Source organism: Eumetopias jubatus, unplaced genomic scaffold (assembly GCF_037043125.1).
Source record: "Eumetopias jubatus isolate StellerSeaLion01/CBP00866 unplaced genomic scaffold, mEumJub1_p1.0 scaffold_7, whole genome shotgun sequence".
Classification (NCBI taxonomy): domain Eukaryota; kingdom Metazoa; phylum Chordata; class Mammalia; order Carnivora; family Otariidae; genus Eumetopias; species Eumetopias jubatus.
The window spans coordinates 11,803,460-12,091,817 of NW_028274813.1; the positions used below are offsets into that span (position 1 = coordinate 11,803,460).

Genomic DNA, 288,358 nt, shown 5'->3' on the forward strand with positions numbered 1-288,358 from the left:
CAGGGAATCAGACAAACTGGTTCAAATCCTACTCCGCCTCTGGCTGTGAACCCTGGCACATCAGCCAAGACACCGGACATGTGAGCGAAGCCATTCTGGATTCTCCAGACCAGCCCATCTGCTGGCTGAACACCATTCAGTGACCTCGGTCAATGTCCTATGGGACAGGAGGATCACTAGGCAGGCTCTGCCTGAACTCTGGACTTGCAAAACGGTGACATAGAATGAAATAGTGGCTATTTGGGATATTTTGTTTTGCAAAAATGAATACAGAAAACAGCTCTTTCTGTGGACTTGTCCATCCCCTGACCCCTAACAAACCCCCTCATCTCATTCCTCATTACTTTGGAGAAATCTTTTAAAAGAGGGGGGAGAAAACACTTTATTCTTGCAAAATCAATCTGTATCCTCAGCGGTCAGCCAGGAGAAAACGGCACCGGCTGGGCAGGGGCTGGGGGGACCGGGGAACCAGGCTCTGGAGAGAGAAGGAGCCTCTTCTTGGTTCTCACCACGACTGCTCAGCGGGAACGAGGGCCCAGGCACACAAGATCTTACAGTTAAAAAAAAAAAAAAATACTGGAAATCTGGAATTCTCTAGGACCGTTTCAGACTTCTAGAGCCTCGTACTGGCTTCTGTACGGGGCCCCATCACCTTATGGGGCTGGTTTGGGATCTTCCGTCTGTCTCTTCTGAGACGCCACGTGCCAGGAAGATGCAGCTGCCACAGGTGGAGAGTGGAGATGTGCTGCGGGAAACCCAGGGGTGCTCAGCGATTCCCCACGTTCTGGAAAGGACGGGCCCTGACAGACATGCTCTGGGTGTCTCACCTGAGACCATGCTGGCTATCTTCGGCACTGGTCTCTTCAGAGAGAGGGTGCTCATGAGACACCCCCAAAAGCTTTTATTTTATTTTTTAAAAATATTTTACTTATTTATTTGATAGACAGAGAGAGAGAGAGAGAGAGACAGCGAGAGAGGGTGCTCATGAGACACCCCCAAAAGCTTTTATTTTATTTTTTAAAAATATTTTACTTATTTATTTGAGAGAGAGAAAGAGAGAGAGAGAGAGACAGCGAGAGAGGGAACACGAGAGAGAGGGGGAGCGGGAGAGGGAGAAGCAGGCTTCCCGCTGAGCAGGGAGCCTGATGTGGGGCTCGATCCCAGGACCCTGGGATCACAACCTGAGCAAAAGGCAGATGCCCAACGACTGAGCCACCCGGGCGCCCTCCCCCCCACCCCAAGTTTTTAAAGCAGCCCTCAGCATGGATGATTGAGGTAGCTTCTTGTCCGGTATCCCACTCCCACTCGGCCAGCCCCATTCATCCCTGAGGCAGAAACTAGAGGCTTCTAAGATCTTCCTCAGGGAACCCTTCTCCCGCCCAGACAACCAGCTGCCTTTGTTCATCTGACTCCAAGATCTGCCCCCGAGCCCTGTCTGCTCCCAGCTGAAGTGCCCTCTTCACCAGCCCTTGTTACATATTTCTAGACACTCCGATGTTCTTCTCATGCTTCAATTATCCCTAGCGTGAGCACAGGCTCCTTGGGAGGAGAGGACACCTTCTTTTAAAATTTTGTTCTACACCCCGCCCCACCAATATCCAGTGGAGGCCCCTGCGGACAGTAGGCACTTAACAAGCCCTCATTGGCTTAAATGAAAACCACTTGCTACCAGGGAGAAAGACTTCTCCATTTCTGAGTTCTGTGCCATTGTGAGGATTATCTATCCCTGCTTCGTGCTGTCGGAAGATGAGCTAAAAACCGGGGCCAAGAATGCCCTTAATTCATACGGTCTACACAGTGATGACACCAGTGAGGTACTGCGAGGTCGTGGAAGTCCTGCGCTTGAGGACTTTTCACTCTAGTGGGATGAGGCAAGCCACCGGGGGATGCTCTTGAGTTTAAGTGACAGAAAACTCTGAATCTAAGTGGCTCGAGTACAAAGGAAATGGATTGTCTCGTACGACTTGAAGCGTAGAGATAGGGATGCACATCAGGTATCTTGCTGTGTAACACATGACCCCCAAGGGTAGCAGCTTAAAACACCACACATTTATCATCTCACAGACCCTATGGGTTGGGAGTCTCCATACAGTTTTGATGGTTGGCTCTGCCTCAGGGTCTCACAAGGCTGCACTCAAGTTGTTGGCCTGGGCTGGGGTCTCATCTAAAGGCTCGACTAGGGGAAGATCTGCTTCCAAACTCAGATGGCTGTTGGCCGGGTTCAGTTCCTTGAGGGGCCTCAGTTCCTTGCTGGCTGTTGGCTGGAAGCCATCTTCAGTGTCCTGTGACAGTGAACATGATCTTTGCTTTATCAAATGTGTGAAGCCAAGAAGACAATACAGCAAATATCCTGGCAAGATGGAAATCACAGCCTTGTATAACTTAATCATGGAAGTGGCATCCCATCATTTTGGATCTATTCTATTAGAAAGAAAGGTACAGGTCCTGCCTATACTTCAGGGGAGGGGATTCAACAAAGGTGTGAAGACCAGAAGGCAGGGATCTTTGGGGCCATTTTAGAAGCTACATACTATAGGCAGCTCCATGTGCAAAACAGTCAGGGACTCAGTGTTGCCATCAGTCACTCAGGTTTGGTCCCTTTCTCTGCTTTGACCTCCTCAGCATTGACTTCATCCTTAGGCTGGTTCTCCTATGGTTCCAAGACAGCTTTCAGTGGCAGTCAGGATCATGCTCTCTAGGTCTATCCTGCAGAAAAAGGGAAAAGCCTCTCTCCTAAGCCTAGAACAGAAGTCCATGTAGTGTGATTGGTCATCTTAGGCCCCAGTCACCTAGAGAATGTCATGCATTGATTGGCTTAATTAGGATCCACACTTGGAGGTGACTGTCCCCCACATCATGGTGGGAAGGAGTTGAAACCTGATCAGAGTTAAGGTTCTACTGGGAAGGAAGGAGAGAATGGATGTTGGGTAGGTAACCAACAGGGTCCACAACATCTATATAGACATGACCAGAAAAACAAGACCATGTATGAAGAAACATTTGGGGTTGATTGATATATTCATTATTTTGATTGTGGTGGATGTTTCATGGATATTTCCATATATAAAAACATCAGTTTATACACTTTATTTTTTTTAAAAGATTGTATTTATTTATTTGACAAAGACACAGCGAGAGAGGGAGCACAAACAGGGGGAGTGGGAGAGGGAGAAGCAGGCTTCTCGCGGAGCAGGGAGCCCGATGCGGGGCTCGATCCCAGGACCCTGGGATCACGACCTGAGCCGAAGGCAGACGCTTAACGACTGAGCCACCCAGGCGCCCCTGGATTATACACTTTAAATATGCACCGTTATTGTATATCAGTTATACTTCAAAAAAGCTGTTTTAAAAAGCATGTCATATCTTCAGTTATTATGTTGTGGAAAGCACAAAAAATTAAGCGAATATTCTTCCCGTTTTCAAAGCTATTGTTCGATTCCGCGGAGAGGTTATTCACGTCATCGATAAATGAGTAAAGTTCTGACCTATGTCCTTATTGTCTTGCTTTGGTTGTACCTACTAGTGTAAGCAAAAATGTGATAATTTCCAGCATTCCTATTGTTGATCAGTTGCAACCATGGGTTGGTTAGAGATAGAAGAGTTTGGCAGGAATTAGTGAAAACGTTCTGTGAGAATCAATTGGCTATGTGGAATTTATAGTAGAGCATTATACGTTTTATTATGTCAGAGAACAAGGCCATGGATTATAGGTATCGTTCAACTTGCTCTAACAATACGGTTCCTAAAGATTCTGCACAAGGGAATCATTTCTCAAGATCATCTTCTTTGCTCCCTCCCCCCGAGGGATGGGTGACCAGGGAGGCCTCGAGGAGGAGGTGGCTCTCGGTGGGTCTGGAAGGACTCAGCCTGCACATGGCTGCAGGCAGGGGGAGGGCAATTGGCTCCGGAGAGACTCACTTGCCTTGTTACCATGCCCTCTTGGCAGCACCTGGAGTGCAGGAATGGAAAGGCTTTAAAACAGTGACTTCTGGGAAACAAATCCACATTTTTGACAAGAGGCCAGATGATAGAACATTAGCAGCTCATCAGATCTGAGTTGGCTCATCTACCAGAAGGCAAGCCAGGAGGCTGAGGCTGTTCTCTGGGAAGCGGAGATCTTACTGTGTGCCAGGTACCGCGACCCTGTGTGTCAAGGAGAGGAGAGAGCTCCAAGGGCAAGGACACGTCTAACATGATTTCTGCCCCCTCCCCTGGGAACTCTTCGTGTTCTGGGAGGCAATCTTTAACCATGTCTGATTCATGTACATGTGCCCAGACTAGGGGTTTAGGACAGTTGAATAAATGAGACAAAACCTGTGTAGGGAGTATATTACCTATCCATTAATGTATACAGAATTACCCCAGATTTAACAACCTTAAACACAATAAGCACTTTTTTTGGTTTGTTTTTAATAATCTTATAGTTTGCATGACTCAGGAACTCTGGAGCAGCTTACCTGGTTGGGTCTGACTCGGGATCTCTCATGAGGTTGCAGGCAAGGTGAGGGTAGGCAGCCATTTTGTACTATGAGGCTATATGCTAAGGAAGACAGGGGCAAACATAGAGGAGGCTGGGTTTACCGCCCCCGTGGAGTGCTACAACAGTCTGGACTGAGCACCTTTGTCTTCTTCTACGTGAGAGAGAATAAAATCCTACCCTGTTCAAGCCACTGGTCTTTGGCATTCTTCTGGAGTAGGATTTCAACAGGTAGAAATAAAGGAAGGGTGTCTCAGGGCGGGTGACTGTGTGAGTAAAGACCTGGAGGGAGGACCCTATTTACCTCTCAAGACAGCGATGAGGGAAAAATGAGTTACCGCCAAAGCAAGCTTAAATGCCCATCTTCGAGGGGCGTCGTAATTGTTGATAATTACTAATGCTCCTCATTTGTCGTTTGTCCCTCGTGGACAAGGACCGTATCTCACGCTTCCTTGTATAGTGCGCTTGGCCAAAAACGATGTTCCTTAACTACCTGGCAGAAAGGCCGTAATTTATTTCTATCTCACTTCTCCCTTTAGGGGATACTCACTTCCTCCAAAACTCAAGTGTGGTGTCCTCAAGCCTTCTTCCTTGTGAGAAAACCCAGGGTGGTTCATTTAAAATCATGGGGTGGCAACAGGCTGGTCAGTTTGAAAGGAAATCTGACCCAACACTGGTCTTCCCTTCCCAGCCTGGGCCTCTGCTGCCTTCCCACGTGAGAGTCCACAGACCTGTGGGCACTTAGCCGGAGTCTCCTGGGACTTCAAGTAAGAACCTTCCCAAACACGGACTCACTTCCTTAAAGAGTTGCTGTGAGGGTGCCTGGGGGTGAGGGTGGGACATGAGGACACTCTGGGTGCTTCAAACCACACAGCGTGATTCCTGGGTCAGCTCCACTCTTGCCTGCTGTGTGACCTTGGACAAGTTTCTTAGCCGCTCTGGGCCCAAGCTTCCTCTTCTGAAAGATGGGTGGAGATGATATGGAAGGTGGCTAACAGTGTTTAGAAGGCTTGTGAAGAATGTCAGTTTCCCTCCACTGGTGTATTTTTTTTTAATTTTTCCTTTATTGGTTTTATATAAAAGCAGAACAGATGCCGGGCTCCGTGGGCTCTGCAGCCCATTCCACCTGGGGCCCAGCCCCTGACAGGGGTGCCAAGAGGTGCGTCTGGGGAACTTTGGGTTCAATTCAGCTGCCAGTAATTAATGCTACCTTAGACATTGCTGGGGACCAGAAAGGAAGGAGTAGCATCCACGCTCCCCAGGGGTCTCGTCCGCGGAAGCCTCAGATGCCGACCCTGCAGGCTGTGATCCTCACAGGGATCTTGGCCCAGGGCAGGGCAGGCTACGTGATTTCTGCAAAATGAAAATGTGTGATCCCTTGCTCAAAAAGTATTGCCGATTTCAAGGCAGCAACAGAAGGACATGAAAGCAAGCAGAAGACCCTTCTATGTGTGGGACCCTCTAAGCATGGGCTCCACGACTGCACAGGTGACCAATACCATAGTTTGCCACAGCCTGATGGGTTTCCCAGGACACGGGGCTTTCATGCCACGCTGGATGGTCCAGCTCGGTCCCAGCACTCTGGCTGGCTCAGCCTCACAGGGAGCCTCAGCAGCATTCCGACCCCTCAGCCTCTGCCGGGTCCAGCTCCCTGGCCTAGATGCCTGGGTCAGCCCCACGTGCAGGACTGCTTGCGGTCAGCAGCCCCGCGGGAGGCACTCCGGGTCCCGTGCCTGGGGAGCAGCCTCTCTGGACCCTGCGTGGTGGCCCGGCTGCCTCGCACCACGGTGCACAGGGCCTCCTCCTCCCAGGGGCCCCAAGGGTGGAGAGCGGCAAGCTTTTTTTTTTTTTTTTTGGCAAGCTTTAAAGAAAAAATTATTCATGACACTTGCTAAAGAACAAGGCAGACTTTATTTAAGGAGGCTCATCGCCACGGGTGCGGGGATCACTGCAGTAAGAGAGATTGGGCTTGAATCCGAGAATAGCAAGAAAACATGGGGATTTATATCCAAGGGGCAGGGTGGGGTCAGTGGGTGGAAAATTACTGAGAGGCCACATCAGGGGGATAGGAGATTCTGGCTACACTGACCTAAACAGGGCTCCTGCGGAAGGCAGGCCAGGGTAGTCAGCATCACCCTGGGGTTGGTGGGGTCGAGGAGTCCGCTCACGGGCGGACGGTGACCAGTGTGGAGGATGTGAGGTTCTGGCCAGACTGCCTTGGCAGGGTTCCTCCTAAAGTTGGACAACGTGGAGACAAACATGGAGCCCCAAAGGTCAGGGCCTCACGGAGACGAGAATTCAGAGGAGCCTGACCAAAACTTGGCCTGAGAGGGGCTGTCACAAAAGCCCTTGGCCCTCTTGGTTCCCCAAAGCTTTTATCGCAGGTGCTCTCCCTCCCCGGGCAGAGATTCCCCAAGAAGGCAGCTTGGCGCCCTCTCACCCCACCTCCTTCTCCCTGCCCTTCTCTTCCTGCCGCTCCCGGGTCCCAGGGCTGTGTCTCAAGACAAGCAGGTCGTCCCCCACCCCTGGGAGAAACCGTCATTCCTGCCCTGCAGGCTTGGTTCTTGAAGTCCTAACTGAAGTCCCCCAAATCCTCAGCACTCCCAAGCCCGTGTTCCACCTTCAAGAGGTCAAGTGTGTGTCCTCCCGGAGAGAGCGCCGTGGGGGATCAGCTCTGGATGGCGGGTTCCCCGAGCAGAGCAAGGTGTCTGTCCAACCTGCACTCCCAGCTGTCTTTCCTGGGTGGTGGCTAGATTGGAGGCGCTGGGTGCGGGGTGGGACCCACCATCTCACACAGTGGGCTCAGTAGCCCTGTGTGATCGGCTTTACCGCCCCCGCCTCCCCCCTCCCCGGTGTGGCAGTCTGGAGGGACTGAGCACCTCGGGGCTGGAGCTTTGGGGGACAGCTGTGAAGGTGCTTATCTGGAAAGGCTGAGCTGGACCAATGGTGCCTGACCTTGGTTGCACATTAGAATCACCTGGGGGCTTTTAAAAGCCCGCTGGCCAGGCCAGCTCGATTGCCTCTCGGGTGGGGCCCTGGGCAGCTGTGTGTTTTAAAGCTCCTCAGAGGACTCCGATGGACACAGCCAGGATTGAGAACGACTCAACAGAAGAGAGAGAGGCTCCAGAATGGAAAGCAGGCAAACACCTTCATCTAAGGAACAGGTGGAGGAGAAGCCAGGAGAAGAGCTGCAGAAATAAAGATGTGGAGAACCAAAGGAGTGAGTTTGTTTATTAGGAAGGACAAAATCCACAGTATTCAAACCTGCACAGTGATTGAGGAGAACGACAGCCCAAGGGTATCGTGGTCTGATGACACATCCAGGGCAGAGAGTGGGACGTGAGCCCTCACAGGTAGTGAGGGGAAGCAGAGTCTCAGAAGAGAGTGCCTTTTCGGGGGGGGGGATGGAGAGAAATCAGAATTTACTCCTCCCCTCTGCACTGCCTGGTGGACACCAGCTAGCAAAGGCCACATCGGTGGACCATGAGGCCACTTGCACCAGGCCCATGGTGAACTTGGAATTGCCTGCAGCAACTTCTAGAAAACATCAAAAGCAAGTTGACAGAGCCTGAGTTGTGACATCAACTAGGAGGCGGGCCCCCAGGAGGGGACAGATGCAGCCAAACACCTGCTACCTGGTCTGGTTTGGGCAGCTTCGGGCAGTGAATGGGGACTTGGCTTCTAAGCCAGCTCTCCTGGTGAGTAGCTGAGTCCCCGTGCACAGCAAACGTGCTCTCTGTACCGCGTTTCCCCATCTGTGACATGGAGGCAACACCAGCCCGTGTTTCACCGGCTTTCTAAGTCGTGAGGCGCCAGATGGGCTGAGGGATGCTGAGATGCTCAGACGCAGGGGCCCGTGGCTGCAGGACCCTCTGACATTACTGGACTGGAATTACCAAGACACTCCTGGATCAACTTTCAACAGGAAAAGAGTTAAAACAAAAGGGGCTTCCGTCTCTCTTTTAAAGTAGAATTTCTACCTGTGGGAAAGATTTTTTTAAAATGTGTTTTTAAATTTTAATTTGTTGTGGGTGGATATTTTATGAAGCACAGTAAATGGAAAAATGCAATGAAAAAGCAGACTAAGGCGTAACATTATCCGTCCTATTGCCATAAATATTTATATTCTGTTTCTGTTGTCGTCTTGTCGCAGATCGGGAGCAGTCGATAAGCCTGTACGGGTGCCCAGGTCACACTCTGAGTAGGACTGGTCTATCTCCTCACTTCCCAAAGTAGACCAGTAGCACTGGCATCACCCCTGGGAACTTGCTAGAAATGTAGCATCTTTGGTTCCATCCCCTGTCTGCTGAACCAGAATCTGCTTTTTAACAAACGCCCAGGTGATTCATGAGTGCGTTAATGTCTGTGGTGGTACCCGAGGCAGCTGGGTCTCAGGAAACTTGTAGAATGAAGGAATTACCCAGGATCTTGCCTCCTAATCTCAATTTCTCATAACACAGGAGCCGCTGGTCTAACCTATTCCAGATGAGCAGGACCAGCTACATAATAAATTAATTATTGAACACTACATCTGAAACTAATGATGAACTATATGTTGGCTAATTGAATCTAAATAAATAATCAAAAAAAATTTTGCAGGGCCCAGTGCAAAAATGAGAACATGGGGCCACCTTTTCAAAAACAATCATGAAGAAATCCAAAATTGTGACAACCAAGCCTGGGGCCCTTCTTAGTGACTGTGTGGGTCCCCTGCCCATGAAGCTGGCCTTGCTGATGAGGTAGGAAACGGTTGGGGACATTCTGGACTCACGCATGCTAGTCAAGATAAGTCACAACATTTCTGCCTTGTTTTTATTCATTAACGAACACTATAATTAAAACACTATAAAACCCTCATCCTTTTTGAAGTTTTTTTTTCTCGATATGCAAATAGGAATGGTTTTAAGTAAGGCTGGGATTCCAGTGTAAGTAATCCTTCCAAAAAATACAAATGTGTATGTGCCTATTAAAACGTAAATGGAAGCTCTGTATCGGGAAAGACAACTTGTGCTCATGGATTTTATTGACGGTGTACAGATTTTGATATATTGCATTACAATACTGACTGCTAGATTTCTTATAAAGATTTAGCTCATATTTACTCTAGATTTTTTCTTCACAATAAAAATAAACTCATGCCACTGTTTAGTAACCAATAGCATCAATTCATTCAAATTTAATGACAGTTTTATTAAACCTAGAATCTGATATCACAGAGCATTCACAGTGCGGGAGGTCACAGTTATTGAAAAAATAAATAGTGAGATAAATATATTTATTATTTACAACTTTTCAACTCATTGCTCCTGCTTTGCTTGTTAGAATGAACAAGGATGGTGGCGTTCAGTCCGACATGCCAGAAATGTCTCGGGGGCGGGGGGACTCAAGTGACATATAAGAGCCCCAGAAGTTCTTGGTTTTGATCGTTTTTAAGGGGGTTCTTCCTGGACATGAGATGCCCCCCGATTCTATCTACCTGCTGTTTGGTAGGCCATGGCCAGACCCCAGGGAAATCCCACGGTCCTGCGAAAACTGTGCCCAGCCTGCCTCTTGGGCATCTGGGATGTGCCCAGCCTCTCTCCTCGCTTGGCCCTTTCCTTGGCGGGTCCTCCCCTGCCACGGGCCCGGCCCCTCTGGCGGGCAGCCCTCTCGCCTCTCTAGGTCATCAAGGCTCTCTTTGTGTTCACCCAGCAACTACTCCTGGCTGGCAGTTGCTGGCCAGGAGACACATGCAGAAGGCACCTTGCTCTGAACTGGACATCCAGCCTCCCGGACTAGCAGCTCCCTGAAGAAGTTCCCCAAGAGCTGGCCCCCAGAGGCTCAGCCACAGCTCTGTCTGCTGGGTCCCCAAAAATCCGTGGTCTAAGCCATGTGGAAGAAGTGCCAGGAAGTGTTCTACAGCTCAGAAGGGCACCTCTGGAGGTGAGGACAGGGATGCCCCACTGGCCAGGAAAAAAAAAAAAAAACCCACTAGAACATTTGATTTGGAAAAACGGAGCTGCCTGGCTCACACCCCAGTCATTTTCAGTGTGAGGAAGGCCCGGCTCCTTCTGTTAAAGGAGACAGTCCATCTGGATAATTGGGAATCCCTATCTTGGAAATTCTGGGGTGGGAGCGGGTAGGGTGCTGTTGTCTGGGACCCTCCTTTTATTCACAAAGGCTGATCGTACCAGACCACGCAACTAGAAACCCCAAACTGCCCATACTTTCTCTTGATAGCTTAAAAAAATTGTTTTCCAGTGATGGGGTAGGGAGGGTACATACCTTCTCCAGAATTAAGGGTTTTATTGGCCTTGACCATGGAAAAGTCCCAACCAACATGTTGCATAAAAAGCAACTGTTTAAATTCTGGCAACAGTGGGAATAGGTGTGGATTATGTCCAAATTTGTCATCAGGCTTTTAACCAAGGAGCAATCAATCCCAGACCCACAAATCTAATAATGGATAAAGCTACACAACCAAGGGCTTGACTGTCACGGGGGTGCAGTGGGCATTTTCAGCTCTCAGAGCTGCCTCCCATCGCCCCCAGGTCTGTCTCGGGGGTATTCAGGCCACAGATATTTCCTCAGACTAGAAGGGACCATGTTTTCAGCCGCTGCTGCGAATCTTGTGGAGGACACCAGCTCCTGAGCCCTGGACATGCACACATCTGTACGAGGTGAGGGAAAACCCTGGAAACACGAAGATAAAAGATGACACAAAGCAGGACCACCAGCCCCTGGCAGTGTGTGAAGATTCAGCGGAGACAAATGGAACCAGGGTACTATTTGTCATTGAAAAATTAGAATTAAAAAAAAAAAAAACTCCACAAAATATCAAAGCTTTAATACCAGCCAGCTGGCTTCCTTGTTGCGATGGAAAAAGCAGCTCCACCCACGTGGCACAATGGGAAAAATGCGCCTCTTCTCCCGATTTTATGTGGACACCCAGTTCCTCGAGTTTGGGCAGCATTGTGACAGGCTGGTTGGTCTCCCGTCGGCTACTAGGCTTGAGGGATGACCTGACACATAGCTAGTCTCCCAGTCTGCTATTCCTCATTGAGAAGCAAATACAACAACTTAATGTCTTTTAAAAATCTGTGCCCCTGTGGTCTGTGCCCTTTGGGGAACATTTTCTACAGTTCTCTGCCTTGTAGGGATGGATCCATGGAAAGACCCCCTCGTTCTACTGCCCGCATGCCTGATGCAGTGGGAAGGTTTACCCAGTGCGGGAGGGGCCCCTTCTCTGTGCTTTGAGAAGGTCCGGAGGGAGGCTTGAGGGGCTCAGGTGATCAGCTGCAGCAACCAGAAGAGCCAGAATGTACTTGTCCACACCTGGTGGGGGTGTCCAGACACTCTGGGTGAACCCACATAGAGAGGGCAGGGGTCAGGGAGGAAGCATTTTGGGTGTGTGTGTGTTCCAGGGGCTGGAGGGAGAGGACAGATTTCCTGCCACCCAAGAGGTGCCCAGAGAGCATTTTCAGAAATTTCTGGAAGTTTCTATGAGCACAACAAAGCTGCCAAGACGTGAACCATCTCAGGTGCCCTGGACACCTCAGCTAACTGCCCCAAAGGGAGAAAGACACACAGAGATCATGTTCAGAGAGTGTTAGACTCGGGAATATTTAAGTCACGGCGCGTGGGAAACAATCTCCTGAAGATTTGCAGCCTAACAGGCAAGTTCCTGGTTTATTCAAGTAGTAAGCTCTTGTTGAGAGCCTGTCACATACACAGCCCAGTCATCTTTTCCAGTCAAGGAGGGACATGGCCCGCGAGGGAAGGAAAGCGGGAGGGTGCGGTGGAAGAGAAGGGACCACCCCCAGCCCTCGGCCCACTCAGGGTCACACCCCGTGGGGAGCACCAGCCCCAGTTTCGGCGTCTCTGCTTCCCTCCTGCTGACCCACAGGAGAAAGTCCCCACATGTGGCAGGCAGCACCTGCACTGTTCCCGCGCCTGGACCCCACTGGCCCATCTCATGCCAGGGGAAGGAGGGCAGGGCACGAAAGCAGCTTCAGCCTCTGGTGCTGGGGTTCTCCCCCACTTCCCCTCTGCCCCAGGGGGTACAGAACTGACCCTCTCGCAGGCCATCTCACCTCTGTCCACCCCCACCTTAAGGAGAGGGAGGGGCCCCAGGACTCTGGCAGGAGACACATGTCAGGCTTGTGATTCCTCATCCGAGGGGGCAGTTTCTTCCTTGGGGACCTAGACCCCTGGGCAGCCCAGGAGCGGTTCTTTGGTTGGGGTCTGTAGGACTGCTCTAGAGTGATGGGCATGCCCCCCACCTGGTTTAACCTGGCTCTGGGGGGGTTCTGCCTTATCAGCTGCTTGGGTCTGTAAAAGCAGGGGATGGACAGGCAGAAGCAAGACGTAGCCCTAACAGGTGTGTGTGGGGGAGGGGTGATGAGCAGCGAGGTCTGTGCACGCGGACGAGATTCAGAGACCAGCAGACTGCAGGTTACCGGAAGGATCATGGCTCTGCCCTGCCCTGCCCGCGGTGCCCTTCACCATTAGTCTTCCCCCAACCCCCCAAGCTGACTCAGAACCTTCCTCCAGGGCCAGGCTTTCAGACACCACACACCTAACAACCCTGTCTGTGCTCGAGCTGGTAAGGGCAAATTCCAAACTAGAAACTGAACAGGAACCACCTGCTCCGGATTCTACAGACATTTTCCATCTCAGTGCCATGGTTCATTTTTTTCTTTCCTGCTCCCAGTCAGAAGAGCTGAATTTATTTTTTTATTGCCTATTTTTGAAGCAGAGTAATTACCCCATGCTAATTAGCTTTGGGAATAAAATAAAGGACGTAATCCTGTGTAGTGACAAAAGCATCATTTTAAAGTGAAGGCCTAATTAATCAAGCAATTCTTTAAACTCGTGATGAAAAATAGTTAAAAAAGAGAATTATTCACCTATAGTGTACATACAGTTTCCTAGATACAATAAATACACAGATCCTTTAAGGAAGTTACATTGGCACATTACAGTCAAAAGAGAATTAGCCAGCAGGAGTGCTCTAGGTACTAGAAACACTATATTTTTTTTGTCTCCAACTGCAACTGTAGGATACTGTATCATCTCAGATGGACTCTCCTGAGGAAGAGGCAGGTAATTAGGATGTGTTCTCTAGAAGCTACCCAAGGATTCAGAGAAGTGAACATCAGCACAGACATCATCGGGGCCACGTGGCCTGTGCCGTGTAGATAAAAAAATCTTTTGGTCTTTACCAGGAAAAAAAACAAGGGCACCGGACAGGGACAGCTATTGGAATCTGAGCTGGGGCACCAGGAGTCGATTAACTGTTTGCCGACGTTTTAACTTAAACAATGAGAACCAACCACAAGGGTAAGGCTATACCTCCACCCACCCCCCCACCAAGGATGGCCAACCCACTGGCCCCCCAGGGAGGGGTGATGAGTGGGAGCTTGGCTCCTATTCTGCTACTTACTGACAGTCGGCCTAGAGTCACCCGGCCTCTCCCAAGACTACATGTTCTGTTACACAGGGAGAATCATCCGTATGTACGTCAAAGGGCAATTCTGAGAACTGAGATGGAGATGGACACACTTTGAAGCCCAGATGAGGCCGTAAGACCAAAGGGACCCGGTGAGCTAAGCTGAAAGGTCCTAGGGGGCTCTGAACTCCTGGGCATGTCAAGTTTATACCAACGATCCCACTGGTCTCCCACTTAGCTAATTTCTTAGGAAAATCACCTTTGTCCTCAACCTGAAGACCACAGAGCCCAATCTAGGTAGAGAAACAAAAGAGGAACCTTAGTGTGGTGTAGCTGCTAACACTGATGCGGATCCAGAACAGAAGCCTGGTGACCGAGTTCCCTCCCGTCTTAGGCTCACGCTCACTGAAAGGACACAGCCGCAAGCACTTCCTCTTTTGAAATTCAGGAGGCCTTAGCAAGCACAGCCACGAATTCTGCCTCAGGTCACAATCTTTGGGTTTCAGGAAGGAATTAGCTATTGCATTTCAGCTCATCACCCGTGACTGATTATTGGTGAATCACTAAAAACCTTCTTTCCTCACCCTATCCGGGCCAGTTCCCATACATTCTTCTGGGCAAAATACCCCAGTTATTAAAAGTGCATCAAATCCGATAGACTTTTGCAATAGAAATATTAAAAAAATAAGAAAAAAACCCCTCTATATAAAATGAATTGTGCTTTCTTTTTTAGAAACCACGGATGGTTTGTGTTCATAAATCTTTTTAATATAGATCTGAGAGCTACGAAGCAGGCGAAAACTGTTTAGCATTTTTTTTTTTTCTATCTCTCTGTGACTCCACCTCCCATCCTTGGCCCTTCACGGGCAGCCAGCTCTACGGCTCAAGAAACTTAGCTCTACAAAATGCCAAGTCATGGTTTTCATACTTGCCTCCTGGGAACAGAGAGCAATTTTTTTTTTTTTTTTCAGGAAATCCCTCTTCTCATTTTAACCCCTTACGTGTGGCTCACTCATTCCGGTTCAGCAGGCTATGAAATTTGCTGAGCACAGAGACAGTCGGGTCTTGCAACAGGGTGACTTATGAGAGGAGAGCACTTAAAGGGACAACAACCCCACACGGATGTTGTGCCGCATCACGCGGAGGGTCTGGACTGTATGGCCGCAAACTACCATCTCCGCTGCGTCTCCGAATTAGCACCCAGGTAGATGTTAGTCTTTCATGCTTTTCTATATTCCAAACCGAACGTCTCGGTGTCAGTGCAACACGATACACACAGGGTCTGTTTTCCATGGAGCGTTAGTTTTTTTGGTCCCCAGCATGGCCTTTTGTACGGAATGCTATTTTTTCAAGTATGATGATCTACAGGACATTTTATTTTTTAATATCTCATCACTCTTTCTCTGAAGGCCTCAATACAAGTGACAAGGAAGTTCCCGCGTGTTTCTCCTCTTGGCTGTGAGACGCTTTTTCCAGTCTTCCGATTTTTCCAGAGAAAGGGGTGGAGTGTTTGCCCTTGGGGGTCCCCCCCCAAACGCTCAGCAGGGTGAGGCCTTGTCCCCTCCGAACTGTGAGTGCTCCCAGCCGAGGTCAGGGGCGCACATGCGGCCTGAGGGACTCACACCGCGCCCCCCCCGCCCCCCCCCCCCCCGGCCCAGAGGTGACACTTGAGGCGACACTCCATTTTGCACTTGCCCAGGGGACCTCCCGTTCTCCTGGCTGCCTCACTTCCGAGGCTGCCGGGCGACAGAAAGACACACTGCACACGGAAGTCCTCACTACAGTGTCTGAGAGAGGCAAGGGGCACGCCGCACCCGTGTGGCTGCCAGCTCAGGGGCTGCCAGGTGGCTCGGCAGCAGCCCCTCAGTCTTGCCTTGCGTGGGGAGGGCAGAGCTCCGAGCAGGAGGAGGCCGCCGTCCAGCGGCCGGGCTTGTGACCAGACGACGAGCACGACGGCCCTTCCTTCCAGCGTGTGGAAGAGCAGAAGGTGACCACCGAGGCAGGAGAGACTGGCGGTGGGGCAGGGGAGAGAGCGAGGACACCGGCACCGGAGAGTCCAGAACAGCTCCCGGGGCGGGGGGGGGGGGGGGGGGGGGCGGCGCGCGCAGCGGCTGGGCTTTAATTGTCTTCTCGGCACATGGGCAAGTTGACAAAGGTGAAGACGTTAAACTCGATCATTATGGAGAAGCACAAGAAGACGGCGTAGAGGGCCAGCACGCAGACGCCCAGCTTCCGGTCAAGTCTCCACTTGTTGAGATGGATGCCGAGGACCTGGAGGGACAGAGCGCAAGGATGGGCCCGGGGGTGGGGGGTCGGGGGGGTAGAGGAATGAATGCAGTTGTCCAGGCATTTTCCCTGGAAAACTAGACACACGCTACGGACCCCAGAACTTTCTCCAAAATGTGGGTGAGGGCAGAGTGGCGCCACAAGGCACATCCGTGGTCCAGTCCGATGGAAGGGCGAGCCCCTGACCCAGGCCCGCGGGCTCCGGGGACACACGGCAGCTACCCCCGTGGGACGGCCCGCCTCGAGCAGGCACACCAGTTCCTGGGACCCGAGTGTCCTCAAGGCCCAGCACGGCACCAAGGGCCTCCCCCTGCCCAGACCTTCTCTCGCGACAATCAGGGACCTTCTCGGAGTCCTCTTTGCTGAACTTGGCATCCTCAGCCCTCTTAGGCAAAACTTCTAATGCATCTATTGGCTCACAGCCTGGCTAACTTCAGGGGTGGGTGTGTGTGTGTGTGTGTGTGTGTGTGTGTGTGTGTGTGTGTGTGTGTGTGTGTGTGTGTGTGTGTGTGTCTAATGCATCTATTGGCTCACAGCCTGGCTAACTTCAGGGGTGGGGTGTGTGTGTGTGTGTGTGTGTGTGTGTGTGTGTGTGTGTGTGTGTGTGTCTAATGCATCTATTGGCTCACAGCCTAACTTCAGAGGTGGGGTGTGTGTGTGTGTGTGTGTGTGTGTGTGTGTGTGTCTAATGCATCTATTGGCTCACAGCCTGGCTAACTTCAGAGGTGGGTGTGTGTGTGTGTGTGTGTGTGTGTGTGTGTGTGTGTGTGTGTGTCTAATGCATCTATTGGCTCACAGCCTGGCTAACTTCAGAGGTGGGGTGTGTGTGTGTGTGTGTGTGTGTGTGTGTGTGTGTGTGTGTGTGTCTAATGCATCTATTGGCTCACAGCCTGGCTAACTTCAGAGGTGGTGTGTGTGTGTGTGTGTGTGTGTGTGTGTGTGTGTGTGTGTGTGTGTGTGTCTAATGCATCTATTGGCTCACAGCCTGGCTAACTTCAGAGGTGGGGTGTGTGTGTGTGTGTGTGTAGATGGGCTTGGAGCACATCCTCATTCTATATTGCTTCTAGACCCTCCCACACTTCATGCCTTTCTTTCTTATCTCTGAATGGAGACTTCCTAAGGGCTGGATCACAGTTACCCCATCAGAGCAAGGCCATGGGTTCTATAGAGACAGACGAATCTGGGTTCAAATCCCAGCTTTCCCATTTCCTACCCCTGTGACCTTGGGCAAGGTACTTAACCCCTTGGCCTCGATTTCTTCTGCCAAATGGGAACAGTATCATCAGGTGGCTGTAAGGACTGAATAAAATAAGCAGAGGTACAGTGTGTAGCTCAAGCCCGGGCGCATGGAATAAGGTGGCCTCGGTATTACTCATGTGCCAGTCCTGAGGCCTGACAGTCATGCCCTCCCTCTGTCAGCTTGGCTAGGCTGGGCAAAATTTCTCTCCTCCTGGCCGTAGTGAGGGGAGACGGATGGGGCAGTGGGGAGACAGGGATGCAGTTCACTTGCTCTGGTGACTTCTTAGTCACTCAGGGAAAAGTGTAGTAGGGGGGGTGCCAAGGTTCTGGGTGCAAATTGTGTCTGGAGGGATCTGTGAATTTGCGTTTTCTCAGTGTCATCCCTCGCTGCCAGAGGGAAGAGAGATGGGTTTCAGAGACACCGCAAGTAACGATGCAGGATCAGATGGAATGAAGGACAATTCCGGAACCGGAAGACTCACAGTGAGAGCGACAGAGCCCAGCAACAACACCACGGAATAGACCAGACCCCGGCTGTTGATCTTCACCTGGAAAAACAAACACACATGCCTTGAATCTCGGGGATGCTCGGGGCCCTGTTCTGAGAGCCCAGGGCATCCTCGTGTATTCCTTCTGGAAAGCATAGGGTAGGGTGTTCACGGTGAGCCTGTAGTGGGGGAGGGTCGGCTAACCGTGGATTTAAGTCTCCACTCTGCTTGGGAAGGAAGCGACGAGGAGGGGACACACGTGCCCGTGGGCTGAGGTGCGGGGGTGGCTGCACATGGGGGCTTCCTCCTGCAGGTGCCCCTCAGGCCATTCCAGAGGTCCTCATGGAAAGTGGGTGCCAGGGTGCCAAGGGGGGGGGGCAGCGTGTCCCCTGGGGCTCTCTGCTGGAACAGGGCCAATGCCACTGTCCGTCCCCATCAAGTACTCCTGTCTGGCACCCACGGCAGACTTATAAGGCTTATAAGGCAGTGGGAGGAACTTACCGTGGACCCATAGTTAATAACCATGGTCTGCAGGCCCCATGGTATGCCGAGTCCCACTAGGATGTCAAATACATTGCTTCCTATGGTGTTTGAGACCGCCATGTCACCAAGGCCTAGAGCAGACAATTGACACGTGTCATTCACCAAGATGAGGTTGCTGGAAACCCCTATTTGTGTCCTAGTTGCGCTGCTCTTCAGAAGGGAATTCCTCCTTCCTGGATCCCACACTTCAGAAAATTCTTATGAGGTCTAAATCCACTCCATGAAATCTAAGGGGCCCCCTAGGGGCTGAGTGATGACCCTTAAGATTCCTATGTTAGAGTCCTAACCTCCAATAGCTCAGAATGTGGCATTATTTGGAGATAGGACCTTTATAGGATCATCAACTTAAAAGGGGTCATTGGGGTAGACCCTAATCTGACTAGTGTTCTTACAAAAGGGGACACCTGCACACAGCACGGAGGGAACATGAAGACAGCTGTTTACAAGCCAAGGAGAGAGGCCTGGAACAGATTCTCCCTCACGGCCCTCAGGAAGAACCAACTCTGCCAATACCTTGACCTTGGGCTGCAAGCCTCCAGAACCCTGAGACCATACATTTCTGTTCTTTGGGGTGCTTTGTTATGGCAGCCCTGAGAAACGAATATAGGGCCCTCTATCATTTCTCCTGCTGGGGCAGTCCCCTGATGTTCCCCGAGGACCCACTATGTGCTCCGAGGACCCACTATGTGTGTCACCTTATTGAATCCCTCCCAGTTACCCTGGGAGGGAGGGGGCATTGTCCTCATGGCATATGATGGCATCAAGGCTTGGGGCATGCCCAAAGTCACACAGTTTGTGAGCGGTCCAGCATCCCTCACACTGAGCCAGGCTGTGTCCTTGGGGCCCAGGTCGTGGGGCCATGACCTCAGAGGATAAGGCATCAGGTCTCATGCCCTGGAGGCTTCTGCGGGGTAAACTCTTTTCTCCCAACTAGACTAGAAGCATCTTAGAGGCTAGGGACCTCGCCATCATCCTTTGCTTCCTGCCCAACTGGCTGGGATCATGCTAGCCACACAAGCGAAGGACTTAACAGCTCGAGGGGTATTAAAAGTTAGAAAACAAACTTGTACAGACTCTGGCTGCCTGCCGTCTGCTCTACCTGGGCCACCTAACTTCCATCCGACATGAGCGTCAGAAGCTGCCACGAATGCAAGTGTGTGTGCGCAATGAACGAGCTTGGAACACAAACGTCTGCAGCCCTAAGACTGCTTGGGTCCCTGAGAAGCTTGCAGCCGCTCGGCCCCGCACCCGGACGGCCGAATCGCGTCCGTCTGAGCACCGGCCCTGTGGGGGGACGCTGGGCTACCCCCTCCTCCTGCCCTGTGGCTGTCACCTGCGGACCTCCAGGACACAGTGCCTCTCTCAAGGACCTCATGTTTTTCCTCCCTGTCTCGGCACCGTGCTGGGTGCCTTCAAAATCTTGGCGGTGCTGCTGGGGCGCTGACTCCGGGGCATCAGCCTCTCAGCATCTCAGTCTCTGGAACAACACAGGGACGTGCAACAGCAGTTTTGGGCCAGCTACTCGCCTCTGGTGAGGACGCAGCACCCGCTCGATGGGTCAGGAGGTACGCGGATGCCCAAGTTTGAGAGGAGAAAGTTCCTCAGATTTGGCAGGCTTCCCGCCCTGCGCAGGTGCTGCGTATCGAGGAAACTCAGGGCAACCTCTCTCAAACTTCAAGAGTGTAGGACTCACTTGGGGGCCTGGCGGTGGGCCTGGGGTGGGCCTGAGAGTCTGCATTTCTTTCTTAAAATTAATTCATCAATTAATTAATTCTGGGGGGAGAGAGAGCAAGAGCGGGGGGTGGGGAGGGGCACAGGGGGCGAGAGACTCTGAAGCAGGCTCCACGTTCAGCTCAGCACAGAGCCCAACGTGGGGCTCAATCTCACAACTGTGAAATCATGACCTGAGCTGAAACCAAGAGTCGGATGCTTAACCCACTGAGCCACCGAGGCAGCCTGAGATTCTGCATTTCTTACAAGCTCCCTGGTCAAGCTGCTGCTGCCGCCGCCAGCCCAGCCCACACTTGGAGCTGGGAGGATGCAGGATCTCCGCGTTAGAGCACGTGGCATGGTCTGCTTGTGCAATGGATTCTGAGCAGAGGTTTCTGGACCCTTTGCCACGAAGGAAGTGCCCATGCTTTAACCATGTCTGCTGGATCCTCGGCCAGTGTCCCTGGTGTCACTTTCATGACGATACGCTCCACCTGCCCCTTGCCCTCACTCACTTTCTGTGCCCTCCACATTCCACAGGAGTCACCCTGATAGGATGTCCTCCCTCAGAACCCCTTAGCCCGGGTTCCCACAGAGCCCTTTCTTCACCTCAGCCCCCGGCCCCTCACCTTCTACCATCATGACCCTGGCCCCCAGCCAGCCTGGACTCCAGGGTTGGTTGTTTCAACAGCACATTCTCTTACCCCTTGACCTTCCCTGCATCCACCCGGCAACCCCAGCTCTGGGTGAACTTGTCATCTCTCACGTGTGTGTCACTGGAGCTGGGTATGCCTGAGTCCCACTTGGCCAAGCTGACGCCACTGAACATCAGCTAGGCCCTCGATGCTCGGTGGCTCTCCTATTCCTCACTGCACCGGGTTGAACAGTGACCTCCCCGCAGCTCCTGTCCTCCCGGCACCGGTGCCTGGGGCTTTATTTGCAAATAGGGTCTTTGCAGATGTGATCAAACTAAAATGAGGTCATACTGAATTAGGATGGGCCCTGAGGCACGGACGGGTGTCCTCGTAAGGAGAGGGAAGTTTGGACACAGACACACGCAGAGGGATGAGCACCACATGCTGAGGGAGGCAGAGACAACAGTGACGCAGCCCTAAGCCCGTCCGGCCACCCCCAGAAGCTGGGGGGAGAGGCCTGGAACAGACCCTTCCCTACAGCCTCTGGAGGGAGTGTGCGGCCTGGCTGCCACCTCGATTTTGGGCTTCTAGCGTCCAGAACTGTGCAACCATCAGTCTCTTGTTTTAAGCCACCCCGTTGTGGTGTTTTGGTTACGACAGCCCTAGGAAGTGAAGACACTCACCTCAGAGGTCACTCTAAACCCCGCTCCCCTCAGTTGCTGTCTCCACTGTCCCCACTCTCCACAAGCCTCCGGCCTACGTCAGCCACACTCCCACATTTCTCTCCCAACATCTCAGGTCTTCTCAGGACCGACTGACCCCTTCAGTCAACCCTTCCTCCTAACTTGGGAGGAATAAAATGTCACTTTCCGCCTTCCAGAGCCCACTTTCCCCTTGGGCACTTCTTTCCTGTCTCCTCTGAGGTGTCATTCTATTATTGGCCCCCGGCGCCCCGCCCCCCCCCATACTTTCACACTTTCATCTGTGGATGTGTGGGGGTCCATGCTGGGTTGCGGCCTCACCAGCACAGACACCACAATCAATGAAGGTCAGTCCTTTACGGGGCTTTTGTTCTGCATTAAAGAGCATACAGGTACTCCTCACCTTGCTTAACCCATGTCAGGTAGTGAGCCCCAAAGAAAAACCACTAACCAACCAACCAAGTAACCAAACTCGTATCCATGTTCTAGAACTTTAAGAATAGGAAAACAGTTGGGAGGTACACGGAGGTACATGGAGATACCCCTCCCCCTTTGCCTTCCTGGGACCCGAAGACTTCTCGTTACTATTATTGCATTTGCTGTAAGAAGTCAGGGTTTCAGCTCTGTTTAATGTCGCACTGGTGATCTCAGAACAAGTTCCTTTGATCCAAGTCTGCAGAGGCAAATGGTTCTAGAGATCTGGATGGGGATGTTTATGGCGGTCGTATTGTCTCCACGGATGGACTCGGGATGCATGATGCTTTCCCCTCATCAGCCGGCTCCAGAGCAGAATGTAACAGCTACCGGTCAGAAGGGCCATGAACTCCAACCCCAGTAGGGGCAGGGGGGCCTGCCTGGTGATGCTCACAGCTGGAGGGGCACCACCCTTACCTTGTCTCGCCACGATTAAGCTGGCCATGCAGTCTGGAACACTCGTGCCCGCTGCCAGGAAAGTGATGCCCATGATGACATCGGGGATCCCAAGAGTGTATCCAATAATAGTCACCTGCAGAAGAGTCGGGGGGCGGGGGCATGAACCAGAAGAGTCGGGGGAGGGGACATGAACTCCGGGAGGAACACCCAGGACCTTTGCTTATTCCGAGTGCTTTTAACTGGAACGTAGGACTGCTGTTCTATTTGCTGTTTTAAAACATTTAGAAATGGAAAGAAAATGAAAACAAGACCCACAGACGACCACTATTACCCTTTTCTGTCAGCCCGTGGTTCTCAAACTTGAGCACGTGGAAAAGCCTCTGGCGGGCTGGTTACAATGCAGACTGCTCCCCCCACCCCCCACGTTTCTGATTCAGGAGGCCTGGGGTGAAGCCCGAGAGTTGACGTTCCTACCCAGTTCCCAGGTGGCTACTGGTCTGGGAATCACACTTGAAAACTCTTGCTTTAGAATATACCCTTGACCTTCTTTTTGGTGTGTGTGTGTGTTAGACGCTGTGGATACCTTTCCACCCTGTGTCATCATCTTTGACACTATTTTAAACTGATGCACAGATTTCACGGCGTGGCTCTATGGTTCTAGCCAATCCCTCACCATCGGACAGTGAGGTGGTCTCTTTCTTTGCTCCTACGACCTCACAGCATATAACATGTATTGAGCACGTACTGTATACCAGGTGCTCATGTTGCATACACAATCTCAGGTGCTCTATTATCACCACCTACTGGTGAGGGGGCACTGTGGTTACACTCATTTTACGCCCAGGGAAACTGAGGCTCAGAGAGGTTATGCAGCACTGCCTGTGGGCAAGAAGCTGCTAAGCGGTGGAGCAGGGATTCTGGGCCAGGTCTTACTGACTCTAAAGGCCATGCTCCTACCTCAATATCATGCACCTTGTGTGTACATCTTTGGGTTATCTTACTGCTTTCTTAGGAAAAGCTCCAAGAAATAGAACTTCCGGATCAAAGGATCCTGATGCAGTCACACACTCTACTGAGAAATGCCTGACACTCGAGAGATGGCTGGGGCCCTGAGCAGAAGCCAGATGGAAAGCCCTAGAAGCATTTGAATAACCCCATTAGCTCTGGCTTGCCCTCCCCCCCATCTCTACAGTGGGAACCGTGGCACCTCTTAGGGTTGTTCACATCTCAACTGATGGCTCCGATCCTAGCGAATGGTTGTGTGATCAGGAGAAGCTGGTTTGCTTCTCTGAGCCTCAGTTTCCTCATCTGCAAAATGGGCTTGCTAATAAAGATTGAGAAAACGTGAGGTGACAGTGCCTGGCCTGTGGAAGATGTTCACAGATGTATATTTCCCTTCTCCATCAGACACTGAGGAGGGCAAAACTGAACCACTGATCCATCAATGTTCCGTCTACCTTGGTCATGAACGAGATCTCCACAAGTACAACGAGGCCGTGGCCGACATGCTTTCCGTGGGGGATGCCAGACATCATAAATACAGGAGCCTGGGTTATTTTGGCATTATGGGGGATGCCTCCATTTCCCCCCTAAAATCACTGAACTACGTGGCTGAGAAGCTGAAGGATGGAAGAACAGAAGGAAGGTCTTGTGTGTGCGTATGCGCGTGCGCATGCACGCACACACCATCCAGGGTGCTTCAGACTAGAGATGCCGCCTGAGTGTGGCGTTGCCCCGGACTCTAGCCCTGGGCCCTCTGAGCCCACCTGATACTTAGGCTTCCGACAGGGGAGCAGAACTGAGTCCAGAGCTCTGGGGCTGACTATCCGTGTGGCCTTGTGGAAGTCGTGGCCCCCCTCTGGTCTTCAATCTCCCCAGCGCTGCAAGGGTGCCGGACAGGACGATCCCTTCCCAAGGTCCCTCCCTTCACACTGACATTCAAGAATTGTTTTCTCTGAAGCCTTAGGGGTGAGAGATGTAAAAGGTGGTAGGAGTAAGTCAGGTGAGGAAGTAGGAGTGAGGGCAGGTGAGAAGTCACTGCTCCCTGGCGGCCCCCATCGGGTCACAAGGAAAGCAAGTTCATGGCCCGAAATGAAGGCTAACATGGGGTGCTGTTGTCTTGACCAATTTCTACCATGAGGGTCATTCCATTTCCCCCAAACTGAGGCGGGCTGAAGTTCAAAGCCACAGGTAAGGGTGCCCCAGCCAAGCAGTTCCTATGAGCCCAGGCAAGCCGCTTCCAGACTCTCTCTGCTTTAAGAAGTGCAGGTGGGCTGACTCGAGGTCATGGGGATGTGAGTGTTGTTAAATGTCTGGCCTCACAGCAAATGAACAGAGCTGATTTCGTAATACTGTTGTTTCCAGTAACTTGAGAAGAAAAAGTTTCACCCATTCACTAATTTGATCTTTCCTAATTCTCATACCTACTCCTCAGATGTCATGCAATACTTTTCTTCCTTGCAGTGTTGTTTTGGAAATGCACTTCAGTAAGAGAATTCACTGGATCCTTTTATCAAATATAAAGATGGGCTGGTGTTAACCTTACTCCGAAAAATGTCAATTTACAAGGGCAATTCGCATAAGGCATCGGTTTTGTGATCCTTGATTGTCCTTTACTGGGGGGTTTGGATAGTAGCTGTTTTCAACTCTTCCCACACCCCAACACACACACACACACACACACACACACACACACACACACACTCACTCACACACACACTCCAGCATCTATGAGGATTTTAACCTTTGTCTGAACAAAGCATGGACGCAGCACTGGCTGCATCTCATGGTGAAAACAGTTGCTATCGGCAGTTACAACTGATCAGTCACGCTGCCAACTCGAACCACAAAGCCTGAGCAGAGACCTCCATCCTCCCCATGACCTTGTGAGATGGGAACGGTCATCCCCCTTCTGCAGAGGGGGTGACCATGGCTCATGGAAGCTGAGTCACCTGCCAGGCTTCACGGCTGGTAAGTGGGAGATCTAGGACTCAAATGCATTCCCATGTGACCCCACAGCCCTTCCCTCCCCACAGGGTGGTACATACACAGAGCAAGGGGAAAGGGGCTCCTGCTTACCGCCCCCCACCTCCAGCCAATATAAGGTTTGTACAGGGACCTGTCACGCGTGGCCAGAGGCGCTTACAAAGAGCTATGCCAGTGCCTCTCTGCTTGCAAAACTTCAGTCCAAATGGCATCTGAAAACTCCAGTAAGAAATTGAGGGGCATTTCAGGATAGTCGTTGAGATCATGGACTCAGGAGCCCAACTCTAGAACTTACTGATTATGTAACTAATCGTATAATAGTTGATAATTGTGCAAGTGGGCCAATTACTCAATCTGGATACCTCAGTTTCCTCATCTGTAAAATGGGCAAAATAAAAACCCCTATCCTACTGGGTTGTTATGAGGGCCAAAAGAGTTTATTGGCAGGGGTTACAGAAAAGACTGCCTTGTGTTCCTCTCCCACTGACTCGTCTCCCTCACCTTCCCCCAGGGGCCCTGGAAAGGAAAGGGGACTAGGCACTAGCCCTCCAGAGATCTTCCCAGAGCATCCCCACCACACTGCCACATCCCTTTTCCCATCGCACCTGAGCAGCAGATCTCAGAATCTCTTCTCCTGCCCCTACTCTTGCCTTGAACGTCAGTGCCATGCTCTGTCCATCTGGGTATCCCCGGTGCTGAGCACAGCGCCAGGCACCTCTGCCGAAACCCCCTTCTACTGAGAAATAAGCCAACGTCTGTGGAGGGAGGCGACTTGCTCAAGGTGGCACCGCCGTGTCTGAGGTCGCTCTTGAACCCAGCTCTCCCCCCTCCGGCAGGTGCTGGTCAGGGGCTGTCTGTACAGCCCACCCCTGCTTCCACCACTCACCAGCCACACCATTATGTAGGAGAAGACAGCGATCCACAGCGTGGCGGTGATGAAGGTGACCATGAAGTATTTCTCCCAGCGGGGCTTGCTGCAGTTGGGGATGGTGATGCACAGGAGGAAGATGAGTGGCCAGGTGAACACCCATTTGGCTCTGTCCCCTCTTGCCTCTGCAGTGGGATGAGGTGGAGCCAGAAGGGAGAGGAGAGAAACATATACCAGGTTACACAACTGCTAGACTACCTGTCTATCACTTTGTGTTTTAGTCGTTTCTTCATCCATTAAGCGGAAACATTTTCTTTCTTGGTTGTTGCAAGAATGACATGATATAATGTACAAAAAGACCCAGCACACACTGTAGCATACAGTTAGTACTCTGGAAATCTCAGCTCCTTTGTTCCAAGGTCATATACTCTGCTTGTTGTAGATACAAGACTAAAATGTGAGTGTCCTGGCTAGCAGGCGTAACCTCATTGGCCCCTACCAACAGAATCCACAAACAATTCAACCAAGGAAAAGTGGCCTCACTGAGCCACTGGGTGCAAGCATAATGTCCTTAATTAGCCACTGAGTACAGTGTGCACATGCAGGCTCAAAATTAGCTTGTTGGCCACTCCAGTGAAATAGTGGAGGACAGACTTCTGAGGATTCTCCTCCACAAAAGCAATGAGAACATTGGCAAAAAATGGTCAGAGTCAGCCTTTTTCAGAACTCTGGAAATTAACCAAAGGCGTGTAGTAATCCCAGCAGAGTTTACTTAAGAAAATTGGCAGGATCTCAGTGAGAACAGTGAGCTTTGTGGAGTTTTAACTTGCTCTATTTTCCAGTCCTTTCCACCAGTTCTGGAGTCGCCTTGAGAACCAGCATCCTGGCATCCACCACAGGGGGGCAGGGCTGGAGCTTCTCCCAAGTCCATTCTCGGAGAACTGGCATTATTTGACCTGTCTGGTGGTTTCCTGGAAGATCCCACTTTCAAGGCTGTCTTTATTTTTCCTGAGTCAGAGCTCCGCCAGTGTGAATAGGATTTTCCTTGGGGGCATTTGTTGAAAACAATCAGAGGCAACTGTTGAACATCACACTGTCCCAGGTGGTGGGTAACAGTTGAGACAAAAAAAATGAACTGGCCAAACAGCTTAAAAGGAAAAACTGGGGAATGGGATATATCTATAGAGGGCTTTGCAAAGCTCCCACATATTTGGGAATCTAAAAGACCATGAGTATGCATAGGGCTGCGCCCGTGGATATTTGCATGCTCAGTAAAGACTTGAAGATGCCCTAAGCTTTCACCTCTGCCTAATGCTGAGGCTCTGAGCAAGCAAGAAAGTAAAAACTAAGGTAGATTTGTTAACTATCTGCCTCGGTGTTGAAGGTGTGCCCCCAAACACACACAGAACTTAACGGCAAAGACTGGAAGACTTATTTGGTCCAGGCATCTAAGGAAACCTCTGTGCTATCATTAGATGACCTTAAGAGAACCGAGCAGATATTTCAGTGTCCACGCACAATAAAGAAGACAAATTTTACAGAATTAGCTGAGAAAGTTGACTAAACAAACAATAGCAATAAATAGCAGTAACAAGCAGCCCTGGGAAGGGAGAAGAATATGATTTCTAGCATTGTGAAATTACATTATTTTAAATGGCCAGTTTCCAACAACAACATCAAATATGAGACATGCAAAGAAACAAGAAAGTATGGTCCATACACAGGAAAAAAAAAAAATCAGTCTAAACTACCTTTGAGGAATTCCAAACATTGGATTTACTAGACAAAGACTTTACCTTTTATTATTATTTTAAAGTTTGTTTGTTTATGTACTTATTTACTCCTTTATTCATTTTAGTAATCTCTACACCCAATGTGGGGCTCAAACTCATGACCCCAAGATCAAGAGTAGCATGCTCTTCTGACCAAGCCAGCCAGGTGCCCCTAGACAAAGACTTTATATTAGCTGTTTTAAACATATTCACAAAGGAGTTGTCAAAATGTCTAAAAAAACTTAAGAGAAGTAAGAGAATGATTTCTCACCAGAGACTATCAATAAAGAAGTAAAAACCATAAAAAAGAACCAAGAGAAATTCTGGAGTTGAAAAGTAAAATAACTGAGAAAGTCACTGTTGGGGCTCAACAGCAGATTTGAGCAGGAAGAAGAAATCAATCAATGACCTTGAGGATAGGCCAGCTGAGATGGTCTAGTTTCAGAAACAGAAAGAGAAAGGGAAAAAATGCAGGAAAAATACCCAAAGAACTCACATTCAAAAAGTTCCCAAATCTGATGAAAAACATTAACATATACATTCAAGAAGGATACATACACATTATTCCCGAGCTCGCATAAAACATTCTTCAGGATAAACACCACCTTAGGTAATAAAAACAAGCACTGATACATTTAGAAGGATTTAAATCAAGTGAAGTATGTGCTACAACCACTCTGCAATGGAAAGAACTTAGAAATCAGTAACAGAAGGAAGACCGGAAGTTCACAAATATGCGGAAATTAAAGAACATGCTCCTAAAGGACCAACAGGTCAAAAAAGAGATCACAAGGGAAATTAGAAAATACTTTGAAATGAATGAAAATGAAAACACAACATACCAGAACTTATGGGATGCAGGAAAAACAGTGCTTAGAAATTTATAGCTATAAATGACCATACTAAAAAAGAAGAGCTTAAATCAATGACCTAATTGTCCTCCTTAACACAAAAAAAGAGCAAAGTAAGCCCCCAAAAAGAAAAGAAAGAATCAAGATTTAAGTGGAATAAAATAGAATTTTTTTAAAAAAGAAAATCCATGAAAATACAAGTTTGTTCTTTAAAAAGATCAATGAGGGGCGCCTGGGTGGCTCAGTTGGTTAAGTGTCTGCATTTGGCTCAGGTCATGATGCCAGGGTCCTGGGACTGAGTCCCCGCATCGGGCTCCCTGCTCGGCGGGGAGCCTGCTTCTCCCTCTCCCTCTGCCGCCCCCCACTTGTTTTCTCTCTCTCTCTCAATACATAAAATCTTTAAAAAAAAATAAAAAGATCAATGAAATTGACAAACTGTCAACTAAACTGACCGTGAAAAAAAAAAGAGAAGACTCAAATTACTAAAATCAGGAATGAAAGAGGGTGATGGTTATGTGCCTCACAGAAATAAAAAGAATTATTAAAGAAATACTATGAACAACAGTATGCCAACAAATTACATAACCTAGATGAAACAGACCACATCCTACAAAGACAAAAACACCAAACCTGACTAAAAAAGAAAATCCAATAAGACTTATAACAAGAGACTGACATAGTAAAAAAACAAACAAACAAAACAAACAGAAAAACTTTCCTTAAAGTAAGGCCAGGACCAGATGTCTACCAAATGTTTAAAAAAGATTTAGCATGAATCCTTCACAACTCTTCCAAAATGTAGAAGAGAAAGGAACAGCTCCCCATTCACTCCACGAAGCCAGAATGATCCTGGTAGCAAAGCCAGACACCAAGAGAAAAGAAACACAGACCAATATCCCTTATGAATATAGGTGCAAAAATCTTTAACAAAATTCTGGCAAACTGAATCCAGCAACCATATAAAAAGGATTATGTGCCATGACCGAGTGGGATTTATCCCAGGAATGCAGGCTTGGTTCAAATATGAAATTTAATCAATCCAGTATACCATGTCAACAGGATAAAGGAGAAAAAAAAAAAAAAAACAAACCCTGCATAATCATGTCCACTGAGGCAAAAAGGAAAAGACAGGCACTTAACAAAATTCAACACCTTTTCAAAACACTCAGCAAACTAGGAAGAGAAGAGAATTTCTTCATCCTGATAAAGGGCATCTATAAAACCCTCACCAGTAACATCATAGTTAATGGCGGAAGACTGAAAACTTTCAACATGATGAGGATGTCTGCTCTGATCATTTCTATTCAATATGGTACTGGCGTTAGCCAGGAACACTAGGCAAGAAAAATAAGTCATTTAGCTTAGAAAGAGAAAGTAAAACTATCCCTCTTTGTATACGGCATGATCTTGTAGAGAGAACGTTGTAAAAAGTCCACACACACACACACACACACACAAAACTATTACAGTAAATCAATTTAGCCAAGTTGCAAGATAACAAGATCAATATACAAAATAAGGTTGTATTTCTACATGCTAACAATGAACAATCCAAAAATGAAATTAAGAAAACCAGTTCCATTTACGATAGCAGCCCACAAAACAAAACAAAAACAACCCTTAGGAATAAATGTAACAAAAGATGTATAAGATTTATATGCTGAAAACTACCAAACAACATTGAAGGAAATTTAAAAAGCCTTAAATAAATGGAAAGCTATTCTGTACTTGGATCAGAAGATGTAATATTAAAATGGAAATGCTCCCCCAAAACTGATCTACAGATTCAATGCAATCCCTGTTAAATCCTAGCTGACCTTTTTTTTTAAAATAGAAACTGACCAGCTGTTTCTAATAGTTATATGGAAATGGAAGAGACCCAGAATAGCCAAACTAATCCTGGAAGAGGAACAAAGTTGGAGGACTTAACATGCCCTGATTTTAGAATTTAATACAAAGCTATAAGCAATCAAGAGAGTATGCTACTGGAGTAAGGATTTATAAATCAATGGAAGAGAATTTTGAGTGCAGAAATAAACTCATCCGTTTAAGACGAACTGATATTTAAAAAGGGTGCTAAGACTATTCAATAGGAAAAGGACAGTCTTTTTTAACAAAGGGTTCTGGGACAACCTATCCACATGCAAAAGCATGAAATTAGACCCCTCCCTCACACCACATACAAAAATTAACTCAACATATTGAAGATCTAAATGTGAGGTGAAACTGTAACATTTAGATGAACATGAGGGCACAGCTCTTCATGACACTGGATCAGGCAATGGTTTCTTAAAAGACACCAAAAAACACAAACAAAAGAAAAAAATAGATACACTGGATTTTACCAAAATTTAAAAGTTTTGAGCTTCAAAGGACACTAGCAAGGAAGTGAAAGACAATCCACATGATAGGAGAAAATATGTGGAAATCACATAAAGGTCTAGTTTGCAGAATAAAGAACTCATCATTCAACAACTAAAAAAAAAAAATCCCAATCTGAAAAATAGGCATAGGATTTGAATAGATGGTTCTCCAAAGAAAATATAAAAATAGGCAATTACTATGTGAAAAGGAGCTCAACATCTTTAGTCATTAGGAAATGGCAAATAAAACTACTTTGTACCCACAAGTATGACTACACCAAAAAAGGCAGATAATAATAAGGGCAAAGTTGTGGGAAAACGCAGACCCTCATACACTGCTGGTGGGAACGTAAAATGGTGCATGCAGCCTCTTGGAAAATAGTCTGGCAGTTCCTCAATATGCCCACACAAAAATGTGTACTCAAATGCTCATATCAGCATTGCTTATAATAGCCAAAAAGTAGAAACAACCCAAATATCCATCAATGAATGAACAAAATGCAGCATATAAACACAATGTAATGTTATTCATCCATAAAAAGGAATGAAGTACCAACCCATGCTACAACATGGATGAACCTAGAAAACGCAAAATGAATGAGACCAGACACAAATTCTGTTTATATGAAATGTCTAGAATAGGCAAATCCAACAGAGATAGAAAGATCAATAGTTGTGGGGGGCGGGATGGGAGTGATTGTTCATGGGTGTGGGGTTTTTGGGGCGGAGAAACGAAAATTTTCTGGAAGTGGGAGCCTGGGTGGTGCAGTCGGTTAAGCGGCTGACTCTTGGTTTCAGTTCAGGTGGTGATCTCACTCAGGGTTGTGAGATTGAGCCCTGCGTCAGGCTCTGCGCTCAGCATGGAGTCTGTTTGGGATTGTCTCTCCCTCTCCCTCTGCCCCTCCCACTCATGCACGCATGTGCACTCTCTCTCTAAAAAATAAATCTTAAAAAGAAACGTTCTGGAATTATATAGTAATGGTTGAACAACTTTGTGAATACACTAAAAACCACTGAACTAGATACTTCATGAGGGTGAATTTCATGATATGTCTCAATAAAAAACCTGCAAAGTAGGCTGGCAGGAGCTGTGTTAGCTCTCTACATCTGGGCTTGAATCTTCCTAAATCATTAAAAGCATATTTACTAAGAAAAAAACACCCTAGCCTGCTTATAATAATGAACCAACAGACTATGGTTAGCTAAAAAATCGGCAAATCCATTCATGTATTCATCCCAGAAACGTCATCAGAGAGACATCTGTCTTCCCAGTTCTTTCTCTACATAACTTTCCGCACCTTGCAATTCTTGCATAAAGAGCAGAAAGGTTTCCTGCCTGATTGGATTGTCCAAAATTCCTGGCTCTTCCCTTGTCAGCCCACACCCCAATCCATCTAGGCTGCTGGGCCTCTCCACAATTGACCTAAAACTCCATATATGCGGGAAGAATCCACTTCGGGGAATTGTAACCCTGAGCATTTAAGCGCCCGGGAGGCATCTTTGGAGATACATACAAACGCCACAGCATGAAGACCATTTTCTTATTTTCAGAGACACAAAATTGTGTTGTTTTTGCCTGGTTTGGGTTTCACATCTGGTTTGGACATCTACCCTGAGCTGGCCCCACCCAGCTGGCAAGCCTCAGGGCCCACCATTGTTTTCTATAAAACAATGCTCCATCAGACCTGTTCTGCTGTGTTGTTCAACTGTTGGAGGCGATCCATTAATGGACTGTGAGAGCAATTAAGTGGATGGCAACTAGCATTTTCTCTAAAAGAAGTAAATAGTAGTGTTATGGTATATAGTAAGAGTTAAATATTATTCTACGAGACTTCTGTTTCCCTTTTATAGGTATCTGTGTGTGAAACAGTTATTGCTACAGATCATGGTCATATGTGGAAAACTTCCACAGGGCTCATGCTGTGCCCCCCACTTCTCCCCCCCCGAACCGCCCGCTATGTGCAGCCTCCCCATTGTTCTGACTCTTCTGGAAAGCCTTTCCTCATTAACTCAGTCCATGGTGATCTCTTTCTTCTGTAACTGCTTTGACTTTTAAGGATATTTATGAGCTACTGAAACTAGCGAAGCTGACCTAGGGCCTCACTGCCCGAATCCCCCATCTACACTTTTCCAGGACAGGGTGCAAACACAGCTGGTAACAGCTTCGGGTGCCTTCTGCACTCGTCTGGAGCATACGCTTAGCAGGAGGTGACACGCTTGTCCTATTTGCTAACAGCTTGCACTGTGTAATTCAGCACTTTATTTACAGTTTTGTTCCCTGACTGCTGGGTATGAAGTGCCAATAATTAAAGGCCAGAGACAAGACAGGGAGTGGGCAAAGCTCTGGCACCTGACATGGGGGTCAAATTCTGCTGGGTAACTCATCAGCTATGGGTCACAGGGCAAGAAGTCCCCCCAAACCTCTTTTTCTTACTTTAGAACAGGGGTGATGATAGCAAACCGGGGGCTTGGGAACAAGACAGTATCTGTCAGTGCACACCTCGCCATTACTATTGGAGCTACTAATACGGAGCCAGTTCTGGATATTTTAGGGAGCTGTCAGACCATGGCTCTCCATGTTGGCTTGGGTGATACCGTCACTGGGATGAGTTCCGGAGCCAGAGTTTGAGCTGCTCACAGGCAGGGACCTGCTAGATCCTTACATGCTTGTGCCCTCAGCAGAGCCACAGTACGTGTGAAACGAATGGGAGGCCAAGGACCACCCAGGACATAGGGACAAGAATAGGAAAAACACCATCAGAAATAAAAACGAATTTTTAAAATCTCACATAGTAGACATGAGAATTCCCATTTGAAAGCCTTTCCCCTGGAGAGGATTTCTCGAGATCGTGCTGATGAAATGAGAAATTTCCTGAACTTCTCCAAGAGAACAGAACACATCACGAGGATTTATTACTGGAGCAGAAACAGAACCCAGTCGCAACTGACTGGGGAAAGGAGGTGCCAATGTCCTGGAACCACCACCCCAGGCCTTGCTGGGTGCAGGAGTTCGGATTCGGTGAGATTCCCGGGACAACGCGGGCAGCGATCCCAGTCAGGGGGGCTATTTTCTGCCAGCCACGCTTGTGCTCCCGCCCGACTGGCCCAAGGGTGGTTCCAATCACACTGAGTTATCACAGTCTGTTTCCCAGGACATTGAACTTGGGACCGACGACAGTGTGCCTGGGGGAATTGTGAAGTGAGGATAGGACGGGCAGAGGAAGCGGGTCTGAGGGGCAAGGGCTTACACAGGGACGAGGAAGAAGACAGGGAGAGAGGGGCCGGCCCAACCCTGTGTTTCCTGGCTCTGCTTGGTCCTGAGACCCACCTGCACCAGCTCCAGGAAACACCTATGTACCTTTCTCATAAAATTCCCTTTCCTGCTCAGGTGAGCTCTAGCTCACTTGTTACTTGCAACCAAAGGGTCCTAAGCAATAGAGTTAAGAAGACAGGAACCACCCGGCTGTAGGAGGGGCTTTTCTTCCTGGCCGGAAGTATCTCCTTGTTTTCATTCTGTGCTCACCACACAACCTCCTGCCCCAGGACGTGGTCTCTTGACATGTCCACCAGCCTGGGCCCCAGCCTTCTCATCTGCAAAGTGAGAGGATGAGACTAGATCATTGGTTTTCAGTTGTTGCTGATCATCCACATCACCTTGGCTGGCAGGGGGTGGGGGTGGGGGGCGTTGCTTACAGATTCCTGAGTCCTACCAAGATTCAAGGTCTGAGGCTGTTCCCAAATACATATTAACTTACCAAACCCACATCTAATGTGTTGTAAAATGCACCTAGCATTGGTTTTAATCAGGTATGGTTAAGACGCGCAGACAAAAATAGTCGTCATGAAAAAAGTTTTCATATTCACAGATCCCAAGAAAGAGGAGGCAAGGTATGCCATGCTGAGTCACGGGAAGAAGAACCCGGGTTGGTCAGGAGGCAGGAGGAGCCGGAGGAAAGCCTGGGCGGGAGCCTTTATTGAGATTTACATGGGAAAAGACAAGGCACAGTAGGAAGGCTTCGGATTGGCTAGTTTGAATAATTTCAGCAGGCTCTGGGGGAGGCCATCTCTAGTTATCTGGTACTTGACCCTGGGGCGATGCGGGCAGAAGAACACGGCCTTCTGGAGTGGGAGAGGCAGACAGAGGAGGTGGTTTAGAGTACTGGGATCTGGATTAGTTTGCATTGGTTAGTTTGTGCTCCTGGATGAGTAGTTTGAGATCTCTAAAAATTGGCAAGTCTGAGCACTTCTGGGTTGTACTGGGCAGGCACTGTTCTCATCTGGCCAGCATCCATTCCTCTACTGGTAACAGCAAGCTAATGTTCCTTTAGGGAGCCAACCCTCCATCCCACATCAGCCCACGTGGTTTGGAGGGCTGACTCCACCTCCTAGCTCTTCGGGTGTGAGTCAAGCGTGGCTAATCATGCATCCCATAAATACCTGGCGTGTGCATTCTCTGGGCTAGGCACTATTCTAGGTACTGGGAATCCAACAGTGAACAAGACAACACCCTTGCCACTAGGAGGTTTACATAGGTTTGGGGCTGGGCACATGACTAGAGAGTCAACCCTGGGGATTTTGCAGGGGATATCTGCCTCTAATATCCATTGTCCCTTTCTTATTAGAGGAACCCTATTTTGCTTGCGACATTTTCCAGCTAAAAATCTTAATTTTCTAGGCTTCCTTGCAAGTAGGAGCAATCACAGCCCTAACAAAGAGATCTATTTGGAAGTCTATATGGTGGTTTCCAGGAAAGTGAATATTTTTGTGATAAGAGACAAGCTTTAGGAGCACCTGGGTGACTCAGATCACGATCCTTGGGTCCTAGGATTGAGCCCCTCGTTGCGCTCCCTGCTCAGCGGGGAATCTGCTTCTCCTTCTCCGTCCCCACTGCTCCCCCACCCCCGCTCATGCTCCCTCTCTTGCTCTCTCAAATAAATGAAATCTTTAAAAAGAGACAAGCTTTAGTGACATTTGTCTCCTGCCCTTTGTCCTTCCCCCTTGTTCCTGGGTGGAACACAGACACCCTGGAGCTGCAGGACCAACTGGCAACCTTGAAGACAAAAGCCAGCCACTAAGGATGGAGGAACAGAAATGGAAACTGGTGATAGGATAGAGCTGCAAGACTCAGGACTTCTTGTTAGGTAACAAAAATTCCTTGAGGCAGAGGTTCTGTCACTTGAGTTTTCTGTTACATGCAGCTGAATGCAATCCTTAACTCAGAGGTACCACCTGTGCACTGAATTAACCCAATGGGATGTCAGCCCAGATGGCTGGTGGCTGGTGGCCATCTCTGCAAGCTGCCCAAGGATAAAGCCAACCCAGGGAAAGCACAGACGGACAGTATTCTGTAACCATCTGAGCCCAATATTCAACTCTGCCTGTGAACTTGCCACAATGGGCTTTTTGGCTCAAACCAGCCTGAATTGGGTTTCTCTAACACTAAGAGTATGGACTGGGGCACCTAGGTGGCTCAGTTGGTTGAGCGTCTGACTCTTGATTTTAGCTCACGTCATGATCTCAGGGTCATGGGATTGAGCCCCGTGTCAGGCTCCATGCTGGGTGTGGAGCCTGCTTAAGATTCTCTCTTCCTCTCCCTCTGTTCCCCGCTCACCGCGCCCCCCCACCCCCCCACATGCACATGCCCTCTCTCTCAAAAAAAGAGTCTGGACTTATTCATGGGTGAAATGAGTTTCAGGCGGGTAGCAACAGGGGTAATGGGACAGTGTCTACATCTAGGGATATCTCCCCCACTACCTCCACCAGGAGTCCCTGCTGGCCCTCACTGCTTTTCCCTCAAGTTCAATGTCAGGGGCATCTGAGAGATGCTCCTCATGGACTCCGACTGATGTGCAAACACAAGTGAAAGAAGGGCTTCAGTCGTTTGTGTCACTAAGCTCTCAGGTTTTCCTTTTGAAGTAGAAAATTACAATATAATTATGTGAAAAAAAAATCTTTAAAATAAACTGTAACAAAACAGATGGCTAATCATACCGGAGGCAAAAATTAAGAACGGATGCAGCTGTTGATAAAAAACTGCAAACAGATTAATTTGGACAGCATACTAGGCACTCCAACTAAGGGAGTGGTTAACTTGTGGCGTGTGGGGCTGTGTCACTGCATGATCGAGATATTCATGAACCCTGGAATGAGGGGCATCTACAAGATCTAAGGATTGTAGCTCTAGACCAGTGGTCCTCAAACATGAGTTTAAATCTGAATTCCCTGGGGAGCTCATTAGATGCTCCCGGCCCCCCCCCCCGCCCCAGAGCTAATGGTTTGGCAGGTCTGGAATGGGGGCCCAAGAATTTCCATTTCTAACAAGTTCCTACGTGCTCCTGCTTGTGCTGGGACCACACTCCGGGTACCACCACTTCTGATCAGCTCTATATTTAAAAGCAATTGAGATACAATTAACATTAAAAATTCACCCATTTAAGTGTATAATTAGTGGGTTTTCATATATTACAAAGCTGTGTAGCCAATCACCACTATGTAATTCCCACGTGCTTTTCATCACCGCCAAAAGAAAACTTGTACCCATAAGCAATCATTCCCCATTCCCCTCCTCTCTCAAATTCTGGTAACCACTAACCTGTCTCTACCAGACTGACCTATTTTGGACATTCCATATAAATGGAATCATAGTACGTAGGCTTCTGTGTCTGCCTTTCTCTTACATGTGTTTTTAAATTTCATCCATGTTGCAGCACACAGCAGTATTTCCTTCCTTTGTATGGATGACTAATATTCAATTGTATGGATACACCAGTTTGCTTCCCCGTTCATCACTTGATGAGATATTGGGATTGTTGCTACTTCTTGGCTACCATGATTGATGCTATGAATATTCACACGCAAGTTTTTGTGTAGACATAGGTTTTCGTTCCTCCTGGGCATACAGCTAGGGGTGGAATTGCTGCATCATATAGTGACTCTACGTTTAACTCTTGGAGGAACTGATGGCCTGTTTCCCAAGAGGCATACCATTTTACATTTCCAACAGCAGCGTTTGATGGTTCCAATAGGTCCAAATCCTCGCCAACACACTGTTGTCTCTTTTTGAATCTAGCCATTGTAGTGAAGTGGTATCTCACTGCGGTTTTGATTTGCATTTCCCCGATGACTAAGTGTTAAGCATCTTCTAACATGGACTTACTACCTGTATATCTTCTTTAGAGAAGGGTCTATTCAAATCCTCTGCCCATTTTTTAAAACTAGGTTGTCTTTCCAGTGTTGAGTTCTAAGAGTTCTGTATGTATTCAGGATACTAGATCCTCATCAGAAATACGATTTACAAATGTTTCATTCCATTCTAGGAGCTGTCTTCTCACATTCGATGTCCTATAAATCACAAAAGTTTTAAGTTTTGATGAAGGGCAATTTATGCTTTCCTTCGGCTACTTATGATTTTGTTATATTTAAGACTCCATGGTCTAACCCAAAGTCATGAATATGGACACTTGTATTCCTCTAAGAGTTTTGCATTTTTAGCTATTAGATTTAGGTCTCTGTGTTGTATTGAATTATCTTTTGTATACAGTGTGAGTTTGGGATCTTTTTTTTTTTTTTTAAATGTGGTGATCATTTTCCTAGCACCATTTGTTGAAAAGACTATTCTTTCCCCATCAAATGGTCTTGGCACCCTTGTCAAAATTACTTAAGTGTATGGGTGTATTTCAAGACTCTCAATTCTATTCCACTGATCTATACGACTATCCTCATTTCCAGTACAAGTCTTGATTACATCTTTGTAGTAGGTTTTAAAATCAGGAAGTGTGAGTCCTTCATCTTTGTTCTTTCTCAAGATTGTTTTGGTTATTTGGGGCCTCCCACATTCCCATAGGAATTTTAGGATTAGCCCATCAATCTCTTGCAAAAAAAAAAAAAAAAGCTAGTGGTGATTTTGACTGCTCAGAATCTGAAGATTAATTTGGGGACTTGTGCCATTTAAAAGATCTTTATGTCTCCCTATCCATAAACATGTGATGTCTTTCCATTTAGATCTTTAATATCTCTCAACAATATGTTGTAGTGTTCAGTGTGCACGTCTTGTACTACCTTTGTTAAAGTTACTCCTAAGTATTTTATTCTGTTTGATGTTATTATAAATGAAATTGTTTTAATTTCATTTTCAGGTTAATTGCTAATATACCAAAATACAACTGAAACTTGTACATTGCTCTTGTATCCTGCAAGTTTAGTCTTAACAATTTTTTGTGGATTCCTTAGGATTTTCTATTTGCAAGATCATGTTATCTATGAATAGTTTTATATTTCTTTCCAATCTGGATGCTTTTTATTTTTTCTTGCCTGTTTGTTCTGCCTAGAACCTCCAGCACAATGGTGAATAGAAGTGGTGAGAGTGACATCTTTGTCATGTTCCTGGTCTGAAGGGGAAAACTTTCAGTCTTTTACCACGAAGTACGAAGTTAGCTGCAGATGTCCTTTATCAGGTTAAGGAAGTTTGCTTCTAATCCCAAGTTTGTTGTGGGGTTTTTCATCCAGGAACAGTGTTGTATTTTGTTAGGTGCTTTTTCTCTGAGATGATCATGTGGTTTTATTAACAACGTGGTGTATTGTTTTTCATACGATGAACCAACTCTGCATTCCTGGCATAAGTTTCATTTGGTTGACTCCATGAGTTTTATAAAGAGGAAAACAAAGTTCCATTAAGGTTAATGAACTGTGCCAAATCTCACAGAAAATTAGAGACAAAGCCACAAACAGACTCTGCTTCCCCAGCCAGGGGCCTCCAGGCTGGCCTTTGTAGAGAGGCGGGGACGGGGCGGGGGGGTGAGGAATGCAGGGGAACATGGAGCCTTGTCAAGGCGGGATTGATGACGGGCTACCTCACCATTACCCAACATTTCTGTCGTGCCTCACACCTTGGAGGTGATTTTCACATTCTCTTTGTTCTTCATGTCAGCTTTTAGGGGACATTTTCCCTATTTCATAGGTAAAGAAACCGAGGTTTGGTGAAATTCAGGGACTTAAACATCTCAGAAAGTGAGCGGTAGTGCCAGGACTTGAATGCAGGTCTTCAAAGTTTAAAAATCCTGAGTCCTTTGTGCTGTATTGCTTGCCTGCCCTCTGAGTCCCGTGATTTCAAGGCCCATGGACGTCCTTTTGCTACCCGCCAACCGGCAGAAGTGTCCACTGTCCAACTAGAGCTTCCTACCCTTAGCTTATGGCTGTGATCCAAACAGAAAATTCCTCTTGAGAAAGGGAGCCATTAATGTTTTCTCATTCCTTGGGGCAAACGAACTTCAGAATAATTTTTAGTTTTTAATACACTTCTGTTTTATCCTTAGATTTAGACTTACCATTAAATGGATTGCTTTCCGAGAGGCACAGCAGCCCCATGGTCAGGTGTGCCTAGATTGCCAGATTCAAACCCCAGCTGTGGCATATGCTACCTGTGTGAACTTGGCAAGTATGGGGGCCCCCTGTATCTGTTTTCTCATCTACAGAATGGGGAGCACAATGGTTCCTGCCTCACAGGAACTGAAATAAAACTGAAAATGAGCCAATACACATGATGGGTCTATAATAACACCTTGTGCAGAGTAAACACTAATTTTTACCTATTGTTGATGTTAACAACCACATTAACTTCCACTTAACAGATACTACTGTCAAGCACTGGGTTGGGTGGTTTTACAGAGAACAGTCTCAGAGAGATAAGGCCCTGTGCCCAAGGTCACACAGCGAGGAACTGTCAGATCCAGAAGTCCAACACCAAAGCCTCTTAAGGACCCCATCCTGAACTCTGGAGGGTGGGTTTTGATCTTGAGGGCACTAGAGGGGGCGAGTGGAGACCCCACAGGAAGCAGATGAGGTCAGGACTACAATCATGCTGAGCGGCCAGGCTAAGGCTGGGAGGGAGGGGAAGAATGGAGGGGAGGATGAGAAAGGACACACTAAGCTTCAGCAAGCCAGAGGCAGGCCCTGCTGAAGGCTGACATGAGGATGCAAGCAGGGCTGCGCACACAGGGACTCAGGCCCAGAGAGATGTATCTGGCAGTCCATGGTAGAGGCCTACAGGGCTCATGAGGTCTTTGGGAGGCCTTCTCCAGGGGAGAGGCCTTGGCTTGGTCTCCCCCGGACACTGGCACAGTCAGGGAACACAGTTTGGCCATTAGGACCCTGTTCCTGCTCCCCAACAGAAGCAGCTGCCCTCGTGGGGAAGAGGGCACAGATCCAACCCACAGACCAAGATCTCCCAGGCCACAGAGAAGGGGGCTGCTGAGCTCCCATGGCTGGTACAGATCCCTGAGACCCCATCCCAGCTCTGGGAGCAAGCCCATGGCCTCCACTGAGCTCTGTGGAGGCTCCACGATCAACTCTGGGACTGGATGTAAATGGGTCCCAGAACTAGAAAGTCATCTGAGGTTGGTGCATCAATGCCCTTGTTCTAAAGACCCCAAGTTATGGCCAGCTCTGCAACCCACTTCAGGGATCTCAGGGCATCCAGCAGAGTGATCTGTCCGGTCCCCCATCTATGCTGTTCGGTCTCCACTATGTGGCAGTGGGTGGACTGTCAGCCTCTCTGAGCCTCCACGGCCTCCTCTGGGATGGTGGGGAACTGCTGCCCCTCACCCACCTCTGGGAACTGTGGGGCGACCAGAGAAAAGCAGAAAGTACAGAGCTCATTGCCCAGCCTCTGAGGGCTTTGTCCAAATTTGGAGTCCCCAGGGAACATGAAATTAGAGACCACTAATCCCAGAAACACCGAGATAGTCAAGAACGCTCACTGCCACCCGCCCCCCCCCCCCCCCCCCCCCGCCGCTGCCCTCTGACATTAAACATTCTGCAAACCCTACAATGACGGGGCGGGGTGGCGGGGTTCCTGGGTTCCCAGGTTCCTGGTGTCTGAAAACCACATAGACCCAGCAGCTGGCCTCCTCCCTCCCTTCCTTCCTGTTCCCCCTGGCATCCTAGAGCCGACACACCAGCTTAGCAGAGGGCCCTCTTGGCCAAAGTCAACAGTGACACCAAAGGACAGCACTTGGGAGCTGGGCAGACCTGGTGCCAGCCCGAGCCATGGCACCTACTCATCTGAGCCCCAGTTTGCTCATTTGGGAAATGAGGACCTACACCAGCCACCCAGCAGGGCTGTTGTGCAGTACCCCGAGTACCTAATATAAGGTGCTAGGGACAGTGCTGGGGCTGGGGCAGGTGCCTGATGAAGCTATGGGTTGGGACCTGTCTCTCCTTGGTCTCCCTGAGGCAGAGCCACGCGGGTCCCTTACCAGGTCCGGTCTGAGTCACCAGTAAAGGTTGGTTTTATTGCTTTTCTCCATGCTGCACGAAGGTTCTCATGGACATGGATGTGCTGAGCCGGCCCTCAGCTCCCATTCCAACCTCCCTCCGGTGTCTGCAGAGGCGTCTCCCAGACTCCCTTGCAGCTCCAGGTCTGGACTCAAAAGAGCCTCCCTAATTTGAGAAGAATTGAGGTGGGGCCAGGCTGCCTTTCGGCTGCTCTAGATGCGCTCCCGGCAAGCAGGGCTCTGGGGATATTGGGATTTGCCGCAGGGGATCTGAGCCCAAGCACTAGCTGAGTGGATGTCAGGGACCGTCCAGAGGCCTGGCCACAATCCCAGTGCCCTGTTTGTGCTGCTTTGGGAGTTGAGACATAGCTGTGGCAATGGCCTCCTGGTCCCTGGATCACAGCTCTGATCACAGCTCTGATGGGGAGATCTCGAGCTCACAGGTCTGTGGTATCCTGGCTCCAACTGCCCCGATTCTGGTGTGGTGGCAGTGGACGCAGTTTCGGTGGGGAGGAATCTGGGGTCACTGCTGGTGCCCAGACTAAGGTGTCCTTCCCATGATCACATGAGGCACCTACATCTCTGCATTTTCTTTTTCCTGCATCTGAGATGGGCTACACCCAGCGTCTCCGGATAACCCTAGAGGCGGCAGTCACAGGTCCCACAAGGGATGTAGGCGTGCATGTGCGCAGACCCTCACCTTCTTAGGGGCCACCAAAGCCATATCGGTGAGCAGAGCAAACTGACCAGGGGCGGACACCTGGCCTTTGGGCCAACGGCATTCTCTCTCTCCTTCCAGATTCTGGAATTCAGATACAGCACCAGCGAGCTAAGTTAGGGGGCTTGGAATGGTCACGGGCCAGTCTGGAGTCCATGCGAGGCCACAGTCTGCAGTGAGGACTGACTGAATCGACAACAGCCAGTCTGACAGGCATCCATGGAGAAGTGCAGGCAAGGACCAGGAAGAGCCCGGACATCCACGGAGACCCTGAGTCCCAGCCCTGGACGACTCTAGCTGTTTCTGTGGTCTGGGAACCCATAACACACCCCTGTATCCTTACTTTAAAAAAAAGCCCTCCTTTATCTTGTGGGAGCTTGTGTGGGCTTCACGTTGCTGGCATGGGAGGAGGCTTCGGGACCCCAGCACGTGATGGGTCTAGGTCCCTTCACCCCCGCCCTCCCAGCATGCACTGTGCTGGCCTGACCAGCATCCGGGGCAGATGGCCTGGATGTTTGGCTCTTTCTGGTCAAGACTGCCCTTTGGGGAAGCCCATGCCCCTTTCTGGGACTCGGTTTCCCACTTCATAGGAGGCAGCGGCAGGTCTTAAAATTCCTACGATCCCTTCCGATCCTCGTATTCAGATACCGTTTATCACGAACCACAAGGACCTGGCGGAAAATTGCTTCCACTTAGATTAAAAAAAACCCTGAGCTTCTTTCTCCACTATGCTCTATTATGTTTTTAGAAACCACCCATAGCCAGAAAGTGAAAATAATCCAAATGTCTAGCAACAGATGGATAAAGGTGGTATATCCATACAAGGGAGTATTCAGCCGTACAAAAGAACAAGGTGCCAACACGGGCTACCACAAGGATAAACCTTGAAACCACACTGAGGAAAAGCAGCCAGTCACCAAAGGCCACCTACGACATGATTCCACTCCTATGAAATGTCCAGAACAGATAAATCCAAAGAGACAGAGTAGTGGCTGCCAGGAGGTGGGTGGGGTGGGGATAATTGCTAAGGGGGAGGTGTGGTGAAAATAGTCTACAGTTGATTGTAGTGATGGTTGCACAGCTTTGTGAATCTACTAAACCCCACTCAACTGTATACTTTAAAGGTGTGAATATTAGGGTAAGTGAGATCTATATCCGCAAAGCTGTTACAGGGGATGAACAGGACACTTAGCACGATGAGCAATGTGTGGAATGCTGAATCACTAGATTGCACACCGGAAATGAATAGAACACCACATGCTAATTACACTGGAGTTAAAATTAAAAAAAAAAAATAAAGTTGTTACATTAAAAAAAACCAAAAAACAAAAAACGCTCCACCAGCATTTGTTCTGATGGAGCTGTGAACCGACAGCTCGGCGCTCCGCAGCAAGGGCAAGGACGCTCCTTTGAAATCCTGACTTTGACTTATGAGACAATTTCTCTGGCGGCTCCAGAGACGGAGGCAAGAATGAGAGGCTTTCCGCCGTGAAGAGCCGCATGTCTCTGGGGGCCTGGAACAGATGGGCACCGTGCCTGGACTGTCACATGTACGTGAGCCCACGGCCCCTGGTTTCTCCGCCGCGTTCACGGTGCTGCGGGGCTCCAAGGTGAGAATGTGCCCACGGGTTTCTAGAGCTCTATTTCTCCAGTGCACCACCCCCCACCCACCCCACGGTTTAAAGAGGCTAAACAGAACCCTCTCGTCCCACCTGGGACAGCTCGCTCGAGTGCCACGTAGAAGTGGTGAAGATGGGCTGGGGTAGGGAGAATAAGTCCTAAAAACATCCCCAAATCTCCAGATTGCCTGTGCTGAGTTTTATTCTAATAAAGGAAGAGAAGGTAGAGCCGTGCCATCCAAGGCCTGAGGAGGGCGTATGAGGTCCCCAACAGTGTACGCCCCACAGACACATTATTTGGCAATCCACTGGTTGGACCCCAGTGCTGGCCCCTAAGCACATCTGGTGTCAGAACACCAGTGTGCAAATCCCAGTTCTGCCCCCTTCCTCCTGGGTGACCTTGGCAACTACATCTCTCTGTGCCTCAGTTTCCTCACACGGGAAATGGGGAGCACGGCACCCACCTTCTACGGTTGTCATGTGGACTCAGTGGGTGACTACAGTCCCCCGCCTGGCCCATAGGAGGTGCTCGGTTAGTTTCACCTCCTGTGACTGTTCAAGCACCTCCAAGGGCCTAGACTTTGAGAAATGCACATTCATCCCAGTCTCTCCACTCGGCCTCGTAGATCCTGGATACATATGTATCTGAGGTCATCTGCAGGCTGTAGGACAGCCTGGGGGCTCACGGTCAGGGACCCTACTCCCCAGTGGACCAGACTGGGACGGTGTTCACAGCTCGGGAGGCACAGGACGGAAGAGGGGCTCCCCCGACTTAATGGCCATGTGATTCGGGAAGTCACCCAGCCTCTCGGGGCCTCAGTTTCCCTCTGCAAAATGGAGATAAAGATGATGCCTAATCTCAAGGAAGCTGTGAGGATAAATAAAATGCTCAGTACCGAGAGGCAGGACGGCACAATGGGGGTGGCTGGGCTGCCCAGGCGGGAACGCTCCTCTCCACCTAGAAGCTGGGGGACTGCATGGCTGGCTTAAGTTCTCTGGCCTCTCTTTCCTTCTCTGCAACATGGAGATCATTGTCCCCACCTCATGGGAGGATTCAAAGAAAGAAAAACCACATAAAGCTCTTAGAACAGGCCACAGCACCTGGAAGCCCCCCAAGAGCCCTGGAAGGGTACCTGACTTTTCACTCCAGGCCTGACCTACAGCAAGGCCCCAGGGCTGCTACAACAGTGGTAGACATGAAGGCCAGCATCCCAGTGTCAGAAGAGAGGAGTCCCGTTGGCCCCCTGGGCTGGTGGGGCCTCCCAGACCACAAGTCAACCACAAACAGCCTGCATTATGGGCTTTCCCCAGCCAGGCGGGGACTCAGGGTCACCAGCTGGTAACTTCAGAGCAGTTCCCCGGGGTTGCAGACCACAGTTTCCATGGGAGAAAAAGCTTCTCTCCTCTTCCTCTTCCCCCAGCCAACAGCTGGCCTGGGGAAGCCTAATTACCAGCCTCCACGGCCCAGAGTGGGAAGAGCAGGCTGCAGTGGATGTTGATGTGAATCCAGCAGCAGGCCAGGTGGGCACAAGGGACAGGCTGTTGCTGAATGTCCCTGGGCTCTAGTCTACAAGCCCCATGATCCCGTATGCGGGTGGCAGAGCCCAGGGGCCCCAGGCTGGGGCCACCTCCTCTACCTATCCACCGTGGAGTAGAGGAAGATGATGCATAAGATGCATCCTGTAGTTAACTGCTTGGATTTACCCAGCACACCCGCAAGCTCTCAAAGGACAGGGACTGTGGCTGTCCTGTTCCCACCTGCATACCCAAAGCCCACAGCGGTCTCGTACCCAAATATTTACCGAAAAGATAGATCTTATCTGCAAAGTGCCCAGAGCTGGGTACCTGGCACACAGCAGGTGCTTCCTGACACTCAGGATGACCACCCAGCTCCAGGCCTCCAGGGATCCTGGCACCTGTGACCCTTCTAGAACACAGCTTGTGGTCCAAATAGGGAAAGATGTGAAAAGCTGGATATAACAGAAACCATGTGATTCAAGCACATAATCCAAATTAGCATTTTCCGCACACCTACTATGCATCGGTCTGTGCCCAGAGACAGTGGCTAAATACCTTATTCACTACTTAGAGCAAGCCTGGGGCATAAGCACCATTGCCCCCATTCTCTGGCTGAGGAACAGGCTTAGGGAGGTGAAGCAGCTTTCCCAGTGCGACCTGCCGGTGAGTGGTTGAACCAAAACTTGAACGCAGGACTTCTGGACTCCAGAGCCTGCCTCCCCAGGCTGCCCCCGACTACACAGAAGAATTGTGCATAGAACCGACAGGCCCCGATTCATCCTGCCACTGCAGCGAGGCTGGTTCCAAGCTGCCCAGAGGAATGGCTCCTGCCCTCCTCCCATCCCCACCCCTGCTACCACTTTCCTCGCCCCTGGTGACTCCTTCCTGGGCCCAGCTTAGGGGATAGCTAGCTCCCTCTGCCCCTAAAGCATCCTCAGGGCCACCGGCCAGCCCCGGATCATTGTGAGGCCACCACCAGAGAGAAATTGAAAAGACAAGGTGAGCGAGAATGGGTGGTCCAGGGCCAGGAGCCAGACCCTCCCAGGCGCTGTGTCCCACTGTCCAGGTTCCTATAAACCTCTGCCCACACCGGCCTCGCTTTTCCGTGGCCACCGTACACACCTAAACGGGCCGCAACCACACGGCTCCCTTTCCACACCCCACTCCTCAAAGGAGATGAGGGGAGGGCAGAGGAAGCGGAGCAGGAAGTAACTCGTGGTTTCCAAGGTAAACACCTGGACACACATCCGCAGGGACACAAAGGGAGAGGGAGCTTTGCACGGGGACACAGGAAGCCCGGCCTGTTCCTGAGGGCAAGAGGAGACGAGGACGGGGCGGAAGCTGCCAGCATCTGGCTCCGATCTGAACTGAGCCCCGGGGAACGTCCTGGAGCCTCCGGCTGGAGGAGGAAGGTGACCAACTGCAGCAGGAAGCTGGGGCCCATCAGGCAGGGGTCCACAGAGCCTGCGAGCTGCCCGGGCCCAGCCCTGGCAAGAAAGCAGCGTTTTGAAGCTCCCCCTGCCCAGTCCCCCCAGGGGGCTGAGCCATCCAGAGTCCTGCAGGAAGCTAGATCCCATTTCCCATGGCCACTTCTCTGAGAAGCGCCAGGTCCCGGGACAAAAACCAAGGGAGGGACGGCAGGCCTTGGGGTCCACCCCACCCAGTCCTGCCAAACTCAAGGTTTTGAGGAAACGCAGAGGTGAGTGGTCCTTACACATGGCTGCCTGAACGGCCGCTGCCAAGAAGGGCACCTCCCTTCTTTGGTTTCCGGCCGAGCCCTGGACAGCGGGCAACGCCTGCATAAGGATCCACATGAAGTAGCCGGTGGAGGGTGGCGGCTGGGGCCCCATCAGGGCCCACATCCGCAAAGTGGGGACTCTGCCACCCACCTCCTGGGACTAGAGAAGACAACTCACGGCACGGTACCTCCTTCCCGGAAAGCTTGGCGGGGCCACAGCCAGCCTCTCCCTCCACATCCCAGCCCCCACTGCATCTGGGCTCCAGCCCCTGAGGAACCGAAACCCCTGGGGTTCCTGCCGCCCCGAGTCCCTGTGCTCGCCCTGAGTGCACATGGCAGAGGAAGTGGGCTGCTGGAGTTATGATGCATGGCTGTGGGGGGGGGGGGAGGGCCGGGGTTCCGGACTCCGGGCCTGTGTTTGGACTGCTCATGAACACAGAAGTGAAAAATGCCAGGCAGGGCAGGGACCCGTCCTGGCTCTTCAGACTTGGAGCAGGTTCTGCTCTGGGGGCGGATACACCGCCCTCCCGGGATCCCACTGCATAGATATAATCTCTCCCCCAGTGTATACAAATAGGTCATCTGATACAGATTCCCAGGATCTGGAGAAGAACACCCCTTCTTTCAGTGGCCCAGGCCTGGCCCCAGGGGCCAAGCTCCCACCCAAGTACAGTGTGACCTTTAGCCCACAAGTCAAGCTACCTGAGCATGATCTCTGCTCCCCAGAGCCTTCCAACAGGTGTGCTGCCGTGTCGGATATGTCCGACCCAGCTCCCCTCACCTTCTGGTCGGCAGGGGAGGACCTTGGGGGGGGTGGCCTGAACCCCAGGCCTGGGCCCCTCTGTGACCTTAGTGAAGGGAAAAAATTCACTTGCCAGGTCTGCCCTTCATGTGAAAGAAGGGATCAGCAATTCCTGACCCAGCCAGTTCCCAGGAATCACCCAGAGAAGATTGGAAAATTCTGATTCCCACATCCTGTGCCAGTCTTTGAAATGTCCATGTTTTAGAAACAGACCCTGAATTTGGGGAAGAGCCAGGTAGCTGTGATCGGCATACCCTGGAGACTCTCATCTAGGAACTCCGAGGCAGCCGTGTGATCTCAAATGGAGCCCGTATTTTCAGGATGAACCACGGTGGCACAGTATTCCAGCCTGGGCAGACCCCCCCACCGTCTACTTGGGGGCAGGAGTCTTCCCAAAACATGGGGACGAGGGACTGGACAGCCTCTCTCCCTGCAGAGCCAGCTCTTAAATTACGTGCTCTGTGAGCCTGATGTTAAACACAGAACTCTTTTCAGAAAAACATCAAGTTCTGGACTTGAAAATCCTGGAATTCTGGGGCCTGTCCGGATGGCAGGACACCCAAGACAAAAACTCTGAGACGGCGGCCTTCCTCTCCCACCTAGGACTCAAAGGCCCGCACAGAAAGTTGGTTAAAGAGGAAGGTACACGGCGGGTGTCTGGGATTCCTCTCGCATGTGAACTCACTGGACAGATACCTGCTAATCACCTACCGTGTGCCAGGCAGAAGTGAAATAGACAAGGATCCCTGCCCTTTGTGGAGGTGACATTTTAGCTGGGGGAGACACACAAGAGAAAAAAATACATAAAATATTTCAAACAGGGTAGTCAGGGATGGCCACCCTGAGAAGGTGACATTTAAGCAGGGACCTGAAGCGGGGGAGGGAGTGAGCCACGTGGACCACCGGGGAAGGTGCATTCCAGTGACAGGCAAGTGCAAAGGTCCTGAGGCAGGGCATACCTGGTGTGTTCTAAGGACAGTGAGGGGGCCAGTGTGGCTGGAGAAGAGGGCACGAGAAGGAGAAGAGAAGTGGAGGTCAGCAAGGAGCTGGCAGTCAGAGGACACTAGGCTGCAGAGGTCACACTCCTGTGAGATGGAAGGAGCTGAGGGCTTACGTACGGGTAGGAGATGCTGTCAAATGTAGAAGGTGTAACTGTCTATGGGTAATTTGTGGCCTTAGAATATCCTGTCGGCGAATGTCTGGTTGGAGAGTCTAACCGGGTCCGTAAAATTAACAGTGGTGGTTGCTTTTTCTTACTGCAAAAGAAAGACCAGTTGCCCTGGGCATTTAAGTGCAATCACTAGGGGTTACTGGTGCCCCCATGTCTCCAGCTGGCCTGCTCTCTGGCACGCAGGCTCCCCCACACCGGGCATGCCTGCATCTGACCGTGGCTCTAATCCACAGCTCGCTACTTAGGACGTATTTATCAACTGCCTCCAAAGCATTCTGGTGACCTAACGTCGACCCTTCGCACCAGCCTCCCCCGGCCCTCCTGGGTCCAGGTCTCCGTCCTGAAGACCTCAACTCAGCCCGAGGGCCCTGCGCCCCCAGAACTCACCGGGCATGGAGAAGGGGGACAGGAAGGCAGACTCGACCGGCTCCGGCTCTGGGGGTGGGGGTGGCGGCTGGGGTTGTTGTTCCTGCTCCCGCTGAGGGTCTTCGGGGTTTTCCACGGGAACGTTCCCGTTCTCGATGTTTTCGTGTCTCCCGTTTTGAAGTGGCTTGCTGTTGACACCGTTAGCCGAGTTGATCAGTCTCTGCCGCTGTGTGGACGGGAGGCAAGTCAGACGCCAAGACATGTGACAAAATGTCACACGGTGGCTTTGTTCCTTACTGGGGCATAGCGCTGAAACGTTTCTAGAACACCATCCCTGGAGATCAGTCTCCCTGAGAAATGGCCCAAGAACCTTGGACTCCATCTCAGTTTGCTCGTCTCCAGGTAGACTGATACTGGGAAGCCTTTGGGGCTTGGTCAGAGCCTGCCAACCAGACCACCCAGCCCATGACTCTGGATGACAGTGACCATTCCAGATCTCTCAGTGGACATTTATAAGCTGCCTGAAGAGAGTCAAAGGAAACGTCCTGCATCATTTTTTGAATGTTTAATTTTTTTTCACGTCTATTGTGCAAAAAATACACTTAAATGAAGCATATGGCTCAATGATACGCTACATCAAGATGTAGAACATTTCCTGCCCCTCAAAAGATTCCCTCAGGCACCTCCCTGGTTTATAAGCCCCTTCTCTCTAGAGGTAACCAAGGTAACTGCTATTCTGACTTTTATAGACATCAATTCGTTTTTCCTGAACTTGAACTTCGTATAAATATAATATGTATTATTCTATGTGTGGCTTCCTTCACTCAGTATCTGTAAAATGCATTCATGGGGTTGCACGACCTGGTAGCTGGCTATTTTTCATGGTTGCCGAGTATTCCATTGTATGAATGACCTCCAACGCATTGTGTGGTTTCCCTTCTCTGGTTCTCATGAAGAATGCTGCTGTGAACATTTGTGCACAGGTCTTTTTCTGGACAAATGCGCTCATTTCTTTTGGGTATTTAGGAGTGGAATTTCTAGGTCATTCAGTAGGTGCACGTTGAACCACTTCACACTCGTATCAGCAATGGATTAGAATTTCCTTTGTGGGATCCTTAAAGAGCCAAGATGTCCATCGACAGATGAATGGATAAAGAAGCTGTGGTATAGATACACAATGGAATATTACACAGCCATCAAAAGGAATGAGATCTTGCCATTTGCAACGACGTGGATGGAACTGGAGGGTGTTATGCTGAGTGAAATAAGTCAATCAGAGAAAGACATGTATCCTATGACCTCACTGATATGAGGAATTCTTAATCTCAAGAAACAAACTGAGTGTTACTGGAGTGGTGGGGGGGTGGGAGGGATGGGTGGCTGGGTGCTAGACATTGGGGAGGGTGTGTGCTATGGTGAGCGCTGTGAATTGTGCAAGACTGTTGAATCACAGATCTGTACTTCTGAAACAAATAACGCAACATATTTTAAGAAAAAGGAAAAAGAAGACGATAACAGGAAAGGAAGGATGAAGGGGAGTAAGTCGGAGGGGGAGACGAACCATGAGAGACGATGGACTCTGAAAAACAAACTGAGGGTTCTAGAGGGGAGGAGGGTAGGGGGATGGGTTAGCCTGGTGATGGGTATTAAAGAGGGCACGTTCTGCGTGGAGCACTGGGTGTTATGCACAAACAATGAATCATGGAACACTGCATCAAAAACTAATGATGTAATATACGGTGATTAACATAACAATAAAAAATTAAAAAAAAAAAAGAATTTCCTTTGTGTCCCGTTCTTGTCAATGCTTGACCCTGGCGGTCCTTTTAATTTGAACCATTCTGGTGGGTGGGTGATGGTATCTAATTGTGGCTCTGTTTGCATTTCCCTGCCGACTCGCGATGCTGAGCACCTCACTGGGTTGCTGGCCACTGGGATGACCTCTGCTGTCCCAGGGCTTTGCCATGTCTAATGGGTGTGCCCTGAACTAACCTGTCCCCTTCCTGGCCCTATTTTGTAGCAATTGACAAAGGCTGCCTCCTTTCTGCCCATGCAGAAGCTGATCCTCCTCACCAAATCCATGGGCTTCTAGAAACCAGGGAAAGGCAGAGGCCACATTTCAAGAAATCCACAGGTTTCCACTTTCCTTTGCCTTTGCCCAGCTCCCATTCATCTGGTTGCAATTATAAAAGCCTGTGGATCAGTCTGAGTTAGGCCTTGGGGGTAAGGACTGTCACACAATGGACAAATATAGACCCCTCCTGATTCTTCACCAGGAGACTAAGAGTGCGTGAATGCGTCCCCAAGGCATTATTCTCTACCTGTGTGCCCAACGCCTATCCTCGTGGTTACTGGAAGTTAAAACATCATTATTAAAATAGATACATGTTATTTCTCTTAAAAAAAAAAAAAGGAATTGACCATTTAACCACCTTTATGTTGGTTTTAGGCAGGGACTCCTAAATGATGAAGTCTAGGATGGGGTGAAAATTTTTAAAATTCCTTTTTTTACGAGTGTGTTCACAACACTTAGCCTACCAAAAAGAGCAAGAGATCTATGTCTGAGACTCAAGTTCAGATGTGGAGGCATAATATTTTGCTACTCGAGTAGCAAACCCAAGTAGTATTAAATGACAGGCCATCCCTGTAGTTAAACAAACAAAAAAACCTAGTTGTGCAAGAACAGAATTGTAAGGAGGGAGGCATGACTTAATGGCAAGATGAATGGCAGCAATGGGAAGGGGTCATGATGCTAGCCTAATAGGAATCAACAGAGACTTGTACCTGGAAAAATATCTAAAGTTACCTGAGGTTGTATTAAGAGAGGCATAGATCACAACACAAAGGAGGTGATGGATCCACATGCTGAGAGAGATAAGCTGGAACATGGGGAGGACTGGAACCATGTTACATCAGGGAGGGTGGGAGGTTCTAAGGATGTTTAGGTTCAAGGAGAAAATCAGGGGGTGGCGATGTTCAAAGGGTTGTCACTTGGAAGAGGCAATTAAAAACAACTCAAGCAGGGGCTGAACATTATAGAGGGAATAAAAATACAGAAAGAAGGGGCTGAGGAGGTGGACTAACTGATCCCTGATAATCTACACAGTCCCACTTTTGCAGTCTAGACTCAGATTTGGGTGGGAATTCCTGTTCTGCCCTCATATTAGCTGTGCAGCTTTGGGAAAATTCCTTTGCCTCTCTGATAAATTGGAAATCTCATCATCTGCTTCAGAAGGTCATTAAGAGGATGAATGCTGTACCACAGGTAAAACATCCCCCACCTGCCCGCCCTCAGCAGCTGGACAGACCAGCTCAAAATGACCAGCACCCAGGAGGGAGACGCATGGAAACTGAGGGTTGGTGAAATTCTGTGCCCCTCAGCAACTCACTGCAGTGGCTCTGGGTAAGGACAGCCAGGTGTAGCCTTGGAATGAAGGAAAACCCCTCACACACCCTCCCCCCCATGCACACACCCCCTACAAACCCCCTCTCAGCTGCTCTGTCCTCTCCAATGAATGAACGAGAGCATCCATCCCGCAAGCACTAGAATCTACCATGGCTTAATTGCAGCTTTGCAAACGTCTCTAACGTTTTGGAATTAAAATGACTGAACATTTTAACGAGACCCAGGGTCTTAAGAAACAACTTTGAAACTGGGCATTTGGGTTTTTTTCTCCTCCTCCTCCCACTCCCATTCCCCGATGAATTTACCCCAAGATACGGCTTAGCCTCCACGCATAGCTTACCAGTTGTGTGTCACTGAAATTTGTAGAGCTGCAAGCATCCTGCCAAACATTCTCAGTTAGAGAAGCTGAGGCCCAGGAAGATTAAGCGAGTTAGTGGCTAAAGTGAGATTAAAACTCAATGTCTTCTCCTGAGCCTGGCCTCTCTGGATCCCCATGCTACCTGCCAGGGCGCTCAATCCCAGCCTGGGGGTGGGGGTGGTGGGCGGAAACAAGGTTTTTCCAGCAGCCTAAAACATCTGGGGGCAATCAATATTTTACCGGTTCATCAAAACCCCCATTATTTCCCTAGTGCATAAGGCATGACAAAGATACTATAAACCCAAATCCTTCAGAGTTGTCCCCACCCCCACTCAATGGGCACAATGATCATGCTCATGAAAAATAACGAGGATTCAGTAAAATCTCACTGATTCCTATTTTACTGGCTAGGGTCAAAAGGATTCAGAATGATGCAAAATTTGCAATGTTTCTCTTTCTTACTACACCTTCCACAGGGAGGACACATTATGTACGAAAGCAGAAATGTTCACATTATAGAACTTTTAAGCCCTGGGCGATGTCATTTCTGCATACCTCTGACGTACTAACTATGGATTATTAGTTATTAAGGTTTCAAGCCGAGAACTACCTGGGTGTGAGAATAAGGACTTAAAACTCTGAGATGCACACATGTGGCAAAGACTGGAAGAAAGCTAACCCTAACCCTGACAATTAGAGCCTGGGCACCTTTGCTATACTTTCTGGACATGAAATAACATTAAAACAGATTTTTTTTTTTTCCCAAATGAGTAAGAGGGCACAAAACTTCAAGCAGAACAGGAGGGTGCAGAGTGAAAAGGAAGTCCCCAGGGGTAAGTGACCTCTGCCAGTGTTCTTGGTTTTCTCCTAGAGCTGTTCTATCCATAGAGAACAGGTGTGTGCTCATCTTTTTTTTGGTCCTCAATAACACTGTAAAGAAACAACCCATACTTCCAACTGGCCTTTCTCCAATTAGCTTTGCTTTAGTGCCTGACAAAATTCTCAGTGGCACATCTTAGAAATTGTATTCGATTGCTCCCTGCCTTGTAACACACCTCTGGATAGGATCATGTGCTGCGCGCGGGTAACGTTTGGGCCTCCTTCCGTAAGCAGGGACAGCAATAAAGGCCAGCCCGGCCAAGGACATCCTGGTGGCCCAACAATAGGAAGCATCCTCAAAGTGCAGCAACACACCCGAGGCCACTCGCTCTCAGTGCCCTTGATACAAACTGACCTCATTAATTATGATCCTGCTGGCCATCCGCAGTCGGGTCCTGGGCCCAAACTTATTGGTGATCATGATGCGTAAGCCCGCCTCCGGGAAGCTGAACTTGGGAGGGCTGGAGCTCATGACCTCGTCCACCATCACCACTGGGTTTTTGCTGTACTGAGGCTCCTCCTTCACTATATTGGGCACAAAGCCATGATTAGTGCCGAGATCTCCCCGGGGACGACACCCCAGCGCTGGGCCAGCTGACTTCCCCTCATGCTGCAGACCTCCTGGGGCTGTGATCTTGGCTGCTGCCGGGGAGCCTGGCTGAGCCCAAGGGGACCGCCTGCCAATGGGAAGTGTTAGCCGAGGCCCCGGGGTCCCGTGCTACCGGACCACTCATGAGCAGGCGCTCCACGTCTAGCCCCTCCGCCAGGTGATGCCCCCTCTTTTGGGGGCCCATCTTGACTAAGGTCTCTCAGTTCCTCATCTGCGCCTCACTGGGAAGCCCAGCTACAATTAAGACAGGGTCCCTGCCACCTCCCAGCCCATGACTGCGAGGGGACCTTTCTTTCCCTCTGTTGACAGAGGCTCAGATAAAACTTTGGAAATTGACAAGGGCTCTCCAGGATGGAAAATGCTAGAAAGCACCAGACAGCACTGGCTCTCGGCTTCCCACCAGGCTACCTGCTCTGTTTGAACGACCATCTCCACCTGGCAGAGAAGGAGGTGTCTAACACTGCTCTCCCCGAGGCCAGCAGTGAGGGTAAAGATGACGCTCGCAGGTGCTGGACCCTTTGCTCCCCGCCGCCCCCCCCCACCCTTGAGGCTGAAGAGTAAATGTCTCCAGGCCTCAGGCCCCTTCCTCCCCACCTTCACAGACTCGCTCAGGGTGGGCATCCTCGGGGGATCTGACATCTAACTCCAGAGCCCTGGGGACACCAGGAATGGAACCACTCAGGAACACCGCACACAGAAGCAGGTGGAGTTTTCCCCTCTGGGGGGGGAGGGGAGGCTGTCAAAGCAGATAGGCCCGTCCCTCTGCACTGGTCACCAGCTCCCGGCGAGCAGCCTTTCCGGGCAGGAGTGGCCAGGAGCATACCCTCGTGCAAGTTAACGGCACCAACACGAACAAATGCACACCAGACATGCACACCCTCACCAAACAGGCAGCAAGGCTCAGCAGACAGGAGGCATGGTGGTTAGAAAGGAAGCCAGGAGGCCCATGCATTTGTCAGGGACAGACGCTAACCTCCAAGGAGGTGTGAGCGGAGGCCCTGGTTTGTTTGTTTCTGTAATGCATGGGTTATCGCTTGGATGAAAGTGGATTACTTACAGTTTAGAAGAGAAGAGTTAAGGAGACAAAGGCCGACAGAGATTTGCCAGAGGTGATTAGCGTGCGGTGGACACCCAGAGTTTGGGGCAGCATTCTTGATGGTGGCCAAGATGCCAGGGGGTTATTTGAAGGAGTTAGTAGAGGGGTTCCTGCTACTGGGGGCTTCAATGCTCAAGCCCCTGCTCGAAGCCAAAGTTGGATCCAGGGCCAAGGCAGCCTGGAAAGGTCCACGGTGAGCCTAGCCGTTAGCCCCAGTAGCCTGGGCTGTCAGGCTGTGTGCAACCAGCAAAGAGAAGCTGGACTCCCCACAGCGGTGGGAACCGGGGAGGGGGGGCGCCCTCCTCCTCTGCCCCGGGGACCTTTTCTTGGGGTACTGTGCTCTGCTTCCTTGAGCAGAACTGAAGTGTGATGTGAAAAACTTCTAAGACTTTTAGAAAAATCCAAACATCTGAACAAAGCTGGAGGATGTTATTCCTTCCCACCCTCAAAACAACAACAAAAATTGGCCCGAGAGGATTTGGTAAAAAGAACCGCATGACCTTTCAAAGAACATTTAAGTAGATAAAGGCATTTTACAAGAGTGGTAGTAACAAGGCCGAACACCTGTGAGGAGACTGGGTTGAAAATTTTGATCTGACACGGGAAACACCGAAACTGGGAACAGGCAAAGCCAGAGCTGTGTGTGCGTGGGTTCCTGACAGACGCCACCAGCTAGCAATCTTGGGCTTCCTCGGGTGGGTGGGGAGATGGGGACCCAGCTGCAGGCCGAGGAGCAGGGAGGGGAGCTCTGTATTGGAAAGATTCGTGACAACACCACCGCTAGCAGAGGCAAACTCCTGAGGCCCCCTTCTCAGTCCCTGCAGGGTTCCTGGGAGCTCCTTCCTCAGTCTATTTCTGGGGGGACAGCACCCTGCAGTGACTTACACCCAGGGCCCTCCACCAGCTGGGGCTACAAAATCCTGAGGGCCGCATCTCTGAGACTCCTACCTCTCCACTTCCAGTCCTGCAGCCTCCCCCCGCCAGACCTTTTTCTCCTTGGCCTTTATCTGAATGCCTTCTCCCTGATAAAACTTGGAGGGAGGCCTATCTTCCTCCTTTTCCTGTGTTTGCGGGGGGAGGTTGGGCAACCTGGTGTCTAATCTTCTAATTTTCTAGAAATTTTCCTGGACTTAGATATTCGGGGGAAAATAAGAGACCTGTGGGGGAGGTCCTACTGTCCTGGGTACCTAAGTTGTGGAGACAGCACCAGGACAGAGCTGTGGGAGAGGTCCCGCATGAGGCCGCTACCCACACAGCTGTACTCAAGTAAGGGATGCTTCCCATGGGACCCTGGGGGGGGGGCTTCCTCCATCGGCCACACAGGGGGTAGGTAGCTCTTGGGGCACCTGAGGAATGACCTTCTTTGCTGTGAAGGTCCTGAGGGCCCCAGAGCACTAATCTCTGGGTACAAGACTGGGCAGGACTCAGCCCCTATCCTGAGACACTGTGTGTGGGGATGTGCGGTTGGAACCTCGGGGCCACTGTTAATCTGTGGAGCTAAAATGCAAACCAGCAGCCACATCCATCCCTCCCCTCTGAGGAGGTTGTCCTGGAAACAGGCTCTCCTCTGGGGTAGGCTGCTCGGCATTTTGGCAACAGGACACATGGATACAGCCCCAGGCTCTACAAGCCTCCCTCCTCTGACCATCAGGGACCGGGGTCTGGCAGCCGGGCCGTAACCATGACTACACTGGTGCCCCCCCCCCACCCCAGTGGGTTTCTTCTTTCGGTAAGGAGAGATTCATTCCTCCCTCAAGCACCTGTGAGGGGGGTTCCCTGAGATGGGACAGAATAAACTTGCCTGACGTCCAGGGGATGAAGCCCCTACCCAGATCCACCCCAGGGTGAAGACTAGCGAGGGGCCAAGGAGAACAGATTTCAGCCCCCACGTGTCCGAGACACGAGCAAACTGGCCCCTGAGACCACCTGGGCTGTCCCAGACACCACGAAGGAGTTCAGGTCCCCGAAAGAGGACGTGGCTCGCCCAGGGCCACAGGGAGCATGGGAGAAAGACCCTCATGTGGCCCATCCACCTGTCTGCTGCTGAAGAGGCCTTTGCCAACACAGCGGGTGGAATTAGGAACAGCCCCATCTGTTTTTCCATGACCCTCAGTACGAGAACCTATTCAGGCCCTAACACTCGCTGGGGGCTTGGGTGGGGAAGAACGGAAATGTGCCCCTCTTGCTGGCAGTTTCCTACCCCACCCCCAACCAGGAATCACTGAGTAACTGGTGGGATTAAGATGCGGTTTCCAAAGCAGCAGCTGGTCCAGCCTAGCGGATTGCGGGACCTTGGCAGAGACAACACGCACTGGCTCCGCAGGCCCAGAACCCCAGCCAAGGGGGCCAAAGAAAAGCCGAGGACACAAGGCTGCAGCCCCCGGGCCAGGGCTCCCAAGCAGGGCTCTCGGGGGCCGGTCTGGGCATTCCTGCTCAGCTCCAAGGCTGCCCTCCGGGGCCTTGTCGTTCCTCTGGGTGCTGAGCCAGAGGTCTCTCCAGAACGGAGTTCTCCGCCAGAGCTGGGCCCGGCGTGTGAGAAATCACAGGGAGACCCGCGCCTACTCTGTCACCCCAAGTCCTCGGCCTCCTGCCATTGGCCTTGTACAAGGGTCAGAGAGGTAACTCACTGCGTTTCAGGGGGCACTGAGCCCAGCAGGCCAGGAGCCTTCCCGGGGAGGCTTGGGGAAAAGTCCCCAGGGCGTGACTGTTGACTCTTGGTTCTCCCTTCTACACAAATGCAAATCTGAGCCACATCTCCTGGGGGGGGGGGGCAAAGGTAAGAGAGGGACAATTTGGCGGGGGGTGGCGTGGGCAGGAAAGAGAAGGGGAGAGCGGTTTCAGTGACGTGGTTGGGGCGGCTCCTGTCTGCTCAGCCTTACCTTGCCCCAGCAATGGCATGGAGGGGTCATCAGAACTGCTATCACAGTAATCATTACCATCCTCCAGCTCACTGTTGACCGTGTTGCCATTGGCAACGGCCTTTTGTTTGATGGTGAAAAAGGCCTGCATCTTCACATTGTACCTGCAAGTGAAGGCTGGAGGTCAGAGCTGTGGGAGACACCTGGCCGTAGTGGGCAGGTTATCCCCACCCCCCAGCCCGTGCACACACAGGCAGAAGACCCTGGGAGTGGCCCGTGGAGCTGACAGTCCCCTGACAGGACCCCGAGAACTTCGTGCGGGGGGGTGGGGGGGGGCATAAGGAACCTCTGGTCCAAGAGCACGACCCATGCCTACTTATGCCCGTCCCAAGCCTGTCCTCATAAAGGAACTTCAGGCCAGCGTCAAGGGCAGGCTCCAAAGAGGTGACACCAAGCTGGTCCTCCCTCCCACAGCTGCAGGTCCTGCCCCCGGGGGCTGCCCGGCGGGCCATGCCTGCACCCCTCATAGCCAGGCGCACCCCCCAGCCCCCAGTAAAGATACCATCTCCAGCTTTGACCCCAGGCCACCCGCCTCACTGAAAGAGCGGTTCACGTGAGGACAAGTCTCCTGCCCTTGGACAGGTGATCACCCATTTTCACAAAATACTATAAACATTTGATATCAACGTGGGACTTCACAGAGTTTCCTCAAACTCAGTGTTGCTTTTAACTCTTTCTGGGGATGTGGACAAGAAGACAAAACCTGAAGAGGACTCAGCTCAAGGGAGCATTTTTCTTTCTTTCTTTTTTTTTTTTAACGTGGAAAAACTGGGGGGACATAAAATTTGCTATTTTAACTCTTTTTCATTTTTAAGTGTCTAATTCACTGACATTAATCACAGTTCCAGAACGTGTCAGGTGACCGTCAGCATTATTTACTGTCAGGTTGCGGCATCGAGAACAATTCTGTGTGCCCATTCATCAATTAACCAGTGATCGGCCCCTCCCCCACACCCCCCGGTAATCTCTAACTTACTATCTCTATGGATTGGACTCTGCTGGCTACCTCGCCTAAGTGGAATCACACCATCTTTGTCCTTTTGTGACTGGCTCCCTTCACTTAGGGTGTTTGCAAGGCTCATCCCTGTTGTAGCACATGACAGAATTCCCTTCCTTTTTTAGGGCTGAATAATATTCCTCACGGGCTCTTTTGAGATCACGCTCACCCAGGCAGTTTTGGAATTGCTGCTTGGGTGCACACCCCTGACACACCATCTGCACCTTCCTTCCTTCGTGACGCCCCCTGCAGGTGGCATTGTACGAAGCCTGGCACAGAAGTGAGGCAGCCTGGCTCTTTGAGAAGAGCAGTATTACATGATCGGGAGAGTTACAGTGCCAGTGAGAAAGGGCGGTCACCCAGGGCAGGGAGGAGCCACGGGGAAAGACGTCTTGCTTGCCATCCGTCTTGGAGGAGCCTCATTCTCCACCCACCAGCCCTGCCTCCCCTGGTCTGGACAGCACCCCCCAAACAGTGTCTGAGCACCCCAGCAGGTACCCCCCCAGAGAACCGGAGCTGGCTGGAATAGATGACAGCTGGTCTGTCATCAATTTTGTCTGGGCTCTAACAAAAGGCTAGAGCAGGAAGGGGAATGAGGCGTCAGACTGCCCAGCGGGATAAGAGAAAAAAGCTACTTACTTCATGATCAGAATGTAAAACGCATACAAGATGATGAGCACCAGTCCTTCCCACCTCAAAGAGAGAACGGAGACTGTGGTTAGGGCTGGGGGTGCCTGGGGCCTGGGACTGACGGCTAGGCAGCAGGGAACAGGGCAGGAGGTCCTTTGACCCTCCCTGGCCCCGGTGCCAGGCATGTAGGGGAGCCCCCCCCGCCCCAGCCTGTGGCCATCTGCCATCTGAAGCCCTCCTGGGGACAGAGAAGGTAAGGGTGGGTTCTTCTCAGTGACAGGGGATCTGCAGGGCTCAGGCAGCATTCCCACCGGTATCTAGAAAACAGAAGGACCAGGACCACCCCATCCCAGGATCCACAGAGGGGAGTGACCTGGAGTCATACCAAATTGGTCCTAAGAGACCTGTAAGCTCACCCGAGATTCTGGCCCGGGACCAGAAAGGCTGTGGGTACAGGTGGGAAGGGGCCGAAGAACTGTCTGGAGAAAGGGGCCAGCACAGAAGCCTGCAGGGCTGAGCGCTGGGGCAGGGCGGGGCGGGGGCCTTCCTGGGATGCACATCTGGCTGTCCAGCAGATGAGGTGCCCAACCCCCCACGCGGCCAGGATCTTTGCAGCTCTGACCACAAGCCTCTGAGGAGCCACCCAGCTTAATGTGGTTATCCGACAAACGTGTGCTGAAGGCCTACTAGGTGCCAGGCATAAGCTACGGTTGTTTCGGGAACTCTCCCTCTGCCGACAGAGCCTGCAGCCCAGCAGAGCTACGGAGAGACTTATAGATGGCCCCGCTACCACCACCCCCACTCCACCTAGGAAAAGGAGACCCCCGATGAGGAGAGGCTCCCTGGCTCACATGGTGGGTTAGGGGCCGGGGAGCGGGGGGGGGGGGGCCGAAAGCAGGTTTCTCTGGGCCCATAGCACCTGGCTGCTCAGCAAGGCCTCTTGAGCCCATTCCCACAAATAGACACCGATGGGATGCAGACTGAATCGCTGTCATGAAGAGAACATTTCTATGGCCTATGGATGTCTGACACACGTATACAGTGAATACACCCACCTTTCAAGTTTCTGCTTTATGTATCTTAATTAAGGAATCATTTCCTATCTTAAGGTCATAAAGGTGAGTCCTGACATTTTATTCTATTTTGTTTAACTTTGCTTTTTACAGTGAAAGCTTTAGTGCTTTTTAAAAAGATTTTATTTGAGAGAGAGAGAGAGAGAGAGAGAGAGCAAGCACGAGTGTGGGAAAGAGGGAGAGAGAGAAGAGACTCCCCATTGCGCAGGAAGCCAACACGTGACTCGATCCTGGGACCCTGAGATCATGACCTGACCTGAAGACAGATACTTAACCAACTGAGCCACCCCGGCGCCCCTACAGTGAGATCTTTAATTCATCTGGATTCTCTTCTTGTATAAGGTGTGAGGAAGGGATCTGATGTTATTTTGTTCTGTATAGGTCCCTAGTTTCTCCAGCAGTATCTGAGACCCTCTCCCTAACTCACTGCCTGTCGTGACACCTGTCATATCCCCCGGCCAAGAAATGGGCCCATGACTGGGTTCTTGGTTCCACAGTCCATTTTGGCCTATGTTTAGCCCAGTGGGAAAATGCCATACCGTTTTCATTACTTTAGCTTTATAATACATTTTGTTATTTGGTAGAGCAGGAACACTGAGGGAAACAATCTTTGTCACTTTGAAAGGATAAAGGTGTGTTTGCTTAGCATGATGCTTTTTACTTTCACAAGTGCATAAGCTCATGTTTGTAAAAATAATCTCAAAGAAGATTCAACGAACCCAAAGAGGAAGGACAGGACCAAAAAAGGAACAAGAAATAGACGTTTAAAACTTACCACACAATTTCTTCATCATATATGAACTGGAAGGCAAAAGAAACAAAGGGTGGGGGACATATTGATTCCAAAAGAACACACACAGACCCTTAAGCACTCAGAGCTCACACACAGTGCCTTGTTATTTTTACACAAAGCTGGGCTCCTCTCTCCATTTCTGGGTTTCTCAGCAGCAGGTGACCTTTCCTTAGTCGAAACCCATCCCAGCAGATGCTACTGTGTGTGGCTCCAGGTTAGTGTGGGCCTCCCAAGAGAAATGGCCCATGCTTCATTACACTCCGGGTCACAGATGGGGCCAGCCTGGCAGGTGCCTGCCGTCAGTAAGGGGACAGACTTGCTGAAATCAACACTCTTAAAAACTGAAAGACACCCACCTGTCTGTCTCCCTACAGTATCTACCTATCTAAGGTACTCGTTCGTATATATGGGAGGGAAGGGATATTATTCCCCCCCCCTTTTTTTTAAAGATTTTATTTATTTGAGAGAGAGTTAGAGTATGAGCAGGGGGGAGGGGCAGAAGGAGAAGCAGACTGCCCACTGAGCAGAGAGTCCAACTCAAGGCTCGATCCCAGGACCCTGGGATCATGATCTGACCTGAAGGCAGACGCTTAACTGACTGAGCCACCCAGGTGCTCCAAGGATATTATTTTCTTTAAATAGAGAGTAACCTCTTTGGAGATTCTAAGGGCAAAGGACCCACTTGTACTATTTGAAGGGAGCCCCAGGCTGATGGTGGGGATGCACGGTTTCTGCGGAGGGCACAGACATTGCCCCACAACCTCACCCAGCATCCTGGGCACAGACACAGATGAATAATGCCCCTGTGGTCCAGGGGAGGAGTCCTGGGAGCACCACCCACCAGGCCCAGTGTGGACAGGAAGGTAGAAGGCTACACCCACCAACGGGATCTTGGAGGCCAAGGGGCCCAGCACAGGATGCAAGGAGAAGCCAGGGGACCCACAATGCCCCTCTCCTGGCTGTCATGGCAGGCGGCACACATGGGAGCTGCCGTGGGGAGGCCACTTCCAAGAGGGGTCATCTTGGCTGGGCATCACCGTGAGGCTCCCCAAACTCCAGGCTCTGGGGAAGTAGCACTCAACAGAGAGGTGCCCAGTGGCCCCCTTAGGGAACGTGAGAGGACATTTGAGGGGGACATTCTTTTTTTAAAGATTTTATTTATTTATTTGACAGAGAGAGACAGCGAGAGCAGGAACACAAGCAGGGGGAGTGGGAGAGGGAGAAGCAGGCTTCCCGCTGAGCAGGGAGCCCGATGTGGGACTCGATCCCAGGACCCTGGGATCATGACCTGAGCCAAAGGCAGACGCTTAATGACTGAGCCACCCAGACACCCATGAGGGGGACATTTTTAGTTCATACAGCCCAGTGGAGGGCTACTGGCATTTAGAGGCAGGGATGGCCAAGTGCTAACCAACCTAGAACATGTGAAATACGTCTATCAGAAGGTTTTCCCACATGTGGCACACATCTTATTTAAATGTCTAGCTAAATATTCAGGCAAGTGGTGGGGGGGTGGGGAGGAGGGAGACCTGAGCCCAAAACTTAACTCCATGGTACAAATCAAAGTACCTTTACACAGTTTTAATAAATATGTAATTCTCCAGTGAGGTAGCTATCATGCAAATGGAGGGGCAGGTGGACTTGGCTCTGCCTAGCAGTTTATCAGGAGTCATTCATAATTTTGGAAAATCATGTCATCAATGTCGGCACCACTCACGGGATCCAAGGTGCCTGCCCAGCACCCGGCCTTCAGTCTGTGCAGGTAGATTTCAGGCTCAGAGATTTTTCCATATGGGGGCAACGGGTTACATCATCTGGGGTTCTAGCATCTTCTTGCCAAAACATTTACACACTGAAAAATGTATTCTTTTATTATAAGTGACTTTTGTCTTTGACAGTTTGGGCATCATATTGATTCTTTTTTTTTTTTTGAAACCATGTACAGGTAAATTATTTTATCTATAACTTTCGTTTTCAGGGTTGTGGTAGGCAGGGGTCCCAGTGGTCTCAAATGGTCCCAGTAACCCTCTGCCTGACATTCATGCCACTGCACCTCTATCTATGGCCTGGACCTAGGGACTGGCTTCTAACAAACAGAATATGGCAAAAGTGATGGGTTATCGCCTCCAAGATTAGGTTACAGACTCGCTTCCACCCTGGCACCTTCTCACCCTTGCTCTGAGGGAAGCCAGTTAGCACGGTGAGCTCTGTACTGAGGAGCAGCCGGCCAGGAAGGATTGGAGGGGGCCTATCTGCAGCCCCACCAGGGATTCCCCAAAGCGGATCCTCTCCCAGGGAGTTGTATACCCTGGCCAACATCTGTGAGAAGCCCTGAAGCAGAGGACGCAGGTAAGCCACCCCCAGATTCTGATCCATAGACAACAAGAGCGAGAAATACTTGCTAGTTCAGGCCGCTGAGTTTGGGGGAAATTTGGTACGCAGCAATAGAGAATTCACACAAAGGATGGGACTGCCCTATACAGTTGACTCTAGATCTTGTAAGGTTGAGAACTGTCTCTCTGGGGCACATTCCAGAAAATCTGGACACACCATGTGCATCTGCCCTCATGCCACCGCTTGAATTGAAACGGCTCTCCTGTGCACGGCCCACTCCTCGGCAGTAGCCTGCGTCATATGCTTCATGTGCCATGATGTCACCCTAGCCCTCGGGGCAACGCAGGAGTAACCCCCCCCTTTCTCCCCTCCGTACTAACGGACCCTAGAAATCCCTGTTCCAGCTCTTCTGCCTTTCTCCTGTTCCCCCAGGTGCCCACAATGCCTGCCTCTAACCAGCCTCTCTCTCTCCTGCTCTGCAGTAAGCAGTGAACCCAGAAACTCTGATTCTCAGGCATCGGGCTCTAAGTGAGGCTCTGAGGGCCCCTGAGGAGCAAAGTGCTTGAACTTAACCGCTCGGACCATGTGACACATGCTTTGACGTTTCCAAGGCCTTTTTGAATTCAAGGTGGTCCCTGGATTTGCTCCATAACCAGGGTGTCAAGTGAGGTTTTCAGGCAGGGGAGGCACGGTGGCAAGGGGATGGATCAATTATGGCGCCGGGGACAGAGACAGGCAGGGGTCCTGTGCCTGCACACGGGCAGGGGGTAACTCACAGCAATGAGCACGATGACAGACAGGGTGTAGTACACGGAGTCTCGGCACACAGCCCACCACGTCAGACGGACCACCTGCCAAGCAAAGGGCTGTCAGCTGCTGCTGGTTGGGGAGACTGGGGTGGGGGGTGGTGCGGGGAGTGGCTTTCTCGCCACCCCCCGAGCCCTGCAGGTGCAGGGATGTGCCCATGGAGCTCCTCCTAACTGTGCCACCAGAAACAAATCTTTCCTGGCTGCTCAAGGCCGCCCAGTGTTCTTCACTATATTTGGGGAACAGAACAAAAGTACAGAATGTTTGTAAGTGATGGCCAAGCTCCTTCAAGGTAACATCTGAGGTCTCACAGCAGAAGCCCAGGGTCAAGGCAGAGGCCAGAAGTACTGGCTTTCCCCCTGATGCTGGAAGCTTCTGGTGCTAAACTAGCTGCCCACCTCTACCTCCCTTGGCCAGGTAGGGCCTACTCATGAGCCTCACTCTCTGGGGGCGAGTCTAATGCCCCCACGGCCCTGACGACCAGGAAGATGCTGATGGGGTATCAGCAACAGGTCAGCTTCATGCTCCTTGCTAAGGAGGCCAAAGGCAGGCCGCAGATATTTCCAGAACCTAGCTCAGGGTCAGGGTTACAGGAGGCGCCTCTCAAAGATCTACTGCTACCGAGTGAACGTTCACCCTCGGCCCGGACAGCAGAGCTGACACGGTCCTGCCCTCGGATCCACTGGTGCGGGATGTGGAAGGAACGTCAGACACCACTTGTACCCGTGAGGACCTGGGCTTGGAGGGGAAAGCTGACTTGCTCAGCCTCGGTCAGTCAAGGGCGCATCTAAGGGGAGGCCCTGGGTTCCCCCACTGCTGTCCCTTAGGTCACTCTATGAAGGGAGACAAACCACTGACCTGCCCCGCAAATAATCCACAAACGCCAATTATGCACAAGATGTTGAACACAGCAGAGCCCACGATGGTTCCAACCCCAACATCTCCGTGGGTGATGAACACGCCTGGAACAGGAAAGGTGGAAATCCTCCTGGGCCGGCCCCGGCCCTGCCCCCGCCCCAGGCTGCTGCGAGGTCTGTGTCCCCAGCCCCATGGATGGAGGGAGTTGTTCTCACCACCACACTGCCTGTGGGGCTGAGGGGGATGGCAAAACCAGAGAGGAGACAGTGTCCTGGGGACCAGCGACTCCACTCCCCGTTATTTTTTTAATAGCTTTATCGAGATATAATTCACATGCCATAAACTCACCCATTTGAAGTATATAATCCAGTTTTTTGGTATAGTCCCAGAATTGTGCAACCGTCCCGCAATCTAATTTTAGAACATTATCACCCCCAAAAGGAACCCTCTACCCACCCACTCTTCGCTCCACCACATGCCCCAGGGAACCGCTACTTTCTGTCTCCCCAGCTCTCCCGTTCTACAGTTGAGAAAACAGAGGCTCTGAGCTGACAAATGCCCTCACTGGTCAGGTGAGGGGGTCTAGACCCTGGGTCCCTGGCCGGTGGGATTTCTTACCAATAACGGAGGCAAACAGCTCAGGTGTCGAGCTTCCCGCAGCCATGAAAGTGGCTCCAGCGACGTCTTCACTCAGATGGAGCTTCTGAAATGGAAGTGACCACAGACACTCAGGCTGGGAGGTGGGGACAGCGGACACTCCTGTGGCCCCTGAAAGCGTGGGGAAACTGCTGTGGCCAGAGTCCCGCGCCTGAGTGGGCTGTGTCGCCCCCCGGCACCCCGAGCACACACCTCCCGCTACACGGTCAGCCACCCCACCCGGAGTCCCCTGTCGCCTTCCCCTGTCGGTTTCTGCTCACTCTCCAAGCCCCTAAATGAGGTCTCCTCTCTAGGGGTACACCCAGAGCCACGTGTCCCCAGTCTGGTCCTCCAATTAACGAAACACCGATCACCCAATGAGGGTCTGAGGATTATGCCCTTGCCTTCCCCACCAGACCATGAAGACAAGGGTGGTCTTTTTTTCAGCCTTGGGTTGCCAGCGCCTAACACAGAGTCTGGTACACAGTGGTGCTCAGCAGGGAGCCACCTCCAGGGCCCACCGCAGACCTTGGGTACCATGCAGATTTCTCCACCTGCAGACTTCTCCAGGAACCTGGAGGTCCCAGAAGCACAGTCTGGCCCTTGCATTCCAGAAGGCCTTCTCCATGGCAGGCCCAAAGCACGGCTGCTCATGGAGACAAAGACCGAGACACCCTATATCCGGGGATGAGGCAGCATGAGGTAGGGCTGGAGCTCTGTCAAGACACACTCTGCTGGGCAAGGCCGTGCTCCAGCCACAGAGGCCAATCCTCTGATCAAGAATGTGGTGCCGGGGGCTTTGGATGTTGGGAGAAACCACGAAGATTCTGGGTCTCCCTGAACACCAACTTGAAGGCACCTACTCCGTGGTGCTCAGAAGGCGTCTGGGCAGGGCTCGGTCTCCTCCCGCATCCACCTTCCAAAGTACCCTGGGCAGCCCGGGGTTAGCACAACCTCCCTGCTGACCTTGCTATAGGAAGGGGTCCCTCGGAGGGGTCGGAGCTCTGGACTTCTGTCAAGCACTTGACCCCCCCAGGGCAGAAGCCCGGCCACCCTAACATCATCAACCAGGAGAGGGTTCCACAGAAGATGATCTGCCATCAAAGCATCTCCAGTATCTTCTAGCACAATACAACCCATGCTACATCCTGTTCTGCCTTTGCCTGGGCTACTCCTTCCTCCTGGAACGCCCTGCCCTGCCCTCTCTGCTTGGAGAAATCTTCACCACTTCGCAAGCTTGGACCAAATACCACTTCCTCCATGAAGCCCTCCTAGGCTTCTCCCCAAGAGAGACATTGCATCCCTCCTTTAGGTTTTTCAGTCCTTTGATGGCTCTCACTGAGCCCCTTGGTGGATTTGCCCATAGAGCCAGGAAAATCCCCCTCCCTCACGTCTGTGTCCTTACAGAGACAGGTAACCTGGAGGGGCACTTCCACTGGGCACTGTCCTGTGCACTGGTCACCCATCCCCAGAGGACGTTTCCTGATTCTCTCCTTAGGCTCCTTCCCCGGCTCAACTCGCTCACTGACCCACCTTTCGGTCTGAGCCGGGTGACAGGTGGAGAGGTGAGCAAGGGGAGACCGGGGGAGGGGAAGGCCTTTGCACACCTCTGTCACATTCCCTCACCCTTCAGGAGGCCCAGGTCAAAAAGGCCCTCTTCTGTGCTTAGCAGCATGGAAGCACCTGTCCTAACCAGCTCTGTCTCTGGCTGCAGATGTCACAACAACATGGCCTCAAACGGCTGACAGACTTCACAGGGACAAAGTGCGCCAAAGCCCAGAGCCATCTGCACATAGCAGGTGCTGGACACAGAGGTAGTTTTCCTTCCTTGGTTAGAAGCCAAGGGTAAGGCAGAGCAGAGAGACACACTGGAGCCTTTTTTTAAAAGATTTTATTTTTAAGTAATCTCTACACTCAACGTGGGGCTCGAACCCACAACCCCGAGAACTAAGAGTCACATGCTCTACCAACTGAGCTGGCCAAGCGCCCCAGCACTGGAATCTGGCATGTGAGGAGAGAGAAGACAAGAAAGTCAAAAGTCCACAAAACAATTAGAAGGAGAAAATGTCAGCCTGCAAACATTGGACAAAAGGGAATATATTCCCTGCTCAGCCTTGGCACCCTCCCCCAAGACATGGCTCCCCACCTGGTACGTGCCACCTGCAGCTTTAGGAAGCCAGAGGTTCTGGGCGCCGACTGCCCATCAGGAGCTTTTCTTCTGCCAAATCGGGGAGAGGACACCCTCTGCCAACTCTACTCTGGGGCTTTCAAAGCCAGGCTTTGCCGTGGCCACACTAAGCGTGTGGCCAATCTTCACCACCAGAGTGCTCCCTGCTCGGTCCTTCTTGGTCTGGCCCTGAAGTGTCCCATGTCCTAGGTCGCCCCAGGTCCCCTGCCTCCCTGCCCGGCTTTGCTGTGGGATCCCAAGTCCCCTCTACATACCTCGCAGATCTTCTCTAGAGACGGAACAAAGAAGTCATCGCAGACTATGGCCAAGGCGTAGAACATGTATAGAGCCTGAGGAGGAAATGGGGGAGATCGTCAGCGAAGGCACCTGCTGCCGAGGAGGCATGGCCGGCCAGCTGTCGCGCCCCAAACCGGGCAGCCATCACCTGGCCAAGGCAGAGGCTAGATGCAGAGAGAGAGAGAGAGAGAGAGAGAGAGAGAGAGAGAGACAGAGACAGAGGAAAATTCCAACACCAGAGAGATTTGCTCCCTCAATCCCCTCACGAGCAGACGGGGAAACTGAGTCCCAGGGAGGGGAAATAACGTGCTGGGCAGCAAAGGGGATGAGAGCTCAGGCCACATGGTCTTTGCTCCGTCCTCTCTTTGTAAAGCACCAGCTCTCTCCCCGGCACCAGAGTCTGCTCTTGAAAGGCCAGATCTAACACTCAGGGCTAAGAAGGAAAGCATTTAGAATCACCATTTTAAGAGTTTAAAATGAAAACAAGCCTGATCTTCCCCCTTCATTTTTCGCGAAGGCACCATTTCCTTCTTACCACCCGGCCACCCCCTGCTGGAATGAATGGCAGCTGGAGAGCCAGCAATTTCTGGGATGCTACCTAATGTTGGCAAAGGTTAAAATACACAAGCCATTCACACACAGAGGTTCATGGAACGAAGAGTCCAGATTCTAATGCTGATTCTAGGACGGATTTGCCACGTGACTTTGGGTAAGTCACATCTCCAGGGCTCAGTCTCTTCATCTGTCTGATGACAGAGTAAGAACAGATCAGTAGTTTTCAAATGGTTTTATATACAGAACCCCTCCCTGTCCTGTTCATCCAACGTGGTTTCACTGAGCTCATCCTATGGGCCAGGCGCTATTCTAGGCATCAGGGATTCATGGCTAACCCGCCAGGAAATGCCTCTGCATCCTGTAACTGACCTTAGTGGGGCAAATAGGCAAATAACGTGTAACTGTTGGGGAAAGGCCAGTGCAAAGGTCCTGAGGTAGGAGTGTGCTTGATGCCCATGAGCAACGGCAAGGTCACTAATGCAGGGAGACCAGAGTGAGACTGAAGTGGAAAACAGAGTATATGAGGTTGGAGGGACGGGCCAGGCCAAGGGCCCATGGACAGATGGGACTTTGTGTGCTAAATGCCGAGGGAAGCATTTCTTTCTTCAAAGACAAAGTGATATGGATGCTCTGTTCACAAAAATGGGAAGGGCTGGGTTGCTTCAGCAAAAGCAATTGTGAAGTTGTTGGAGTAGCACACTAATGAATTGTGATTAAATAAACTGGAAGATATATCAGCTGTGGCCAAGGCCTCTAAGGCAGGTGTCTACTGCAGTCCAGGCATGGCTGTCCCTGGATCTGACTCATTACCTATTTTTTTTTTTGCGGGGGGGGTAGCGGGCAGGGAAGCAAAAAGAAACAAATACTGGGGGTTCTGGGTGGAGGGGAGAGAGATCCTGCTATAAAAATTTTAGGATATAGACTTGAATTCACACCCCCAGAAGCTCCCCCAACATCATCTTCTAGGCAAAGGGAGGCTTCTTGATGGCCTCGGAAACACTTGAGAGAAAAGGAGGCCAAGATGGTCCCACAGTGCTCTGGCCGGGCAACTGAGAAGCTTCCTAGCGCTGCAGACAAAAACTGGCTCCAAAGCTTGAGCCTTTTCTTGCTCTTAAAGAAGGGGTCGTCAAAGTTTTTCTGGAATGGTCAGATAGTAAATATTTCAGTCTTGACAGGTCACACGGTCTCTGCCACAATGACTCTGCAGCTCTAGAAGAGAACATGGAGTGGGTGTGGCTGCGTTCCAATAAAACTTTATTTATAAAATCAGGAGGTGGGCTAGATTTGGCCCTCTAGGCATCGTTTGGCTAATGTCAGCTCTAAAGGGCTCCGGCAAAATTCCTGAGGTGTCCTCAGGTTCAGGAGAAAAGGTTTTGTCTTGGGAAAGTCAAGCAACGTCAAGACTTTCCCAAAGCAGAGCACCAGAACTATGGGATTAATTCGCCAAACCCACACCCTCTTAGTGAAAGAGGAGGGCGTGGGAAAGCCAGAGGAGCTAGGAAGGTAATAACTCTATCACAGAAATACACAGGCCTGTCACTCAATATTTGCCTACAACCTTCATTTTCATTAATGGTTTATCCTGTTAATTAAAACTTCACTCATTCATCATTCTCAGGGGGCTACTATCTCTGTGAGAATCCGAGCTTTCACTTTCTGAATTATCTCTTGCAAAGACTAATCCTTGGTGGGGCTTATAGAAGCAAATGGTGCTGGGTGGTTGGGGAACCTAATTAGAGGAAAATTTGTCGTGTCCCAAGTAGAAAAGCAAATCACGAGCACTTTGTTGCTCCACACCACACAATAGGGCTGGCAAACTTTTTCTGCAAAGGGACAGATGGTAAATATTTTTGGCTCTGTGGACCACATCACCGCCTTACAACTACTTTGGGACTGAAGCACAAAAGCAGCCTCAGAGAACACAGAAATGATGGGGACGGCTGTGTTCCAATAAAACTTTATTTACAAACACCAGCAGTGGCTTCAGGCTGCAGTTTGCTTACTGCTGACAGAGAAGAGCAACTTTTGCCTATAATTTAGGTTTGGACCCACTATTTCTTTTTGAACTGGTATTCGAATTCCACCTTTTGTCCACCAAGGCTCATCTGAAGACAGGGAAATTTGAGAAGGAGTGCACCAAAGTTTTAAACTATAGTTATGTCAAGGTGGTGAGATTTGGGGTGGGGGTGGGGGACCATGGGAATCATGACAGCAAGCACGCAAAGAGCACTTCTTACGTGTTGTGCAACGTCTGGTGCACTTTACTCACATTCACACCTGTTCACACATCTGGGAAAGATGCTGTCACTCCCTTTTTATGAAAGCAGAAAATGGGGCCCAGGAAGACTTGAAGTCTTGTCTTGGCTCTTGGGGTCACTTGCTGTGCAACACGGAGCCATTCACCCGACATCTTTAAGATTCTGGGTTTTTGGTGGTTAAAATGGGTCCAGCACTATTCTCCCAGGTACCGTCTTATGAGGATGGGGCATCGTTGACACATTATGGCTCGACCATGCTCTGCAGACACACTTCGCCTGCCTGTGGTGTAGGAACAGCCCATCCCGCCCGGGCCACTTACACCGAGGATATGCAGCAGGACGGCTCCATGTTGTCGCTCCTTGTTGGAGAACAGGTCTGTGGGGAACTCGTGAATCGCTGGAAGACAAGAGGACACGGCAGGGTGTGAGTTGCCAGCGGGCCTTGTGATGGCCCCACTGGCAGTGTGAGTCCCCTGTGGACTGTAGAACTTGCTAGGCTTTGGACTGCCCTGGGAGGGGGCCGGCCAGCTACCGCTCTGGAGCTCATGGCACGCCCACGCCCTCCAGAAAACACCACTGAGTACTGGGTTATCCACAGACGTTCTAGAAACTTGGGGTTGATCAAATTTAACATCTCCCTTGCAATTTTTTTTAAAGTATCGAAACACTTCCTACCCCCTAGGATGGCAAAGAGAAATAATAACAAATATTAGCAAGGACATAGAGAGGTTGGAGCCCTCACAACTGGCCAGGGGGTACAGCTGCTGTGGAAAGACAGTCTGGAAACTCCTCAAAAGGTGAAACATCGAGTTACCACACGACACAGCGAGTCTAATCCCAAGTATCTGCCCGAGAGAAGTGAGAACACGTCCACACAAAACTTGCACGGGGATGTTCATGGCAGTATTATTTACAAGTGCCAAAATATGGAAACAACCCAAACACCCACCAATGAATGAGTGGATAAATAAAACGTGGTCTAGCCATACAAGGGACTATTTGGCCACACAAAGACAAAACACGGACACATGCTACAACACGGAGGGACCCTTGTGGAGGAAAAGACGATGCTGAGAGGAACCCGTCACTCAGGGCCACATAAAGATTCCATTAATATAAAATTCCAGGAGAGGCAAATCTAGAGAGACAGAGGTGCAGATTAGTGGTTGCCTAGGGCTGGAAGGCAGGACGGTTTGGGCGATAAGTTAAAGGGTGCAGGGTTTCTTCCGGGGTTCATGAAATCGTTCTAAAATTGTGGTGATGTTTGCACAACTATGAACATGCTAAGAGCCGCCCGGTTATATACCTTAAATAGATGAACTGTATGGCATGTGAATTCTACCTCAGTAAAGATGTTACTGGAGGAAAAAAAAAAAAAAGTAAAAAACACGTCAAAATACACCAAAGAGAGAAATCAGGGGATGGTTCCTCACTTTGTCAAAGGATTCTGATCACATTCCCAGCAGAGAGCTGGGAGTCCCAGGTGGCTTCAACGCCTACTTGGATCTATTACAAACGCAGTCCCTGTCGACAGTCAGGCTGAGGCTGGAGACAGTCAGTCCCACTCGGGAGGGCAGGCTCTCCGCGATCACACTGCCACGAGGTTCAGATCCTCCCTCGAACGTTTGCAGCCGTGTCTACAGGGACAGTTCCTTAACCCCTGTGTACCTCAGTTTCATCATCAGTAAAATGGTGAGACTGACTTTAATAACATGCCTTACTTTTTTTTTTGAGAGAGAATCTTTTTTTTTTTTTTTAAAGATTTATTTATTTGAGAGAGTGAGAATGAGAGAGAGAGAGAGAGAGAGAGAGAGAGTGAGAGAGTACATGAGAGCGGGGAGGGTCAGAGGGAGAAGCAGGCCCCTCGCTGAGCAGGGAGCCCGATGCGGGACTCGATCCCGGGACTCCAGGATCATGACCTGAGCCGAAGGCAGTCGCTTAACCAACTGAGCCACCCAGGCTCCCCATGCCTTACTTTTTAAAGCATTTCCAGCCTGTGGTGAATTTCAAACGTGCCCTCCCAGGATTCTGGGATAGGATTCCCTTGCCACCGCTAGGTCAGAATTGAGAAGCAGGTTCATCCCCTCACAGCAGAGTAATTTCTGGTCCCCTGTGCACCCCCCAGAGCTCAGGGACAGGTGTTCTCCGGCAAAGCACTTTCAGCTTCTCCCAGGCCCACCGGCCCCTCCTCTCGACCTCTCCTCCTGCCCATGATGGATCTGTCATTCCAGATGGGGAAGCCAAGATCCCCAAAGAGGTCAAGTGACATCGACCGTGCTGGGGATGGCAATGTTGGCACGAGGAGGAAAAACTCTTGTCCCCCAGCTGGGTGCACTCCCCGTGGGACCACACACATAGGGAACACCATCAATGGGAGTCAGGCTCCGGGTGAGCCTCGGAGCCGGACCCCAGGCTGAGGCGCAGCAAGGTAGGGAATGAGGGCTGAGAGCATCGGCCCCTGTCCCCTGATACGCGGGATCCCTCAGGCACCAAGTGTGCCGCCACTGGCATTCCGCCGTCTTGGGTCATCGAGGACCATGTCACAGTCCCTCCGTTGGCCCCCAGAAGGCCCCTGTTGGGCTGTTACCACCCACCACTCCTGTTATGGGCTCTCATCATCCTGGATGGTGGATGGCCCTGTGACGTGCAGAGCTTTGTGTGTTAGGAATCAAACACGGCTTTTGGGGTATCATCCTTGACACTCCCGAGGGATCTGAGCAACTTTTGGGCCTCAAAGTTCACAGGCAATGAAGGAATAATTCCTTCTCACTCCACTCCTTAATTCGAGATGACCGATGGAGGAGCACTTTGTGAAGGTCATTCCTGCAAGTCCCCGGTTGGACACTCCCACTGCCCCACGTCTTCATCCCATCAGCTAGACTGGAAGCTTCTGGAAGGTGGGGATCCACACTCCCCTGTATTACATCCTCTGTGCCTTCGCCAGGCCTGGCACACAGCGGGTTCTCAAAACACTGTAACAGTCAGTTGAACTAAAAAATGGTAAAATATGAATAAAAATACCCATCTATATCCTCTCATCCTATTAGAATGCTCTCATTACCCTCATAAACCGCCTAAACCCCTAGAATGACACCAGCTTCATGGTAGGTGCTCCATAAATGCTCGCAAAGAAACTTCCAGGACAAAAAAAAAAAAAAAAAATCCCTTTCTCTGTTAATACAATTTGGCCTTAAGCTCTGAAAGTGATGAGTTCTCCCTTATGTGGAAAATCTTGTTTTTTAAGACTAGACTCTCCCGCAAGACCTAGAAAACATCAGCTCCCCAGACATCCAGAAAATGTTCCCACTTTAAAACAAGCAACCTTTAATGAAATATGGATTCTTTCACTTTTTTTTCTCCTGTAATCAAAATTCTTTAATAGAACCGCTGCTGTCATTTCAAGGGCAAGGGTCTGCTCAGGCCTGTCGGCTCAGAGATGGTCATTATAAAGGGGGAGGCTTGGCATTCCTGTGGCCGGGGTCTTGTTTTTCCAGAAGAAATGCAACAGTCTTGGGTATTTCAAGGGAGATCAATAGACGTTTCTGCCCTGAAAATTCGAGACTGTTCCTGATTCTCCGAGCCAGTGTGCTGAGAGCCGGTGATTTATTCAATCCTGGGAATTCTTTGAAAATTAGAATAAAGTAATGTGCCTTTCTGCTCTGAGGACATATCACTGGGCTCCAGCAGTGGGGAGATAGGGATTATAAACGGCTTTGTCCTTGGTAGGAACAGGCTTCTACTGGCTCAGCCACAGCACCTTGCTTGCTCTGCAACCCCGCATAGAAGGTGGTGGGGAGGCGGGGGGCGGGACGGAGGGCACGCCATCCAGGACTTAATTTTGCCAGCCAAGACAGAGTAACCAGCTGAGCTATCAGCTGCTGTGACCCACTGCCCCCTGTACCCACCCAAGTCTTCTGGACTCGCAGGACCTTCACAAGTTGCTTAACACCTCAGGGGCTGTTCCCTCACCTCTAAGTGGGGATCACTGCAGAGCCTGCCCTGCCCCCCAGGCTGCTGTAAGGGTTAAACGACGCACAGCACTCAGCCCCAGTTAGGCGGCTGTCACCCGGGATGGTTAACTTCCAGACTCTACCCCTGACACAAGGCTGTCGCCATTGCTCCAGGGGATGAGGCTTGGGTTTGTGAAAGCAGAAGGGAAGGCAAAACCAGCTTAGGGGGCACGAGCAGGAGAGAGCAAATGAGATCAGACCAGCCACATCAGGATCTGGACGCTGGGGCCGCTTAATCCCGGCTTCCTGAGAAAAACTCTCCTCCTGGGCTTGCTGGGATCAGGAGCCCCTGGGCCATGTTCAAGGCAGGATGCTTGCAGGTCTGCGAGGGGCCGAGCCATCCCATCTGCTCAAATCCCCACCAGGGAGGCGGAGGAATCAAGGGGGGCAGGCACACACGGCTTTTGAGGTCACGCCTAAGCCCTTAAGCTACAGAAATCTGGCAGGGGTGGGTGTGGGGAAAGGGAAGGGATGTGTCTGCAGGTGGAGCCGAGCTGGGAAACCAGGGATGATCCCAGCACCCTGACACTGAGGGATGGGGGTGGGGGGAGCCCAGGGAAGAGGAAGGGAGGGAAAGCTGCCAAAGACCCAGCAGCCTCTGCCCACTTCCCTTTTAGGATTCTTTCCTTTGGACTTCAGTGCCCAGGACTGGCTTCTCCATTACTTGTGGTTCTGAACACACCCCTCTCCTTACACCTCAGATGTCAGCCTCCCTCCTAACCCTCCACCTCCACTGTGTGCAGGGCAGGTGGGAACTGTATGTGTGTGTGGCGGGGGAGGGGGGGAGTCTTTCCCACCAGGTGCCTTCCTGAACATCGGAGGGAGAAACTGTAAGGCCCCTGGGGACAAAAGCATCTGCAACCCCCCTCCCCACCACCAGCTACCCAGCTAACACCCTATAAACAAGATCCCTAGGCACACTTGACCTTTTTTGTTGACCAACTTACATGGATGATGCGATCGTATTTCAGAACCCCTGAGTCAGTGTTGCCCTTTCAAGGCTTTGTACTCCTGCCAACATTGCTGCTCGTTTTCAAAATGTATTAATTTGTTCAACAAGTATTTGCTAATAGGTGTCGGACCTTCTGGGAAAGAGCAGATCCTGGGATCCTGAGGCATCCGTGGGCTTGGCCGCTCCTCATCTTGGAGGGTGACTTGACTGTCAGAGATAGCCAAAGTTATTCAGAAAGCAGCAGGATGTCGAGATGGCAAATACCCTGATCCTGAAAGCGTACAGACCGATACCCATTTCTTGAGCATCACTGTGCACCAGGCACAAGCATTCACTATGAGTCTAGCAGATGTGCCCGTAAGGGGCTGGGGGCAGTAAGACAAGTAAACAAACGACTGAAAGACAGCGAGAAGCTTGTGGGGGTGGTGGGGAGTGAAGCGAGCCAGGCGGGTTACTGACCTGAGGGGGCGTGAGCAGCAAGCCCACGGAGAGAGGGGCACCCACATCGAGGTTCAAAGGCTGCGTTGCAAACTTTTCAAAGCCCTCCCATCTGCCGTATCGGTCTGCCACATTGGTCCCACATCCCTGTTTTCTTGATGAGGAAATAGAGGATCTGAGAAGCTAGATTTGCCTACCATCACAGGTTTGGCACAGGTGAGGAGAGGAGTACCCAGGCGGGAACCCAACAAATACCAGGCACTTTAGAGCATTTTACCCCTCATAGGTACACATCGGGACCAACGTCTCCTTTACCCAAGGACAGGCTCTGTATTCCTGAAGCTCTAAGGGCCAGGGCAGGAAGGCGTGCTCCTGAAAAGAGGACTGCACATGCATGCCGTAGGCCACTTCTGCTGATAGTCCCTGGCCTACCCATGCAGACGTCTTGTCCATGACTTCATGGCTCCAGGAAAACCTGTCACTCCTCTTCCTCAACCTACCTAAAACACTTAATAAAACTGACCACTTCCCATTTATGGATATAGGAACATACGAATGAGTGAGTGAATGAATGAATGAATGAATGAATGAGCTATCCACCCACCCACCGAACCACGTTACATATAGAATTCATTCTTTGGGGGCACGGGTCTTGAGATCCACCCATCACATCCTGAGACAGCAGAGTTCCATCACCCCAAAAATTCCCTTGTGCTGACTTTTTGTAATCATTCGCCCTCTGCACCCCAACTCCTGGCCACCATTGGTGTGTTTCCTTTCCCTGCAGCTTGCCTTTCCCAGAACGTCATATCAATGGAATCATTCAATATGCAGCCTTGCCTTCTGGTCTCTTTTGCCCCCTTTGGTCTGGCTTCTTTCACTTGACAAAATGCATTAGCATTCACCCACATAGCTGTGTGGTCCCACCTCCACTTGATGTTCTCGCTTAGCTTGACGCCCCCATTCTCCTCACTTGCCCAGTGGCCTTTAGGGCCCCTCCCTCGTGGAACCCCGAATACTGTGGTTCTCAGAGCTCTTGCCCGAACCCTCTTCTCTCTCCATCTACACACCTTCCCCACGTGATCTTGGCTTTGACTCCCTAATCTCTGCAGACTTCTCCCAAATCCCAATCTTTTCCTGAGCTCAAGACCGAATACACCCAGGTACCAACTAAACGTCACACGTTCGCCATCCTACAAGTACCTAAAACCTGTCCCCAGTGAGCAGCCCCCCATCCATGTTGGTCTGCGTGAAAGAGATCCTGGTGTTGGTCCCTGGTGTTGGTCCCTCCTCCTGCCCCATGCTCGGTGATGGGTGGACAGGGCCAACTGTCACCCAGCTTCCAATTTAACTTCCTTCCACGAGCCTTCCCATCAGGGACACTAGTGCACAAGGCTGTGCACTGCACGGTCGCACCTATCAGCTCTGTTCCTTGTTCTGTGGAGCCGGGACAATCTTGAAGGTGGGGTTCTGCATAAGAAGTAGGTTCTGCCAACCTAGGCGGCAGGGAAGGAGGACAAGAGGCAGAGGGGCTCTCCCTCCGGCAGCCCGGGTTCCAGAGATGTAAGCGTAGAGGGGCTCTCCTGGCAACAGCACTGTCTTCCTCATTCCCCCCAAGGTTGTCTTTGAATTTGATCTTCCCATTTCCAGCTCCTGTTCCTTGAGCCCTTCTTACAATTTCGTAAGCACATCGGTCCCTGAATTAAATGCCTTTCTGTTTAAAATGCGGAGAAGGGCTTCTATTTCCTGCACGGAACGCGGACCGCTACCCTCTGCCCGCCTTCAGCCAGTACTCCACGGGGTCCGGGCAATCTCACCGCCCACGCGGCTTGTGCCCACCCACCTCTCCCGCTCCGCCTGCCTCCCCAGCTCGTGTCCTCTCTCGATCTGCCCCCTTCCGTGCTCCGCACGCAGCCAGACCAACTCCGCCACAGGCGCCGAGGGCTTGAAGCCCTTCAACGGTTCCCAGCCGCACTGAGGATAAATGCCCACACCGGCCCGGGGTGGCCCCCCCATCTCTCGTCTCCTCCTGTCGCCTGCCACCTGCCCTCCCACGCTGGCTCTGCTCGAGCCTGTGAGCTGCCGGGTTCTGGCACCAGGTGGGTGTTCAGGAAACATCCATGGAGTGAATGAGTATTTGGCCTTCGACCTCCCTTTGGACACAAACCCGCTAGAACGAGCTCTGCCCAAAGGATGCCCAAGAGACAGGCTGGCCGGCCCTGCTTCCTCAGCTCTGGCCTTCCAAGGTGCTGCCTGGATGCTGAGCCATGACCTTTCCCAGAAGGAAAGCGTTTGACAGAGATGTGCCTCCATTAAAGCTGATCTTTCTTCAACCTTTCAATTAGTCGACTCTCTTTACGGAATATAAACTGTGAAGTGAATTTTTCAAAACAGAAAAAAAAAATTGCCTCAAAACACGCCATTCTTTCTCTCTCTCCCTCTGCTTTCTACCTCGGTTAAAAATAGCCCCACGTTCTGAGCCCTGACGTTTATTCTGAAACGATGTAAGCTAGACTGTAAGACTGGGGAAGTAATTTAAATAGCTTCAAACTTCCATCATTTCAACTTATGTGTTTTAGAAACCACCCGAGTGCCAGAAACCAAAAGCAAAAAAAATCGTGATTTCCCCCCCCAATTCTATGGTTTAAAATAACTTCATGAAGAATTTTATACCTTTCATGGGCAATAACTGGAATGTCTAGGTTTTATACCATCACCCTCAAGTCTCAACCAGGAACAAAAATAATTAAATCATTGGCCTAACCAGCATGAAAAGGAGTTTAAAAATCCCTTTTTTTTTTTTTTCAGCACATTCCAAAAGAGATTAAGCACCATGAAAAATAAAGATATGATTGGAAGATCCAGCAGTAGGACTGCTCTCTCCAGGAGCAACCACTGTGGGATTTTAGGGCTAGAAGACGCTCCAGATGCTACCTGGCCCAGTGGCCCTGCACCCAGGACAGGGCATGGGCTTATCAAAATCACAGGGGCAACAGCCTCTCAGCCAACACTGCCATCCCGACCTCCCTCCCTGGCCTGATGCTGAACACCCTTTTCCTGTCCATGAGAACCACTTAACCCCCCATTTTATTTTTTTTATTTTTTATTGTGTTTTTTTTAAAGATTTTATTTATCATTTGACAGAGAGAGAGACAGCGAGAGCGGGAACACAAACAGGGGGAGTGGGAGAGGGGGAAGCAGGCTTCCAGCTGAGCAGGGAGCCCGACATGGGACTCGACCAAAGGACCCTGGGATCATGACCTGAGCCGAAGGCAGATGCTTAACGACTGAGCCACCCAGGCGCCCTTAACCCCCCATTTTAAAGGGGGAGAAAGGGACACTTAAGTCCAGAGACATCAAGTGCTTTACTCAGCATCACAGCTTACTTAGCAATAGAATTAAGAACCCAAATGGACAATGGCCACACCATACAGGACAAGAGAACTCTGACCCATGCATCTGGAAGCCCAGGAAGCCCAACCACGACTGGCCCAGATGGTCAGAGCTTGGCCAGTGAGGGCCAGCTTCCCTACGGCTTGTCCCCACTTCCAACTCAAGACCAGCCAGAGAAAGCTAAATATGCAGCTTATAATGGGCTGAATAAAACTCATGTCCACCAAGAAACTTATTTAGAAATTAGATGAATGGATAAAGATGATGTGACACATATATATATACACACAATGGGATACTACTCAGCCATCGAAAAGAACGAAATCCTTCCATCTGCAATGACGTGGATGGAACTAGAATGTCTTATGCTAAGTGAAACAAGTCAGTCAGAGAAACACAAATACCCTATGATCTCACTCATATGTGGAATTTAAGAAACAAAGCAGATGAACATAGGGGAAGGGAAGGAAAAATAAAACAAGACAAAATCAGAGAGGGAGGCAACCCATAAGAGACTCTTAACCACAGGAAACTGAGGGGTCCTGGAGGGGAGGGAGGTGGAGGGCTGGGCTAACTGCGTGATGGGCATTAAGGAGGACATGTGATATGATGAGCACTGGGTGTTATATGCAACAGATGAATCAATGACCTCCACCTCTGAAACAAATAATACACTATATGTTAATTAAATTGATTCTTAGTTAAAAAAAAAGAAATTAGGTATATGAGCCTGCTAGGGCTGCCACAACAAAATACCACAGACGAGGGGGCTTAAAGAACAGAAATTTGTTTTCTGTTCCAGAGCCTGGGTGTCCAAGATCAAATTGCCCAGAGGGTTGGTGTCTGGTGAGGCCCCTCTTCCTGGCTTGGGGACAGCAGGATCGCTGGCGGCCACCAGAAGCCAGAGCGGGGACAGCAAACAGATTGTCCTCAAAGCCTCCAGGAGGCACCAACCCTGCCGATACCTTGATCTCAGGCTTCTAGCCTCTGGAACCAGGAGAGAAAAATTTGTTTTAAGTCACCCAGTTTGTGGTCATTTGTTACAACAGGCTAGGAAACAAATATACTCCCCAAACCAATGGCGTGACATGCCCTGCTTCCAGTCAGCCCGCCGCTAGCTTCCCACGCCAATCCTCTCTCCCACCGGGGCCCACCCCAAGCCTCCCGTTCTTGCTATAAATCTTCTCTCCTCCTCTACCTGCCTCTGCGTCTCTGCCAAAGACAAGCGATGGTAGCGGACTCCCTTGCTGGGGTAAACTGAGTCAACATCGGGGATGTGTTCTCATTGGGTTGGTCTTCATTGATTTCCATGATTCCAATGGCCACTGGTTGTGTCTATGTGTCTATTTCTCCCACCCTAGGGTTGAGTGCTCTTGGTGTATCGTGGGGTCGATTCGTTCATCCTGGTCCTGTTCCCACCTCTACCAGACGGCATCCAGCTACAGGACGGGACCAAGAATGCACACTATATACCTCCAGTGAATCAGTAACCAAGGTTCTTGCTCAAGGTACAACAATCAAACTCAGAGCTGCTCACCAGGGGACACCACAGAGAGGCACTGAATTTATGAAAAGGACTGATTATTTCTACTTGGGAACAGAGATGTAACTTTTTGTTAGCATGATGTTTTATGTATAAACCATAAATAGCAGACATATACAGGGCCTACTGTATACCAAGCACTCTAAGTACCTTACACATAGTGTTCTGTTTAATCCTTACAATGAGCCTGTGAAATATTATCATTAGTCCCATTTTACAGATGGGCAAACTAGGGCACAGAAAGGTTAAGGAAGTTGCCCAAGGACACAAAGCAAGTATCAGAGCCAAGATTGATACCTGGGTAATTCAGCTCTAAACAGCACTTGACTGTATAGCAAGAGCCAGGTAAGGTTTCTTCTCTCTGACACAACTCATCATTTGGTTTGTGTTCTAAGTGTGTCACTCAACCTATAAGGGGAAAACCATAGACGTGAAGAGTCCATTACCACGAAAAACTGTAAGTCACTCATCATCCAGTAATAGGGAAATGGTTCTGTGGTCGTAACACATTCCTCCAGTCCTTCTAGAAATGTTTACTGGCACCTACCATGTCCCAGCATTGTTCTGTGTCCTGGGAATATAGCCATGAACAAGACAGGCAAAGCCCCTGCCCTTGTGGCACATTTAGGGTCAAGTGTCATTAAAAAAAAGAAAAAAAAAAAAAAAAGACCTTGGATGTGGAAATAAATCTAATCATTAATGAAAACACACACAAAATCACAGGTGGTTTGTTTGCAGCTACAAATAAATAAGCCAAAGAAAAGAACTGAAAAGAAATACACCAAAACGAATCCAGTGGATGTGGAAGGTGGAGGAACCCTAAATGGCTTTCTCTTGGATGGTCCCCTCCCCGCCCCACCCCAACGTGACCTCCTCCTGACTAATTATGCAAAGACCCTATTTCCAAATAAGGTCACATTCAGAGATACCAGGGATTGAGACTTCAACCTATCTTTTGGGGGAACACAGTTCAATCCACAACAGCGCTCATATTGTTCACTTGATTAACTCTTGCTCTACGGAACACAGGCGTAGAAAATAACTCCCCGTGAAAGAGCTCTTAAGAAGATGCAGCAAAGGCCACAATGAAGTCTTTTATATGCTCTGATTTTCCCAGGACCATCCTGATTCACATCTGCTGTCCAAAGTGATTAATAGTGCCCCTTCACTCTCAAAAGTGTCCTAGGCTGGATGATAAATTTCATGGCCACTCTGCTCATTAGGAGTTCAGTGACCTGGAGTAAAAATTAATACCAATTAGCCAAGAGAGTTCAAATTAATCTGTACTGACATGCCAGGAAAGACCTCCATCATTTCCAACACGGACACTCAGTACATCCTTATCCTCGTCAGACTCAAGTTCAATGAGGTAAGTGAATAGTTCCTAGGGAAAGGTAGATGCTGGAGTACCTCCCACCAAGGACACTCTGATCTAGGTGAGGATGAATGACTTGCCAAGAGTGAGTGGTCCAGGGTCCCCACTAACCAGTAACGGACCTGGAGGAAGGTTGGAACGGCCCCTCCTTTTACCTCTACCTGGTCCTGAGGTCACCGTGGAGCTGTATGCTGGATGGAATGGTTAATTTTGGCAACTTGGCCAGGCTATAGTGCCCAGTCATTTAATCAAACACAAATCTAAGTACTGCCATGAAGATATTTTGTGAATGTGCTGAACATCTACCTTCAACTGACTTTAAGTAAAGGAGATTGCCCTTAAGCACATCGGTGGGTGTCATCTAATCAGTTGAAGGCTTTTAGAGAAAAATTCTGCCTCAAGACTGATGCATCAGCTCTTGCCTTGAGAGTTTCCAGCCTGCCTGGCCATCTTACAGATTTCAGACTTGCCAGTCCCTGTAATCACATGAACTAATTCCATGACATAAATCCCTTTATGGGTGTGTGTGTGTACACATGCCTCTTATTGGTTCTTTTTCTCTGGATAATTCTGACTGACACACTGGACCTTGGCCAACTGGGCTTGGGAAGTGGAGAATAAGGAGCCATTCCTGTCCCCTAGATGAAGGAGAAGCGAGAGCCCAGGCGACAGAGGGACCTGCCAGGCTACTCTCACCATTTCATGACCCACCGTTGTGGGTCAGGGTCACCCCCTCAGCACTCTCACCCTATCTCCCCACCCCAGCCCCTGGGGTTCCCTGTTTGGCCATCTTTCTCTTTGGCACAATCCTGTCTCTCTCCCAAGTGGCCTCAAGGCAAGAAGTATCAGGCCAGAATTCAGCAGACAGGCACTGAGTTCATCAGTCCTGTTTGGTAAGGCACAGTGAGATCCTCCCAGAAAGAACAGAATGGCTTCTCCTCTCCTGAGAGAGGCAACGAAGGCAGTCCCCCAGTGAGCACTGGCTGAGGAAATACGTGCTCCTTGTAAACATTTACACTTCTTTTTCCTTCTTTAATTCAAGTTAGTTACCATATAGTTAGTACTGGTTTCAGGGGTAGAATTTAGTGATTTATCACTTACATACGACATCCAGTGTTCATCCCAACAAGAGCCCTCCTTAATGCCCGTCACCCATTTAGCCCATCCCCCACCCATCTCCCCTCCATCAATCCTCAGGGTGTTCTCTATATTTAAGAGTCTCTTATGATTTGCCTCCTTTCCAGTTTTTATTTTTCTTTCCCTTCCCCTACGTTCATCTGTTTTGTTTCTTAAATTCCACATATGAGTGAAATCATATGGTATTTGTCTTTCTCTGACTTCCTTATTTTGCTTAGCATAATACCCTCTAGTTCTGTCCATGTCGTTGCAAATGGCAAGATTTCCCTCTTTTTGATGGCTGAGTAACATTCCAGTGTGTGTGTGTGTGTGTGTGTGTGTGTGTGTATCACATCTTCTTGGACATGTGGGTTTTTTCCATATTTTGGCTATTGTGGATATTGTTGCTATAAACATTGGGGTGCAGGTGCCCCTTCGAATCACTATTTTTGTATTCCTTAGGATAGATACCTAGTAGTGCAAATGCTGGGTCGTAGGGTAGTTCTATTTTTAAATTTTTGAGGGACCTCCATACTGTTTTCCACACTGGCTGCACCAGCTTGCATTGCCCCCAACAATGCAAAAGTGCTCCCCTTTCTCTGCATCCTCGCCACCATCTGTTGTTTCCTGAGTTGTCGATTTTAGCCACTCTGACTGGTGTGAGGTGGTATCTCACTGTGGTTTTGATTTGCATCTCCCCGATGATGAGTGATGCTGAGCATCTCTTCACGTGTCCGTTGGCCATCTGCTGTCTTCTTTGGAAAAGTATCTATTCATGTCTTCTGCCCATTTCTTACCTGAATTATTTGTTACACTTCTAATGAGACCATCTAGTTGCTACAGTTCAAGTGCGAGGGTAAAGCAAAATTACAGGGAGAAAGAAAGGAACCGGACATCTCATGTACTTCCAGGTGGGTCTCACATAGTAGGTGCTTAACTAAACAGTGGTTGAATGACTAATAGGTATGCTTTGGCCATACAGCCCCACTTTCCTAAGATCTCAGAACAAAAACGTCTGCCTAATTCCTTCTAGGCTCTGTGCTTATTCTCATCCTTGGCTTCTGTCAAAACATTTCCAATAAGGAGTCACTAGGGTCTGAATTTTATTCTTGGCTTTCTTTTGTAGCTTGCGGAAAATTACTTAGCTCCTCAGTTTCCACAGAACACTGTGAGGTTTGAGGAAGCTCTTAGCTTGAATGGGAGATTCCTCCGAATGACAAAAGAAAGTCTCTCCTTAGATGTTTTCCCAGGCCCATCCCTCCCTCTTCAAAACATCAACACAAATCAAGGTCCAGGAGGTAGTAAAGAATCGGACAATGTGCTTGCACTGGGAGTCCAGAAAGTTCAGCACTGGCTTCAGTTCATGCAGCCACTAACTTTGACAGACCTGACCTCGGTTTCCTCCTCAGTAACAGGAGAGCTGAGGTCATCAGAGCCACGGACCATGATCATTTCTCAGCTCAGTGTCACACGTGTTGAGTCCCCTTGCTGGAGAGGGCCCCGCACGAGGCAGGAAGGAAACAAATCCTTAATCCAGGAAACAACGGTTCGCTTTCCCACCAGCCCCTCTCTTCCTCTGTCTACCTGCCCAACACTGCAGACTTATACCACATCTTGTGTTTAGGTTGAAAAGCTAGACATGGTGACGCTATGCAAGTCACTGAGCTTCCTCACTTCTCACCCGCCATGCCCTGCCCCACCCCCCACACCACTTCCATTTCCCAGAAAGGATGGCAGGATTTCTCTACATCGCCATAGAGTTCAAGGCTTCGAATTTAGAATCCACGCAGTCCTCAACTGCACCTTCTGCCATTTGCAAGCCCAGGCTGGGCCACAGGATGAAAGGCAGGGGCCTTGAGCTTCCAGGCTGACCACCCAACACGGGAAGAAGCCGCCCTAGATGGTGGGCCAGAACTGGGAATGTACGTGGCCTGTTTGCAGGAAGAGGAGGGCTGAGGAGCGCTTCAGCTTGGGCTCTGGGGATGGTCAGGGAGGGGAACGACTTACAAGACGGCAAGGGGCAAAGTGGACTCCAGCCCTTCCTCAGGAGAATTCTGAGCAATGCCGTCTCCACAGAGTTGTGTTATCTGGGAAGCGGCCAATGAACTTGTCCCCACACGAGGTGAGCATCACCTTTCAAGGGGAGTCTGATCAGCATCCTCCTGTGCGCTTTTCAGAAGGTCAGTCACAGCACATGATGATGAATAAGTGTCCTACCAAGGGCCTATGGGTGACAAAATCCCCGCACACAGTGAATTCTGCAGGAGCAGAGAATATTCTCTGACACATTAGCGTTTTTGTTTTTGGGGGGTAGATACCCAGTAGTGGAATTACTAGACCATATGGTAATTCTGTTTTTAATTTTTTGAGGAACCCCCATACTGTCTTCGCCGTGGCTACACCAGTTTGCATTCCCACCCACAGCGCACAAGGGTTCCTTTTTCTCTTCGTCCTCGCCAACGCTAGTTCTGTCATGCTAGCCATTCTGACAGGTGTGAGGTGAGATCTCATTGTGGGTTTGATTTGCATTTCCCCGATGATGAGTGATGTCAAGCATCTTTTCGCGTGTCTGTTAGCCATCTATATGTCGTTGGAAAAAAAAATGTCTATTTAGGTTGCCTGCCCACTTTTAATTGGATTATTTGGGTTTTTTTGGTGTCGAATTATATAAGTTCTTTATAACTGTTGCATATTAACCCTTTATTGGATATACCATTGGCAAGTATCTTCTCCCATTCCATAGGTTGTGTTTTCATTTTATTGGTGGTTTCCTTCACTGTGCGAAAGCTTTTTATTTTGATGCAGTTTCAATAATTTATTTTTGCTTTTGTTTCCCTGGCCTCAGAAAATCTAGAAAAATGCCAGCAGCCCCCCCATTTTAACTGATTTTCTTCCCTAGGTTAGTGTTTTTCAACCTGGACACTACTGGCAGTTGGGGCTATGTAATTCTTTGTTTGGGGGGGCTGTCTTGCACATTGTAGGGTGTTCGGCATCCCTGGCCTCTACCCATTAGATGCCAGGAGCACCCCTGCCCCCAGTTTTGCCAACCAAAAATGTCTCCAGAGGTCACCTAGGCAGGGTGCCTGGAGAGACACAATCTCCTCCAGCTGATAACCACTTCCCCAGATGACCGCTTCCTGTACTTTCTGTGGTTAAAAAAAACAACTCATTGCTTTATTTGACTGACCCTCTTGTAAACAGCAGAAAAAGGAGTCCCTAGAAAAATGACCACGTACTTGGCTGTCAGAATGTTAAACTGCTTAAAAGTGTTTAAATGCTTATTCTCACTCTGTTCCACTCCTGTCACAGATGGGTAACAGAAGTTCCCAGACCACATTCCAGAAGGTATGATGCTAAGTGAAATGAGTCAGACCCAGAAAGACAAATGCTATATGATTTCACTTGTCAGCGGAATCTAAAAACAAAACAAAGGAACAAGCAAAAAGCAGATAAATATAGAGAACCGATGGTTGCCAGAGGGGAAGGTGGTAGAGGGATGGCTGAAGGGGATTGGGGGGCACGGGCTTCGAGTCATGGAAATGAACAAGCCACAGGGATGAAAGCACAGCACAGGGAACGTGGACGGAGGTACTGTCACAGCCTTGTATGGTGGCAGATGGGACCTGCCCTTGTGAGCACAGTCAAACGCGAAGAGTTACACACAGAATCGCTGAATCACTACGTCACACCCCTGAAGCTAATAAAACGTTGTGTGTCAACTCTACTTCAGTTAAAAAAAAAAAAAAAAAAAAGTGGTAGCTGCTACCTTTGTCCACTGAACGCGGACGCCTGCCTCACTCTTGTCTCCTTGTCATTAAGAGCTGCCCACTCTCTGCCTCTCACACATGGCTTCTATACCAGCTCCCATGCTGCTAAATCACAGGTCCTCCCCACTCCCAAAACTCCCCACCCAAACTGGGCGGCGAGAACATGCCGGAAAGCTCTGAATCTCATCCCTTCCCCCTTGCCCCTTCTCTTTCTAGTCTCATTAAGTCAACTCAAATCCACGCTTTTAAATAGTGGCACATCTCTTGCCTAGTTCTACCCATGGACGGTACAGAATGAACTTCGCTGCTCATTCTCCTACCGCGGAGTACTTTTATTCTCTCAGCTGCAGTGCTCCTATGTGTGGGTTCCAGTGCAGCTAGGGGGTCTGTCCCTGGAACAGAAACTGCTCCCAGCCCAGAGTCTGCCTTTCACTCCTGTGGACCAGTGCAGTGTGTGTGTGCCATCCCCCAGGAGGATTTGCGCTAGGGGCTGCAAGGGAGTAAGGATAAGGCAGACCACAGACGGCGAAGCAGACGGGGCGTCGATGGTGGCTGTAATGTGACAAATGCCACAGGGAGAAGTTTAAACAGAGCTTCAGTGGAACACAAGAAGGAACAACGAACTCTAACTGAGAAAAGGTGACTCAGGGAAGAGCCCGAGACGGGAGAGCTGAACTCTGGAGGATTTCCACGGACGCCCCAGGAAAGGGGAGAGAGGCTTTCTAGGCTAAGGAATGAACTGGATGCTGAGGCGGGAAGGGGGAGGGAGCCCAGGAGGCTGGGAATTCTGTGCCATCGGGACCCAGGGTGTTCCGGAAGGTGAGGGAAGTGACAATGGGAAGAGATACTGGGACATGTGGTTGAACCAGCTCACAGGACCTGGAGTGCCGGGATGGGAACCTAGCTGTGTCTCAACAACACCAGGGAATACTAGATTTCATAAGCTCAGGGATGACAAGGATTAGAGTATTTTAAACCAAAAACTGGCAAACTAATTTCTGTACAGGGCCAGATAGTATGTATTTTCGGCTTTGTGGGCCATATGCTCTGCGTCGCAACTACTCAACTCTGCTGCTGTGGAGCAGAAACCACCGTATATAATATATAAACAAATGAGCATGGCTGTGTTCCAATAAAACTTTATTTATGTTCACTGAAATTTGAATATCACGTAATTTTCACATACCCCAAACTATTATTGTTTGTACTTTTTCTCCAGCCATTAAAAATGTAGACACCATTTTAAGCTTGTGGACCACCTACAAATAGGCAATGAGCTGGATTTGGCCCGTGGGCCATGGTTTGCGGATTCCTGTTTTAGAAACATCACTCAAGGGGTGGGGGGGGCCAGGGACCTCAAGCAGAAGCTGCTGCGGTAACAAGGGGATGGCCGGAGAGGGACAGCCTGGGCTGCAGCGTGGAGGGCTGAGGGGCACCTACGGTGTCCGGCTAGAGTGATGGGAGGGCACTGTGACGCCATCAATCTAGATGGGTGACAACATGGGGATGGCGTGGGTCCGAAAGGCTTGCGGCTGTGGCCACACATCCAGGCCCAAGAGGACAGAAGTGTCTGGCCCAAATGCTGATCAGCCAGTCTCAGAGACTGCCCGGTCATACAAGAGTCAGTTACTCAGAGGACTGGGGCAGCTGATCGAGATGACATCTGTTTGCCTGCCCAGCATCCTATAACCCTGGTTCTCCCTGGGGAACCGTCCCCTCCCTTGTTCTTGTCCCTAAGATTTGAGTGGGGCTGGTTCTGCCCCAGGGCCGAAGGGTTGGTTCAGAGATAAGAGAATGGTCCCATGAGAGTCAGTCTCAGGAATTTGGGAAAAGGAAAGGCTTTCTTTCTGCTGAATGTGAAAGTGGTAAAAAATGCAGGCCAGGACTTCCCAGGGCCTCCACGTAGAGAGATTTGCTGTGAAGGAAGCCACCATGGAAGGAGTCAATCCTGCTGCCACTGACCCCTAGACCCAGCCATACTAAAGCTAGCCCAGACCTCCCAGTTCAGGAGCCAATCATGCCAGTCCAGACTGGGTTTTGGTCACTTGTAGCCAAAGTCCTAAAACATCTCGCTGCTGTTAGAATGAAACCCCAGAGGGCAGAGGCCTTGATCTTGGAATCGTGTGTGACAAAGTGCCCGAGAGGATTGACAAATGACCTTATCCAAAGCATTTGCATCTGTCGTATTTATCACTAGACAGTGCCTTTATACACAGTAGGCCCTCAATAGTTGCTGGTGTAAGAATGAAGGCACACAATCCCAGGGCACCAGACACACTAAGCCAGCGGAAACTCTGAAAAGAAAGTCAGCAGGCCGTGTGGATTTCTTTTCCTTCTCCATGGGCTGAGGGTTCAGAGAACCCATGAGCTTCAGGGACCTGGTTCTACCTCAGACAACCAACCAAGACAGGCCCAGCTGGGAGAGAAGAGGCTCAGGGGGCGCCAGCTCCAAATGCATGCCAGGTAAGCACCTATATGAAAGAAGGGAATTACCCGGTGTCAGGAAAGGGGCAGGCCTCCAGCTGGGCATGGAAAATGTTGGCTGTGAGTAGCAGCTCACCGGGCAAGGAGGGAACATGGGTGCCTGGAGCTCTGTGAAGCATCGCAACCCCGATTCCAAGGCTAGAGGTGGGGACATGGGTGGACAGCTGGGGATGCCAGGCCTGTGTCCCGTCCCCCCTCCCCCCCCGCCGGCAGAGGCTCCAGAATACTCAACTATGAATGTCCACGAAATATGTGTATGGAGCTGATTAACGGGGGATGGCAGGGTGTAAACAAAAGAGCACTTGTACAGTGAGTCTACGCAGAGTCCCAGCCCCGACACTCATCGAACGCATGACCTTTGGCAAGTCGGTTCCACCCTCTGGGACCCAACTCCCTCAGCTGTACATGACAGAGCTGGACCAGAGAAGTGATTCTCCAGCAGAGGGGACAACTCAGAGTTTGTCTAAGAGGCGTTTATAAACCCGCGAGTGAACACGGGGTGAACATGCCTCCCACGTGCGCCAGCGGCAGGAGTGTGTGGATACTTGCTGCTGCATGCCTAATATCTTCCAAATTGAAGTACTAAACTCACAATCACTTGACATTGTTTTCTCAGCATATAGTCCATTATGTCCAGATGACATGCGCCCCCACCTCCCGCCAGAGGCCCATGGCAAGGACCTTCACTGCTTTCAAATTCTTGCTCCACCCCTTACTGGTGGCTTGGTTTTGGCAAACAAGGTTCTTAGCCTTCCAATGTCTCGGTTTCCTATTTGCAAACCGGGCATAGTGTTAGCCCTTACCTCTCAGACTCGTTCAGAGGGCAGAGGGACAGGAGGTATGTAAACGTGTGGAAGAAACCCAGAGGACAGCGAGAGCTCAGTCCACATCCGCTAGCCCACGCAGTCAGCGATACCAAAACAAGGACCCTTTCTAGTGGGTGTCCACGGAATTTTTCCTTAAAAAAAGCTGCCCTTATAAAACAAACCTGTGCTGTCACAAGTCAGGAGAGGGGTTCCCCTTTGGGGGTGGGGGGGCAGCATGACTGGAAGGGGACCAGGGGGCCTATCTGGGCCTGGTAATAGTCCGTGTCTTGATCAAGGTTGCTGGAGCCGTGGGTATGCTCGGTTTGTGAAAATCTATGAGGTGCACTTTCCCGGATGTATGTTATCCTTCAATAAAAAGTTCTAAAACCAAGGCATTCTCAAACAGAAAAGATGAATGTTGGCGGCAACCGCGTGCTCCCTGTAAGAGCACTGAACGCATTTCCATCTCCCATCCCTTGCTCCTCCACTGTATCTGTGCCTCACAGCCACAAATGGCCTCCAGCCTTGTCTGGCTCTGCACAAAACAGGCTGGCTGGGAGAGCCAGCCAGCACCCCTCTCCCCCCGCCCCGCCCCCTGTCCCACTCCCCACCCCCAGGTCCATTCCTCCATTCAGTTGTTCAGCATCGCCTCCCCCTGGAGCTGCTGACGTCAGCTTGCTGGACCTCTCCAAGTCGTAATGACCCAGAGCAACTGAACCACCGAGAAGGGAAGGGCCCAGGGGACTGGCCTCTACCCAGCATTGGACGAGGCTCTCTTCCCCACAAGCCGTCCTGACCCAGCCCCACCCCTGCCTGCAGCAACCCCAGTCAAAGCCCGACGCACGCCCTTTCACCCCAAGACTCAGCCAGATGGCTGTAGGGCCAGATTTTCTTTACCTGCTGCTTCTTGTCTCTCAGAAAACTCCAGCCCCTTATCTGTCTGCTTAGTCCTGACAGGAGTAACTTGTAATTCACAGATACAGGAATCAAAGTTCCCTGCCCTCTCACACTGAGGAAAAGGCATGCATACATCTACGCTAACTAAATTTTCCTGCAGGAGAGCTACCCATAGAACAGGCATATCTTTCGATATTGGATAAAGAAGATGTTGTCTATATACACAATGGAATACTATGCAGCCATCAAAAGGAATGAGATCTTGCCATTTGCAACGACGTGGATGGAACTGGAGGGTGTTATGCTGAGTGAAATAAGTCAATCAGAGAAAGACATGTATCATATGACCTCACTGATATGAGGAATTCTTAATCTCAGGAAACAAACTGAGGGTTGCTGGAGTGGTGGGGGGTTGGGAGGGATGGGTGGCTGGGTGATAGACATTGGGGAGGGTATGTGCTATGGTGAGCGCTGTGAATTGTGCAAGACTGTTGAATCACAGACCTGTACCTCTGAAACAAATAATGCAATATATGTTAAGAAAAAAAAAAGTAGCAGGAGGGGAAGAATGAAGGGGAGTAAATCAGAGGGGGGGACGAACCATGAGAGATGATGGACTCTGAAAAACAAACTGAGGGTTCTAGAAGGGAGGGGGGTGGGGGATGGGTTAGCCTGGTGATGGGTATTAAAGAGGGCACGTTCTGCATGGAGCACTGGGTGTTATGCACAAACAATGAATCATGGAACACTACATCAAAAACTAATGATGTAATGTATGGTGATTAATATAACAATAAAAATTTAAAGAAAAAAAAAAGAACAGGCATATCTTGACCTGCTTCGGGACTAGGGAAGAGGAAAACAAATCGTGATTAATGCCAGCAAAGAAATAAAGGAACCAACCTTTGTTAGTCATGATCTTAATTCCTAATTACCACCTGAAGGGGAGGTCTCATTGCCCCCATCTGGCAGATGAGAAGACTGAGGCCCAGGAAGGCTAAGGGACTTGTCTGAAGCCATCCAGCCCATAAGCAGGAGAGCCAAAGCTCATCCCGAGCCAGACGGGCCTGGCTCCAAAGCCTAGGGTTTTTCCATCTTGGCTCACTTCTCATAGCTGCCAACTTAAAACAAAGGCTTCCAAGGTAACACAAACTCACACCTTTGCAGAGATCCAGAGTGCTTTAGCCCCGTTCCAGGCCCCAGCTCCCCTGACCTTCCCCACCCGCCCAAGGTGCGCATCCGCAACCTATGTTTCCAAAACACAGGCACTTACGGCTTGCTATTCTGGGATAATCAGGTAATAATGAAGCAAGTTACTTCCTTAAGCAAATAAACCCAGAAGACTCAATGGAACCACAACAGATACAAGAATAGATTCGAATCCCAGGTCGATTTAGTCACCCCCTTTTCTTAATTCCATCCTGACTCATGCCCCCTGGCAGATGTGAAAGAAGACACACACACTCTTGCAACCACACACACACAAACCACAGGAGCGTCCCGGGACAATTCAGCACTTTGGTTCATAGGAAATCGTTTCTAGCTGAATCCACTCTAGGAACAAGCCGGCCAGCCCAACAGGCATGTACACACAATCCCCGTGCATCGGCTGATTCTGATCGCCTGCAAACTGGGTCTATTGTTGTAAGCCGTCCTTAACGCTGGACACCATTGGGGTGAGGCCCGTGCTAAAAACTCCTGGCTCTCCATCTTGCCCCTCAGGAGTTGATGGAAAAGCTTCCGATTAAACGTTCAGACTTACCTCTCCGCTATAAACGCAGTTCCTAAGCCCTATTCTTAAATCCTGTTATTTCTCTGGAGGGGATCCAACCTCTTAGGTGAAGGGCTAGCTGATCTACCCAGCCTCCCTGGCTGGACCCATACCATGCCTGGGTTATTGCAGAAACTTCTGCAACAGATGATTTTAGGGCACAGAGAGGTTATGTAACTTGCACACAGTCACACAGCAAGTGACAGAGCAGGGGTTTGTACCCAGAGAGTTAGCACTTCACTGCTACACTATATTCCTTGCTTCTCAGGGAGGACAAGCAAAGGACGGACACACAGCACCGGAGACAGGACTGGGTTTTTGTTTACTTCTGTTCAAATTTACACGACTAGCTCTTTTCTAACAGTCACTGAACCGAGGCTCTGGCAAAACTTGATCAAAGCTTATTCAAACATTTTTTTAAAAATGCAATTATTTCCCAGAGAAAAAGAGCTGTCAGTCAACTACATAGTAGTATAAATTAGCCCCAGCAGCTTTACCTCTCAATACTAAGCATCAAGCAGCACTGAAGGAATGAGTAGTTTGGCTGAAAGAGAAGCTAGGCACGTAATGTAGCAACAGAGCATATGTGGAGGGGGTGGGGGTGTGGCGCCCAAATGGAAATTTTTAGCAGAGTCTGCAGAGAAGAGCATTAGAAGAATGTAGAAAAAAGGAGGAAGAGATGAGAGAAGATGCCTCCTTTGAAATGTGGCTAAAGGCTGGCCCTCATCGCATCCAGAACAACTGGGGGCAATTCTCCCTGATGTATATGGTCCAGGTTCCAAAACCTCAAACCCCGGCCAGTACTCTGAGCTTTCGATAGTCTGCTGTTCTGAACCAACTCAGTGGGGGTGGGGGGGGGGAAGGGGGTTGGGGGAGGAGAAGGGCTAACTTCTCATACCTGCCTGCTGACCGAGACAGCAGGGGACTTCCAAAAGATTCGTGCTTCCTTCCCAGGACAGAGCAGCTCCCGCTGTAGAGAAATAGCTGCCCACCAGAGGACTTCCTCAGCCAGGCCACAAGCACCAAGTGTCCCTTCTTCCCCAAGAGCTTCAGAAACAGGCATGTCTTCCTGACCCTCCGTCACCTTGTCCAGGTGTATCTCCTTGGTGACACCTGGTGTCACCAGGAGGTGGGTGACCCCCCGTCACCCTCCAGGGCCCCCCCGGAGGCTACCTGCTGATGGCTGCAGAGCAGGAAGGAGCCTGGGTCCCTGGGTCACCACTCGGGCAGCTTCCCTGCTGAACATACACACTGGCTTGTGGTGGGAGTCAAAAGTAAATTTGTACTGGGTGAAGCTACTGAGATTTGGGGGTTTCTCTGATACTTTGGTGGTCGTTATCCCAACTAGCCTCCAAAAGATTCACACTTTCTGATTTTTCAAGCATCCCTCTACATTGTCTGGTTGAGAGTTTTAGATCACAGGACAGAGACCCTGCTAGGAGATGTGAAGGATCAGGGACACTCTTTGGGGCTGTCACCAAGGAGATACACCTGGACAAGGAAAAAGTTTAGACCGTGAATATGAAACTCAGAATATGTCAGGACCATCACAATTAGGGAGTGGCCATACTAAATTATGATTACACTTGGCACTCAATAATTCTGCCTGCCTCACGGAGGTATTTTTAGAAGCCAGGGTAACCAATGTTATGTCTTGCTTTTGACATATGGTTTACTTATTCCAGCGAACATTAATCTTGTTCAGCTTTGCCCTCGTCCCTTGAAACAAGAGTATAAGTTGATAAATGTTATCTGAGGACCACAATCAGCAAACTATAAAGTGCTTAAATGTTATGGAACCATATATCCCATCACTTTTATGAGCCGATCATGAAGGAAATCAGGCAATGGACCTAGATGAATTTCAAAATATGCGTCCATATTTCTCTTTTACTTTTAGAGGCATTGCTGTTTAGAGGAAAACACAATACTGTTGTGTTCTGACTCTTCCTTATGGGACCAAGGATTGAGGCCACAGAATTTTCTGTTTCCCCCCTGCACTGCTGGTGGAGAAGCAAGGCCTGCCAGTGGCTGGGTGCCTTGTAGGAGCTCCTCCCTCTCTATGAGATGGAGATACATTCAAAACAATCATTTCCCCTTAGGTTTTCACTCCCCTTTCTCAGTTTCACCTCCCAAGTGGGGACTGGCCAAAGTACCAATGAGATTTGAGATTCGCTCCCTTCTTTTCGTCAATAATCTTTCAAACGTATTTGTTTATGTCAGGTATCAAGAGTACTGGCAAAAGCAAAAGGTATTTGCAAAGTATGTATCTCGCACTAAACACCAATGCCCAGAGGAATAAGCGGGAAAAGACAGCAGGGGACCCCATGTTCTCAGGTCGTTTTTAGGCCTATCAGAGGGAGTGAACAGAGTTAGCTTCATATCGTCACAGCTAATTATAACAGCTGATTGTGTGCTCAGTTATATACTGGTCATTACTTGCCCGGAGTGGGGCGGGGGGGGGGGGGGGAGGGAGATGCATCTAATGAACCAGGATTCCAAGCCAAGAGTAGAAGAAACTGCAGTCCTGCATGGCCCAGAGGAGACCGCTATGGCCAGTGCTTCCTTGTCAAGCTCCAAGGAATCTTCCCTCCCCTGGTTTGCCTGTCCTTTGGTGGTGGACACATAGGGTGTGCTTCCCCCAACTGTAAGCCAACATCTTCAGGGTTTTCCCAGTTTATCTAGATATCATAATTACAGATCATTAACAAAGCACCACCAGTTCCAAAATACTAGTATTTTATTTAAAATTGCGCCCCGCTCACCTTCCACCACCCCTGCTCCTCATCCTCCAGAGCTCAGATGAGGCAAATTCTTCTCTGCAAAGCTTTTGCACCTCTCTTCTCTAACCACCTTGCAATTCATAAATTTTGCTGTAATTGTCTTAATTAACCAATGTGATAAAACTCTCACTGGGAGAATACGCTGGAGGGTACCAGAGGAGGAAATGATTAGCTCCGTCACACTGCAAAGCCCCAGTAGCCAGCTGAGTTCCAGCCCAATAGCTCACTGAAGGGAAAGGGGGACAGAAGTAACTGAGGATGCTTCCAGATTTCACAGCCGCTCCCAGTAAGGCAATAAAATGGTTTCAGTGGAAACACAGGGCAGCATTTAAAAGCCAAAGCCAGGAAATAAATACTGGTTTCGTTCTTAGGTAGTACCTTGCCTGTGAAAAGTAACAGTGACATCAAGTTATCTTCCATCCAAATTTTGTGAAAATCCAACGGCCTTTTCCTAATTTCTTCAAGACATGTTTGTTGTACCCTTTCTAGGAGAAAAGAAACATCAGCTCTGGAAGCTGCTAATCTGAACTGTTTGTATTCATCATGCCAAACGGGAAACCTTGACCCCTATCTAGCAGGTGTCAAAGCCAAGGTGAGCCCCAGCTGCATAAGCAAGTTTATGGCAATTTGGACCCCACGGAGGGACATTCTTAACTCGGTGTGCATGAAATCAACAGCATGCTATTTTCTGAGAACCAGGGTCTAGGTAACTCTGTATCCTACTGAAATGCATTTTAAGATCAATTAAGGTCTGAATAATTTAGAAAGGTTCTCCCCAGGTATTTCATAAGAGTGCCAGCATTTAAATGTCATCTAACAGGGCTGAGCAGGATTAGGTGATTAAGATTATTAATTAAGGTCCTAAATCTTGCTGGAATCCTCCTGAAGTAGGCCACCTGATGATCCTCAAAACACCGCACAAGTACTGAGTCGTATTGTCAGATGCACATGGACACGGTCCTTGACAGAGGGGATCTCACCTTGGGAAAGAGGCGGAACTGCGTAAGGAAGTGGGGGCGGTGGGGAGGAAGGCAGGTGTCCATTATGGGGCTCCTCCACCTAGGGCAGCCTTCTCTCAGAGGTGGTTCTAGGCACTGTGTGCTAATTCCTCCTTCCACTTTGGTTTGTGTGGGGAGGGGTATGTTTGAACCCACAGGGGCAAGGATGTAAGGGAACCCATCCTAGCAGCCCAGGCTGGCCGGGGGCCCTGAGAAGCCAGGGGCTGAGGCTAACAGGCTTTTATTCTGAGGACTGGAAAGCTTCAGGAAGGAGGAGGAGGTATCCATAAAATCGGGTCCTGGAGGTGAGCTCACTTTGCATTCTTTCCCTTACCTCCTGCCCGGCTCGGACCCCTTTACCAGCCCTTCCTTCAGAACGGTTCACGCACACACCCCCACTCCCATGACGCTCTGTGTGGATGCCTGCTGCCACCGTCACCCCTTCTTAGCCCTGCAGAGGCTGTGCCAGGACATTCTTCAGAGACCCTCAGTGGTCCCCACTGTCCTGGGAATGAGGCCATTCTAAGTGTGGCTCAACTGCCCATCTGCTGCCAAATGGTTGCCACCTGCCGATTTACCAACCACAATGGCCCACCTGCAGGTTTCAACCAACTTAAGTGAACACACTCCAGGGACACTTTAAAACACACACACACAAAACACCTGAAAGGAGACCACACCGGGTGTGTGTAGACCCAAAACAGATGATAGCAACGGCCCCTCCTCCTCGGGGTCTAGCCCCAAGCCAGGGCCTGGGGTGGGGGTGGAGGCTGGGACAGAGGCGGCACAAATGCAGCCCCTTGTTCAGGGTTTGGCCCTGTGGGCCCCTATTTGGATTATACGGCTTATTCTCAAAAAGGACACTCTGAGTGAGGGGTCAGGCTTGGGTCCTGCTGACCTGAATCAAGTTTTCTGATTCGGGACCACCTTGAAGTCAAATCCAACTTATTCTGTGGATCCTAAATATATCACTTGTTTCTATTTATAGGGTGAGGAAAAGGATATAGGTAGGAAAAGCCTCTCTACCAGGCTCTTAGTTCTATTAAATCCCAACTTGCCACATTAGATAATCACAAACAGAACTTCCGGAAGCATCCTTCCTTCCTTACGGAACTTGGCTCTGGACGATTTCAACCTTGCCAGCCAGTCTCCTCGGGACTCTAGCCTGATCACTGCCCCACGCACAGTCTCTGGCCATTTGGACCTCTGCCCTTCTGCTCATGTGCCCCTCCCTGCACACTAAGAGTGCAGACAGAGCACCCCCTTTGCCACCAGGCGGGGGCAACTATCCTCACACAAAAAGCTCTTTCCTCCTTCTGGAACAGGGGAAAGAACACTGCGCTGGAAGGAAGCAGCACTGGGCTCATCACAGACTCCTTTTCAAGCCAAAGCCAGACACCCAAATAGCTCCAGACCGTGATCACTCAGTCACAGATGGCCGCTCCACATGGTGACTCAGGGACTCCTCCCAATGCCACCCAGCCGGGAGAACCAGGCAAGAGCAGAAGGAGCTGGGCACGCAGGGAGGCTAGTTTTCCGTGGAATTTGGAGAAAAGATACCACTGCATTCCAAATGCAAATTTGGGATTATCCATTGTGATAGATTTCACACCATCCTCTGGCCTCAGAGCAACCGCTGGTATGAAATGCCAACAGAAAAAGGGCCGTAGCATGTCTCTTGTCCCCATGACGTTTCTCTATAGAAAACCCTATACAGAATCCATCAAAACTTGGAGATCATTAAGAACATGTAGGGTTTACACCTCCAGTTTCCTACCGGACGAAGAGAAAATTCTATTAGTGCCAAGAAGCAGGGGCTTGTCCCTGTCAGAGTCCCTGGGGCAGCACAATGTTGGCACTTTGTGCCTTATAAGCCCATTATTACGGCATGTCCCCAAGTCTCACGGCCACACTGGTATCAAGAGGGGGTGTATATAGGGGTGGGAGGTGCCACAAGCAGAGGGAGTGATGACAGATTCAGAAAGCCCTTCAAATGCCCCAGGCCAACAGCCAGTATGGCATCATGACTCAACAGACCAACTGCACCACCAAGCAAGAATTCTGAGCACCAAAGAGACACAGAACACAACAGAGAAGATAGTGAAGCGGAATGCCAAAGCATGCTCGCTGTGTATAAAACCCGCCCCATCACAAAGAGCTATGGATGCCCCGGAAGTAAACACAATGAGGAAACTGGGGGCCTATCTTCAAATACAACGCAGAGCTGCTGAATGATGCAGAGTCACATTCCTGGTTTGGACCCCGTTCCTCTCTGTGCCGATCGTGTCTCCCCAGTCTGATTGGGAGCACCAGTGCCCACACCGTTCACTTTGTATCTTTCTGCATCATGGCCCACGAAGATGGAAAGGAGTGCTCGAGACTCCCCCTACCTCACCTATCACCACTTCCCATACTGTAATGTACAGAACCGTCGAATCACAACATGGTCCACCTGAAACTCATGTTACAGGTCAACTATCCTTCAGTTACAAATTTTAAAAATGTTTAAAAAGTACACACATCTCAGTCTAAATACTGGCAAATGACAAGCCAAAATAAGCAAATGGGGTCGACCTTCCCCTGTGATGCCAGCAACCCACACCAAACTAAACTGGTGATGAAGCCAAACCAACAGCGATCGACTTAAGAGATGAAAAGAAGAGCAGCAATTAAAAAATGAGACCATCTCAAGACAATGAACAGAAAGCAAACTCCTAAAGCACATTTCCTTTAAGTCAAAGGAATTCCAACTCTCCACGCACACACATGTCCGTAGCAACTGGGAGCTATTGGCCTTTGCTGAGTGGAATCCAAGCTTCACACAGAATCCTGAATTAGGGCTTTCAAACTCTAGAAATTCACTAATTTTAGTTTACAAATACAGCCTTATCACAGAAATCCTTAAGAGCAAGCTCAGGTGATAAGTAACCCTTTGTCATTTCTGCACATAGAAGGTTTTGGAGCTAATCGTAGATACATCATTGCCCAAAAGAACCAGAGAGGATTTTTTTTTTTTTTTTTAATCCTGGCCTTTCAGGAGGGCCCCTAACTCTTCCAGTCAAGTGGCAGATCCTGCTCTGAGAATTGCTGATCTCAAGGGACCTTTTGCATCACCGAATTGTCAAGGGGCAACGGGGCTTGGCTTCCTCTCATGAAATTGAGGGCAGCCAAGATTAACCCTTTATCCCAGACACCAGAGCCCCCTGCCTTCAAGGGAGGCAAAAACAGTGGGCTGTAAAAATTAGGCAAAAATGATGGGTTCCTATTTTCTTACCACTTCTAAAGAGAACAGGATACTGGGGCGCCTGGGTGGCTCAGTCAGTTAGGCATCCAACTCTTGATTTTGGTTCAGGTCATGACCTCAGGGCTGTGGGATTGAGCCCCACACATCAGGCTCCACGTGTGGAGCCTGCTTAAGAGTCTCTCTCTCCTCCTTCTGCCCCACCCCCCCTGCTCATGGTCTCTCTCTAAAAAAAAAAACAAAAACGAATAAAAATAAAGTGAACAGGATAACAATCTATATGCTTATGTGGGGTCAAGTTCATAACTATTATCCATCCTGGAGGCCACTCAGACCCTTCCCCACTTACCTGCATCCCTTGTCATTCCTGCTGTCTGGCTTTTGAGTCGGAAGGTCATTTTAAGCTCAAGTCCCACGGCATCTCTTAATCGGTCCCTTACTTTCTTAGGTGAGGGAGGGGAGTCAGGAAGCTTGCCCTGAAGCAGAAGGACCTCGACGGATGGAGTAGGATTTCCTTTCTTTCCCACTCTACCCAATCTCCGTGATTCACAGAGATCAGGTAAATGGTGGTGTTGACATCCTGCATGATGCGTGTCTTAAGTAGCTACCTATGGTTCAGAATCATTTCAAAAGTTATAGGAGGAACAATCTGAATCCCCACTGAAATAACATCACCTGATTCCAGCCTCCTTTATGACTTTTTTAACGATTTTATCTATTTATTTGACAGAGAGACACACAGCGAGAGAGGGAACACAAGCAGGGGGAGTGGCAGAGGGAGAAGCAGGCTTCCTGCGGAGCAGGGAGGCCGACGTGGGGCTGGATCCCAGGACCCTGGGATCTTGACCTGAGCCGAAGGCAGACGCTTAATGACTGAACCATCCAGGCGCCCCTCCCTTATGACTGTTTTGAACAAAATTTATATTATGATAAAAACAATATTACAACGGTAGTAATTTTCCATCTGGATGACCATTTTTAATTGCTTGCAGAAGTTTGCATTTCTGCATTTAAAAATCCTTGCAAATGGATTCTCCCAAACCAAGAAAAACATCTAGAAATGACAAACATCAAAACACAGGAATGATGTGAGAAAATGAGAGGTTATGGCATTATTCCATTCTGTCTTGAATGGAACTGGAAGCAATGACCATTTCCACTGGTGCCTGACCCAACCTCTATTTCAGACAGCGGGCATCCATGCAGGCAGGGAGACAGGCATCCACAGGGGCATCCACAGAGTGGGGGGCACTCCCCCTGTACCCTCAGTGCTGCAGAAGATACCTGAACCTCCAAACATCAACTGTTCCTCAGAAACCTCCAGATGGGGAGCTGCTTCCTGATAGTGTAGATTCTGATGGAAAAGGAAAATCAATCCTAACTGATCGTTTCTCCCTCTTACTCTTTTGCCACCAACTCAGAACTCTGCAATTCCATCGCTGAGATTCCCATTCCCGTTCCAAGGTGCCCTTCGGTGGGTGGTCCTCAAAGTGAGCCCCTGCTAGCCAGTAGGGCACACAAAGCAACCACCAAACCCTGAATATTTCCCTGCGGAGCATTTGTTGGAAACAAGGCCACTTCCAGCCACAGCCCAGAAAGGAAAGCCAGTGCCCTGATACATAAACCAAGGTGTTGTTAGTGAGGATAGAAAACTGGCCCGGGGGTCCAGAAGGGAAGTGGCAGGCAGAGGGGACCTCAGAATGAAATCAAGCAAGACAAAATCTGGGGACGTGGGAGAAAAGGAAAACCATCTGCTAGGGCGCCTGGGTGGCTCAGTTGGTTAAGCGACTGCCTTCGGCTCAGGTCATGATCCTGGAGTCCCGGGATCGAGTCCCACATCGGGCTTCCTGCTCAGCAGGGAGTCTGCTTCTCCCTCTGACCCTCTTCCCTCTCATGCTTTCTATCTCTCATTCTCTCTCTCTCAAATAAATAAATAAAATCTTTAAAAAAAAAAAAAGAAAACCATCTGCTAATGTCTCTTCTTCCGGGGTTCTAAAACTTTGAGAAGATAACCACCCAATGTATTTTTCAGATCCTGATGGGTTCACTTTCTATACGCTCATCCCTGAATCCAGAAATCCTGCCTTGCCTCTAGAAAATGACAGTTTCTGATCATGTTGACAAATTGACAGCGCGCTGGGAAGGGGGATGGAGCCGCCTGAGTGTCCCATATGCAAGAGAGCTGGCAGCCACGGCTCAAGTCTGGACTGGGGGCCAGGCAGGGGATGGGTTGCAGTGCTGGGGTCAGGGAAGAGGTGTTCTCACTTGGGGTCTCTCATGCAGCTGCAGCCAGATATTGGCTGAAACTGCTGTCCTCTGAAGGCTCAACGGGGCTGGGTGCCCACAGTGACACCCTCACATACATAGCTGGCAGTTGACATGGGCAGTTTGCTGGGAGCCTAGCTGGGGATGGGAAGTGGAACACCTCTAGTGTTGCTTGGGCTTCTCAGAACATGGCAGGTGATCACGCAGGAGCCCGGACAAGAGAGTCCCAGGAGACACAGATAAAAGCTGCAAGGCCTCTTATGATCTGGTCTCAAAAGTCCAGAATTTCTCTTCTGCTACATTCTGCTGGTCAAGAAAGTCATTAAGGTCAGCCCGGATTCAAAAGGAGGGAACTTGGTCGGTAAGTGACAAGGTCACACGGCAGAAGAGCCCATGGGACAGGAGACACGGTTTTCCGAAGATGGTCGCAATCAATTACACCTACCAAATACAGGATACTGTTCCAGGCACTTGGGGGATTCAGACAGACTGTCCACATAGAGCTTACTCCCAGGAGCAATGTGGTAAGGCGTCCCCAAGCCAGACTTTGGGGAGACCAGCACTGCAGATGGTAATGATCCCCACCGAGACCCTGGCTCCTGATCACAGGGCACAAGGGTTGAGCGGGGATATAAACCCTGAAGATCAAACTGGGTGAAAGACTTGGCACTTTTTTAGTGAACCTAAAAATGGGAACAACAAGGGTCTCTTCCAACTCCCCCCTCCTCCTTCCCACTTCGCATTCTGCTCCCATGTCTGGCAGACGTGGCTAGCTGTCCTCCAAAGACTGTGGCTCTCTCCTCCGGAGCAGGGTAGTCGCTGAGAAGTAACTGTCCAGCCAAGGACCCCTCCCAGGCTCCCCTGCATTGGGGAGGGCACGCGACCAGCCCTCTCTGGTGGAAGTAATGCGGGCCCTCCCAGACCACCGTAGTCAAGCATCATGGGGAATTTATTACATGTTTTTCTTTCCCCATCCGCTGGATAAATGTGTAAGAATCTGAGCCCTAGTGAGACAGAGCCATGAATGGAAGGAGCCCGGGTCTCTGAATGACCACGGAGAAGATGCTCCACCAGCCAGGACCACACCCCAGCACATTAAAGCCTCTTGGGGCTCACAGAGGACACCCCGGCCCAGTCAGGGGCAGGGTACAGGGTACAGCCATGGAGGAGGTTTTATTATTTCTGTAACTGTTCTTAAATTTACAGTGGCGAAGAAATAAAGGTTCAGAAAACATTTCCAGAAAATACATTGTCAGATCTGAGGGGAAAAATTAACTGGAAGAACTACGTTTTAACCAGGGAAGAGGTTAAAATGAAGGCCAAAAGTGTTTAAAAATATCTTCAACGTAATGAAGGCTGACAAGCTGATGAGACCGAGTGGGAGGCCGGGAACCGGGTCCTGTTTGACAGCACTGTGCCCTCTCTGCTCGGGGGAAGGCTGCCACGGGCGAGATGGCGTGGGCATGCCTCGGCGGGACCGAGAGAAAGGCACTCCATTTGGTGGGAGCGTGGGGGGCGGCACTGCCAACCTGGGCTTGGAGACCAGCGGGGACAGCAGTGGGGACATCTGGCTGGGGAGACATGGGCCCAAGGGAAGCAGAGGTGATGTGAGATTCTGCAGAGGGGATGGGAGGGAATAAAACACCAAAATACCTCTGCAGAGGGACCAGCTGGCCTCAGACCAACAGAGCAGAAGAAGGAGTTAAGAAACCAAACAAACAAGCTGCACGGATGCTTGGGACTGCAAGTTGCGGCTGGAAGCAGGAGCCCAGGGGCGAGGGGAGATTTGAGCAGCAAGGTGCAGGAGCCCAGAGAAGACACAGGAAATGAACGTGTGCTAATGAGGCCGTGCGCCCCTGCGGCAGGTAGGCTTCTGGGGAGGCAGCAGCCAGGGGCACAGGGGCGGGGCGCCTCCAACAAGCAGCTGAGGGACCTAGGCTAAGTCATCACCCCTCCTGCCCTTCTGAATGCCAATCTCTAGGTCCTTGCAGGCAGGGGATAGGAGAGGGAGAAGACCAAGCCACAGGGAGAGGATCAGGGGTCCCCCACCCCCACGCGAGGTGCTGGAAAGACCCTCGGCTGGTGAGGCAGGGCCGGGATGTCCGTTCCAGGGCAGCAGGTCCAGGGGCAGGACGACATCTGGGAACCAGACCTGGTTCAGATCCCAGCTAAGCCGCTCTCCTGGTGAAATGTCAAAGCACCTCCGTTTGCCTCTAAAATGGGGCTCCCAGTACCCACTGCACTTGTGTCGAATGTTTCATAAGAGAACACAGGGGAAACGTCCAAGCGTAAGGAGTGCTCAAGCAAGGTTTTCCTCCAGGAGTGGGGTGGAAAGAAAGTCAGGATTTTTCTTAACTTGTAATATGGGAAAGGTCACAGGGACGTAGGAATAGAGAACAGTACAGTGGGTGCTCACCCAGCCAGCACCCACCTCAACAACTACCCAGTCCTCCTCAGGGCGATGTGGTCTCATCTCCTGCCCCCACCAACCCTGCCGCTTCCCCAGCTCCCCACCCGGTTTATTGTCAAGAAGATCCCAGTCAGCACAGGACTTCTACCGTAAATGTTCTAGCACACAGATCTAAAATAAGTTGCCTTTTTAAAGCAAACTCAGTAGAAAATCCAGCTGGAGTCCCTGAGAGCCCAGAGGACTTCTCTGCTCCGGGTGCAGGCTGACCAGAGGCAGGCAGGGAGGCTCCTGGGCCCCAGTTTGGGTCTGGGGTCCGCCACGGGGCCTGAAACTTGGCCCCAGATATCTGCACATTGCCAACCTTGACATTCGTCAGGGTGGACGGTATGAGCTCCAGAACCAACACCTGGATCTGGGACCAGCTGCTCCCCAGGAGCAGACGGACAAGGACCCCTCTGGTGTTCCCTTCTCCTCGGTACTAGAAGGGGAGGGGAGGCACCCCATCCCTGCCCACTACTACAAGAGGGAGGGGCAACTCGGACCACCAGACAAAGCCCAGCCCTAAGGATAGGTGTCCCCAACGAATGCCAGTGGGCCTTCTCCACATGAAAAGAAAACTGGAAGGCGGCCCTCGGGAGCTTTAAAGAACCCCAGAGGACATGGGGGGAACCCCACCTGGGTGCCGGCAGCCACCGAACCACAGACCACACTAGTGAGTCCGGGGAAACCCAGCTCCCATGACGGAGACAACTTCCAGACCTAAATGTCACACACACACACAAGTCCTTCTGAGGTCTCTCTCAAGGCTTCATCAGGCAACAACAGAGGAAAATGGTGCAGGAATGGGGCACCAAGGGGGCGGGGAGTGGCTGGGCACGTCAACCTCAGGTGCGGGCAATAAAGGGGTGCACGGTCTCTACAGTTTAAAAAGAGTACGGCAGGGGCGCCTGGGTGGCTCCGTTGTTAAGGGTCTGCCTTCAGCTCAGGTCATGATCCCAGGGTCCTGGGATTGAGCCCCACATCGGGCTCCCTGTTCAGCAGGAAGCCTGCTTCTCCCCTGCTTGTGTTCCCTCTCTCGCTGTGTCTCTCTCCGGCACATACATACATACATACATACATACATACATACATACATACATACATAAATAAATAATCAATCTTAAAAATAAATAAGTAACTAAAAATAGTATGGCAGCTCCTCAAAAAAATTAAACATGGTGTTAACCATTGGATCCTGCAATTTCACTTCTGGGCAGATGCCCAAAAGAACAGAAAGCAGGGACTCGAGCAGATATTGCACCCCCTGTCCAAGGCAGCACGACTCACAACAGCCAAGAGGGAAGCCCCCCACGTGTCCACCTATGAACGAACGGGTAAACACGATGCGGTGGACGCACACAGCAGAACGCCATTCAGCCTTGGGAAGGGATGACGGACTGATGCCTGCTAGGACACAGACGAACCCTGACCTTGAGGACGCCATGCTCAGGGAAATAAAGCCAGTCCCAAAAAGACACAGACTGTGATCCCGCTTCCATGAGGTATCTGGAGTCCTCAAACTCAGACTGGAAGGAGAATGGTGGTTGCCGGGGGCTGGGGTCAGGGGGATGGGCAGTTAGTGTTTACGGGGGATGGAGTTTCAGTCTGGGAAGATGAGCAAGTTCTGGAGATGGGAGGTGGTAGCAGGTGCACAGCAACGTGAATGTACTTAACACCACTAAACTGTGCACTGAAAAATGGTCAAAATGGTAAATTTTATGTTAGATGTATTTCCCAAGATAAAAAATCATAGACGTTGCACTACTCGTGGTTCACGCTGGCCAGCAATTTTTTTCAAAGATTTGTCAGAGCGGGAGCGTGCGTACACACATGTGCGCACAAGCAGGGGGAGGGGCAGAGGGAGAAGCAGACTCCCTGCTGAGCAGGGAGCCCAATGCGGGAACTCAATCCCAGGACCCTGAACACTATATCAAAAACTAATGATGTACTATATGTTGGCTAATGGAACATAATAAAAAAATTAAAAAATTAAAAATTAAAGTTATCAAAAACTCCCAGGACCTGGGATCATGACCTGAGCCGAAGGCAGATGCTTAACAGACTGAGCCACCCAGGCATCCCTTGGCCAGCAATTTTAAACATCGGTGATAAAAATGTTCCTCGCCCTGAGGCCTACCAACCCACTGCACCCCTGCCCGGCTGCCCCTGGAGCCCCTCAGCTCCTGCCGTCCCATTTCCTCCCTTCAACCCTAGAGGACAGTGGGAGGCTGGGGGAGGTGGGTCGAGGGGGAGGGGGGTGCGGGCGTGAGAGCAAGGTTTGCTGCAGGAGCCTCTTGAATGTCAAGGTGGAAGTGCATTTGTGCTCACAGACATCTTCGAGGACACATTTTTAGAGCTCTAGAAGCCCCCTCCCCCTGCCCACGGCTCTTCTCCATGGACAACCTGGAATTTCAACACAAGGAACAGACAGAGCCTCAACGGTGGCATCACAGGCCAGCAGCCCAGGCCAAGGACAGGCAAATCATTCTGCACCAAAATCCTGGTTCTGCTCAGATAGTCTGTTTATATGTTAAACAGGGATTAATGGAAATATCTAACAAACTCTTTAGTAGGATGGGCCCCATTGCTGGGGACTACATTCTTTTCTTTTGCTGGTTTAACTGCCTTTCTTGGGGTGGGGTGGGAGGGGTGGGGGAGAATGAGGTTGGCTTTAAATAATACTAATTCTGGTTAACAGCAGGTACCGCGTTATCACTTGAGAGCTCTGTGCTAAAAGCTATCCCGTCCCCCAAGAAAGTAGACTCTGGGGGCAGGGTCTTGCTTGCTTGCAATTGGACCCCAAGTGTCCTGTTGGTTTTAGGCACTCACAGAAATTGCAGAAGGGATAAGTGTTTTATGTGCATTTGTTTAATCTGCACAGTGACCTGGGGAGGTATGTCTGTTATGATCCCATTTTACAGCTGAGAAAACTGAGGCACAGAGAGCTTAGGTGACTTGCCAAGGTGATAGGAGTTGAGCCCAGGCCTGTCTCTTCCCAAAGCCACTCACTGGTGTTTGCCACGACAGTCCATGCAGAGCATTACCTAGGCAGTCAGCTTGCCTCCCAAAACATGCCTTCCCGCCAGGCTAGAAACATCTACTGGAGGGCAAAGAGGAAACTGTTTTGAGAAACACATCTACTTTTAAGCTTCTAAGAATGGAGAGTTAGAGTCTGAAAATTCCCCTTTTGAGGGATCCCATAGGTCTTTTAGATGCCCGTGCCCCCAAATCTGTGCAGGGTCCAGCACCCTCACCAGATGGGCAGCTGCCATGAAGCCATGGGGGACATGGGATCCCAGCACCCAGAGCCCAGCCATCTGGAAGCTCCTCTTCCTCCATAACTGCTCGCCTGTTGTATAGCAAAGGCAGATACCCAGCCCCCTCACCTCTCCCCAGGCATCCAGGGAGGTGGGACAGCAAATTCAAGAAGAGCATGGAGGACTGGGAGAAAGGGACATGGGACGTCCAGGCACCAACCTTGAGACATCCCAGCTCAGCCTAACCAGGAGACAGATCCACACCCAGAGCCTGCGGTATCAGCTCACCTGGAACCAGCGATAAGGACCCATTCCTGAGGAGCCTGGGGAGCCCAGCCATCGTTAGAAGCCTCGGATGTGCATCTCAATGGGGCTGTGCAACCGTGACCATGTCACCCCCCGCTGAGCTCGGTCTCCTGTTTGGCAACAGGAAACTACCTGGCAGACCCCTCTAGGGATTTTATAAGACACAGCGCCCGGGAGCTGGAAGGCGAGGTGTCTTAGCAGAGATGCTAAGAGTTCGATGGCACACTCGTCAAACCAGGCAGGAGCAAACAGGGAGTGGGTGGAGCAGAGCAGTGGCAGCCTGCACTTATTAAGCACTTGCTGTTTGTCATGTATGGTTCTCAGTGTGGCATGATGCTTCCTTTATTGCTCAGAACGCCTTAGACTTAGGAGCTATCCCAACCACACGGTCCCGTTACATCGCAGATGGGGGACAGAGGCTCAGGGAGGCTAAGTCATGAAATCACACAGCTACCACCAGCAAGGGCTGGAATCCGGCCGTGGTCAGCGTACCCCACCACCTGTGGTCCCTTAAAAGCTCTTCTCCTACGCTGCTCAGTTGGAGTCAGGCTTCAAATATAACACAGGGGTTGGGGGACAGAGATACACAGAGCCAGATGCTTTTTTTTTTTTTTTTTTTTTTTTGCATCCTGCCAATGGGACGCTTAGTAACCAACCCCCATAAACTGCCTTCTGAGCTCGAGGAGGAGGAATGGTCACCTGCCACGCCCCAGTTGGCAGGTTCATGTCTACTGCTGTCCCCATAGCCCCAACGATGGAAAAATGCCCCCCCGTGACGAAAGCTCTTCCATGCCGAGGGCAACCATCGCTATGAGAGTGGCTGTCAGCACCCAACCCCTTGACCCCCGAATTCCTTCCCCAGGCTTGTCCTCTCTGCCTTCCTCAGTCCCACTCTGGCCCAGCTACGGGCTCCCCTGTATCTGAGCCTTTGTTCACCATGATCCCTCCTCCTGGGCTGCCCTTCGCCAAGCCCAGGTAACTCATATTTAAAGCCTCATTGTCTCCCAAGGCCTGCCTAGAACACCACCTCCTCCATGAAGCCACCCGGGATTGACTTGCTGGGGCGCTGAACTTGCTGCCCTTTCCCAGAGCCCTGAAACCATTTGACTTGCCCTTCTACCTAATTTACAGCTGTCTGCTTAAAGGCAGGCTTCTCACCCAGTTTAACTTTATATCACCTTCCCATACCACAACCCCCTCCCCAGCACAGGCACAGAACCCCCGATGCACATGCTGATGACATTTTTAAAAACCAGAATTGACCCAAAAACCCCCTCTCCAACACATTTCCCTGAAAGACACACCAGCTCTAAAACGCGATCACACTATAGTACACAGTCCTCCCTCAAGGCTTGATAAATGCAGCCCTGAAATACGAAGTAAATTTTAATCACAGGAGAGGGGCTAAAACCTCCGCCTGCAGAGGCCTGTCATTTTCCTTTCTTATGCCGATAACTGCCAACATTCCTTTACCCCAAGGGCCCTGCCTGCCAGCCAGGCTCTTCTGAGGAACCGCAGGGTATATATTTCATGCTTGAGTTGGGGGCAAAAAAAACAAAAAAAAACAAAAAAAACCAGAACACCGGGCGAGTCAGACAGAAATATTCACAATGCCCAAGTGGTAATCAAAACTTCATTTTGTTCGGTGTTGACTCAGTTCATATCTTACTAGGGTCAAACTGGAGTCATTAAGTGGTCTGCTCCTGACTAATTATGGCTTACATTTCAGAGCTGCTCCCCACCTGCTCGCCTGCAGTTGTGAGCAGGGGCCAGCCAGGCACAGCGCTGGGCCGTGCCGGAGACCCGCGCACGGGCGCGGATGAAGAGGGTGCAGCAGGAGGCCCCCGGGGGCATGGGCACCGGACATCTGGGTGCCTGGGAAGTGGTCTTCATCTTCGGCATCCCCTTTACTCCTTCACAAACGCTGCAGCCCGTTGTGTGCGGGGTGCCTTGCTGGGGTGGGGGAGCGCCTCCCGGGGCTCACAGGGCTTCTGCCCAGGGGGTGGCTCCCGGGGTCTAGCAGGGGGAGGCCAGGCGGGAAACACAGAGTATGGGGCAGGACCCACACAGCCCGTGGGGATTTCAGCAGAGTGATCACGGGAGAGGAGAAAGCAATTCCTGCTGACTGGAGCACCGACAGGCAATGCTGAAGAGGGGAGGTGGCTCTGTGCCTCCAAGGTTGTGTGGGAGGGTGGGTGTGTGGGGACAGCGACGAAGGGCATTCCAGGAGGGGGATGGCGTGTGCAAAGTCTCCTACACTCCGGACCTTCCGTCCTACGCCCTGGCCCCCGTGTCACTTCTATAACCAAGTCCCACTTGCCTTGGTGCTCCCCAGGGTCGACGCAAGGGGTGCGCAGGAGAGGGGGCACAGAATGAGGTTAGCAAACGGGGTGCGGGGGCAGACAGAGGGTCTCACATGGCAAGCTTCCAGCTCAGGCCAGACCTTCAGTAAACGTGAGGTCTCTCCCCCTGCCACGAGGACCCACAGGGTCTTTACAGGTGAAAGTGACAAGACCTATCTACTGGTTATCCAGATAACTGTGACGGCTTGTGGGAGGGAGGCGGGCAGGCAGACTACTGCAACAGTCCCGACAAGGTGCATGGGGTGGGATGGGGGTGGGGGCCAGGTCTAAGGCAGAGGTGTCAGGAAACCATGGCTGAGAGACCTGAACCACTGGCCTCTCACTGCTAGTGAATGAAGAGACTTTCTGATTGAACCCAGTGCTCTTTGCACCCCGTCCAGAGGCTCAGTGGCCTGGAAGAGACGCACTTCCCGCATCTGCCACTTGAGGGCAGAGCGCCCAAGGCAGGACCCTCGGAGTCACAGCACCGAGAAACGCCGGGGCCACTTGGAGGGCACAGGATTCTCTAAGCATTGCTCCAGGACTGATTTTACAGGACCGGCCAATTCCTTTGTTTCCCCACAGGGTCTGTGCGTGACCTCCTGAGGAGGTAGCTCGAACTTGGCGTCCCATACCTGCTATGACAACAATCGGCGGCAAGTTATGCTTTGCTTCCCTCAGTTTCTGCTTCTGTTTACCTCCTAGGTTGTTCGGGGGATGAAAGGGTTACGGGAGATAGTGTAGCTGAGAGCCTCGCCTGGTACCTTAGTAGTAGTAACAGACGGGAGAGGTTAATTTGCCTAAAGCTAGAGCTAGCAAGTTGTAGAGCTGGGTTGGTCTGGCTTTGGAACCAGAAGATTTGGTTTGGTTTGGTTTCCTTTCCTTTTCCTTTCTCTCTCTCTTTCTATCATCTATCCATCCATCCATCTACTTACCTACCTGCCTATCTATCACACATCAGAGTGCTTAAACGACTGTACCAGAAGCACTGAAAAATACAAATCTCCCCTTTAAAATTTAGTATTTCTGGCTACAGGAAAATACGTGTTCACTATAAGAAATTTTCAAACTATAAAACCACCATAAAGAAGAAAATGAAACGCCTGGCCATCCTTCAACCCAGAGATTACCATTCAACTTCTGGCCTATCTCTTCACGTATTGTTATGGTAGATGTATAGGACCCCAAATCCAAATGGTGCATGGCTGTTTTGTAACTTACCTCATTTCTTCTTCCCTGTGGAATAACCTAGAGCAAATCCGAAAATAGACTGGTCTATTGAGAAGCTTACCCCATAACACGTCGATGGATAGATTTCTGTACCTGTGCACTTCTGCCTCTCTTCCAGTATCAGGCCTTGCGAGAGGCCTCAGAGGGACACACAGACCTCGGGCCTGTGCTGGAGGGGCTTACCAATGCCAAAGATGTGCATTCAACCCCATTGACGTTCAGGAAGCACTTGATGGGTGCTTCCCACATGTGAGGCCCGGGGAGCCAGCAGACAGATCTAAATTGATATAATAAGGCAAAAATTTTTAAGAATTTATGTGCATTTTCCAATAACCTATGCTGGGTTTTGTATGGATTTCTGAGAGATGACCTACAGAATACATGGGGCTGCCTAACACAGGGGCACGCGGCCTTAGACTCAGTTGGGGAGGTTTTAAAAATCTGGGTGCCCAGGCCACCTCCCAGATGAGTACATCTTCATGTTGGGAGAGGAGGGGGGGCACCTGGGCAGCTCTTTACATTTTTGAAAGCTCCCCAGGTGATTCCAATATGCAGGCCTGTTTGAGTGTCACTGGCCCAAAAGGGTAAAAACAGAGCAAAATCACATTATGAAATAATCCAAGAACTGAAGTGCACCGGAAGCCCCAACTGAAAATTCTTCACGTGCCCATCAGAGCGTGTTTCAAGGCTCAGGGGGCATCTCTGCCGTCTCCTTCATGGGGCCACCCCCCCTTGCCTCACCCACCCCAGGGCTGCAGTTTTTCACCGAACCCCCATATCAGGCCCCAGAGAGAGGAGTCACCCCCTTCTCCACAGGAGACACTGAGATTGAGAAGGGCCACCTCTCTGGCCACCCGGTCACTGGCTCACCAGTGGCACCCCCGGACACGGCCCTGAGCCCCTGACACTGCCCCCCCACCCCGAGTCTCTGTCCTGCCCACCAGATGTCCGCACCCAGCCTGGTGCCGCACTGAACAGCCCGGCCTGCAGGCTACCTTCTGGGTGCCATGCAACCCCGGGCAGGAGCCCCACGTTCCTTCCGGGGCTGATAAGTTGCACCTGCCTCAAAAGCAGAGCTCCCCCCCCCGCCTCCGCCAACCCCAAGCAGCAACTCCACGGTGGTCACCAAGGTGGCCCAGGCTTTTAGCAAAGCAGCGCCTCCTGCTCTGACTTGTCCAGAGAGGCCCCACCAGTGAGGGGCCGGGCGCTGAAAACAAAACTGCAAGATTACTGGGACCCGGGCTGCTGACAACGTCCGCCCAGGCGCCCGAATGTCACTTTGCCACCGACACCCATCCTGCCCCTAGCAGAGGGCCATCTTGCACTTCTCGAAGCCCTCAGAGGACTGAGGCCTCTATGGCCACATGTGGCTTCAAGGGGGGAGGGGGCGGGGGAGAGAGGGGGCCTGAGAAGCAGGCTTCTCAGGGCAGATTCGTACCCAGAGCCAGGAAATGTGACCAAGGGCTGGCCCCGCTCCTCTATAACTGACCAAGGCCCAGGAATTATGGAGGATAAGCAAGCATGGTTGGCCACTTCCTAGGGAACTCAACCTGGCCCTTAGAGCTTAATACTCCCCTCCAAGACCTCTTGCAAAAGAGAACAGAGGGCAGTGGTGCAAAGTAAGGCGCCCTGACCTCTGACTGTGGAATTCGCTCCAAGTTCCCTGTTGCTGCCAACGTGTTCCACCTTCAGTCGCAGAGGACCCACTTTTTGGCAAGTGTCTCTGTCCCCCTGCCTTCAGGGTCTGTGAGCTCCCATCCCACGCCGGGTACAATTTCAGGCTGTGGGGGTGCAGCAAAGGGGAGTGAGGTCCACACCCTCCAGCATTTGCTGGCGGGACCAAGTGGGAACCCAACCCAGGTAGTGCCATGTGACCCGGCTTCCAGGGAGAGCTTCAGGGCATACACGGCCGGGCAAAGGTGGGGGTGGGGAAGAGGCCACCATACAGGGGAGACAGAGAGCAGAAGGCTTGAGGATGTGCAGACCGGGGGAAGTCTTCAGTGGATGGGCTGGTTTGGGTACAGGCAGGAAGTGGCAAAGTGTTCCCAGAACAGAAAGGTCAGTGTGGTCGGAGCATAGCATGTGATGGGGACGTGGTGGGAAATGGTGTTGTGTAGTAGGAATGTGGGTTTCGAGCATGACTGCTAGCCTGTGGGAACGAGCTCCGAGCCCCGTCCAACTGGGCAGCTACCAAGATGGTACAGGTGGCCAGCAGGTGAGCCAGTGCAGGGAAGTGTCCTCCCTCCAGAGGTCCTCTGCCACCAGGCAAGGGCTCTCAGGCCTTGGACGGGAAGAGGTAAGAAGGGGGAGACCCTAGGAAAGAGCAGAGAGCAGGGGTGTCCCGGTCCCCCCTTTCCTGTCCCCCAGGCCCGCCCCCACAGCCAGGGAGGAGACTGGTTTGGGGCCTCCCCTCTGCTTTCAGGCTCTGAGCAGAACCTCTGAGAACAGTGCGGACATCCCTCTTTGGAGCCTTCTCGCCCAAGTGAACTCACTGGGCCCTGTGAACACCCCAGGAGGTCAGACCTACAGCCCGCCCCCTTTTATAGACCAAGAACTGGGGACCTGCCCAATAGAAGTTCTCAGACTCAAGATCCATCCCGGCCGTTTCCCTTCCCCACTCATGAAACCAGAAGACTTTTAATGCCCTTAAAAATCACACTAGCCGCATTATTAGGAGCCCTTTCTCCAAGATACCACTTCACTCTGTTCTTAATAACGACATTTATTTCATTGCTGTCGTTACTACAATTCATTAAAATCAGAAACTTCCATTCTAAAGACACCAGTAAGAGTGAAAACAGAATACAGCCCCTCACAAAAGGACTTCTCCGGATATACTCAGAAATAGAAAACTGGACAAAGACACATCATGGGGGGGAGGGTACAAAAGGAGATCTAGGGGCGCCTGGGTGGCTCGGTCGGTTAAGCGTCCGCCTTCGGCTCAGGTCATGATCCCCGGGTCCTGGGATGGAGCCCCGCATCGGGCTCCCTGCTCGGCGGGAAGCCTGCTTCTCCCTCTCCCACTCCCCCTGCTTGTGTTCCCTCTCTCGCTGTGTCTCTCTCTGTCAAATAAATAAAATCTTAAAAAAAAGAAAAGAAAAGAAAATCTAAACAGCCATTATGTGTTTAACATAAGAAAGTGCTCAGAACCATTCATCTCCAGGGATGCAGGTGAAATTCACGAGATACTAGAATTGAAATGTCGGTTGAGACATGAAGTACCGAGAACCCCCATACTTTCTGGAGGCCATGGAAAGCGGTAGAATGGAAAACTCTCCAGCCATAGCTACGGAAGACATCCAAGCACATTCTCAGCACGTTCCCAGGACCCAGCAATTCTACCCCTTCGTATGCAACAAAAATGAAAGCCCATGTCTCCCAAAAGGCAACTATCAGAAGCTCACTGCAGCTTTATTCCTAATAGCTCCTAACAACCTAAATGTTCATTGATGGTTGAATGGGTGAACCAGGTAATCACTTATCTGCTCATTCCATGGAATTTGACAGAACAATGAAAAAAAAAATCAACTAAGGCTCCCCATAAGGGAGGAATCCCAAACAATGGTGTGGGCAAGCTGCCAGGCTGCGGGTACCCACCCCCCCCAAGATCACACTCAACTGTGTTGGACGGATCCCCCTGCCGGTCTCCCAGCAGCTCAAACTCCAACCTCTCCTCCACCTCTCCCCCCTTTTAAGTAGGATACGAACATTCCCCTTCCCCCAGGCTAGAGACCTGGGATACCCACAGACCCCCTCCTTCTCCTCTTCCAGAAGGCAGACCAGGTACGAATTTACCTCCTGCCTCTAATCCATCTCCCACGGCCCTGGCACCCCACCGGCCAGCCCCACCTCATGGCTGAAAGCAACCTGACTGCCTGGCCCATGGCTCCTCCAGGTCCGCCTGCACACAGCAGCCTGAATGCTTGATCCAGAACACACACTGCCCTGTCACTCCCCACCTCACCCTCAGGATAAGGTCCAAGGGCCGCGCGTGCGCGTGCGAGACACACACACACACACACACACACACACACACACACACACCCTCGTCCTCTAGAGCCACACTGTTCTCCTGTCACCGTGGGCCTCCCAGCTAAGTGTCCAGCCCCGCCCCCTGCAACAGCTCTACACAGCTTGACAACCTCACCCCTACGTTCATGCTCCTTCATTGACTTGGGACACCCTTCCCGTCTTCTCCCTACTGACTGCCACTTTCTTATCTTTGTGCTCAGCTCGGGCAGCACCTTCTCGGTTTGGGTACACGTTTCTCCCTTCAACTCTTAATCCTTAGAAAAGTGGATTTAATTTCTCTGTTTGGAGGTCTGCCCCCCTTGCCCACTACTTTCTAGGCACCTCGTGAGCAAGGACCATGGCACATGGCTCCCGGGCAAGAAGAGGCACTGAGTAATGTTGGTTTATCCAAATAAAACATACTTGGCCCTGTTTGGCCTTCATAAGGCAGCCTAGACACGTACTGTTGTCCTGTTTTACTGATAGGCAGTTAAGGAAACAGATTCTGGAGTGAGACCCAAGTTCACATCTTCGGCAGTTGTGGGCCCTGAACAAGAGCCTCCTGGATCTTACTTTCTTCATGCATGAAGTAGGGAGAGGCCTCCACGGCTGCTGAGATACTTCACGAGGTGCCCATGGCAGGCAGGATGGTCCCGTTCTCAGGGCACTATAAACCCGTCCTTCTGACAGGTCACTTAGCAGAGGGGACTTCTCTGCATGGCTGACATCCTGGGCGGGTTTGTTCTTGGTCTACAGGGCTTCCTGGGCACCGCAGGCTGTCTCTGCTCCCGAGATGCCATAAGGGCCCCTGAAACCAGGAAGGTCTCAGAGCTTGCCACAAGTCCCCTGGTCCCCAGATGCCAGGAAGGGCCCCTGAAACCAGGAAGGTCTCCGAGCTTGCCACAAGTCCCCTGGTCCCCAGATGCCAGGAAGGGCCCCTGAAACCAGGAAGGTCTCCGAGCTTGCCACAAGTCCCCTGGTCCCCAGATGCCATAAGGGCCCCTGAAACCAGGAAGGTCTCAGAGCTTGCCACAAGTCCCTTGGTCCCCAGATGCCAGGAAGGGCCCCTGAAACCAGGAAGGTCTCAGAGCTTGCCACAAGTCCCCTGGTCCCCAGATGCCAGGAAGGGCCCCTGAAACCAGGAAGGTCTCCAAGCTTGCCACAAGTCCCCTGGTCCCCAGATGCCAGGAAGGGCCCCTGAAACCAGGAAGGTCTCCGAGCTTGCCACAAGTCCCCTGGAAGGCAGGTGGGGACCAGATACGTAGATTCCGATCCCAGGAACCCCCAGACTCCCCCAGCACCGGAGCCAAAGCAGGTTTAACCGGCCGATCCTGATGCTCAGAGGCTACACCCCCCGCCTGGGAAACTCACACGCCCAGTGGGGACGGAGTATGTCTGCCACCTCGCAGTGGGAGCTGGACAGGTATGGGCCCGCCCCACACCTGGCGAAGGGCTTCCAGGGCCTTGGTCAGCTCCAGCCCAGCCTCCTGATGCCCTGCGCATTGACAGAACAGAGAGGAAAGGAAAACCAGACGCCTTCTAAGTGCCCCCAAGAGTCTGTATGGCCTGAGATCATGGACAGAGACAAGGAGCTGCCCGAGTGCACTCCCGCCTGCGATCTCGTCACCCACGTGACTTCATGTGCCAGGCAGGGTGCTCACTCTTCAGTAGAGGAGGAAACCAGAATTCGGAGAAGGGGGTATGCCCAGCTGGCAGCTTGAACCCGTTCATGGCTGACCTCAAGAGCTCAGTCTCCTCGGCGACCCTGTGACGTGGGCACTACGGCAGCTCTATTTAACAGAGAAGGGAAATAAGGCTCAGAGAGGTTAACTAACTTACCTGACATCACACAGCGTGGAGAAGTCAGGATTTGAGCCTGCACCCATCTCCCTCCAGAGCCTGTTCTCTAATCCACTGCTCCAGGCTGTGGCTGGAACCACCCCCACTTACAGACCCTCCCTTACTTGGTCTCACACCAAGTGGAACAATATTAAGTATGTTCCAAGAAGCCAAACTGTCTCACTCTCTTTAGATGAAAATTTTTTTTAATTTTTTTATTGTTATGTTAATCACCATATATTACATCATTAGTTTTTGGTGCAGTGTTCCATGATTCATTGTTTGTTCATAACACCCAGTGCTCCATGCAGAACGTGCCCTCCTCAATACCCCTCACCAGGCTAACCCATCCCCCTAACCCCCTCCCCTCTAGAACCCTCAGTTTGTTTTTGTCTCACTCTCTTTAAACGGAGTGAAACACAAGACATAAATTTAGCTATTTTAAAGTACACACTTTGCTGGCCTTAGCACATTCACAAGGTTGTCAACCCCCCCTTCCCCTGCCTGTCTAGTGGCAAAAACGGTCTCTTCATCCCCAAATAAAACTCCTTACCCATTAACCAGCTACTCCCCTCGGCCTTTGACAACCACCAGCCGACTGGCTATGGTTTTGCCTATCATGGACATTCCACCTAATGGAATCCTACAATATGGGGCTTCTCTCACTTGGCATCACATTTTCCAGGTTCCTTTGTGGCATAGCACAGTCCTTGGTTCCTCTTTATGGTTGAGTAACAATTCACTGTATGGACATACCACAGCTTGTTCAGCCCTGACGAACGCATCAGGGCATGAGCATTCTGGTGGTTTCCACCTTCTGGCCTTTACGAAGAGTACTGTTATGAATATTCATGGATGAGTTTCTATTTGAGCACTTGTGTTCAATGACATTGGGCAGCTACTGGGTTCCATGGTAATTCTAGGTAGGGCTACTTAGTAGGATCCTCCAAACTGTTTTCCACGGCAGCTACGCCATTTTGGATTCCCACCAGTAGCGTACAAGGGTTTCAATTGTTCTGCGTCTTCACCAACTTTTTTTTTTTTTAATCACAGCCACCCTAGGGGGTTCGATTTGGCATCACCCAAACTTTCTCTTGATCAGACATGAATGCACCTTATTCTAGTGCTCAGGAGACTGATGGCAGTACGGGGCTGAAGGACATTTCATCCTACCAAATCCAATCCCCAGGAAGGACTTTGGTAAAAAGTTGTAACTCTTTGAGGGGAACGCGATCATTGGTTTAATTTCTCTCATTTCCGTGGCCTTATTCTCAGAAGATCTGGGGTAGGGTGGGGGGTTGTAACTTCATTTCTAATCAGATTTGGGTTGTTAGGACTCTACCGGCTGGCAGGCAACACAAAAAAAATGTACTCTATAATCTGTTGACATTTTGTTACCCAGAGGACTTCAAAACACATGTACATTTCAAAATTTAATAAAACCAAAAGATAGGAGCAAATGTTTAAAGAGAATTAAAGATCTATTAACAAAAATAGGACAAGCCAGCAAATTGCAAAACATTGCATCCAATGTTTAAAGGTCCCCTAACTCTGGGTAATAGGATGTTGAAACGTCCTATTTTTTAAGGCTCGATATATTGAGAGCACAAATTTAAAATTCAGACTCAACCCTCAAATGTGAGAATAATGAGAAAATGTGGCCAGAGCCCGTGTTGCAGAATCAAGGAAGAGAAGGTGGAGCTAGGGGATTGTTGCAGGAGACACTTCTCTCCGGAACGCCTGAGCCCTCTGCAAACTGAGAACAAGGTCCTTGGTGCCGAACGCACAGGCACCTACCTGTGAGAGCGCTAGCCTTGGGCGTGGGAAGACGCCTGCACGAAAAAGCTTCCGTCTACGGAGATGAGCTTGTGATTTGACACCACCTTCCGAGAAACTCAAGACAGAATCATGTTCTCCAAGATGGTCATGGGTTTGATCCTGGACGGTCACTCACTACCTGACGAGCCTCTGAGCCTCCATCTTCTCTGTTCAGCGGGAACCACACCACTTGCTCCACTGGAAGGGAATGGCATGTGGTGCTCCCCCCTCACCCCAGGAGAGACTCCACTGACACCAGAGCTCCCCGCTGGCTTTCTGGGTGTAAGCCCTGCGCTGAGAGTGGCACCGTGGCCCTGCCTGGCTTGAGAAAGTGGGGTCAAAGTCACGCACGGTCAAAAACATTCGTGACCATCCCTGAAACCACTCTTCCATCTTCAGGACCTGCGCCCAGGGAAGAACAAAGGCGAAGAACTTTCTGGGCTTCTTTCTGCATTTTGGCTGGGGCCTTTTCTTCCTAGCGGAGGCACCAGAGACCCAGGCCTAGTGTGAACAAAGAATAAAATCAGATCATTTCTCAGGCACAATAATGGTGGTTATGTCATTTAAAAGAAAAATCTCTCAGAGATACGTGCTGAATTATTTATGAATGGTACCTCATATAAGGAATTTGCTTCAAAATAATACTATAGAAAGAGGAGAAAGGAAGGGGTATTGATAAAACCTCCTGGACTGACCATGAATCTGAGTGATGGATATGTTAGGGATTATACTATTATCTCTGATTTTACATATTTTTGAAATTTCCGTAAAAAATATTTTTTTAAAAATAAGGTTGGGGCACCTGGGTGGCTCAGTTGGTTGAACATCTGCCTTCAGCTCAGGTTGTGATCCCAGGGTCCTGGGATGGAGCCCTGCATCGAGCTCCCTGCTCAGTGGGGAGCCTGCTTCTCCCTCTCCTCCCTGCTCATGCTCTCTCTCTCGCTATCTGTCCTTCTCTCTCTCTCTCTCAAATAAAGAAAATCTTCAAAAAATAAAAAAGGCCAAACATGGTTAAACACATACAAACACAGAGCTAAGCGAAGGGTGTTCTTTACAGAGTTCACTGTCCCCAGCCTAAAAGTCCACCGGATATGGAGACAGATCTCTCCCCGACCTTGTTCTCAGTGGTGCATTTTTCTGATATATATAAAAGAACGAGAGAAAGAATAACTATCGCAGAGCCTAAGCACACACACGCTCAGGATATTTGGTAAGTGACTGCAGAGCTTACCTGAGAGGCGAGTGAGGCAAGGTGTGGGGGGGGGGACACAGACCCCTGGATGGAGGCCAGAGCACCCTGGGTACCCTCTCCACTCACTCTAGCTCACTATGGACCCAGGCAAGGTGCTTCTCTGACCAGCAGCTCATTCTCTGCCATCTATTTTTCTTAAAAACTACCATAACCCCCTCTCTTCCCTAGGGCTTGACCAAGTGCAAATGTGATGTGATGGGCAATGTTTCCCCACATCTCTGAAACCTGGAAGTCAACGTCATCCCCACTCTACAGATGGGAAAAGCAAGTTCAGAAAGGCCAAGAGCTTGATGAAGGTACAAGGGAGGAAGCCAGATCCTCCGATTCTGGAAGCCTGGGCAGGCTTTAGCTAGAAAACACAGACTCCAGGACACTTGATTATAGAACGCCGTTCCATCCCAGCTCAGCACTGGGAAGACTCAAATAGAGCCAGGTGTGCATGCTTGCAGCCCTGATGTGCACAGGTCTTACGATTCCTAAAAGGAGTCCCCGCCCACTGGCTGCCTCTCTCTCTCTCTCTCTCTCTCTTTCATGACCCCGGGACTGAGCACTGTGGACCCCGTGCACTCCTCATTCTCCTGGGTCAACCTCAGGCTGTCGGTCACAAACACCTGTGGGCAGTTGGCTGCTCAAGGTCAGAGCCAGCCAGGTCATGGGCTCCCGGAACTCTGCTGTTCTCATTTACTCAGCGGTGGGAGGTGGGTCTGTCTAGTGAGATGCGCACAATCTGAGACAGTCACAGGGGCTGACAGGAAACCTGCATATACGGAGAACCCCTCTCCCTGTGACGACTCTCCCCCCACCCCAATACGGATTCACGCCAGCACACCTCTACACACACCCAATTCCTGCCCCCACGTCAAGATGCTGCTCAGAACCCTGAGAGCCTGCCTTGGCTGCCACAGGCTGGAACTGTTATTTTATTATGATGTTTTTATTTATATAAACACACCATTGCCCGTTTGTCCCTCCATGTCATCCTTGTACCCCAGATCCTCAGATTCTGGAACTGTTCTCTCTACTCAGGATTCACGCGGCCACGGACGGTGATGGTCTGGGGGTGGGAAGTGGCCACGACCCCTGAAATGTACACTTCATGAGACACAGCCTGAGTTCAGAGTGTGTGCGTGCAAATCCATGGAGACAGAGACACAGAAGAGACCTTGCAGGTCTGAAAATGGCTTTATTCTGTCTTCAAGTTTGATTAGACGCTCTGTAGGGTAGAGAATTCCAGGCCAGAATAACTTTCAGGATTTCCAGGGCATTCTTCTGTGGTCTTCCAGTGTCCAGGGCTGTTGGCAAAAAGAAGCCACTCTAGGTCTTGGTCCTTTGTATGTGACCTCTTTCTTCCTCGTTTGGAAACTTTTAGACGTTTTTCTCAACACTGGGGACAAGTTCACAATGACAAGCCTTAGGGAGGCCCTTTTCATCCCTTCTGCTAAAGACCTAAATGTACTTTTCATTTGGAAATTCGGTTCCAAGAAGTGCTCTTGAATTAAATTTTTAATGATTTCTGCCTCCACTTCCTTGTCCCCTCTTTCTAGATTATTCTGATGTTTGACCTTCTGATCTCATTCTCTATTACTTTTTCTGTTTTTTGTTTATAAGAAAATCACATTTTACTCCTAGAAGTATTTTCAAATAATGTTTCTCAAATAAATGAGTGAATAAATGCAATCAGAGGAATTAGTACATGAACGCCATTCACAGAAAAACAGGTGTATCTCAGAGAATCAGAGAAATTCATATAATTGCAAGGATAGGAATTGCCTTTTATAGTTGTGTGGTAGGCAGGACAGAAATTATGAGCTCCAACCTCCTGGCAAAGAAACTGAAATCCACAGAGGTCAAGAGACTTTCCCAAAGTCACAGAGATAATTTGTGGCAGATTCAGGCATCTTTTGTCTTAAATTTCTTTTTGTTCTATATCTGGGAGACGTTCTCAATTTTCTCTTACAACCATTTTCTGAGTTCTTTACCTCTCCTGTATGCAAATCTATGGGTTCTCTTTTGTAAACTTTTTTTATATTAACTTACTTTCAGACTTTTCAAATCTGAAGAGAAGTTTAAAGAATACAATGATGGAACATTCTCCAAGATCGATCACACGTTAGGCCACAAAACAAGTTTCAGTAAATTTAAGGAGATTTAACTGTGTCAGGTATCTTTTCTGACCACGACGGTGTGAAATTAGAAATCAATTACAAGTAAAAAAAACTGGGAAAAGCACAAACATGTGGAGGCTAAACAACACGCTGAGAAATCAGTGGGTCAACAACAACAACAAAAAAATCAAAGAGGAAATTAAAAATTACCTGGAGAGAAATAAAAATGGAAACAATAGTTCAAAATCTTTGGGATGCCAGCAAAAGCAGTTCCAAGAAAGTTTATAGCAATGCAGGCCCACATCAAGAAACAAAGAAAAATCTCAAATCCACAATCTAAACATACACGTAAAGGAACAAGAAAAAAAAAGTCCAAAGTCATGGAAGAAATAATAAATATTGGTGTAGAAATAAATGAAAGACACTAAAAATACAATAGAAAAGATCAATGAAAACAAGAATTGGTTCTCTGAAAAGACAAACATTAATGAACCTTTAGCCAGACTCATCAAGAAAAAAGGTCTCAAATAAAATGAGAAATGAAAGAGAAGTAACAATTGGTACCACAGAACCACAGAGGATGACAAGAGACTACTATGAAAAAATTATATGCCAACAAAGTGGATAACCTAGAAGAAATGGGTAAATTCCAGAAACATACAATCTTCAAAGACTAAATCAGGAAAAAGTCGGAACTCTGAACAGACTGATTACTAGTAATGAAGTCAAACTGGTAATTGAAATATTCCCAACAAACAGACGTCCAGGACCAGATGGATTCACAGGCGAATTTTACTGAACACTTAATACCTATCCCTGTCAAACTATTCAAAAAATACAAGAGAAAGGAAAACTTCCAAAGTCATTCTACGAGGCCAGCATTATCCTGATACATCGAAAGACACAAAAACAAAAACAAAAAAAAGTACAGGCCAATATCTCTAATGAATGTAGTTGGAAAAATCCTCAACAAAATTTTGGCAAATCATTTTCAACAACATATTAAAAGAATCATTTACCATGATCACGGATTTATTCCAGGGATGCAAGGATGGTTTAATATCCACAATTAATCAATGTGATACACATTAACAAAATGAAGGTTAAAAACTATATGATCATCTCAACTAATGCAGAAAAAGCATTTGACAAAATTTAACATCCATTCATGATAAAAACTCAACGTGGTTTAGAGGGAACATACCTCAACATAAATGAAGGCTACATATGATAAACCCACAGCTAACATCATATGCATTGTTAAACTAAAAGCTTTCCTCTAAGATCAGGAACAAGACAAGAATGTCCGCTCTTGCCACTTTTATTCAACATACTACTTCAAGTCCTAACCACAGCAATCACACAAGAAAAAGGCATCTAAATTGGTAAAGAAGTAAACCTGTCACCGTTTGCAGATGACAAGATACTATGTATAGAAAACTCTGAGGACCCCACCAAAAAACTACTAGAATATATGAATTCAGTAAAGTTGCAGGATACAAAAATCTATTGTATTTCCATATGCTAATAATGAACAAAAAGAAACATTTAAAAATCCCAACTGCATCAAGAGTAAAAAGAATAGGGGTGCCTGGGTGGCTCAGTCATTAAGTGTCTGCCTTCAGCTCGGGTCATGGTCCCAGGGTCCTGGGATCGAGCCCCGCATCCGGCTCCCTGCTTGGCGGTAGGCCTGCTTCTCCCTCTCCCACTCCCCCTGCTTGTGTTCCCTCTCTCGCTGTCTCTCTCTGTCAAATAAATAAATAAATAAATAATCTTTAAGAAAAAAAAAGAATAAAAATAAAATACCTAAGAATAAATTCAATCAAGGAATAAATTTAACTTTTTTAAAAAGATTTTATTTATTTATTTGACAGAGAGACACAGCGAGAGAGGGAACACAAGCAGAGGGAGTGAGAGAGAGAGAAGCAGGCCTCCCACCTATCAGGGAGCCCGATGCGGGGCTCGATCCCAGATCGTGACCTGAGCCAAAGGCAGACGCCCAACAACTGAGCCATCCAAGCGCCCCATAAAGGTAACTCTTAAAACTATAAGACACTGATGAAAAAAACTCAAGACCATACAAAAATATGGAAAGATATACCATGCTCATGGACTGGAAGAATGCTGTCAAAACATCTATGCTACCCAAAGCAATCTCAATTCCTATCAAAATCGCAATAGCATTTTTCACAGAAATAGAACAATCTATAGAACAATGTATAGAACCACAAAATACCGCAAATAGCCAAAGCAATTTTAAAAAGAACAAAGTTATCACAATTCAAGATTTCAAGCAATGCTACAAAGCTATAGTAATCAAAACAGTATGGTATGGCACAAAAATAGATACATAGATCAATAGAACAGAATAAATAGCCCAGAAATAAATCCACACATACCTGGTCAATTAATCTATGGCAAAGGAGGCAAGAATATGCAATTGGGACAAGCAACATGCAAAAGAATGAAACTGGACCACTTTTTACACGATACAGGAATAAAAACTCAAAATCAATTCAAGATTTAGGTGCCAAGACCTGCAACCATAAAAACTCCTAGAAGCAAACCTAGACAGTAATCTCTTAGACATAAACCTTAGCAACTTTTTTCTAGATCTGTCTCCTCAGACAAGAGAAACAAAAGCAAAAACAAACTACTGGGACTACATCAAACTAAAAAGCTTTTGCACGGTGAAAGAAACAGTCAATAAAATGTAAAGGCAACCTACTAAATGGGAGAAGATATTTGCAAATGATGTAACTGATAAGGGGCTAATATCCAAAAAATATAAAGAACTCACATGATGACACCAAATAACCTCAAATAATCCAATTTAAAAATGACAGAGAAATTGAAGACATTTTTCAGAGAAGACTTATAGATATTCAACAGATACATGGAAAGATGCTTAGTATCAATCAAATGCAAATCAAAACAACAATGAGATATCACCTCATACCAGTCAGGATGGTTAATATCAAAAAGACAAGAAATAATAAGTGTGAGCAAGGGTGTAGAGAAAAAAGAACCTTCATGCGGTACTGGCAGGAATGTAAGTTGGTGTAGCCACTTTGGAGGTTTCTCAAAATATTAAAAATAGAAATACTGTATGATTTAGTAATTCCACTGCTGGGTATTTACTCAAAGTAAACAAGAACTCTAATTTGGAAAGATATAGGCACCCCTATGTTTACTGCAGCATTATTTACTATAGCCGAGCTATAAAACAACCTAAGTGCCCACCAACAGATGAATGGATAAAGATGTAGTACATACAAACAACAGAATATTACTCAGCCATAAAAAAATGAAACCTTGCCGTTCAGAACAACATGGATGGACCTAGAGGGTAAGTGCTAAATAAAATATGTCAGAGGAAGACTTATATGGTTTCGCTTATATGTGGAATCTAAAAATCAAATGATCAAACAAACAACAAACAGTCTCATAAATTCAAAGAACTGATGGTTGCAGGGTGTATGTGGAGAATGAATAAAACAGGTGAAGGGGATTAAGAGGTACAAACTTCCAGTTATAAAATGAGGAAGGCACGGGGATATAAAGTATAGCACAGGGAATATAGTCAATAATAATGTAATAGCTTGATATGATGGCAGATGGTAACAACACTTATTGTGATGAGCACTGCACAGTGTACAGAACTATGGAATCCTGATGCTGTACACTTGAAACTAACACTGTCAACTATACTTCAATAAAATGAAACATACAATGAATGCCCATGTACCCTTTACACCTACTGACCAGTTAATATTTGCCATATTCAGTTTCTGTATATCACACATTTGTTTTGCTAAACTATTTAAAAGCAAATTGCTGAGATCATAAAATTCTGCCCTAAATACTTCCATACCTTTTCCCTTAGAACAAGAATATTCTCCTCCAGTCCAATGGGTCTCACCAAAGGCAATGTCAGCCCCTCTCACACCAAAGAGGTATTTGACAACGTCTGGAGATATTTTGGGGTGTCAAGGCTTGAGGGGGAGCTACTGGTGGCTGGTGGGTGCTGCTAAGCATCCTACAAAGCACGGGTCAGCCTCCACCATAAATAATTATCTGGCCCAAAACATCCACAGTACCAAAGTTGAGAAACCCTGCTCCTACCCACAACACCATTATGACTATCAGGGAATTTCACCTTTTGATAGAACATTATCTCACATATGGCTTATATTCGGATTTCTACAGCTGTCCCCAAAATGTGTTTTGCAAATATATATTTTTTCCAGTTCTGGATCCCACCACTGCATATGGTGGTCATAGCTAATTTGCTCCAGGGGAGGACCAACTTTTTTCTTCTTCTCATTCACATCTTTGAAGTCTCCACATCAGTTTCTTATATACCACTGCCCATGTGGATTCATTGGTTTCCTCATGTTTATATCCACACTCAGCATCTTGGGCAGAAAATAACACATGTAATGCAAAGTCTACTTTCATCCTGGGAACATAGGCCGGCTCCCTCCCTGCAGAGGTGGTTCCCTCCAAATTGCTTTTCTTCTGTCTGGTTTGCAAAGTCATGGCTCTCCTGAGATGTTGGGTGACTCTTGGCTGCCTGGGCTCGCGTGAGAAGCATGAAGCATTGCCTGACTGAGGGCCTCGATTATAGGGTTATCGGGCTGTTTCCGTGGGGAATCTCTGGAGGTCAGGGTCTTTATTTATTTCTTTTTTTTATTTAGGTGATTTTTTAATTCAAGTATAATTAACATACAATGTTATATTAGTTTCAGCTGTACAATATGATTCAGCAATTCTTTATTTTTCTCAGGGCTCCTCAAGGTAAATGTACTCTCAATCCCCTTTATCAATTTCACCCATTCCACCCACCCCTCTCCCCTCTGGCAGCCACCCATTTGTTCCCTGTATTTAAGAGTTTGGTTTTTTGTCTCTTTTTTTCTTTGTTGGTTCATTTGTTTTCTTAAATTTTACATATGAGTGAAATCATACGGTATTTGTCTTTCTCTGACTGACTTATTTCACTTAGCATTATACGCTCTAGTCTGTCCATGTTGTTGCAAATGGCAAGATTTCATTCTTTTTGATGGCTACTCTGAGTAATATTCCATTGTATATACACATCTTATCCATTCATCTATCGATGGACACTTAGGTAAATAATGCTCCATTGTAAATGGGTGCACACATCTTTTCAAATTAGTGTTTTCATTTTCTTTGGGACTACACCAAGATAAAAAGCTTTTGCACAGCAAAGGAAACCATCAACAAAACAAAAAGGCAACCTACTGAATGGGAGAAGATATTTGCAAATGATATATCCAAGAAGGGCTTAATATCTAAAATATACAGACAACTTACACAACACCAAAAAAATAAGTCCATTAAAAAATAGGCAAAGGACCTGAATAGGCATTTTTCCAAAGCGGACATCCAGATGGCCAACAGACACATGAAACGATGCTCAACATCGCTCATCATCAGGGAAATGCAAATTAAAACCACAAGGAGATATCACCTCACACCTGTCAGAATGGCTAAAATGAAAAACACAAGAAACAACAAGTGCTGGCAAAGACGTGGACAAAATAGAGGTCCGAGTCTTTAGATGCTTCCTCTCAGGGTGATCAGAGTTTCCAGGGAAGAACTTTCCAGTCTCCTCCGAGTGGGTACAGAATCGGCCACCAGCTTTTCGGAAGCTGAGCAGGGGAGGACAGCTGCGGGTCTCCATCCAGCACACAAACCTCCTCCTAATCCCCCTTCTCCAAGGACCCGGTGTCATGCTTTCCAAAGAGTAAATTCTCATTTTCTGCCACAGTCAGGACAGAGTAGTCTGGCTCTGCTAAATTGGGTGGGGGGTCGGGGCATGGGCACCAAACTGCTTCCTTGACCGCCCCCCAACCCCCTCCTGTTCTTGGCGGCAAATCCCACCAGCTTGCAAGACAACTTACTTACTGCTCACACTTCCGTTTTCCAGCTTCCAAAATACTCATTTTCTCTTTCTCGTCTTTCCGAATTTTTTTAGTTTTTCAAAAAACCTTTTTGGTGAACTCATAATGGCAAGGGGCCAAGGCGATGTGCATTTTCAATCCACCACCTTCAATGGTGAGCCTGCATCCTTCAATATTTAAGTAACAGGTAGCGTCCCCAAACCCTCTATCATAGGAAATTCAGAGGAACTTCTCCCCAGAGGTCTCCAAAGACACAGGGAAAACCACCTTCCAGAACTCCAAAGAAACGCAGGTGGATGTTGGCCGTCCACCCCAAATCACACGGGAGCATCATCAAACCTGCCCAGCAAAGGGTCATGTGACTCCCCTGGGAAGATCGCATTGATTAATTCCCTCCTCATTGTGGCCCAGACTTTGTCAAGCTAGCGGTTAACTTGTCAATTGCCATTTGTTTCTGTCCTGGGACAAGAGACAATCCCAAAGGTGGCGGCCTCATTGCCCTGTAGAATGTCGGCAAGTTTCGGATCTCACTCAGGAATCCGATTCCAGTATCATTTCACTAATAAGAGAGGTCTCCTGGCTCTTTCCTGGGGCGAGCTGCATCATGCTGCAGGTTCCCCCATTCATGAGTTAAATAAGTCTTTGACACAAGCTAGCTGTCTATTTGTATGAGAATTATGTGTTTAACTTTTTCAAAAATACACGGACAGCTCTCCAAGGGCTTCGGTTTCCGTCCAATGCAACTCACAGGCAGCTAATCCCAGCCCATCTCCACTTTCCCTGCACTGTGATGTCACCTCCTCTGTTTTCTCATCCCCCAAAGCGCCCCAGCCCTCAAGGCCCTCACGGGCGGCCCATGACTGAAGGCTTGGTATTACAAACGCCACAACACGGAACATCGTACTGCCACTCTGAACCTCTGAACATTCTCTGCAGGATAGGCCACCTCTCCCTCAGAGGCTCGCCGTGCTCTCTCTCTTGCTGTTTCTCCTTCGAGAGCTACCTTCCCGCTGTGGATAACCCTTCACTCTTGTTCATTTCTGAGGCAGAGCACTCAGCTTGCGACCTCAAATCGTATCATCTTCCAAATCAGGCTGGGGTCAACCAAAATCCCATTCTTCTGATCATGGCATAGGGGTTGGAAGCCCAGCTCTGGCCTGACTGGGCAACCTTGACCTTGCTCTGCCTTCGTTTTCTGGCTTGTTGGGAGAAGTCTAGGAGTGAACATGTGTTAGAACAGCACCCAGCACCCAGCAAGCACTCAGTAGCTCCTGGATGTATGAATCCCCATCTCGAGCCACAGACAGCAGAGTGAAGGCGGAAACACTCAGTTGTACTCTGGCTTTCTCATAATCAGGGTCGAAGGACAGACTTCCCAGACTCTGACTTAGCAAGGCCTGGGTGTGCCTTGTCCTTTCTTCTGGCTGCATCAGAAGGCGTTGGGGCAACACATGAGGACTCCTCCCACATTTCCTGGAGGGGACCCTGGACATCCACCTGCTCCCTCACCCCACTCCTGGGAATGTGTCACCTCAAAGCCAGACGGAAAGTTCATTCCTCAACCAAAGTCAGGCAGGGGGCTTTTGGAGAGTGGCCAAGAAGACACTGAACCCAGAACAAGAGGTCTCAGTCTAGTCCCCAGCGCGCTGCTCACCAGCTGTGTGACCCTGGGCAAGTTACTCAGGCTCTCTGAGTCTTGGATTGAAAAAGAAGTGGAATTAATCACCCCTTCCCTATCTACTCCAAGGTTGTTCTAAAAACCTAAAAAGACGATGCTTCTGCAAGTTCACAGGAAAATATAAAGTGAGATTTATTATTACCACGATCCTCATAATCCAGCCAACAGCAGTTATACCTGTTATGCTTGTTTTTTTTTTTTTTAATTTTATTTATTTACTTGCGAGAGAGCGAGAGAGCGAGCACGCGCGCGAGAGAGCACAGAGAGGGAGAAGTAGGCTCCCTGCTACGCAAGGAGCCCAACGCGGGGTTCAATCCCAGGACCCTGAGATCATGACCTGAGCCAAAGGCAGATGCTTAATCAACTGAGCCACCCAGGTGCCCCTACTTAACTGTTTAAGAGTTTTTATATTTAGATACTAAAGAAATAAAAGGAATATAAATAGCAACTCTGGCTTGGGGATCTTCACCCTTGACTCGCCCACTGTCACCTAAACACAAGTCTGAAATCAGACAAGGTTTCAGTTTCTTATTTTTGTTTTTTGGGGTTTTTTTGGGGGGGTGTGTTTGGTTTTTTTTTGAGAGAGAGAACGGGGGGCAGCGGGAGAGGGAGAAAGAACCTTAAGCAGACTCCACGCCCAGTGCTGAGCCCAACGTGGGGCTCGATCTCCCGACCCTGAGATCATGACCTGAGCCAAAACCAAGAGTCAGGCGCTTAACTGAGCCACCCCGGCAGCCTTAAATCAGACAAGTTTAAAAGAAAACAGTGCCTGTGGCCTCCTTCCAGTTCCAGTTTTGTTTTTCACAGGAGTGGTAGCAATGGGCACACATAGGTGTGTCTGTGGAGGGGACGTCCTTACATCTGAACCGAGTCTGTGGGGACAGGGACTGGAGGTGGTGAGCAATGGAGAGACGGGCTCCTAGAAAGTGCCCTCCAGCTCCACAAAGTTCACCAGATGAACTCTGTCTTCCAAGCAAGCCCGTCTTTGTCCTGAGGCTGTGCTGGCCTGTTGTTTCATGTCTGAAGCTCCAAACCCCAGCTGACGACATTCAAAGGGGAAGGCACTGTTCAGGCCAAGGAGATTCCACCCTGAGGGCTGAAGTCACGGGGTGGCCCCATAAACCTCACACTAGTTGATACACCTTCTGCTAGAGGCACAAGGTTATCCCTGTTTCTGCACCTGCTCCCGCCTGAACAAGGCGGCCATGACCTTGTCCCTCTGGCCGGGACCAGAGCGGCTTATCCTGAGCATCTGCGGGCAAACCCATCATCCTGTGGCCGCCTGCCCACCAGAGAGGTCTGCGTGTGCCAGCAGGACTGTGCCCCCTGCACACTCTGCTGCCCCCTTCCCGGAGGCCTGGCCCCAGGATCAAGTACTCGCAGGCCAAGGCGGCCCGCCCCCAGGGCTGCATATCCAGAAGCAAGAGCGGGCCTCCCTCCCCACTCCAGTCAGACGTTGCTTTAACTACCTAACTTCTCAGGGCCTCCACCTCCTCACTTGCTAAATGGGAATATCGGGGTGCCCATCCCACAAAAGCCTGGGCCAAGCAACCCAGTTTATGCACGTGAAGGGTTTGCAACAGCGCCCGGCACGCAGGAAGCTCTCAAGCAAAAGTTAGGACAGGGAGTCCCTGGGCTACGAAAGACACTTGGTGAAGAGCAGCATGGCCTCCTGGTTTGAACACGGGCTCTGACACCACACTTCCTGGTCCCAATCCCACCTCTGCCGCTCACCCTGTGTGCCCTTGGCCCAGTTTCTTGCTCTCTGTTCCAGGTTCCTCGCGGTCTTGTTGCAAGAAGTGTTTGTACTGGAAACAACCCTGATCTCCACTGACTGGTGCAGAGATTAACGAATGTGGTACATCCACACCGTGGAATACCATTCAGCAATGGGAAGGAAGGCACAGGGGTGCCTGGGGGGGCTCAGTCGGTTCAGCGTCCGACTCTTGGTTTCGGCTCAGGTCAGGATCTCAGGGTCCCGGGATCGAGCCCCAGGTCAGGCTCTGCGCTCAGTGGGGAGTTGTCTTGAGAATTCTCACTCTCTCTGCTTGTGCTCACTCTCTAAAATAAATCTTAAAATCTTTAAAGAAAAAAAAAAAGGCACACGTCATCAGTGGTAGATCTTTAAAACTTCATGCTAAATAAAGGAAATCAAAGAGGAAGGCTATACACTATTGCATTTCATTTACCTGAAATTCTAGAAAAGGCACAATTTTAGTGACAGAAAGCAGATCAGTGATTGCCTGGGACAGGGTAGGGGTCAGGGAGAGACTGAACACACAGACAGCATGAGGAAATTTCGGGGGAGGGCAAAGGAAACTGCTCCCTCTTGAGCATAGTGTGGTTCCACAATTACCAAAGCTCTCAAACCGTGCACTCAAAATGGGTGAGTTTTACAATACAATAAAGCTAAAAAATAAAAATAGTTAACAGATCTGAAATTCTAAGAACAGTGGCCAACACATGGCAAGGGACCAATGAATATGAGCTGTATCATAATCCTCTCCAACCTGCCTGGGGACCTCACATCACAACACCTCCCAGCCCGGGGAACGGTGAGACCCAGGGAAGTGAGGCTGGCTCAACTCTTTACAGAGTGTTCCTTCTGCACTTCAGGCCCTGGGAGCAGAGGGCTGAGCAGCTACAGTCCCACAGTGGGAAGGAGGAGGTCACCAGCACATCGCCCCATAAGATACGCTAGATAGGGGAGCACAGGGGAACGGTCGAGGGGTGGGGGAGAAGCACAAACCCGTACCGACAGGCTCCTGTTCATCGCCATAAATGCCAGTGCTCAGGGGAGCGGGGAGCACCGACCCAAGTCCTCCTGAGTTGGCCCATGCCGACACGAAGTCTTGGAGCGTGAGCTACAAGCCTATGCAGAAGCTTGCTCCAAATGAGGATCATAAGGATGGTAGCAAGCCCAGAACCACGGTAGATGCTTTAAGATCTGCCTGATCTACAGACCCACCGTCATCAACGCTCCGACAGCCTGGTGAGGTGAACTGAGATCCACACAAACCTCTCCCCGGTGAGCGCCAGTGAGCATCGGCAGTGGTCCTCGCCCTCGGGGCCTGCAGCACAGGGGTGGTGATACACAGTGGGCAGACCATGACTTTGCCCATGCTCAGCAGCCTGGCTGTGCCAAGGAAAGCAGTCCCCAGTTCAGGCGAGGGGGTATACAGGAGGCTTTATGTGGGCCACATGGGCAAACCTGGAAGGATCAGGCACAGGGGAGGGCAAGAGCAAGGCAGGAAGAAAGGGCCCCATGGGGCACATGAGTGGGCTGCCTGGCCCCACCGGGGGAGGAGGGCAGGAGATGCACTTCGTCCAATATACAGTTACTGAGCACCCGCCAGATAACGTTTGAGATTCTGCTGGATACACTCAAGCAGGAGCCACGACCGTCTTGGTCACCAATTTGTCATTCGGAGGGGACAGATGGAGAGGCTCTGAATTATTCTAGGCGATCAGGGACAAGAGATTTGAGGAAGCAGCTGTACGAAGACCAGGGAAAAGCATGCCGGGTCAAGGAAACAGCAAATGCACATTCGAGTCCTCCCATCCTTCCCCAGTTCCAGCCTCCAGTGACGGGGAGGGGGAGTGGCTCTGGGAGTGAGGAGAAGGCCATTCTCCCTTGGGCTGTGTGCTCCAGTGTCAGCATCATGCTGTCTCCTCCCTAAGCCCTCGCAGGTGTTCCGCATATACACCTGTTTCCCGCCATGTTGTTTCCAGATAACTATTCTTGCTTTCTCTGCCTCTCCCTTCGTCCTCCCTAAGGGCAGCGATCCCACCCTCCTTCCTTTGCAGCCTTGCCCTACCACTTCTTGTCCTTCCCACCGCTCTGTGGCCCCAAGAGCCTAGCATAGAGCTCTGCCCGGGGCAGAGCAGGGGGAGTCACCTAAGGAGGTACCCCTGATGCTCGTGGATCCAGTCCATTCTGTGAAAGTTTGGGACTGCCACGTGCCAACCACCGGCTGGGCGCTGGGCAGGGAGCGGAGGCGTTCACAGTGTGTCCAGAAAGGCAACTATCAGGATAACACCTATGTGACACACTAATAATTATAATTAGGTCATGAAAACAGTGGTGAAATAAACAGAAAGAGTAACCAACTCTGCCCAAGGGCATCGGGAGTGTTGCCAGGGAGCAGCTGAAGTTGGATGTTGACAAACGAGGTTGGAGTCACCAAACGGAGGATGCCGGGAAGGACTCTGCACTGAAGAGGAGAAAGGACAGGGTGACAAGGAAGCATCTGAGGGTGACGCCATCAGGGTTCAGGTGGCCATAACCCCATGCCGGTGAAGCAATGGAACCAGGGCCCCCAGACGCCAGGCTGAGAAGTTTCTTCTTCATCCTAAGGGCCATGCAGGATTCTGGAGACTTTCATCAAAGGAGGGACATGGACAAGGGGAGCTCTCAGAAGGGCAGGACTGTGGACACGCGAATGACGGCCTGTCAGTCTGTGCCATTAACATGATGCGAAGTCGTCCAGTGCCTTACGTTCTGCCGGGGTGGGGAGGGGCGGGGGGGGAACCAGTCAGGGAGCAACCACAGGCCAACAGCCGGGGGCCAACTGACCAGGGCACACAGACCAGCCTTCAGATGACGTGCATGCATAGAACCACTTCCAGACCAGATATCTGCATCCACTGCCGGCAGTGAGCTCCCGACATCCCGACTTCGTGCTCAGCCCTGAGCTGGTCGGCTCTGTCTCCATGCCCTGTCACTGCTACCGCGGGGACTCAGATGGGGACAGGCTTGTCCTCCAGGCGCAGACGGACCTGAGCTGTCTGATTCACGCTCCTCGCATCACCGTGCGCCGCCCGCCCCAGAGCAAGAACGGCGGAGGACTAAAAAACCTAAGTTTTCCCTTCCTGATTTTTCCTTCTCCCTTCTTCTTTGTTATTCGTTTTTAAAAACCAACCCACTCCAAGTTTCATTAGCTTGGCCAAGAGAAATTCGGCTAGGCTGACGGCTTCTTCTTGTGTGCTCCTTGCAGAGCAAGGCATCCCAAGGGCAGCATCGGGTATACAGTAGGTATCTAATGGTTGCCGACCGAGTATCAGTGGCATTGCCCATGCGGCCTGCAGCCGCTGCCTCTCTTTGCACATTTAGTCCACACAAGTTTTTGAGCAGACGCCCGTGCTGCATGGGGCTTGCCACGGTAACAGCCTGGACAACTTTAGAAAACAGCTTCCTGATTTTTAAGATGAAACTTCCATCTACCTGGAAGCTAGAAGCCATCTCCACCAGGAGCCCCCCCAAGGCCTTTTGGTGGGTGCCCACTCGTATAGTGGCTGCACGCATCTATTGGCTCACTGACCCGCTAACTACATTTCGAGGGAGTCCATTCCACCTGCTGGGCCCGAAGGACAGTCTAGTGAACCCAGAGGCCCCTGAGGTCAGACACCAGGGCCACCTCAAGCCGGCTGGGGTTGGACAGGGAAGCTGAGGCCCCGGGGTTTCTATTTTAGCCCAACCAAGCAAGGACAGGAAGTCCCAGGCCTTGTGCCTTAATCGCACTCAGGGAACCATACCTGCTCTAACTTCCCCATGTTCTAGGCCATTACCAGCACTCATTACTTCAACAAATGTTTCCTGAGCACCTGTGAGCCAGCCATTACACAGGGTTCTCCTTCCCCCAGAAGAGGCTTCCCAAGGCTACAGTCTTTGCCTGCCCCAACACATGCTCCCCCCGTCCACACACACCTCCCCCCTCCCCCCAAAGATCCTCCACCCAGCCCCCATTTCTCTCGGCTCCATGTCCAATCACCAGCTGGGCACCTGTTCCTACTTGGAGGGCCCATGGAAACCTCAAGTTAATATTGAGCGAAGCCCACCCCCACTCAAGTGTCATTCTGACTCCCCCGCCGCCCCCCATAATTATCATCCTGCTTCATTTTCCCACCGAACACCATATTCGTTTGGGATTTCTCTCCCCTTGCATGCTAGACTGTGGCATCATGAGGACAGGGGCTTGGTTTGAGCGTATCACTGACCCTAGCACCTCGCAAAGACTAAACTTGTTGACTGAATGAATCTAACTATGCTCCCCTTGCCTCTGAAAGGTCTTCCCCTCCATTCTTTTCTAATTCAACCTCCATTTGCTTTATTTTTACAAAGTGACCTCGCAGCCAGAAATTCATGCAGCTGAGATCTCAAGGTTTTAAGAAAATTATGCGGTGCCCCCTTCTACCTTCCCAAGCCCCCCCTCCCCAGCTCTGCTCCTCTACCCGTGACATTTTCCAAGGAGAATGCCTGAAGCCGAAGGTTGTGTTGGTTTTATTTATATATATATATATATATATACACATACATATATATTTTTTAGCTAGCGCAGGGAACATTTTTGCAGTTTCAAATGCTATCTTCAGCAAAAAAATGTTCTATTACATAATCCATCAACATCCCCAAGATGAGAAACGTGTGGGGAATGATGCCAACTGTAGGAAAATCTGAACTACTCAACAGCCATGGGCAGATTTTGGCCATGAACACTTGTGGCTTTTTCCATCCCGACACCTCCTACCTGAAAGCTGAGGCCGGCGCTTGCCGGGAGCATGGTAACACCATGTCTTTTTATAAGATGAAAATGTTCCCTTTCACTTCAAATGTGTACTGAAAAGGCTTGACTGCTTTATTCTAATTACTTTCACACGCGGAATGGCTGGTCCTCTGAAATGCAAGAGGACACCGTGCGGCTGCGTCAGGCACTGGCGACCTTTGGGCCACAGAAACCAAGAGTTCCGTGGTGACCTGGGAGCACGGTAGGTGCCAAGGGAGGGACAGCGGAGCCAGGGGCCAAGCTTGCCACTCACTAGCTAGTCACTGTGGCAGACGGCGTGAACCGGATGGATGGGCAGTGTGCTTTGGTCACACAGATCAAAGGACGGGCGTCCTTGAAAGGTCATTGATCTAGGGAAGGTGATGGATAGTCCAGAAAGCGAGCACTCAACTTCTCCGCATCCGTAAGCCACTTCTCACCAGTCCAATCCGGCATTGCTTTATCTGTGAATGGTGACAGGGATAATTTTCTCCCTCACAGGACTTCAGCGAGGATAAAATGATGGGTATGATTTACATGTGTCAGGGTACTGGTTTGGGGCAGGGGTCTTCAAGACACTATTAAAAAGTAAAGGCCTTGGAACAAATAAACTCCTATCCTTATCAGCTTAACTGTGAGCAGAAGCAGCTATGTACAGACACTTTGGGGGGTTCTCAGATGCTGGACCGGGGTTGGCATGGAAGGGGTACACGCCCACACCAATGGTCCGGCTCTTAGGTGCTCCCACCCTGAGCCAACCACCCTCCCCCAGCAGCCGTGCTGAATCTCAGCATCTGGTCAGGCCTTTCCGAAATCTGTTTAAGTATACAATACACATTTGTTGTAGAAGCACAAAATCTCCAGACAGATAATGAACAAATAGATCAGTTATTTCCTTTACAGAAAAGAGAAGTTACAAAACTTGAAATGAGAAATAATTTTTTTTTTTAGACTTATTTGAGGGAAAGGGAGAATGCTCGTGGGAGCGGGGGGGGGGGTGATGGGCGGGGGGGGGGCTGGTGGGAGGGAAAGAATCTCAAGCAGACTCCCCACAGGGTGCAGGGCTTGATCTCACAACCCTGAGACCATGACCTGAGCTGAAACCAAGAATTGGCCGCTTAACTGACTGAGGCACGCCGAGAACGGTTCTTGAACAATAATAGTCTTACTTGGACACATGGGAAACCAGTTTAATGGTAAGGATATAAAACATTCATAGCACCAATTAGTCACCTTGTAATAGAATTTTCTAATTAACAAAGGGTCACCAAAGTTTGTTTAAAAACAAAGAATTTTATATCCTGCAGATGGCAAACTGGCATCTTGTGGAAAGCAGTTTGAAAGATCAAAGTCTTAAAAATGTGTGTACTCAGCCCAAGTAATTCTGTTTTCAGGAAAGTATCTTAAGGAACAATTGTAAATATTTTTTAAAAGCATTTTCACAGAAGACATTTATCTCCACACTTTATTTAGGGCAACAAATGTTAGAAATCTAACAACTTAAGTCAATAGCTTAGTTTACTTAATGGTGTAGTCACTTTTCAGGACATAATGCAATCATACAAAGCAATCTTTGGCATAAAAACAGACACATAGATCAACTGAACAGAACAGAGAGCCCAGAAATAAACCCATGCGTATGGCCAATTAATTTATGACAAAGGAGCCAATGCGGAAAGGACATTCTCTTCAGTGAATGGTGTCGGGAAAACTGGATGGCCACATGCAAAAGAATGAAGCTAGACCACTGTCTTACATCAGACACAAAAATTAATTCAAAATGAAAGACCTGAATTTATGACCTGAAACCATGAAACTCCTACAAGAAAACATAGGTGGTAAGCTCCTTGGCATGGGTCTTGGGGATGACTTTTTGGATCGGACACCAAAAGCAAAAACAGGTGGGACTATTATCAAACTAAAAAGCTTTTACACAGCAAAGGAAACCATCAACAAAATGAAAAGGCAGCCTAGTAAATGGGAGAAAGTATTTGCAAATCATCTATCTGATTAGGGGTTAATATCCAAATTATATAAAGAATTCATACAGCTCAATAGCTAAAAATAAAAAAATCCGATTAAAAAATGGGCAGAGGACCTGAACAGACAATTTTCCAAAGAAGACAACAGATGGCCAACAGACACATGAAAAGATGCTCAACATCACTCATCATCAGGGAAATGCAAATCAAAACCACAGTGAGATACCACCTCCCATCAATGAGAATGGCTAGTATCAAAAAGACAAGAAATAAGTGCTGGCAAGGATACAGAGAAAAGAGAACCCTCATGCACTATAAATTGGTGCAACCACTCTGGATAACAACATGGAGGTTCTTAAACAATCAAAAATAAAACTACCATATAATCCAGCAATTCCGCTTCTGGGTATTTATGTAGAGAAAATAAAAACACAAATTTTAAAAGATATCAGGACCCCCAAGCTCACTGCAGCATTATTTACAGTAGCCAAGACATGGAGACAACTAGTCTCCATCGATGGACGAATGGATAAGAAAATGTAGTGTAAATATAAGACAATGGAATATTACTGAGCCATAAAAGAAGAATGAAATCTTACCATTTGTGACAACACAGCTCTGTTTATCATTATACTGATGGAGGAGGGGGGCTGTGCTTACAGATGGTGGGTTCAACAGGACAGTTCCTGCTGCAGAATTTCTTTCTACCATGTGAAAGTGGGCTGTGACTCTCCAAAGGACAAAAGATACACATTTCCCAGGGCCCCTGGGTGGCACAGTCGGTTAAGCATCCAACTCTTGGTTTGGGCTCCAGTCGGGCATGATCTCCAGGGTTGTGAGATCGAGCCCCACCTCAGGCTCCAAGCTCAGCACGGAGTCTGCTAAAGTTTCTCTCTCCCTCTGCCCCTCTCCACGTGCCCTTGCTCTCGCTTTGTCTTACTCTCAAATAAATAAATCTTTAAAAAAACCAACAACAAGATACATATTTCCCAATGTCCTTTACTACCAGCTCATCTTCAGGGTCTATAATGCCATAGAACACCTTGGAAGATGCTACAGTAAACTGTGTTTACCAAGGACCCCTGCAAGTCTCCAGAGAGATCTTGGAACTTACTCCCTTCACACTCTTCCTTGGTCACACTTCCACTGTATCTACCATTTCCCCTGGATCCTGCCTGGGTTTGAATCCCAGCCCCTCAACATCCTAGTCAGAGATCTTGGGTATTTTAACGGTCTCTTCCTCGTTTTCCTCATCTGCAACATGGGGACAATAAGAATACCTACTTCAAAGGGTGGGATTCCACTTTCTGAATAACAGAATAATGGTATGATTTAGCCAATGAAGAGGAAGAGATGATTGTTTTTATATTCAATATCTACGTCATTACAATGAAACTGCATAATTGCATTATTTTTAAAAATTTAAATAAGTTCATATTTTGTAAGCAATTCAGAATAGTGCCTACTAAATCTAAGCATGACGTATGTGTTTTTAAATAAAGAAAATCCTCACAACACACATCAACAACCTTTTCAACTTGCAAAAGTCCTTTATGGCATTCGGTGGTCATTTTTCACAGAATTTCTCATTTCACAAAATTCTGATTGACCCAATCATTCAACAATGAATGAGTATCTGCCTGGACTTTGTTTTGAGACCAGGAACACAGCAGGAGACAAGTCAAACAATCTTGGCATTCAAATATTCTAATGGAATTAGGGGTAAAAGAAATTAAAGAAAAAAATTAACATAGTGACCAATACTTTTAAAATGAGAGAGAGTAATGGGTTGGGGGAATCTATAGTGTAAACAGAGAAGGCATGCTGAGAGGGTGATAATGATATTGAAGATACAAAGGAAACAACCAGGTAAAACTCTGGGAAAAGGAATGAGACTAGCGAGTGCAAAGGCCCCGAGGCAGGAATGAGCTTGGCCTGATTGAAAAACAGAACTAAAGCCAAGATGGCTACAGAATGGGGTGACCAAGAGGTAAGGGGTTTGGAAGCCACTTGAAGGTTTAATATGACTGGTAGAAGGAGGAGGAAGTAACACGGCATGATTTACATTGTAAAAGGTGTAAAAATCACCCTACGTTAATAGGACAATTGAGTTTATCTACCAGAAACCGGGGCATTGGATTCCTCTCTTAAAACAGTCACAGAAATCAACACCAGGCAATTTACAAATTTGAATGTGAAATGAAAAACTATAGAGCTTTGAGGAGATCAAGTAGAAGAGTATCTCTGTGACCTCGAGGCAGGGAAATCAACCTTTAACAAAACACAAGGAATATTAACTATATACACTGACTGACACATTTGGCTCTATTAAAATTTGACCTCTCTTTATCAAAAGACGCACTTAACAGAGAGATGGCAAAACACAGACTGGGGGATATTTGTAGCAAAAACCGAAGAACTCGGATCCAAAATACACAGACAACTTCTACAAATCAGTAAGGCAGAGCACCTATAGAAAAATGAGTAAAAAAAAAGATGTAAACGGGCACTTCACACAGAGGATACCAAGTAGCCATCAGACTGATGAAAATCAGTCTCAAATCAGAGAAGTATAACCCCAAGGAGATACCACCACACCCCCCCCCCCAAAAAGGCTCTAGCTAACAAAGGCCACAAATACTAAGCATTGACAAGGATATGGAGCAACCCGAACTCACAGATACCACCAGGAAAATAAATACCAGGGATAATAAATGGATATGAATGCCCAGGAAAAACACTTGGCCGTATGGTCCAGTAATTCTATTTCTAGGTATTTCTAGAAACTACCCCAGAAACAAGGGTAACCATACGTACCAGGCGACATGAACAAAGTTGTATTTAAGAACATTATTGGTTTTAGCCCCACACAGAAAACGATCCAAAGATCTAACAACTGCAAACAAATAAACTGTTTAGCATCCCATTGTGTAAGATATTCACAATGACAACAATGAACTAGAGCTATAAGGAACACGGGGACAAAACTACATTTTAGTATAACTTCCTTAATATAAAGGGTTTTTTTTTAAAAGACAAAATTAACTGGTTTTACCTACTTAGGAAACATAAGACAGTGATTACGCGTAGGTCAGGTTGGTAGTTACTGGAGATGAAAGGGTGTGGCTGGCAGGAAGCATGCTGGGGAGTTTCTCAGGGTCCTGGTAATGCTCCAAAGCTTGACCTGAGTGATCTTTACAAGGATCTTCATTTTATTTGTTACACTTACATTTTTGCTTTATGCACATTTCTGCTTGTGGTAATATCGGATTGTTTTAAGCAGGTCTTAAAGCATCCTAGCTGTACTTGCAGTGGACCATCGGGGAAAGGAAAAGCAGAGTGGTCAGTAAGGTGCCCCTCCACTGCTCTAGAGGAGCCCAACAGGCGAGGCCAGAGGAGGCCAGACTCTTCCAAGGCTAGGCTAAGGCTAGCACAGACTAGACTCCTAGGCTAGATGAGACCGGATGAGCGCTCTAAGTTTTTAGCTTCCTACACTAGATCATCACCCTGGACTATATATCAAAGAGGATGGTGGCCAGCACTGGGGGAGATCACAGTGGAGACAGGGAGAGGGAGAGAGTCAGGATAGGTTTTGGAGGTAAGGGGGTCAGAGGCAGGCACGGGGAGGGGTGCAGGAGGACATCAAGAATCTGTGTGCATCATGTCAACTTGGAGGGGCCTACTGAACATCCCAGAAGAAGTGTCCCGAGTCCAGTGGATAGTGGAGCCTGGAGCTCCCCACGCTAAGGTAAGTCACTCACCCCCCCTGCACGCCAGACTCCCAGCACCTCTCGAACATGTGGACCAACCGATACACCGTTCTTTGTGATGAGATTTCAGCAGGTGATCCCAAACAGCAGAAACCCCAAGTGCTCTATCATTGCTAAGGGTCAACTTAATTAAAAATAAACGTTTCAAAAGGGGTTGTCATCATTTGCCCTTTAGATGGAGGCAAAAAAAAAGGGGGGGGGGACCTATCCCAGTTGAAAGCATTTAACGGGCCAATGTGAACACACTTCCCACCCCCTCCCCAGTTCCTACACAGTATTTCCACCTTATGTCCCCTCCACGCAGAACAGAAACAAGCAATTTTAGGAAGAAGAGAATTTTGAGTAGAAAAGAACCAACTTTAATTTCTCTCCCCACTCCACACTTTTTGCCAAAACAGCCTCAAATAGCAGGCCTTCCAGGAGCAGATTCTTAGAAGGTATCTTACTGAAAACACACACTCGTCGAAGTCCATTTTGGGCTTTAAGGAACTCTACATAGGAGACGTCTCCATTTATTTCATTCCCTAAGACGGGTTGAAGCAAACTGCCTTCTCTTGTCACCATTTCCAAAAGCGACACTTAGCCTTCACAAAAACGTTTCTCGTTGCCGTAAAATACACAGGACATAAAGATCCCCCATGTTCACCAGCTTCAAGTGCTCAGTTCAGTGGATGATGTACATTCACAGTGTTGCATGGCCATCTGCACCGTCCATCTCCAGAACACTTCCACCCTGGAAGACTCAAACTCTGTCCCCACTACACACAACTTCCCATCCCTCCTCCCCTCTAGTCCCTGGCACCCACCATTCTTCTCTTGTCCTTATGAATTTGACTATTCTACGTAACGGATACGGGTGGAATCACACAGCAACTGTGTTTTTATGACCGGCTTATCTCCCTTAACCAAATGTCCTCCAGGTTCATCCATGCTGACGCATTTGTGAGACCGGCCTTCCTTTTTGGGGCTGAATAATATTCCCTTGGAGGCATGTACCACATTTAACCCATTAACGAAGGACACTTGGGCAGCTTCCACCTTTTGGGTGTGGTGAACAACGCCCCTCAGAAAATGGGTATCTCTTAGAGGCCTGAAATGCAACATGGATTCTTCCTGGTTTCCGAAATGCAATTTAATCGAGCTGACGAATTTCTGGCTTTACACCAGGATTTCCAATTCCTTCTTACAACCAAGTTTTCTGGACAGATCTTTACTGAGTTTAGAAGAACTTCTCCCTGGAGTTCAATGGTGCCAAGTCCTACCAGAGATGATCTTCTTACCCTTCCAAGGCTGTAACATTCGGTTAACCTTTGTTGAGGAGATAGCCCTAGTGAGTCTCAGAAAGAGAAGTGTACTTCCAATACTGAAGGGAGAATGTAATTATCCAACGAACACTCACCACAGCTAGACATTAGATAGAGTAAAATACGAAGGAAACAATGCCACTCAGCCCCAACACAAAGAAATGCCCCACCTCCAGTTACCTGAGACATTGGATCAGCCTCAGATGGCCTCTGTAAGGTTCATTCTGCACTGAGTGCGTTCTCTGTACCGCGGGAGTTGAGAGGTGCTTTTTTTTGGCTTCGTGTTCAATCAAGGACAAGTAGCTATAAAGTGTGTGACAGTGACCAGCACACCAGGGTTATCAGGGAGGCAATGGACATGAGGGGAGAGGAGCCCGATCCCAGAGGGAACTGAAATGTGCCCTGCCGCAGTCTGGACTTCAACCCATATCCCTGGGACCCACCGAAGCTTCATCGAGGAGGACACGCCCGTGCCACGACAATTTCCTGAGCATATCCTATGTTCCTGGCACTGCGCCACATGATGTGCATTCTATTAATTCTATTCTATTAATTCCTGTAATCCTCACAGCCCAGGCACTGCCATCCCCACATCACCGTTAGAGGAACGAAGAGACACAGAGAGGTCAAATGGCTCACCCAAGGTAACACAGCTAGTAAGTCACGGATCTGGGCTACCGATTCAGCTGTTCCGGCTTCAGAGCCTGTGTTCTTACCATGAAGCTTTATTATCTTGTAACACTTTGCAGAGGCTGTTAGAGGCCTAGAGATCTGCACATTCTGGTGTTGAAGACAGACAAGCACGGAAAAGGTCACATTAAGTCGATCAGAGCTCCATGTTTCCTGTTTGGGCTAAGCGTGGGCAAGGCAAGGATACAGTGTGGGTTAGCCCCTCCTACTTTCCACAGCATGTGCACACCCCCAAGCTTACATGACGCCTGCCAGTCAGGGGATGGGAGAGGGTGAGCTCCACGTGAACCCACAAGTGGAAAGACTTCCTGCCACCTGCCACACTCACAATGTCTCACCCGGCCGGCTCACACGGCCAGTGTCACTCATAACCGCTTTGGGTGACCTCCGGCTACAGAATGGAGATAGAACCTCCAAAGCATGGCAACTGGGCGTGGCCAGATGCCCCTGAACCTGAGGCAGGCAGGGCTCCTAGGCCCAGCAAACCTGATTTACCCCCTCCCAGCCCGGTCCTGGTTCCTAGCATTTGGGCAAAGAGGTATTTTAAGATACCAGACCAATTTCTGCAGGGACTGAAGAAGTTCCTACACCCTGCAGGTCAGCATCTCCTTGAATGAAACCTGGAGTCCGAGGACCCCGACGTAGGGCTAGCTGTCAGCAAGTGGTCAAATCTCTCCAACCCCCGCTTCCACCTGAGAGTGAGCGCCCCCAGCAGACTGCTGTCAGTAGCCAAATAAAGTGTCCCTTCAGGTGTCGTCCATGGCTCACCAGACCCTGTGTCCCATCTGCCCTCTCTCCCATATCTACAACTCCAACTCCCTGCTACCATACTCCAGCCATGCCCGCCTCCTTGCTGTTCCCCAGACCAACCATGCCCTCCCCTGCAGCTTATGTGCTGGCTGCCCCCTCCGTGTCTGCCAGCCTGCCCCCTGCCTCTTTTCCATAGATGCCTCACATATCATGTCCTCGAGGCCGTGACCTGGCAGTCTATAGGATATGCCAACTGCCTCATCCCCAACAGCATCTGGGAGGGGGTCCCCTTACCCTGTTCTTTCTCCCCAGTTGCCACTAGCACCTTCTAGGGCCTTGCTACTCAAAGTGTGGCCTGGGGACCGATAGCAGCAGCAGCCCCTGGGAGCCTGGGAGAAAAGCAGGACCCCAGGACCCAGTGGATCAGAGTGTGCATTTCCATAAGGCGCCCCAGGAGATCTCCGTACACACTCGGGTGTGAGAAATTCTATTCTAGCTTTAGATGCTTTGCTTCCTTATTGTGCCCGTTCCCTCCCCACCAGATTGCAAACTCCGTGAGGGCAGGCATTTGTCCCTTGTAATCTCTACCGGGTCCCCAAACTACAAAGGTAGCTGCCACATTGCAGGTGTGCTAATAGACAACAAACAGATGAATAATCTGAAGGAAGTGAAAATCAGGATGATGCAGAGTAGGGTTCATGGTGGAGTGTGCCAGGGGCAGGTGAGCTCGCCAAGGAGGGAGACCTGGCCTTGGGTTTCTGACAGCCAGGTCCCCAGGACCAAGCTCCCTGGCAGGGGCAGGGAAAACCAGGAGGTGATTTGGTTCATTTTCTCATTATCAGGGGCTGGTTAACTCCAGTGCTGTGTGGGCCCAACGGCGTGGCCGCCCTCTCTGGGCCAGCTGTGTGGAAGACTCGTGTGAAGGCTGTGATAGACACAGGCAGGTCAGGTGGAATTGGAGCTCTGATCCGCTATAGGGTCATGGCGCCCTCAGAAAACTGAGTGCTCAAGAACCCCCTCCAGCTGTGCTGGACCAGGCCCTGCCATCCTGAGCTTCTCTAAGCTTATTTTTCAGGAAACCTGATGGTGACAATTCCCTTTCCGACAACACAGCCCAAGGAGGGTGCAGGAGAGTTCCGGGGGACCCACTTATAAGGGCAAGAATCCCATTTGTGAGGGCTCCACAAGATCCAGTGTCTGCACAGAAAGGATGTGAGCAACACCAAGCTGTGAGGGGACACAAAGGTATCAAACAGGAAAAGGTGCTCGACCTCACTCGGGAGTGAAACAGAAGCAAAAACTCCACTGAGATAGTAGGACTCTCCCTGCACACTGGCGAGCACAGGCCTGAGAACGCCATAGGATGTTTCATCCCTGGCTTGTGGGACAGAGGTCGTTAACTGATACAAAGCTCAATGGAAGGCCATTTGGCACCGTTCATCAAAATCACAGATTCACATATACTCTGGCCCAGGAACTCTACTGGTTAGCTACTCTTCACAACATTGCTTCTGCCTCCTTCTGCTTCGACAGTCTACGTGGGCAGGCGGTAGGGAGCCAGTTAGATAGATCGCAGCCCATCCTACAATAGATACTATGGGAAGAAAGAGGTTACTGATGATCTGGGTTGGCCTTCAACAGCAAGGAAAGGTACAGAACGGTATGTATGCTATGCTAACAACTGGGTGAGATCTGGGAGTTATCACAGCCCCGTGCTCTGGGATGCACACGGCAACACCTGGTAATGGGGTGCCTTTGGGGAAGGGATTTGGGTTACTATTGGACAGAGCTGGGAGGGAGAATTTTTATTATATCCTCTTTTGTGCTTTTTGATTTTGAATCATATGAATTATATTATTTACTCAACGACTAACTTTTTAAAAAAATCCCCTATACTGAACCGAAGTTACTCTGCCAGGTCATCTTAAAAAGCACCATCAGGATATCCTAATCAGAATTTTGAGGAATTCTAATTCAGAATTTCCCAACCCCTCCGGAATCACATGCTCAGACAGGACTGTTATGGACTAAACGTTCAGCCCCTACCTCCCAATTCAGATGCTGAAATCTTAACCCAGTGCGATGGTATTAGAAGATGGGACATTTGGGAGGTGATTAAGTCATGAGGGTGAAACCCACACAAAGGAGATTCTTGCCCTTATAAAAGGGTCCCCAGAGCGCTCTCCTGCCCTCTTTCCACCACGTGAGGACACAATAAAAAGTCAGCACTCTGCAATCCGGAAGCGGACCCTCCCTAGACTGGCACTTGAGCTTGGACCGCCAGCATCCGCCAACTGTGAGAAAGAAATTTCCTTTGCTTATATTCTGTTACAGCAGCCCGAAAAGGCTAAGATAGGCACTTACTTCCACGGATCGCTGATAGCATTTCCAAAGTGTAGATTTCATTTTTACTTAGCAGGCAGCCTCAATTTCCAACAGGTACCTTGGTCTCACCAGCCCCCCCCCCCCCGTGTAAGTCCCCTTGCAAGTCTAACTCGCTCTAACTGAGCTGGAATGCACCTCAGGAAACAGCAACAACCTCTTCTTCGGCAAATGGAGAATCAAGGCCCAGGGAATGAATGAGTCTTGGGCCAGCTCTCTGGCTTCCAAAGTACTTAAACTCCTGAGCCTCAATTCATCAGCAAAACGAAGCTGCCACACATCTGACACCATCTTCTGAAATCAGGCTCTATGCCCATGGCAATGAAAAGCCCTAGAAGGGGAGAGCCCTCCATCAAAGTCCAAATTCAGTCCCCTAGCCCATGAGGTCCTGCTCATCGTAGCCCTGCAACCTTACGGCCTCACCTCCCACCTCCTTCCCCCATCACTCTACTCCAAACATTCCAATTGCAGTTGTGTTGCTGTAACATACCAGGGCCTTCTTCCCTGCCATTCTCCTCTTCTGTCACTCTGCACCAGGGTAACTCCTACTTGTCTAGTGTGTCTCAAGTTGAATATCCCTACTTTAGGGTAGCTTTCTCTTATTAGGTCAAACCCCCATCTCGGCTCTGATTGCCTCTTGCACTTTTTTATAGCTCATCTCACTGTTGGCTCGTTCAAGGTCTATCTTCCCTATAGACCTTCAGCTTCCCTAGGGGGTCAGGACTCTTACTCACTGCCACCTGCAACAGTACTGACCAAATAGCAGGGGCTCACATGGGAGTCACCTTCCTCCTTTCCGCTTACCCCTGCCATTCTTACGCCCACCTTCAACTAAAAGGAAGCCTATAACTTTTCTAGAAGAGAAAGAGTATCTAAGGAGGACTCTAAAGAACTCCTGTCTTACTCATTCCAATGGAGGCAGAAGAAAGCTGAGAGTCATGGCTATTTTCCCCACTTAACAAGAGCAGCTAACATTTATTGAACTCAAACAGCAACCCCCTGAGGTAGGTCCTATTATCCCCATTCCATGGATGGGGAAACAGAACAGTTAAAAAAAAAAAAAAAATCCCAGAGTCGCACAATGCCTAAGTGTTAGAGACCGGCATTCTGGAGCCCAGCATATCGGGCTAACCACTTCTAGGATGCCTATAATTCACTCTGAGCTTCACATGGACAGCGTGACGGATGCGTGAGTGCGTGTGGTTTCAGCTAAGCTCTAGGGCAGGTCAGTTGTCAAAACCTGAATTCCTACTGCAGGGGCCCTAAGTTAACATGATGACTGGCAAAATTCCAAAATCCATCAGCTGCTTCTATTTCCCATCAACATCAGGGACTCTGCTAATCTGCATAATGAGTCAGGTTTGCTGGTAACTTAATGACCCTGTAATTAGTACACTGGGTGCTGGAAATGGACCCTCTCTGATGAACTTGATAGCTTTTGAGAGGAGTGGAAAAGATGAGGGACCCCACCCCCATCCCCCACCCCAGGTGACTAGGAAGAGAAGCCTGTATCCTGTGTCCTTAGGGATGGTGCCAACACTTGATCCCCAAGTGGTCCTGAGTCTGGCCACTGGCTTGGGTGGTTTCTGGCTGTCTGATCCTGACCATAAGGTTAACTGAATCCTGACACTTGAATGATATCGATTCTACCTTGAGCCAATCCTTCCTGCAAGTTGGGCTCAGAATACTCAAAACGAGAGTGCTGGGACTTCATTCCGCTTACTGAAGGTTAGACATGTGGCAGAACGTATTAACATTGCTTTTTTTATAACCTGGTTGCAAGAGTGCTAAGGAGTGGCTGGCTCCCATCCACCACTGTTAGCTCCCACAAAGGACTGCACGTAATGAAACCGGTGGGATCAGTTCACCGGCTACTACTCTATGTTGTCTTTCTAGATACAGAGACTTTAACAGGGTCCAATGCATCCATGAGCCTGCAGCTACCACTCATAAATGCGTTATTCTAAGCCTGGACAAGTTTCTACCCACGATGAGCCCTAAATGATCCCTTTTGGTCAAATGTCTGCCGGGTTGAGTGGTGAGCGGCTGCCCTGTGGGACCAGTGCAGTGGCACATCCTCAAAACCCTGAGAACTGCCTCTTAAAAAGATAATCGATGACACGGCTCCTTCATCCACAATTCAGAAAGGAACATTCTGCCTTTGGAAATAAGCCTCTCGGCCACAGAGATTATTTGAAAAAGCAAGTCATTAAAACAATGACTGGTATGCCACCCTATCTGAATGCCTCCAAATTCAACAAAAGCTTGTTTTGTTTTGTTTTGTTTTGAGAGAGAGAGCATGAGAAGGGGGAGGGTCGGACGGAGAAGCAGACCCCCTGCTGAGCAGGGAGCCTACTGCTGGACTCGATCCTGGGAATCCAGGATCATGACCTGAGCCGAAGGCAGTCGCCCCACCAACTGAGCCACCCAGGTGCCCCTCAAAAGCTTATATTTTAAAAGGCCCTGCAGCAACATGAGGGATTCTTATGGGGACAAAACCGCTCTGTAGCTTGACTGTAGTATCCATGTCAATTTCCTGGCTGTGATACAATTTCTCAAAATATTTCCATTAGGGAAAACAAGGTAAAGGGTACAAGGAAACTCCCTGTACTGCTTCTTACAGCTGCAAGAGACTCTACAGTCCTCAAATAGTTTAAAAAAAAAACACTAAAACTAAAAAAGAATATGACCTCCATACTCAGGAAAAAAAAACAACTTCCAGTCACTTTTATTATTCAGGACATTGAAAATTGGCAGTGAGGGATTCACAGCAATCGCTCTATCGGTCTTACTTGGAATTGGGGGTGTCCCTATTCTTTCCCACTTGTTTTGTGATGGTATACTGCTTGAGACTTCTGGAGCCTGCAGCAGGATTTGCTGGCCCCCTGAGAGCTGGGAACTCCAGATCAGAAGCCTCGGTCAGCAGCTAACCTCTCTGCAAAGTTTGGGCTCCTTCCTGAGTTGAGGTTGTCACTTCCGTGTGACATTCTCAGTAATCACTGCTCCCAAATTCACAGGGGCCTGGCTCCACACTTTGGGGGCCCTGGACGCCAAAAGCCTTCACCAAAGGGGGCCCTTAGAACACTGAGCTTCTGAAAGATTTTCCTCACATACAGCAGATGAGGCCCAGAGAAAATACACAGGCATGCTGAGCCTGTTTTGGAGTTCTCAAGATGAAACTCTGCCTTAGTATGAATCTTAGGGAAAAAGTTAACCCAGAAAACTAAGCCACAGACAACAGAAAACTAATTACTGAGCAGTCTCCATTTCTCATGTGTCCAGTTCTGGGCTCCTGGGGCTGGGAATCAGGAAACCACCCACTGGCTTTGTGACCCAGAGCAGGGGTCAGCAAGCAGGGGGCTGGTAAGGGGTGTTAATAAAGTTTTATTGCAACACAGCCACACACACTCCATAGCTTTCCCCCCTATAACAGCAGAGTTGAACAGTTACCTCAGACACCGTATGCCAGCAAAGCCTAAAATATTTCCTATCTGGCCCTTTACATTAACAATCAGCTGCCCCTGACTTAGAGCAATAATCATGCTAAAAATGCTACCCTCTGAGTTTTTAAGTGCTAGACACCATGCCAACTGCTTTTTACACCTTAGCTCAACCAATCCACACAACGAACCTGCAAAGCTAGGTTGGTCTGCACCTCATAAGTAAGGAAACAGAGGCTCAAGGGGGTTAAAGCCTGCCCAGTGTAACAGTAAGTGGAGAAGCAAGGATTGAAATACCAGTGCATCTGATAACTGAGTGCCCAGCTCCCTCCATCATGTCACCTCCTGAGCAAGTCCTCCCCTTTGGGACTGGGTCCTCATCTGTGAGGATGGCAGGGTCACAAAAGAAGCTCTAACACCCCAACTATTCGTTTGAACTTAATGAGAACAGCTCTTTCCCAGCCAGGTCCTCCCCTTTGGGACTGGGTCCTCATCTGTGAGGACGGCAGGGTCACAAAAGAAGCTCTAACACCCCAACTACTCCTTTGAACTTAATGAGAACAGCTCTTTCCCAGCCAGGTCTCAGCGACCAGGGTGATGCCCCAAATGGTCAACACTTAAACCAATTTCTTTTTTTAAAAAAAAAGATTTTATTTATTTATTTGACAGAGAGAGACACACACAGAGAGAGGGAACACAAGCAGGGGGAGTGGGAGAGGGAGAAGCAGGCTTCCCACGGAACAGGGAGCCCGATGCGGGGCTCGATCCCAGGACCCTGGGATCATGACCTGAGCCGAAGGCAGACTCTTAACAACTGAGCCACCCAGGCGCCCCCATCAATTTCTTTAAAAGTACTTTCTGTACACCTAAAACCAATGTAACACTGTATGTCAACTCTACTTCAATTAAACAGAAAAAGGGAACGAGTGTAATGAAATAAAAGCCATGTACAAGAACCCAAATGCTATTTTTCATTAGAAAACCATGTTACTTTGGAGAAAATTAAGTTGGATGAAATTTGTTTCCTCATCTTTATAAGAATTTTCACAGTTGTGACACTCTGGATATTTTAGTCTAGTTCTTTGCATTTTATCTGGTGTATATATTCTATATCACAAAATAAATTTTGTATTTTGTATTATCATTTTCTTCAAAAAAAAAAAGAAAAAAGAAAAACCCAACAAAAAACAAAGACAAAACTATTTTTATAACCCAACTCCTCCCAGAAAGGCTTGAGACCAGAGTGAAACGCTGAGAGCAAAGTAACAGGACACAGAAGTAATGGTAAAGACAGAAGAGATCATGACGTTAAAAAAAAAAAAAAAATGTTACGGGAATCCAAAACAAGTGAGCATAAAATACTTTTAAGTTTCCTGGTGGCCAAAGCAATGAAGGAAACAAGGTAAACAATGAGGATGTCACTACCTAATGAGACAAATCATCCCTTCCTGGCTGCTAGTTTAGTTGAAGCTTTGGTGTCCCCAACTCTGCCTTCTGTCACCAGTGAGGTCTTATGCCACAAAGTGATACACCGGGGTCCTGGTGCTTTGGGGTCCTCAAAAGACCCCAAGCATTCCAGCATGAATGAGGCAGGAACAGCCCAGTTTGGAACACTAAATGGAATCAGGAATGCACCCCATAAGTTCCTATCACTATACTGGCTCCCAAGGAGGAAGAGATAGGAGATTGACAAAGTCCATTGTAAAGCGTTCTCATTTTTTATAAAATGTTTAGAAGGTTAAACATTATGTGATGTCCAGCCACATAAATGAACCATACTGGCAGTGGGGATTACAAAGGAAGAAGCTTGGTGGGACCCTGACTCTTGAGCTCGTTCTTATTCGGACACCACCCTCCACCCCCAGTCCCAAACCACAGGGGCCCCCCGAGTCTCCCTTCCAGAATCTTCCAGAGCCAGGGAGGCCACATCCCCACCTAACCCAGCTCAATTGTTTTTAACGGTGGCTGCACATTCAAATCACTGGGGGAACCTTAAAATCCGCCCCAGGCTAGGTCCACACCCAGAGATTCGGACTTAACTTGTCTGGGGTCTGGCCTCAGCAGCAGGGTTTTTAAATCCCCCCAGGTGACTCTAATGAGCAACCAAAGTCAAAAACCCCAGCCCTTGCTCAATGCCAATTCACGATGTCACACTCATTTTCCTCTTTCACGAGGAAAATTACCCCTGCAAGCAGCCATTACTACAATATGAGTAAGAGCCTGAACATAAGACCCTTTTAATTTTTTTAAGTAGATGGTCACAACAATGATCCATCGCTCCCTCATGACATCAGCGCAACATATTTTATTCCAGAGAGCCTTCCATCTTTGCCCTCGGATCATGCTCTCCCATAATTAATGTTTGCTGAGCATCTCCTGTCTGCAGAGACAGGGGACACAGGGCCTCAGGTGCTTCCCACAACCATCCAGACAGGCAGGCAGGGAGAACAAGCCCCATTTTATAGATGGAAAAAGTGAGGCGCCAAAAACAGTGTAAGTTTGGAGAACAACAGACCTTCCCATTCCTGCATGACTTTCTATCCCATTTGCTCTAAAATCACACCTAGTAATAGAAGCAGAAAGCTCCAATTTCCTTACAAAAGGGGAAATATTCAACGAGTGCCCTCTGTTCCAGCCAGAACTAGCCCCCTTGCTGCCCCAGAAACAGCCTCCTCGGGCCCTTTGCACTTCCTGTTGCCTTGGCCAGAAACACAGCTCCCAGTACTTCCTCTCCTCTGGCAGAGAGCTCCCCAGGCCCTCCCCTCACCACACGTGGGACTGAGGCCTTCCCTGGGCTCTCTTTTAGATCCCCAAACCTCTCCTGGTCACTACCCTCCTTAGCCTCATTTCTTTTTCCTCATGGTATTTGTTACCTCACACTCCACTTACAAATTTATTTTCGGCCTCCTGCACCAAAGGAAACTCTGCAAGGGCAGGGCCTTTCTGTTCCCTGCCGTATGCCCAGTGCAGGGCACGTACGTAGCAGGTGCTTCATGCCCGCCACTGCGGCAGCCCTGGTTACATAGCCAATCCTGTTCCTGCTACTCGACTTCTGCTAACACACTGCTCGTGAAGACTTCTCGCCTCAGGGTTGTCGGCACCATTCTACAGACGGGGAAACTGAGGCACAGAGCGTTAACAAGTAACTTGCCCAAGGTCACTGCCGGGAAGCGGCAGAGCTAGGATTCAAGCCCGGGCAGTCCAGCTCCAGAGTCTACCTTCTGAACTGCTTTGCTGAATGAATGATTAAGGAGTCAATGAATGGAGCAGGGCCACTCACAGGGCTGCCCTGAAGCTTGCCCTGGGGTCCAGTGCACCCTGACTAGACCCCGGCCCCCAGCACACTATCTGATTCCTCAGTCAGGTGCCATCAAACCTTCACATCCTGTCTGCACCACAGTGTGGGCAGTCGCAGGACTTCAGGACATCTCAGAGCCAGGAGAGAGAACCCGAAGACCACCCAACACCTGGCACATCCTGCCGGACATCTCACGGTGACACAGCCAAGCACAGCATTTTGGAAACAGACCGCACAGGACACTGGCCAGATGTTAGACCCACGTTCACTCAGGCCGGTTCTCCTCACTTGTGGAGAGCCTAACAAGACAGAGCCCCCTCCCCGGCAAGAACCTGGCCCCTCTGCCTGCCTACCTCATTCACCTTCAGGCAACAGCCACGTGTGTCTTCGCGGGACCATGACCTGCTCTCTGAAACTGCCCCCCTCTCCCTGTGTGTGCACCCTAAACAGGGTCAAATATCACCCCCAAACCAACTCCATCCTCCACCCCGAAGCCGGAGTCCTCTTCCCAAAGCACGAGCCTCACCAGATCAATCCTTGGCTCAGAAGCCTTCCCCAACTCCCACCACCTTGTGAGAAACCCAAACTTCTTAGCTGGACAGTAGAAGCCTGCTATCATCCGATTCTGAGATGATCTCCCTTCCCCCAATCTCCTTCATTGAACACAACTCAGGGGCAAATCACACTATTCTCCTGCTGAGACTATATCCATCAGCCTTCACTAGCCAGCTGTGGGTTATGGTACCATCATAAACAATGCCCAGAACATCAGTGGCACACAACACACCCTCAGCTCTTATTCACATCACGTATTGGTGGCTACGGGTTGGATTCTCATGTCTTCCCATCCCAGAATCCAAGCAGAAGGAGGAGTCCCATCCAGGACACTCCATCCTCATGGGAAAGTGGCGGGGGTGGGGCGGGGGGAGGTGGAAGAAACACACATGGCTTTAATGCTTCTGCTCAGACACGCTCTAAGCCACGTCTGCCCATGTGCCCTTGGCCAAAGCAAGACAAGTGTCCATGTCCAACGTCAATGGACTGAACACCCTATCAAGCAAGCCACGTCCCTACCTCTTCAGGAAGGTCTAGTGGTAGGTCAATGCAGTCACATAAGCCACTACAGAATGCCCTGTCTGGAAGCCTCAGTCCGTGTGGTCCCTCCATCCGGGGGGTCAAAGGCTGTTAATATCTTCAAGGCCAATCCTCTGTGAAGACTCAGAAGGAAACACCTGTTGCTTCTCTGAGCCCTGAGCCCCTGAACGCATGGAAATGTGAATGTCCCTCAAGCCCCGGAGGGCATTTCAGTTCTTGACAGTTCACAATTCACCTTCCCTGTTGGATAATAACTTAGGATCCTTGGAAGTGGCATCAGTCTTTTGAACCGGGCTGTTCTGCACAGAGTAGGCATGAAGCAGTGAGTGAGTTTATGGAGAGCTGGCTTCCCGTTTGGCTTTAGAGGGTTTTTGGGTTTTTGGGTTTTTTTGGGTTTTGTTTTTTGGCAGAAAGTTCTTTCCTCATGACAATCCACTGATATGTGGATTCGTGGTGCCTCCTTCCTCCTGCACTGTATTAGGGTGAGCCCTGTTTGATTCGTCTACACTTGCCAAAGTGCTTCCCACATCAGAGGTTCTTGAATTTCTTGGATAAATGAACAAATGGGTAAATAAATGAGTGAGCAGAGAGCGGGAGCCGACTCTAAGCCCAGAGGCAGCGGAGGTGGGAGTGCAAAACCCAATCAGTCTGAGAGGCTGGGGGGTGGGGGGAGGAAGCTGGGGGTAAAATCTGGCCTCAAGGATTAGCTTAACTCCGAATCATGATCACTCAGTGAAATGGAGTGACAGTGAATTTCTGATACGTCTGCCAACTACCCCCGGAAAAAGACGGCCGGGTACTACAATTTAAGACATGGGACTGCATCCAAAGACTACTCCTAAGACACAATTCTAGAACAGAAAGAGGTGAATGAACAGATGAGCCACGACAAACCCTATCAAGCAGAGCGCCACATCGTACGTTCCTGGAAGGAGAGGAGCAAGCCAGATTGAAGATTGAAACTGGGGTATAAATGGACTTGTGGTTTGTTTTCCCAGGCCCATAATATGCTTAAAAAAATAATAATGTCAACGTCTTCAAGTCTTTGCTCCACATGACTGCACATCAGACCCAAGTGAGATTGGGCAATCGAGATGGCCAAGCCCTGGAAATTAAGCAGGGATAGCAGGCCACTGAACAGTAACTCCCGAGGTCAAGTCCTGCGGAGACAAATCCCATTCTCAGGGAGGGGCAGCGTTTACAAACCAGGCCATCTGGCTGATAACCTCAAGGCCAGAAACTCCCTCTCCCGATCTCCAAGGGACAAGGAGAATCAACAGTGTGATCTCCCTGGATGAGAAATATTTCAATGTGGTGCTCTTAACGCCCTCTGTAAATAAAACCTCAAAATCAGAAATGCTCCATCTGATCTGCCTTTATTCTGCACTGTTCTCAGGCAAGTCCAAGTTTGGGGCATGCAGGGGCATCGAAGGTGATTTCATGCACGTGTGGGCCTGCCTCCTGACTGGGTTTGCTCCTGGAGGACAGGACATTTGTTAGCTACCGAGCAGAGGTGGACAATGGACACTTGTCAACATGGGCTAGATTCAGGAACCTGAGGCCGAGGGGCTGCTAACCACAAGGTCGTGCCCTTGCTCCTGGACACACCGTTCTCACCACCCTATGCCCTGCAGGCCCATGGTAGGAACTCCAGTGGAGGAGCCTGATCTGGGTGAGGAAGACTCAGCAGGAGAGGTCGTGGGGCTTGCCTGGGCTTGGTTCTTGTCCCAGGGACGCACCGCAGCTGGGAGTGAAGCCCTCCATGGCTCCCTACTCCAGCTGCTCCTTAACATCACCTTGAAGATTTGACAATAAGTTCCAGCCTTACTGATTCTGATTTAATTGGTCCAGGGTGGAGCCCAGGCATGGGTAAAAAAAAAAAAAAAAAATTTTTTTTTAACTCCCCAGGTGAGTCTAAAGCACAGCCAGGATTGAACCCTCAGCTATGACCTGAGAGTTCCCCTTATACTGTAACACACAAGAGTGGGGATACTGTAACATGCAAGGGTGGGGATACTGTAACATGCAAGGGTGGGGATACTGTAACATGCAAGGGTGGGGATACTGTAACATGCAAGGGTGGGGATACTGTAACGTGCAAGGGTGGGGATACTGGGCTGGATTGTTGAGCACTTCTCCATCCACACCCACCCATGCCCAATATTTGGGAACTGCTGGGTTTAAAGAGTTTAAAGCTCAGATCCTCGCACACCCATGTTCATAGCAACATTATTTACTATAGTAAAAATGTAGAAACGATCAAGTGTCCATTGATGAATGGATAAACACGATATGGTATATACATAAAATGAAATATTACTTGGCCTTAAACAGGAATGAAATTCTGACACGTGCTACAACAGAGGTGAACCGTGAGGACATTACGCTAAGTGAAACCAGCCAGTCACAACAGAGCAGATGCCATGCGATTGTGCTTACAACGAGGTACCTGGGGTAGTGGAAATCAGAGACAGAGAGGAGGAGGGTGGTTGCCAGGGGCTAGGGAGAGGAGAAAACAGGAAGTCATTATTTAATGGGTACGGAGTTTCAGTTTGGGAAGATAAAGTTCTAGAGATGGATGGTGGTGAAGGTTGCATAACAATGTGAATGTATTTAGTGCCACCCAACTACAGTGGCATTTAACTTTTAAATGGTTAAAACTGTAACTTTTATGTTCTGTGCATTTTACCCCTACAGAATGCTTGTAAGCCTAAAGGGTTCTTTACTATAGAATATTCCAGAATCTTGAACATGCTACGGTGGCCCAGTCCGTCCTCACCAGAGGCAGACTTTCCAAGTCTTCCCCAGACTTCTTTGGTCACAGTTTTCTTGAGCAGCAGATGGAGAGAGGGGGCAGACCAGCTGCGGACCAGTGCCCCTCGAAGCCGCGTGGGGAATGCCGGGTCAAGCTCTGAGCACAAGCCTTGCATCACCACCAGGCTCTGGCCGTGCAGGTGTCACAGCACCAAGCAAAGTGGCCGACTGGCACAGTCTCTTATTTCTGCCAAGACCCCTGCCAGGTAAGTACCTGGACCCCCATTTCGCTGATGGGGAAAGCAGAGGCTCGGAGAGGCCAAGAGACCTGCCCAAGGCCACACGGCTCACTGGCAGGGCTGGGACCCAAAGCCCGGTCTCGGGTGGACTCCTGGCCCTCACCGCTCCGAGTGTGGTCTCCAGAGAAGCAGCACTGACCTCATCCCGAAGCTGGTCAGAAATGCACAGCCTCGGGCCACACGGCAGACCTCCCCCTGCCTTGGCATGCTAACCAGGCCTCCAGGCGCTCCTGGGCACAGGAGAGATGCAGAAGCCGCAGCTGAAAACCTGCTGCCTTCCCCTTCCTCTCCATCCCTTCCGACTGGATGGTGGGATTCTAAGCATCCATTGTGAGCTTGGAGCCTGGGGGACGGCTGCCGGAGCAGCAGCAGCAACACCCTCTTGGGGCACATGGTCTGCACCCCCTCCCCCTTTCCTTTCTTCCTGCTAATGCATTTGGGTCACCCAAAGCCCACAAGTCACTTAGTCACACCACACTACAGTGGGGTTTTTGCCAGCTCAGGAAAAACAAGCACGGTTTAAATGATTTCAAAAGCAATTCTTTCAAGGGCTTGCCCTTTCCGTGGCCCACAGAATTACCCAGAAACGAGAGAAAAGACGCAAGAGCACAGCCAGGCCACCCTGCTGCCGTGCGGGGGTCTCACTCTCCAGCCCGCCGCCCAATCTAAATGCTCCACGCCATGGGATTACCCCCCCACCCCATTTTCCTGGGGCGGCTGTCAGAGGAGCCAAGGTTTCCTTTAAGAGGCACTTAGGGGAGGCGAGCTGCCCCCGTTCTTCCCCTCCCTGGTCTGCAGATTCCCTAGATGCAGCCTCTTGCCACCCGGTGAATCACTGCAAAACCACCCTGGGGCCCCTTCCCGCAGCGATTGGAGGCTTAGCTAATCGGCCAGAGCCACTTAGCTTCCCTAATCTTCACTTGTAAATCATTCTATCTACTCCATTAATCGCCTTTATCAACACTCCTTCGGGCCCCTGGGGGCATTTCCACCCCTTTCAGGTACCGGGTTTCTGCAAGCTGCAGACCACCCCTCGGCCTGGTGCGGGGGACGACTTCTGGCTCTTTCCACCCTTCCTGCCCTGCAGGACCCAGCACAGCGTCCACGCCCTCATCCGTCACCATGGGGAGGCTCCCTCGGCACGGGGGGGGGGGGGGGGGCACAGCACGTGCACCTTAGTGGTCCTCGGGGCCCCAGCGTTCATCACCAAATAAGGTGAGGCACAAAGGCCACCAGGACGCACCAGGAGGCTGGGCTGCGGCCACTGCGCCAGGTGCCCACGTGGTGACAGGAATTCTCTTTCAGCTCGAGCACGCAGCTCCCCCCTTCCCGCTCATCAAAGGGGTTGGAGAGAGACAGAAACCAGGACGAGGCTCTGAGTGGCAGTTGTTGTCCCCAAGAGAGAGGACCCCAGAGCCTTCCCTTTCATAGGTACGGACCACGCTCTGCATTTTATAAACTCTTCCCTGTGGTTCTGTTTGCTTACAGTAAAAGCCCCCGCAGAGTCCTACTGGGATTGAGCCACGCTGATACAAAGAGTATCATAAACTGGGTGTCCCAACACCCAGCAAGGCAATGTGCAGAAGGAGCATGGGGACTGTAGCGGCCCATGCTCCTCTCAGCCCTGCTCCCTGAGGGCATTAGCCACACCTTTGCATCCCTTCACTGCCCTGCCCAGCAGGTGCCCAGAATCCTTGCGCCTGGGTGAAAAGGGTGAGCAGTTACTAAGCTTTCCTACTCCTAAAATCCTACATGAGTCAGAAGGGGTCCAGACACTGGAGCCGTACACCTCGGGCTTGGCACGATGCCGCCACAGGGCCCACCATGTCCCCTCGAGGACCCAAACCTAAGGCCAACTGAAAATGCCCCCCCTCATCCCTGCTCCGGCCAGGTTCTCTCCTACCACCCTATTTCTGCATCACCATATCCACCACCAGGAACGTCGCATGCTCCCATCTGTCTAGCAAATACCCACTTGCGTCAAAGCATGGCTCAAATGTTCCATGCTTCGTGATGCCTTGCAGCCATGCTGGGCATTCCCAGGTCATTCCAGGTCACACATGGCAATTACAAGTCTACCTTCTCCTCCCGACCTGGGGGCTCATCGAGGACAGGAGCTCTCTCCCCAGTGCCAACATCCAACCAGTGCCCCACCCACAGATGTCCTAGGAATGTCAGAGGTGTACTTAGGAATAATCAAATACAGGACACAAACCAGTCACTGTGCTCGGTACAAGGCTGTTTTTGGACGAGGGTCCCAAATCTAAAGAAGGAAGGAGGGCTTCCTGTGCCCCCATCTGCAGCCCCGTACCAGGGACCATCCATCTGCATGTGAGCAGAGCAGACTCCCACCTTTCTGCTTGCAAACACAGCATCTGCTGAGATCCGTAGACTCTTGCCTCCCAATCTATTCCTCGACCTCCCCCACAAGCCTATTACTCTTGCCTACATCTTGCCTAAATATTGGAGCAATACCCCCAATTGTTCTCTCCATCTTCAGAGGGGAGGGGTCCCCAAAACTTATCAAGCATAATGCCAACAACCTTCACCTATAGCTCAGTTGAAGCTATGCCCCCCACGTTGCCAGCAATCATCTTTCTAAAACACAGCTGCTCAGAAACACTGGCCCCCACTGCTTACAGGAGCACAAGGAAGGGCCTTCGAGTGGTTAAGCCTCGTGGTCCCACATGAACTCACTACAGGATGACTCACCTCCCATAGCTGCCCACACACCTTGTGCCCCAACCTTACCCGGCACCTACTTGTCACACAGCCAGGGGACCCCGCATCTTCTTTCCCTAAAGAGTACAGGCTCTGGGGCCAGGCTGCCCGAGTTCAAATCCCTGCTATTCACATCTTTTGTAAAACGGGTACCGACCCTCCTAGGCTTGTTACGAGGGCAAGGGTGGGGTGCATGGAAGGCACGGACACCAGGGCTACCCACACGTCAATGCCGTGATTGTCCTTCAAAAGCCGCCTTGCCCATCTTCAGTGACTCCTTGATGTGGCGGTGTTCTTGATCCTGGCATTCAGGACTTCCCGTCCCTCCTCTGTTCTTACAGATTCCAGCACTTCCCCTTGTGTTACAGGGTAGCTTTGCGGATTTTGATCCTCTCAATGAGGATGGAAGCTCCCTGGAGGCAGGCTGCCCACCTAGGTCGGGTTTAATTTCCCCATGGGCCCAGCACACAGGGATGCTCGGTCAGCACTCACTCAGCCACCAGATATTAAAGCCAAGGATGGCTTCTGACCTGCGCTCCGAGCAACTGCCCGCAGGAGGCCTGCATAATTTTTCCATACATGTGATTATCTTAACATGCCTTAGGTAAAGAGCTGGTCCATCTGACGTGAGATCGGCCCAACTAAAAAGCTGGTCCTGGAGTTAGCATGTATAATAGGATCCAGGGAGACATTCCTAGCGTGAAATGAGAGAAAGCGACGGTGGCGTCCCACAAGCTGCTAGGTATGGGAACGATCAAAATGTTATCCATCTTCCCATTCCGGCCAGACCCTCCTCCAACGGGCCCTCTGCCTCACCCGAGACAAACACAAGACTTTCACCAAATCCTATTTGTGGTTTTATGGATCCACGCTGAAAACCCCTGAACAACTGATGTTCTCCATTCCACAAGGAAGGAACACTCTTCAAAGGGTCAAGCATCCGGCACAGCTGTGCAAATGGTGGTAATGATACTTGCACAGCCGAATCCTGAAAAGCTGACGGAATCAAGAGCATCCCCTTGCTGCCCATCTCACGGGCAGGACACCAAGGGTCCCACAGCAAAGTGGCTTATGCAAAACACACCCAGGCTGTATCAGGGCCAGAACGCAAACTGGTCTCCTAATGCCTCATGCATCACGTCCCCCATCACCAACAGGGGGGACCAGATTTAGAATACACTCGGGGAGGCCCGCTGCAGCCTGCACGGGCTGGGCAGCCTCTCAGCATCAGCCATGCAAAAGTCAACAGCTTCCTGTCCTCAAAGAATTAACAACAAGCAAACGTAAGTCCAGATGTCCGTTTTTAACTTGAAATAAAGCAAGTGCCAGGATGCCTGGGTGGCTCAGTCGGTTAAGCGTCTGCCTTTGGCTCAGGTCATGATTCCAGGGTCCTGGGATGGAGTCCTGCACTGGGCTCCCTGCTCAGCAGGGAGCCTGCTTGTGCACTCTCTCTGACAAATAAATAAAATCTTTAATTAAAAAAAAGAAAGCAAGTACTACATTTACAAAATTCACCCTCAATCCTTCATCACAGGTCGGTTCTAAAAATCTATCCTGTAAAGTTATAGTTCAATGCAAGTTATTTTTCAGAGATAATTTCAGCAGCAAAAATTTGTATAGCACTTGCTCTGTACCAGGCACTCTCGTGAGCAGTTTACGTAGATTAACAACACATGTAGTGGTAGTGTATGGCCTCGTGCACACATGAGCACACGCACACACATGCACACATCCACACAAAACCACCGGGCACTGTTCTAGAGCTTGGGCTACATGAGTGAACAAAACAAAGCCTGCCCCTTCCCTGAGGTTAGAACACAAAGGCAAAGAAACTAGTTCAAGGTTGCCTAACTAGGAAGGACACACACAGGCCTGGAAACCAGGCAGTTTGGCTCCAGAGTCCACGTTCTTAACCCTTAATCCCTCCTGGCTGCACGTTCTGATCTGTCCCACGGCATCAGGCTAGAAGGGATAGCCAGGGAGACAGCAGCCACTGTTGTGGGGTACAGGCCCCCGACAGGTAGGTTGGGGAGGGGCTGTCTGTCCCTCTAGACATCATTTGCTGCACGCTGAATTTACACCGGACTCCAGCCTCAGCCCAAGAGCCAACGATGCCAGGGACACAGCCCTGCCCTCTAGCAGGGCACAGGCTAGCGGGGAAAGACTGGTAGACAGCTCCATGAGGACGGCTGCCGTCTGTCCTGAGCCATCACGGAGCCCGGCACAATCGAGGAACTGGCTGCCTGCCCTACCTGCGGCTCAGCGGGACCACTGCAAAACAGTTTGCCAACTTCACCCGGGGCCCCAGTACATTTCCCAGCCCCCCTCCTTCTGCTTTAAAAAAAAAGAGGAAAAAAAAAGTAATCTGATTCAGCCCCGGCCCTGGCTGAGCACTGACTCCTGCTAAATCCCCAAAGCCTAATTACTTACTATTCTGCACGGTAATCTTAGGAGGTGTTTGTTTGCGCTCTCCCCTCGGATAGCCAGTGAGCAAGATGCAGCAGTTGCTAGCAAGCACGGCTCCAGATACAGACATGAATCGGCCATCTCCCAGACACCATGTCTCTGCTTAGAATGTCCTCCCACTGCCACCTTCTCCCCTTTGAGGCTGGGATCAGAGGTCATCTCTGGGGAGGGCGCCCTTCCCCTAAACCAGGGCACTTTTTCCCCCCTTCCCCCCTTCCCTCCGAGGTAACTGCCACAGGTGGCTCTGTGTTATCTAAGCTCCCCCAGCCTGACCGCCCCCCCCCAATTCTGCTGCACACTCCCTGAGAGCAGGGCCCTGGGTCCCTCCCAGCTTCAGAGCCCAGCAGGGTGCAGAACGTGTAGACACTCAGAAGGGCATGTTGCATTGGATTCCTTGGGCTATTACCAGGAGACCCAGGGCTGGAGCCCTGCACCGTGCTGAGCAAGCAAAGGGTGCTGCAGGCCCACAAACGGAGCGCTTGTGCTGCCCCGTCTGGGTGGGGATGACCCACCAAGCAGGGAGCACCTTCGCTTCTCAACCCCACAGTGACTTCTGTTCCTTTCCCAAGGGGCACATCCATCGTCCTTTCAGGAGAAACTTTTGTAAACTGTTCCAGCACATCCTCTTATTTTTTTTTTAGTAAAATGCTATGCTCCAATGTCCTCAATAACGGACAATGTTTAATAAAAAAATTTTTTTAAACCTTTTCTGTTGAGTTGAAGGACTCTCTCTCTCTCCCACCCAAGGCAACACATGGCAATGTTTAATGATTTCCATTTTTAACTCGGGAGGAACGTTTCTCAGAGTTCAAGAGGAAGCCGAGTGGGCATGCTCTGGATTGCAGGAGGCCCGCATGGCATCAAGAGCGGAGAATCTGGAAGTCAGGGGGTAGCAGATGGCCCAGTAGGGAGGAGAGACTGCTAGCAGATGGCCCCAAGAGTTTGGATAAGGCGGGGGGAAAACTTAATAGCCAAAGAAATCCTGAGAAAGAAGAATAAAGTGGGAGGCAGTATACTTTCTGATTTCAAGCTAAACTATGAAGCTACAGTCATCAAAACAGTATGGTACTGCGTAGAAACAAACAGACCAATGGAACAGAACTGCAAGTACGGAAGCAAACCACACATATACAGTCAACTAGTCTTTGACAAGGAAGCCAAGAATACTTGATGGGTGGCTCAGTCATTTAAGCATCTGCCTTCAGCTCAGGTCATGATCTCAGGGTCCTGGGATCCAGCCCACATCGGGCTTCCTGTTCAGCAGGGAGTCTGCTTCTCCCTCTCCCCCTGCTGCTGCTCTCGTGCATGTACGGTCACTCTCTCTCTCTCTCTCTCTCTCTCTCTCTCTCTCGCAGAGCTCTAATAAATAAAATCTTTTTAAAAAAAAGAATACTTGATGGGGAAAAGAGTGTCTTCAATAAAAAAAGCACTTCAATAAATGCTGGAATAATTGGATATTTGTACGTAAACAGATAAAACTGGACCTGAATCTTACACCACTCAGAACAATTAACTCAAAATGGATTAAGAACCTAAACGGTAAGATGTGAAACCATGAAATTCCCCGAAGAAAACACAGGAGTAAAGCTCCTAGACGTGGGTCTTGGCAATGATTTTTTGGATACGACACCCAAAGCACAAATAACAAAAGCAAATATAAACGAGAGGGACTACATCAAATTAAACAGCTTCTGTACAACAAAAGAAGCTATCAACAAAGTGAAAAGACAACCTACAGAATGGAAAAAAAAAAAGTATTTGCAAACTATATAGCTAATAAGGGGTTACTACCCAAAATACATAAAGAACTCAGACAACAGCAAAAAAATAATAATGATCCAATGAAAAAATGGGCAAAGGACCTGAATAGACATTTCTACAAAGAAGATAAATGAAAGGCCAACAAATACATGACAAGATGATCAACATCACTAGTCATTAGGGAAACACAAAACTACAGTGAGAGACCATCTCACACCTGTTAGAATGGCTAGTATCCAAAAGAGTAACAAGTATCCATGAGCATGTGGAGAAACGGAACCCAGGGGACTGTTGGTGAGAATGCAAACTGGTGCAGCCACGGTGGAAAACAGTGTGGGGGATCCGTACTGTTCGATCCAGCAATCCCACTTCTGGGACTATATCCAAAGGAGATGAAAACACTAACTCGAAAAGATATTTGCACTCCCACGTTCATAGCAGCACTATTCACAATAGCCTAGACATGGAAACAACCTAAGTGTCCATTCATGGCTGGATGGATAAAGAAGTTGCATCTATAGGTATCCATGGAATATATCCAACAGAATACTATTCAGCCACAAAAAAGGAGGAAATCCTATCATTTGTGATAATATGGATGGACCTTGAAGGCATTGTGCTAAATCAGTCGAACAGTCAAATATTGCATGATCTCACTAATAGGTGGGGGGGAGGAGACAACCCAACTCACAGAAAAAGAGACCAGACTTGTGGTTACCAGCAGTGGAGGGTGGGGCCAGCAGATATCAGAGGCAGGTGGCCAAAAGGTACAAACTTCCAGTTATAAGAGAATTAAGTCCTAGGGGTGGAGCATACAACATGATGACTAAAGCAAACACTGTTGCATGATATACAGGAAAGCTGGGAAGAGAGTCAGTCCTATGCAGTCTCATCCTAAGGAGATTTTTTTTTTCTTTTTATCTATAGAAGATGGATGCTAGCTGAATATACTATGGTAATCATTTCACAATATATGTAAATCAAACCATCATACTAAAGCCTTAAACTTATACAGTGATATATGTCAATTATTTCTCAATAAAAGTAGGGAGGAGAAAGCTTTGATTGCAAACAAATCAGTATTAGAAACATACCAAGAGGCAGGGCCCACCCAGGTGTTTGCTACTGCAATGAACAGGCAGTCCCATTTCCCAGAGGGGTACCCAGGTGATAGGGTACCCAGACAGTGACAGAGACAAGAAGTCACAACAGGAGGTCTCCTCTCCAAATTGTCTCTTTCCACCCATCCATTGATAATTATGGAGAAGTCTATAGGCTCACAATTCAGGCCATCCAAATTAAAAGGCTCCACAGGGAATATTTAGGGCAGTGAAATTATTCTGTAGGATATTATAAGGGTAGCTACAGGTCATTGTACATTTATCAAAACTCATCGAAAGTACAACACAGAGTGAATTCTGATGTAAACTATGGACGTTAGTTAATAATATCAATTCTGGCTCATCAGTTGCAACAAATGTACCACATTAATATAAGATAAGGGAAGCTGGGGCGGGGAGGGATTCATATAGGAATTCTATTTTCCACTCAATTTTTCTGAAAACCTAAACTGCTCCAAAATGTAGTCTGTTAATTAAACACACACACACCCCTCCCCCCCCCACCCTGGCCTTGCTTCTTGCTGGCCAGGTGACCTTGGGCTAGTTACTTAATCTCTCTGGGTCTCCTGTCCTCATCTGCAAAATGAGGATACTAATAGCACACACGTAAAGGGCTGTTAGGAGCAGCATGTAAGTTAATGCAGGGATAGCACTTAGCATAGCACCCAGTACGGGGTATGCTGGTGGTAGCCATGATCATGATGACAACAGTCCTCATGTGCTCGGTATACCTTACATACTTCATACCTCCACACGTCATGTGCTTTCAGTCCTGCAGGTGAGGCAGGTAGGAACGGCTGCTATCCTCAATTTACAAAAGAGAAAACCTGAAGCTTAAAGAGCTTCTGTAACTGGCCCAAGGTCACACAGCTGACCAGCAGGGTGACCTGGGACTCACACCCACACATCTGCCTTCAACATGTCGAACTGTCTTCTCCAAGAAAGGGCTGGTGCTTGCTGGGACAGGAGCCCTTTCTGGCTGCAGGAGACAGAGCCAATACTAGAACCCAGATCTTTGGTCCCTAAGCCACTTGATCCGCCGTAGAACATCCCTGCCCCCAAGCCCCCAAAAAGCAAAGAGCAATCACACAGATGACAGGCTGCCATCTTCCTTGGCCTCCATTTGTCATCAGGCTGGTGTGATCAGGTTGGCCTCCTTTTGCGAGCCTATCACCGTCCCAAGGTGGTTGGTGACACTTTCCTCAAGAAGCCACCTGGCTCTTGGGGGTTGCCCCACCCAGAAAATGCCCTCCTAGGGCTGGAACTCCTCTCCCTGCCCCCCAACCCCCCCAGGACCGTAACGAGACTGTGAGCTCGCTGCCCACAGTAGCGAGTTCAATTCTTGCTTCTCTGAGTCGGGGTTTGCTTTTACATAACGACTTTAAAACTTGAGATGTGCCATTTATCTCCCGAGCCTGCTAGGGCAGCATTCGAACAGACACCCGTTCAGAATCCAGAATCCAGACGCTGCCTCGTGTCCCCAGGAACGCCGCACCTCCACACCCACATCCTGATGTACTTTTCGCACCTCTAGGTCCTCTCCTCCTACCCCTGCTTCCTGCACCTCTGCTCCCCACACAGGGGCTCCTTACGGAGACCCACCATGGCGCCCACCTGCTCAGTGACCTCATCTCCTCCCAGTCCAGCCTCCACACCAACTCCTGTGCGCGGGCCCACCCAGCTACCTCCACCTCTCCCCTCCCCTCCCACTGGCCGCCATCAGCCCCGGTACAGAACGAAAGGTGAGCCAGCCACAGAAGATGCTCCATCCAGCGCCCACACCCACTCCTCTGTTCTCCTGAAAGGCTAGGAACCACCTCCGTCCGCAGATCGTTCTCAAGCACCCCCTCACCCCGGCAGCCCTCTCTTCCCAGCCTTCCTTCTAGGGACATGGAAAGTCTGTGTCTTCCCTAAATGCCTACGCTGAAGCCCTAAGCCCTGAAGAAATGCTATTTCAAGATGGAGACTTTGGGAGGGGATCTGGGCTAGACCAGCTCATGGCGGGGAGCCCTCTGGTCTGATGGGATCAGAGGTCTTACGGGAAGGGGCCCCAGAGAGCTGGCTCTCACTAGCTCTCCCTCCTGGCCACAGGAGGACACAGCAAAATGAGGGCAGTCCACAAACCAGTGAGAGTTCTCATCAGAACCTGATCAGGCGGGCCCTCTGACCTTAGACTCCTGGCCTCCAGAACCGTGAGAAGAGGTATTTCTGCTGTTTAAGCTGCCCGGGCTATGGAATTCTGTTACGGCAGCCTGAGCAGAGACAGACATATAGCCACTGGACATTTCAAAAGGCATATGTGAAAAGCAGAAAACCAAACATGACAAAGCAAATCCCTCCAACATCAATAGGGGGGCAAAGCTCCCCTCTTTTTTGAATATGGGCACAGGATGTTGGGAACCCAAATGAAGAGGTGTGGCATCGTGGAGGACAGACCACCTGATTCAGCCTCACATGTGAGGGAAAAGGCAGTGTGAGAAGAGGGGGAGGCATGCCCACCCCAGCTTGACAGCCAACCTGTAAAGTAATGCCTCATTGGCGAGAGAAAAAAAAAAAAAAAACAACCTGACAGTTTTTCGATGCAGAGGCATGTTCTGCAAGGTGGACCATCCTCCAACATCCCAAATCCTCAAAATATTAAAAAAAAAAAAATTTGTTTCCAGGAGTAAAAAAACAAAAAAAACCCCCAAAAAACAAAAAACAACGTTTGGCAAGATGCTTACTTCTTACCTTGTCCTCATAAAACTCAAGTAACAAATAGTTTTCCAGTACCTATGATTCATAGGCCTTGTATCATGTCTGGGGTAAGCAGATAAGAAAAAAAAATAATGAAAACAGAAGCTCACATCTGAGCATGTGTATAAGTGCTTCATGGGTATTAACTCATTTATTTCTAACAACCCTCTGAGGTGGATGCAATTATCACCCCCTTTACTATCCCAGAAGGAAAAACTGAAGCAGATGCTGGGTTTAAAAAGCAAACACCACTCACCTTTTATATTCTAGTCGGGAGGCAAACCAACAATTTAACAATGCACAATTGTGCCTGCAAAGAGCCAGAACGAGAGAACCAGTGACCGGAAGGCTACTTTGGGTTGGGTGACCATTCTCGAGAAGGCCCGTGGGACACGTCAATGACACACCCATCTTGGAAGATCTTGGCGGGGGTGTTACAGCATGGTTCCCAGAAGACCCAGAAGTCGGCCCCACAACGGGCTCACCACCAGTTCTGATTTCATAGCTCAGAGCTAGGCCCAGGCACCTGCATTTTTCAGAGCCTCCAGGTGTTTCTCACCAGCAGAATCCCCGGTTCCTCCCTCGGCTGCCTTTTTACACCCCAGGTGTCACCGCCAGAGATGTGCAGAAACTCTTTGGTTCCTGAAGGTCTGCATCTCCCCCAGATTCCTGTGTTGATTCCTGTCCTCCTCTATTAAGGTGGTGGGACCTGGAGGTGCGGCCTCTGGGAGGTAATTAGGTTTGGAGGGGGGTCATGAGGATGGGGTTTCCCCATGATGGGATTCGTGCCCTCATGGAGAAGAGGAAGAGAGACCAGAGCCCAGATTCTCTCTCTCGACCCAGTGAGCCCACAGGGACGTGGGGGGCCCTCTGCAAACCAGGAACCACCCCTGGACCCTCCCAGCCTCCAGAACTGTGAGAAATACGGGTCTGTCAATTAAGGCACCCCGTCTCCGGTATTTTATTATGACAACCTGAGCTAAGACAGAGTCCAGAAGACTCAAAGTTGCAGCCTCTCACTATTTCGTGCATTTTATTTGGGACCCACTTCTCTTTTGTAGTGCTTGCTCTTCACAGACCGTGAAATAAAAACCTAGGTCCCGGAGGCCCAGATCTTAGGGGGAAGATAAACTAATGACTTCCCCCCAGACCTCAGTAGTCAAAAATGAAGATTTTTTTTTTATATAATTTCTCTACCTTCAAAAACGACACCAAACTGGTTTTCAAGAAAGTCTCTGTGTTACACCAAGTCTTAGCCTTCATTCAACACCCAAATATTTACTGGACTCCTGTGAAGGGTCAGGCAGTGTCCTAACCCAGTTCTTCTCTGCCTGTGGGGTGCACACGCATCACCCCGGGATCGCGTTAGGATGCAGATTCCGATGCAGAAGGCCTGGGGTGGGCCTGACACTCTGCATTCCCAGAAAGCTGCCTGGTGATGCCAACCACCCCAGACAGCAGGACTCTCACCCAGCGAGCACCACCCCTGGCTTCATCTCGGACTCACCTGGGAGCTCTTAAAAAATACGGCTTCCTGGGTCCCATCCCCAGACCCGTGATGGCAGCCACTCCAAGGCTGGGTCCTGGGCATTTCAGAAGCTCTTCCCTGACTGCAAGATGTGGGCAGGGTTAGGGATCACTCTTCTGGACACAGGGCAGTGAGCGAGGGAGCCCTCAAGGGGAATGGATGACAAATAAGTTACTTTAGATGGTGATACAGGTCATAAAAATATAGGGTAACGTGATGGGGGAGGCACTTAAGCCACAACACAGACCATGGGATGGGAACACCAGCAAGACCTGGGGAAGTGACCCCAGGCAGAGCCAAGAGCCCATTTTCCAGACCGAGTCTTCAGGAACGACTAGAGCAGGGTGCCCCAAAGCTTTCCCACAGGAGAAGCTATTCCTCTCACAGGGGAGGAGAAACACTCAGAGAAGCCCCCCCCCCCCCCCCCGCGAGACGTTCTTACAAAAACGTGAACTGACTTGTTGAAAACTGACTGGGGTGGGGGGTGCGGGTGCTTTAGCTCGGGATACTCTGACACAGCAGGAAATTCTTAAAGCTCCATCTTCCCACGTCCCTAGAAGACCTCACCTAGTAGACCAGGACTGGCGGAACGGACGCCGAGCAGAAGCCTCAGAGGATGCAAGAACCCCCTCTATGGTTCTTCCCGGGCGACTCCTTCACCCGTGGAGGGAGGAGGGCAGCCAGTGGGTGCCACCCTCCGTCACACCCCGAAACTCTAAGTGGGAGGAAGCTCTGGTCCACCTTTACTGAAGCAGCATTCCAGAAGCAGAGCCCGAGACTCAGGTCTAAGCCAGCCCACCCCCAGCCCTCCTCTGGCCCCAGCAAGCGGCTGAGGGGCCACGTGCCCCAAGCCAACAGGACTTCAGAACTCCCACGGAAGGATGGCAGCCATTGGGGCACACATTCTGCGGTCTGGAAGGCCAGAAGCTGGAGCCGTGGTAACCACCTTCCCACGCTGGAGGACTCCAGAGTCCAGAGACAGAGGGAAACTGAGTCATGACATTTAACCTTTGATCTCACACATTCAGTGACTGGCCCAATAAATTTCCCTTTTTCCGCTAAACCCAGTCTGGGGAGGTTTCCTGTCTTTGCCATCGAGGCCTGCCTCATGTAGACCGCAAGACTCCACACACCGCATCAGACCCAGTCACCCTCCTCTGAGCCCCTGAAAGCGGCCCCCTGGGGGCTGCTGACTACAGGACCTCTGCCGTCCTTCTTCCTCACCGAGTTTTCCCTGTGTCAAGAGCCGGTTTTCTCCACAACCGTAAGCTACTTGATGACAAGGGCTGTCTCTCATGCTTGCTTATAGCACGCCCCCCCAACCACTGCCACCACGTGCCCACCCCAGGGTAGGAGAGAGAACAGCAAGTGCGTGCTGTGTACGTGCTTGTGAACTGGACGGGGGCCCAGGGCCCAGGTGGCTGGAAGGGAAGTCGGGTCTCAGACCTGCCTGGGCGGGAAGGAAAGCTAGGGCAGGTGCGATGGAGTGGGGAAGCCATGGGTCTGGACCCAGGTGAACCAGGGATGCACCTGCCTGCCAAGAGGTCTTGGGGAGTCGCTAAACTTTGGAGCCCTGCCCCGTTCCTCATCGTCGCAAAAACACTGAAAGGATAAAAGTGCTTCACAGTCAAAATGCACTTTCATTCCATCATTCGACCAAACTTTATGGAGTCCTTCCTACATGCAGGGCCCTGTCCCAGAAACAGTTAACAAAAAGCATAAGGACAAGGCCAGGTCTTCCTGCCAAATAGGACGGACTGCTCCACAGTCAGTCGGATAACTTTGGATGAGAAAGTACACTGAAGATACGGGGCAATGAAGGAGCACATGAGACTCTATCCCAAGAAACAGGGCCCTGTCTAAGCCGATGTGGCCAGACTACAGGTGACAGAAGTTACAGGAGGAGGCCAGAGCCTGCCCAAAGTGAGGGCACCAGCAAGGCAGAAACCAAAGATGCACTACCCTGGATTCTTTACCCAGAGTAGCAAAGCATCCCCGGTCCTGTGGCTGGAGCTGATCCCCGCGTCTCAGGTCCCTGGAGGACATGGACCTCAATGTTGACCTCTGGCCTTACAAAGGTCACCTGTCAGTCCAGTCCATGCCCCCACCACTTCTGATAATGAAATAGGTCCGAGGGAGGTTAAATGATGGGATGAGCACCATCGCCTGCAGAGTGACTCACCAGGAATCTCTCAGGAATTAATGGTCCAAGTTCAAAGGGAATCCCCGGCAGCTTCTCTACAAGCCTGGACTCACCTACCCTCCACGTCCCACAAGGCCTTCTCAGAAGGCATCCTGAGGGAAGGGGGGTTGATGGTGTAGCAGACAGGCTTTGAGGGACAGCCCTGGCCTCCTGATGCCCATAGAACCAAACATATATTTAATCACACAGGCTGAGGTTCCAATGCTTCACCACTTACAAGACTTATGACTCTGAGCAACTCATGTCTTCCCCTAGAGGTCTCCTGACCTATAGAATGCAGAGAAGACCTGCCTACGAACACAAGTGAAGAAGAATGCCATCAAAACCTGGGTTTCCATTCCCATTTACACCCAGCCCCATCCAGGGCCTTAACAGATTTCCCCCAACAACCCCAGAACAGGAAGTACAATTCTGCCCATTTCACAGGTGGGAAAACAGACCCCAAAAGATGCTGTGACTTGCCGGGCAATGCGGTGGAAGAGCAAAGTGGCACCCATCTGCAGTAAGACCTCAAAGGTCTCAGCGGGCTTCTGAATGCTTCATCCCACTGGACCTTTCCCACAAAGACTCTGCTGGAGACAGAGTTCTGGCCCAGGACTGCCCTGAGGCCTGGGCAGCTTCCATTTGCCTCACCGCTTGCTGGTACACTCCCGAGAATCTTCTTCACCCATTTAAGCAAAACCTGCCCCTGGCAGGACAGATAAGAGGTCATCTCTGGGTCCCTACAGCCTCTGACCCCCTAGAGAATTCTGAACGGGAACAGCAAGACCATCTCCCACAGCAAGCAGAATCCATCCCCCACCCCCCGAGCCAGCACCGTACCCTGGGAACTCCCACTGTAGAGAGAGGACCCCAGCACTCAAGTGTCCTACCCCTGCAGGTGCCCTGGTGTGTTGCGACCCTGGTGGGAGGGTCATCCCAAAGTGCCACCTGCCAGAGCAGCCTTACTGCCCCTCGAGGTCCGTCAGATGGATATCATGAGCAAGAGGGAAAGAAAACAGACACCCAGGCGAGCACAATCAAGACAGCAGGGGGAAACACGGAGCTTTTAGGAGCATTGTGAGAACAAAAAAGGAAATTTCAAAACTCTCCAATGTGACCTTTCCTGTTGCTGGGTAAAGAAAGTACTTGAGTTGCTTAGCAGCACAACTGATTAATGCCCGTACGTTACCAATCTACACCTTTCAGCTACCCTTTCCCACTCGGGTTCATCAAACCACCTTTCTCAGCTCTGGCTGTCATGTCCACAGAAGCACCATCTCCAGGCCAAATGCCTTGAGGCAAGGGGGAGATGGATTTCTTACCAGGATCTGTGCAATTCCTAGCTGTCTCATTCCCGTTCACAGGTGCCATCAGCTTTCTATGTCTCCATGTGTCTGGTAAAACATGCTTGCTAGCAGAAGCTGTTTTATGCCCTGTATTGGAAGATAAGTCACAAACACCATTAGGTCAATATGGTGCCTCCATTCTTCCAATGACCTTACATGTCTGTATCTGGCTACACCAGCAACAGCCCTGTGTGACTATTTAGAGCCACCTGTTGGGAGTAATACAATGATTGGAAGCACAATATCACCTGCTTCACACACAGTAATCTGTTTCCTAGATCTGGTCCATTGTTTCTAGTCCCAGATGCGTCAGCCCGTGATCTGACCTTGGCCAAGAGGGCTCGGCCCCTCACAGGTGCAACAAGGATTTAGACAGGTAACCGTGAAGTTCTTGCCCAGTAAACATGCTCAGGTGTCCCTGCCCCCAGGGGAACTGCAAATGGCTATTAGGTCAGCAGGTAGGTGGAGAAGGTTGAGGGGGTCTGGCCCAGAGCTTCTCACCCTTAAATGTGCACAGAAAGCCCCTGGGGACCTTGTCAAAATGCAGATTCTGTTTCAGTAGGTCTAGGCTGGGCCCTGGGATCCTGTACTAACAAGCTCCTAGGTGATGCTCATTCTGCTGGTCCGAAGGCCACAGAGTAACAATGGAGAGTAGTGGTGTGGATGCCAGTGACCACACACAGTTAAACTCCTAAAGGTAATTCCTGATCTAGCAAATATGAACGAGTCTCACTTTAAGAGCTTCAGAGTATTCATTTACGTCTCCTCGTGTGCACACTGCCTCAGCTGGGTAATAATACCTCTTCTATAATGCTGACACTAAAGAGCCTCTAAGTATTTTGTTATTTCTGGTGTGTAGCTGAGGGGAAAAAAATACACTGACTTGCCCAATCGCAAAGCATCAGGTTAAGATGTTCAAATAACCTTTCTGGGTTTCTGTTGGAAAGAGCCATGTTTTGACCTTCTATCCTCAAATCACAAGTTGGGGTCTTGAAAAACAGTTTTTAAAGAGTTTAATCAAGTCCCACCTGATTTTTACCTACCACTATAAATCGCTCTAGATGATCTCTAATTGCTCAGAAAGGCACCCCCTGTTTTATCTCCATGTCCAGATTGCTAAATCACCTGCATTTCTTTCGTTTTTTATTAAATGTGAAGAAGCAATTCTTTCGTTTTTTATTAAATGTGAAGTAAAAGGTCCACCGTGTCCATCTAAAAATGGGAGTATTAGCCAAGTGAATGGCTTCTGAAGATTCCACATGGGCTCACATCCCCCACTCCGCCCCCAGTTTTTTTTTTTTTTCTAAGTTTCTTTCTCTCTCCACCTCAAATCTGCATATCCTAAGCAACTCCCAAATCCCTCCGTCTTAGATGAAGAAGTGTGAATTGTGGTTCCAGACACCAGAGCTCTCCTACCGTGGGGATTAAGAGGAGTTAACCGATCCTGAAACCTGGCAGCAACCTCCTGGGGGGGCTGCCCTCGACGTTTTTAGGGTTTGGAGAGGATGCGCCAGGACACCCAGCGCACTCCTTCGGCAAGGGGCGAGGGGAGGGCTCAGACTCAGTTCCCAGCCTCCGTATCTGGGTTTTCGAGAAACGCGGAGCACCACGGTCCTGGATCCGCAAAATTGTAAAGCGGACCACTCAGCTTGGTCCGCCCCGGGCTAAGAGAATTCACACCTGCACCCGCCTCTGCGCCGCGCGTTCCCCCCACGCACTCTGGGGACAGAACTCTGGCACGGAGCGGCCCGATGTTCAGGCTTTCATCTTGGTTAACGCAGACCTGCAGCCGCGTCCTGAGCCCCCAGGGGCCGCGCGCAGCTCAGGGAAACGAGCGCCACAGCTCAAAGCGTCGATGTCAGCCCTCCTGGGTGCGCTCTACCTGCCCGGTGGGGAGGGGACGGGGCTGGATGAATCCTTGGGACCAAGCTGGCGGGGAAGGAAGGGGAAACATCTCGGAACTACCCGGCGGCTTCCCAGCCCGAGCCCCTCAACTCCCCGGGCGGGCCCGCACCGGCACCTACCCAAGCTGCCAAAGAAGCCGGAGGCACAGCACACCAGGGCCAGCACCGCGCACACGAAGCCAACTTGCTGCGGCAGCATCTCTCGCCTCCTGCGAACTTTGCGCGGCCGGAGGGACCCGCGGAGGGCCATCCTGGAGCGCCCGGGTGCCGTCCTTGGGAGAGGATGGGGAGCTTCGGCGGCCGGAGCGCTATCTGTGGCGGAGCGACGCGAAGCTCAGAGGCGAGAGGCTCCCGGCCAAAGCTTCATGGCCCGCGGGCAAGGTCGGCGGGGAGGCCGGGAGAAGGGAGGTGGGGGCGCGCGGCACAGCCGGAGCTCAGAGTCCCGCGCGCGGCGTGCGCGCTCCGCGCACCATGGCTCGGGGGAGAGGAGGCGACGCCGGCACGGTGGCGCTGGCGGCCCTCGTTCGTAGGGCTGGCGCAGTCCCGGCGCTTGAGCCGCTACCTGCCCGCTCAGCCTCCGCGCGCTCGCCCGGCCGCAGCCCCGGCAGCAGTGCCCGGGGGGCGCCCGCGGGGAGCACTCAGTGCGCCCCCGCGCCCCGCGCCGCCGCTCCCACTCGCGGCATTCTCCCCCTCCAAGTTTGGCGGCGGCCGCCCAACAGCACCGCTCGCCTGCTTCCCGGCGAGCCCAAGCCCGGGCGGCCCAGCGCGCGCGCGCGCGGGGAGAAGGCAGGCTGGCGTCCCCCGGGACCGGCGACCCTCAGCGGCGAACGGCCTCGACGTCAGCCCTCCCGGGGGCGAGCTCTCCCCAGGAACTTTCTCTCCGGCTGCCGGCGCCTGCGTCTGCGAGGCCGTGGCGCCTCCCGCCCGCGGCTCTCGCCTCCCTTCTCCTCCCCTCCCGCCCGCCTCTCACCCCCCTCCTCAGCACGTGTACTCCTCCCCGAGGGCGCACTCGCCCGTGCGCTCCTCCCTTCCCCCCGTCAGGCTCAACTACTGACCAATATAATCGCCCCCCTCCCTCCCCTCTGGAGTCGAAACCATCCCTTCTCTACCCTCCGAGGCCGCTGCCAGAGAGGAACGGGGTTCTGGCAACGCAGGGACTCTCGGAACAAGGGTTTCTGTCGCGCGGCCGATGCTGTGCAGGCTCCCCACGACCCCCAAGGCGACCCGAGCCCCCCCCCCCGTTCTCTCCCCCCCACCCGGGGCGGCAGATGCACGAGAAGATTAATTGCTCGAGCGGAGCTAACAAACAGGCATGCACCAAGCCAACAGGCGCCCGCGCCCGCCGGGACCGCTCCTGCAAGGCTCTCGGGGCGGGCGGGGGAGCCGGCGGCTGGGGCGCAATGCCGACCTGCAAAACGCTCAAATCAGGCAGTGGGAGAAACCCCAGAGTTCCGCGGCCCCGCCGCCCGGAGTTGAGCTTTTGATGTTCTGCAGCCTTACCGCTTCGCAGGGCTCTCTTGTTTGGTCTGGTTTTGTTTTCCTCCTTGTCTCTGATCGACTCTCTAGTGTAAACCAGGAGGGAGAATTTCAGAAGAAGAGCTGCTGGAGTGGCATCCAGGTGCAAGCAAGCGGTGGGGCCCTGCCGAGGAAGGGCCTCAGCCCAGAGGGTTTGTGAATGCACCCCGAGACTGACTTCCCTCCCTGGCCAGTTCAGCACGCACCTAGCTTGGGACACACTAGGGGTTAAGTCCACTTAAAATCCTTTTTGGAACAAAGCCAGATCTGTTTAATTAAATAAATACACACCCACCGTGTGCAGGGACCCGTGCCAAGTGCCAGCCAGAGGACAAAAAAAAATGTGTAAGATCTAGTCCCTGCTTTCAAGGAACCCTAAATCAAAGGGGAGCCAGACCCTCCGCTACACCTCTATTTGATAGGTCAGTTCTAAAAGTCACTGTTATGCAGAACCTGCATTATTCCCTCACTACTCAATATGTGGTCCACCAGAGCATGAGCACTGCCTGGAAACTTGCAAGAAATGTAGGCTCCAAGGCTCTAGCCCAGATCTATTGAGTCTGAATGTGCATTTTTTCACAAGACCTCCTGGAGATTTGTGTGCACTTCCAAGTGTGAGAAGCATGGCTGGTTTGAGCCTGTCCCAGTGCCTCGAGATGGTCACCATCTGCACGATTCCTCTTGGTCTAAGCACAGATAATTGTGTTAGTCTGGCATAGGAGCACAAGTAAGAGGTACTTAGAGGACCAGGAAAGGGAGACGACGGTTCGCTAATTATTTTTCAGCAGCCCTATTTCAGTGCCTACAAGACACTGAAGGCATGAACACAAGACTAATTGCAGTGGAAACCCCTAGAGGAAAGGAAATGGAAAAGGCCGGTGTTCGTCTCCTATAGAACAGCGCAGGGCTCCCTATGGCCTATAGAGATGCCTCACCTACCATTAAGGCTTCTGCTCCATATGGGTGACTGTTACCAAGCATGCCTGCCAGGGATAAAAAGGCACTTTTCATATACTATTGAAGAATTTTCTTCTCATTGACTTGGCTGTACACAGATGCATTTATCAATAGCAAATAGAAAACCCTAGAATGTGTGAAATGTATCATTTGGAAAGCCAGCCAAGAGCCTTTGGCATCAAATGGAAGCCGAAGGAAAAAGTTAAAATGTTAATATGCCGTTGTCCTATCCATAAGACAGCCTTCGGGTCACATTGGTTAAAACAAGTCCAAGAAACAAAATGGCATCCGCTTACTAGGATTTAAAATTTTCTTAAAACTTTCGTCCGTGGAGCCCACCTAGGGGTGTTTAAAACAAATTTTTGAATCCGAAACAGGCCAAAGGAGTCATCAGGTGTCTGCCTTTAAACGTTTAGCCGGCTGTTTTATAGCACATTTGTTTTCTTTGACAGCTTCCACCTGCTTTCAGTTAATAGAACTCTTGGAATAATTTCACATGCACAAATGGATTCTTCTTCTTTGACAGTTTAAAAAGCAATTCGTTTGAATTGTACTTTTTGCTTCATTTCAATAGTGTCCATTACCAAATAGCCTCCACTCCATATCTAAAGACTCACCCTGCAGAAGAGAGAATTCGGTTTTATGTACCTTTCAGATTCAAAGCATTCAGGAGCATTTTCTAAGTCAGCAAGGCCATGGGGGCAAATGGGAAATGCATTTCTGGGTTTATCTCAGGCCCTCCGTCTGGCTTCAGTGCCACTGGATTCGGAGTATCCCCTTCATGACACTGCTTTCTTCTGATGAGACATAGTTGGAGACTCTCCACAAAGCCAAACAGTTTTGGCCATTTTAGTAGGAAGGCTCAGTCTGGGGATAGATATGATATTTTTTTTTCTTAAAATTTTTTCCTGTGACAGGAAGAATCTCACCATTTAATTCTTCTTACTTGGTTTTTTCAAGTTTACTAGAATGACCTTCTCTATAAATTCTAATTCCTCTTGCTCTGCCTTTCAGATGGCTGGAGGCAGTCAGCACCAGCTAGGGCAGTGGTTCTCAATCCTAAGCATGCCTCAGAATCTCCTGGAAGGTGTATTAAAACTCACAGGTCTGAGCCCCACCCCAGGGAGTGAGGTTCAGTAAGTTTGAGGTGGTGCCCAATAATTTGTATTTCCAGCAAGTTCCCAGGTGAAACTCAGGCTGCTGGTCCAGGGACCCCACTTTGAGAACCACTGGGCTAGGTTATGCCATGGTGACTCTAACAAACCACAAAAAGTTTGCTTCCAGGTGGCAAAATACGCAACCCCCAAATATGCCACTTTGGCATAAGGATTATTTTGAGCTGAAGGCAAATGGGAAGAAGCAGATACATGGAAAATCCTCTGCCCTTCCCCTATTTATGGGGACATAAATTTGTAAAGGTGTTCCCCCCCACCCACCCCCCACCAGGAAGGACAGATGTTAATCACACGTGGCAGCTCTAGATCCTTATCAGCCCAGAGACAGCACCAGAGAGATCTATCTAACAAATTTTGCTAAAACTAGCCCTTATCTACCAGTAGGTCCCCATATATTTGCCTTCCCACAATTTGCCACCCCTAAAAGCTCAAAGTCTTTCTTCCTTTGTCTTGTCCCTTCGCTAAAAATGTATTGTTCTTTTGTTCAGATGCGATACAAGCCGAAGTTCTAATCACCCCTTTGAGTCACTCACTATTGAGGGCTCCGGTGTGTACGTACGCACGATGCACATGTTCATAAATTTCTGTTTGTCTTTCTCTTGTTAATCTGTCTTTCATTGATCTAATTTATAGACCTCCAGCCAGGGAACCTAAGATGGATAACGGGAAAACAGTTTTTCTTCCCCTGTATGCTGTCTTGGGGGCAGCTATTCAGGTATCTGGGAGCAGCCGCAGTCTGAAACCTGGCCACTCGCCATGCCAGAGGGAGACCTCTGGAGGATCTGACACTGGCACTGGCAAGGGAATGTGCACGCTGGCCTGGAAGAGACATGCTCACCGCTACCCACCACTCATTGGCCAAAGCCAGTCCCAGGGTCCCACCAAACCACCAGGAGGTCCTGGAGTGCCATTCTTCCCCTGCTGGCTGAGATCTGAACTTCTTCAGTGGACTGCCCCAGTGACAACCCCAGGGCAGAACTCACGTCCCTCTCCCCTGCTTGTTAGAAACTTTCCTACCCGCCCCTCCCCACTACACTACCCACCCGCCCCTCTACACGCAGGGTAGAATGGGCCCCGCGTGTTGCAAAGCCGCGGACATGCATCTCCATGACACAGCCTGTGATATGAGTGAGAGTATCTGTCTCCTTCTGGCGAGCAAGGGCCTCAAGGACTTGCTGTCTTATCCGCAGCTCTGAACACAGTGCCCAGCACATTAGGTGCTTCATAAATATTTAGGAAATGAATAAATCAACACATTTTGGCTACAATGTGAAGACGATAAAGAATAGTTGTTGCCCCTGTTGGGTGGCGCCTGCTCTCATGATCCCTTTCGCGCCACCCTAAGTTTCCATTCATCTTCATTGTCAAGGTCACCAGCGACTTGTGGCTACATCTCAGTAGGATTTGACATGCTTGAATGCACCTTTCTACCAGTAGTCACATCTGTAACTTTCTGGATGGCACGTGCTTTTGGGTTTTCTCTTCCTTCTCTGACCAGCTCTTCCCTCAGCCCTCTGGGCTTCTGTCCTGGGCTCGTCTTTCTCACTCTTTCCTCTCTTCCCCTGGAGAGCTCATCAGTTCTCTGGATGGCACGATTTGCCTTCTGCTGCTGACTTAGAAGTCCAGAGCTAGAGTCTTCTCAGGAATGTAGGCCTGTGTATTCAGATTGCTCAAATCAAAAATCTGGGCTTCATCCTGGTCCTCCCGCCTCTTCCTCTCCTGCCCCGGTCTGTCACCACTAGGACCTCAGATGGGTCTACTTCTTGCCATCGCCGTGGACACCACGGGCCCTGTGCCTCTCTTGATCCCTACAGCGGACTTCTTAACCATATCTCGAAGGCCAGCCTGTCCATCACATTCCTATCTCCACTGGGCAGCTAGAGTAATCTTGCCGAAGAAGGAAAATCCGATTATGTCCCTTTCTTCCATGAAACCCTCAGAGACTCCCCGTTGCTCTCAGCACAGACTTCCAGCTCTTTAGCTTGACATAGGATCCTGCATGATCTAATCGGGGCTTTCCACATTGGCTGCACATTCGATTCACCTGAGGAACTTTTCAGCCCTGGGGGGGTGGGCGCTGGACATTGGTATTCTATCCAAGCGGCAGCCCCTTGCACCCCATCCTTCATCCTTCATCATTCCTTTCTTTTCACTCCAGGCTCCAGCCATTCAGAATTCCTTTCTTGTTCTTCAGGAGTGACCCTTGTCACATCTTTCTGGAACATGCCCTCCTACCTCTAAGGTCCCCTTCACCTGGCACTATGGACTGAATGTTTGTGTTCCCCCCAAAATGCATATGTGATGGCATTTGGAGGCGGGACCTTTGAGAGGTGATTATGAGGGTGGGACCTTCCTGGTAGGATCAGTAATAAATAAATAAAATAGTAAATAAAGTAAGCCCCTTATAAAAGGGGCTCAGCAAGCTCTCTCTCGTCTTTTGCCACGTGGGGGACACAACAAGAAGATGGCTGTCTAGGAACTTGGCAGTGGACCTCACCAGACACAAAATTTGCCAGCACCAGGATCCTGGACATTCCAGCCTCCAGAACTGTGAGAAATAAATGTCTGTTGTTTATAACCACTCGTTCTATGGTATTGTTGTTAGAGCAGCCTGAACTAAGACACCTGGTTAACTCTTTTGCTTCCAATCTTGAGGAAAATACCATTATTTCTGAGAAGACTTGCAGGACCACTGAAGTCTGAGTTAAGCGCCCCCCTCTTCTGTGTTTTTATGGTGCTTTGTATTTCTATCAAATAACTCATCAGGCCATATTATAATGACCTATTTGCTTGTGTATAGTTTCTCCCAGGCTCTAAGCTCTGTGGGGACAGGAACCACATCTACATTGCTCACAACCTGGATGTAGTAGGTGCTCAATAAATGCTCATGGAAGGAAGGGAGAGCATACCTGGCCCACACTCTGCACATGTGCTTCGGCCCGTTGTGTTGCTCCTACCAGCATCTGTCATATGTGGTGTTTTCACCATCGCTGCATCTTTTGACCCCCATAATAGCCCCAAGGAGGAGGCAGAACAAGAATTAACATCCCCATTTTATAAAGTCCCTCACACTGAATCGGCCTGCTCAAGCTTGCACAAGGAGTTAGAGGTACAGCCGGGATCTGAATCGGGTCTTCTGCCTGTTAGCCAGACCCTTCACCCACGACAGCATGCCACAGCGACTCATCCTGATGGGCATGCTAACTAGCCTGTTGGATAAGTTAGTTATAAGTAGAGACAGAAGGCTATGTGTCATGGCACTATGTTCTGCCTGGGTCATCTCCTGGTTACTGACTAATGTGGGGCCGGGAATACTCCCCGTGCAGGCTGATTGGAGGAGGAAAGATGCTTACCTAGACCAGATCCAGGGTCTCCTAAAATCAACCCATGTAGCTGCGCCATGCTTTGCAAACCTGCTTCTCAGAGTCCTTGGATTTATTTTTTTAAAGATTTTATTTATTTATTTGAGAGAGAGATTGAGAGAGAGACCGTAAGTGCAGAGGAGAAGGAGAAGCAGGTTCTCAACTGAGCAGGGAGCCCGACACAGCGCTCCATCCCAGGACCCTGGGATCATGTCCCAAACCGAGGTGCCCGGAGTCCTTGGATTTAAATATGAAAATAACCAAATCGCTTTGTTTACCACTCAGAAAACATTTACTGAGCACCTAACTGTATATCACTTCAGGCTTAAATATCTTACCATGCCAGAAGCCTCCGAACAATACATCAGTTTGAGTGCAAGGTAAGCTACTGTGTCAAGGAAATCCAGCACTAGCGTGACGTAAAGGACAAGCATTTCTTTTATACAAGAGTCCGCATAGAGCAGTCGAGGTTGGCAATGTGGCTCGGCACCTCATCACCACCCAGGCTCTTGCCACCTTGTGACTCTGCCATCCCCTAGGGCATGGTCGTCAGCTACTCGGTTGAAGCTGATTCACCACGGCTCCTGGTTGCAGCCAACAGGAAGGAGGAGGAGAACCCAGTGTTGTAAGCCCCAGGCTGTATCACTCACTTCTCATATTCTTTTGGTGGAAGCTTAGTCGCAGGACCACATCTAACCCAGGGAAGCTAGAAAATGCTTGTCTGGGCAGCATGTGCCTGGGACAATTCTGTAGATGGTGGGAGCAGAGGGGGGATTTCAGTGGACAGCTAGAGGCCTCCACCACCAACGGGGAATGGGGACTCAGGAGAATAAGGGACTTGTCCAAGATGCCCCAGGTAGTAAGTCACAGATCCAAGCCTCCTCCCCAGGGTGCGGATTACGGAGTGCCCTCTACTCATTGCCCCTCTGGTCACTCAGCTCTTGTCGATCTGAGAGCAGAGGAGGGAGGGCTCGCCACGAGGGGCAGTGGGAAGGGCTATTTGGCAAGGGTCATGGCTCAAAACGTGCCTCCAGTTTAGACTGTTGCTAATTTTCTGCTGTTGGATTCGTCTCTCCATGCTCAGTAGGAGCCATGACATTGCACAAAAGCCAGATTTTCCTTTACAATCAGCGTACTGCACAGCCAAAGGTGAGAGCAGCGTGGGTTTTTGTTTTCCTGGGAATGTGCCCTATTTTCACATTTTTTCATTTCTCTCTAATGGCTCGAGCCTCAGAAGTCCCAGCCTCTCTGCATCTCTGGAAGGGCCTGAATACACGGGAAGAAATGATAATTATGCCAGAAGTAAGATGACAAGTGCTGAGAGAGAAGGACAGATAGAGCGCCACAGATTTTCATCCAAGGGAGTGCAGATCTGCCACAAAGGGAATCACTAAATGCCGCTGGGACAGGTGCGTCTCCTATCCAGGTGCATTTCCGCAAGCCACCCCCGCCCCCAACCAGATGCCAATTCCGCATGGTGAGCATCCTTCTAGCCTGTGCTTTGGGGTTTTAATAGGGGAAAGTTTCACTTTGCCCACTTTGGAGGCTCCTATACAAACATTCCTGCTAATTCCCACGGCTGAAAAGACGGGAGAAGACCAAGATCCAAGGACCGAAATGGTGTACCGCCTGGCGGATAGGAGGAGCTCCCTGTGGCGTCTGGGCAGAAACGCATGGTCCAGAAAGCAAGAGTAGTGAGCCCAGGCAGCCAGCCAGGGCAGCTGTCTGCAGGGAACTTGCCAGATACCAGGCCAGGACTTGCTGGACATGCAAGCTCTTGTCCCCAGCCAGAGAACTGGACGTCCTTTGGTTTGGTTACCCAGATAACATCAGAAACTCGGAGTCAAACAACTGAATAGTCACAACGAGGCTCAGCCCCTCAGGAAAGACGTCTAGGTCTTCATCACATTCCAAACCTAGCCCTGTGCCTTGCTATAGTAACTCAGCTTCCCCTAGATCACACTGGCTTAGCACTTCTGAAGTTTATTTTTCACTCAAATGACATCTAAATTGGGTATGGGGGCAGGCAGCCCTTCTCCATGTGGTTGGCCAGGAATCACGGTCCCTTCCATCTCGTGGCCGTGCCATCTTCAGCACGTGTCTTCCGGGGGGCAGGGAGGGGGTTGGTGGGTGGCAAGCTGGTCTGCACTGAGACAGCAGTGGGGGGAAGTCATGGAGAGTCCCAAGTGGAAGGTTTTCATAGGTCAGACTGGACGTGGCGGCTCCAACTGCCCCCACATCCTATGGGTTAAAACTCAGCCACGTGGCCACGGCTGCAAGGGAGGCTGGACATGAGGTCCAACTGTGTGCCCAGGGAGAAGAGGAAGTGACGTGGTAAATAGTCTGGGCCATGCACAAGCAGTCATCTGGTCGGGGACTCAACAAACACCATCCCAACAATGTATCATATTCACATACCCTTGGTCTGGGCCAGGCAGTGTTCCAAGTACATTATATCTATTGACTCATTTAATCCTGCCAACAACTCTGGGAGGTAAATACCATTATCCTTTTCCATTTTCAGGTGAAGGAGTCCAAGGGTTCTGAGTGGTTAAGTAACTTGCCAGAGTCACACAGCTCCTAAGTGACAAAGCTGGGATTCAGAGGCAGGCAGTCTGGGTCCAGGACCCCTGCTCTTAACTGTCCTGCCTCAAGAATGAGCCTTCCTATCCCGGGCCCCCTTTTACACGTGAGAAAACGGAGACCCAGAAAAGACAAAGACCGAAGCTCAGAGTTTCAGGTACAGAGCTTGCTCTCCCGCGCGTATAAGCCGTCAGTAAACACTCGTTAAGGGAATGGATTGGTGGTTCTCTTTTTGTACGCGGTTCAAAATGTTTTTAAACTACCAAGCAGGGTTTTAATGTTAGATACTAACTTTCACATGGACCACGACCGTTGCTTTGAGGCAAAAGGCTGAATAGGAGGCCGGAACAACAGACTCAACCCATTTGAAAATAAATTCTGCAAGTCTTTTGGGGAATTAAAAAAAAAAAAAAAAAAAGGCCCAGAGGAGATTTACCACTGCATTGCATAATAAAGTGCCCCCCAAAGTAATACTAATACTTTAATGGCTGTTATGCAATGCTGATGGGTCTGTATGACTCAGCGTTTTAAATTAATTTAAAGGATTTCTGATTAATGTTGTTAGCTAGTTTTGGGGCCTCTCCTTTCTCCTTCCCCCTTTTAACCAGGTTCTGAAAGCAAACTCTCTAGCAAATTCTTACCTGCAGGGTGGAGATATTTCGGGTAGGGACATGCAGATACTTCAGAAGATATCCAAGAAAGGAAAGAAAAGAGCTTTTGTGACCAATACACAGTTCTGCTCTCCCCTCTGACAACCGCCGAAACCATCTTCCACTGGGTCATGCATGTGAGCGGTCATGGGGCCCTTCGAGCCGAGAGAATTCTAATCCCTCAGGCTGCCTGTAAATAATAACGTATAAACTTATGATTAGTATTCTGTTTCAAAGGCCAGTGATCAAAAGACAACAGCAGGCCAGAATGGTGAACTTTAGAACTCAGCTTCTGAATGAACTCTTCACAGGCTCCCTCTGTGGATCCAGACTTCACGCCTCTGGGTCTTGGTTCCAGGACCAGAACATTCTCTTGGTCACCTCAAGAATGCCCCACTGCCTTGGCACATCCGTCTGTGCGGGCCGCGCTTCTGTAATGAGGAGGTGGTTTCCTGCAACCATTTCTCAGCTTCTCACATCCCTCTTGGATTTGCGTGGAAAGAGTCCAAGATGGAGGCCCTAGTGTCTCTGAGGAAGTGAGAGAAAGTGTCTGGCCTTGAAGAGACACATACTTTCAGGACATTGGTGCCCTCGAGCAACAATTTCATACATGGAGCCCTGTTGACCTGTAAGAGATGGAGTTTTCTGAGACAGCAGTAATTTTCTCCCTGCCACAAACATGAATATTCAGCAGCCACGTTGCATACCTAAGAACCAGGGGATGAGTTTCAGGAGCACTCACAGAGGGACCAGGGAGGAAGTTGGGGGTGCCAGGGCCTGCCCAGGATGGAGGTACTGCTTATCTCTCTCCTTGTCCCCAACTTCTGCCCACTTCCCTGTCATTTCTGTTCCCTGTTCCCACTGCCCTGACTCCCCAGTAAGATAGCAAAGTCCCCACCTCGTTTGTTTCACATCCAAACTCTTAACTTAGTCCCACTTTCTTTCTACCAAGGTAAGATTCTAAAGGCAGTGAGTCACCATCTTTGGGGTACAGATGCCTTTGAAAAGTCACGGAATGCTACAGACCCTATGTCCCCCACCTGCCCCCCGGGAAAGTGTACAGACTATACACATGGGAGTTTGAATACAAATTCTGGAGGACTGGAACCCTTCCCCCAAACTCTTCTTCTAAGGACTCTCGGGAACCCTTATGGTGACCCTCATCCTACTCTCAAGACCTCGCCAGGACTATTTGTAGTTTAGATAAAAACTGAAAGACCAAACAGCCGTGGATGCTCAAAGAAGTGAAGATCAATTTCTCCTTGCCTCTCCAAGGAGAGAGAGAGAATTCTAATGCTCATGCTGAAAAGATTGAGATGTTCGACGTTCAAATAAATTTCAAAAAATTCCTTATGCTACAATCCCCTTTTGGAAATCTACAAGGTATGTTAAAGCCTCTGAGAAGGTCTGCAACAATGGGACATCTTTCATTTTGCCGAATCCAACATTTCCCAAACTTAGGTGGCCCTGGAACCCTTTTTGCTCCTATCCCTAGTTACATTCCAAAAAAAACAAAAAAAAAAAAACTGGTGTTTTGAGGAATACTGATGTAGCCTAACCCCTGCATTTTACAGATGGGGAGACTGAGGCCCAGAAAAGGGGCATGACCTTCCCAGGGTCACAGTGAGTCAGCGGTGGAGCCAGACCTTGGTCTCCTGGCTTGTGGCTCTTTCCATGTGGCAAACTGCCGTGGTAAAGAGGACTCCTCTAAGGACAGGAGGCACGGTACGGTTCTCAGTCCCCTTTTTCCTCTGGGAAGACTGCAGTAGGAGGCAGAACAATGATGTCCAAGTCACTGGGGGTGGGGAGGGGAGGGGGGTCACAGAGAAGGGCATTGTCAGGGCCCCAGGTTTATAGCCCAGAGCCCAGAAGTGTGTGTGGATTTGCTCCATGGTAATATTCTGAGAGCCTGGAGTGCTACAAGGGCCCTAAGCAGGACAAGCTCAGCACAGGCGGTAGAACAGGACCTGGAGGCCAGCCCTGGCTCTCAGGGGCACCCTTACAGATCTGGTGACCCTTCTAGCATCACCAGGGGAAACTGATGGGCCATCCCTAGGAGAACAGACAGCAGGCAACCCCCCACCTCCAGAGCACACCTTGGTAACCAGTGAAAGCAAATTCAAAGGAGGAGCCAGGGCTCCGATGGCTGAGTGGAGCTGCTCTGGGCCCCTGGGATGTGGCTGGAAAGGCAGAAACTCTGCACTGACTGTGCTAGGAATGAGCCTCCCTTTCTGTTTGCTCGTTTAAAACCCACAAATGATGGACTGCATCCCCTCCCCGCCCCCCACCCCCGCACACACACACACACACACACTGCTCCAAAGCCTGCTTGGCAGCTAAATGGGGAGCCCTCCCCTATCACTTCCCAAAATCTTGACCCTTAGCAGCCTACCCCCATAGGACCCCCACCGGTGGCATTTTTCCAAACATGCCATCTGAGCCTCTCTTCGTCTTCCTGACGTCAGGATCGTCCTCTGGTTCATTGCTAAAGGCACAGCAATCATGTGATTCATTCGCTCAGAAATCAAAAGATGCTAAGGGTTGCTACGAAGTTGACAGAAAAGGGTCTGAGATTTTTCTATTTAAACAAACAAACAGACAAACCAATAATCCTCCTTGTCATGGTTATAACTATGTAGAAAATGTATGCATTACTACGTGTGGGCAGAGACTGGAAATAAAAAGAGCTCCTTTGATAAAAAGAAAATATCAGCGGCTTCCCTAGGGTTCTGGGCTGTTCGTTGGACAGCAGGTTGCGTCCCTGTTTTCTTGAGTGGAGACAGCTCCTCCGATGGAGCTGCTTGAACATGGAGCCCTCGGAGGCCCTAGAAGCACCTGTCGATGGTGGCCCTCTGGGAGGTGTCCCTTTACTCCAGGCACCCCCGCCTGGATGGACCAGTGACTTTCCCTGAGGCAGAGGTGTCAGTTTGGGCTGCCTCAGGGACCACCCTTGCAGCCAGCAAGCCAAGAGGAGGCAATTCTCAAAACGATAGGCACAGAGACTGTCGCCACCAACTGCAGAAGTCCCGGGTCAGGCAGCTCTGGACAATCACTCCGGCCCTGGCACGAGATCCCTGGGGGAAAGACGGATCCCCGGCCCGGCTCCTGCCTCCTCAGGGTCCCTCCCCTCCCCCCCCCACCCCTCCCCACCTTCTGCCTGCCCGCTGTCCTTCTCAGACTCTACACCCCAGTTACTGTGCAGGCTGTCCCCTCGCCTAGTTTTTATGACTGAACCGGAAGAGGAAGATCTGCGATGAGGCAGATCTTATGGATCCGTTGTCCATAAGACAACGAGCAGGGTTTGGGGGTCTGCAGACCTGTACCCCAGTCTCACACGGGCCTCACAGGTTGGGTGGCTCTGAAAGCGTCACTTCATCTCTTCGTGCCTCAGTTTCCTGGCTGTGAACAATGGGGCTGGTCTTTCCTTAAAGCTCTGTCGCCATCCATTGAGCTCTGAACATCTTGTAAGAGCCTCTCTCTTATGCCACATGCCCCAAAAGCCCTCGAGAGTGAGCTACGGACACTACCACCCGCACTCCTGATGCAGCCCCAGGGTGCACCGGCCGTGCTCCCAAACCTGCATTCCCTCTCCCGCCGCACTCAGCTCCCAGCACGGGGCTTGGGCTCCCGCTGCTGTCATTTAGGTTCATCCATGGATCGTGCTTCCCCCCATCCATTCCCTGGAGCACCTTATGGACTTGTTCTGACTGATGCCTTTGGCTCTGTCCACCCTTAGTGTCTCTCCAACATTCTCCATCTGGCTCTGCCCCTCGGTTTGATTTTTGTGTGGACTTGAGCCCACCCCTGACTCCCCCCTGAATGGGGATTTGGTGAGTGTCGAAGGTGCAACAAGGACATGCATATGGGAGCACTAACCTCCATTGTGTCTGGCACGCGGATGATGCTCACCGAGTCGCCTTCCTCCAGCTTTGTCTTCTTTGTGCTTGGATCTCCTGGCTTCTGGAAACTACGAGTGACCCACACTCATGCCATTCCTTTTGCGGTACCGGATCTAGTATCAATTCTGCTGGAATGGTAATTGAACTTGGTCTTACACGCCATTTCTGATCAACTGGTGGTGACTTCCCAGAGCGTCGTGCTGCAAAGGAGCAGAGCGAGAGTAGGCTTGAGGGGGAAGAAGCCCAGGATGGACCAACGGTGTCTGCCACGAGCATGCAGGGGAGCACTTGCAGTGAGCCTCCAGTCCCTCAGTTCTAAGTGATGAAACGAGTCCCGGCCAGCTCCTCGTGGCTTCCTGAGATCGGAGGGAGTCTCACCTTTATCCCTAATGGCAGGCCAGCTGGCTTTAGCTCCAAACCCCTAAATCAGGAAATGTTCAACTGCAGATTGTTTACATTGTGTATTCAGAGTACGAAGTGGTGTTTGAGAAGGGTTGCCATGGAAACGGTGAAGTGAGGAGGCAGCTAACTATGAAGAGAAATAATCCAATATTAACACGCACAAGCTACGCTCTTGGGCTGCTGTAAATTAAATACCATATTCGCGGGCGGGCAGCCACTGTCCAATTTCTTCGAAATTGGAAGAAACTACCTCTTGGGTCTAGTTTGTTAAAGAAACTGTAGCCAATTCTGAGGCTCCCTGATTCGGGGGCCAGGATTCCTTCCAGCTCTTACAGCTGGACAGTGGCTCTCAAACTTCGTCGACTGGGGACCCTCTTGGATAAAAGATCTCGTGGTCCACCTGCCACAACCCGTCCTGATTTCCAGTGGGAAAGGAACCGTGTGCTAACAGGCAACACCACCGTTCCAAGCAAATTGGAGGGAGCCAGAGGCGCACATACACACCTGCCTTCGCCCAGGGGATGCGGAGGATTTGCAAATGAATGATAACATCTGAAATGTTAGCATCTAGTTACTGGACAATTGTAGACTCCCCAAACGGGTGCTGCAAATAGGCATCGCTACACACTGCAGGGTTAACCACACAGCCTACCCCCAGCTCCATGGATACTGGTGAAGCCAGAAAGCACAGCCAGTTCGAGGCGGTGCCGACGGACGGTGGCGGTGGGTAGCCTCCCCTGAAGTTGCAGGATTCCCAGCCATTTCTGTTGCCAAGAGCTGGGTGGCAGCCAGACTCCTTAGTAGAATGAGGAATTAGAGGGCTCAGTAAATGCTAGCGACGGGCTCCTTTTACCTTATAAACACCAAACATTAGGAGACCTCCATGCTCATTTATTAGGTAACCTAGATGGTCTGTGACAAGGAAAGGCTTCGGGAAGGAGTGCCCTTGGCCTGGGCAAGGGTTTGCGTGTTCGTTTCAGGAGGGTCCCCGAGGCCCTCCCATGGGCTGCAGGTCACTGAGCATCCTGAGCAGGCAAAGCCAAGCAGGTGTGTCTGCAGCTCTGCAGCTCGGTCCCCCACTCCCGACCAAGGTGCTGGAGAACGTTTGTTCCCCAGCCCAGGCTGTGCACCAGCTGCATCAGAGGTGCCTGGAGACTTGGGGGGAAAAAATGCCTTCCTGGGCCACCGCTCTGGAAATTCCGAACTACAAGGTAGTAACCCTGAGATAAAGCTCAGGGATCTACATTTAAAAATGTCCCCAGAGGGTGTGACAAGCCGCCAGGTGTGGAAGCCTGGGCTCTATCCTGGCAGGGGGCCTGGGCCTGGTTGGAAAAGCCCCAGCACCTCAGTTTCTCCATCTGTACACCAAGGAGGGAGGGCCCACCCCCGCCCCTCCAGGGGCGGTGAGAGTCACAGGACAGAAGCCTGGAAAGCTCGGGGCTCAGCGTAGCTGCTGGCGGGACCCTGCCATGTTCATCTGGAAGCAGTGTGTCCCATGGAGAGCCCCAGGGGCGCCTTCACAGAGGGACACTTTATTGTTATGCTTTACAACGGACATATACATTGTATGTGTTCTTTTATATGTATCAAATGCGTCATAGCTGCTCAGTCTATAATAGGCGGGGGGGGGGGAGGGAGTGGGGGGAGGGGGGGAGAGACTTTGATCTGGAGTCAGAACGACCTGTGTTGTCATCAGTCCTGCTATTAGCTGCTCCCACGAGCCCCGTGACGGCCCCTCTCTAAGCTGCAGTTCACCGTCTTTAAAACGGAACGAATACTCATTACCTCACAGGGTTTTGGTAAGGGCTGGAAAACAAATTTACTTGAAAATCTTTTTGAGGCGAATCCATGGAACCACATGAATAGAATAAACAACAGGATGGAAATGGGAGGAAGTACAGAGAACATTTGGCACGATGCCAGAGGGCAGAGGAGGCGGGCAGCGGGGCCCCTGCTCCTGGCTGGTGCCGACAGGTGCCCCAGCCAGACAGCATGGGGGACTTGTGGCCAGACGAGCCATAGACACCCTGGGTGGACAGAAGAGAGGCTGACGGCAGACGTTCTGCTGGTTGGAAGAAAAAGAGCAGCTCCCCCTCCCAGGTCACGGTGGTCGGCCCCCCACGTCTGAGGTGAGGTTCCCCGAGGTCCCATCAGATGAGCAGAACCCAACTTCAGAGAGCCGAAAAGAAAAAATCGGGTCACGGGCAGGCTCTGGGATGCAAGAAAGCATCCGTGCACAGCAATGGCCAGAGCGCAGCTCATACCTCTCTATGCCAACTTGGGAAGATGTGCCAACATGCCAACTTGACAACATGCCCAGGCTTTTGCCCTGGGCCCCTGCCCTGCTAGGCCCAGGAATCCCTCTCAGAGGTGCCTCTAGTTACCCAAGCCTAAGACCCAGCCCTAGCTATCATCTGATGCCCATAAACCCAGGCAGCCCCTCAAGGCAGGCAGAGCCCACAGCGCTGCTGGGGCCACCGAGGGCTTTCTGCCTGCCGCCAGGCTATGGCAAGTGCCACCCAGCCCACCGTGGCTCCTCAGGGAGTCAGGAGGGATGCTCTTCCTGCCGAGTTACTGCAGATCCGGCCTCAGCTCCCAGCGTTCTGGTCCTGCAAAGCCACCTCGACAACCATTTGCCTTGGGCACCAACCCTCTACAGTTCAACTGGGACGGTTGTCTTGTAGAGCTTGAACTTCTGTTACCCTCCGGCCTCTGGCCCTTGTCAAGGGTCAACCTGTTGATACGGTCTCCACCCACCCTCCTGGAGAATTCGATGGCAGAGGCTACCTACCACTCCTGCCACCTGAGCAGAGTCACCCCCCAAAGGGGCGGGTCAGGGGTTTGGGCTCTTTTCCTCAAAGGGGGCTCCTCGCTCCTTGCCCGGTTCTCCCCGGCAAACTCCCAGCTCGGCATAAGCTGGCTGTGTCGGGGGCATGACAGTGTAATCCCACCTGCTCCTGGAGTCCGAACACGAGCCCGGGTCAGGTCCCCTGTCCTGGTAAACCGGGAGCTCAGCGTGCCAGCAGGAGACCTATTTGGCCCTGGGTGGCATCTGCTGACTTAATGTCTTAGTCCATTTGAGCGGCTCTAACTAAAACACCACACACCGGGGTGCTGGCGGCCTTCGTTGAAAGAGCCAGGGACTCTTGATCTCGGGGTCGTGCGTTTGAGCCCCGTGTTGGGTGTAGAGAAGACTAAAAAAATAAATAAATAAAACTTAAAAGAATGACCATACACTGAGTGGCTTCTGAACAACAGAATTTATTTGTCATGTTTGGAGGCTGGAAAGTGCAAGGTCAAGGTGCCGGCAGATGTGGTGTCTGGTGAGATGTCCCCCTAACTGCCGTGTCCTCACACGGTGGAAGGGGCAAGGGAGCTCGCTGGGGTCCCTTTTATAAGGGCACTAATCCCCATTCGTGAAGCCTCCTCCCTCATAACCTAATCACCTCCCAGTCCCCTCACATTGGGGATTCGGTTTCAACGTATGAATTTGCAGGTGTGGGAGGCACAAAATCCAGTCTTTTGCACTTCAACAAATGCCGTCTACTCATTCTATTCTAGGCCTTGGCTGGCCCCGCAGAGCCAGAGACTAAAAAGACACAGTTTCTGCCCTCAAGATGTTCACTGACTGAAGGGAGATACGGTATGAACAATAACAAGGAGAAAGAATCGGAGCTTGGGCGAGGTCCTCAACACCCCAGGCACGGGTGCCAAGGGACGATCACGGCCCCAGTTCTGTCAGAGACCGAACTTCCCGGCAGTTCCTAGAGCAAGATGTGGGTACAGAGAGGAAAGCACAAGCCCAGTGATAAGAAGTGGGGCCCAGGAGAGACAAGAACAAGAAGCGCGACCACAATGGGGACCCGAGAGCAGGTGTGACACTCGGGGAACCCCCTTCCCCGTGAGAGCCAGCACTCAGCCCCTGTCCATGGTGTTGTGTGAGTGAGGGGGAAGGCTAGTCTGAAGGGCCAGAGAAACCTTCAAACGACACTGACCTCACATTTAGAACGAAGAGCCAGCTTGCCCGATAAAATACAGGACACCCAGTTAAATTTGGATTTGAGAGAAACAACAAACAGTGTTGTCATGTAAATATATCTCATGCTGTATTTGAAATTATTTGTTGATTCTCTGAAATTCAAATTTAACGGAGCAGTCTATGTTTTAATTTGCTAAACCCGGCACCTGTAGGACAGAGATTTATTTCTCTCTTCCTTTGTCATATGACCGGTCTAGGCTGGTGGGGCAGCCCGGCTCCACAGAGGCATCAGAGACCCACGTTCATCTTTCTCCCTCATCGTTCTTCAAGTGTGGTTCAGAGCAGCCTTACCTGTGAGAAATCACTCCTTAGAAGTGCAATTCTTGGGTATCACTAGAGTCAAATAACAAAATAGCGAAAGCCCCTTGTTTGTGCTTTAAGATTTTATTTATTTTTTTTGGGGGGGGGGTCAAGGGCAGAAGGAGAGAATCTCAAGCAGACTGCTCGAGGGCAGAGCCGACGCGGGGCTCGATCTCACAACCCGAGCCAAAATCAAAAAGTCAGCTGCTCAACGAACTGAGCCACCCAGGCGCCCTGTGAAAGCCCCTGGGAACTGCACATACTAGTCAAAGGCACAGCTGACGACGACGCTGATAGGATGCTGATAGGATGCTAGGCACGATACTACTATTATTGAGGTCGGAGGTGTGGGAACCCAGTGCCTCCTGGGAGTGGGACCCTTGAGGCATGAAGGAAGCTGGTCGGGAAGAGGATCTGAACAGGAGAGCGGGAAACATCTCAGGCCGCGCGTCCCCTCGTCCGCCTCCCATTTGTGACCAAGTCTGGGAGAAGCCGCATGGGCTGGAGCTCCGCAGACAGGCAGCACGGGGCATCCACGCTCTGCCCCTGAATCCGAAACTCACGTGGCGTTCGAGTTGGTGGATTCAGATTCTGCGGGCCTCCGGCTTGTGCTCAGGAAAACCCGCTTCTCATCACAGCCGGGCTTGGTTTCGCTGAGGTGTCTTTTCAAGTTCCCAGCAGAGGTGGGGGTGGAGGGGCAGCGTCGCCTGTGTTTCAAGGCGCGTTTGTTTCAAAGTGGGCTTCGAATACTGCTGCAGTGCAGAACTGAGCCATTGTAAGCAGATAAATGCAGGGCTGACGTCTGTGGGCCTATTATCTGAGCTGTTATAACTGCCCGGGAAGAGCAGGCTTGCTGACCATCAGGACTCACTTGACCAAAAAGCAAAGGGGAGTGGGGGTGGTGAGGCCGGCTCTCTGCTGATCACCTCACTTTGCTGATTGTGTAACGAGGGGGCTACAGAAAGTTCCATCAGCGGGCATCGTACATCCGTGGCAGAGCTGGAATCTGTTCTTCCCCTGGCTCTTGAAAACCATGCCAACAAAGTGGGGGGGGGGGAAGCAGTTACCCATTCTATATTTTACTGTCTCTATTCTGCTGGATTCTCAATTTTCTCTGTTTCCAGGATCAGTTAGTATTATCTGGGGTCCATAGAGTGGATGATGGCTTTTTAGAAACCATGATGTTTGTAATATTTTGTTCGATTGGCTTCTCCCATTCAGAAGGGTAGGTGGGGACATGATATGTATTCAATAGCATTAGGATCAATGCTGTCACTTTTCATAGGTCAAACAAGTCATTTTTATAGATAAAGAAACTGGCTTGCTCATAATCAGATTCTAGGATTCAGACCGAAGCATCTAGTATTCTTTCCATAAGAACATACATGCTTTCGTTCCTTTATTCATTCACTCACTAAATATTGATCAGCCACCACTTTGGGCTGGCAACAGATCAGTGAATCAGGTGGGCCAAGTTCCTGCTCCAGGGAGCTTACCTTCTAGTATGAGAAGACTCGAGGTTTCGATACAGTTGAGTGTACCTCCTAGCACATCTTTCCCAGGGCAGCGTACCTAATCAGTTGTGGATAAATATTTAATAACTGAATGAATAAATGCCCTAACAGTGGCCTTGATCCATGACTCTTCATTCGCTTCCCTGAGGCCACACCGAGAAGGTGTTCCAGTTAATAACACACCCAGACGCAAGTGAGGTTGCTTGTGGATGGGTACATTAGCTCCATTCCAGGGAGCAATTTGTAACTTTTCTCATGAAGCATGAGTTTGGAATAATTTCTAAATGGCAGGTGCACAAATTATTTCTCCAAGGAGAAGACAATTTCGTTTTCCCACTTCTCATCATGCAAATCTTTCAACCACAGTTGGTAATAAATGGAAATTGATAAATGAGACCCAAAATTCACATTTAACTGTTTGGAAGAACAGTTTTTGTTGAAAAAAAGCAGCTGAACAGAACAGGGGCCTGGTGAGGGCAAGGTCTGTTTCTGAGACAAAGCTGAAGCTGACAGTTGAGGTAAATGTCAGAGCAGAGAAGGGAAGAGAACTGGGTTCTAGAGAAAAATATATATTTTTTAAATTTTAAGGTGAAAGTTGAGTATTCAAGGTCTGGGGACCAATTGTCATTGGTCTGCAGTCAGTCTGCTGTACCTTCGGACTCAGACTCAATTGTCTCAGCAGGGTATGTGGGGGCCCCTCAGGGCCCAGCGCCACCTGCCTTGCTAATCTCACCAGGCACTGAGTTCACTTCGTCATCTCTGCTCGGTGCCCCCGGTCCCTTGTCTTCCAGAACATACCACTTTCTGCTCGGTGCCTCTGCTCAAGCTGTTTCCCCTTCCCAGAAAACCCCTACTCCATCCTTCGAGATCCAGTTCAAATGTGACCCCTGAGGCAAACCCTTCCCTTGGACCAGATGGAACTAAGCCTTCCTTCCTCTGTATTCTCATGGCCCTTGGCTCAGACCTCACATGTAGCGTGTGTGAATCCCTCTTCTGGCTAGTTAGCGGTCTGTCTCTTCTAGATTTTGAGTTCCTTGGGTCTTAATTACCTTCAAGTGATCCACTATGTACCCAAAAGTGTGTCTGGCATCCGTGAATGTTAAAGCAAGAGGATATAAGTACCAATTAAATGTGAGGTTTAGGTTGGGGGACTGCTAGCTGGGTAGAAAAGACTGGACATTGCACTTGATTATTAAGGCAGGATTATGAAACAACCTTTCAGGAGTAGCTTAAAGATATTCATTAATTTGAGATACATAAGTGCTTGGAGGCAGAAGAACCACCAAAAGCAAAATGGCGGTGAGGCTGGCAATTGGGTAAATATCAACTCCGGAAAAAACAAACCATAGGGAGAAAGAGAACGGTCAGGGTATTTTTCCCCTCCTCCCTCTCTTCTTGATTTGGGTGCAGTCCCCATGGTGGCCATGGCCACCACTTTGGCCGGGTGGCTCCTACCTCAAGGCCACAGTTTGCATCTGGGCTTCAGGAACACCATTCTCTCCACTTGTCCCTTCAGGCGCTGGGGTGGTGATGGCTTCCAACCGTTGTGTGTCCCTGGGGGGGCCTCAACATCCCTGGTTAGTTCCCTCATCTCACTCATTCCTTTATGAATGGGTTCTTTGGCTTCAATATTTCAGTTGAAAACCTTGACTGAGACCCACTGTACGACTCTGATATTCTAGCTTCTCCAGAATTCTGGTTACAGAAATGTTGGGTATCACTCTGCTGTACCCAGGGGCTGGCAGATAGTAACCCAGAGGCCATATCTTTTATAAATAAAGGGTTATCAAAACACTTTTAAATTTATTGGAAAGCCGCTTGTTTTTATAAATAAAGTTTTATTGGAACACAGCCACACCCATTCACTTACAGATTGTCCATTGCTGCCTCCATACCACTCCATTGGCAGTATTGCGTAGTCGTGACAGACAGAGTGGTCTGCACAGCCTGAAGCATTTACATCTGGCCCTTTACAGAAAAAGTTTGCCCCCTCTCCTTGCTTTGCATTAACTGTACATTAATAGACGATTACTTTAACATTCATCTGCAAAATGTCTTTTAGAGAGTTCTACTTTTTTTTTTTTTTTGGAGCGAGAGAGAGCACGCACATGGAGGGGAGGGAGGGGCAGAGGGAGAGGGAGAGACTCTTAAGCAGGCTCCATGCCCAATGCAGAGTCCAAAGCACGGTTCAAGGCGGGGCTCGATCTCACGACCCTGAAATCATGACCCCGGGATCATGACCTGAGCCGAAATCAAGAGTTGGATGCCTAACCGACTGAGCCACATAGACGCCCCTAGAAACTTCTATTTCTAAGGGCTGGTTCTCTCTCCTATCCTAACATCGAAACATCAATTTGACTTTTCCCATCCTTCTCAGGGGGCTGCGCTAGATAAAGTCCAAATTCCAGAGTACATCTTTCTTGCCTCACTCACCAAACTGATTTTTGATTCTGCCACTTGCCACGGTGACTCCTCTGATCCAATATATTATTGGTTATATAAAACACCATTGATTTATCAACAAGTTCTCTGGGGAGGGGACCGAAACAGTAAGTATTTATGTCAATTTCAAACCCGTCAGAATTTCGGAAACGTTACACATGTTAAAAAGAAGGTGCACCCCTGAATGGACGACCAACAGAATCAGGGCCAGAGAAGATGAGGGATAATGACTAATGGGCTCCTGGCGAAGCCAGCTGCGGCCAGGGCCTCGAGGCTTTGGGAGTTAGACCATGACATTCGACTGCTGTCCTGGAGACCATAACAGGCTCCCGGGGTACTCTGCATGAGGAGGTCAGTGACATGGTCAGATCTGGCTTTTAAAGGGACCACCGGGTGGCCTGCCTGGAGAGAGGGACTGAAGAGGGGCAGATTCCAGGAAGGAATGTCAGACCAAGGAGGTGGGTATGGACTAAGGCCTGACAACGGGGCCGGACGCCAGTGTGTGGACTTGGAAGAAATTTCAGAGATGAAGTGAGCGGAGTTGCTGACTGATTTCGAGGCCCAGAGCAGAGGGAGAGGAGAGCGGTATTGAGATGACTCCCAGGCCCCTGTCTTGGGCAGCAATGCTCACCACTCTACCACCAGCGGTGCCCATGTTTTGGACATCTGGAAGAACCAGCTACATCCTCTGACTGAGGAGCTCTCAGGAAACCTATTTCCCAGATGCCGAAGCCCAGGCTCAGTTCTTGCTCCTTGAACAGGTTCCACTGTGACCGAGAGATATGCCTTGTCGTGATTGTAGGAATTTTGCAATGGAACCCACCGTCTAGAACCGCGTGGGGAAGGGGACGGGCACAGGTGATTTTCATGTGCCCCAGAAGGCTGGACCAGAGCTGCCCACGGAGGAAAATGGTTGTCCCTTTTGCTGGAAGGTTGCCCTCAGGGGTACGTTTGGAGGCAGGAGTTGGCAGGAGTGAAGATGCCTCGTTCTCCTTCTGAAGGCTGCCTACAGCATAGTCACCCTAAATCTTCCCAGGGCCGCTGCGTCCCCGCTGCTTCTGCCCCCGCTGGCTCCATGGATCAGGGTGCCAATGAAGGAGAGTGACGGCTCCAGGAATGTTCCTCCCGCCCCTGCAGGGAAGGTCAGGTCAAAACCCCAGAGCAGGAATCTCAGTTGCCGGGGACAAAATGCCCTGAAACTTTCCAGAGCCAGGCACGGGGCCCCCTGTTTCCTCTGCCCTCAGAAAAGAAGCACAATTGGACAGGAGTAAGATGTGTGCTCGGCAGGCCAAGCTTTGTTTTGTTCTCATCTTTCTGGTCTGAGAAATCACAGCACGGTAGGCAGCCGTGCCTTGGACCGCAAGTGGGTGATGCAGGTGAAGGCAGGAATTACTGTGTTACTTCTCCAGCTGAGAACCCAGTGACCCCCTCACGTTTTTCTGAAGTCCCACAGTTAGTGAGGGATGGAGGGGTTTCCAGTCCGGGATGGTGGTTGTCATCTCCATGGTGAGATGACACAACAAGAGCTAATCCAGTTGTCTCGCCTCCACACCTATAATCAGGTCTCGAAACAGGTCCCCCCGAAACAATCAAGCTTTTCATTGCATCACAAGAAACCTCAGAGGAAAGAGACGCTCTCCCGGGTTGGGGTCACCTGCTATGACCTTATCTGCCATGAAAGGCTGTTGGCTCAGGTGCATGTCAGTTCCAACCCCACTGAGACATGCATTATATAGACCAATGTTTTAACTCAACCGAGATGTATTTTTTTTCAACCTCATAATGTTAAAGATAATAGTTGCCCCTCCCAAAAGTCAAGACAGTTATTCTGGAATGTTCTATTAGTTCTAATAACCAAATGCCATCAAAAAATCATTTACACTCACCCAATTCATTAGGTCTCCAATTATAAGGAAGGTAAAAAGAGGAAGTTGCAAGATTTTCTGAATGCTACTTAATAAGGCTTTTAGTTTGAAAAGTATTGTGTCATTTTGTTCTAACACCACAAAAACCTGCCTTGGAGGAGATTAAAGACGGGATTCTTCAAAGGAGATAATTTCTGTTGAAGTGCATAGTGAGCTCTTTATACCCAGATGGCTGAGAACACTGTATTCACTCTACTTGAAACTTTCAAAAGAAAGATGTGGTTTGAGAGAGAGAGAGAGAGAGAGAATGAGAAAAAAAGGAAGACAGAGAGGGGGACCAGAATTAAGAGGGGGAGAAGTGAGACATTTCCTAAATTATAAAAATATTTTAGAGAAGAAAATGCACTGGGCCCGTTGGGGTAGGGGGAGGTGTTTCAGAGAGAAGACAGAGCATTTGGTTTTAGAAACCTAAATCCTGATTGTAGCTCTTTGGCTTTGCCGCTTGCCCTTGAGCGGATCCCTTGAGTTTGAGCTCCACTCTAGAACCCCACTGGTATTAAATCTCAGGAGCCTCCCACACCCACCTCCTCCCTCACTAACAAACTGGGTTTTGTGCCCCTCACCCGGGCATATCAATGCCTTAGATGGGTATGCAATTTCCATTTCAGACTGGTTCACTCACATTCACTCTCAGCTGATTCCCCAAAAACGCTAGGAAGTTGGCAGGGTGAGAATTATAGACCCATTTTACAGATGAGGACCCTGAGGTTTACTGGGCTTAAGTGCCTCATCCAATGCCCTAGTAATTAGAAGTTCAGAAGCAGGTCTTTTGGCTCTTCGGCCAGAACATGCAAAATTTCTTGGGCTCAGGAGATAATTCACACCCAGAAAACCAGATTTTGCTCTTCCTGTATTGCTCTTCCATTTAGATCTCTCCCCTTTTCTATTATGCTTGGGGCCTGGGGAGATGTAACTTGGAAGGTTAGGGGGTTTTCAAGGTTGAGGATCAGAAAAGTGTCACAGTGACTCTGGCAGATGTCCTAGCAGGAATGTGGGATATTGGTGAGTTGCTTTGAGTCAGTCTGGCAACTTAGGACCTGTGTTTCTCTAACCAGCCAGGGAGGGAAAGGATCTGGCTTTTCTCATGGTGGCTGGGTGAGTTTGCTTGGACTGCCACAACAAAGTACCACAAACTGGGTGGCTTAAAACAACAAAAATGTATTGTTTCACTTGTGGTTTTGGAGGCCACAAGTCCAAGATCTAAGTGTTGGCAGGGCCATGCGCCATCTGAAGGGTCTAAGGAAGAATCCTGCCTTGCCTTCTCATAGCTTCCAGAGACTTACAGACAATCCTTGGCCTTCCTCAGCTTGCCCTGCACCCCCTCCATTTCTGCCTCTGCCATCATATGTTTTTTCCTCTGTCTCTGTCTCTGTGTCCAAATGATCTCTTCTTCATAAAGATGCCAGTCTTTGGATTACGGCCGACCACAAGTTGGTATGACCTCATCCCAACTTGCCATCTGCAAAGGTCTTATTTACAATTAATGTCCCACTCCCAGGTGCTGGGGGTTTGGGCTTCAACATTTCTTTTTGGGGGAACACAATGTAACCCATAGCAGGTGGCTGCCCCCTCATCCGCCACTTCTGAGTTTCATAAATAATTATCAGGAGGGCTTCCCACAGTGGACACATTTCAAGTGCTTTGGCTTTGAAAAAAAAATAACCTTAAGCAAGGGGGGAAAAAAAAAACCTTAAGTCAGGAAAAAAATATATTTTTTTAAAGATCTATTTATTTATTTTGAGAGAGTGAGAATGAGAGAGAGAAAGAGCACATGAGAGGGGGGAGGGTCAGAGGGAGAAGCAGGCTCTTCGCTGAGCAGGGAGCCCGATGCGGGACTCGCTCCCGGGACTCCAGGACCATGACCTGAGCCGAAGGCAGTCGCTTAACCTACTGAGCCACCCAGGCGCCCGGGAAAAAAATATTTTTCTGCACTTGTGCAAGAAGGGAATTTCAACATACTCTGGTCCCATTTTTTTCCAGTACCACATTACTTAAACAAAAGTGAAACCCTTCCATTGGAGATCCTTCAGGTGTGGCAATATACTTCAAGTTAGAGGGGATTTATAAGTCTCCCTGAATAAAGTGTTAATATAGTTTGTGGGACTGCTGTCAGTCTGCTCTTAAGATGTTCCTTATATGTAGTTATGAAAGAAAGCAGTTTGCATCTTAATTCACACTTGCTGGAAAGGCATGACTTTATTAACTTCTGTTCCATGAAATGAAATACATTTCTGCCCAAACTTTCAAGAACATATTGCCTTCCTTACAGGTGATATGGATCACTGGCAAACAAATAAAACAATGTCAAAATTATAGAAAAGCTGCCTATTCTAGTTTGGACACGTATTAATTTCTTATGCCATTAAAGAAGCAGTTTTACCTTTGGCCAGTCTGAAAAGAGATGTATTGTACTGTATTCACTTGTGTTATCTCGGTCTTCTTCTAGCCCCTCCCCTCATTCTTTGTATTTTTTCCCTTCTTGAGAAAAAAAAAATATTTTCACAGTAAATGGACAATACATATTCTCCCCACTGTGTTTTGGGTTTTGGAAAAACAACCCCATTTTCTAGTCCTCTGACCCCTCCCAGAAAACGTTATCATTTCTGCAGTTGCAAAGTAAAAACTTTCCTTAAGAAACACACACGATGGGGGCGCCTGGGTGGCTCAGTTGGTTAAGCGACTGCCCTTGGCTCAGGTCATGATCCTGGAGTCCTGGGATCGAGTCCCGCATCGGGCTCCCTGCTCAGCGGGGAGTCTGCTTCTCCCTCTGACCCTCCCCCCTCTCATGTGCTCTCGCTCTCTCTCATTCTCGCTCTCTCAAATGAATAAATAAATAAAATCTTTAAAAAAAAACACAAAGAAAGAAACACACAGGATGGGGGTGCTTGGGTGGCTCAGTCGGTTGGGCATCTGCCTTCAGCTCAGGTCATGATCCCAGGGTCCTGGGATTGAGCCCTGCTTTGGGCTCCCTGCTCCTCGGGAAGTCTGCTTGTCCCTCTACCCTCTGCCCTTCCCTGCTCGTGCTCGCTCTCTCTCTCTCAAATAAATAAATAAAGTCTTAAAAAAAAAAAGAAAGAAAGAAAGAAAGAAACACACAGGATGGAAGGTATGCTGTTCTATCCTGGGTCAACAGTGAGTCACATGAAAGAAGTATGGCCCTCCTCCTTCCCTCCAGTCAACCCCAAGTACCTACGTCCTGATTCTAAAACTTGAAAAGAATGGTAATTCAGTGTAAACTCCACTTTTCAATCTCCTTCTAAAATCATGCTTTCCCTCTTCTATCAGACATCTGCAGGTGTCTCCTCTGCATCCGTGTTCCTCTTCTCTCTTCCCTGCAGCTTCCAATCTCTGTCTGAGGACCCTTGTGAGTCAGGACAATCTTATCCCAAATGATTTGGCCTCCAAAGATGGACCATGGCATGGAGCCAGTTAGTGCTTTCTGTGTCCTTGGCTGTAGTGATTGATTTCAGGCGCGGATATGGCCTATGGCCTAGGCTAGTCCAAGCAGAGTGGATCTCAAGACTTACACTGAAAATGCTAAGACAAAGGTGTTCTATCCCCCTTTGGACAGGAGGGAGGTAGGTTTTGACTTTGGGAGTTGCTGGCAGCCACCTCGTGTCCACAAGTGGTGCTACCTTTGGATGAAGTCAGAGCTATGGAAGGTAGAGTAGAGAGATGGTCCTTAGGCTGGATCAAGCCTCATGCAAAACTTATCCTTCTTTTGCACCATTTAGTTACACAGCTCAATAAACTCCCTTTATTATTTAAGCCTCTTGAGATGCGTTTTACATTACTTACAAGTGAAAGAATTTTTTCCCCCTCCTTTATTTCTCTGACACCCTTTTCCATCCATACCAACAGTCTTCTGATAATATGTTTGAGGCATGATGAGTTTGAGGTGCTTGTGGAATATTCAGGTGGCAATTACTAGCACAGTGCTGTCCAATAGAACTTTCTACGGTGATGGCAGTGTTCTATAGCTACGCTGTCCAACACAGTAGCCACATGCAACTATCAAGCCCTTAAAATGTGGCTTATGTGAATGAAGAACCAAATGTTAAATTTTATTTTATTTTAAGATTTTGAATTTAAATAGCTACCTGTGGCTAGCAGCGACTCTATTGAATAGCACAGACCTAGAAAGACTTTGAAAACATGAAGTTAAGACATGTGTTGGGCAAAGACGCAAATTTGGGGGTCTCCAAGTTTCTCAGAGGGTGTGGAAAGAGAAGAGAGTGAGGGACAGCACATATCAATGTTCGAGTACAAGTGGAAAAAAGGAACCAGCAAAGGATGCTGAGAATGTGGGAATAAGAAGTGGGAAGAAAAGCATAAGATATGGGTATCTTGAAAGCTAAGAGAGGCACATTTCCAGAAAGGAGGGGCCAATAACAGAGCCACACGTAGCAGGGGATACAATAAAACAAGTATCCATTGGCCTCACCAGCAAGAAGGTCATTGGTGGTCATCAAAAGAGGAGTTGCATGATGGGAGGGGAAGCCAGATGGTTTGAGACATCAGAACCGAGAGGCCTTCAGTCATGGTCATTAATGATCATAAAGAAGAAGTCACACCATGGAAATGTCCAGGAGACTTAAGCCAGGTAGGGAATAAATTTATACCTTTCTGGGTCTTTACCTTGTTCACTTTGATTTGTTTCTAGGGGGCACAGCGACATTTTCCCCCAACTGACTCTTTAGAAGTTTTGTCAAATCAAATATGGATCCCTGAAAAACATGGTGGTATCCCCCACGCTTGTAATCTCCGATTCTAGTTTCTGTATTGTCAGCTTAGGCTATCCAGCAACTCATTCCAAATCACCATTTTCTCTTTTCTACCTCTGATATATATTTATTTGGGGCTTCTATTTTCAGCCTGTCTGAAGGAAAAAAAAAAGTAATGGGAATTCACAGGATTTATTGCACAAATTACTTCTCGGGCTCCCTCTGACCTCCATCAAGGCTTCTGACAGTGGCATTGTATTTCTTATTTATTAGATTTTTAAGTGCTCTGTTACGTAGTTTACAAGCTTTCCTTAATGTCTCTGCAACCCAAGTGCACAACAGCCACTGAAAATTGATCACAGGTCATATCTGGCTCATCTTTAAATTTAAATCACATGTATCTTTCTTCAACTCTGTACAGGCTTCCAACAGAGATTGTTGTGAGCCTTGCATAAAAACTAAGGAGACTAACATCAAAGTTATTTATAATATACACTCGGAGCATTGTTTATCCTTAATACCGATGGTCAAAGTAGAAGCCAAAAAAATCTAAATAATTTCTGCAAAAACAACTAGTTAGAAGACTTGTAATTCTCTCCCTACCTGCTAAGTTATGATGAGGTTTTTGAAGGAATTCACCCTCTAATGAACTCATTTTTCAAGCTCTTGCTGATCGGCATTTCATCGGGACGCAAGAACAAATCATCAAGGTATGGCTAAGGCCATTCTGTGCCACTCCTTGGGTCCTGGGAGACCCTTTGGAGCAGTGGTTTGAGTCTGTGTTGTTGCCTTCCACACCGCTTCTCCTACCCTGGGCTATAGCTGATGCTGGGTCTTCCCAAGCTTCTTGCTTTAGCAAGTGGCTTTTCTCTGCTTCAAAGGCCTACCCCTACCTATCCATCAGCCAACTCCTACTGATCTTTCAAGACCCATTCGTTGTTAGAAAGCCTGGGGGGCTCTCTCTGTGTCCCAGGCAGAAATAGCTATTTCTTCCTCTTGTCACTCACTCCCAATTTATAGCTTGAGTATATTGCCTTTTGTTTATTTATAGGTCTTTCTCCCCTGCTAGATTCTCCCATGGTAGGGACCCTGTCTCATCCATCTACCCTCAGAGCCTAGCACAGGGCTTGATACATAATAAATATTCCCCAAGTGTGGCTGGATGGACAGTGAGTAAGTGATGAATGAATGAATGAATGAATGAACAAATGATGTCTATGGAATCCAAAACCAGCCAGGTCTGCAAGGTCAATGCAAAGCAGACGTTTTGGAGCAAATACATATGAAATGTGGAATAAGACAATCTCTGAACAAAGAATAAATCCTGGAAAGAGGTGCTAGTCTGGGGGATCCAGAGTTGGCTCTGGCACTAACCTCCTGTAGTGACTTTGAGTAAGACACTTCCATTTCCATGTCCCCTGTAAAAGACAGGGCTTGACCAGTTGATCACTAATATCCCTTCTAGCTCTAACTTTCTCAGTCCCAAATCAGAGGATGGAATTTCTGGCAACCAAGTTTTGCTGCTGGTGACTTGCTATATGACAGGTGTCAATAAATATCAGATCTAGAGGAGGAGGCTGTTTTCATGGGTTTTGAGTCCAGTTTATTTCAAACATTAAGACACAGAATGTATTTACTTCTCTGTAAACAGTTCATTCGTCCCCTAGCACTCCTCTCTTCTACCCAGCCCAATACTGGTATAGAAGAGGTTCCATACATATTAATTGATTGATCTAAATATTTCTAAGTTGGTTCCCTCCACTTAACTGAGTCACTCATTAATTCATTCATCCACTTGCCTATTCATTTATTCACCCACTCACCCATCCATCCAACTGTTTATCCATCCATCCTTGGATCCATCCAATAAATATTTGTTGCATACCCCTATGTGCCCAGCACTATGCCAAGTCCCGAGGTAGTGACTGCCACCACTTGAGGTCATGTGCCATCCTGGGGAGGAGTACGTGAACTGTGCCACTGAGGAGCTCTGCCCAAACAGCTCATTGTGAGAACACCTCCACTATGTGGGAAACAGGTAAAAATAATGTAGGTCCCCGTCCCCCACAGAAGTAGTAGAAGGGAACCAGGGATGATTAGCTTGAACAGGGGGAACCTTGAAGCTTTGAACACTTTCTCTACAAGCAAGCACAAGCAAGGCCATCCCCCCCCCCCCAACAGAAGTTACAGAGACACGGATGTCTGCTTAACATATGAACAAGCTGGCTAGCAGAGCAATCAGAAAATGGAACGGGCTGCCAGAGACGTAATGAGTTCCCTGGCACTGGAAGTGATTGTACAAGGGCTAGAGAATCATCATTTGCTGGGAAGGTCACAAAAGGGACTCAAGCATGGAAAGGAGGGATTGGACAAGGTGACTTTCAAAGTCCGTTCTTCACCTTGCATTTCAGAATCCTAGGAGCAAGACTATATTGTTTGTGTCCAACTCAGTGCCTGGGCAGCCCCCTTAGTATTTGGCATCCTCCCTGCCCCCAAACCCCTTAATTCTATGGGAGCTAAATTGGCAGAGACTACAGTAGCCTCTCCACCAGATCAGTTGGTCTGTAAGAAGTTTGGTAGCAAGAATCCTCAGATATATAAAATTCTTAACCAGGAAAACAGAAAAATCAGCTGGGTCTCCATCCCACCTCTTAAAACTGAATGCGTACCTGAATTTAGAGTGTCGGGCAGAAATTCTCCAGTAGTCTTGGGTCACCAAGAACTGGGACACGTCCCTGACCTGCATTTCTGAAGCTTGGAGCTCGGAGCCTATTGGGTTTGCTAACAACCACACCTGTCATCTCTACAGTCCCTGATGGGTTAGCCACCCTCTTGGAACATAAACCTGAGTGTTCCTCTTTTTCATATTAAAAAATTAAAGTAGTTAATAGAAAAAAGAAAATAATTTTGAGGTTCGCCCCCACCAAAGAATCTTACTGAACCCTGCAAACAAAGGAGGCAAATGCCAGGGAAGTGACCTTGATCAACAGGTGGCAGTGAGGTTTAAACAAGTTTCTCTGGTCCTTTTTTCTGCTTTCACCCGCGCCAGAGTTCTAGGTGACTTCCTTTCTTTCCTCAGTAGGAGGAGCAGATGAATGCAGCTGTCCAGAGAGTGGGGTTTATTGGAGAAATAAATCTCTTTGGCTAAATATGAACCACACAGAGGAAACAAAGGAACTGCTTTTTAATGACCAAGGTTTAAATGAAGCCCAGCAGCTGAAGGCAGGACCCCAATTAAGAAGAGATGGGAAATTGGTGTCCAAGAGACCACTTAAGGTTACATAAATATTTCCTGAGCAAAGGTACCAGGAATAGTTTGGTTGCTGGGATTTTAAAGATAAGTAAGACACTGTCCCTGCCCCCCCAGGGTTTGATGATGTGGGGTGCAGGTGGGGTTACCAGGTGAGGTTAAAAGGAAGAGGGTGAGGTGTGCTATGATCGTGGTCTGACCCTCTACTGTAGAAATATATCTCACCGGGAGAGAATCAGGGAAGGCTTCCAGAAGAGGTGCTGTTTGACCTTGTCTTAAAAGATGTGTATGAGGGGCTCCTGGGTAGCTCAGGCTTGAGCGTCTGCCTTCGGCTCAGATCGTGATCCCGGGGTCCTGGGATCAAGCCCCAGGTGGGGCTCTCTGCTCAGCAGGGAGCCTGCTTCTCCCTCTCCCTCTGATTCCCCACCACCCCCCCCCGCTTGTGCTCTCTCTCTCTCCCTCTCCGCCAAGTAAATAAATAAAATCTTAAAAAAAAAAAAAAGATTTGTATGAGTTTGCAAGGGGGAAAACGAGGGAGAGTTCTTCTAGGCAGAAGGACAAGCATGTGTAAGTAGAGGAACTGGGAGGGGAGAGAGCCCACGATGTTGGGTATGACAGGTGTCAATAAATATCAGATCTAGAGAAGGAGGCATCTGTTTTCATGGGTTTGGGTCCAGCGTGTTTGAAACATTAAGACAAAGATTGTATCTACTTCTCTGGAAGCAGCTCATTTTCCCTCTAGCCCTCCTCTCCTCTACCCAGCACAATACTTGTATAGAAGAGGTTCCATCGAGATTGATTGATGCATTGATCTAAATATTTCTAAATTGGCTCCCTCCACTTACTGAGTCATTCATTCCTCCATCCATTCATCCACTTACCTATTTATTTATTCCCCTATTCACCTATCCATCCAACTATTTATCCATCCATCCTTGTACCTGTCCAATAGATATTTATTGCATAGTCACAGTTCGATGTGAGTCCAGCTGTGGAAAAATGAGGCTACATAGGTAGGCCAGAGCCCAGTTGTGAAAGCTGCCGGGGCCATAAAGACATTTAGGCTTTATCCTGTAGGTCAGGGTTGCCCAAATTTAAGGGACAGGAGAGTCACCAGGGGAGCTCATAATAAAATACAGATTCCAGGGCCATAGGCGCAGAAATTGTGCTTTTTCTAGGTCCAAGGTGGCCCGGAAACCTGCATTTTGATGAGCACCAATGCAGGTGGTGCACACAGTCAAGGAGTGTGTCTCAGTAAGAGCTGAGACACTGCTGAGTGGATGGGGTGCACGTCCAGGAAGGGGCACGGCTTCTGCTTGGCGATTCTCAGCTGGAGGCCTGTGGGGAATGACCTGGAAGAGGAGGGGGCGGAGAATGGATTGTCACAGAGGTCCCAGAAATTCAGAGCGGGCGCTCCGGGGGGGCGGGGTGTACCCGCAGGACCACCTCCGGCGTGGCGCCCAGGAGGCCTCCCTCTGGTGGACCTGCCGTGCCACCTGTAGCAGTGAGACCAGGAAAAGCAAGCGGGGCCAGGGGGAGAGGCAGGGGCAGAACCCGCCTGCTCATCGGCAGTGCCCGGGGGACGGTGGCTGTCCCGGGGGAGCCAGACCTCATTTGTGTGCTGTACCACTAATGAAGCCCAAGGCCCCAAGCCTGGGGAGGGACGGGCACCCAGGCCGGGAGCAAAGCTGGAACACAAACAAGTGGCAGAGGACAGCAACTGGCCTGCCCCAGGGCTCCGGCCGTGCAGGTGCCCCACTCCGCCCAGTGACATCGCCAGTGACGACACAGCTCCATGGTTTGGCCCCAGCCCGGGGCCTCCAGGTGACCCGGCTTCTCAGACCGCTGCCCACTGCTTGGCACAGGTCGCCGGCTCAGAGGAGCTGCTCTTTTGGCCATGCCCTGTCTCTCTCACAGGCTGCCCATGCAAGGGTGACAGACGTCCAGGGGGGCTTTGGCGGGGACCCTGTTGTCAAAAGTAAGGAGTGGTGGCCAACACAGGCACCAGTGCCTTGCTGGTGTTGGAGGCGGGAGAAATGAGAAAAGCAAAGAAGCACCTTCCTTCTGAGGGTGCTCCACTGACATGGGGTCACCCTGGCGGAGGTCACCGTGTCAGGTGCAGCTATGCCAGGAGGCTGAAGAAATGGGGAACCCCCCATCCCGGGGTGCCTGGGTGGCTCATTCGGTTAAGCCTCTGACTCTTGAATTTGGCTCAGGTCATGACCTCGGGGTCCTGGGATCGAGTCCTGCGTGGGGCTGCCTGCTCAGTGGGGAGTCAGCTTCTCCTTCTCCCTCTGCCCCTCCCCGCACCTCCGCCTCGCTCCTGCTCTCTCTCGCTTGCTCTCTCTTGCTCGCTCTCTCTCAAATAAATAAATAAAATCTTAAAAAGGAAATGCAAAACCCCCAAGGCTGTCACGGCTGACCAGCCCAGCTAAAGTTAGCACCCACGCCATGCCTTAAAGCAGAATTTCTCAACCCCTGTGTAATAGTCCCCCATTTAAGAATATTTTGTACTCCCTTTAAAATCTTTATGTGAATTTTGGAGATAAGGTAACCACTCAACTCATAGTTTCCAGAAAATACATAATGCCCTGTCTGTGATAGACAGGATAGAAGAACAGTAAATTAAGATAATATATTTCACGGCTATCCTAGGAGACATAATGAGGTAGACACCTGCGTCTCTAACTAGAACGGATGAGACAGCGACGCATATGCAAAACCTGGCATAGGGACGTTGTATCAATGACTCAAGCACCACGAATAGAGTTGCATTAGAGATTCGTTGGCTAGATGCATGTTGTAGAAAACGTGAGTTTTCTGAAGTGGAGAATAATTTTTGATAAAGTTCTGAACCAAATAAGGCACAACCCTCCCTCACTTTGCCTGGCAATGCATTCCCATAAAAAGCATACATTTAAACTTTGGGGGAAAAAAAAAGGCAATACTTTGTGTTTATATGTACCATAGAATTCGGTGCTAGGTTCGGGCAATGATGGGTGGTTGTTTTTCACATACATGAAGGCACAGAAGAGAATTCATGCCATGGGACCGTCCTTCATGAAGCAGGACTTCTCCTTGGATCCTGCCCACTCTATGCAATGAGGTCCCCTAACTATTGTGACAACCCAAAGCGCACAGCCACAGATTTCCAAAGTGCTCCCTAGGGGTGGTGCTGTCCCTCCGAGGACGAGTGCTGTGGACTTGACAAAGCACTTTCTTGTACATGAACTGATTTGTGCCTCCCGATTGAGGGAGGCAGAGCAGAGGCGAAAACAGGCCTGGAGAGGCAATGTTGCACTTCGGTTCGTGGGGAGTTAGCAAAAGAGGGGGACCCAGAATCTTTGAATCTCGGGATTGGATGAGGTGGTGAACTGATTTGTGTTAAACTCCTGACTCCCAGGGCCTCAGAAAACGTGGCTGTATTTGGAGACAGGGTCTTTATTTATTTTTTTTTAAAGATTTTATTTATTTTACTTGAGAGAGAGAGAATGAGAGATAGAGAGCATGAGAGGGAAGAGGGTCAGAGGGAGAAGCCGACTGACTCCCCGCTGAGCAGGGAGCCCGATGTGGGACTCGGTCCCGGGACTCCAGGATCATGACCTGAGCCGAAGGCAGTCGCTTAACCAACTGAGCCACCCAGGTGCCCGAGAGACGGGGTCTTTAAAGTGGGAATTAAGTTAAATGAGATCATTAGGGTAGGCTCTGATCTGATATGACTGGTATCATAGAGTCCTAAGAAAAGGCGATTAGAACACAGGTGCAGAGGGATGACCATGTGAGGACACAGTGAGGAGGAGGCCATCTAGAAGCGGAGGCCCCAGAAGAAAGCAGCCCTGCCAACACCTTGATCTCAGAGTTCTGGTCTCCAGGACCGTGACACAATCCATCTCTGTTGTGTGAGCCACCCAGTCTGTGGCTCTTTGTTTTGGCGGCCCTGGCCGACTCATACAGATGGGATCTTGAAGACTGTCTAGCCTGACTGCCTGCCCCCGTGTAAATTGCCTTGGGATTGCCAGGAGCCAGTCTCCGGTCAGCCGTTCTCCACATACCAACCACAGGGCGGCAAGGACAGACGCTGCATTTCACTCTATCAGCCGGATGAAGTCATTCACACCCTGTCAGGGAAACTCAGAAGGAGCTTCCGTCAAGCGGGTCAATAGGGAAACATGTACAACCTCTAATTGTATCTCCAATGTTAGGGAGAACCGTGGAGTCCAGATGAGACCAAATCAGGCCAATTAATTACCCAAATTACATTAATTACCCAAATCTCCGTGTTGAGGCTCCATCTGCCTGGCTAAAGGGAGACTTCGTCATCGCCTGGAGTTCTTAGAATCACCAGGTGTGCTGACTCATGTCTGGAAACTGGAATTTCTGTCCTCATCTCTTGTTTGTCCTGAGGGTGGGGCAGAAAACCCGGTGCCCTGTGATAAGCAGACTCCCCACGGAGAGACCACCACCACCCCTGGCATCCCGTTCCTGGCCGCACAGGGCTCTGACCCCACCCCCAGGATCCCATCGGGCTGGGACAGCTCGGATTTGCCTTTCTAAGTAAAAAATGCCTTTTGTTTTATGCTTAGGCAAGGGAGTCCTGCAGCAAAGCAAGCTGAGGCCCGATGTTCCAGCTTCTTTCATCCTCATACACCCACAGACGCTTTCTCCCACAGCACAGTTCGGGAGATGGTCTTCATCTGGCTCCTTGACCAGCCGCTTCACTGATCCTTCCCCTCCGACCTTGTCACCTTGGTGCCAAGGTTGCAGGCAAGTTCGGAGTCCTTGCTTTCCTCTCTTGGTTTGGGAGGAGGAAAAGTGCTCCTAGGATAGGTGGTGTCCCTTAAATTTGACCTCGGAGAGGGGCCACCCCGGCATATCTCGTGTTTGCCTGGGCCTAAACCTCCGCAGGGTTCAGAGTGCTCGGATCCCTTTGTCTCGGAGGCCACCTAGCCTCCCTGTGTCAGCTCATGCGATGACCAGGAACACTGGTGCAGGGGCTCTGCTCAGCTCTGTGCCGGCAGGAGCCGGGCCCTCGGCCTCCTGGTGCTCCGGCTATTCGATCCCGCCTGGTGTGACCTGTTAGCAGCCTTTACCACGGCCACCTCCTGGTCCCTCGAGACACTCACCCCCTGCTGCCCAGGCACCACCCTCTGCTGGGTTTCCTCCCACCCAACCGGCCACTCGGTCCCCCAACCTCTTGTTCATTTCTCATCTCAACAACCTCTAAATGGTAGGGGACTCCAGGACCCCTTCTCCTCTTTTTCTACACTCACTCCTCGGCTGAGACTCAGGGCTTTAAATACCATGGATGCACTGATGACTCTAAATTTATGTCTGTACCCCAGACCCCTGCTGTAAACTCTGGAGCTGATCATGCCACGGCTCCCTGCACACAGGCAGGGGGGCCTCTCAGCTTTGACGTGTCCACGCTGCCCTTCTGATCTTTTATCCCACAAATCAGCTGCTCTAACCGCCTTGTCTCATCTTAGTACATGTCAGCTCCACTCATCTAGATCCTTGGAGTCATCCTAAATATGTGACCGTGGGCAAGGTATTTTACCTTCCTGTGACTCAGTCTTTTCATTTGTAAGATGGGGAAAATAGGGACGCTCCTGGATGGCTCAGTCAGTTAAGCATCTGCCTTCAGCTCAGGTCATGATGCTGGGGTCCAGGGATGGAGCCCCAAGGTAGGCTCCCTGCTTAGCAGGGCGTCTGCTTCTCCCTCTCCCTCTGCCCCCCACACCCCCTCATGAGCCCTCTCTCTCTCTCAAATAAATAAATAAATAAATAAAATCTTTAAAAGAAAAAGATGAGGAAAATAATTTTTAACTCATAGGATTTTTATGGGGATTAAAGGAGTTAATATTTGCAACAGGCTTGGACCCGGGTCTGCAATAGGTAAGTGCTATGAGTATTAGCATGGAGATCAATCTTGGGCTCCCCTTTCTCTCCCATTCCATGTCCAGTATGTCAGCAAATCCCATTTGCCGCACCCACAGAAGAGCGTCTGATTGCTTCTCACCCCACCCCCACTACTGCCCTGGTCCAAACCAGTGATTTTCAGTAAATTTATGGTTATGCAACCATCACCATAATTTTGTTCGGGGACATTTTCGTCATGTCTTTTCTGGACATTTCATAGAAATGGAATCATACAACATGGTCTTTGTGGCTGGTTTTCCTTCTCTTTGCCAGGGCTCTGCCCCCAACACTAACTACGGCCATGCACGCGATAGGTGCCTAACGTATGTTTGTGGGAGGGAAGAATGTTTTTGAGGTTCTTCCATGTCGTGGCAGGTATCAGTTTGTTCCTTTTTTACTGCTGAACGGTATCCTGCCACATGGATTTTGCCTGATATTTGCAATAGCCTTCCCTCAGGTCTCCCTGTTTCCACCTGTTCCCCGATCCCCTCTGTTCTGAGCACAGAAACCAGACGAATCCCTCTAGAGCAGAGGTCAGTCCACGCCACTTACCGAAAACCTCCATGGCCCCCGTCTCAGAGTAAAAGTCAAAGTCCCTACAGAAGTGGCTTAGTCTACTCAGACTGCCATAGCAAATGCCACAGATGGGGGCTCAAGGAGCAGACATTTATTTCTCACAGTTCCAGAGGCTGGACATCTGAGATCAGGGTGCCACCCTGGTTGGGTTCTGGTGAGAACCTTCTTGGCTTGCAGGTGGCCGTCTTGCTGTGTGCTTATCCATGCAATCTCTCTCTCTCCCCCCTCTTCTTATAAGGCCACCAATTTGATCAAATGAGGACCTCATCTGTATGACCTCATTTGACCTTCATTATCTCCTTAAAGCCCCATTTCCACATATAGTCACGCTGAGAGTTAGGGCTTGAACTTTATGAGGGCAAAGGATTATGTCAGGGCTTTGTCAGGGCTCTGTCCCCAGTTCTCACTGCTCCCGTGCATGCAGTAGGTGCCTGACAAGTGTATGTAGGAGGGAAGAATGAGCTGAGCTCCTCTTAAGCTCCAGGCTCTGCCCAGCCGCAGTATCCTTGCCCACCAGCCCTGGAGACAGAGCTGAGAAACAGGACCCAATTGTGCTTACGCAGTGGGTCAGCGTCAGTTTGCTCTCTTGAGAAAACAGGATAGCACCCCGGCCCCACAGTCCAGTTGGGGAGACAGGCCCATTGCAAGGTCCTACCACACTTGTATTCATCTACTCCACTAACATTCCCCAAGTATCGCCTGTGTGCCACAGAAACAATGATGCCAGGATCTGGTCCCTGCCCTCCTCGTTGGGGAGACAGGCCCAATCCAAGGCAGCTGATGCACCAGTAAAGGATACAGAGAGTGACTAACCCCATTTGTGAGTGATCTCTGCTTCACGGCATACCAACTGGGTCTTAGAGGATGGTTAACATGATTAAACAGGCAGAGCAGAGGGAAGGGCATGTTACAGAGAGGAAACTCACCATGTTGGGGAGGGGGAGGCCATTTGTAGGTGGGGGAGAACACATATAGGTTGGTTCTCAAACTGCGCTGCGGGGTTCCTTAGAGCCTCCTGCGAGACTGTCAGGAGAGATGGAGGAGAGGTAGGACTCAGAACATCTCCCTGAATCTGTTTCACACAGGGGACCTTCTCACAAGGTTTCCTTTTAGCAAGGAATTTGAAAACTGGTGCTATCTAGTGCTGTCCATAGAACTTTCTGCTGCTAGGGAAATGTTTTATATCTGAGCAGTAGCCACAATGCATTTGAAATGTGGCTAGTGCAACTGAGCAACTACATTTTTCATTATATTTAATCTTCATTAATATAAATTGAAATTGAAATTATGACTGTCTTGACACCGCTTGCCAAGTGAAGTACCAGTGGGTCCTATACTGAACACACCCCAAATTCTGCTTTAGGGATAATGAGCCACTACAATGGTATATGAAAATTTTCTAGGAGTAGAGTTTTCTTATCGGGAAATTTTCTGCTAAAATTCCTTCCTAAGTCCATACAATTGGTTTGTTTTGGTTTTGAAATCATCTGTGGGGTCTTGGTTAGACATTAAAATTCCTATGGATGTACTTAGCTTTCCCTGGTAATAAAAGTCTGAGGCAAACAGTGAGTTGGACTACGATAATAACCCCTCTTGATAGTATTCATAGTAAAGCATGTCATCTACCAACATTACCGCAAGCAATGAGGAAAGTTCTCTGCCCTCACATGGGGATCTTAAAGATAATTTCCTAATGAATATTTTCTTTTTTTTTTTCCTGGCAGGTAAAATAACAAGTTGGGGAAAGCCTTCACACTCCTCCCCGAGAGATTAAGCTCTTGTTGTTCCTTCCTTGCCTGCTTTCATGTCCAGCTGACTCAAAAAGGGCTGACTAGGGAAGGGAAATGAAATTTGCTCAGGGCAAAGCAACCATGTTCTCCACTGATCTTAACAGAATCTGGGTTTGTGTAATAGTCAGGACACAGGGTGTTATGACGTAGTAACAAAGAACCCCCAAACCTCAGTGACCTAAGGTAACGATGGCTATTTCTCTCTTATGTTGCTCATCTATCTAGGGTCAGCTGGAGGCTCTGCTGAACTTGGTCATTCAGAGACCCAGACTGACAGCAGATTCCTTCTCCAATACTGTCAAGAGCTCTGAAGGGTTTCCATGTGACCTAAATGCTCTGGCCTAGAAGTGAGGTACATCACTTCCACTCGCAACTTACTGGCCGTCAGTGATCACATGGCCCCATCCACCAGGAGATACAATCCTGGTGGAAATACCTAGCGTTCACGCTAATGACCATCCCAGCAGAGACCTGCAGGTTTGTTCTGCGGCTCTGCTTTTCTTATTTTGGAATTCTACCCTCCTCTTGATTACCAGGAACAGAAGAAAGTCGATGGAGAAGGCAGGTGTCACGAGACATAACAGAGCCTCTGAAAGTCTTAACTGAACGAATGCCCCCCTCCCAAGGTTTTCCAAATCACAAGCTACTTTTTGGTGCCAACCCCTGTGAGGGAGCTGCTGAGGAGCAGTGACTGAGCTTCAGGGAAGTGAGATGCCTGCTCGAACTCAGAGCTGGAAGGGACCACCCTGTCATCTCAGGGATGAGGAAATCGGGGCCCACAAAGGAGTTTTCCTGAGATTGCCTGGGCAGAGGTAGGACTAGAACCCAGCTCTGCCTGGCTTATAGAACAGGGAAAAAAATTTTTTCCCCCAAGGCTCACCAACTGCCATCTCTGTACAGACTTTGTACAGAATGATCTGAAAGGAGTGGAGGGAAAGACAGAGGCTGAAGGGGAGGCGAGCTTACCCCTGGACCCCATTGCCTTTCTTCAGTAGACCCTGAACAAATATTCCCTTCCTGAGTTCCCTTGATCAAGGCCTTTCCTCTCTCCTAAACCAACATCTCTGGCATGCCCCATGGAAGTTCCATTTCATGTTGTCATAAACCAATGACCCAGATGCTTTTTCTAGCTTCCTGTGACCTGAGAAAGCTGGAGCTGTGTATGTCAGAGAGAGAGAGAGAGATTCAGAGACAGAAACAGGCAGCAAAGGTGAAGAGGATGAGTGTGGCTACAAAGAGCACTTAATGTGGGCCTCCCATCGGCCATCCCAAGATTATCTGCTCCGAACACTACCATCTGGAAACTTCTGGTTTATTTTTTCTTGTCCAAGGGCTCTCTCCTGTACTAGAATGCACATTCCATGAGGAGACCGACTTTAGCCGCAGTCTTGCCTGGCACCCAGCTACGTCCCAAGTACTGGGAGACATATTGCAATGTTTGCACCAGTTCAGTATTTGCTGAATGGACTTGAGAAGGCATTTAAAGGTTCTAAATGCAGAGGTGACAGTATCATGTTTGTCTTTCAGAAAGATCAAAAGAGGAACACGTACAAGTGACATTTGAGCTAGTCTCCAAGATGGTGAGGGAGGAGACGGAGAATGAGGCACGCGGAGGGCATTCCAAGCCAAGAGAATGACGGTCCGATGACATGGAGAAGAAGAAAGGTGCGGTTAAGGTCCAGTCATTCTCTCACTCGTTCACTCACTCAGCCCACACTCTTCCCTTGGAAGTGGCAGTGAGGGTTGGGAATCACACAAACGAGGGAACTCGGCAAATACTGTCATCCCAAAGCCCTCTTGTCCACATTGTGGCTTCTTTCTTCTCTTGATCCAAAGATGATGCGAGGGGTCCATATGAGCCCTGGGTCCCATTCTCCCTGCCCCCCTGCACAGACATGCCGCACCCCATCACTCCCAGGGCGGGGGGATGAGCCAAAACCAGAAACGACAGAGACCAGGCTGGCAATAAAGACGGGCTGAGAGGGAGGGTCGTCGGGGAGAAGTTTTTGAACCCAAGATCAGAGTCAAGGCTGGCTAGACAAAACTATGGCGCTGGAGGCTGAAACTAGACTCCGCCAGGCTGAGAGTGTGCGTCCTGCACCCCATCCTATGGCCCATGTGCTCTCCTCCACTCATCCATTCACTCCTTCAGTCCTTGCCATTCTCTTGAGCCCATTAACCTCACTGGTCCTCAGGGAATGCTTGCTTTAGGGGACCGATGTGGGACACATGCTCTTCTGATTCAGATTTTCTTGGTCAAATAGAATAATCTCTAGGAGGTAATAGCTGGATACTATTTTATATCCTCTTCACAACTGAAGGAGGACCACCTCACAGATCATCAGGCTTCCCAGCACTACAGCCACATGGAGCTCCTTGGGACCCCCAGCAACTTGCCAGATCCCCAGGGAAGCCCAAGCACATAGCCAGTTCTGGCCTTGGGAAGAAGGTAAATATTTAACATCAGGAGGGATGTCTTGCAACCTTTGCAAAGACGTTAGAACACCTACAATTAAGCCCAACCCCTAATTCGTCTGTGTAAAGGCATCTTGGCTTAGTTCCATTCCCCAAATCTGGGGCAAATTGACTTTCCTTGGGTGAACCAGAGGGAGAAGTGCTTTCAAGGTGAGGGTCTCCCAGACATGAAGCAGTAGGGGGAGGGGGGAACCCAAGCCTGAATAACATTTCAAAAATAATAATCTTGTTATTTAAAGCTGAGGCGCAGGGAGAATCCTATAGAAGCATGATGACGCCCATTAACACTGAGAGAATTCATCATGATTGATGGTTCCAATAAGCAGCAGGGGAATCCAAAGTGATTGATTAGATCATCTCTTTAAAACATTGCCAAAAACTACCTTGGAGAACGTACTTGGCATCTCCACCAGTGAAAAATGCATGTTCAAATAATGTCACCTGTATTAAATTATCGCCCTTCTGTCCAGGTACATACAAACTGATCTGCTGATGCCTGGCTGAGGTGTGAGGTTGAGAGTGTGTGATAACACACGTAACTGTGTACAAGCTTCTCTGTGTCTTCACCCTCTGCTCCGGCAGGTAACTCAGACAGTTAAAGCGAGGTGCGTGAGGTTAAGGTCACCTTTAGAATCTCCTGCGTCCAGGTGGTTCTGCTTCGCTTGGAAGCACAGCCTGAAGCCAGCTATGGCCAGCTGTCCTATCTGACCATGACATGCTCCAGAGGGGCACCTGTGCCTGCCTGTCTCTGTCCCACCGAAGCCAGGCTTCACAGAGCTGCTTCTATACGCCCTTCTACCCTTCCTCACCCCATCCCCCACCTCCCAGCCACTGGTGTCCCCTGCGCCTTTCTGCCCACAGCACTGAAAGGACCACAGTGGCTGATGACCACACCCAGCAGATGTGCCTCTACCTTCTGTACTTCTTACCAGTGGATCTCCTCTTGACCCCCCTCCCTCAGCTCTTAGGTGTGGCCCTCACCATTTATGATGGGACTGCTGAAATCTTCACCTAAATGGTCTGGTCTCTAAGCCATCTCTCCACTGTTGCCAGAGTGATTTGTCCAAAATGCAAATCAAATCGCACGCCATCCTACCTTACCTCTCAGGGGCATCTCACTGCCCCTGGGCTACAGATACTCCCTTGCAGGACTTGGAAAGTTTTCAGATTTTGCCTCCCAGATACCCTGCATTCCACCCATATGAAATAACCGGTGGGTAGACAACCCTGTGGAGCTGGGTTACATCTCCATGCCTTGGCACATTCTGTTCCCTCCGCCTGGATGTTCCTCCTTCAAGCTTCCTTCCTCAGTGAAGCCTCTGACTTCGGTGCCTAGAAGCAGAGCCTGAGGCGGGGTTTCTTGTTCAAGTGATTTACGGGGAAGGGCATGAAGAAAGCAGGATAGGGGAGGGTCCAGGCTGAGCAAGAGTGTGGATTTAGCTGGGGACGAGCTTCAGTCTGAGCATATGCAAAGCTGTGCATCATGCCCCGCACCCCCCGGGAGCTTGCCACATGCACAGACCTGAGGCAAAGACAGAAGCTCTCTGTGGCTCCATCAGTCACTGGCTGCAATCTGTGGGGGTGGGGATGGAGGTAACCTCCTGGCTGAGGCGACTTCCTGGCGGAGGGCAATTCTCCAGAGAAGGGGGCAGCTCGGGGATGCTTGTGCTGACCTGTAAAGCGTTATCAGAGAGGGCACCCCAGCATCCACTGTGCCGCTGGCTGGAGAACTTCAATGGTTCTAAATTTCTTTGCAGGCCTACTTAGCATGCAGGGGGCTGAGCCCCAGCCCCAGAGATTCTGATTCGGGAGATGCGGGTTGGGCGGCCAATTTGCATTTCCAACAAGTTCCCAGGTGATGTTGCTGGCAGACCTACCTTTTGAGAGTCAGGACACTGCACCTTCTCTTCCCCACCCTCCACCCCATCACCAGGACGGAAACTACCTCATCCTCGGTTGGTTCACCCAACACCTGCTAGATTGCACCATATGTCCCTGGCCATGTCATAGGATGGTCGCTAGTAATGGTCTACCACCCTTACTAGCAGAGAACCAGTCTAAAGGTCTTGTTCCTCTTTGTGTCTACACATCCCAGCTTGATGCCCGGCACATTGTAGGTCTCAATAAATCCATCTTGAATGAATAAAAGAATGCTTGTAGCAATAACGCAAATATATCTTCTACTGCCCCAGGGGTCGGGACCAGGGTAAATTGCTCTTTTAATGCTGCCTTGCTCCAGGAACGGAGGGAAGGAAGCTTTGATCGTTTTGAGAAAACCACGTCAATGAATGTTCTCACTGTGCAGAGGTGAAGCCAAGCTGGGGAGAGTGAGAATTAGAAGCTGAGGCTGTGCTGTGTAATAATGTTGGAGCTGGTCCTCACACCAGAGAAGCACCTTTGAGAAAGATCAGGATATTGATTAGGAAGAGGGAAGGACGTTAGCAGTCTGATCCCCAAGACAGCAGAGGGCAGAGGGTCATGGTCAAGGGGCTCCTGATGGGGAAAGGGGGTGACCCTCAGCACCACAGGTTGCACATTGACCCACACCAAGCAGCAGCAGGTTGGGGGCCAAGGAATAAGAAAGAGCCTACGGGCTGGGGTCCTGAGATCCCCTCTCAGATATTAGGTTACTCTCTTTCCTACAATATAATTTCCTAAGTCTTTCAGAGAAACAGAAGAGCAGGAGATAGCCTGGTTTTTGCTGGACTTTGGAGAACCACAAAGGATGGGCAAAGAGCAGCCTGGACAGGCCAATAAATGAGATGGTGAGAGATGCCCCAAGGGATGCAAGTAACTGGCTGTGGGGTGGGGTGGCCAAACACCCCTGTTAGTCCGGGGGGGGGGTGCATCCCAGGTCATGGGACTTTCGGTGCTAGCACTGGGAAAGTTCCAGACAAACCAGGATGAGTTGGGTGCCCTCCTAGATGGTGCAATCAGAGAAAACAGGTTCCCATTTGTGGAAACCATAAGCATCCCTCTGAGACGTCCCTAATACGTTGGTAGGGGAAGCAGTTAAAGCTGGCTTTCCTTCCATCCCTCAGAAAGGGGATGAGGCTAGTTGGCTATTAAAGGAAAGGGTGCCCCTGAAGGCCACATATCTGAGGAATAGATGGGGTATACTCATAATCTGCAGGTGTTTGGAAAATTCTTATTATGGCTAAGGATTTTATACCGGTCTTCATCAGGGGAGAACAACTAGCAAATATGGCAGAGTGGACCAAGCAATGAACCAGGGATCATGAGACCTGTGCTCTAGCCCCAGCCATTCCGCTAACGAGATGTGTGACCACAGACAAGTGAATTGTCCTCTCTGAGGTCCATTTTCCTCCCATGTAAAAGTGAAGTTTTGAAATCGGTCCCTTTGGTAGCTGGTGAGGCTAATAGACATCCTGTAAGAATAATGTTTGAAGTGTGTAAAATAAAATCAAATATACAAGGGAAACCAATTATATTGTCATAAAATTATCAACATATTGAGAAAACCAATTTTGTTATGTAGTAGCATATGTACCTCTTAATAGGTGCAGTAAAGACTAAGTCCCAGCAGTAGGCATAACAACTGTAATTTCAAAGTAGTTATGAGCGCAGATAGTATTTCAGGGTATCTGTGAGAACCATAATTTGATGTGAAAATATTTGTGATTTTTATCAGTCACAAGATCACAGGTGCTGTTAATACACGTGTGGTTTATTGCACACATTTGTGATGTAGGAAGGAAACGCTACATTTCAGTAAGTTAGTAAAAATAAAAATGCAGTTTCTCCCTTTCTATCTCCCCCTGATTTTATCCACAGACTTTATTATGGGCTGAGTTGTGTCCCCCCAGATTCGTATGTTTAAGTCCTAACTCCTGGTACCTCAGAGAGTGATTGCATTTGGAGTCAGGGTCTTTAAAGAGGAAGTTACAATGAGGTCACTGGGGCGGGCCCTAATCCAATATGGCTGGTGTCCTTGTGAGGAGAGAGTAGGACCCACCCCCACACTGAGGGAAGACCACGTAAAGACCCAGGGAGAAGGCAGCCATCTGCAAGCCAAAGAGAGGGGCCTCTGAGGAAGCCAACCCTGGTGACACCTTGATCTTGGACTTCCGGCCTCCAGGACTGTGAGAAAATAGATGTCTTTTGGCTTCAGTTCTCTGCTATGGCAGCCCCAGCTGACTAATACAAGCCTCCCAGAGTCATAGACCCCACGTTACAAATTCCAGAATGGACAGTCTCTGAGGTGCCTTTGAATCTGCCCATGCTGATGAAGCCCCTCAGTGCTGAAAGACAAGGGCTTTGAGGATGAACACAAAAGGGCATAACCTTTGGGCCACTGAGAAGAAGCCCGGACGAGAAGAGGCCCCAAGTGCTCTGGGCCTTCTTCACTGACTGTGGTTGTACCCAACGTGCTGAGAAACCCCCCCAGGGCTCTCCAGGGCAGTCTCTGCATTCCTCGCAGTGTGTCAGCACTTCAGCCCATGAGGCTTTATGATCCTGAGGCCCAGTGGGTGGTGCCTGCAAGAAGAGAATGAGGTCGGAGGGGTATCCGCTGTCCGGTCCTGGTGGGAGGCTGAGGTTGGTGTTCCGAGCACCGGAGGGCCTGCCCTGGGAGCACCACTGCCCTCAGCCAGGGCACATCTGCTGGGGGGTTGGTGAGGACCGGCCAGACCTCCTAGAGTTCCGGAGGAGGCACAGGGAGATGGAAAAGAGGGAGGAAGAAGAGGGAAGGAGGAAGAGAAAAGGAAAACAGAGAAGGGGGTTGTTGAGATGGAAAGGAAGAAAGGAAAGGGAAGGAGGGAGAGGCAGGGAGCATGAGATGAGTTCGGGAAAAGTGAAAGGCAGAGGGAGGAAGAGGGAGAAGACAGAAGGAGAGTGGGCAGACAGGCTGTCTGAGGCGCCCTGGCTCACCCAGGGGTTGCAGGTGACCCAGAAACAGGAGAAGCAGGAGAAGGGCACAGACAGGAGGACCCCTTTCCGTCTCACCCAACACATGATTCCTAATGACGGAGCCCCGGCTCTTGTTTCAGCAGTCTGTGAGCGGACAGAAGGCCCTCCCTGCACAGCCCCAACTCTTGACTCTGGGGAGGCAGGACAAGGGCGGGCTGCCTCTCAGCTCACCGCCCCCCACCGCCCCCTGGCCCCTGAGCTGTCTCCAAAGGGCCTGCCTCCATTCAGGCAGGGAGGCTGCCTGACTCCACGGTTGGCCAGCAGCTTCCTCTCCAGACCCCTGGCCCTCTGCCGTCTCATGGAAAATCATTAATAGGGTTTATTTTCTTGACGCTGGTTTGTTTTTCAGGCCTGTCGGCCCTGATATGCTTAATACTTTCCCTGGAGAGAAGTGTGAAGCCATTGCAATCTCTAAGGTAAATACCTAATTAGGATGCTTCTGAACAGAGTATTATTTACTTGGGAGAATGTATCTTGGGTCAGCGGGCACTTAGGGAGGTTATTTTCTCAAGAGACGGTGGTGGTTCCGGCAGACCCTATACTTAAATATGTCATTAAGTGCTGCTTAAAGCATCTGGGGTACCTGGAAGGTACCCTTCATTTATTTTTAAGAAATTTACCTATTGCAACATTCATAGCTGAGCCACTGGAGTGAGGAGAGCTAAATTGTGATTCTAACTCCATGTTTGAGAGAGGCAAAGCCAAACTCTGGGTCACCACCCAACTAAACCAGTAGCAATTAATGATTTAGAGCCAAATAGACCCATTGATTCAACCAAGAATCTAGTCTAGATCAGGCGTGGGGCTCAGTATTTTCATTTACAGATTCCTATTACTCAACACGTATCTGACTTTCAACAGGAAATTACAAAGCATGACAAAAGGCAAAAGAAAATCGAAGAGATAATGTGATCATTGGAACCAGACTCAGATATGATACCCATGTTGGATATCAGGCAGAGAATTAAAACTAATATGATTGATATGTTGAGGACTCTAGTGGAAAGAGTAGACAACATACAAGAACATATGGATAATGTGAGCAGAGAAATGGAAACTCTAAAAAGGAATAAAAAGAAAAGGTGGGAAATTAGAAACATTACAACAGAATGAAGAATGCCTTCTATGAGCTTATCAGAAGACTAACCATGGCCAAGGATAGAATCAGTGAACATGGAGATAGGTCAATAGAAATATCCCAGCTGAAATGCACAGGGGAAAAAGCATGACAAAAATAGAACAGAACATCCAAGCACTGTGGGACCACATGAAAAGGTGTAGCATATGCATAACTGGAATAACAAAGGAGAAGAAAGAGAAAATGGAGAAGGAACATTTGAGGTATCAATGGCCAAAAGTTTCCAAAGCACAGATCTAGGAAGCTCAGAAAACACCACACAGAATAAATACCAAAACAAACAAAATAACCTCACACCTGGGCTCATCATATTCAGACTACAGAAAACCCAAATAGAAGAAAAATATTGAAAGAAGCCAGAGGAGGGAACATATTATACCTTACCTGTAGAGGAACAAAGATAAGAATTACAGCAGAATTCTCAACATAAAGAAAGCAAGCAGGAAGAGAACACAGTGAAATATTTAAAATGTTCAAAGAAAAAACTCAGCAACCCAGAATTCCACATCCAGTGAAATTATTCTTCACAGGTGAAAAAGATAGAAAGCTTTTCTCAAATAAATGAAAATGGAGGGAATCCATCACCAGCAGACTTGCCCTGAAAAAAAAAAATGGTAGAAGAAGTTCTACAGGCAGAAAGAATATGATAAAGGTCAGAAACTTAATTTACATAAAGAAAGGGAGAACATCAGAGAAGCGATAAATGAAGGTAAAATAAAATCTTTTTATTTTTTCTCATTTTTTAAAGATTTTTTATTTATTTATTTGACAGAGAGAGACACAGGGAGAGAGGGAACACAAGCGGGGGGAGTGGGAGAGGGAGAAGCAGGTCTCCCGCTGAGCAGGGAGCCTATTTTTTCTCATTCTTAAGTGATGTAAAAGATAACTCTGTTTAAAGCAACAACAGTAACAGTGTAATGCATGATTACAGCAGATGCGTAAGGGAAAAGTACCTACGCTACATGTGAAGTGGTATAGTATTATCTGAAAGTGGACTTACATTTTAAAAATTTATTTTGTAACTCCTAGGGTAGCCATTAAAACAAATTAAGAGTTGGGGCGCCTGGGTGGCTCAGTCGTTAAGCGTCTGCCTTGAGCTCAGGTCATGATCCCAGGGTCCTGGGATCCAGCCCCACATCGGGCTCCACGCTCGGCGGGAAGCCTGCTTCTCCCTCTCCCACTTCCTCTGCTTGTGTTCCCTCTCTCGCTGTGTCTCTCTCTGTCAAATAAATAAATAAAATCTTTAAAAAAATAAAAAAATAAAAAAATTAAGAGTTATAACTGATATGTGAAGAGCAGAGATAAAGTGGTATATTTAAAAATGCTCAATTAAAATGAGAGGAGGGAGACTTCCAGTTTCTGGTCTGGCCTGTAGGAAACGTGGATGTCACCACTCTATCCTAACAAGTAAAAGGCTAAGCAAAATGACAAGTCAACTCTCCTTAAGATCCATAAGAGAAGTGAAGTCATAGAGCAAACCACAGCCCCCCAAAATTGGACAGACCAACAGATAAATAAATACAGAGAACCATAACTTATTGAAATAGAAACCCACAAGCAGCAACTTGGGAGGGAGCCATTGCTGAGATAGGAAAACCTGAACTGTAATTAACTAGAGGCTCAGTGAGACAAGTCTGAGAGCTCAAAACTCCAGGGCCACCCAGTCACAGGGAGGCCCCTACACTTTTGTGTAGCTCTAGCCTTCATGTGGGAGAAGGGAAATACCCAACTCCAGCCCCCTCTAGCCATTCTGTCCCACTTAAGAAGGAGGAAAAAGCCTTAGAATCATGTGTGAAGTTGACAATTCAGAGATATGGACTTGCTAAGACTGAGACCCTGCTAAGACTGTCATCTGTTAGATCAATTAAGAATATGAAAAATTCAAGATTTTATTTTACCTTCGATTATTCCTTCTGCAAGTTCTTCCTTTCTTTAGGTAGACATGAATTTCTGACTTACATCATTTTCCTTCTCTCTAAATAACTTCTTTTAACCTTTCTTGCAAGGCAAGTCTACTGGCAACAAATTCCCTCAATTTTTGTTTGTCTGGGAAAGTCTTTATTTCTCCTTCCCTCTTGGAGGATAATTTCTTAGGGTACAGAATTCTAGGTTGGTGGTTTTTTTCTTAATACTTAATATTTCACTTCACTCTCTTCTTACTTGCATGGTTTCTGGGGAGAAAGTCCTCCTAATCATAGGACTATAGAATGCTTATACACACACACACACACACACACACACACACACACACACACACCCCTCATCAACAATTACCAACAGCCTATTTACACCAGTTCCTTTTACCCTGTATATCATATCCAGCTATCAAGAAAAATTACAAGACATGCTAAAAGGCAAAAAACACAGTTTGAAGAGAGTGAGCAAGCATTAAAACCAGATTCAGATATGGCAAGGATGTTAGAATTATCAGAGCAGGAATATAAAGTATCTATCATTAATATGCTAAGGCTCCAAAGGATAAAGTAGATCCTAGCATGCAAGCACAGATGGACAGTGTAAGCAAAGAGAAAGGAATTCTAAGAAAGAACCAAAAAGAAGTGCTAGAGATCAAAAACACTGTAACAGAAATGAAGAATGCTCCGTTTGGGTGCATTAGGAGCCTGGACATGGCTGAGGAAAGAAAGAACGTGGGTGAGCTTGAAGATGCAATATAAAGCTCCCAAACTGAAAATCAAAGAGAACAAAGACTGAAGAAAACAGAACAAAGACCCAAGGACCGTAGGACAAGTACAAAAGGTGTAACATACATGTGATGGGAAGACAAGAAGGAGAAGAGAGAAGGGAATAGAAGAAATATTTGAAAAAATAATGACTGAAAATTTCTCCAAATTAGTGAAAATTTCCCCAGAACACACAAAACCACAGCTCAGAAAGCACCAAGCAGAATAAACATCCAAAAAACTACACCTAGGCAAATCATCATCAAGCTACAGAAAGTCAAAGAAAAAGAAAAAGTCCTGAAAGAAGACAGAGGAAAAAAGCATCTTACCTATAGAAGAAAAAGGATGAGCATTACACCTGACTTTCTCCCTAGCAACCATGCAAGTAAGGAGAGAGTGAAGTGAAATATTAAGTATTAAGGAAAAAACCACCAACCTGGAATTCTGTACCCTGAGAAATTATCCTCCAAAAGGGAAGGAGAAATAAAGACTTTCCCAGACAAACAAAAATTGAGGGAATTTGTTGCCAGTAGACTTGCCTTGCAAGAAATGTTAGAAGAAGTTATTTAGAGAGAAGGAAAATGATGTAAGTCAGAAATTCGTATCTGCCTAAAGAAAGGAAGACCTTGCAGAAGGAATAATCGAAGGTAAAATAAAATCTTGAATTTTTCATATTCTTAATTGATTTAACAGATGACGGTTTGTTCAAAATATTATTAGCAATAGTTATGATATGGCAACAATATATTCAATTATGTATGCATATAAATATATATGTACATATATACATTTATGCATGCTTATGTATAAGTGAAATGAATGATGATACGAAAGACAAGAGGGAGAATTTAGGATTATTTTGTTACTATAATGTATTTTCCCCACCCATGAAACAGTACAGTGTTATAGAAATGTGAACTTGGATTAATACAACTATATCTGTAATCACTTTGACCGCACTTGGAATGTGAATATTGTCCAATTTAAAAAAAGTCAAGTTAGCAAATGGCAAATTAATGGGGTTTTCTTGCTTAGTTTATTTAGCTTTGGTAGACCTTTTTGCTTTGTCTTTGTAAATGCATTTTAAGAATTTTTAATTTATATCTGCTTCAGGACCCTCCTGCTATAACTGGGGTAAGTTGGGGAGAATCATGGAGAGATATGGAGACTGAGGAGCAGAGAGATTAGTTGTAAAAGTATAGGGCAACCCACTATAAAAAGTAAAAAAAAAAAGTACAACTGATAGGCTTAAAAAGGAGAGGAAACATAATCATAGGAATAATCATAGGAAATGCTCAATTAAAACCACAAATGGCAGAAAAAGAGTGGAAGACAAAAATATGAACAAAGAACAAGGACAACAAACAGAAAATGTAACATATATCTGTAATCACTTTGAACGTCAATAGTCTAAATACTTCAATTAAAAGACAGAGATTATCAGAGTGGATCAAAAAACAAACCCAACTAGAGCTGTCTACAAGAGACTCACTTTAAATATAAAGATACATATATATTAAAAGTAAATGGATGACAAAGTGTAAAGCTAAAATAATACAATAACAATAAAAACAAAACAAAAAATAAATGGATGGTGAAAGATATACACTGTTAACACTAATCAAAAGAAAGCAGGAGCAGCTGTATTAATTTCAGACAGAGAAAACTTCAAAGCAAGGAAAATTATCAGGGATAAAGAGGGGCATTATGTAATGTTAAAGGAGTCATTTCTAGAAAAAGACATTTTGATCCTTAATGTATATGTACAGAACAACAGAGTATCAAAATGCATAGGATGAAAACTGATAGAACTGCAGGGGAAAATCAATGAATCCGCTATCATGGTTGGAGACTTCAATACTGCTCTGCCAGAAAGGGACAGAGTCAGCAGGCAGAAAATCGGTAAGGACATTGTTGAACTCGATAACACCATCAATCAACAGAATATAATGGACATCTATGGACTACTTCATCCAACAACAGCAGAATACATATGGAACATTGACCAAGGTAAACCACATTCTGGGCCATAAAACACACATTAACAAATTTAAAAGAATAGAAATCATACAGTCTATTCTCAGACCACAATGGAATTAAACTAATTCTAATTAATTTCTGCTACCGGAAATTAATAGCAAAGATAGCTGGAAATTTTGGAGATCAAACCAACATACTTCTAAATAGCACATGTGTGAAAGAAAAAAAATCTCAAAGAGAAATTTTAAAATAATATGAACTGAATATTTTAATGCATAAAATGGAAACACAACTTACCAAATTTATGGATTACCCCAAAAGTGGGGCTTTGAGGGAAACTTATAGCATTGAATGAATATACTAGAAAAAGAAGAAATATGTAAAATCTATTAGCTAAGCTTCCACCTTAGGAAACTAGGAAAAAGAGAACAAATTAAATTCCAAGTAAGCAGAAGAAAAGAAATAATAAATATTAGAGCAGAAATCAATGAAATTAAAAATAGGAAGTCAGTAGAGAAAAATCAATGAAACCAAAAGCTGGTTCTTTGAAAAGATCTATAAAGTCAATAAGTTCTAGGGGTGCCTGGGTGGCTCAGTCATTATGTTCCTGCCTTCGGCTCAAGTCATGATCCCAGGGTCCTGGGATCGAGCCCCGCATCGGGCTCCCTGCTCCACAGGAAGCCTGCTTCTCCCTCTCCCACTCCCCCTGTTTGTGTTCCCTCTCTTGCTGTGTCTCTCTCTGTCAAATAAATAAGTAAATAAAATCTTTAAAAAAATAAAAATAAAAAATTAATAAGTTCTATCCAGGTTAACTAAGAAATAAAGAGAGAGGACACAAATTACTAATGTCAGAAATGAAAAGACACCACTGCAGATCCCATGAATGTTAAAATGATAATAAATAAATATCAAAAAAAAAAAACCAACCCAACTCTATGCCCATAAATTTGATAACCCAGATGAAACAGACCAATTCCTTGGAAGACACAATCTGCTAAAACTCACACGAGAAGAAATAGACAATCTAAATAGGCCTATATCTATTAACAAAATCAAATCAATAATTAATAACCTTCCACAACAAAAAGCACCAGGCCCAGATGGGTTCACTGGTGAATTCCACCAAATATTTAAGGAAGAAATTATACCAATTTTCTACAGTTTCTTCCAGAAGACAGAAGCAGAGAGAATACTTCCCAATTCATTCTATGAGGCCAGCATTACCCCAAACCAGACAAAGACATTACAATGAAATACAGATCAATCTCTGTCAACAACATAGTTGTTATAGTGTCATACAGAGAAGTCTCACTGCCCTAAAAATCCTCTGTGCTTTTCCTATTCACCTCCCCTGTCATCCACCCCACAACCACTGATCTTATTACTGTCTCCATAGTTCTGCCTTTTCCAGAATGTCATGTAGTTGGAGTCAGACAATATATATGTAGCCTTTTCAGACTGGCTTCATTCACTTAGTTGTATGTGTCTAAGTTTCCTCCATGTCTTTTCATGGCTTGATAGCTCATTTATTTTTAATGCTGAATAATATTCTATTGTCTGGATGGACCAGTTTATTTGTTCACCTGTTGGAGGACATCTTGGTTGCTTCCAAGTCTTAGCAATTATGAATAAAGCTGCCATAAACAACTGTATGCAGGTTTTGGTGTGGACACAATTTTTCAACTCTTTTGGGTTGAATACCAAGGAGCATGACTGTTGCTTGTGTGATAAGAATATGTTTAGTTTTGTAAGAAATTACCACCCTACCCTTCAAAGTGGCTGTATCCTTTTGCCTTCCCGCCAGCCATGAATGAGAGTCCCTGTTGCTCCATATCCTCTGCAGCATTTGGTGTTGTCAGTGCTCATGTTTTGGCTTCATTGTCATTTTTATTTGCGTTTCCCTGATGACATATGGTGTGGAGCGTCTTCTTATGTGCTGATTTGCCATCTGTATATCTTCTTTGGTAAGGTATCTATTAAGGTCTTTGGCCCATTTAATTCTAACAAATGTAATACTCTGGTAAGGATGTTGATAACAGGGAGACTATGCATGAGTGGGGGCTGGGGGTCAAAAATCTCTGTACCTTCTCCTCAATTTTGCTATGAACCTAAAACTGCTCTTAGAAAATAAAGCCTTTTTTTTTTTTTTTTTAAAGAGAAGGCAATTGTTTAATGAGCACAAAATTTCTATTTGGGAAGATGAAAATGTTGTGAAGATGGATGGTGGTGCCCCAGAAAACCTTTAACACAAGGAAGGTTTTGTTTGGAGGGAGCATTCCTGGAGGTTGAGGGTTGAACATGACCTTACCAAAGGGCTTCTCGTCTGAAACACAGGCCTCGGGCACGGGGCCCAGAGACGGGGCTGCTGTCCGCTCCAACCCGTCTGACCTCAGGCCATGGATTCAACCTCCTACGCCTCAGTTTCCTCATCTGTAAAATGGGGAGATGGACATAATGATACTGCTGACTTCTGAGGCTGGCTTGAGGCCTCAAAGAGGTCAACGTATGAAAAGAGCTTTTACTGGCGGGTCACGCAGATCGCGCTGGTGGCTGGCGGCTGCGGCGGCGGAGCTGCGGGGCCGGAAGCCGGTGCGGGGCTCTGGGTAAGGGAGGCGCCGCGCAGTGGTGAGCCCGCCGGGAGCCATGGAAAGCGGCACCGAGATCAGCCGCAAGATCCCGAGCGCCATTAAGGGGAAATTGCAAGAATTAGGAGCTTATGTTGATGAAGAACTTCCTGATTACATTATGGTGATGGTGGCCAACAAGAAAAGTCAGGACCAAATGACAGAGGACCTGTCCCTGTTTCTAGGGAACAACACAATTCGATTCACCGTATGGCTTCATTGGTGTGTTAGATGAACTTCGCTCTGTTACAACTGACCCTTCCAGTCTTAAGTCTTCTGATACTAACATCTTTGATAATAACGTGTCTTCAAACAAAAGCTGTTTCAGTCGGGGAGATGAGAGAAGGCATGAAGCCGAAGTGCCGCCTTTTGCGGTTGCTAGCACTAGACCTGAAAAAAGAGATTCCAGGTTTTCTACTAGTTCACAGGAGCAAAAAACCACTACTGTCAGACAGACTTATGATGATGGAGCTGCAACCCGATTAATGTCAACTGTGAAGCCTCTGAGGGAGCCAGCACCCTCCGAAGATGTGATTGTTATTAAGCCAGAACCAGATGATCTCATTGATGAGGACCTCAATTTTGTGCAGGAGAATCCCTTATCTCAGAAAAAACCTACAGTGACACTTGCATATGGTTCTTCTCGCCCTTCTATTGAAATTTATCGACCACCTGCAAGTCGAAATGCAGATAGTGGTGCTCATTTAAACGGGTTGCAATTTCAGCAGCAGCCAAACAGTATTCATGCTGCCAAGCAACCTGATACACAGAACAGCCGGGCATATGAAACAGGACATTTGTGTGAACCGGAAATGCTTAACAGGTTAGAAGAGACTTAGAGTCCTTTTTTCAGAAACAACTCAGAAAAAAATGAGTATTGAGGAAGAAAACTTTCGGAAGAGAAAGTTGCCTGTGGTAAGTTCGGTTGTTAAAGTAAAATAATTCAGTCATGATGGAGAAGAGGAGGAGGAAGATGATGACTGTGGGTCTCGTACAGGAAGCATCTGCAGCAGTGTGTCAGTGCCAGCAAAGCCTGAAAGGAGACCTTCACTTCCACCTTCTAAACAAGCTAACAAGAATCTAATTTTGAAGGCTATATCTGAAGCTCAAGAATCTGTAACAAAAACAACTAACTATTCTACAGTCTCACAGAAACAGACACTTCCAGCTGCTCCCAGAACTCGAACTTCTCAAGAAGAATTGCTGGCAGAAATGGTCCGGGGGCAAAGCAGGACCCCCAGAATAAGTACCCCCATTAAAGAAGAGGAAACAAAGGGAGATAATATAGAAAAAAGCCAAGGAACTCAACAGAGGCAGTTGTTATCCCGACTGCAAATTGACCCAGTAATGGCAGAAACTCTACAGATCAGTCAAGATTACTATGGCATGGAATCCATGGTCCATGCAGACACAAGACCATTTATTCTGAAGAAGCCAAAGCTGTCTGAGGAAATAGTAGTGGCACCAAACCAAGAGTTGGGATGAAGACTGCAGATACCCTTTGGGTACTTTCAGGACACCTGATGCAGACACGAGATCTTGTACACCCAGAGAAACCTGCAAGTCCCAAGTTTATAGTGACGCTGGATGGTGTCCCCAGCCCCCCAGGATACATGTCAGATCAAGAGGAGGACATGTGCTTTGAAGGAGTGAAACCTGTAAACCAAACTGCAGCCTCAAACAAGGGACTCAGAGGTCTCCTCCACCCACAGCACTTGCAGTTGATGAGCAGGCAGCTCGATGACCCAAATGGTAGCTTCTCAAATGCTGAGATGAGTGAACTGAGTGTGGTCCAGAAACCAGAAGAACTTTTGGAGCGTTGCAAGTACTGGCCTGCCTGTAAAAATGGGGATGAGTGTGCTTACCATCATCCTGTTTCACCTTGCAAAGCCTTCCCCAATTGTAAGTTTGCTGAAAAATGTTTGTTTGTTCATCCAAATTGTAAATATGTTGCAAAATGTACTAAACCGGATTGTCCCTTCACTCATATGAGTAGAAGAATTCCAGTACTGCCTCCAAAACCAGTTGCAACACCAGACTCACCTTCTAGTAGTTAGCTGTGCTGTTGTTTCCCGGCTTGTAAGAAAATGGAATGTCCCTTCTATCATCCAAAACACTGCAGATTTAATACTCAGTGTACAAGACCTGACTGCACATTTTATCACCCCAGCATTACTGTGCCACCACGACATGCCTTGAAATGGATTCGACCTCAAACCAGTGAATGACAGTCCTACTTGGCAGAAGATTGTGGAGTTTCCATCTACTGGCAAAAATATTCTGCAGAACTTGTCAAACCTTTGAAACTTGGAATATACTGCTTTCATAATACGAAGTTTATTGCCTTTCTGAAGTGTCTAATTTTTCAAGTTTGTAAGTTTATTAAGTGGTTTTAACACTGGGTATTTTTTGTTGTTTGACTATGAAAAGACCGTTGAAGGAAAAGCTAAATTCTATTAAAGCATTTGAGGCGTGTTTGTGAAAAGAAAAAAAAAAGAGAAAAGAAAAGAGCTTTTACTGTGTGATGTAATAATACAGTCACTATTGTCATTTTAAATGCTTTTCTGTATCTGATCTTCCCAGGCCAGGTCTGTAATTATTTCTTGCAGGAGACAGGAGCTACTTTGGTACAGGGAAACTGCCCTTCCCAAGGCAGCCTGCAGGGCCCTCACCCTCCTCCCATTCCCCGGGGCCGGGGCCGGGGAGTCTGACTCCAGAGAGCCGGGCAGGGCCAGGGCCTCTCTCAGTCATGTGACCCAGGGACCGGCGATCTCAGTCTGTCGGTGAGAGTGGGCTGGATTTGTACCATCGCCAGGGCTCAAGGCTTGAGTCCGCTGCCATCCAGGGAAGCCAGAAGTCACCCAGGAGCAGAAGTTATGGGGGAGCGGGGGCAATGTGGGGTCTGATTTGTGGGGGCTCAGGGAGGACAGAGGGCAGAGGCAGAGAAAAGATGGGGCAGTTGCCATGAGGTCCTGCCACACTGGCACAACTTCCATTCCGTCAGATTGCCTCACCCCTTTCGGTAAAACCCCTTTACACTTGAGTTTTTTAGATGGGTTTCTGTTTCTTACAACCGAGATAGCCCTGACTAAAACCTTAATTTGCAGGCCTGTTTCACCACCAGACTAGAACACCCCCTGCATTTCTAGCCCCTAGCGTGATTCTGGCTCAGTAACTGCTTGTGCGAGAGTGAATGTGCGAATGGACGACTCAGAGACAGGGCTGTCCAGGCCCCCCTCCCGGCCCTGCCTTGCTAACGTCCCTGCAGTCAACTTCAGCAGCTTGCCCCACGCCACATGGTCCTTTGGTCCGAGAAACCCCTTCCTACATGTCACAGGATCCTGAGAGGCCAGCGGAGAATTTGCTTAAATTGCAGAGCCTGGAGACCCCACACACATAGGGGTGGGAAAAGACAGGTTGCTGATAGCCAGAACGTCATCCCAGAATGCGTGGTTAGCCCCGCGGAAGTTGGCTGTCTCCAGGGGAGGGGAAGGGCGCATGCTTTATTAGTGCGGTGGCCCTGTGTTCCGGGCATCCACGCAGACCTTTCCACCGAGTCCTCGAACCTGTGGCCTGGGGTCCTGAGCCCGTTGGCCCTCAGAGCCACGCCTCCCCTTTCCTGCCCTGTTCCAGATTTGCCACGCAGGCTGACCCCAGCGGGCTGCGCTTCCCAGAGAGCTTCTGGCCAAGGGTTGGGCCAAGGGAGACAGTGGTGGGAGATCGGAAGGTGGGGCGAAAGGGAGAAGCAATGGTATTTCTCTGTGGTTCCAGCCTCAGCCCGGTGACCCGGCCCCTGGGTGGCAGGAACACTGTCACCTCCCTGGGGCCTGCCAGCCCTTGGCCGCCTTCCTGCTCATCTCTGCACTGCCTCACCTTATCCCTTTGGCTTCCCAGCCCTGTGATCTCCCATGTAACAAGTGCCCTGCACCAAAGTCGCTCTCTTTTTAAATCCTCCAGGAGCTTCAGCTGCCCTGGCCAAACCCAGTACGATCTCTGTGGCACAGTAAGAAAACAGAACTACAGGGAGAAGTAACTTGCCACGGGTTGAACAGCTTCTAAGTGAAGACACTGGCTTTGAACCCACTTTTGACTCTGAGGCCACGTTTCATTCACACTTGTGGCTTTCTTGGGAAGGTCTCCCGGCCCTCCCTGGAGGGCGGACTCCAGGAGATCTGACGGCGGCTGCTGGGCTCCCTGTTAAAGTCAGACGTGTGGCCCCAGCCCCTGAACACTCCATGGCTCATGTTGAAAGTGCTCCTCACCTGGAAACCACGAGAACAGACTGTTCCAACGAGACTTTAAAAGCTGCTTTGGTTGACTGACTTCATCATCCTCTCAAAAAGCGTCTAGCCTGACGATCTGTAATCCTCTTGCTACCCAAGTAAGACACGTTTTTTTTTTTTTCTAGAGCGTTTCCTGCCCCTGCCTCCACTCCAGCAAGGGACTGGATGTTTCCTGTTTGACAGTCTATTAAATGATCTAGATCTTTGATACCCACAGTGTGGTCTGCTGACTGGCAGCATCACCTGAGAGCCTATTGGAAATGCAGAATCCCAGGCCCCACCCCAGCCATGCTGAATCAGAAAGTGCATTTTAACAAGGTCAAGATTCCCCGATAATTCCTATGCGAGTTCAAGTTGAAGAAGTCCCGCCCTAGATGCGTCAATAAATATCTAGTAAGCATCTATTATGTGTGATTTCCTAACAGTAATACATACCTCATGGGAATGCAGTAAGAATTAAATGAATTAATACATTAGAACAGTGCTTGACACATAATAAGTACTGTGTGTTTGAGTATAATAATCATTATTAGTGTAACTATTTGCTGGACCTCAAGTCAAGCACTAGGGGGCCCAAAGATTAATAGATGAACAGGAGCCCTGCCTCAAGGAACTCTCAGGCTGTCGTGAGATGTACATATAAACCAATAAGTGATTGAATATAACCTGTGCTCTAATGTTTATACCCCAAGCTGTGGGGCCTCAGGTTTGGACAGTACCCCATGATTTACAAACAAAATCCATATAGTAGATTACTTGAGCATAAAGCAGTTTATAAACTACCATGGCCATTATGTCCCCATGACTGAGCTCAGAGGGGGCAATGCTCAAGGTCACACAGGGACTCAAATCCAAATCTTTTCTTTAAAAAAAAAGATTTTACTTATTTATTTTAGACAGAAAGAGAGTGCATGCGTGCGAGCAGGGGCAGGGGCAGAAGGAGAGAGAGAATCTCGAGCAGACTCCATGCTGAGTGTGGAGCCTGACGTGGGGCTCGATCCCACGACCCTGAGATCATGACGTGAGCCAAAATGAAGAATCGGCCGCTTAACCAACTGAGCCACGCAGGCGCCCCTTGAATCCAAATCTTTTAACTCCAAATCCAGTGTTCTTTCCTGTACCCAACCTCGCCTCTTCGAAAGAGGAGGCACTGGGTGCCAGCAGGTCTTGGAAGGTTCAAGGTGGAGGGAAAGCTGCAACCGAGGAGCAACATCTTAGGTCATGTTGGACTGGTTCCTCACTTTGTATTGGTCATTGGAGAAGGACGGTGATCACGCTTGGAATCGAGCTCACGCCTTCTCAGAAGTTACAGACAAGTGGAAATGAAGCCCAGGCAATCGATGGGGGCGCAGGATTACTCTCTGCCCCTCTAACGTTCACTTTTTAAAAAGCTCGTCTCAGGCTCCTTCTGGAAGCTCAGCTGAGGGAGCTGTGTCTACCCATCACTCTCTCCCATCAGCAGCTCAGGATCAGCACATGGAGTCTTTGAAGAAGGCTCTCCCAGTGGCGGGTGAATACAGAAGTTCTCAAAGTGGACACCTGGACCAAAGTGTGGATGTCGTTGTGACATCACCTAGGAAATTGTTAGAAATGAAAATCCTCCAAGCCGCCCCCAGAGCTATAAGGCAGAAACTGGGGGTGAGGCCAGGTTTAGATGTTTTAACAAGTCCTCCAGACGATTCTGAGGGCTGTCCAATAGAACTTTTTGCAATGATGGAAATGTTCTCTCTCTGCACTGTCCCATATAGAAGGCACCAGCTGCTTCCAGGTACCGGACATGGGAAACTTGGCTGGTGCAGCTGAGGAACGGGATTTTAAATTTTATTTACTTTCAATCAATTTGAATAGCCACATGTGGCCACTTGCTGCCCCAATGGACAGCGCAGGTCCAGAGAACAGTGTCCCCACCCCTAGCTCACATATTGGAAATGGTCACAGGATTCCCCAGTCCGGTGGCAGGTAAGTTGTCTGAGAGGTACAAGGAAAGAAAATGTCAGGAAGGAGATGCTTCATTGCCGAGCCCAGGGAGAAGCCAGGTCCTGCTGAAGTTTAGCTGAGACCATGCAGGAGTTTCCCTAGAAACCCTGGCCCACTTGTCCATGAAGTTGGCACAGGTAAGCATTGGCCACATCCTCAAGGAGAGGTACTGAAATGGACAGATGGAGACAAACAAGGCAGTGGTGGGTGGTAGCTGGGAGGGCTCATTGACTCATAAGCTAATGAGTCACCTAGACTAGAAGAAGAAGAGAAGTCAGTGGAAGAAGACGGGCATGAATTAAAGCAGGACAGATTCTGGTCTGACCCAGGAAGGACTGCTTGTCAGGGTGGCTGGGACAAGGCCCGCTGTCGGAACCCGGGAGCCTCTGCCCTGCAGGGGAAGTGTGGGGTGGAGAGAGCATCCCTGCATCCTGGCTCCTGTTTTGTTGACCAGCTAAGTGACTGTGAACTTGGGCCTCGACCTCGCTGGCCTCTTTCACCAGAAATAGAGGAACCAAGAGGCAGAACGTCGATCGGAGGGGACAGAACAGAAAGGTGATTGAGCACTGAGGCTTCTGGAGCCAGCCAGACATGGGTGTGATGCTCAGCGTGGCCTCAGCTGCAGGACCCCGTGTAAGGCACTTGACATTCCTATGCTTTAATTTCCTCATCTGTGAACTAAGTCGGTTAACAATAGAGATGTCGTAAAGACTAGATGGTTGTGAACATATAGCACAGTGCTGGGCACGTACCAGGAGTGCAATGATAATTTAAAAGCTTGCTAAGTGCTCCAAAGCCTTTATGCATACTCACTCATTTACTCCTTACAACAACCCAAAGAAGCAGTCCGGTTACTTTTCAGATGAGGACAGAGAGATTATGTAACTTGCCCAAGGTCACGTACCCGATGGGTAGCTGAGCCAGGATACAAACCCAGCAGCCTAGCTCCACAGTCCATGCTTCCAAAAGCTCTTCTAAAGTGCCTCTCTAGGGCGCCTGGGTGGCTCAGTTGGTTAAGCGACTGCCTTCGGCTCAGGTCATGATCCTGGAGTCCCGGGATCGAGTCCCACATCGGGCTCCCTGCTTGGTGGGGAGTCTGCTTCTCCCTCTGACCCTCTTCCCTCTCGTGCTCTCTATCTCTCATTCTCTCTCTCTCAAATAAATAAATAAAATCTTTTAAAAAAATAAATAAATAAAGTGCCTCTCTAGGGGTGACTGGGTGGCTCAGTCCGACTCTTGTTTTCGGCTCGGTTCCTGATCTCAGGGTCATGAGATCGAGCCCCGTGTCAGGCTCTGCACTTGGTGCAGAATCTGCTTGAGACTTTCTTCCCCTCTACCTCTGCCCCTGCGCACACACTCTCTCTCTCTAAAACAAATCTTTAAAAAAATAAAGTGCCTCTGTACACACTCACTTTTTTCAGTGTCCACCTGCGAAACGACCAGGTATAGTAAACAAGAGAGCATATCAAGAACCAGGAGCTAGAGGCCCTTAATTCCAGTCTCCTCACTTTGTGACCCTGAGCCCAATTCCTCCCACCCACAGTGTTCCCATCTGTGCAATAAAAGGTGTGACTAGTTGGATCTCAGAGCCTCAGGACCCACGACAGTCTTCAGGAAGAAGCAACCCAACTTTTTGTTCTGAGTAGTTTAAACTCATCTTCGCCTGGTGGTCAGAGGGGGATGGGAAGTCCCTAGAGGATACTTCCAGGTCATAGACCATTTAAAGGATGACCTCACCCCAAGCACTTTGTGACCATGAAGAATAGTGGGAAGAATCACAGAGAAGCCAGGGCCTGGTGTTGGGGAGCCCCTGAATCAACCAGCCCTGCACTACCAGGACTACTTTTCAAGGAGATAATGAAGCTATTGCTGTTGAAGTTCTTTTTGGTCCAGCACTCTCTTTCTTGCAGTCAAATGCATTCTAAATTACACAGTTAGTGTCCTCATTTGTCAAATGAAGATAATACCACCAGGTTCTTGTGCGGATAAAATAAGATGAAAGATGTGAAAATGCCCAAAGCCTCCAAGAGTGCCTGCCTCCTTCAGTGGCCCAGATGCTAACAGCTTTAAAAGTGTGTGTGGAGGGAAGGGGGGTGTTGTTGTTCCCTCTGTAACCCACTGATGGATGATTTAACACCCAAGGGACTTTTCTATGGGGGGGGGAGAAGCCCCCACAATTCTGTGGACTTTCCTTAATGGTTGGTTTTTTCACATACATCTAATCAACAGAATGCAGAAAATCCATTTTTCTCAATTATAAATATGATGAATTCAATGTCTGTAAACAATTTAAAATGCAGTCGCAGGCAGTGCATCTGAATCTTTTGGATACTTCAGATCCCTCACGCGGCAGACAAAACATTCAGAAGCACAGTGGTTGTACAACTTACTATGATACTCATACTTGACGTTCATTCCCAAACAGGTAACCCATGGCCTTAACTCGTTATTCCATACTTGATATATTACCTTGTCAGGATTATTGCTACATTTATTTATTCTTTATTGCACTTTTATATTATCCTAGGGTTTCAGTAATATTTTTTCCCTTCCAAGGGGGGTCATTCATCTTACCAAAGACTTGCCAAAAAACAGAGGACACTTTCTCGGACAAGCTGAGGACAGAGAATTGGGCTATTGGCTCATTGATTCTTGGCTGGCACATGGACCCACGTACACAATTTAAAGTGATTCAACAGAAGTCCCAGGCTTCTAGGTTGGGTCTCTTTTTATTAAAAAAAAAAAAAAAAGCGCCAACCAAACAAAAACTTTTACTTGTGATGACTTGGGAATTTTAAGTATATGTTTTTTTATGGATTTTTTTTTTAAGTTTTCAAATGTGGTATCTTCCCTGAGATGATGTAATGAGAAGAATACTTCACCTGAGAGATATTCCGCCGCCAAACCCATCATTGTCATCTGACCACGAGAAAAACATCTGACAAATCCAAACCCAGGGACGTTTCACAAAATACCTGACCGCACTCTTCATGACGTCAGGTGATGCAAAACAGGGAAAGTCAGAAAAGCTGCCGCAGAACAGGGGAGGCTAAGGAGACACAACGTCTGCGTGGAACATGGCTGCCAGGATGGGTCAAGAACAGGACAAGGACATTAGTAGAAAAACTGATACAATCTGAATAAGGTCTGGAGTCTACTTACTGGTAGTATACCAATGTCAATCTCTTAGATTTGACATATGGTAAGTGATCAGGTAGTGTCTGGGCATAAAGTTTCCATCGTGGAAGATGACTAAGTTCTGGAGATCGTGCCTATAGTCAACAATATGTATTACACTCTTCAAAATGTATTAAGAGGGTAGATCTTATGTTAAATGTTTTAACAAACAAACAAACAACAAAAAAGGGGGTATATAAAGACACTCTGGGAAGTGTTGGATATGTGTGTTACCTTGATCGTGGTATTGGTTTCACAACTGTTGGCATATTTCTAAACCCACCACATTGTACACACTAAATATATACAGTTCTTTGTATATCAATTATACCTTCATTAAAGTTTTTTAGAAAAAAGAAGTCGACAATCAGAACTAGGTACGAGAAGTCTGTGTGACTGGTTGGATCTCAGAACCTCAGTATCTGACAGATTATCTTTGTGACCTTTCTCAAAATCTAAACTTATCCTAGATGAGTTTATTTTTAAAACTAGTGCTTTAGCCAGGGCTCCCTGAGAAGCAGACTCAGAGACAAGAATATGAGCGGAAGTAGTTTCTTAGGGAGGTGATTCTAGGAATCGCCTGGCAGGCAGGAAGTGGGGACGTGAGACTGGAAAGGGAATGATCCAGAGCAGCCATGCTGGCAAGCAGGTTACCACTGTGAGCCAACCGGGACAGTCCTGCCCAGAAATATGGGAGACGGTATAGATCATAGCCCAGAGTTCTTCCAAGTGGGAAGCAGGGGAGCTAGAATATCTAACCAGTGCTTCCTGCAGTTATTGGTTGAGGGCTATCCTGGAGCTGGACACCTCCAGGCTGCCCTGGGGGAGCCAAGTAGGCTCCCATGGCCACAGACAGCTCTCAGGTAAAGAGCTGCAGGGCTTGGAGTCAGACAGGTGAGGGAATGATGTGTCCCCCCTGGCGGAGACAGACAGGACACAGATGGCACCTGCCATGCTTGGCTTTTTTTCCCAGAACTGCTTCTATCTTTAAATGTTTCTGGGCTAAGACATCTAGCCCATTACCCTATTAGGATGTGCTGATCTGGTGCAACAATATTATTTGAAAGTTACACAGTTCTTTATTCAAATTTTATTGTAATTAACATAAGGCCACCTAAAACTTTCATCTACTTGGTGAGGGGTTGAATCAGCAAAGTGAGCTCCTTTCCTGAGAGCATCTGATGAGTTGTCGCTGGGGAACACCCTGACAAGCTCTCTTTCTCCCTGCTTCTTGCGTGTGCCTGCCCGTGCCAGTCAGCTGTGGGTCCCCTCTGCTTGGGTTTTATGTGACCACAGTGTTCATCAACCCTTCCTGCCCTTGCTACTGTGTCTGTTGATTCTGAGATTATTTGGTTTACCCGCAGTTCCTGGTGTTTGCTCTTCCCTGCTTATGCAGATAGAAACAATGACATAATCTGTCGGATACCAACCAGGAAAACAGAGGTCATTTCAATAGTTTCCACAGAGGGAATTTATCAAAGGGAATTGGTTCTATAGCTAAGAAGCCAACAGAGGATGGTGAGGTAACCGAGATTAGCAGCAAGAAAGAATTGCTGGCACCTTTGGGCTGGTGGGACAGAAAAGAAGAAAGTGCAGGGGCACCTGGGGGCTCAGTCATTAAGCGTCTGCCTTCGGCTCAGGTCATGATCCCAGGGTCCTGGGATCAAGCCCTACATTGGGCTCCCTGCTCAGCGGGAAGCCTGCTTCTCCCTCTCCCACTCCCCCTGCTTGTGCTCCCTCTCTGTCAAATAAATAAATAAAATCTTAAAAAAAAGAAAAAGGAAAAAGTGCTACCGGAGCCAGAGGACTAGGGGCCCCAGAAGAAGCTGGTACCAGCAGCTGTAGCTACGGAGGTGATGTTGGGAGGGGATGTAACCACGGCTAGGCACTGCAGGAGACAGAGAAGAGTAGGGAGAGATCCCCTGGCTCCTCTCCCCTTGCCCTCAGCTTCCCTCCCACTGGCCAGGCCTTGCCAGAAGCCCGGAAATGCAACCTGTAGGAGGTGGTCCCTGCGTCATGCAGAACAGAGACGGGTCAGGAGTGAATCCGAGGCTCACACCTAGGTCTCCTGTCGTTAGAACCAGCCACCCGCCTTACGGAAGAAACAAAGTACTCTATGCAGTAACACTCCCCTATTGACTAGAAGAAAAAGGAACTGTATCCTACTAGTCATCCGCCTCAAATCACTCAACTACCTTTTTGTACCTTAGATGAATTTTTCTCATTTGCATATCATTATGAATTCCTGGCCTTTCATGAATGCTCCAATTAATCGCCTTATTAAATGGTCAAATTGTCACCCTGTTCATGCGAGCACTTCTGGGATGCCCTTGGCATCCTTGAAAGCATTCTTCTTTTCTGGCAACAGAAAGATGATCCAAAACTTTCCATCTTAATCCCCTCACCCCCACCCCCAGACAGGGAATCAGCCACCTTCCAGAAAGTCCCGGCTCTGTGAGCAAAGAACAAGTGTTAAAGATCAAAATCTGGGTACAAGGAGTTGACTCTTGATAGTGACCAACCTGGGAACATGTCTTTCTGAGATTATGAGTTTACCTTGATAGTTCCGATTCAACACAATGTCTTGTGGAACCTCACCTTTTAAAAAGAGCGTATTGTTGTCCATGACCAAGATTTCTCACGGACCCAGCTGGACCAAAGTGCCTTGAGGAAGAGGCAGGGGAGTGTTGGCTTCAGAAAGAGCTAAAGCAGAAGCCATGCCTCAGAAACATGATGCCCCAAGGACATGCCTCCTGTGTGCCGAGCACCATTCTGAGCACTACCCCTGCAGGATCTCACTCCCGTCATCCCAACCCTCAGCAAGTATGATCATCAGGCCTGTTTTACAACTAGGAAAACAGAGTTAGAGAGGGTAAGTTCCCACAATCCTGCCCGATGTAACCCGCAGAGCCATGCTCTTCATCCCCACACCACACGGCCAGGCTGGGTGGTCCCATGTCCCCAGACAAACCACTTCCACTCCCCCAGCCATGCCTCTGCACCTGCTGCCTGCTAGCCCTCCTTTGCTTGGGACACCTCCTTGACTTTCAAGTTCCAGTTTGAACCCTTCTCCTCTGTGTTCCTTGCTCCTTGTACATCTCAAAACACATTAGAGTCATGTGCGTGTGTGTGTGTGTGTGTGTGTGTGTGTGTGTGTGTGTGTGTGTCCCATTACACCGCGAGCCCCTCCAGGACAGATTCTGCATTTCATTCATCCTGCACAGTGCCTGGCAAATAGCAGGTACTCAAGTCAGACTTGAAGGAAGAAAGAGGGCACCCTGGATCTCAGGTAGCTCAAGGAAACACTTCTAACACTTGGCACAAGCTGAGGGATCACCCCTCCCCCACGCTCATTTCCTATTTATTAAATGGGGCTGCCCCCCAACCCACATCTTAAATATACACCAACGTTAGATGGGCATTTCTCTTAAAATGCGTGAGTCCTTTTTTTTCACTTTATCTCCTATCTATTTTGCAATTCTATTTTTAAAAAATTTTTTATTAACATATAATGTATTATTTGGTTCAGGGGTACAGGTCTGTGATTCATCAGGCTTACACAATTCACAGCGCTCACCATAGCACATACCCTCCCCAATGTCCATCACCCAGCCACCCCATCCCTCCCACCCCCCTCCACTCCAGCAACCCTCAGTTTGTTTCCTGAGATTAAGAGTCTCTTATGGTTTGTCTGCCTCTCTGGTTTCATCTTATTTCATTTTTTCCTCCCTTCTCCTATGATCCTCTGTCTTGTTTCTCAAATTCCTCATATCAGTGAGATCATATGATACTTGTCTTTCTCTGATTGACTTATTTCGCTTAGCACAATACCGTCTAGTTCCATCCACATCGTTGCAAATGGCAAGATTTCAAATTTTTTGATGGCTGCATAATATTCCATTGTGTATATATACCACATCTTCTTTATCCATTCATCTGTCGATGGACATCTAGGCTCATTCCACAGTTTGGCTATTGTGGACATTGCTGCTATCAACACTGGGGTGCACGTACCCCTTCGGATCCCTACATTTGTATCTTTGGGGTAAATACCCAGTAGTGCAATTGCTGGGTCGTAGGGTAGCCCTATTTTCAACTGTTTGAGGAACCCGCATACTGTTTTCCAGAGTGGTTGCACCAGCTTGCATTCCCACCAACAGTGTAGGAGGGTTCCCCTTTCTCCACATCCCCGCCAACATCTGTCGTTTCCTGACTTGTTAATTTTAGCCTTTCTGACAGGTGTGAGGTGGTATCTCATTGTGGCTTTGATTTGTATTTCCCTGATGCTGAGTGATGTTGAGCACTTTTTCATGTGTCTGTTGGCCTTTTGGATGTCTTCTTTAAAATGCGTGAGTCTTTATCTGCTCTGGAAAACAGCCTCATTTGCTCCTGTCCTTGAGGCTTCAGGTAACAACCTGGGAGGTCAGTGAGGAGAAGTGGAATAGGGTCAAGAGTAAGGACTCCCAGTCTCCTTTCCAGGGTCTGAGGGCTTGTGAGAAATCTCCACAAATAAGCGGTGTTCTTTCCAGCTGGCATTGGATCACCCCCCACCCAATCTCTCTCTCTCTCTCTCTCTCTCTCTCTCTCTCTCTCTCTCACACACACACACACACACAGCCTTGGTAACCAATGGTTACTGAAAAAAGCCCCAATGCAGCCACATTCCTCACGATGAGAAATCCTCTGATAATACACGGGGCACAAGCAAGTTTCTTCCGAAGCATCTAATGTGCCTTGCTCCAGAACTGCCTGTGCACACGTGCGTCCAAGCCGTGCATGGACTCCAAGTGCGGGGGCTGTGGAGCACCATCCGTCAGGATTCCTGGGGTTGAAACTTTGTGAGCATTTGGGCAGCTCCTGGGTCGGTGTGGCAGAGCCTGCTTTAATGAATGCATAATTAGCGCTGCCTTGTTCTGCCAATGGCCAGTGTTCAAGTCCTTGAAAACAATCTGTTCCCTGAAATAGGTTAAAGCCCCCTCCACCGCTTCTGTTACCTCGCTTACACTATTGACTCAGCCACAAAGCCTATATGTGTGAAGAAAAATCCCCGAAGAAATTATTAGTGTTGGCATAGCAACAATATGCTAATTGTGTCTTCCCTGAAGCAGGCCAGCAGGACCTCTTCCCGGTGTTGGTCCAGTTACTGTGCACTTCAGGGTAGAATGAAACTGCATTCCTTTGAATGCGTGCCATATTTCAGACCCTCCTTCCCCACCCCCCTGGTTTAACCCAAGTTAATGAGGTTTAGGTGCTTTTTAATGCCTCCATGTTAAAACAGAACACACACTGAGATTCAGTCCACAAACTCTTCTTGATGTCAGGGCACTGAGGGGAAAAGAGGTCATTGGCTTTCCCATCTTCCTCTGTCCTCCACCCCAGAACCTCCCTGCACCTCTGTCCTCCACCCCAGAACTTCCCTGCACCTCTGTCCTCCACCCCAGAACTTCCCTGCACCTCTGAAGTCTAACTAACCAACTGAGGACGGCTGCTAAGCACGGTGAGGGAGACAGCTTTGAATAGTTACTGTGTTTGGGACTGCAAATAATTGGGGAGCCGAGTCAAACCAAACCGAACCAGAGAGAAGACTGGCAAGGGCATACAAAGACATCCAGACAGGGTGGGCTTCAGGCTGCTCCGTTTTGTGCTCAAGGACAGAACAAAGGACTCAGGTTCTTTCCAGATCTCTGTTCGCCCATCCCGAGCTCTGAGCTCATTCCAAGTCTGCACCCTTGTGGTCATGGCTACTAGCACTCAGCAAAGGGGGAGAAGAAGAGAGACAGACAGACTGACACACAGAGAGACAGAGAAAATGGATCTGGCTTCTCATCCCTCCACAAAAGGTAGAACATTTTCCCAGAGACCTTCAGCAAATCACTTCTTGTGTCTCATTGGCAGAATCAGGTCATGGCCGTTCCAGACCCAGTAAGCAGCAGAGTAAATGGGATTATTCCCAAATGCCTCGGGATCACCCTGTGAGCTGAAGTTAATTTTTCAAACTGAAGTTCTACTATGCTCCGTGGGAGGGGTGAGATGGACAGTGGGGACGCCACCACTATGTCTGCTTACTAGGATACGGGTCAGTACCACAAGCCTATGAGTTAGCATTACTAGGATATGGGTAAGCACTACTAGAATATGGGTACCATACATTCTGCCACCAGTCTCAACGTAACCACCCCGAGCTTGGGCTCAGTCACAAGGCACCTACCTCAAAAGGCAATGGGAACTGGAGAATGGGGTCCAGTAATCCCCCTTTCACTTGGGAATGAGGTACATCCTCTCTAGTGTGAAATTCTTCAATCCTCAGTTGTGACGTGGGACCCTCAGCAGGAGCGCTGGGCTCTGCCCGTGGCCAGCAGGAGCTGCTTTCTGAAGTCTGGCCAGATTCTGGACAGAGGAGCTCCCACAATGGCAGAGCAGAGGCCATTTCTTCACTCAAGTCCCCTTTATCTTGAACCTTTTTATCTGTGAGGTACCTGCGTGGAAGAGGTATAACAGTATGCAAATAAAGAAACACCCATTAGCCACAGGCTTTTCATACAAGAACCTAGGTGACTAAAAGAGCAATGGCAGTCCCTGTCCAATTTCCAATGTTTCGTTGGCCTTTACCATTTGAGCCTCAGAACAACAGTGGGAAGCAGGTAGAGAAAACTGTATTATCCCCATTTAATAAGGGGTGAGGCTTAGGTGCTTAAGTAATTTGCTTAAGCACTGGTGGACTTCAGATCTAACAAAGAACTTGAATACAAAATACAAAAGAACTCTTAAAGCTCAACAGTAAGAAAAGCAACAACCAACTTTTAAAAATGACAAAGAACTTGAGCAGACACTTCACCAAAGAGGCCGTAAGAATAGCAAATACATGCATCAAAAGATGGTTCAACATCATTACCCATGAGGAAAATGCAAATCAAAACCACAAATACCAATGCACACCCACTAGGACGGCTACAATGAAAGACAGACAATACCAAGTGCTCCCAAGGATGCAGAGCAACTGGGACATTTCTGGTGGGGATGTAAAAATAGTATAGCCGCTCTGGAAAATGGTTTAGCAGTTTCTTATAAAGCTAGATATATACATTCCATAGGACCCAGCTATCTCACTCTGGGATATTTACATTAGAGAAGTAAAAATTAGGCTCACGGGAAAACCTGTACACAAATGCTAATAGCCGTTTCATTTGTGAAAACCCCAACCCAGAAACACGCAGATGGCCCTCACGGGGTGAAGAATCAAGGCTATGGAATACTACTCAGCTGTAAAAAAAAAAAAAAAAAAAAGAAAAAAAAGAATGAGCTGTTGATGATGATGACTTGGATGAATCTCGAAAACAGCATGCTGAATGAGGGAAGCCAGTCTCAAAGAGTTACCGACTGTACGATTTCATGTACCCGATGTTCTCAAATAGGCAAAACTGTAGTGCACGGCCATCGGGTCAGCAGCTGCCAGGGCCTCTGGGTGGAGGAGAGGGATGGCCATAAAAAGGAGTCTTCTGGGGCCCTGTTCTGTCCTCCGATTATGATAGCAATCCTAGAAATGTATACGTGTGTTAACATTTAGAGCACTGTACACTGGAAGGAAAAAGAGCCCAATGTTACTGTGTGATCATTTTTTAAATAAAACTTTAAAGAATCCGTGGCTTGTAGACCAGTTCAAGTCCTTGTCCGTTGCTGGCTCTACTACAATACACAGCCTGAATCAGCTCGGGGCTCTGCTCGTGGCGCAGCCCCCAGGCCCGCGTTCAAAGCCTTGTCTTGTGCAGAAAATTCTAATGAACTTTGCGCTCCTGTTTTCCCAGCTCATGGAAGCAGGACGTTAGAAGGCGAAGGAATGGAGCTGTTGGAAGCGAACACACCGGCAACGGCAAGCTACAGCTGCTCGTAAGAAAGGAGGCCGAAAACCACAGAATGCAAACCTACACATTCAAAACATGGTCGCGTCCGGGGCCATGTTGTTCAAGGGCTAACAGCCCCCCAACACACACCCCCACCCCCACACGTCAGTCCTGGTTCCCGATGAGGAACCTGAATCCCCAGAGAAGGGGGGATTCTAGGCTCTTGGTGCTCCCTGTGCAGCAGCAGAAAGGGGTCAGTAGGGTTGGCCCGTCGTGTGTACTCTACTCGTGAGAACCCTAAAGGTTGAACGCGCAATGATTCGCCCTTTAGCTGGGACAGAAATTTGGACACGGGGACTTGGACAGCCAGTACACCTGTCAATGACCAGCATATGCCCCCAGCATGGGCTTGTTGCTGTCTCTCACTCCCATCACCAGTGATCATCCCAGCTAGCATTTACTGAGCACCTACTGTATTCCAGACACGCTCTTGAGAACTTCAAATGGACTATTCCATGTAATCCTCACAACAGCCCTATGAGGAGGAACTGTAATAAGCCCAACTTTACAGATATGGAAACTGAAGTCAGAGAGGGCAAGTGACTTGCTTGAAGTCATACATCCGTCAGGTGGTGGAGCCTAGCTCCACAGCCTCCCCTCACAACCACTGTGCCCTGGGCCTTGAAGAGTGAGCCGTGACATGGAAGAGAACACAAAGGAAATTGACTTTAGAGCTGAAATTGAAGAGAGGAGAAAGTAAAGTCGACTAAGAAATTGGTTCTTCCTTAGGACCCTGCTGGGCAAGACTCCGAGCTCAGAGGATCAGCTGCCATCAATCTATCCTGCTTTGCATGGGGGGCAGTCCCCAAAAGAAGATGATAAAGCAGAGGCATCTACCCAATGGGGACTAAATACACCCAGTGATTTAGGTTGAGACCGGGAGATCTCAGGGACACCATGCCAGCTCGAACCATCTGTTCCAACAATCCGTTATGGTCCTCTGAGGTCTGGCTTGTCCCAAATAGTCCCCGGGTTTCCTGGTTACCTACTCCCCACCTCCACCCCATGCTGACCTGAATCCGGGCAACTGCTGATGCAAAGGTTCTCATTATTATTAGACTCATGGGTAGTTAGAATGACTTTTGTTGTTTTGATTCTTTTTTTAAGCAGGAAATCAAATCTCAGCCAACTGTAGGGATTCGGCTTATTAAATGAATTGAACGGAGGCAAAGGAGAATAAAAAACATTCCCAAACAAATGGAAGGGACGGGCCACGTCAAGAGATGGCCTCCTTCCACATCTCTGCAAAATGCGAGAAGTGGGCTTCTCCTGGCTTGAGATTGAGGGCCTGGGGAGTCGCCATCACCCGTGCTCCCCCATTCCCTCCTCCCTCCTCCCTCCTCACTTCAGCCTGGGCTGAGGAGTCTGGATTTTATTTGCCATCAAAGATGCCTGAGGAATCTGGGGGTCAGGCACTGTTAGGTGAGCCAGTGAGTGGTGGGCTGGCCGGAGTCTGTAGCCCTCCTTCCTTCCTGGAATCTCAAGTTAAGGCCCCTGGAGAGGCCCTGAGACAGCAGAAGAGGGAGGCTGAGGTGCAGACAGTAAGGCCCAGAGGAGGCTCAGGGAAGTTCCCCAAGCCAACATTCTCAAGGAAAATACTTCTGAGCTTGTTGTCTTTCCCTTTGGGAAAGGCTCTCTTTCTCCTGGGAGTTTGAATCTTTAGCGCACATTATCCCACAACACCTCCCTAATGAGATGTTCTGTGGGTTCCTGAGGTGTTCAGATTAGCCCTGGTCCCTGTTCAGTTCATGGCCCACCTAGAACTCAACAAAGCAGAGGCCAGTACCTCCTCTCCCTTCTTCCTTAGAGATGAAACATGGAGTTTATTGGGTGTGTAAAGGTACTCAGCTTCAAAGGCACCAACTTGCCTGGGAAATGCACTTTTTTTTTTTTTTTTTTTTGGTCTCTTCTTCTCATCAGCGTTCCGGAAATTGACCTCTAGGTGCAAATCTGTTCGTAACTACTTATGTAGAATTTTCCCCACCCTGGCTCAGCCCTCTGCGTTTCAGTCCAGACCTAACAGGTGGAAGGAGTTGAGCACCTGTGCATATAAAGGAAGGAGAGAGCACTAATTTTTACTGAACGCTGTGTGCCTGGAACCATGCCAGACCATGTATTCTAAGAATAGATACAACATGATGAATATAGTCTATGTGCCAAGCCCTTTGCTTGCGATGAGAGTTCCAGTTTGATTCTAAGCAGATTCAGATGTGCCTGGACATGTCAGGAATATCAGTGGGGAAGACCCCATCAGAAGTCTCTTTGCACTGAAGACTAACAGATCTCCTGGGAGGGAATTTACCCCAACAAAGGGAAAGTACCTGGCATGAGTGTGGCACCGTCCATTAGGATTAGTTTTCGCTGAATATAGCAAGAAAAAACAATCCTTAAAATGACTATAGCTTAAACAAGATTCAAGTTTATTTTTCTTTCATACAGAAGGATCCAGAACCAATGGCCCAATACTGACATGGAGATTCTGTGGTGTCATTAGGGACACAGACTTCAGTCTTTCTTCTCCACCATTCAGGGAAATAGCTTCCGTCCTCAAGCTGTCCTCCTGGTCCAAGATGGCTGTCGCAGCTCCAGCCATCACAATTCAGGCTGGTTGGCTGAAAGAAAGAAGGAAGGGGGTAACAAGGGACATGCTTCCAGCTGTGCCAGTTCTCTAGGCAGCCTACCCTATCCGCAGCACTTCTGCTTACAATCTGTTGGCCAGAACTCAGTCATATGGATATATGGAGTTCCAAAGGAGGCCAAGATATCTTATCTTTTAATCCAGGTGGCAAGGGGCCCAGCTGGAAGTCAGTGTTTACTTCCTAAGGAGAAAGGAGAAGATGGGTTTCTGAATAGGCAATGAGGAACCTCAGCTGGGAAGCCTGACCTCAGGTCTGCCTCCAGCCCTGCCTTGTGGCTTCATGATCCAGTCTCAGGAAAATAGGAGGCTGCAAGGAAACTCTGAGAGATAGGGACCTAGGGAATGCGAAGTTAGGATCCCTCCACTGGAGAGTAACATTTGAGAGGGAAGAAGAGTTTCCCTATGGTTTTTCCAAACCATAGCTCAGCTTTGAAAGGGCTCAGTGAGGGACAGCAGTCAAGGTGTCTGGCAGGGCAGCCCCAGGGCATAGGGGTAGCTGACTTCTTGGTAAGCACATGTGCAGGGCATCCTCCAAATGTCTTCACAAACACGTGAAGCAGGGGACGGTGGGTTTCCCCTGTCCCCAAGAATCCATGAGACTTAGCTTACTGGTGTCGAAGGGACCCTAGTCATACTCAAGACTAGCAAGACCATGAGAATTCCATTATTCATACATTAATCCTCACAACCAGCTTGGAGCTACGTGGGATTATCCCCATTCTGACAGTTGAGGAAAGGGAGGCACAGCCCAGGGGCCAAGTAAAGTAATGGGCCCAGTGTCACACAGCTGGTAAGTGGCAGAACCATGATGAAAACCAGGTGTGTTCACCTCAACGGTCCTGCTCGTTTTCCATTCCACACTCCGTCATGACTTCCTGCTGAGAAGTGTCTGGGGCTGGAAGAGGGAGAATGAAATGGAACAGCAAATGAAAACTGGAAGACACATGTGACTTGTTTCTGCCCAATATCCTCTCTTTTGGGCAAGGATGCAGCTCCCATCCATATAACTGATGGGGTGTCCACCATGGACACCAATGGGCAGTTAAGGCAAACTTAAAATCAGGCTCTCTTTCTCCTGGGGATTTGAATCTTCAGTGGACATTATCCCACAACACCTCCCCACAGAGACTTTCTTTCTTTCTTTTTCTTTTTTTTTCTTTTAAGATTTTATTTATTTGACAGAGAGAGACACAGTGAGAGAGGGAACACAAGCAGGGGGAGTGGGAGAGGGAAAAGCAGGCTTCCCGTGGAGCAGGGAGCCCGATGCGGGGCTCGATCCCAGGACCCCGGGATCATGACCTGAGCCAAAGGCAGACGCTTAACAACTGAGCCACCCAGGCACCCCCCGACAGAGATTTTCTATGGGTTCCTGAGGTGTTCAGATTAGCCCTGGTCCCTGTTCAGTTCCTGGCCTACCTAGAACCCAACAAAGCAGAGGCCAGTCCCTCCTTTCCCTTCTTCCTTAGAAACAAAACATGGAGTTTATTGGGCGTATAAATGTACTCAGCTTTGAAAGGCAGTAACTCACCTGGGAGATGCACTTTGTGTCCCTTCTTCCTCCTTTTATCTACCTAGAATGCTGGCGTGATGGCTGGAGCTACAGTGATCACATTGTCTCTGTAAAGTGAAGTTGAGGATGGAAACCAGCCCTAAGGATAGTGGAGAGAAAGGCAGAAGGAGCCTGGTTTCTGAGGAGTTTGTGAAACTACCATACCATTGCTATATTACCTACCTTCAGACTTTAGGTCAGAAAAAAAAAAAAAACAGTCCTGCATCTATACATAGGCCAGTACTACTTCAAATCTCAGTCATTAGCAGCCAGAAGGAATCCTAAGGAATTCACCCATGTTCTTGTTTAAATTAGAGACAGAAACTTTGCTTCCAATTAAAGATGAGACAGACTGCTTGGGATTAAAGAAAGCATAACGAGGAGCCCAAGGAACAAAAGTCAACCCTCAAAAACTACTAAGGTAGCTCTCAGACTTGGTCCCCATCCTGCTGAATCCCACCACTGGCAGGTGGGAGACTAAGCAGGTGAAGGAGAACCCCCGATCTTGTAGATGCAGAGACGAGAATATATGTGACAGTCCGAGGTGGAAACTTTAGAACTCTGCTCACTGAGACTTGTTCTAGAAGACCATAATTATGCACCAGTCTTTAAAGCAGCAGACCAGATTCAAGCTCTTGCCCTCTTGCTGATTCTACAATTTTTATTCCCTTAACCTCTCTGAGCCTCAGCGTCCTCATCTTTACGATGGACGGGAAGTGAAATCCATCCTCAGAGGATAGTTGAGGTTTTCAAATTTATGGGTATAGAAGTGCTTTGTAAACCATAATGCTCTTTACACATCATTGCTATTAGTTTTTATTGAGTTTCAGCTATATTAAGCTAAAGATAGTCCAGGAACTCAGACAATATTCACATCGGTTGTGTTGCAAAAGAAGTACCTAAGTTCCAAACGACCCACTTGCTTTTGAAACCCTACTGACCCTTAAATTGGAGAAGGCCTCTGATGTTACATGTTGCTCTCCAGCGGCTGCATGTGCTAATGTACATTTAACCATTTAAATAACTTTTAAGGGAGTGATGTTCATACACAGCTGGTCCTCTTTGGAGGTGGCCAAGATGCAAAGGTTTTATAAATTAATGGTTAGATTAAATTAGGACCAACACCAAAATATTTTACTGTTTTCATTGTTCTGTGCATTCCTCCCAGCGTGCATATGGCCAAAACCATGTACAATTAGTTTTTTTATAAGTTGATACAGAAAGTTTGGCTCCAGGCTTTTTTATTTTTATTTTTTTAAGATTTTATTATTTACTTGAGAGACAGAGAGAGCGCATAGAGGGAGAGGGAGAGGCAGACCTCTGCTGAGCAGGGAGCCCGATGCAGGGCTCGAACCCAGGACTCTGGGATCATGACCTGAGCTGAAAGCAGATGCTTAACCAACTGAGTCACCCAAGTGCCCCAGCTTTTCTACTTTTAAAGAGAGTTATTTGCATCTGCAAATCTACAATTTCCAAGGTGCTTTTGGACCCAGCGGGTCATCCAGACTCACAGTGATCTGTTGTATTACTTTTCCCATATTATAGACAAGCAGATTACTTCAAAAACATGAGCTGAACGTGAAACGATTTGCCCAGCACCACCTAGTTATTATGCACTAGAAGTGGAACTGAGGCACCTCTGCTTCTCTTTATAACCCCACGAAAATGTGCACGGTTGGGGGTGTGATGTTGACACCTTCCACTGTTTGGGCTATAGCTAAAATTTAAAAGGCAAAAGATTAATGTGATCATAGAGACAGCAACTGTCACACTTCAGTTTGCCAAAAGACCACCTGAGGAAATTGTAGGCGTAAGTCTGGGCAGGGTCAAGGAATAGGCATGTTAAATTGTTTTGGAATTCTTGCTACTCAAAGTGTGGTCCTGAGCCCGGCAACATCAAAATCACCGGGGAGCTTGTTAGAAATGCAAATTCTCAAGAACCATCCCAGGTCTCCTGTATAAAAATCTGCATTTGAACAAGCTCCCCAAGTGATTAAAGTTTAAGAAGCCCTGCTCTGGGTGTTTCAGATGCAGACCTTCTAGCGCTTACTTTCCTGAACAGCATCCTGGGGAGGGGGTGCTCTAATGACGTGGATAATTTACTCAAATCCATGAAAACAGTAAGTCAAGGAACTAAAATAGCTGACCAACTGAAAACTTTTTCATTGATGTGAGAGCATCAAGCAGACTCTCGGATGCAGACTGGAAACTCTACTTTTTTTTTTACAATTGATTTATTTGTCAGAGACAGAGAGAGAGAACACGAGCAGGGGGAGCTGCAGGCAGAGGGAGAAGCAGGCTCCACCGAGCAGGGAGCCCGATGCAGGACTTGATCCCAGGACCCTGGGACCACGACCTGAGCCAAAGGCAGACACTTAATGGACTGAGCCACCCAGGCGTCCCCTGGGAACTCTTTCTTAAGGACAAACACGTGTGAAGCTACTTGCAAACATTCTCTTTCATCTGCTCAGCAACACTGCACAGTGAGGTGCATTATCGCTGTTTTGTAGATGGGAAAGTTGGATTCTAGAGAAGGGGAGTGACTTACCCAACATCACACTGTGAGGGGCAGAATCAGACTCAAACCCAACACTGACTGACCCTCTGTGGTAGGGCCCTTCTGCTACCCCTGTTTCCATTACTCTGCAACAGTGGGTTCAAGGTCTGGTCCCCAGACCTGCAGCATCAGCAGCACCTGGAAACGTATTCATAATGCAAGTTCTGGGGCCCCACCCCAGATCTAGTGAATCAGAAAGTGTAGGAATGGATCCCAGCTAGCAGTGGCTTTAAGCTTTCCAGGTGATTCTAATACATGCACAAGCTTACGAACCTCTGTGCTGCAGATCCAAGCCTGATGAGATACAGGGGAGGAGGCGGTGGTGTCCACCACGTGTGACTAGAAGCCCATGGCACTCAAAAATATTCCAGCCTTCCATGCTAGCTGAAATTCCAGCACAGGTGTCCTTCCCTGAACGTGATGCCGTGGGACCTTGACACTCAAAAGGCGGAAACTAGGAACAGCCCCCTTATCACCTGGGAGCTTATTAGAAATGCAGAATTCAAGGCCACACATCAGAATCTACTACAGACCTATTACATCAGCACCCACATATTGAAAAGATTCAGGTGTATGTTAGAGCCTGACAAATACTGAGGTCGAGTGAGCTCTAGGTTGAGAATCTTCATTCCTGAGTATAAATTCCAACTTCACCACTTTCTTGGACTTCCCAGGCCGCTCAGTTCCTAACTCAACAGGGAAAACCTTCAGAACCTCGAGGATATGCACCAGAGTTCCCTCTGGGAAGCTGACACAGGTGAGTCTCAGCCAGCCTCTAATTCTTGTTGGGACCCTGCCCTTCACGCTGAGAGATGTCCTGGGACTTGACACTCCCCTGAGAGTTTTCTGTTGAGTAGACAAAACCAAGAAAGAGCAAGGAACGATTGCATCGCCTGAAACAGAGAGGCTGCATGGGTGGGGCAGGGTGAGGCCAGGAGGGGTGGGCTAGAGTCTGAGAAAACAGCAAAGGGTGAGGGGCAGACAGGAGGAAGTCAGTGCCTTAGAAGATGACGTCTGCACACACCAGGCTAGTGCATCATGCTGGGCAACTTCTACGATGCTGAGCCCATTCCTACCGCTTGGTTAGGGTTCTGCCTCAGTTTCCCACTTGGCCTTCCAGACGCCTGCCCAAGCCCCATCTGTAAGCCCGACGACCAGCCTGCTCCCTACCCCACCCATGGCCGTCCACAGCCGCTCTTGGCTTTCCTCCTCTTCCCATTGTTCACTAGGCCCCATTTGCCTTACAGCCAGGACCATCTGAAGTATAACTAGATCTTAGAGAAATAAGAAGCCTGGAGAGGGATCTGGCAGACAGGGAGGGAAAAGCTGACATAGATTTCAGAAATAGCTGAGAAAAACCTCCCAAGAGATCACGGAGAAGAGAATGGAACGAGAGAAGCTCAATACTGGGGGTAAAACCATATGTACTTTGGGGGAAATCTAATATGCATATGTCCGGGACTTTTAAATCACCAGAATACTTTTCGGTGACAGCCATTTGATACCCAGGAAGCCTTTGGTTATATTTTAGTAAGCTTCATTAAACCCTTTATTTTCAACATCAGGAAATTGTGTTCTGCCAAGACGAGATTACTCGGACATCAGGTTTAAGCCTCTGAGATTCCAGAAATAGTCTAACGTGGCCCAACCCATTGTGGGACCCACCGGTACCAAGCCTGGCACCTCTCTCTGGGTTTTTCTCGATCTGTTTCCTTTCTGAATCCGGGTGTGTTAGTCAGCTCGGGCTGCCATCATGCCAGGATACCACAGACTGGGTGGCTTGAACAGCAGATATCCATTTTCTCACAGTTCTGGAGACTGAAAGTACAAGGTCAATGTGCTGGCAGGGCTGGTTTCTGGTGAGGTCTTGCTTCCTGTCCACCACCCTCTTGCTGTGTCTCTATGGGGTCTTTCTTCTGTGTGTGCACTGAGAGGTGTTTCTTCCTCTTATAAGGACACCAGTCCTACTGAATTAGGGCCCACCCATGCCACCTTCTTTTACCTTAATTACCTCTATAAGGGCCATATCTCCAAATACAGTCACACTGGAAGTTAGGGCTTCATCATACGGATCTGGGGAAGGGAGACACAGTTCAGTCCATAACAGTAGGGTTGAGAAGCTAGGCTCCAATCGGTCCACAAGATGCGGCGAGTGGCGCATAGCTAGTATTGGTGGGTTGTTCCCTAAAGCCTACAACCCCCAGAGTGTCCCCACCTCTGGACCTCGGTTTCCTCCTTTGTAAGAAATGAAGTGAGATAAAGCCTTGTTGTAGTACTAGGGCCCCTAGATACTGATTCTGGCCCTGCCACCGTCCGGCTGAGTGTCTTTGGATAAGCACGGCTTTCCTGTGACCCGTGTTCCCATGTAAGAAGAGGTGTCATCACGCCCATTAGGATGGCTACTGTCAAAAGAACAGTGGGGCACCCGGGGGGGCTCAGTCAGTTGAGTGTCCAACTCTTGATTTCAACTCAGGTCATGACCTCAGGGCCCTGGGACGGCACCCCATGTTGGGCTCCGTGCTCAGCGTGGCGTCTGCTTAAGATTCTCCCTCTCCCTCTACCCACCCCACTTGTGCTTTCTCTCTCTCTCTCTCTCTCTTAAATAAATAAATAAATCTTAAAAAACAAAAACAGAAAACAACAAGTGTTGGCAAGGATGTGGAGAAGTTGGAGCCCTTGTGCACTGTTGGTAGAAATGTAAAATGGCACAGTCAGTGTGGAAAACAGTCTGGCAATTCTTCAAAAAAGTTAAATACAGAATTACCATGTGATCCAACAATCCCACCTCTGGGTATCTACCCGAAAGAAGTGAAAGCTGGGACTCAAATATTTGTACAGGAACGTGCATAGCAGCATTTGCAAAAAAGTGGAAACAACCCAAATGTTCACTGATGGATGAACGCATAAACAAAACACGGTATATACAGACAATGGAATATTATGCAGCCTTAAAACGGAAGGAAATCTTCTTATATGCTACAACATGGATGAACCTTGAGGATGTTATGCTAAGTTAAATAAGCCAGTCACAAAAGAACAAATACTATATGATTCCACTTCTGTGCGGTCCCTAGAGTAGTCAACTCATAGAGAGAAAGAACAGTGTTTGCCAGGGGCTGGGAGGAGGGTGGAATGGGGACTTGGTGTTTAATGGGGACAGAGTTCCGGTTTGGGAAAGATGAGAAAGTTCTGGAGATGGAAAATTAAGAGGAATCATGGGTCTAAGTCTAGGGGGGGTCATGTAGCCCTGAAATTCTATGCCTCTTAATGCTAACAAAGCATAAGAGGAGATTCCTCTTCTCCTTCACCAAATGGCAAAATCAAATCCTCAGCCTCTTTCCAGCCTGCGCTTCCCAGACCTGTGGGGAAGAAACACCTGATGAGAATCTGTGGGTTTAGCCCATCTTTAGTCTTCTTGCGGGGGGTGGGCAGAGGGGGAGTGGAAACCCCTGAAGAAACTTGCACTTTCAGTCAGCTTGGCGCAAGTATTCTGTGACCCTTGGAGGGAGAAAATTCTTTAAAAATTCTTAAAAATCAGGGTTCTTGTCCTTTGGGGCAAGTCCTGCTTATTTCTGAGCTGGGCAAGGCTGCTGGTGCATAGATTCAGGAAAACCCAACTTGGAGCCCATCTGTTCAGTATTTGAAGCAAAATCATGGGAAGTACTCGGGCTGAAAATTGGTTTGGGGTTTTGGCTGTTTTTCCGAAACAAAATCCTTCAACCACCATGCAGATGAGGGTAGTAGCTTCATACACACTGCCCTGTGAAAACACACCAAATATCATCTTTTGCTTTCCTGATCTTTGGGCATTCTAATTTCAGATGTCTGCCCTTCCAATGTGAACAGTGGCTGTCAGTTTAAATACCAGACTCTTGACTCAGGGTATCCTTAAAGGACCAGAGGGGTTGGCAGCAATCCAAAGGAATGATTTCAAACCTGGGTGCCCACCTCTGCTGCTGGTAATTCCATGGAAATCCCTGCCAGAATACATCTGAAGTGGGTTGGGTGTGATTTCTGCAGGTTCAAGCCCATGCCCTGCACCGCCCACGCCCCCCGCCTCCCCCCCGCCCCCCTCCCCGCCACCATCTCCTTCAAATCCCAGGGCTGAGGCTGCACCGATCTCCAAAAGCCTACGGGCCACCCAAGGGTGAAGATACCTGTCTCGTTCACCACAGTATCCCCAGCTTGGGAGCAAACCAGAAGCTCAGTAAATATCTACTGAGTTTAATTGAATGTCCTCTTGGGTGGTATAGAGAATGGAGCATACAGATCAAAATGTTAATTCCAAATAAGCCAATTGAAACACAAATCTTCCCAGCTAAGTACACAAAGAAGAAGCACTCTGAACTGGTTCCTTGCGCTAATTAATACCCAAATTTTAAACCCTAAAATCACTGTATTATTTTTGACCGAGGATTATTAATCCTGAAAAACAAAGACAATTATAATGAGTGGTTGGTGATTCACTTTCTTCATTTGCATTTACCCCCTTTAGACAGTTTCCTCTTTCTAACAAACGACAAATTCAGAGCAGGGGATCTCTACGCAGCCCAAACAGACCTGCCAATCCCACATGAGACAGTAAGGCCAGGCTGTGGGTTCACCCACCGGCCCACCTTATCCCTAAATATTGAAAGCCCCAGGTCCCCCTCTAGGTGTGTTTCTGAACCAGCTCTTTTGTTCATCAGCTTGGGTAAAGTTGCATTTTGCATTACATTGCATTTTGCATTACACCTGGCACTTTCCGAAGCATTTTGATATGTATCTATATCACTTTATTCTCACAACTACCTAGTGAAATCAAAAGGATCCCCATTTTACAGAGAAGACGGAGGCATGGAGAAATCGTGTGATCTGCTCTCTTGAATTAAGAGCATGGTTTGCATCCCCTAATTCCTTCCCTGCTTCTCTGACTGCATCATTTCCAATTTTAATGCACAGTTATAGGCTTAAAACTTAGTAGTGCCCTGCCAGTTTTTAAAAATAATTTGTTCACCATGGCTTGGGCACACAATAGCCAGTGCAAACACCCAGGATGCCTGCTAGCTGCAATCACTTCTCTTGTGGAGCAAGAGACTTTTTCTGAGTTAGCAAGCTTTTTAGACTCCATGCTGTCCACCTCCTTGGTTGCTAAGCACAGAATCCATTTCAGGAATTGGGAGACTTAGGGTCTGAATTCGCAGAAAGGGCAACTCAGGACCCACCAAAGGGCTGGACCTCAGGAATTACAGGGAGTGATGCGTGGTCCTGGATCCAAAGTGGCCCAGGGCCTGCTGCAGCAGAAGTCTCTAGAACTTTCCTGTTAATGAGACTCAGCTCTCAGGGAGACAGTTTAGGCTGTTTCTTTCTGTCTTGCCTTAGTGCTGGCCGGATGCTTTAGTGCTGCTCAGAAGGTGTGGAGCTAATGAAGTCAGCACATTAAGAGAAATTCCAGTAGAGTCAAAATGTGCCCTTGAAAAATCTTCAAAATGTGCCCTTGAAAATTCTTGAAGTCTCCTGGAGAGTTCAGTTGATGTGCGATGCACACAGCCCCGTTTAGTTACATGCAGAATGTATGGGGTACAATCCTTGCTGAAATTTTTTTCTCTGGCACTGTCCTTTAAACCTTCCGGGTAGGGGGTGTCCTTCTTCTGTGACCGGATGGACACTTGGGCAGTCCCTGGATTTTTAATTAAGATAAAATTCACATAACATAAAATTACTCAATAACCATTTAAAGTGAACAAATCAGTGGCGTTTGATACATTCACTCTGTTGTGCAACCACCCCTTCCATCTAGTTCCAAGACATTTTCGGCACCCCAAAAGGAAACTCCATACCCATCAGCAGTCACTCCCCATTCCCCCTGGCCCCCTGCACCCCAGCCCCTGGCAACACTAGTCCACTTTCTATCCCTATGGATTTACCTCTTCTGGGTATTTCATTTAAATGGAATCCTACAAAATGTGACCTTTGTGTCTGGCTTCTTTCACTTAGGATATTCTCGAGGCTCCTTCTTTTCCTCAGCCCCCTGATTTTTGCCCATTCTTTGGTTTCAAAAAGTCCTCCAGCAAATTTCTTTGCGAACATGGTCTCAGTTCAGACATTCAGCTCTCAGGGCCAATCAACAGTTACGTCTTCTTAAGGTAAGACTTCTGTGTCACCTCCTGCCTCCAGTCCCACCACCTCCCTTGGAGAAGGCAGGCTATGGTCCTTCTTCTCTCCCTCCCTCCTCCCCAGCTTGCTAACTCCAGCTCCTGGTTTCTGGCCCCCGGTGGGTTGGAGAACATGGAAGAAAGCCCGGAAAGGGGGCAGGGGAGCAGAAGATTTACTACTTGATTGGCACGGGAGGAAAACAGCCGCAAGAGCTCTGAGTCTGATTCTACTGCACACCTTTCTTGAACGGGCCTTTCTCTGGGCCCTTCAGAGGCGCCTGCCCGGCCTCTGCAATTGCAAACACCTTGGTGTGGGCAATACATTCTGTGCTTTTCCTGTGTTCCATGCACTCCACACAGTCACCATGGTGCCCCATGGCCTTTCTAATAGTCCTCCGAGCAGCACTGAAAACTCTCAGACTGGTCTCTCTCCCATGAAATTGGGGGCTACCAAAAATAATTAAAATTACATAGAAATATTTAGCTGTTGATCTACAAATGGGTTTTACTACGTTCGTGGACCTATAAAACTATAGAACTGTAAACTAGTCCTATTCAAAATTATACTTAAACAGAAAATTCTCGGGGCGCCTGTGTGGCTCAGTCAGTTGAGCGTCCAACTCTTGGTTTCGGCTCAGGTGGAGATCTTAGGGTCATGAGATCGAACCCCTCGTCAGGCTCTGTGCCGGGCACGGAGCCTGCTTGAGATTCTCTCTCATGCTCTCTCTCTCTGCCCCTCCCCACCCCCCACTCACGCTCTCTCTCTAAAAAAAAAAATCACTTAAAAAAAACCTCAAAACAAAAATAACATATATCTGTATCTACATATGTCTGAGCAAAATTTTAAAAGCATTTATACTAATTTTGTGAACATTTAAAAAACATTAGAAGAATAGTTACTGTGGTACACAATCAAGTACTTGAATCCATTTTGTAGCTGTATCTAATAGTGTAACACATTCTTCTGAAGAAGATGCTTTGTTTTGTTTTATTTTTTCCAGTTTGGGCTCATTATTTTTAGATTTTCATAACATAGCCTGAAATTGTCTTCAAAGTTGCATTTACTTGTTAATAAATTTGAAACTGTTGATACCTTCAAAAGATCCCTTTGGAGACCATGATATTTTTAACAGAGAAAATATTCTTTGCAGGTGCTGAGATGCCTGGTGAGCTCAAAGGAAAGTCTGTTAAATGAAGGATAGCCTCATTTCTTTTTTTTTTTTTTTTTAAGATTTTATGTATTTATTTGAGAGAGAGAAAGCAGGGGTAGGGGGTGTGGAGAGAGACGGTAGAGGGAGAGAGAAACCTAGCAGATTCCACACTGAGCACGGAGCCTGACATGGGCTCAATCTCAGGACCCTGAGATTATCACCTGCACCGAAATCAAGAGTCAAATGCTTAACCCGCTGAGCCACCCAGGTGCCCCAAGGATAGCCTCATTTCTAACGTATTTCGTATCATAATGTGTAGTATTTCAGCCCAAATATTTTCACAGGCACTGTCTCTTTGCCTCCTTCCAGATTACTTTTCTTTGGTGAGTACTGATACAAGATAAAAAGGCATCAGAGAAGAGATCTCTATTTACAACTCTTTCGAATATTTTGCCGAACTTAGATCATTGGCCTTTCCGGTTCCATTCTGATATAGAATATAAATGTATACAATTAAAAAGAGAAGCTCCATCCAAAGCGTCTGGCTGGTGCTGAACATCCCCCGCCCTACAGGTGTAGGTTATGCTATGGGCATTCTCATCCTTGACTTTGCCCAGTTCCTCTCTCCCTTTTTTAGAAGCAAGTTTCTATGCCTTCCCGTTTGCAAGCTTTGCTTTCAGTCATTGTAATTTGTGAAAATGTCTTAAAAGCTGAAGTTCATTTTAGTGTCCCATTCATTGAGTATTTTGATTAATATTTCCAACTGATTTTTTTGGCAAAAATATAGAGGAAAAAGGGAAAACAAAATGAAACAAAACGTGGTACCATTGGAAGACTCCCGCTGATGTACAAAATAGTCCTGCAAAAGCTCGAGCTTTTTCATGTCTGATGAATGACAAGGCAAAGAAAGCATGGGTTACTATGCCAAAGTATTTTCTAAATACATCAGCTTTATCATGGTTACTCTGAGTTTGCAGGCAAATATTTGTAATTTTTAACCACCGCAGCTCCTCACAGCTGGTCAGAATGAATTAAAAAGTACATGTGCGTCACAACCAACTCCGAGGTCACCACTATTTGAAAGTTTAGTAAAAACATCATTTTGATCATAAAGCCATGTTTCACCAAAACGTATATTTCTGAGACCACAAAGACAATTTTAATCTTCAGGGCCAGATATTTTAACTAAATTTACAGTAATGTTTACACTAATGTTGGATGTTTTACCTTTGGCAGGATGCTATGAATTGGTTGAAAAAAATCAAATCTCCGTCAGAGCCACTTAAAACTTCAGATGACACTGATACCAAATTGGCATCATTTAACCGTTTGCAAAGTCGTGCTTCTGCCAACAGAGCCCACATGTTAACAGTTACCGCCTCTTACTTAGAGTCAAAAATGAACAAAATTAATTTTTTATTGTGGTAAAATACACATAACATAAAAATGACAAATTTGACCCTTTGTAAGGGTCTAGCTCAATGTGAAAATTCACATTGTTTTGCAACTCTCCAGAACTTTTTCATCATCTCACACTAATTTTCATCTCTCTTTCCCTCTGGCTTTTGGTAACCACCACTCCACTTTCTTTCTCTATGAACGTAACTATTCCAGACACTGCATGTAAATACAATCATGCAATATTGTCCGTGTCTGGCTAATTTCACTCAGCATGATGCCCACAAGATTCATCCACATGTAGCATTGTATTACAGGTATTGCAAATAACACTGCCATGAACATGGATGTCCAAATATCTGTTCAAGTCCCTGATGTCAGTTCTTTGGGCTTGATCCCCAAAAGTGGAATTGCTGGATCCTATGGCAATTCTATGTTTGACTTTTTTGAGGAATCGCTGTACCATTTTCCAAAGGGGCTGTATGATTTTATATGCCCATCAATGATGCACAAGGGCTCCAATTTCTCTACAGCCTTGCCAACACTTATTTTCTGGGCATTTTGTTGTTGTTGTTGTTGTTGTTGTTTACAACGTGGGGCTTGAACTCACGACCCTGAGATTAAGACCTGAGCTGAAACCAAGAGTCAGACACTTAACCAACTGAGCCACCCAGGCGCCTCTATTTTCTGGTTTTTGATAATAGCCATCCTAATGGGTATGAAGCAGTATCTCACTGTGGTTTTGATTTGCATTTCTCTAATGATCAGTGACATTAAGCATCTTTTACATGTACCTTTTGGCCATGTGTCTATCTTTTTTGCCCCCAAAATGAGCAAGATTAATTTTAAATCTTTTTTTTTTTTTTTTTTAATTCATTAGAGAGAGAGTGCAAGCATGAGCAGGGGGGAGGAGCAGAGAGAGAGGAGAGAAGCAGACTCCCTGCCGAGCAGGAAGCCCGATGTGGGCCTCGATCCCCGGACCCCGGGATCATGACCTGAGCTGAAGACAGACGCTTAACCATCTGAGCCACCCAGGCGCCCGAGCAAGATTAATTTTAAAAGACAAGCATTTGATATGAATGGACAGTCGTGGTTCAGAGTGGTGTGTGAATGTAATTTTTTGTAGCTGCGTATGGTAAGTCATCCTCCTGGGGCATCATCTCCTAAAAAGAATCACTCCCTTTTGCCGTGGACGTTGATGCTTCTTCTGCAGATTTGTGCCTTCTGGTTTTCACGTGGGCCGTGACTACTGCCCCCGTAGTGTCTGGGAAACAATATTTTGTGCTAGGTGTATGTTCATCATCAACTTTCTTGAGAAACAGGAATGTGGTGCTTCCATTTTCATTAAATATGCATGCAAATTTTTGAGCTCATGATGGCTAGACGAGGACATATGGAAAAAATATAAAAACATTACCAAACAATACAGTGAATAAATAGAGTTACACCATAGTTACACCAACGGACAACCACTGGAGCAAAAGACTCTGACTTCTCTCTATAGGCTCCAGGGTAGGGCTGCTCAACTTTACTTCCCACACATATTTTCTGATACCTAATCTCCACTGACTGCCCCTGATCTGCGATCTCCCGTATGTCCAGCTGACACAATCAATTGGCAGACTGATGGCTGTGAGCCTTTGGCAGGATGCACAGGCTCCTGCTACAGACCATCAGCACAACTGGCTAGCAGATGAACAGCATCAGATCCTTTCTCCTACCACCAGACAAGCCTGGCAGCGGCTCGCTTTCCCTAGTCACTCATGAGGGAGCTCACTATATTTCTTCACCCGAGCGCTGCACACTGTCCTTGAAAGAAAGGTATTGGTTAAGTGGTGCACCAGGAAAAGAGAGACGCCGCTAGGAAACCTCTGGGTCGAACCACATGTGTTGCCCGCTACACGATGAGACCGAGGTGGAAGCTAGAAGTTCCATGAATGGAACTATTAATATGATATACTTTGTTTAAAAATGCTGCACCAAGGCAGCTCTCTTGTCTTAAAGGCAGGAATAAAATGCCAGTTCGCTGTGCTCCCCAACCCCTTGACAACAACAAAAAGTGATAGGGAACTCATTATTTGGAGATACAGTGCGCCTCACTGTTGGGAGATAGGAAGCCAGTCAAGGCTCTACTAAGAGGGCAAGCAGTGGAGTTAGACTCCCTGGGTGCACAGCCCCGCCCTCCTCCTTAGCAGCTGTGTGACCCTGGATAAGTCACTTGACTGCTCTGGTTCCTCGCCTGTGAAATGATGCTAGGAGTACTTGCCTTATAGTATATAGGATTGGCAAAAGTATGTCCCAAACGTCACCAGACATCCTGAATTTTTAACTACTTAATCTGGCAACTCTGTTGGGGTTACTGTTAGCAAAGTGCCTGGCACATGGTGGGTCATATAGAGTTAACTTTGTTGCTGGTGCTGCTGGGGCTTTGGCTCTGAGGAACAGAAACCTTACTGCATAGGGAAAGGGGACTGTGGTGTGTGGGACAGAGCTGTTCCCTCTGCTTCACAGGTGGCCTGTGACTCCTATCCGCTGAGTCTCTCAGAGGCCACATGGACCCTCACCATCAGCTTCTCTCAGACCCATCTTTCTGTTGGCTTGGCTTCATGCTGCTCACGGACCCGACATGGCCTCCAGCCTCCAGCCTACATGACCTAGTAGATCCAATTCTGTCTTCATTCGGGCGGTTCCAGGAGCAGACCCTGACAAAAGGATTCTGGGAAAGTAGTTTATTTGGGAGGTGTCTCGCAAACATGGGGCGGCTGGGGGTGGTGGGGAGGAACTGAGACAGAGAATAAAGAAGTCAAGAAAGAAAGAAGTCACTATCGAGCAAGTTACCACCCGAGGCAACTGAACCTCAATCTTTCCAGGAAAACGTGGAAAACAGAACTATCCTAACAGAGGGGTGGGAAGGCTGAGCGTTTATCCACTGGGTCTATTCATCATGTCAAGGGCTGCTTCTGGGAAGGATTAACTCTCTGGCATTTCTGGCTTGCCTTGTGCATGGGCTAAGCATGCTCCACCTGACAGACTAAAGTTCTCAAGTGCAGAGCACAGGTGCGCCCAAGAGACCACCTTGGGCTTGTAGAGATGAAGGTGGAGGGGACATGCAAGGGCACCGGCAGCATCTCCTGCAAGCACCCACCCCAGTGAAGGAATCTAGATCTCCTAGTTCAGATTCTCAAGGGAGAGCACCTGATTGGTCACTGTCCAGCCAATGGGCTGGATGGTGTGGGTCAGGTGGTGACGGGCATCCAGGCATCCAGCACCAGATGTTCAGAGCCTGAGAAAGCATCATGACCCGTTCCTTCAGCAGAGGCATGGGCTGGGTAGTCATCACAGAAATTGGCCGAAGGCGGGGAAAGCACTCCATATACAACCATCTCATCCTGATAGTCATGTTTGTGCTTACAGATGAAGGGAGAACCTGTCTTGTGAACCTGCCCCCTCTGGGTCAGGAGCCTCCCAGGCCAGGCCTAATCAGTCTATGAGGCTCCTTCCCCATGTCAGGGATGCACTCACCAGCTTCATGTTTTCACCTTTCTAGGCTGAATCTACATCCTCAGTTTCTTCAGTTCTTCTTGGTAGCGTGCTTGTATTTTCATCTGGTCAGAAGAACCACCAGTCCAAGCAAGCAGATGTGAGTGAGGAATGCAGAGGCGGGAAGTTCGACTCCCTCGTGTTCTGACTTGAGCCGTGAAGATGCAGGATGGCTGGCAAGGCCAGCTGGAAGGCAACCGGGGGGCAGAAGGCCTGCCTTGGTCTGAACCGTCTGGTTCCAAACGTCTCAGAAGCCAGATGGTGCCACGCTCTGCTGTCTCCAGGAAGAGCCGCTGGGCAGAGAGGTGAGGAAACTGCTCTCAGCCACCCATGCCAAGCCAGCGGTCCAGAAAACTGAAGTAAACCATCCTCCTGGTGGCTGGGGGGCATGCTGCTGCCAACAGGAACCCAGGAAGGCAAAGGAACTGGCTTTGCAAAGGGAACATCTTCCTGAGATGGGCCCCTAACTAGGCCATGTCTCTCAACAGGGACCTCTTCATCAGTGGGAGAAAGTTTTCACCAGCGACACGAATTGGTATCGGGCAAATAACAAAATGGAAAAAAACAAATGGGAACCAGACCAAAAGGAATGCAAACACCCACCTTGGCTAATAACTTTCTCTGTCTTGAGTTCTCTCTCTGGGCTCAGTAGGTCCAGTTCACCCTGGAGCTTCTTAGGATTGAGTCCAGCCAATGACTCAATACGGCTCAGAGGCTGTCTTCACTCCTTAGTGGCTTCTGTCACCGTCAGAACTGGCTCTACCTTTGGTTAAGGCCACCAGCTCTGTTCATTTCCTGGGACGTCCGTAACAACTGACCAAAACAGAGTGGCCTGGCGCAACAGGAATTTATTCCCTCACATTCTGGAGGCCAGAAGTCTGAAATCTAGGTGTCAGCAGGGTCGCACTCCCTCCAACAGCCCTAAAGAAGCCCGGTTCCCCATTCTTCCGGCTTCAGGTGGCTGTCGACGTTCCCTGCCTCGTTGGCACATGGTTGCATCCCTCCAATCTCTGCCTCTGTTTTCACGTGGTCTTCTCTTCTGTGTGTCTCTGTCTCCTCTCCTGTCTCATAAGGACACTTGCCATCAGATTTAGAGGTCACCCTGTTAGTCCAGGGCGATGGCATCTTGGGGCCCTTAACTACATCTACAAAGATCTTTTTCCCAAGTGAGGTCACATGCACAGGCTCCTCCCGGGATTTATACAGAGACATCATCGTTTTGGAGGCCACCATTCCACCCACGACACCAACTAATTTAAAAGTCCCGGAAATTTTGTTTGCGAAGTACTTTATTTTTGTTTTTGGGATGGGGAGAGGGCAGAGGGAGAGAGAAAATCTTAAGCAGGCTCCATGCCCAGTGCAGAGCCCCGACACGGGGCTCGATCTCTCAACACTGAGATCATGACCTGAGCCGAAATCAAGAGCTGGACGCTTCACTGACTGCACGCCCAGGCGCCCCGGTGAGGTACTTACCGAGTGCCCGCTGTCTGTGGGCTCGTGGGGGCTGGGCCTGCTCTGCAACAGCCCCCCTCCTGAGGCCTGGCGGCGGTTGAGGGGAGTACTCCACCTTCAACTCGGCCAGCACCTGGCCAGACAGCAATAGGCAGTGGTCGTGCCCAGCGAGCCGGGGAGGGCCAGGCTCCCCAGGGAAAGAAAGCCCCATCAGGAAGCCAGTCCAGTGCGGACCCTGAACACCTACTCGGGAACCTGAACTGGGAGGGTGAGGGCATGCGTTTGCTGGGGCTGCTGTAACAGCCGCACATGGATGACTTGAAACAACTTGAACTGTCTTCTCTCACAGTTCTGGGGAGCTAGAATCGGGAACCAGGGGGTCTGGAGGCCATGTTGTCTCTGAGGCTCTGGGTAGAATCCTTCCTGCTCCCTCCCAGCTTCTGGCAGCGGCTGTGGCCTCGTGGCGTTCCGTGGCTCGCAGCTGTGTCCTTCCAGCCTCTGCCTCTGTCGTCACGTGGCCCTCTCCCTGTGTGCCTGTCTTCACAGCTCCTCTTTACGTCTTCAAGGACACCAGTCAACCTGGATGAAGGGCCCACCCTGCCCCTCTCATCAACTTACATCTGCAGTGACCCTATTTCCAAATAAGGTCATGTGATGAGGTACTAGACGTTAGGACTGGGACGTATATCCAGGGGGCACAGACCAGCCCACTAGGCAGAAGTCAAGGCAGGCTGGCACCTGGGGCTTGACGGCTTCCCGGAAGCATGGCTCAGGACCACAGGCGTGCTGTCTGGGGCAGTCCTACGCAGCCCAGGCCATCCCCGCCAGACTCGGGGTGGAATCTTTGAGGGAGCCACTGACCTGGAACCTTCTCTCAGGGCAAGGAGGATGAAGGCAATGCCAACAGATCCTGGCTGCCCCGGTCTGGAGGTGCTGGGTGCTCTGTACCCTCCCCGGCAGCCCGGCCTGTTTCCCTCAGAATATACAGACCATTGTTACCGAGTTCCAGAATCTTCCTCTCCACTCACTCTTGGGGCTCAAGCTCTTCCTTCAGCTCGCAGTCTCTACCGTGGACATGGAGCTTCGCACCTGCTGTTTCTTTACAACACCCGCCCGCTGGTTCCTCATGGAAGTCGGAGCACGTCACTCCACTGCCCGTGGCCACAGTGGCCCCTGCCTCGTCCCTCATGCCCCTCAGGTCTTCGCTCAGCAGGGACGTGCTAAGGGAGCCGGGTCCTGGCCCCTCCTGCTAAAACTGCAGCACCGCCCACAGCGTCTGATCGCTTTGATTGTTCATGGGTGTCTCCCCGGGGCCTAGAACCGTTCCTGGCCAGTCTGAGGCAGGATGCGTTCACTCCTCAGATGCTTACCCCGGGCGTACGGTGTGTCGGACTCTGTCTAGGCATCAAGCACAGTCATCATCCCTCACTGCTGGTCTGGCTAGTCTCTCCTTACCTGCCTTGGGCTCACTGCTGCCCACACCCTCTGGCCTGCATTCACCCTGCGTTGCCGTCCCAGAGTGCCCGGCTTCCAGAACACCCCAGCAGGAGCTCTGCCTGCCATCCGCTGCTTCCCGGGGCTGGACTGACAGAGAGGACGAGCGAACCCCTTCTGTGTGGCATGATCACAGGGCGAGCCTCTCCTGACTGCTTCCCACTGCTGTTTGAGGCTGAGCTGTTGGAAGCCAGAGTTTCTGGGTTGGCTCATTTTTAAACAATGATACGGTTTACACATTCAGCACTTCTGCACAGAGCCCTTGGCAACCACTCAAGCTGGCTTCCCTCCAGCTCTCTGATAAAGCGGCTTCTGAGTCAACCTCTTTCAGTTCAGTACGAGCTTAGCAGAATCTCACCTTCAAAACTCACTTCATCAGAATTTGACAGGACCGTGTCTGCGGAGGTGGGAGGGAGTTTCTCGGCATTATCTCTCGGGCATAATGTTTATGGAGTTGACCAGAGATTCTCTTGGAACTTTTTCTCAGGGTTCCGGAAATGTAGCTAAACATACGCAAAAAAAAAATCCGTGCGTGCAAAATAACCTCGTTTTAGCGGGCACATCACTTCTGCTGAGGGAGATCAGGGTCTGTATTTGCTGAAGCCCTGAAGCCAGCAAATTCTCCCAGAAGGGATTGAGATGCCAGGTTGAGGGATTTATCTGAAACCTCTCTGAAGTGAGTTGGAAATTCGGTAGGTCGGTACAGCTCAGGTGTCAATATGGCGGGTGGTGGGTGTTTCTGGTGCCTTCCACAGGTGGGACAGGACACTCAAAATATTACTTCCACACTCTTCCGTGGTTCCAAGAAACAGGGAAGAAGGCTCGCATGGGGTATTCTTTGGGTCTACTGCTGAAAGATATTGCTTCAGCTAGCACGTGGAGATTTCGTGTCTTGTTTGGTTGAGGTAAGAAGACAAAAGGAAAGAAGTGACTGGAGGGAACTAAAAGAAGGAGACATGAGGGCCCATGGAATGGAACTGGGGAGCTCTCCTGCCCCTAAAACCAGGGGGGATGTTGTGCTGCCCACTGCCCTCACAGTACAGAGAGCATGAGGTACCGTGGTGCTGGTGATGTACCCCACAGGACCTCAGCACAAAACAGAACGGGGGGGATTCTGGCATGCAGCCCCCAGTGTTGGATGCAATGCAACCCTTTTGATCCTTTAGACAGAAATCTCCCCCAATGCCTCCCCAACTCCAAAGACCAGAACAGTTTTGCAGAAGAACCCTTAAGAGATTGAGGTTTGCCTAGTGGGGGTGTCCTTTCCTTAGGAAAGTTGTAGACTCCAGGTTTGACATCATTGGTACCTGAGATTTTCTCAGACAATCAGAACAATCTCACGTGAGGTTCATGCCACACATTATACCATCACCCTGCGTGAGCCCCCTCTCCAGCAGCTCAGGGCACCCTAGAGGTGGCTCCTGCATACTCATGAGTGGTCCGTTAGGGGCCTGCTGCCTGTGAAGCCGTTCTTGCTCGCACACTCGGGGAGGGTGCAGATGGGTATGCCAGGGGTGACGCCCCATGGTGTTCCCCGACACCAGTCAGAGGAAGCGCAGGGTGCTGCCCCCTGGGGCATCTTCACTGAGCAAAGCTCCTCTGGGACCTACCGGCGGGGGGCTGCGTGCTGCCCCTCACCTGGCCTCACACTGGGCATCAAAGTAGCACGGCCCATTCCCTTTTGCTCTGCCTGTTCCTCCAACAGTTCTCAGCCAGCCAGGGCCAGGCCAAGGGGCAGCTGAGAGAGGCTCCAACCCTGTGTCCTTATCTTCTCGGGGGCCCGTGCACAACTCCTGCAGCCCGCAAGCTTCGTATTACTCAGTCTCGGTTCTGCCCATTGGTTCCTCACCCTTGCTGAGAGGTAGCTAAATCACAGCCACGGGCACACCGATTTTCAGCTTCTGTTTGTCTCTTGGTATCTTAAAAGCCAGTGTTTTGACACTGGATTAGAAGTGCCTGCAAGGTGTGGGGAGCAGGGAGGCAAGTAAGGCGGCTGAGAGCTCTCAGGCTGTATGTAGCCTTGGCCTGTGCCCTGTCCATCTGCCCTGCACCCCCGCTGTGTCCTAGTCTTGACCCCCCTGGCTAAGACCCTTTGGTTTGGGCCCTGGTTTCCTAACCTCTTTGCCTCTTGGACTTGGCACTGTCTTTTCTGGCCTTGACCTTGGCTTCCCCTTGACACTTTTCTGACTTACACCCAAGACACCCTGGATATGCTGTCTTTAGCAGATGCTCCTCCCAGCTCAACATGGTCCTGACAGCCTCTTATTCCAGAAATGTCCCTCACCCCCACCCTGCACCTGCTGTGGATGAGGCTCAGGCTGGGCACCACAAGTAAAAACAGAAAATGTTCTTAAAATTAGCAACTTGGGCTCTAGCAGAAGGGTGGAAACTGAAGTAGGTGTTCTATAAAGCTTAGCTATACCTCCTGAGGTTGAAGAGTATGGGGAGAAAATGGGTAGATGCATGGTGTATCTGGATGTAGCTTTGGTGTGATCTAAAATGCAAACCTCTCAAGAGAGATGGTATAATGTGTGGCATGAACCTCACGTGAGATTGTTCTGATTGAGAAAATCTCAGGTACCAATGGTCCAGTCAGTTGGATGAATGGACTAGGAGGGGGTGGGGACTGATTCTAGACCTGCCCGTGGTGGTTAAGCCAGGGGAAGGACTCAGTAGTGGGTGCCAAAGAAAGGCCCTTTGATACTCAGTAAAGACCATGGTACTAAAGGGAACAGTGATTGACAACCGATAGTCCAGGTAAAGAGAGGGCATAGGGATCATTGTGATGTTAATTCAGAAGCCAGGTGCAGGAGGGCAGGTGGTATACTGGGCAAGTTACACAAGTCTAGCAATCATACCTAAGGACTGAGATTGAGTTTTTAAATGGGGAGTTTTCACAGAGTTAGGCACGGAATACTTCAAGGCGTCCTGCTCAATGGTCGGCAAACTTCAATGTCTTTGGAACAGGGCATACCTCCGGTGGCCATTGGCCGCAATTCCCCGTTAGTGTTGGCCCTGATTTCCAGGATCTCACGTCCCTACCTCCTCTGTAGTTAGGAAAATCATATGAGTTGCCCTGGCCAGTAAAACCCAAAGGGCATGTGTCCTTCTGGAAGGAAGCTTTAAGAACCAGTGAGCTGCTCACTTTCTTCACCGCTACAATGGACTTGCAAGCATATGTCCAGATGTGCCTCCACCAGCCCGAGTCCCTGGGTGGACACGTGAGCAGAACCCTCTGCGGACACATCCTTGGACATGTAGCGTAAACAAGGAATAAACTCTGATTGTGTTAAACCACAAAGTTTGGGGGTTGTCACTGCAGCATAACATAACCTGGCCTAGCTATTGGGCCCTCACTCTGTGCATGAGTCTCTGTGATGATCATCAAAGAGTTTCCCTTCATCAGGAACTCTCAAGAGTTTCTGAGTCTTTGTCAGCATTATGGGGTTAAGAGAAAACCACCAAAAGTCAACACCCCCATGCCTGAGTGTTCTCATTTTGTTGAGAAATCATACAATCCTCACAAGCCTCATCAAGAGGGCATTCAGTGGTGGCCACCTAGTGACTCATGGCCCTCGGAACAGAAACCAGCCAGGTGCAGGCAGAAGCAGGGATGCTGGGGAGCCTTGGCTGTCTGGCGGTCCCATAGGGATAGTCACAGTCCAATTCACAATCCCTTAAAGGGGATAATGACACTGGGCTTGATTCCAACTGGTGTCACTCTCCCAGGAGAGAGTTCATCCCAAATGGATCTGTCAGGCTAGGAGGGAGCCCTGAGGTTTATAGGGTTGAAGCAGCACAACTGAGGGGTCACCTCACCGTGTCCCTGTTTCCACATCTGCAAAATGGCACAGTTCTGATCCACCAAATGCCCCTCTGGACTGGACACTGCACCAGGCGCTGGGGATACAGAGCTGAACACGTCACAGTGTCTGTCCTCAAGAATCGCACAGTCCAGCACGGTGCCTTTCAAAGTGCTGGGCTGCAGGAAGGCAAGGAGCTTGCGCCCGAATGTAAATCAATTCTCGTCACTAGGGACACTGTCTAGATCAACTGACTTTTTAAAATTTTTGTAAAGATTTTATTTTTCTATTTATTTGAGAGAGAGAGAGTGAGCACAAGTGGAGGGAGGGGCAGGGGGAGAGGAAGAAGCAGGTTTCCTGCTGAGCAGGGAGCCCAACAACGCAGGGCTCGATCCCAGGACCGCGAGATCATGACCTGAGCTGAAGGCAGACGCTTAACCAACTGAGCCACCCAGACGCCCCTCAACTGACTTTTTATAGCCAGACTTTCTCATTGAAGAAAGCAGGGAGCTGGTTTTCAAATGCTCTATTGTGAATGGCAACAGTTTGTGTCATTTATCTATTGCCCACTACTGAGTCATTGATTTCCCAAATATCGTCGAATAGTATTGCCCAGTAGTTTTTGAGACTTACTCTAAAGGGGTTAGAAGAAGAGAAACATTCCGCCCGAGGGCTTTCTCTGAGGGCCCCTGCGAGGGGAGAGCAGATGTGCTGAGAGCTGATGTGTCCTCGGGCCATGAAAAGAATGTGGAGGATAAAGAGCCCAGCTTTTTGCCCCTCCGGTGGGACAATCCTGAATGCATGTTCTCTGCTCTGTCTCAGAGGTCCCCAGCAAGACTACACCCTGGTCACCCACAGTGGTGACCTGCTTGCTAGGAAACCCTCTCTGAGTTCCTTCCCCTCCTTGTCTTCACCTGCCTGTGCTTCCTGAGATCACCTCCCAATTAAACTATGGGCACTCACATTCTTGGCTCAGGACCTGCTGCTGGGGCAGCCCTTTCTAAGACACGGCTAATTAATGATCCCAGTAATCAAACAGTGGAACTTGGGCTTGATAAGCACTTTGGAGGTGATAAGAAAATGCTTTCTTAGAGCTGTTGCTATACCCAGGAATCTTTCTGTGCTTCCCGTTACCACCTCATTGCTCAGATTTGCCCACACCAAGTGTAAGGTTCATATTTGATTAACTTTAAGGAAGCAATGGAGTAGGGTGGAAAAAGAACACGGGTTCTGGACTTCAAAACAGAACTCTTGATTTTTGCCCCAACCTCCTTCTCTCACATGAGACAGTCCCATCTGTCCAGTTGCCCAAGCCCTAACCTCGACGCTGAGTCAGCCCTGACTTCTCCCTGAACAAACAATCCATTGGTAAGGCCTATTACTTATGCCGGGAACCTGGTCAGAATCCATTCAGCCCTCTCCAGGCCACCCCTTAATTCCAAGCCACCATCACCACTCTCTAGGGCCACACCAATGGCCTCCCAACTGGTCCTTCTCCCTCCATCTTACTCCTACAATCCAATTTCCATAACACATCCACAGAGACCTAAGAAAATCGTAAAGGGATTATGCCATCCCTTGCGTAAAGCCTTTCTGTGACTCCTTATCTCAACTGGAAAGATACCCAGACCCACTACCATGGCCTACAAGGCCCTTCAAGAGGTGGTTCCTGCCTGTCTCCAACCTCAGCTTCCTCACTGAGCTCCAGTCAATGGCCTCCATTCAGTTCCTCCCACGTCCCCCCAGCTCTTTGCTGCCCCCGGGACTTTGCACTTCCTGCTCTATATGCCTGGAAGGCCCTTCCCTGGTCTTCACACAGCAATGCCAGCTCTTTGCATCTGTCCAGGCTTAGTTCAAGTGTGACTCCTCTACCAGGCCTTCACCAGTCACCCTAACTAAAATGTTCCCTCCCCCTGTGACGTGCACCAGAAACCCCAATTACTTGCCATCATATCACCCTATTTATTACCTTTCTAGCAATTATTACTAATCTAAAATACTTTGCTTACCTGTTTACATCTTCCTGCCAGCCTCCTCTACTGGAATGGAACACCCAGGAAAGCCCCAATTTATGTTTTCTTTGCACCACATCCCCAGCCCTTGGAGAGTGCCTAACATCTAGTTAGTGCTCAATATGTTTTTTCTTTTTTTTCAAGATCTTATTTACTTATTTAGAGAGGGGGGAGGGGAGAAGGAGAGGGAGAGAGAGAATCTTCAAGCAGACTCCATGCTGAGTGCGGAGCCTGATGCAGGCCTCGATCTCACAACGCTGAGATCATGACCTGAGCCGAAATCAAGAGTCAGACGCTTAACCTACTAAGCCACCCAGGCATCCCTCAATACGGTTCTTCAAATCACAATAGCTTACAGTCCTGCCTCTGGCATTTAAAATGTGACCTTGTGCACATAAGCCTCAGTTTCCTCAAATGTAAAATGGGGATGATATAGTAATTGCCTTACAAAGCTTCTAACATGGTCTTACACACTGGGGAATCTGGCAAATGCTGTTTTATTTCCATGTCCGTCAGAATACCTTCAGCTGGTCAGAACCAAACACCTCACTACGAGAGGATTCAAAAATAAGGGGCCTCATTATCTCCCATACTTGGAACACCTGTGCTAGGGATGTCCTCAGTGGTGCCATCAGGGTCCCAGACTCCTCTTCGCCTTTCTGTGCAGCCTCCCGCAGCATAGTATCTCCGTCTGAGGCTTGTCCCTGTGGCCACCAGATGGCCGCCACAGTTCCCACATCACACGTGACAACACATGACAACACTGGGCTGGAGAAGAAGAGCATTTCCACCCATGCTCTCCTTCTACTGGGAAGGAAAAGCTTTCCTGGAAGACACCAGCAAACTCCTCTTCTCATTGGTCCCATTGGCCAGGACTGGAGCGAAGGAGAATGGGGAGTCTCCCGTCTGGCCATGCCGGCCTCTTTGGGGGGGGTGGGGCGGGATGGAGAACAGTTGCGGCGGTGTGCATCCAGGAGGTTCCCTGTGTCTTCCTTCTCTTTCCTCTCTGCTCCCCTTGCCTTGCCTTCTCCTGACGTGCCCTCTCAGGCTGGGTTGGTTTTGAATTAGGGAGTCCACATGTTTCGCTCAGCTGCGTTAGTCCCTGCTTGAAAAGAAGGGCCTGCAGGTGTTATCTGATGGGAGCGTGGGTGTTTTGAGGGTGAGACTGAGGATGTGCGAAGGGTCAGTAAGAAGTAGGTAGAAAGAGATCCAGATATTCCCGCGGTGGGGGAGGACCGGGCCGAGCAGCCTGGAGAAGATAACAAAGCTGAGCCCAGAGGCAGGTGAGCGCCTGGATGGCCTTGAGCAAACCTTTCATGGGAACAAGGAAAGTGAGCAGAGGGAAAGAGAGGGCTTTTGTTGCCAAACCTCAAGTGGACCTCTACTTTTCTTCCTCAAGCCGCCCTGACTCCTCTCCTCTGTCCTATTCTGTCTGGACACGATGCTTCTCAAAGGTCCCGGCTCCTAGTGCTCCAGCCTTGGGGGGATGCAGGGAGGGGGCGCCCCTCCTGTTCCTCCTCCTCTTCTCTGGGGCCCTGTCTGCTCCTAAGCCAGAAAAGGACATTCCTGACAGCAGACACATGGTGCCGCAGGGTTCAGACAGGACCTCAGGGTGCCGCAGGGTTCAGACCGGACGTCAGTGTGGGCAGGGCTGAGAGGAGCCGCTGAGCCCCGGGGAAGCCCAGAGCCCTCCACCCGCATGATGGGGGAATGTGTGAGTACAGCAGGCAGTCATGGGTCCGCAGTCCTAACTCATTCCAGCCTGAGCAGTTCTGGAATCTGGGAGCAGCGTTTAGTTACCACCTCCAGACCTGCCCTGTAATAATTAAGACATTGGCCTTGGCTGACAAGGATTAGAAATCCAACTTGCATATTTACCAGCTAAAGTGGACATTCGTCATTCCTTTTGGCCTCTAGAATCCAAACCCCTTTATTTTATGGTGACTCCTCCACCTGGAAATGTGGATCCTCTCTCCTACTATAGAAGTGGAAAATACCAGAAGCTCCCAGTCCCCACCCGCCTTGCTGCTAAGGCATAGGCACATGGCCTAGGCCCCACACAATCCGTCATTGAGTCCCCAGATTAAGTCCTTCTCTGCTTGAACACCTGGTGCTTTCTATTTTCCTGACTGGGCACTCATTGACGCTGGCTAAGTCCAGTGTCCAGCAGGACTCTGAGAATTTTTCATGGCTGCAGAGTTCTCTGGCCCTCCCAGTGATTTTTTTTCTAGATTTATTGAGATATTTCTTTTTCAGCTTTATTGAGAATTGAGATGCAATTGACATATAACATGTAAGTTTAAGATGTACAATGAGATGACTTGATACACTTACGTATTGTGAACTGTTTTACCCCAGTGAGGTTAGTTAATGCCTCCCTCACATGACATAATTACGGTTTGGTTGCTGCTGTTGGTATGGTGAGCCCACTAGGGCTACATAGTGTCTTAGCAACTTTCAAGCATAGGGCACAATATTGTTAACTGCTGTCTGCATGCTTGCATTAGATCCCTGGAAGTTACTCGTCTTAGAACTGAACGTTTGTACCCTTTGACCAACCTCTCCCCATTTCCTCCACCTCCTGGTTAACCACCATTCTCTGTTTCTGTGAGTTTGATGTTTTTAGATCCCACATATAGGTGAGATTATACAATATTGGCCTTTCTCTATCTTATTTCACTTAGCATGAAGCTTTGGAGGGCTAACCACAGTGTCACAAATGACAGGATTTACTTTTTATGTCTGTGTAATATACCGTGTGTGTGTGTGTATGTGTGTGTGATATCCCGTTTCTTTAACCATTCATCTGTTAATGGACACTTACGTTGTTTCTGTGTCTTGGCTACTGCGAATAGTGCTGCCACGAACGTGGGGGTGCAGATATCTCTTTGAGATAATTTCAGCTTCTTCAGATATATACCTAGAAGTGGAATTGCTGCATCATTTGGTGGTTGCATTTTTAATTTTTTAACAACCTCCATACTTTTTGTTGTGGCTACACCCATTTACATTCCCACCAACAGGGCACCAGGCTTCCTTTTCCTCCACATCCCCCAAACCCACACTTTTATTTCTTGTCATTTGCATACTAGCCATCCTGATAGGTGTGAGCTGACAATGCACTGTGGTTTTGATTTGCATTTCCCTGATGATGAGGGATATGGAGCACATATTCACGCACCTCTTGGCAATTTGTATTGGGGTATATTTTTTTTTCTAAATTTGTTTTTAGATTTTATTTATTTATTTGACAGAGAGAGATCACAAGTAGGCAGACAGGCAGGCAGAGGGAGAGGGAAACGCAGACTCCTTGCTGAGCAGGGAGCCCGATGGGGGCTCCATCCCAGGACCCCACGATCATGACCTGAGCTGAAGGCAGACTTTTAACTGACTGAGCCACCCAAGCGCCCCGTATTGGGGTATATTTTATATGCAGTGATGTTCAACCTTTTTAAGTGTAAAGCTCTATAAATTTTGGCAAAACTATACAGTGGCATAACCATGCCCACAATCAAGGTATGGAACATTTCCTTCATACCAAATGTTCCCATGTGCCCCTTGTGGTCAAGCCCCTCCCCCTGCCTCCACACCCTGGCAATGATTTCCTTCTTGGTAGTTTGGCCTTTTCTAGAATGCCATATAAATGGAATCAACGCCATATGCTGCCTTTTGAGTCTGGTTTCTGTTACTTAGCACAATGCTTCTGAGAGTCCTCCACGTTGCTGCATCACAAGTAGTTTGTTCCTTTTTACCGCTGAGTCGGATCCTACTTATTGAATGCACCAGAATTTAACGTACCAGTTGATAGACATTTGGGTTGTTTTCTGTTTGGGGTGATTATGAATAAAAGCTGCTATAAACATTCACATGGGGGTTATTGTGTGGCCCTCTGTCCTCGTTTATTTTGGGTAACTACCAAGGAGTCGAATTACTGAGGCCTATGGTGAACCTATGTATAACTTTATCAGAGACCGTCAAGCTGTTCTCCAAAGCGGCTGCACCACTTGGCATTTCCAACAACGTATGAGAGTTCCACTTGCTCCACATCTTCATCAGCATTTGATATTGTCAGGTTTTTAAAATATGAGCCCTTCATTAACATCTGATATTGTCGGGTTTTTAAAATATGAGCCCTTTTAATATGAGCATAAGAGTATCTCATGGTTTTAATTCCCATGTGTTTAATTAGAAATACTGTTGAGTATCTTTTTGTGTGATTATTTACCATTCGTATACCTTGTTTGGTGAAGTAGCTATTCAAATCCTTTGCAGATTTTTTTTATTGGGTTATTATTGAGTTTCGAGAACTCTCTATATGTTTTGGTTATCGGTCCTTTATCAGTTTTGTGTTTTGCAGACATTTTCTCCCAGTCTGTTGCTTGTTTTTTTATTTTCATAAGAGTCTTTCAAAGAGCAGGAGTTTTTAATTTTGATGAAATTCATTTTATAGTTTTTTTCTTTTATGATTCAGGCTTTTTATGGCTGGACCCAAAGTATCAGATTTTCTCCTGTTTTCTTCCAGAAGTCTTATAATTATAGCATTGACATTTAGGTCTATAACCCATTTCAAATTAACTTTTGTATATGGTCTGATTGAGGGGTTTGGGATGTGGGGTTTTTCTGTTTGTTTGGGCTGGTTTGGTTCGGTTTGGTTCTTTGTTTTTGCGTGGAGATATCCAATAGCACCATTTGTTGAAAAGACTATCCTTTCTCCATTGAATTGCTTGACATCCATGTAAAAAAGACAATTTCTGTATGGGTCTAGATCTGGGTTCTGTTTTCTGTTCTGTTGCTCTTTGTGCCTGTCCTTTCACTGATACCACACTGTATTGATTGCTACAGCTACAAAGTAAGTCTTGAAATCTGATAGTATGAGTCCCACAATATTGTTTTCTTTATCAAAATTGTTTTGGCTAACTGAGGTCCTTTGCTTTTCTACATAAATATTAAAATCAGCTTTTCGGTGTCTCCAAAGCAGGCTGCTGGGATTTTGATTAGGATTACATTGAATCTGGAGATAAATTTAGGGAGAATTGGCATCTTGACAACATTGCATCTTTTGATCCATGAACACAGTACATGTCATTTATTTAAACCTTCTTTGATTTTTCTCATCAATGTTTTATAGTTTTTAGCTCACATATCTTGCACATTATTTATCTGAAAGTATTTTGTGTTTTTGGTACTATGGTAAATGGTACCTTTTTAAAAATGTTCCGTTTCCATTTGTGTATTGCGGCATATAAAGATACAACCAAAAATATGAATTAATTTTTAGTACATTGACCTTGTACCCTCCATTCTTGCTAAAGTCACTTGCTAGATAATAGCATCTTTGTGAATTCTTTGGACTTTTCTATGTAGATAACACTATTGTCTACAGTTTTATTTCTTATCATTATGCCTTTTATTGCTTTCTCTGGCCTTATTGCACTGACTAGGATATTGAGAAGGAGTGATGAAAGCAGACATCCTTGTCTTTCCCCCAGTCTTTGGGGGAAAGTGTGGGGCGTCTTTCCATTAAATATGATGGTAGCTATAGGGTTTTGTGGCTGCTTTTCATCGTAGTGAGGAATTTCCCATTTATCCCTAGTTCACTGAGTGTCTTTTTATCATGCATAGATGCTCAATGACCCTTTAATACATTTCTTTTCTGCTTAAATCAGCTAGAGTTGGTTTCTGTTGCAAATAGGTGCCCTGGCTGATATACTACCTTGCAACATTGGGCAAGTCCCTTAACCTCACCTGAGCCAAGATCTAAAGAGAAGCCTCGTGATGAAAATTTAAGCCCTTTTCCTCACCCCCACCTTAAGAGAATAACCACAGTAAACTTTAAGGCTATCCACTGTGTTGTAGATGAACCTTGAGGTTTTTTTCTCCCTCCCCATCCTCGGTAACCTTGGTTTATTATATGTAATTATATAAATAACATATATTCAGTGTAAAGAACTTGAACAATTCATTAAAATGTAAAGAAGAGAGTGAAGGTCCACCTGGACATCACTGACCTGAGATCATGGCCATTAACAATTTGATAATTACCTTTCAATCCCCTCTTTATGCAAGCTCACACATACATCCATGATTTCCCACAAGCGAGCATACAGAACATACATGCGGTTTTATCATGGGCATGGCACCATCTCTCACATCACAACACCCACCCCCACTGCCACATCTCTGATGGGCCATGGGGTTGACTGGGCTCAGCCAGGCGGTTCTCACATAGTGTCTCTCGCGTATTTACAACCCTATGTTGGCTGAAGCTGTGGTCAACAGAATGCTCATGTGGGCTGGAAGTCCTACTTGGCTCCCTATCATGGCCGGTAGTTGATGAGCTATCAGCTAGGAGTTCAGCAGGGGTTGTTGGTTGGAACACCTTGGGCTGCTCAAAGCAAGAAATCCCGGTTCTGAGAAGGAGCAGTCTAGGAGTTCCAAAACACCCAGGTGGGACCTCTCATGCCTGAGCCTCAGAAATCCCAGAAGCCACTCTGCCATGTTCTGTTGGTCAAGCAAGTCCGTAAGGCAAGCTTGGATTTAGAGTTTGGGGAATTAGACTCACCTTTCCGTGGGAGAATTAGCAAAGAATTCACGGCCATCTTTAACTTACCACATTTATTAAACAATAAATATATGTTGAGAACTTACTATGCACCAGGCGCTGTTATAAATGCTGGGGATATGGAGGTGACAAGACAAAGTTCCTGCGCTTATGGAAATTACTTTATAGTGTGGGGACACAGACAATAAACAAGGGAGCAAATAAAGCTCAACAAAAATATTTTAATTCATTAAATCAATAAATTCAGTGCTATCTCTCTGAAGTCCTGGGAGCTTCACCTGCACTTTGCTTGTGGCCCTGTTGTCTTTGTGCCTTCTAGGTCAGTGTTGCTCTTCCTGTCTGTGTCTGAGGGGGATAGATCACCCCCATCTCCACCATCTCTAAGGGCCGCATGGGGAGCACCATTTAGCTGGGACCATACAGCCCAGTGATGAAGAACAGGAGGGTTTCGAAGCCACAACATAGGTTCAAATCCCCGTTCCGCCCACCTGCTCACTATGTGACCTTGGCAGGTAACTTAATTTCTCTGCTCCTCAGTTTTCCCATCTATAAACTGAGGAACTGGGGCCAATAACAGAACCCACTTCCTAGGTTTGCAGTGAGAACTAACATTTGTGAGCCGCCAGCAACGGTGCCTGGCACACAGTAGGTGCTTTATCCGT

General features: G+C 49.0%; 1 protein-coding gene and 1 pseudogene across 1 annotated transcript; one reads left to right on the top strand and one right to left on the bottom strand.

Moving 5' to 3' along the window:
• Window positions 1-16,024: 16,024 nt before the first annotated feature.
• Window positions 16,025-179,640, bottom strand: SLC24A4 (solute carrier family 24 member 4). The gene is made up of 17 exons (XM_028099656.1): window positions 179,343-179,640; window positions 177,295-177,405; window positions 73,416-73,492; window positions 70,261-70,335; window positions 67,801-67,885; window positions 67,183-67,286; window positions 66,294-66,368; window positions 63,166-63,191; window positions 61,327-61,380; window positions 59,652-59,794; window positions 55,422-55,591; window positions 50,445-50,649; window positions 26,254-26,420; window positions 22,401-22,515; window positions 18,422-18,534; window positions 17,915-17,980; window positions 16,025-16,178 (listed from the first exon to the last, which is right to left on the bottom strand). Exons 1-17 carry the CDS (start codon window positions 179,470-179,472, stop codon window positions 16,026-16,028), a joined length of 1,869 nt encoding a protein of 622 aa, XP_027955457.1. The 5' UTR covers window positions 179,473-179,640; the 3' UTR covers window position 16,025.
• A 56,445-nt stretch (window positions 179,641-236,085) lies between these two features.
• Window positions 236,086-238,423, top strand: LOC114197662 (zinc finger CCCH domain-containing protein 14 pseudogene; annotated as a pseudogene).
• Window positions 238,424-288,358: the final 49,935 nt, after the last annotated feature.

Bases quoted from the DNA above. Each gene is read 5' to 3' on its own strand.
- SLC24A4 (XM_028099656.1), bottom strand. From the start codon at position 179,472: ATGGCCCTCCGCGGGTCCCTCCGGCCGCGCAAAGTTCGCAGGAGGCGA. The intron at 63,192-66,293 runs GTGAGTTACCCC...TTTGCCTTCCAG, and splicing joins CTGTCATCGTGCTCATTGCT to TTCATATATGATGAAGAAAT. The intron at 16,179-17,914 runs GTGAGTCTTCCG...CTGTCCCTCCAG, and splicing joins TGGGCTCTGTCGCTCTCACT to GTCCTCGGCATCCATCTCAA.